The sequence below is a fragment of the Podarcis raffonei genome, chromosome 1, assembly GCF_027172205.1.
Source record: "Podarcis raffonei isolate rPodRaf1 chromosome 1, rPodRaf1.pri, whole genome shotgun sequence".
Classification (NCBI taxonomy): Eukaryota; Metazoa; Chordata; class Lepidosauria; order Squamata; family Lacertidae; genus Podarcis; species Podarcis raffonei.
Genome location: NC_070602.1, coordinates 127,937,501 through 128,179,638, shown reverse-complemented (window position 1 = coordinate 128,179,638; position 242,138 = coordinate 127,937,501). Strand labels below are relative to the sequence as shown.

At 44.4% G+C, this 242,138-nt stretch overlaps 5 protein-coding genes and 2 non-coding genes across 25 annotated transcripts; 5 read left to right on the top strand and 2 right to left on the bottom strand.

Moving 5' to 3' along the window:
* Positions 1 to 6,940: 6,940 nt before the first annotated feature.
* NDUFS1 (NADH:ubiquinone oxidoreductase core subunit S1) lies at positions 6,941 to 24,937 on the bottom strand. Its single transcript, XM_053361975.1, has 19 exons — positions 24,681 to 24,937; positions 21,661 to 21,742; positions 20,356 to 20,447; positions 19,114 to 19,221; positions 17,655 to 17,731; positions 17,249 to 17,330; positions 17,026 to 17,156; positions 15,975 to 16,164; positions 14,902 to 15,032; positions 14,326 to 14,440; positions 13,650 to 13,795; positions 12,775 to 12,903; positions 11,876 to 12,005; positions 11,311 to 11,471; positions 10,614 to 10,768; positions 8,807 to 8,982; positions 7,678 to 7,812; positions 7,476 to 7,548; positions 6,941 to 7,282 (listed from the first exon to the last, which is right to left on the bottom strand). The coding sequence occupies exons 2-19, from the start codon at positions 21,722 to 21,724 to the stop codon at positions 7,191 to 7,193; spliced, it is 2,187 nt and encodes a 728-aa protein (XP_053217950.1). The 5' UTR covers positions 21,725 to 21,742; positions 24,681 to 24,937; the 3' UTR covers positions 6,941 to 7,190.
* A 283-nt stretch (positions 24,938 to 25,220) lies between these two features.
* EEF1B2 (eukaryotic translation elongation factor 1 beta 2) lies at positions 25,221 to 36,317 on the top strand. Of its 4 annotated transcripts, none has more exons than XM_053362019.1 (7): positions 25,221 to 25,403; positions 27,321 to 27,443; positions 30,795 to 32,036; positions 33,601 to 33,724; positions 33,950 to 34,016; positions 34,633 to 34,758; positions 36,123 to 36,317. In XM_053362019.1, the coding sequence occupies exons 1-7, from the start codon at positions 25,324 to 25,326 to the stop codon at positions 36,275 to 36,277; spliced, it is 1,917 nt and encodes a 638-aa protein (XP_053217994.1). In that variant the 5' UTR covers positions 25,221 to 25,323; the 3' UTR covers positions 36,278 to 36,317. The 4 variants fall into 4 exon arrangements, with proteins under 4 accessions (XP_053217994.1, XP_053217975.1, XP_053218003.1 ...); XM_053362000.1 differs by having other exon boundaries at positions 30,795 to 32,132; XM_053362008.1 differs by having other exon boundaries at positions 25,277 to 25,403; positions 27,321 to 27,471; positions 30,795 to 32,132.
* Positions 33,804 to 33,881, top strand: LOC128403277 (small nucleolar RNA SNORD51). Its single transcript, XR_008327923.1, has one exon. It is a non-coding gene; the product is annotated as a small nucleolar RNA SNORD51 (small nucleolar RNA).
* LOC128403317 (small nucleolar RNA SNORA41) lies at positions 34,254 to 34,385 on the top strand. The gene has a single exon (XR_008327932.1). It is a non-coding gene; the product is annotated as a small nucleolar RNA SNORA41 (small nucleolar RNA).
* Positions 36,318 to 47,959: 11,642 nt separating the features above from the next.
* CMKLR2 (chemerin chemokine-like receptor 2) lies at positions 47,960 to 114,436 on the bottom strand. Of its 8 annotated transcripts, XM_053362088.1 has the most exons (6): positions 114,338 to 114,436; positions 79,802 to 79,864; positions 78,991 to 79,074; positions 67,804 to 67,901; positions 52,316 to 52,403; positions 47,960 to 51,091 (listed from the first exon to the last, which is right to left on the bottom strand). In XM_053362088.1, exon 6 carries the CDS (start codon positions 51,058 to 51,060, stop codon positions 49,996 to 49,998), a length of 1,065 nt encoding a protein of 354 aa, XP_053218063.1. In that variant the 5' UTR covers positions 51,061 to 51,091; positions 52,316 to 52,403; positions 67,804 to 67,901; positions 78,991 to 79,074; positions 79,802 to 79,864; positions 114,338 to 114,436; the 3' UTR covers positions 47,960 to 49,995. The 8 variants fall into 8 exon arrangements, with proteins under 8 accessions (XP_053218063.1, XP_053218077.1, XP_053218054.1 ...); XM_053362102.1 differs by lacking the exon at positions 114,338 to 114,436 and having other exon boundaries at positions 47,960 to 51,094; positions 79,802 to 79,933; XM_053362079.1 differs by lacking the exon at positions 114,338 to 114,436 and having other exon boundaries at positions 79,802 to 79,932.
* Positions 100,869 to 123,560, top strand: ZDBF2 (zinc finger DBF-type containing 2). 2 transcript variants are annotated; one of them, XM_053361883.1, is made up of 7 exons: positions 100,869 to 101,163; positions 109,381 to 109,487; positions 110,136 to 110,187; positions 110,353 to 110,404; positions 113,104 to 113,203; positions 114,825 to 114,952; positions 119,909 to 123,560. In XM_053361883.1, the coding sequence occupies exons 3-7, from the start codon at positions 110,136 to 110,138 to the stop codon at positions 122,796 to 122,798; spliced, it is 3,222 nt and encodes a 1,073-aa protein (XP_053217858.1). In that variant the 5' UTR covers positions 100,869 to 101,163; positions 109,381 to 109,487; the 3' UTR covers positions 122,799 to 123,560. The 2 variants fall into 2 exon arrangements, with proteins under 2 accessions (XP_053217858.1, XP_053217865.1); XM_053361890.1 differs by lacking the exon at positions 100,869 to 101,163 and adding an exon at positions 108,585 to 109,306.
* A 40,223-nt stretch (positions 123,561 to 163,783) lies between these two features.
* ADAM23 (ADAM metallopeptidase domain 23) lies at positions 163,784 to 240,882 on the top strand. Of its 8 annotated transcripts, none has more exons than XM_053361949.1 (26): positions 163,784 to 164,287; positions 165,662 to 165,888; positions 174,942 to 175,018; positions 180,934 to 180,997; positions 184,695 to 184,777; positions 186,848 to 186,911; positions 189,258 to 189,330; positions 192,032 to 192,105; positions 194,162 to 194,227; positions 195,229 to 195,300; positions 199,157 to 199,323; positions 199,732 to 199,816; positions 203,095 to 203,185; positions 204,784 to 204,832; positions 205,664 to 205,763; positions 206,594 to 206,665; positions 207,160 to 207,252; positions 209,033 to 209,113; positions 209,778 to 209,828; positions 212,119 to 212,182; positions 213,398 to 213,503; positions 214,345 to 214,464; positions 214,867 to 215,035; positions 218,559 to 218,670; positions 224,787 to 224,877; positions 236,720 to 236,884. In XM_053361949.1, exons 1-26 carry the CDS (start codon positions 164,077 to 164,079, stop codon positions 236,763 to 236,765), a joined length of 2,508 nt encoding a protein of 835 aa, XP_053217924.1. In that variant the 5' UTR covers positions 163,784 to 164,076; the 3' UTR covers positions 236,766 to 236,884. The 8 variants fall into 8 exon arrangements, with proteins under 8 accessions (XP_053217924.1, XP_053217932.1, XP_053217905.1 ...); XM_053361930.1 differs by lacking the exon at positions 224,787 to 224,877 and adding an exon at positions 229,025 to 229,115 and having other exon boundaries at positions 163,785 to 164,287; positions 204,781 to 204,832; XM_053361940.1 differs by having other exon boundaries at positions 163,785 to 164,287; positions 204,781 to 204,832.
* Positions 240,883 to 242,138: the final 1,256 nt, after the last annotated feature.

Genomic DNA, 242,138 nt, shown 5'->3' with positions numbered 1-242,138 from the left:
CATAACACCAGAGAGAGAGAGGCTCCTCTGCCCGGACAAAACGACAACTTCCCTACCATCTTGGGAGGGTCGCAGGACAGAGAGGAAAGAGGGGAGGTCAGGACCAGGGGGAAGAAGGATGGGGTGCTCGGGGTTCCCCTTCTTTTGGGGGGGGGAGGTGGAGAAAATGCAACATTTTGCAAAGGCTCAAATCAATGCAACGTTTTGGAAAGGCGAGGCCAAATGTCGCCGGGATGATGGGTTTCCCTCCGAAGCTCAGGGGGGAAGGAAAAGGGGGTGGGCAGCCTTTTAAGGTTTTGTTTTCCACCCCTCCCTTTATTTTTGTGAATGAATTTGTTGTTTTGTGTGTCTTAAATTAAAAACCAAGGGCAGGTGCCTCGCCATCTTCTCCTCCATCCTTCGCCATCGCATCTCGGAAGTTTTGGACGCTCCAGGAGGTTCTGCAAAGGTAAGTCCCAAAAAGGGGCGCACGGTGGGGTTTTTGGGGGGTTGAGGGGGCGTAGAAAGGGATCTTTTCTTCCATGGAGGTGAGGCAAAACAAAAAAAAAAAGGATCAGGCTCCAGGTGAGGGGGAAGATAGGTCGGAGAAGGTTAAATATGTACTCAAGTGCAACTTAAAAAAACAAACAAAAGTAAAAATAAACTGCTTTTTGTTGTTGTTCATAGCAGTTTTGTTTCCCCCTCTGGTTGCACTGGGATCAATAACTTAAAAAAAGAGCAGAGGGCTTTTGTTATATTTTCGGTGTGTGTTGTTGTTGTTGTTGTTGTTTTGCAGGTGCTTGTGCCCTTATATAAATTTTATTTAATCTGACTTAGGTTGTTGTGCCTGAAGTTTGAGCCACTAGTTCTGATGTCTTTCTCATAGTTAGCTTCCTGAACTTAACAGAGGCTGCTTTTTCTCAGAAACCAAATTGAGGATGGTTCTCTGTGGTAAGAATGTGTGCGCAAGATGTAACATTGTGAAATACTCTTATATCGTTTATTTCAACTTAATCTTTATAGGTCGAAGCGCTGCAAAAGCACTTCAGACTGTTTCCAGAGATTTCTAGTACACAGTTGCTGATTTTGTCACTTTTAAAAAAAGTGCTGCTGATTTAGCTGAAAACCACGTGGTACATGCAATGGCAACAGTGCAGTTGTTTTAAACTGGCATTTGCTGCAAGCTCATCTATCAGGTATTCTTTTTTCACCAACTCAGCATTGACTTAATGTTTCAGAATTTCTCAGATGAACTATGATTATAGATGCTAGATTTTTAAAATACGCCTTTTTTAAAGCACTGAATAGGGCACCTAAGATATTTGAAATTACTTCACATTAATTCTCATGAAGCTTTCTTTGTGTCTCAGTATTCAGAGAAAGAAGCCACTATTCTGCAAACCTGGATTTTTCTCCTGGAGCAGAAATCTTTTCCCTCCAAATTTGGCAGTGTTATCTGTTACTGCTGAATATTCTTGTCAAAGGAACTGACAAACTTCCCTTCAGTTCTGCATGTTTGGCAGGAGTACTATTCCTTTCCTTGATAGTTTTTGTCCATTTGAGGGGAAATTCTCTTACTCCTTAGTAGGATTATAGTGTCTCTACTTTTAGGCAGTGGGACGCGGGTGGCACTGTGGGTTAAACCACAGAGCCTAGGACTTGCCGATCAGAAGGTCGACGGTTTGAATCCCTGCGACGGGGTGAGCTCCCGTTGCTCGGTCCCTGCTCCTGCCAACCTAGCAGTTCGAAAGGACATCAAAGTGCAAGTAGATAAATAGGTACCGCTCTGGCGGAAAGGTAAACGGCATTTCTGTGTGCTGCTCTGGTTCGCTAGAAGTGGCTTAGTCATGCTGGCCACATGACCCGGAAGCTGTACGCCGGCTCCCTCGGCCAATAAAGCGAGATGAGCGCCGCAACCCCAGAGTCTGTAACGACTGGACCTAATGGTCAGGGGTCCCTTTACCTTACTTTTAGGCAGCACTGGGTTATTCTAACTTCACATAACGTCAGAACTTGTGGCCAGGCAACAAATATCCGGGGACAGACTTAACTTTTGGAAGCTTTTGTATTTTCTGTATTCGGATCCATTAAATACAAACTGGATCTTTCAATCATCTTTTTGTTCTTTAAATTAGAAATTTGCCAAACACTCACTGACTTAATTTATGTTTAACAAAATCTACCATCTGCAGTATTCTTTGTCTGCTGTATATAGGTAGTCTACGCACTGTCATCTTCATTGGTTGTATGTGATCTGCAAAACGCTGTCTGTGCTGTGGCTCTTGGTAATATAATGTTCAGTAGTTCTCAATGTTCCAGGTCCACTATTTGTTAGTACCCTCTGTTGAATGTGAACAATGTAAACATAAGGATAGTTGAAACAGCGATGTAACCAATTTCTTTTATTTTTAAAAAATAATTTTATTGTTATATTATTAAACTTTCTAGCCAAGACAGTTAACATCAAACGCCTCCCATTTAAATGGGAACCGGTGAAGACAGTGAGTGTCTGAAAGCAGTCAGAGGATGAATGGTGGCTAATGGATTGAGGTTGAATCCTGACAAGACAGAAGTCCTGTTTTGGGGGGGACAGGGTGGGCATGTGTGGGGGATTCCCTGGTCCTGAACGGGGAAACTGCCCCTGAAGGACCAGGTGCACAGCCTGGGGGGTCATTTTGGACTCACAGCTGTCCATGGAGGCGCAAGTTACCGGTAATTCTGTATCCAGGGCAGCTGCCTACCATCTGCTGCTTGGAATACTGCAATGTGCACTACATGGGGATACCTTTGAGGGTGACTTGGAAACTACAACTAATCCAGAATGTGGCAGCTAGATTGGTGACTGAGAGTAGCAGCTGGGACCATACAACACAGGTCCTAAAGGATCTACACAGGCTGCTAGTACATTTCCAAGCACAATTCAAAGTGTTGGTGCTGACCTTTAAAGCCCTAAATGGCCTCAACACTGTATACTTGAAGGAGCATCTCCACCCCTATCATTCAGCCCAGACACTGAGATCTAGCTGTGAGAAGTGAAGTTACAGGGAAACAGGCAGAGGGCCTTCTCGGTGGTGGCACCCACCCTGTGGAATGCCCTCCCATCAGATGTCAAGGACGTAAAGAACTATACGACTTTTAGAAGACATCTGAAGGCAGCCCTGTTTAGGGAAGATTTTTATGTTTGATGTTTTATTATACTTTTATATTTGTTGGAAGCAGCAACCCAGTCAGATGGGCTGGGTACAAATAATAAAATTATTGTTATTATTAAATAGTCAGCTCTGTGAAACTCAGTGAACCTTATTTCTGAGGAGATATGTTTATAGGATGTCACTGTAAAAACTGGGTGGAAATCAATGTTGTGCTTACATATGTTCTGTCTACACAAGCCTTGCACCTTGCTAGACAGAATTATTCCCCTTTTGTTGTTTGGGAGGTTGTCAGTTTTGCGGGGTGGGGGTGTTGCTGTCAGGAAACCCCACTGCACAAGTGGAAAGAATCCCACTCATTGTGCAACTTACAGTTCTTGTTCCCAAGCATTTACTTGACTAGATTATTAGATAAACAGAATCAAAGTCTTCCTGTGCTTATAAGATATTCCTAGTTGTTCAGAGTAATAGTCACTCAGTTTCCCACAGTAGTTAAGAGTAACAAAGTGCTTCAGAAAATTATTTTGGCCCACTTGTAGTATTTGCAATCTAACTAATTAAATAATAATAACAATAATAAATTTTATTTATATCCCGCCCTCCCCAGCCGAAGCCGGGCTCAGGGTGGCTAACAACAATAAAACAATACAAAAGTACAACACAAACAACACTCTAAAATCATTCATTATAAAATTAATTAAATTCAAGCCACTGGCCACCATTGGGCCAGAGCTCCGCGAAGATTGCCGAGGGTGGGAGTCAGGCTGTGCCCTGGCCAAAGGCCTGGCGGAACAGCTCTGTCTTGCAGGCCCTGCGGAAAGATGTCAAGTCCCGCAGGGCCCTAGTCTCTTGTGACAGAGTGTTCCACCAGGTCGGAGCCACAGCCAAAAAAGCCCTGGCTCTAGTTGAGGCCAGCCTGACTTCTCTGTGGCCTGGGACCTTCAAGATGTTTTTATTTGAAGACCGTAAGTTTCTCTGTGGGGCATACCAGGAGAGGCGGTCCCGTAGGTACGAGGGTCCTAGGCCGTGAAGGGCTTTAAAGGTTAAAACCAGCACCTTAAACCTGATCCTGTACTCCACCGGGAGCCAGTGCAGTTGATATAGCACCGGATGAATGTGATCTCGCAGCGAAGACCCCGTAAGGAGTCTCGCTGCAGCATTCTGCACCCGCTGGAGTTTCTGGGTCAGTCTTAAGGGCAGCCCCACGTAGAGCGAGTTACAATAATCCAGTCTGGAGGTGACCGTCGCGTGGATCACAGTGGCTAGGTCAGGGCGAGAGAGGTAAGGAGCCAACTGCTTAGCTTGGCGGAGATGGAAAAATGCCGCCTTAAAATGTTGGACACCTAAATTATGGTGCAACAGAGATTTTTCCTTTTCCTCATATTCCCTCCTTTAAACTCAGGCTTATGCCTATTATCTACTTAGTGGTTACATTGTGAGCCTGCAAGTACCACTGTGCATCCTAGCATGGGCACAGGTGCCCATTTTCATAATCATGAAATACTCTGTAGATAAGATTAAAAGGAATTCCTATACATGAGCAACGTCTATGTAGTATTTTGTTCATAGTAGCCCTCTGGTGCTGTTATTCATTCATTTGTTCCCCACCCTAAGATCCCAGGGCGGGTTACAACATGTTAGCCTTTTGGGGATTAGATGGGGTAACACTGCTACTACAAATGTGGGGAATAGGGAGAATTCTACTTTCTATAATGAAGATGGATGAAATAAGTTGTATAATTGGGGTGGTAGGGAACTTTCTCTTACAATACTTAAGGATCACCTTCATATTTTTTAAAAGTTGTACCTGTAGCACATGATGGGATATAGGAAGCACATTGGGATAATATCAGAACCTGGGCTGGCTGTAGCTGCTTCAACATACTTGTTCTTGCTGCTTTTTTGAAAAACAGCTTAAATTTATGTTGACTTGTCAAGAGGCAAGATAAGAGGTAAACCAGTCCTTTTAGGAGCTGGTGAACTAAGCCAACCCTTCCTGGCTGTCTTTTGACAGCACCAGTTTACATGCCTACAAAGCAACATACAGCCCCCACAAAAGGAACAAACAGACATGCTTTAATAGGTCTGTAAGCACATGATTTTTTAAAAAAATAGGGGAGGGTCTTTCTAATACAGTACTTCTGCTGTGTGGCCACAAGCAACAGTGCTGCCATTGGGTGAGAGAAAATGGGGCAAAGGCAGCAGGGAGGGGAATTTTGGGCTGGCATTTATCCATACTCATATATTATATAGTTCTGCAGTTTATTGGGCTTGTACTAGTAACTGCAAAAATTAAACATTAGGGCCAGTCTAAGAAATAATTAAACCTGTGGGCTGGCACTTTTAATCCTAAATAGCATTCAGATTATTGTCAACGAGTAGTACATAATTTCATAATACAGTGGTGCCTCGCAAGACAAAATTAATTTGTTCTGCGAGTTTCTTCGTCTTGCGGATTTTTCGTCTTGCGAAGCACGGCTATTAACGGCTTAGCGGCTACTAACGGCTTAGCGGCTTTAAGAAAAAGGAAACAAACTCGCAAGAACCCGCAAGACGTTTTCGTCTCGCGAAGCAAGCCCATAGGGAAATTCGTCTTGCGGAACGACTCAAAAAACGGAAAACTCTTTCGTCTTGCGAGGCACCACTGTATTACGATGTTAATATTTAGCATTCAAACAAATTATCTAAGAGCTTGCTGTTTCTTCCTCTAGTTGTTTCCAGGGATTTTTGAGAAAGTAAGTCACCAGTACAGCAACTTTTATAAGAAAGCTACTTTAAACCACAGTTCTTTGGCATGTCAGTTCTTATGCTGGACGGTTGATCAACAAATAGTGCTAAAATTAAGTGTCTGTTTTGGTGCAAATAAGAACCACTACCAGCTGGTAGTGAGAACTTCTAGTAACAACTACAACTGGGATTCTATACATTGATTTGTGCATCACTATTTCCCACCTTACAACCCCCCCAAAAAAAAAATGTTCCCGAGAATGTGTTAAAATGGTATGCTTGGGGATGTGCCACCCCCCCCCCCAGGCTGCACATAACACAGGTCATTTATAGACCCCAGCTTTTCTTATTCAAAACAGTAATTCAAAAATCAGACAGGTTACAGTCTGGCTCACATGTAATGCTAAACCAGAGAGCAACATTACATAGATGAGTCTACAGATGCCTGTGGAAGCTGAAGTTGGCTAAAACTGACCATTTAAAATAAGTGGCTTTTTGCATTTTTTATTTTTAAATAAGTTTCTGCAGTACCCACAGTAGATAATATTAGAGCTGCCACATTCCCATTGTGTCTTAGAAGCTATTTAACGTGTAAGTCTTATTTTTGCTTAGATGGAACAAGTCCGAACTACTAGGTAAAGGCTACCATGTTAGTTGAAGGATATTAGGATAGAATTAAGATTGTGCTGCACTGTCAAAAGCCATCTCTTGTTCTGCTGTACTTTTAAAATAATACAGCTCTGAGCCATTGTAAAACCAAACTCCTATAACACTTTTCCTTATTTTCAAAGTTTTAAGACGTACCCAAACTGTAAAGTCTAAATTTCCTTTGAAATGAAATAGGACTGGAAAGGAGGGGGGAGTACTTCTAAAGGAATCTTTAACCTGTTGGTGAGTTAGTTGTACAAACCAACAAAGTCACATTAACTAAATGTTTCTGCAAAATAAAAAAAGATAACAAGATGCTTGCTACATTGTTTCACATTGCAAGTGTTAGATTTCACCTCTGTCCAAAGTTTGCCATGTGTACTTGGAGTGAATTTTATATTTAACTTACTGGAGAAACAAAGTGCAGAGAAACACTGTTACATATGTAAAACTGCTTTAATTTTACATCATGTTTGTACACAATCAGTATACATAATATGTACGTCTAAATACATTTAAGCTGTGCTGAACGTAATTAGCAAATGAACACTGAACAGCTGGCTTTAAATAAACTTTCACCCGCATTCATAAAGAAAGTGGAAACCTAAATAGACCACCACAAAATTATTATTTTTGGAAAAAAGTCATAAGAATGCCTGATCCGACACTGGTAACTCTAGGATTTCCTTAGCAGATGGAGGGTTCTTCAATAGCCTTGGCCCCTTCGGTAACAGCTTTAACACATTTAGCCATTGTCTGTGATGCTCTACTAATGGGATCTGCAAAGAAAAACATGTCTATTACCTCTAGAAGTTTTAAGACTTACAAGTGTTGTTCACTGAACATGGTATCTGCAATTAAAGTATTTTACACAGAAACAAAATTGGCATGTCTTTCAACTGAAGAAACGGGAAATAATATGTATCCATGTATTAAGTAAGGCACACTATTGAGATCATGTACTGCTGTTACCTGTCATATAGAAGTCTTTAACTGTGAGCTGGGGTGGAACAAGAGGATCACCAAGAAGTTTCTGATTAACTGCCTGTATTGAAAAAGAATAAGCAGTCACCTTTATGAAAATAATTGTTCTCACTTGCCCTGTGGTACCTTTTTCAGCAGGACACAAGACACACTTATTTTGCTATCGCTGCATAAATGTGGACCCCCATACCTTTGACAGCTCATTTGCTTGGCTAAAGTAGTTTGCTTCCTCCACATCATCATATCTGACCAAGTTAGGAGATACTTCTTCTAATCTGCTCCTCACTTGATCGAGTGTGTCATATGGGAGGGTCATGCCAGCTATCTGAAAGAGAAAAGTGGGAAGAAGAACCTCAAGACTGGGTTCAGATTTGTTCCTTGTTGGAAAACACACTACCTTTGCAATGAACATGCTTAAAAGCATACATCTTGAAAGGTACAGGATTGTATCCAACTTAGTTATTCAGAGTAGGATGCCCCCTTGAAATCAATGGACCTCAGTTAGTCACATCCATTAAGTTCAATGAGTCTACCTTGTGTAGGGCTAAGAAAAGATAAAATCCGCAATTATTAGGGTAAATAGGGCAACCATTTAGAAAGCAGAATTTCTGACTGGCTCAAGTACAAGAGAAAGCGAAATGGTTGGCAAATTTGTTTATGCCTAACATCCCACCCAGGTTTGTTAGAATTTGTGCAGTTCCAAACGGTGAGTCTTAACTGATTCAAACCACCGAGCAAAATCAACAATGTTACCATCCTTCTCCAGACAGTCAAGCATGCCAATAAAGTCAGTCCACACACACTTTTAGCAGGACTTGCCTGATTCAACCCAAGTCCTAATTCAAGAAAAGATATTTCACATAAATGGTCTATTTCTAATATTTGCACTTCATAGCAATTCATTTCGGAAGACTGCAGTCCAGTGGAGCTTGCAAATCAATATAGGATGTCCAGGCCAGAGTGCTCATGCCAGAGTTTGGTTTGTCATGACCGTCTGAACAAAGACATGATTGTGTTCCTCAAACCAGCCAGAAGCATTAAGCTAAGAGCAAACTTGATTACTGGTCTCTGGTTGCTTGGGGAGAGAGAAAACACAAGCCTGGGTTCTGGCATCACAACAAGTTAGACTAACTTGTTTCCCAGCAGGAGCAGGAGAGGAATCAATCGAGAACCTCTTAGCAACACATACCAGCATACTGCTGCTTCATATTCAACCACAGCTTGTTTTAAAGTGTGTAGTGACATGACATGAGAACCAAGCCAGTATATAAATGCAGTATAATAATAAAAAAGGTCCATTTCTACTACATTTGCAGTACCTCAGAAATTGCTCTAATTATTCTCCAGTCTTCTCTTGCCATGCCAGGTGGTGTTACGGCTACTCTGGTTTGTTGAGCTCTGCCTTCAGTGTTCACGTATGTTGCAGCCTTTTCTGTATAAGCTGCTCCTGGAAGAATAACATCGGCCATAGGAGCGCCTACATCACCATGGTGCCCTGAAACGGAATCCAGTAAAAGTGTCAGTAGCAATGGGAAACTTCACAGTGTGACTGTACTGTATATTTAAATTTCTGCATGTTTAAATTTCTCTATAAAAGTCAAGATTACGTTTAGATAGTTAGGTGAAAATTGCACTCCAAGAACTTCGCTAATTTCTCTTTTCTGCTGTCTTGGCTTGATTAGTCTCCTTCAGTTCTACTTTTGACTGGCTGAAGTTTGCTTCTTGTGTTTGGATATCCTGTTTTTATCTCTAGCTACAGCTTTGAAGAAATTGTTATACAAACTGCTATTTTCAAGTGATAGACATCACCTTACAGAGACAGAATGCCTTTTAATACTTTGTATGTATTTATATATTAAAGCCATACTTTAGTGCCTGTTTTCAAAATGAAGTTCTCAGTTTTTATTTTCTCAGTTGTGGTACCAGAAACGTCCCCAGTGCCAACAGATATACTTCCAATATCATCATGTATCCTAACTTTACACCATGCACTGCTAAGTACTCATTTTACTTTTATTTTGTACTCTTATTAATCTTGTATTCTTTTAGCTCTTTCTGTCTTTGGGTTACAAACTGCACACTTTTGATTCAGCTTTGGTTCATGGTTTGTTATGTCTTAGCCAGGACATTGTAAAAGCCTATACATATTCCCTTAAGAATTCCCCCATTATCAAAGGCTTATCATTTTACCTGCTGGGATTATCACAGACCATTTCTTCCAGGTTAAATAGCTCTTCACTAATTTGTTCAAGGTAACTTATATTTTAAGCAACTATAAAGAATTCTACCAGTTTAGACAAATTAACTGTGCTTGCTGATAGGATTCATGCAAGGATTCTTTCCTGGTTAGACCAAGTTTCTATGTTGCTTAAAATAATTTAGTTCTCCCAATTTAAGGAATAATCTGACTCTCAAACACAAGCGACCCACTCTAGTCATCATAGAGGGCACAGCGCAAACACTGACATTAGGTTTAATTTATTAGGGATAAAGTCCCCTTAAAACACAAATCAGCATTCAACACTTTCCATTTCTTCTGTGCCAAAGTATACTTCTATTTAACAGCTACTTCTGGCCTTCAAATCAGGAAACAGAACAGAAAATGTACAGCTTTAACATAAAACAAAAATCTCTCAAACAAGTTTTAGGGAAAGGCAGAGGGCTGCGGAAATGATGCTTATTTTGTAAGCACTTATTTGATGCCTGGTATAGTGAGCCTGAGGCAATAGGTATGTGTAAAGGCAAACATTTCAAACAACAGGTGGAAACATCTGTAATAAGCACAGGTACAACTGGGAGCTAAGCCATTCACCTGAAACATACTTCAGACTCAAACACATGTGCGCATTGCTTTAGGTAGCTCACTCCAATTCTTCATTTCTTAGGGATGGATTCAACTCAATAGTTGGATGAGCGGGAGCCAGCACAAGGAGTCCTGCTAGCGAAAAAGGACTCTCCCCACCAACAACTTGGCTTGAGAGGTCAGGAGAACCCTCACAGTAGTGGCGGGGGCAGAGAGGGGAGATAATTTTACCAGGAAAGCAGAAATGCTTGTGGTGAGGAAATGATCCAAATAGAGCAACATTAAATTCCTCCCTTGATTTGTGATCAAATGGTGCTACTTACCCTGATAAATTATAAAGCAATTCTGAGGCAAATCTTGCCGCGTAACACAGCCTGCATCAGCCCCTAAAAGGTACAACACTTTAGGAGGGTTCTTCCGGATCGCATCCACTCCTGGCTTGTAGCCTAGGTCAAGGGCAGCTACTTGGCTTGCAACCCTGTCGAGGAAGGGATTACAATTTCACCCGATTATCTAAAATTCCTCTCTCAAAATCAGATAAAATAAAATATCCAGGGGGTATAAATCCTAAGTTATTCATTCAGATCCACAGCTATAAAACATGCTGAAAGTTACCAGGACAAAGCCCAATTATTTGAAGCACTTTCTAAACTCTGTAAAACACACAATCACTGAGAAATGTGGGAGGAGGCTAATTTGGGACATGTATGTATACTGTACACACACAAAAATGAGCTTTTACCTAGAGTTAGTGTTCCATGCTCAATTTTGAAATAAGTTTCTATTTGGCTCTGAATGCATATGAGCGTGTCCTGCTAATCCCATTACTGGACAATACCCCCTTTTACAGATTAAGTTGACAAAATGCTTGGTTCTACAAACAAGCAACCATTTTGCGACACTTGTTTCCCAGTAGATCTCTATCTTACACTTGAGCCAGATGAATGAAGCCATCAGCTTTGACCTAGGAAGCCTTTAAACCTCACCATACAAAAAGGGAAGAAGACATGTTGAGCAAACCTATGAAGAATGTTCATGACTTTCCAGCTGGGATCAGCTCCACTTTTTGTACTTGCATTTTGCGCAATGGTGGAAATGGCTGAATGAATGGCTGCCCCATCACCACGCTGAAGTGCTGCACTGCCAACCACGACCATTGGCTTTTTAGCCTGGTTCAGGACCTGTGTGGAAGTTGCAAGAGAGCAGAATGTTAGCCTCAGAGCTAACATACTCAATGAAAAGGCCAACTACAGCTTTTAAAAACAAATATGTGGCATCATTTGCAAACGCACTGTTAGTAGGCAGTTCCCCTATTTGGATGAGGGAGGTGGAATCTATTCTAGTTGGGGGTCATGCTCCCCCAGAGGTATCCAAGCTTGGGGGTGCTCCTGGGTCCTTCATTTCCATTGGACGAACAAGTGGCCTCTGGTGTGGAGTGCCTTCTACCAGGCTGTTCTCAAAAGCATACTAAATATGAACCCATACATGACTACTAAATATCACCATCATTTTACAAAATTTAATACCTTGCTAAAATCTTTGATTATAATTACCACTCCAAAGCACTGCATTTTTTTAAAGGTACCTTGCTGAATGGGTGTTTTTCTGAAGCAATGTCCAGGAGTATCTGTGGGGAATCTCCCAGGTGATCATATGTGTAAGTCAAGTCAACTTGGCTGCCCACAAGAGCCACTTTAAGTTCATTGTGTAGCCAGCTGAAAATGGAGCACGAAAAATGCTATTAAGGTTTTATAATGTGCAGAGAAATCAGTGCATGGTCATTTTATTTTTGCACAATATATTCTTGCAAGAGTTCCTTGTACAGAAGCTGCTGAAACTTAACAGATGCGCTGCACCCAAAGACAGGTATCGGCAGTGCTTTTTTTCAGGGGGTTCTCAAGGGTACGCAGTACTGGCACCTTTTTTTGTTGTTGTTAAAAAGTGTGGCCCTTGCTGTAACAACTTCATGGTGAGTACCTATCTTTCTAGAAAAAAGCACTGAGTAGGAGCCCTAATTTTTAAGACATAAAACAGATGCAACACCTTAAATGTATTCAATTGACTTTCTCCTCTCCTGACGCATTGCATCAGAGAATGTTGTGCTATTTCCCAGATTTTCAGGGACTGCTTGCTAGGCAGCATGAAGACAACTCTAGCAAGGAGATTGTATGAACTGCTTAACATGAACTGAAGATCTATGATCTTATGAAATGCAGTTTTGGAGCCCTTGCATTTTTTTATTCTGAAAGTACTCCTTTTTCTTAGTACAATAACCACAATAGTCACAGTCCCTCAATGTGTATGTTGTATTAGCACAATGCACAGCAAGTGATATGACTACAGCCATCAAGACATTGTCCAAATTAAATAGTTCCCAGTTTATGTTCATACGTAGAAGGACCCAATATTCCACTTTCAAGATGCAGTTTCTCATTTGCATGGAGCAAGTCATTTAACATCTGCTACTTTCATGAAGCTACAAACCTCTTTCGGATTCTGGCGTTGAAGAGAGGTGCCTCAAAGCGTGGATTGGTACCAACCAGGAGCAAAACATCTGCCTCTTCCACTCCTGCAATCTTGGTATTAAGCAAGTAATTAGATCGCAGGTCTGCTCTGTAACAGAATACACACAAAAAAGGAAAATATGACTGGGGTATTCCAGTGGGAAGGACTCTGTTAATACCTCTGTTAAGAATACTTTTATTTCATAAAAAATACTAAATCTCAAAATAATAAATCCAAATCCTGGTCCTGGATTCCACTGTGCATTAAAATAAACTAATAGGGTGATATGAGCATTTTCATTTTCTTCTGTGAAAATGGCTTTATGCTTACTTTATACCTGCCTCTACTAAAACTTAGTGGTCCTCTTAATATATACAGTTCTGATATGTCAAAATTGACAACTCACAGGCTGATCTGACATCTGAAGGCAGCCCTGTTTATGGAAGTTTTTAATGTTTGATGTTTTATTGTGCTTTTAATTCTGTTGGGAGCCGCCCTGAGTGGCTGGGGAAACCCAGCCAGATGGGTAGGGTATAAATAATAAAGTTGTTGTTGTTGTTGGTTGTTGGTTGTTGTTATCATCATCCTCATCCTCATCTGAGGATATGCTTTTCAGGGCCAGCCCTACCATTAAGCAGAATGAGGCACTCAGCTTAGATGGCAAAGGCTGAGCAGTAGTAGCAAGGATATCCCAGCCAGTACCCTCTAAGCTAGCCTGCTGCCCTCAAAAAGACACAGCCTTATCAATGTCAAATATAGATTCAACTGCCTGTCCAATCAGCTTCTGAACATGATATTGGGCTGTCCCTGATGCTTTTAGTCCAGTAGTAGTACAGCTGTCAGCATTAACTTACCCAGCTCCTGCAGTAGGGAAGACCTCTTCAGTACACAGGTTGTCAGAGTTTACTCTGTTCAGCAAGTCTTTAAGAGATACAAGTGCTTCTGCATCCACAAGTCCTCCTGCAATTGCAGCTATATCATTACCTTGGCTCCCCTGAAGCTGCAAATGAGGAAACAGAAGATGGTATGAGATATTATATTAAAATTTTAGCAGCAAATTTGGTATGTTTTGTTTTAAAAAAAACCAATAGTGGAAAAGCTTTCATCTTTGACAACTAGAAAAATAGAGAACGGTAAGCCAATTTCCTCTAGCCCCCCCCCCAAAAAAATGCAGGTGGGATGAATTGCTTATTCTTTTAAATATTCACATGATTGCGGAGGAGGAAGCAAAACTATCCTGAAATGTAAAAATGGCATTCAAGATATAATACGGCTCTTCAGAGTCCACAATGTTCCTGAGCTACACCTTAAAATTACAAGATGTGTAATGCAATTGACCCCTGAATTCTAAAATGAAGAAAGCATGACTTAAGTTCAAATTTCACTCCCCCAAATTATAAGAACTTTAGTTAATGATTGCAGTGTAGTCATTAGTAATGATTTCATTAGGTTCAGTACTACTGTGAAAGTAGTCGGTCAAGCACCTTAGCTATGGTCAAGAGTACACTGTAAGAAACAGTATTTTCTTACCACTCCTGCCACACGGCTCAAGGCCTCTTCCCAAGACACGTAAGTGAACAGCCCTTCTTCATTCTTTATCATTGGCTCAATAAGACGCTGACGTTTCAAACCATCATAAGCAAATCTGGAGTGAAGATCAAGATAATGATGAAGCAACTGCTGAAGGAACAACCCAGCTATCAGCAGCTACTTCATTAACTGAGACCTTTTCAGAAAGTTTGAATTACTTTGTCATTTTCTATGGCACATATACTTAAGTGTTTTGTTCATAACCAGACCTTCTTAAGTGGAAATGGCCAAAGAAAGTTTTTTAAAATCTACAATTTTAAAATTAGAAAAATACAAACATATTAGGCATAATCCTATTGAAGAATATACACAGCTAAGCCCCAAAAATTTCCAGAGGAGATAGCAGTGATTTTTTTTTGGTGCTACAACAGAAGATGATCAACATCCATTTGCAAGTAATTCTTGAACTGTTCCTAAATCTTCAAACATGGAATGAAGAAAGTGTTGTAACTGTATATTTTTGTACTAAAATTCTCTTCCGAGAACATCATGTTTTACATACATGATAAAGCATACCTTGTTTTATCGGATATCCATTCCTCATTGATATCTTCATGTAGTCTTGGCAAAATCCTCATCACTTCTCCAGTTCGAGTGCTTACCACAATGTTACTCCCTACTGCATCAAGAACATCAATGGATTCTGTCTTCCTAAGCGAAAAGAACAGAGTCCTTCAATTGCAAAACCTCAGGATGCTGTTATCTGGAAAACAGATCTCGCACTAAACATTCCCAAATGCTCCCAAGTTTCTAACAACTCTAACCATGGACGACAAGTATGACTAACCTCCCATAATATATTGCAAATCAGAAGTCAGCAACTACCAGCACTTAATATAAATTCAGCCTGTAAAGGACTACTGCCTATCTCATTACTACCATTCTTTCCTCACCCTTCCTTTCTCAGTTCTGCATCCTGAACAGCCCATGCCAGCAGCAGCAGCAATTTTTTGTACCCCACCCATCTGACTGGGTTGTCCCAGTCACTCTGGGCGGCTTCCAACAGCATGTACAGAAACAACACAACAGAACGTCAGGCATTAAGTGTCGTGATACGGGGCTGCCTTCAGACGTCTACAAAAGGTCGTATAATTATTTATCTCTTTGACATCTGATGGGTGGACGTTCCACAAGGAAGGCAGGCATGACCCACTGCCTGGTTCCCTGTGGCAAGCAATTTTGCTCCAAGAATGGCTGAACTGGAGTAACAGAGCACTGTTGCTGGTGCCACCATCTGACATGAAGCAGAAACTACATGGTTCTGAAAGAGACCAGAATTTTCCAAAATCGGTGGAAATGCTTATTATGGGCAAGTTATCCCAGGTCAACAGATGTTGCTGTAGAACACACCACCAATGAATGTGCTCTATGGACACATTCCTGAACCATGATAAATTTTATTTATATTAGCTTTTGTATTATTAGGATTCTTATGACCTTCAAAAGGTTCAAGGTTACAAATACAGTCCAAAAGTCATGGGGGAAAGCTACGTTCCCATGTCTGAATTAATCTGAATATTTGACACTTAACATATAGCACAATAAAAGAATTATATTTAAAGTGACACTTCAAGTGCCAGTAAAGACACATGCCTTGTCTCCCAGGGTCGAGATGTAAAAGCATACGGCTTGGAGGTAAGGGCACCTACTGGGCAGATATCAATCACATTGCCGGATAACTCTGACATGAACATTTTCTCAATATAAGTGCCAACTTGCATCTCATTTCCTCTTCCTGTGGTTCCTAGATCATCAACTCCTGCAATCTCACTTGCAAACCTGACAAATGAAAGCAAAAACAAAACACAGCAATACATGAAATGTCAGTTTGTCTTTGCAAGAAAAAAAATCCTTTAAAGAAACAATCAAAAAGAAGGATTTATAACTGAGCACTTCTGAACTAGCAATTGTTCAGATGAATGAAAAGCATTTCTAGCCTCACATGTACAAGTAATTTTCTGCAGCTCTGGCCCCTGTAAAGCGTTTATTATAATGCAAGAACCACCCATACCTAGCTATCTGACCTGCCTCAACTCAGGGAAAGTAAAACTTAAAAGGAACTATGAAGTCTACTAAGTTTCCGTTAAGTGTAAGTCACTGTACCACATTCAAATCTCTCTACCTTAATTTATCTTAGCCTTGTGGTGCTTCCAGAAACAGTTCAGGCATTTTGTTGCAAAACTCCTGTTCCTCTACAACAACCCAATGAAGACTGAGCATGCTAAGTGGGTAACTGACTACTGGGAGATAAAACAGAGCACTGGGGGGGGGGGGGTAGAGAAGAGGGAATGAAGTGTCTGGAATCCAAACAGGGAGCACTTCATAGCACATTTTGTTACAGCAGCCAGGTATCCTATTTCTAACAAGTGACCCGACACAAAGCTAAAATGACAGATTTTCACACGAGTGCATTTTTAGTCCAGATCCTTGTTTGTGCCCACCTGATTTTACATTATGCAATAGTCAGCTGCTCATGTGAAAAATGTGTGGACTCCTTCAGTGGTTCCAGAGAGAATTCAGCAGTGGAATAGAACTAAAGAATGATCTTTCATAAGCAACTGAACACAAGCAACGGGCTGATGAATGTCCCCAATAACTACGCATACATGCTGTTTGTGTACAAAACAGGGTAGCAGTTACCTAATGCATCGAGTACATTGTATGCACCGGGTCATGATAGTTTTCACAAGTGGGCCAAGGTTCTTGTCTTCCACAGCACGTTTGCCTTCTAGGAATCTGCTCCTATCACTGCCAAACATCATTGACTGGTCCTAAAGACAAACAAACCCAAATAAATGAACATATGTGACTGAGAAGCAAAGTTTTACCCCAAAGGCCATTTTAAAAATCCAAGACGCTATACCTGAAGGTCACATTCCCCTCCCTGATCACAGATGGGGCAGTCCAGTGGATGGTTTGCCAACAAGAACTCCATTACGCCTTCTCTGTTGGAGGTCAGTAAAAGAGAAACCACCATATTTATTTAGCATTTAATGTATGCTAAAAACATTTTATAGACTAGTAATACATGAATTCATTTATTTTAATACAGCGCACTATTAATAATTATGTCCTCCTTTGAAAGTGTGTTCAAACACTAACATTTCTGTTAAAAATGAGTCTTAAAAAAACAAAACATGCCCAGCTTACTGTTGTAATGTTGAAGACTAAAGAAGCACCCTGCTGCACACTTACTTGGCAATAAGTCACACTGATCTCAGTTCTGAGTAGCATACATTGCAAATTGCACACAATCGGATGGAGCTTACCTTGCTTTCCTAGACTTCTCAGAATTTGTCAGAATGTTCCAACCCTTCATTACTGGCATGGCACAAGCAGCTACTGGCTACAAACGCATAAGAAAGCTACATCAATAACAAATTTGTATACATGGATGCTCACATAGTGGCAGGGTATTATCAATTAAATGCCTCAACTGTTTGCCTTAGTTTCATAATAAACTTATTGATAAAAATCAACACCAAGGCTTAAGATCAAAACAAAAAAAGGAAGTAACATTCATGTAATACATAAATTAATGTAGTCACGGCCAGCAGCTTAGAGGGCTTTAAAATCTGATCCAATTCATGGACAGTAGGATTTATCAGAAGCTAACAGCCATTATGATTCCATGGACCCTCCATTTTAAGATGCAATTTACTACTGAATAACAGTTATGGGGGAAGGTGGAGGGTAACAGCATGAGATGACAATTGTCTTATCATGGAATCATAGAATTGGAAGAGAGCTGGAAGGGACCATGAGGGCCATTTAGTGCAGTCCCCTGCAATGCAAGAATCTTTTGCCCAACGTGGGGCTCAAACCCAGAACACTGACATTAAGAGTCTGATGCTCTACTGACTGAGCTATCTTTCATGCTCTCCTTCTGGTCTTCCCCAGAAACATCTGATTGACGTTTGCAGGAAAACAGCTATCCCTTCCTCCAAGGGCTGGACATGTGAACACTGCAAGCATTTATGAACATATACCATAGAAATATTTAGATGTTTTTGCCGATCACATGGACTGCCAGAACAAGGAAAGGCTTTCAAGAGACAGTAAATAACATATTAACCTGTTCTAGTTCCAGCTGCTTGCCTGTATTTTTTTCATCACTGAGTGCTGAGAGATTAAATTCTCAGGCACCAGACAAGACACACAAGGTAGGTAGAGCTGCAATCCTATAGGGTTCTCAAGCTCTGGAAAAATGGCACAAGTCACAGTATAGGAATTACATTGTTTGGTTGGGTTGGATTCAGCATGTTGCCACCCTGCAGTGGGTAAAAACACATGTGCGCATGCCAGCGCTATATGTTACTGAATGCCCTAACTGCCATCAGCTTAACACCCCTGTTTTCTCAATGGAAACCAAAAGCTGATGCTCCGCTATCATCAATGTGTTTGATAGGATGTCTACAAATATGAAAATAAATGTGTGTAAAATGGTAAAGGACCCCTGGATGGTTAAGTCCAGTCAAATTTGACTATGGGGTGTGGTGCGCGTGCAGAAACACACTATGCCATCAGCTTTGTGTAGGTGAACACAACATTCACAATAATGTCAAAAAGCAACTGCTAGCAGTGGACATATTGCAACTTGTAATTTAGATGCCAGCAAGGTTGTCATTAGCTGTTCTGCTAAGCGCTTTACGCTTGTCTTTAACTCTCCTGTTGGCTCTTTACACTTCTAGAACACAACAATTTATGAAAGATAAAAGTATTAGCAACCTTGGGAGCTTTCTCTATCTCCACGAGACACATCCTACAATTTCCAGCCACTGACAATCTGTCATGATAGCAAAATCGAGGGATCTGCATTCCAACCTTTTCACAGGCCTACAGAAAAGACAAAACAAAAGAGAAAAAGTGTCAATGTACATGTTAGGAACTTTTTAGCATGTTCCATACAAATATGACTCAGGCTGCAGGTGTATAAGCATTTACCTAGGAGAAAGTCCCATTGAACTCATCATTAATTATCATTATTATTACCCTTCCCTTAACCCAGGGGTCGGCAACCCGCTGCTCCGGAGCCGCATGTGGCTCTTTTACACCTTTGCCGCGGCTCCGGGGCGGATACTAGCAAGGGGAGGAGGCGCATTGTGCGCCCCGACACTCCCCACTGTGGCGGGCGCTGTACTGGCTGTGACGTCGCATGGGGGCGGTGCGTGCGTTAAGTCACGCACCGTCCCAACGTCACCTTCCCGCCAGCCCGCTACATTGTAAGGCGCGTGTACGCTGGTCACTGCATTGAAAGGGGGCATGTACGCTGGTCACTGTTTTGAAGGGGAGTGAAGAACACACACACACAAAAAGGTAACTTGTTAATTTAATGTTTATTTCTATGAGGAGGAGTAATTCTGAGGGGTCAAACAAAGAAATAATAAAAAAAAGTGACAAAAAAGTCATTTTTATAATGACGAGTTTTGCTGCTCCCAGTTTTTTTTCTTCGGAAACGGGTCCAAGTGGCTCTTTTTGTCTTAAAGGTTGCAGACCCCTGCCTTAACCTTAAGGTCCCAAGGCAGGTTACAATTAAAACACAACAGGTCTTACTTCCAAGAAGATATCTTAGGAAAGCACTGTCAGTCTCTCATTTATAAAGAAAAGCTATTATTTTTATCCAAATACAGTGGTACCTCTGTTTTTGAACGTAATCCGTTCTGGAAGACCGTTCGAGGTCTGAAACGTTCGAAAACTGAAAACTCAATACGGAAGCCACGTGGCATGTTCGACTTCCAAGGCATTTGAAAACCAAAATGTTCATCAACGGAGACGTTCGAAAACTGAGGTACCACTGTGCTTATTTTTCTTTGCAGTTGGTTTGCAATGCTATAAAGGAATGGACCATGAGAAGCGAGGTCCAATGTGCTTTAAAGAGATATTACAGCAGGGACTGGAGGGGATGCAAATAAACCGCCACAAAAATCTGAATGTGAACAGAAAGAGACAGTGTATCCAAATTTATTCTACCTGAAGTACTGTGGTTCCTGGAGGTACCAATACAGAATTCCCATCAACGAAAACCTCTATCAGGTTGCTGGCTGCTGTTGCCGTTGCACGCACTGAAAGACAAAAGAATAAAATATGGAAAATGTGATCATTTATCGCTCAGAAGTCAGATTAAGTATTTTGGATTCATTCACTAGTAACTTGCTGAAAGGATAAACAGGGCACACAAGCTCATACAGGGGAATCCCCGCTTACACAAGGAGTTCTGTTGTTGCACATGCAAATCCCTCCCCTCCTGCCCCGCCCCCTTTCAGCACACATGCTGATCATGTGAGAGTTGAGAGGAGCCTTTCCTGCCAAAAACCCCAAAGCATAATATGAATTTAAGTTGTCAGTCATTTAGGTGCTGGAATATAATATTTTATTAATTTTAACCTATCAAACTGACCTTACAAAAATAGAGAAAAAACATTTAATTCCCTAGGATGGCATTATCTGCACAGTGTGTTTTATACCACAGATTGTTCAGACCATAATTTACCATTACAAGAATAAGCCACAGCAGGTCCTAGGTTTCTGCGCTCCCCCACTGTGATGAGAGTTCAGTTTTTATTTCCTCTTAGGATTAACTGGAGCTTGCCATATAATCTCAACCTGGACAAATTGGATTAATCTAAATGGTTAGTTGTAATATGCCAACATCAATTCATACTTTTTAAAGCCTGCTTATTTGAACCAACCATTGTTAAGATTATTCACAGTTTAGGGTCTGACTGATATGCTAAATTGCAGTCAATCCAAAACAAACTTGATTCCTTCCTTGCCAGGGGGAAGTGGGGGGTGCATTACATTCATATACAGCAAGAAGCTGCTTCCAAGCATTAAAATGAAGTATTTTCTCTAAAAGGAGGTGTGTCTAAAAACATGACATACTTTTTTAAATTTCAGGTATTTTTAAAAAAAGGATTCCTGTTGGTGTGTTATTTTTATGACAATTCATTATAGCCTTTACTTTTCCTCTAAATGACTTTGATAGATCTTTTAAAAATCTTTAAAAAAACATTACAATACAGTGCAAACATATTTTTTTTAGAATTGAGTAAAAAGCCAGCAAGTTTGTATGAACTTCGTTAAGACTTCAAAAAAGCCTTACAAATTCAACAGAATGGGTTCTCCTTCCCCAAAATGGAATTTGTCTTCATTCTAAGTCCATAATTAAACTTCAGACATCTAAATTATCTGTGAATTACCGAGTCTATAATGAAAATTACAACAAAAACCAGAAAGAGTTACTATATAAATGGACTGGATATAAAGGCAACTTACCACATCCTTTTGTAATCTGAGTGGCACCAGCTAAGGCCTTGTGGACAGCAGGGAGTCGCAACATGGTGCTGGAAATAAGGTGCTGGCGATAAGACATTAAAATTAAAGTTAAAAACAAGGTTCAAACAAGAGCTTGTTAAATTTAAAATGAATGAAAAATAGTTTAAATTTATAACCCAACATTTCTGACACCCAAGCATATGAACACTTGCAGATATGGTCACACATGCAAGAATTACATAAGTCCCATTCAGGTGTTCACTCCCACATTACTGTCACATTCCTACTGCCCTCCATGCATTGTAAGGAAGGTTTGAAGCAGGGAACATGTTCTGTACCTGAAGGTTCCCCGACCTTCAGCCTCTGGGCCTAAGGTTCCCCACCCCGGCTTACAGCTTTTACAAAATTTAAAAAACCTCAAGTACAAAATGTGAAAGGTAAGCAGAGTACATAAACATTTCACACAGTATACACTGTGTGTAGGTTGTCGCCGCACCTACTGAAGAGACTTCTTCACAACTCTTGAAAGTGCAGGATCTCCTTTGCACTCAGTCCCTAAATCTGCACACTAGCACAGAGAAGGATCATAAGAAAGATGCTAGAATTACTGTGGACACTCCCCCGGGGCAGAATATGGTGACAATTACTCCAGAGTAAATGGCAAAAATCCTAAGGAGGTAGATTTTGAGTCTCAAATAGTTCCATAAGCATTGCCACTAAATCTGTAACATAAAAAAGGGAGGTAGCTTGTAGCTGTGCTGTCTATACATGTAGTACTGCTGTCAAGTGATGCCCTGCAATGCTCTTATGCTGTCTTCATAAGGGGAAATGGGCTGGGAAAGCATATGAAATTGCAACATAAGCAAGCAAGCAGGGCTAGGATCACATTGTGAACCTGCTGCTGTTCTTGTAAACAGGTGGGCCTGGTGGGCCTCTTTTCATATAAGTTTAGAGTTGGAAGGGATCCCAAGGGTCATTAGTCTTGCAATGCAGAATGCAGAATCTCAGCTAAAGCTTGAAGTCATTGGTTTGGGTCCTACCCTCTGCGGAAGCAGAAAACAAGCTCACTCCTTCCTTCATGTGACAGCCCTTCAGATAAGATGGCTATCGTATCTCCTCTGCCACCTCTTTCCCAGGCTAAACAAACCCAACTCCTTCAATTGTTCCCTCATAAGGCTTGGTTTCCAGACCCTCAGTCATAACCTTAAGCTGCCCTCCTCTGCACACATTCCAGCTTGACTAAATTCTTCTTAAACTGTGGTGCCCAGAACTGGACACAGTACTCCTGGTGTGGTCTGACCAAGCAATGCTATGACCTAGATCGGAACACTCTGCTTATGCAGATGCAGCCTAGAAAAGCATCCCTTTATTTTTGCTGCTGCATCACACTGTTGACTCAAGTTAAGCTTGCAGTCCACATAGACCCCCCCCCAAGAGACTTTTCAAATGTACTACCGGCAAGTCAGCTGCCTGCCCCGCCCACCCCCAAAAAATTCTTATACTGGTGCATCTGGTTATTTCTTCTTAAGTGCAGAACCTTTTTTTAGTTCGGGCCCAATTCTCCAATCTGTAAATGTCATATTGAACCCCGATTCTCTCTCCTGTGCCATATTAGCCACAGCTTGGTGTTATTTGGCCCTTTCCCTTTCTTGTCCTTTTTTCCGTGTTATGCATGCCGATTGATTGGAAAGTTGAATGGGTGGGATGGGAAGATTGCCGGAAGAAATATCAACATCCTCAGATATGCAGATGACACAACCTTGATGGTAGAAAGTGAGGAGGAATTAAAGAACCTTTTATTGAGGGTGAAAGAAGAGAGTGCAAAATATGGTCTGAAGCTCAACATCAAAAAAACGAAGATCATGGCCACTGGGCCCATCACCTCCTGGCAAATAGAAGGGGAAGAAATGGAAGCAGTGAGAGATTTTACTTTCTTGGGCTCCATGATCACTGCAGATGGTGACAGCAGCCACGAAATTAAAAGATGCCTGCTTCTTGGGAGAAAAGCAATGACAAACCTAGACAGCATCTTAAAAGGCAGAGACATCACCTTGCCAACAAAGGTCCGTATAGTTAAAGCTATGGTTTTCCCAGTAGTGATGAATGGAAGTGAGAGCTGGACCATAAAGAAGGCTGATCACCGAAGAATTGATGCTTTGAATTCTGGTGCTGGAGGAGACTCTTGAGAGTCCCATGGACTGCAAGAAGATCAAACCTCTCCATTCTGAAGGAAATCAGCCCTGAGTGCTCACTGGAAGGACAGATCCTGAAGCTGAGGCTCCAATACTTTGGCCACCTCATGAGAAGACTCCCTGGAAAAGACCCTGATATTGGGAAAGATTGAGGGCACAAGGAGAATGGGATGACAGAGGACGAGATGGTTGGACAGTGTTCTCGAAGCTACCAGCATGAGTTTGACGAAACTGCGGGAGGCAGTGGAAGACAGGAGTGCCTGGCGTGCTCTGGTCCAGGGGGTCACGAAGAGTCGGACACGACTAAACGACAACAACAGAGCTGAAAGGGGTCCCCAGGAGTCATTTAGCCCAACCCACTGCAAAATAATCATCCTGCCCCCCCCCCATCCCTGGGTGGGCTCGAACCAGCCATCTGCCTGGTGAAGCAGCCAGGCGCCCTCACCCGCTGCGTCACCTGGACATTCGCTTATTTCTGCCGCTGCATCTCGATGCCCGGCTCCTGCTTACGGCCCCCTCCCTCTCGGCCCCCTCTGCCAGCTCACGAAAGGTGACCTTTGGGCGCCCCTGAGGGGGACGGGACACCTGCCTGCTATTTCCCGAGGCCCGGCTCGTCTCCAGTGCAGTAGGGAAGATTGGAGCCGTCTTTTATTACCACACGGGGCGACGCCAAGAGGGAGGAAGCCGGCAAGGGGAGTCCGACGACCCGCTCAAGGGCGCCGCGAAGGCGAAGCGGACAGCGGCCTACCTACTTTCGGTCCGGGAAACGGGACGGAAAGCACCGCGGAGGCCCTTTTGCCCGCCGTGCCCCGACCTTCCTCCCGTTACCTCCTCCTCCTTGGCCCGGTGTGGGGGGCGGGCGGGAACCCGGTCCGGCCTTAACGACCCAGGACGCCTCCTCCGCCGCTGCTCCTCAGAAGCGCTCTCCTCAGCACTTAAGATGGCGGCGGGCCCTCGGCGATTTCCGCGACGCGCTCGGCAACATTCGGCGAGGACGCCGCCGACGTCCCGCGGCCCGCACGCAAGTTCCGCCGTCGATTGAAAACAAACGAGGGGAACCAACCGTTGATTTCCCTCCTTGATTGACGTGGGCGATGATCCGCCTCCTCCTAGCGTAGCTTCCTGCTTTTAAAACCTGCGGAGGGGCGGGGCCGGTCCGTTAGAAACAAACGGGGAGAAGCACCGCCCCTTCCTTGATTGACGTGAGAGCTGATCCCGCCTCCTCCTGTCATAAATCGGAAATTTTCAAAAACGGCGGGGCTTGGGCGTGTCCGTTGGAACGGCCTTGAGGGGCGGAAGGACACGTCGGCGGAAATCAGCTCCCGTGGCGGAGGGATCTGCGTGCGTGCGTATATATAAGAGCAGCGGAGGCCGAGCGCCGCCCTCTTTCCCTGACGGCCGTTGTGGTGGCTGTTGTGCGCGCGCAGCCGGTCTCTTCCCCGCCTCCCGCTCCTGAAACTTCGGCGCCATCATGGGCTTTGGGGATCTGAAATCCGCCTCGGGGCTCCAGCTTCTCAACGCCTTCCTAGCCAGCAGGAGCTACATCGAGGGGTGAGCCGCCCTCCGCGCACCCCGAAATATATCCCTTTTAAACGCCAGCAGTAGGTCCCGCTTTTCCCATTCATTGGCCTTCGCTTCTTCCCGCGTGGCTGCACGAAGAGGGTAGCGGCCTAGCCGTTGGAATGAGGACTAGCGCCTTGGCAAGTCTCTTTTGGAAACCATACTGTACTTTGTGCGCGCGCGAGAGAGAGAGAAAGGAGCTATAGATGGTCGTAGGTGTATCTGCTTGACACCCTACAGCTGGCCCCTACAATCAGTTTATTACAGTCATAGACCAGCAGTCAGAGAATAGAATATTAAGTGGATAAAAAACCTGATAATTAAAACAGACAGTGGGATTGTGATTTAAATTGGTGCTTATAGGAATCCTGTTACATGAACAGTGCCAAGATACCAGTAACCTCACTGTACGTGGCACCTCCAGGGCTCAGGCCCATAGGTTTCAGCTATACTTTGTCTAAATGCTAGCTTGTAGTTTTAAATAATAGAGGAACTAACATTTTAAAGTATATTAGTAATAATTGTATTTATACCCAGGCTCAGGGCGGCTAACACCAATAAAATCACAGTGAAAGCATGATAGGGGAAAAGAGAGGGGGGGAACCAATTTAAAATACAGGCTAAAATTCAGTTTAAAATACAGCCTCATTTTAAAGTAGCCGATAAATCTTAGCCTCTAGCCCTCCTACTTTCTGAGGGGCGTCATAAGGCAAATCATGGTTACGAATACCAGCCCTAGGAGTGGTACTTGCTTCTCAGGTCAGGCTTGTCTCCCACATAGGCTCACATTAGTTAAAAAGAGAAGAGAGGGGCTCTGTCGTAAGCCTGCAGGCACAAAGGAAAGGGGAGTTCAAGGCCCCAAAGCAGCCGCCTTTTAAGACTGAATTTATATATGAATAGGTGCTGGTTCCTGTTCCTTTGGGTGGTGCAAGCTGGTCATTACTCCCTTCCTCAGATAGGTAGCTAGGCCTTACCCTATCTCTTGTTACCCCTGCCCTTCTGCTCTCTAGTCCCATCAATTATTCTGTTGCAGATTTGGGGCTCTGGGAGAGAGCGGTTTGCCTAAGGAATTGATGGTTTATGGGGCATTTGAACCACCAACCATCTGATTTGCAATGGTTACCACGTGCCCCTTACTAACACATTTGGCCATTGTTTGGGATAGAAGCTGGGTGGTTTGGGGATGGAGCTATTCTGGTTCTGACTTGGGGGGGAGAGAATAAAAATACAAGGATGGGTTAGAAAAGTAAATGGGAGAAAAATACAAAGATGGGTTGGAAGAATACATGTGAAAATATGTAAGCTTAAAGTAACTTGTTCCAAGACCACATGGCAATCTTTGTGTGTGGATCATGATTATTAACATGGGATTTGCAACCTGCCGTAATGCCCAAAAGTGAGACTTTACATCATTTAAAAAATACATCAGTGCTAGATGTGTTGGGCCTACTTGGAAATGGCTTGGACCTTGATTATTGCAGATTCTGTATGAGCTTTTGTTGTGGTTCTTGGGTGGTGGAGTATTAAGACTCTAACCCAGAAGTAATTGATATGGTTAATTAACCATAGTTAACCATTTTGTTCAAACTGGGAAAGTGGTGGTTATCAGTTCTGGAACAATCCATGATATGAAAGTTTGAAGTTGGTCTCTTATATTGCTGGAAGCTGGCTTGTTCTGAAGCTGGTCTGGTAACCATAATTTATTGGTTCAGGTGAACAGAAAATTATAGTTAATAAGAACCTTCCTGGTTTATTTGTAGCTTGCACAAAGGGGCTACAAACTCTTGTTCATATCTGCTTATTTGGGAGACATCTGAGTCTCTTTCTGAGATGGATTTCACTTTATATCTGTGGTGCTTTTCGTTTTGCTGAATGAAACAAATTTTAACCTGGACATGTTTTCTGTAGGTATGTCCCATCCCAAGCAGATATTGCAGTTTTTGAAGCAGTTGGTGCACCCCCTCCTCCTGAGCTGTTCCATGCCCTCCGCTGGTACAACCACATTAAGTCTTTCGACAAACAAAAGGCAAGGTAGGGCTCAATTTGCTGTCATTTACAGGTTTGTATTCAATGTAGCATTAAGCAACAGAGTGATTTCTCTCTCCTTATCGCCCCCCTTTTTCTGAGGGTTCCCAAAACTCCCCAAAGCAGATTTGGAGATGGCATAAGAGGGGTGGGGAATCCCATTGTGCTAGTGTAACTATGTAATGACACCCAAAAACTTTAGACCTCTTTTGTCCTGGATAGCCATATACAGCACCAGCAGTAATCTGTGATGTGGATGCAACATTTTTCTATTTCTGAAACTACCTCAGGTGGAATTGTGCTATTGTAAATGTTTCATCTGCACAAGCATTCTAGCTTTTCAGACAGAACTATTCCCCTTTGCCATGTGAACACACACAATTTCAGGGGGAGAGGGGAAAGTTTCATTGTACAAAGGGATACCCATCTTGCTGTTGCGTAATAATAATAATAATTTTATATTTATATTCTGCCCTCCCCAGCCAAAGCTGGGCTCAGAGCGGCTAACATACAAGTAAGACAATGCATAAAAATGAGCGATCAATAAATTAAGATACATCCCACAATTAATTCAAACAAATTAAAATTAAAACTGGACAAGTTACAATCTTCAGGTTAAAATTGAGGGCAGTTACCAACTGTTTCCTCTGATTTTATAAGCACCTGTGAGTGGTCTGGGAACCTCCTTCATGCTTTTTCTTATACAAGGAGAAAATGAGTCAGACTGAACCCTGACCGAAGGCCTGGCATAACATCTCCGTCTTGCAGGCCCCACGGAAAGATGTCAAATTCCACAAGGCCATAGTCTCTTGTGACAGCGGGTTCCACTAGGCCGGGGCCACAGTTGAAAAGGCCCTGGCTCTGGTTGAGGCCAGTCTGATCTCTCTGGGGCCCAGAATCCTTAGGATCTGCGGACTGTAAGGTCCTCTGTGGGGCAAGGTTAAAACCAGCACCTTAAACCTGATCCTGTACTCCACCGGAAGCCAGTGCAGCTGGTATAGAATTGGGTGAATGTGATCCCACGGCGAGGACCCCGTAAGGATTCTCGCCACGGTTTTCTGCACCCGCTGGAGTTTCTGGGTCAGTTTCAAGGGCAGCCCCACATACAGTGAGTTACAGTAATAAAGCCTGGAGGTGACAGTCGCATGGATCACTGTGGCGAAGTTGGGGCGAGAGAGGTAACGGACCAATTACCGTATTTTTCGCTCTATAACACGCACCCGACCATAACACGCACGTAGTTTTTAGAGGAGGAAAATCCGTAGGCATGCCACCCGTAGGCATTCCCTCCATAACACGCACAGACATTTCCCCTTACTTTCTAGGAGGAAAAAAGTGAGTGTTATGGTGCAAAAAATACGGTAGTAACATCAAAAATAGGTACAAAGCGTGTCATAATGGCCAGTTATGTGATTAGGTTTCTGTTGCCTTAATGGAGCTTATACTTGCTGTAGTGTATATCGGTGGCACTATGGTCTAAACCAGGGTTAGTCAACCTTTTTATACCTACCGCCCACTAATGTATCTTTCTTTATGGTAAAAAATCCTTACCGCCCACCAGTGCTTGATGGAAGGATTAGCTTGTGCCATAGAACCCCTACCGCCCTCCTAGAATCCTGAAACGCCCACTAGTGGGCTGTAGGGACCAGGTTGACAACCCCTGGTCTAAACCATTGAGCCTCTTGGTCTTGCCAATCTGAAGGTTGGTGGTTCGAATTCAAGGGAAAGGGTGAGCTCCCGTTGCTCTGTCCCAGTTTCTGCCAACCCAGCAATTCTAAAGCACACCAGTGCAAGTAGATAAATAAGTACCGCTGTGGCAGGAAGGTAAATGGTGTTTCCGTGCACTTGGCACTTGGCATGGTGTCCCGTTTTGCCAGAAGCGGTTTAGTCAGGCACTCCTGTCTTCCACTGCCTCCTGCAGTTTGGTCAAATTCATGCTAGTAGCTACGAGAACACTGTCCAACCATCTCATCCTCTGTCGTCCCCTTTTCCTTGTGCCCTCCATCTTTCCTAACATCAGTGTCTTTCCCAGGGAGTCTTCTCTTCTCATGAGGTGGCCAAAGTATTGGAGCCTCAGCTTCACGATCTGTCCTTCCAGTGAGCACTCAGGGCTGATTTCCTTCAGAATGGAGAGGTTTGATCTTCTTGCAGTCCATGGGACTCTCAAGAGTCTCCTCCAGCACCATAATTCAAAAACATCCATTCTTCGGCGATCAGCCTTCTTTATGGTCCAGCTCTCACTTCCATTCATCACTACTGGGAAAACCATAGCTTTAACTATACGGACCTTTGTCGGCAAGGTGATGTCTCTGCTTTTTAAGATGCTGTCTAGGTTTGTCATCGTTTTCTCCCAAGAAGCAGGCATCTTTTGATTTCGTGACTGCTGTCACCATCTGCCGTGATCATTGAGCCCAAGAAGGTAAAATCTGTCACTGCCTTCATTTCTTCCCCTTCTGTTTGCCAGGAGGTGATGGGACCAGTGGCCATGATCTTAGTTTTTTTGATGTTGAGCTTCAGACCATATTTTGCGCTCCTCTTTCACCCTCATTAAGAGGTTATTTAATTCCTTCTCACTTTCAGTTGTTCCATATGCAGTTCTAACTGTTGCTTCATGTCTCATATAGAGATTTCTCAGGAGACAGATAAGGTGGTCAGGCACTCCTATTTCTTTAAGAACCCCCCCCCCCAATAGTTTGCTGTGGTCGACACAGTCAAATGCATTTGCGTAGTCAATGAAGCAGAAGTAGATGTTTTTCTGGAATTCTCTAGCTTTCTCTATAATCCAGCGCATGTTTGCAATTTGGTCTCTGGTTCCTCTGCCCCTTCGAAATCCAGCTTGCACCTCTGGGAGTTCTCGGTCCACATACTGGTTAAGCCTGCCTTGTAGAATTTTGAGCATAACCTTGCTAGTGTGTGAAATGAGGAGAATTGTGCGGTAGTTGGAGCAATCTTTGGCACTGCCCTTTTTTGGGATTGGGATGTAGACTGATCTCCAGTCCTCTGGCCATTGCTGAGTTTTCCAAACTTGCTGGCATATTGAATGTAGCACCTTAACAGCATCATCTTTTAAGATTTTAAATAGTTCAGCTGGAATGTCATCACTTCCACTGGCCTTGTTATTTGCAGTGCTTTCTAAGGCACATTTGACTTCACTCTGCAGGATTTCAGGCTCAAGGTCAACAGCCATACAATCTGGGGTGTCTGGGACATCCGTATCTTTTTGGTATAATCCCTCTGTGTATTCTTACCACCGCTTCTTGATGTCTTCTGCTTCTGTTGGTCCTTACCACTTTTGTCCTTTATCATATCCATCTTTGCGTGAAACGTTCCTTTCATATTTTCAATTTTCTTGAACAGATCTCTGGTTGGAGAAGTAACCAGCAACCCCCTCCAGTATCTCTGCCAAGAAAATTCCATGGACAATAACATCAGGCATATAAAAGTCATGACGTTGGAAGATAAGCCCCTCAGGTCGGAAGGCGTCCAACATGCTACTAAGGAAGAGCGGAGGACAAGAACAAGTAGATCCAGAGCTGATAAAGCGGGTGGGACAAAGCCAAAAGGACACTCAGTTGTGGATGTGCCTGGAAGTGAAAAGAAAGCCGAACGCCTTAAAGGAAAATATTGCATAGGCACCTGGAATGTAAGATCCATGGACCATAGTAAGCTGGATGTGGTCAAACAGGAGATGGCAAGAATAAATATTGACATCTTGGGCATCAGTGAACTAAAATGGACCGGAGTGGGCGAATTCAGTTCGGATGACCATCATATCTACTACTGTGGTCAAGAATCCCATAGAATAAATGGAGTGGCCCTCATAGTCAACAAAAGAGTGGCGAGATTGATACTCGGATACAATCTCAAAAATGATAGAATGATCTCGATACGATTCCAAGGCAGACCTTTGCACACCACAGTAATACAAGTTTATGCACCAGCTACCGATGCTGAAGAAACCGAAATTGACCAATTCTATGAAGACTTACAATGCCTTCTAAAACTGACACCAAAGAAGGATGTTCTTCTCATTATGGGGGATTGGAATGCTAAAGTAGGGAATCAAGAGATAAAAGGAACAACTGGCAAGTTCGGCCTTGGAGTCCAAGACGAAGCAGGGCAAAGGCTAATAGAGTTCTGCCAAGAGAACAAGCTGGTCATCACAAACACTCTTTTCGAACAACACAGGAGACGACTCTACACATGGAAATCAGCAGATGGGCAGCATCGAGATCAGATTGATTATATTCTCTGCAGCCAAAGATGGAGAAGCTCTATAGAGTCAGCAAAAACAAGACCTGGAGCTGACTGTGGTTCAGATCATCAGCTTCTTATAGCACAATTCAAGCTTAAACTGAAAGCAGGGAAAACCACTGGGCCAGTAAGATACAATCTAAATCAAATCCCTTATGAATACACAGTGGAAGCGAGAAACGGATTTAAAGATTCAGATTTGGTGGACAGAGTGCCTGAAGAAAAATGGATGGAGGCTCGCAACATTATACAGGAGGTAGCAACAAAAACCATCCCAATGAAAAGGAAATGCAACAAAGCAAAGTGGCTGTCCAACGAGGCCTTACAAATAGCGAGGGAGAGAAGGCAAGCAAAGTGCGAGGGAGATCGTGAAAGATACAGGAAATTGAACGCAGATTTCCAAAGAATGGCAAGGAGAGACAAGAGGGCCTTCTTAAATGAGTAGGCAAAAAAGACAACTTTTAAAAGGCATTAATTATATACTTGTATCAGTGCAGACTATTCCTTGTGCAGTAAAGATCTAATCGAGGATGATAGGAAATTGCTGTAGCTCCTCAGAAATAAGTTGGTGCATATAGAATAAACCTGTGAAATTGAATGTTGTGTACCCTGTTCAAAATTTTCAGGCACCAGGTGGAGCTCTTCCAATGCTTTTCAAAATGTTTTATTCCCTTTTCCCCTCCCTTCCCCCGAATTAAAAACATTTCTGGCTAGCACTGCATGAGAATATGGCTGTTTTAAGAGAACTCCAGGCTTGTGGCAAAACACTTAATCATACTCAGCGGCTGGGCTTAATGAACTGACAGGCAGCGGTGGGGTGGGATGGAGGGTGCCTCAGGTTGGCCATTTATGCAGAGTCATGCTTAGAGCTGCGGCTTTTGCGTGGTGATCCCTTGGCCGCAAGCGCGCAAGCAGTTTCCCAGAGCAGCTACAAATCCAGGGTCAGACCAAAGATTTATTATGGTTGGGGGAGAATACTGGGGGGGGGGGCGAAATAGCGGAAGGAAATATTATATCCTCGTTAGACAACTTGGCTTAGATCTGGTCCTTTTCATGCGGCAGACTGATGTGGAGGAATGGACTGTACCACTTTAGGCTCCGGGGGGCGGTATCAACTTGGTTATTCCTCTGCTAAGAACGCCCTGGAATTCAATGTGGAACATAGCAGGGACAGGGCTGAATTGGAATCTTTCTGCTCTAAGAAAGATTTATTTGCAGTGAGTCTTTTCCAAAATGAGAGAGCACATGCACTTCGTTATAATAATAAATGAGCACATTTGGGCAAAAAGATTTCAGTTCATTCTATAACCTTATTTGAACCTCATTCTGTGGCAGGCATAAACCCAATCTCCCATGCTTGCATGTTTGATTTAGTGACTAGCCCGTTGGGACCCCTGACCATTAGTCGTGACCGACCCTGGGGTTGCGGTGCTCATCTCGCTTTATTGGTCGAGGGAGCCGATGTACGGCTTCTGGGTCATGTGGCCAGCATGACTGAGCAGCTTCTGGTGAACCAGAGCAGCACATGGAAACGCCGTTTACCTTCCTGCCGGAGTGGTACCTATTTATCTACTTGCACTTTGACGTGCTTTCGAACTGCTAGGTTGGCAGGAGCAGGGACCGAGCAACGGGAGTTCACCCCGTCACGGGGATTCGAGCCGCCGACCTTCTGATCGGCAAGTCCTAGGCTCTGGTTTAACCCACAGCGCCACCCGCGTCCCAAGCCTGTTGGGTGGCAGGTGCTTTTTCAGCTGGCATCTGGTATCTTGCCTTTGAAACGTCTCCATGGTTAAGTGGTGGCTGGTTTGTTAATTAGTTGCCCAAACTGGGACACATTTTTGCAATTTAATTCTGGGTCGTATGTAGTTAGAAGGGCACCATATAAGTTCCGTCTGGTTTTTCCCCCTAGTCTGCCTGGAGTGAAGAAGGCGTTGGGAAAATATGGCCCTTCAGATGTTGAGGACTCAACAGGCACAGGTGGAGACAGCAAAGATGACGATGACATTGATCTCTTTGGCTCTGATGAAGAGGAGGTATCCAGAATATTTTTTCTTTCAATTTCCAGTTGCAGAGAGGTCTCATGAGCCCACATGCATTTAAACAAAAAAGAGCCTGGCAACATGATGAACAAAACCAAATCACCATCTTTCGGCTGAAAACATGATGATTTGTTTTACCTGACATGTCCAGGTATACTTGATCACTGTTTGGGAACAGTTGCTTTCTTTTTTTCCAACACAATCTCTTTATTTTCATAGGAAAGTGAAGAAGCAAAAAGATTAAGGGAGGAGCGGCTTGCTCAGTATGAATCAAAGAAATCCAAAAGTACGTTATCCAACTCCTTCGCCTTTGAATTTATGCACTTTGAATTGCTTTTTGATTAGGGTTATTGTGAATTAAAATCAGCATAAATAAGTTACAGCAGAACTTTTTCCCAGCTATTTCCAATGTTTTTTCCAGGCTGTGGAATAGAAACCATAGGAAACAATTGTTTACAATCAAATCCTGTGCTGTGTTGCTGAAGGGGAAATTCTGCCTCCTCTAATTCTAACCAATGCAGGATCCCACAGCTACTGGCCTGAAACTGCTCTGTACTGTAGCAGTTGCAGTATTCCAACTGTGGGAGATTAGCAGTTACACTATGCAATGCTCCTTTCTCCACCAGGGAAGGGAATTTCAGTGTAACAGACAGGACTGTGTCTTCCACACTTCATATTCTTGTAATAGCCTAGTTGGATAGAGAAATCAATGTTCCATTTAGCAGTACTTAACGTTTCTGTAATGTATTACGCTGCTGTGTAATGATCTTTTTTTTTTTTTAATGCTTTTCTTAACCAGTATAGGTTAAACTTGCAACTAGGTGCATTTGTAGAGAATTCCTGGTTTTAATTGGAACAGTCTGCTTTGCTGCTTTTCCTGAGCTATCCTTTGGTTTCTCTAGAGCCAGCGCTCGTTGCCAAGTCGTCCCTCTTGTTGGACGTGAAACCTTGGGATGATGAGACGGACATGGGCAAATTAGAAGAGTGTGTCAGAAGTATTCAGGCGGATGGCCTGGTTTGGGGATCTTGTAAGTAACTGGCCGACAATAGGAGGCTCATAGCTCTCTGGCAGAGCACACAGTTTATATGCATAACATCTCGCTCGATTCAGATAGCTCTTAAATTGTAGTCCGAAGAACTTGATGGTGCCACTTACTTCAATTCCCAGGGCAGTGGAACCTAGCAAGTAAGAAGATCTGGAGAGCTTCCAGATCTACTACAGCTGCATACGGCCTCCCAGTAGTTCTCTGAGTTTGAGAGAGTAAATTTTTGGCGTTTCATCAGAGCTGTTGAATAGATCGTGGGGTCCAGAATGGCTTACGTAATGAGCTCCACAATCACATTCCATTTGTGCATTTGACAGGCAGGGGGTTGCATCTAAATATTTGGCCCATTGGAGAAAGGTTGGGGGAAAGGAAGGGTAAGAAACCATCTCCACTAGCGGAGGGGTAGCACTGCCAGGAGGGTGCTTGTATATAGCAAGCACCAAGTACATGTGTGCAAAGCAATGCTGCTAATGGACAGCCCTTTGAAACAGTAAAGGTGGCAAGGATTTTGCCCTTTGCAGAAAAGTCTAGAAAAACCTGGTGAACTGGATGAACTCTGTGTCCTCATTTTCTTTGTGATGTATTCAACAGTTAAAGAAGTGATTTGGTGAAGGAAGGTATCTGTGGCTGGGGAAACCCAGCCAGATGGGTGGAGTATAAATAAATTTATATTCCCTCAAAGATAATAATTTATAATGTCTCACTTCCCCACTGTCGGTCTGGGAGAATGGGCTCCTCTAATCTGTTCCCTTTATGGCCAGGCGTATGTAGCTTCCACTTTGAGGGCCTAATCCTGCCCCCCAAAAAGATCCTACCAATTTTGGCAACAGCTAGGGCAGGCAGATGCCAGCGCTCTGATGGGGCTGCAAATTGCCCCCCCCAATCAGATTGAGCATTTGATGAGCAGAGAGGAGGCAGTGATTCTCCTCAGCTGATCTGCATGGGTAAGCTATTGGGGGGGGCAGCAGGTGAATGAGAGTGTGGGGTGGCAGCACCCACTTTTGGTCATATCCATTGCTGGGTGGGGCCTCCACAGGGTTGACCCAAGGGTGAACGTGGTCCTTGAGCCAAAAGTTAGGTGCCCCTTTTCCTCTAAAAAAAGAAGTCTAAATTTTTCCCCTTTTGCATTCCCCTGGGGGGGGGATGTAAATGTTCACAGCTTGCTTGTGTATTAGCTGTTGCAGAGAGGTCAGGTTTAGGCCACTGGCTATGCTTTCTCCCTATCGGAAGCCCCGACACCAGCCAAGATTATGATGGGGCAAAATTCTTGTCGGTCCATAAGCCTGAGTTTGCGTAGATAGAAAAGAGGTGAAACGTCACTTACAGCTCTTTCAATTGCTTTCTAGCCAAGCTGGTTCCAGTTGGTTATGGAATCAAGAAACTTCAGATTCAGTGTGTAGTTGAAGACGATAAAGTTGGAACCGATATGCTGGAAGAGAGGATCACTGCGTTTGAGGATTATGTTCAGTCCATGGATGTGGCCGCTTTCAACAAAATCTAAGCCCCAATAGCACCAGGAATAAAACATTAGCAACACTCGAGGCTTTTGTGTGTGTTTTGTATGTCCCAAACAGCCGTTTAAAATAATGCATCATTCTAGTTGCATTGTCACCATTCATAGCGTGGCCCCCTTTTCATTCCGAAGGCAGTCTTCACAAGGGAAGGTATAGGTTAACGAAATCAATTACACTTGCTTCAGGAAGAGAAGGGGGTGCAAGGAAAGGGCTTCTCTCAGGCAGGGTCTGTAACTGAGTGGCAGGGCACATGCTGTGCGTGCAAAGCATTCTGGGTTCAGTCCTCTGGCATCTCCAGGTAGGTTGGGGGGGAAAACCCAGAGAGGCCGCTGCCAGTCAGTGTAGACCAGCGGTTCTCAACCTGTGGGTCCCCAGATGTTGGACTACAACTCCCATCATCCCTGAGCTAGGGGTGATGGGAGTTGTAGTTCAACATCTGGGGACCCACAGGTTGAGAAAGGCTGGTGTAGACCATGGGTAGGCAAACTAAGGCCCAGTCGACTTCTAAATCCGGCCCACTGACAGTCCAGGAATCGGCATGTTTTTACATGAGTAGAATGTGTGCTTTTATTTAAAATGCATCTCTCGGTTATTTATGGGGCATAGGAATTCATCCCCCCCCCCCAAATACAGTCCAGCCCCCCACGAGGTCTGAGGGACAGTGGACGTTTCCCCGCTGAAAATGTTTGCTGACTCCTGGTGTAGATAATACTAAGCTAGGTGGAGAAAAGGGCCTGATTTGGTATAACACAGCTTCCTCTTCGCACTGCTCAGAGAGGAAAGTGAACTCTCTGGACAAGATACAAACTTGGGGGATGCAGGTAGTGCTGTGGTCTAAACCACTGAGCCTCTTGGGCTTGCAGATCAGAAGGTCAGCAATTCGAATCTCTGCAATGGGGTAAGCTCCCATTGCTCTGTCTGAGCTGCCAACCTAACAGTTTGAAAGCACACCAGTGCAAGCAGATAAATAGCTACCACTGTGGCGGGAAGCTAAATGGTGTTTCCGTGCGCTCTGGTTTCCATCACTGTGTCCCATTGCACCAGAAGCGGTTTAGTCCTGCTGGCCACATGACCTGGAAAGCTGTGTGGACAAAAGCCAGCTCCCTCGTCCTGAAAGCGAGATGAGCCCCATAGTCGCCTTTGGCTGGACTTAACCATCTAGGGGTCCTTTATCTTTTACCTTACAAACTTGGATAGTTGACTAGGCTACAGCAGTGGAATACTCCTGGGAGGATACTTTCCAGGGATAACATGAGGGAGACCATTGTTTTATGCTTGATTGTCTAGAGCAAGACTTGACGTTACCATAGTGGGTTTTTTACCGTGGCATTGCTTCTTCCATTTGTAGGGTGTTTGGTGCAAAACGACACAATTCAAAGGGGCCTCGTGCAACTTTTGTCATTGGCTCCAAGGCTCTGGGTGCTAAAGAATTCAGTGTCTTGATCAAGCGTGTACTCAACCTGGTGCCTTCTTATCTAGCACAGCCGTCTTAGTACAGTAGAGGTACTATGTGGTTTCTCAGTTTGGAATGGAGGAAATACATCATTCACGCATCCTTGCAGTCCCACGCCTGTTAAAAAGAGGCTGGCAAATGCTCAAGTAATATTACTTCTCAAGTAATATGGTAGCCTTTTGGATTGAGGTGCTGGTGAAACACAAAATGACAACAAAACAGGCTTCCTTGGATATCTGTTTTGAGTATGCTTGGCAACTTAGTCCTCTGGTGACAAAACCCATTAGCCTGCAGAAAGTGCGCTAGATATAATAAATATAAAACATGCCTTCTATTGAAAAATGTGATAGGAGGGGGGGAAAGAGTAAATCTACCTAATTTTAATTGCAGCCAATCTCCCTGGCTGTATGCAAAGGTTTCTTCTATGGATGTATTGGGTTAACGCTCTTCCCCGCACCTGGATCTCTAGGAAAGTGGAAAATAGTTTCTCAACCAGCCCAGCGTTTGGCATTGCGCAACACACAGAACCTTTACTGGGAAATAACTTTAGTAGTAGGACAAGGTAGGGGCCATCACAAATGCAAGATTCCTTCAAAGATTTAAATGTACGATACTCAACCCAAACTAATGTTGATGTGTTATGATTAGCCCTTGTAAGTTTTTATGTGGATGACCTGATTCAGACAGCATGGGAGTAGCAGATGTCCATAGCCCCAAACCAACCTTTTGTGTTCAAGAGCAATGGGAGCTGTAGCCCCAACATCTCCTAAAGAGCCACAGGACCTCCTGCATCACTAAGTGCTGAATGGGTCTTGAGGGTCATTGGACAGCTGAATACATTTTAAATAGGTATACTGCGCATGCTGCTGCTCCTGGATTGATGGACAATTGGGGGGGGGGCATAAATGTGCCTTGGTGTGGACCAGAAATCTGTCCCCTAGAAATGGATTCTTACCAGCACATAGGTTTTTAAGTTGCAAAGGAATTGGGAAAAGCTGTCTCACACTGGGATTTTGACAGTTTTGAAAGCGGACTGAGCAATTGGCAATAAATCTCCATAATGCTGTAATTCAGGTTTTGTGGAGTAATGGTTTGCTTGACAAAATGTGTAGCCTTTCTGTTCTGTGAAGATAACTTAGAAGCCCTAGGATGGGAACAATAGGGTTTGTCCATTTGAATTGGGGTGCTAAATGTTGAATCCTGGACATACTGAATTCACAGTGGCTGGCTTGTTTTAGCAAAACTATCTCCTATCTCCATGTGCTACTCGGGGATGGTTTTGTTTGAAAGCAAGAAGGCACTGTAATCTTGCAGATGATGTCACGTTTTGATTGATGAATGAGTTTGCCAGCTCGCAGTCGATGCAAATTAGCAAAACTTTCGTGTGCGTAACCTTTTGCTTCCTAGCCTCGAGCTGTTGAGAAACGGTGAGTGCTTGGTCATGGCTCATTAGCCTGGTTATATCCACTGCACACTTCATCTTTTGCCTTTGTGGCCGCCAGATGTGTTTCCTGTCTCAACTACATGAGACAGTGAACACAACGATTTCCATCAAGGAAAGGCAGGCTCAAATGCTTTGCCAGCTGGGCCATTACATTCCTTGGATGACCTTAGAGTAGGAGTGTGAGACCTTTGGCCTTCCAGACATTGGATCTGAGTCCTAGCCAACATGGCTGGTGGTCAGAGATGATGGGATTTGTAGTCCTTTTTAGTGCTTCCTTCGTGTAAACAATGAGAGGAAGACAAGAGAGACACTAGCACATTGTGAGAAGCTAAGGAGATTCTAGCCCTCTGTTGTTTTGGCTTTCTCTTTGTATTCTGTTTTAAATGCAGGGGAGCGGCTGAAATGTAATACCCCATTTATAGTTTGGATTGGTATGGTGTAGTCCGTGTTTTCTCCCCTTAACTCTGTCCTAACAATTGTACATTTACAATATTGTATCAAACTCCGGGAGAAGTGTGAATTGACCTAAAAGTATGAAACTGTATGATGACAAAACACTATTCTAAAACTGCCCACCTGAGATTCATGCCAACTGGTATTCAGAGACTTAGTACCTCTGATAGTGGCAGTGGAAAGTAGCTTATTGCCCTGAATATAATGTCTGCAGGATGCGGGTGGTGCTGTGGGTTAAACCACAGAGCCTAGGACTTGCCGATCAGAAGGTCGGCGGTTCGAATCCCCGCAACGGGGTGAGCTCCCGTTGCTCAATCCCTGCTCCTGCCAACCTAGCAGTTTGAAAGCACATCAAAGTGCAAGTAGATAAATAGGTACCACTCCAGCGGGAAGGTAAACGGCGTTTCCGTGCGCTGCTCTGGTTCGCCAGAAGCGGCTTAGTCATGCTGGCCACATGACCCGGAAGCTGTACGCCAGCTCCCTCGGCCAATAAAGCGAGATTAGCGCCACAACCCCAGAGTCAGCCACGACTGGACCTAATGGTCAGGGGCCCCTTTACTTTATAATGTCTGCACTTAACCTGAGGGAAACCAAGCTATGGAACTCTTTACCACAAGCAAAACACTGCATCGGTTCCCAAAGGTTATGGATTAGATCTCAGTGGAAAATGGTGCCAGTAACTGCCAGCTGGCTGCCAAACACTCCTTCCATCTGCCACCATTCAGTGATGAGCTCTGCCTCTGCACCAACATTTTCTGACTGATTTCAGCCATCTCTGGTGGACCTTGCAGGGTAGAACGTTCTGGGGCGATGCATTAAACAAGGTGACTGCCATGTGTCAAAACATATTTTTTGAACAGCTTGCCTTTGGCTTTTGTTTTAATTACTTGCATATTGCTGCAAAACTTGGTGTTTCTTTTTAAGTCCCGATAAGTAGTGAAAATGTCCTCCTGAGAAAGGTGCTGAGGCATGTGAGGAGCCAGGTGCAAGGTGTCTGCCTCAGCAGTTCTCTTTTTCAAGCACCAGTAAACAGTTTCTCAAACACCCAACTGGGGGGAAAGGAAAAGACATATTCCAGCAATTTGCTTAAGCAACTGCCCTGTTGCATAAGCTTCGTGGATCAGTATAACAGAAAAGCATACAAAACAAATAGCATTTTAATGAATGCGGCTTTGCAGGAAACAAATACTTGTTTGAGGGAAGTGCTGCTCAACTCAATGGCTCTTACTTTGCAGTACAAATGCATAGGACTGCACTGGGGAAAAATGCTTTCAAAATCTTCCTTTGACATCAGTGGCTTCTATTAACCTCACAGAAATGAACAAAACGTGAAAATGAGTATCCTTTACAGGGCCTTGCTCAGGACACTGGTACCACCACTTCACAGCCTATAACAGGGATTGGGGGAGTCCATGATCCTACAGCTGTTGTACTTCACATTGGGCAAAAGATTCCTGCATTGCACAGGGTTGGACTAGATCACGGGTGTCAGACACAAGGTCCGCGGGCCGAATCCGGCCCGCGAGACCTCGTCATGTGGCCCGTGTAGCCTGGTCTATATATATCTGTGAGGGAAGCTTGGGCTGCGGCGCGCGCGCAGGGCGCCTCGGGTCCCTTCTGCGCAGGCGCAGACCTCCCCCTCCTCCAGCTACCTAGCCGAGACTTATTTGACACGGCGAGGGCGGGGTTGGATATGGGAGGCTGCCGCCGCTGCTCTCAACTTCCTTTCGGGCTCGCCAGGGTGAAATAAGTCCCGGCGGGAGCGCAGCGCGCCTGCGCGAGGTGGAACGCGGAGAAGGGCAGAGCCGGCTTCGCGCACGTTGGAGAGAGGGAGACTGAGAGCGCGCTTGTGTTTCAGGAGCGCGCCCTGTGAATACTCGGGGCAGCGTGCTTTTGCTTTGCTTTTCTTTATTTCTTTAGGCGCGTTTCCGCGCTGCCCAATGAACAGCATCCTCTGCCTCTGGGGATTCACGATTCAAAAGCAAATTCGATACGTAAATAACGTCAGGCGCAGCTTCCGCAGGGTGCGTGTTGCAAAAATTTATATATGGAAAAAAGCTGATAAGGAATTGGTTTATATTGGTTTATATATGGGAAAAAAGCTGATAAGGAATTGGTTTATTTCATGCAATTTTTTCCTCAATGTTATTACAGGGTCCGGCCATCAGTTCCCGCCTTCCTCAAAGGTTTAGGGTAGGTAGCAAAGGGGAAAAAATCCAAACAAATGCTCGATTAAAATTTGGGGAATGAGAAAAATTAAAACCTGCACATCTTGTGTAACTTAAACACCAAGCCAAACAGGAAACAATTTTTATATTCATATATGTATTCAAATGAAATCAAGGTGTAGTGTTCCATGAGCCAGAAGCTCTGCATTACTTAATCCAGCTGTTAAAGGTGTCATGGGCTTTGAAGACACTCGAACTGGCCCTTTGAGGGTGACCAAACTGCTGATGCGGCCCCCGATGAATTTGAATTTGACATCCCTGGACTAGATGATCCTCACGGTCCCTTTCAATTCTAGGATCTGTGAGCTCCCATCAGCCTTGACTCTTGGGAGATGTAGTTCAGAAACATCTGGAGGAGCAGCGCTTCTCCTCTGTTCCCAGGGCTTGCGGTGGGAGGAGGGTTTTTCCTCCCCACCGCCAACATTCAGAACAGCATTCTGAATGTTGGCGGTGGGGAGGAAAACCCTTCTCCCAACGCAAGTCTTCAGGACAGGTCCGGGAACAGAGGGGAAGGTGCGCTGCGCTTCTCCTCTGTCCCCGGACCTGTTCTGAAGGCTGGCGGTCCACCGCCAGCCTTCAGAACAGCCTTCCGAAGGCTGGCGCAGGGAGGAGGTCTCTCCGCCCCACCGCCAGCCTTCGTAACAGCCTTCCGAAGGCTGGCGGGGGGAGGAGGTCTCTCCGCCCCACCACTAGCCTTCGGAAGAGGTCTGGGGACAGTGGGGAAGACGCGCTGCGCTTCCCCGCTGTCCCTGGAGATTTCCCTATGGGCTTTCATCTTGCGAAGCAAGCCCATAGGGAAATTCGTCTGGCGAAGCATCTCGAAAAACGGAAAACTCTTTCTTCTTGCGAGTTTTCCGTCTTGCGAGGCATTCGTCTTCCGAGGTACCACTGTAGTAGCTTTTGATCCTCTATAAGTGGCAAAGTATTACTGTTACTAAATATAATAGTGAATTTTTATTTGTATCCATCCCTCCCTGGCCGAGGCTGGGCTCGGAGCGGCTGACATCATAAAAACAACACAATATGCATAAAAACAGACATCAATTAATTAAAATACATCTTAAAATTAATTCAGACAAGTTAAAATCTGGGCAGGTGGCAGTTATCAGGTTGGAATTGAGAGTGGCTGATACTTGCCAGGACCAACTGTTTCCACTGATCATACAAGGACCTGTGAGTGGGTTGGGGGCTCCTTCGGGCTTGTTTTATACACAGGAAAGTAAGTCAAACTGCATCCTGCCCAAACTCCTGGCGGAACAGCTCCGTCTTGCAGGCCCCACGGAAAGATGTCAAATCCCGCAGGGCCCTGGTCTCTTGTGGGAGGGCGTTCTACCAGGCCGGGGCCACAACCAAAAAGGCCCTGGCTCTAGTCGAGCCCAGTCTAATTTCCCTGGGGCCCGGGATCTTCACGGTGTTGTTGTTAGCAGACTGTGAGGTCCTCCGCAGGGCACACCAGGAGAGGCAGTCCATAGGTACGAGGGTCCTAGGCCGTATAGGGCTTTAAAGGTTAAAACCAGCACCTTAAACCTGACCCTGTACTCCACCGGGAGCCAGTGCAGCTGGTATAGAACTGGGAGAATGTGATCCCACGGCAAGGACCCCGCCGCGGCATTCTGCACCCGCTGGAGTTTCTGGGTCAGTCTCAAGGGCAGCCCCACGTAGAGTGAGTTACAATAATCAAGCCTGGAGGTGACCGTCGCATGGATCACAGTGGCAAGGGCAGGGTGAAAGAGGTAAAGAACCAACTGCTTAGCTCGGCGGAGATGAAAAACATGCATGCTGGGGACGTTTGGAATTTTCAGCTTTGGCCTGTATTGGGCCGTCTCTTCCTTCCACCCCTTGACATGTAGCTCACACCAAAATGTTTTTTAAAAAGCATGGCAGATGATGAACCAAGCTGAAAAGGGGTTGCTGAAATTAGCTTGAGCCAAAAATTAAAGCATGTCTAAGGATGATCTGGGGACGCAGGTGGCGCTGTGGGTTAAACCTCAGAGCCTAGGACTTGCCGATCAGAAGGTTGGTGGTTCGAATCCCTGCGACGGGGTGAGCTCCTGTTGCTCGGTCCCTGCTCCTGCCAACCTAGCAGTTCGAAAGCACGTCAAAGTGCAAGTAGATAAATAGGGACCGCTCTGGCGGGAAGGTAAACGGCGTTTCCGTGCGCTGCTCTGGTTCGCCAGAAGCGGCTTAGTCACGTTGGCCACATGACCCGGAAGCTGTACGCTGGCTCCCTCAGCCAATAAAGCGAGATGAGCGCCGTAACCCCAGAGTCGGCCACGACAGGACCCAACGGTCAGGGGTCCCTTTACCTTTACTTTAAGGATGATCCAAGAGTCTTTGTTCACAGCATCTGGACCTGAGACCTTCACACCAGCACACCAAATAACGATAGACAAGGGGTGGAGGAATCTCTGGCTCTCAAGTCCCATCATCCCTGACCATGGTCTGTACTGCCTGGGGCAGAGACCGACAACATCGGGGGGGGGCACAGGTTAGCCACCCCTCCAGAAGAATAAGATCATCCAAAGTGGCAGGCGGCCAGGGCATCTGAGGTCCCACACTGCTTTCAAAGAATGTGCCCTAGAACCACCATCCAATAGGGTGTTTGTGTGCATTGGAGGGGTGCCTTTGATAATGCGTGCCTCCATCTTCAGATATTGCATAACCTTGCCTAGGAATTTACTAGCAACATATTCTGTGATCTATTAGGCGAACCTTCATGGAGGCCAGGCCAGCTCCCAAAACAGCCCAATTCCAGTTTTGCAAACACTCCACAGTAAGTTTGGCATGCATTTTGTTTTCTGCAAAGCCAGTTGCTCAGTCACGAGTGCCAGCTGTTCTGCAGCCATTTGCAGCCCACACACACTTGCAGAAACAAATCACGTATATTTCACTAAAGTACTTTTCCACAGTACATAAATTTTGCTGGTGTTATTTCTCCCATAAGGAGAAATGAGCGAGGAAGCTGTGAGCGAAGGGCAAACTGAACGTGACAAACACAGGCAGGTGTGTTTGAACACGGGACTAAGATCTTACAGCAAAAGCGGGCTCTCCGTACAGATCAACCTAATACAAATCTATTTGCGGGCACACGCGCTAAACCCTGTCTGTGGTGCCTACGCCTTTCCCCAAATGATAAGACAAGAGACCAGAGTATGGGTTCAAATTGGCCACAACTTTATTGAACTTCAGAAGTGGGAAACTTGGCACAGGCCTTGGCAGGTAACCCTCTCAGCCCGCCTGGCTAAGGATATGCAGGCAGTTGAGGCCCAGTGAGAGGGGACTAAAAGCGCAAACTTACACAGCATGCCCTTCCACTGACCTTGTCCGGGGAGTTTGACCTACAAGCTGTCGCTCTAGGGCCAGGGACTCCCGGTTTTGCCCTTTAACGGGCCCTGCAAGCACCGCCGCATGGGGAGGAAGCACGAATGCATCCTCACCAACTTGATGTTAGACTAAAGGCTACCTTGCCAAGGCCCAAAACCACCACTCGAGGCCCTAAGGGGCCTCGCTGTGTGATAGGAATTTTATGGTCTTAGATATATGGCAACATTCATAACCACACGTACATAGATCAGCACAGGAAAGCCAACCTGGAACCATTTTGATTCCTAAACTGAGCAAATGTTTCTCTGCATGGTCAAAATGGAAAAGCCTCCCATTGTCTCTTCCTTCACAAATCCTGTCTTAATCTGTGTTTGAATAAGGGTGTGAGCCTTATCATTACAAAAGACTGCCCAGGCTCCCCAAGAAATCCAATCAAGTAACCTGCCAGACAGGAAATAAACAAAGCGACAGGAGAAAACAACATGCAAATGTTCTGTTTTAGACCGCCTTATCTGGGGGGTGGTCTTAGGTTACACCCCTTCTGTGATGAATGCATAATGTTTCTGGGGGTGGTCTGGATCTAGAGGATGGGAATTTCAAAAGTCTTTATAAGCCCTTGCACAGCATTTTTTGGGGGTCCTCTTCCTCTCCTGCGTGTGAGGGAAGCACCCTGTTGCAACAGATCAATAAAGATCAAGCTTACTAGCTGCTTTGCTTCTCAATAGTCTCTGGTTGACCTCTGTTATTTTCTCCTACCAATAGGGAACCTATGTAAGGACTCTAAATGGGCTCTTGGATACCCCATAAGGGAAAAGGGCATATTTTTATTTACAACAGCTGCCAAGTCCCACAACCGAGGACCAATCAAACCCCGCCATCTATCCAGTCCCCAAGGGCTCGTCGCAAGTCGTGGAGCCAGAAGTCATTGCCCAATGAAGTCATTGATCCTGGAAGGAAGAACGGCAAAAGAGGCTTGAGCCCAGGAGTCAGTCTCTTTTCTTTTGGCCTTAGGCCCGCCCCTGGCCGGCCGTCCATTGTCCTCCCTGGCCGAGGGCGGATCAAAGGCCAGCTCAAGCAGGTGGGTGGCACCCGCCCAGGTGAGCCTTGCTCGGTGCCACAAACCCTGCCCACCTGTGGGGAAGGGAGGGCGGATATTCACAGACACAAAGCAAGAGCTTAAATGCAACTCAAAGCAGGTGAGCCCGGCTGTACAGCACACGACAACACGCAACGCACGAGGCAATTCCATTTAGAAGACATTCTTGAAACCCATTTTACAGATGGGAAGCAACTGAAAGCTAGAAACTCTGATCAGGAGAACAGATCACTAAATCTAGGACAATTAATTCAAAACACAAAGCAACCCGCACCATGACTACAACAAATTCATTGAATTTATGGAGAAAAGACATCTGCCCCAACCAATACAGAACCCATGAAGAAATGAGCTAAGCCACATGAGAATGTATGGTGAAATAATAAAATAAGGTCTTATCTATATAATAAATGTTCATAAATGTACCAAGCAAACACACACATATATAAACCACATGTCTGAAGCAGCACAGGAGAACAGCCATGAAGTTGTTTTGACTTCCAAACTGACCAGGTGTTTTCTCTGCAAAGTCAAATGGAAAAGGCTCCCCATTGTCTTTTCCTTCACAAATCTTGTCTTAAGGGTATGTCTGTGTATGAATAGGGTGAGCTTGTGACTTGGCTCAGGAACTAAGTGTTTATCATTACAAAAGACTGGCCAGGCTCCCCAGGTAATCCAATCAAGTAACCTGCCAGACAGGAGATAAACAAAGCACTCAGATTTCTGTTGTAGACCGCCCTTTCTGTGATGTAGGTATGATGTATCTGGGGGGTGGTCTTGGACTCCAGGGCTGGCAATTTTAAATGTCTATATAAGGGCAGACATACCTTGGTTCTGGGTCCTCCTCCTTTCCTGCGTGAGAGAGGCAACAGTTCAATAAAGATCAGGCTTACAAGCTGCTTTGCTTCTCAGTATTCTCTGGTTGGCCTCTGTTCTTTCCTCCGACCGATGGAGAACCTACAAAGGACTCTGTAAGGGCTCTTGTGTCCCCCATAAGGAAATAAGGGCAGGTTTTCATTTATTACAGAGGCAAGGAACACAAAACATGTGCAGAGCTGATTGCTCGAGAAAGCAAAGCACTTTAGTATAATGTGGCCAAGGAATTAAGCATCTAGAAAGCTTTTGCTCATTTCACATTCCTCGCCATACATATGTAAAGGTAAAGGTACCCCTGCCCGTACGGGCCAGTCTTGACAGAATCTAGGGTTGTGCGCCCATCTCACTCAAGAGGCCAGGGGCCAGCGCTGTCCGGAGACACTTCCGGGTCACGTGGCCAGCGTGACATCGCTGCTCTGGCGAGCCAGAGCCGCACACGGAAACGCCGTTTACCTTCCCGCTAGTAAGCGGTCCCTATTTATCTACTTGCACCCGGGAGTGCTTTCGAACTGCTAGGTTGGCAGGCACTGGGACCGAGCAATGGGAGCGCACCCCACCGGGGGGATTCGAACCGCCGACCTTTCGATCGGCAAGCCCTAGGCGCTGAGGCTTTTACCCACAGCGCCACCCACGTCCCGTACCTCGCCATACATACAAACACCATTATTTCCTACCCAGAGAGATTCAGAAAAGACAGTCTTCTCCCTTCTCTTCCTGAAACAGACACAGCTGGCAAATCTTCCCAGCTCACTACATTTGTAATGGCATTATGAGTCAAAGCCAAAACAAACAAAATTAATCTGAAGTATTTATTATTTCAAATGCTGTTTCCTTGCTTTGGCAATATTATGATTTTTAAAAATATGGCTGCAACACATTTGCAGCCTACATCAATGTAAATAATTTCTACCATACGTCGCAAAGAAATGTAATGCACAGTCAATTACATGTAAATTGTTTTCTATAAACAGGATCCAAGCATGCTTTTTACAGACAAGTCCCACTGGAATTATACATTCTGTCCTCCTTTCATGGATCGCTACTGCAGTGGCAAAGCCCCTCACACGTTTCCGAGCTGCTATGATATCCACAAACGTCCCTCCCTGCTCAGGGGAGAAAGCTGTCAGCATGTTTTCCGTCCAGAGTTTGCGAGAGGAGGGGAAGTTGGGATTTCAAGGTGAAACGTTAATCCAGAGGGGTTTCATAGATGAAAACATTGCAAGGGGAGCTTTCCGGTGATGCGAAAGACTGGGAAGACCTTTCAGGAGACAAGACAAGGCAAGGGACAGGGAGCCCAGAGGAAGACAGGATGGGGCACACGAAGCAAAGGGGAAAACAAAAACCCAAGAAAAAGGTGCATTTAAAAAAGACTTGTGCAGTAATAAAGCAAAGGCAAAAAGGGATCAATTGACTGGGGTGGCAGTGCTGAAGAAACCACCATATTTAAGGTCAGAACAGGCAGTATGCTATAATTTGAAAGGAACACAGTGGTGCTACCACTAAATATTATGCAGCTAGGTCAGTATCTGACTGAGATTAAGTGAAATCAGCACTGGTAAAGCGGCTTGAACTCTGAAAGCCATTCTTAGTGAATGTATTGCTTTGCTTCTTTTGTAGAACAAAACTGTTTCCCTAAACCCTCTGGAAGTGCAAAATACCCAGATCAATGTGTCTCTGTGCAAATCATTTCAGTGGACCAGAAACCTCACGTGCAAATGTACTGCTCTGCCAAATTCTATAACTGGGACTGGTCCTACTCGGAGTAGACCTACTGAAATTAATGGGTTTAATTACCGGTAGTTCTGCCTCTTAATTCCAATAATTTGACCCTGAGGAGGACTATTGTTGGATACAACCTATAGGATTAAGGAGCCAGGTTTACTGAAAATGTTGATAAAGCTTGCTAGCAGGCTTATAGATTAACCTGCCTCATTGGAAGCAGTGCAATCCTTGCATTTAATATATATAATCTTAGACATCTTCAGCAGAAACTAAGCAAAAAAACCATAAGCAAAGGGGAAGAGAAATTGTCAGTTTTGTTCAGCAAGGCTCTGTGCCAAAAAATATATAATAAAGTATACTTGACTACTTTAAAAGATTGCAAAGGTACTATGTTTTTAAAAGCACATCAAAAAGTGCATTTGCGTGTTGTTTTGTGTGACATTTCCCTATGCAGTTACTTCAAGGGGGAATCAATGTCTTTGTTTAGAGTGCTTGAAGGACAATGTTTTAATACTGAAGAACTATAAAATAAGAACCCTCCATGACACACACTGTCTTCCATGATCCTAAGCCCCTGCACAAACATATTTCCTCCCTCAGTAGCTTGAATTGGGGGGGGGGGAGATTATCAGGCTTTCTATTGTGTCTTTTAACAGTAGTTTGATGTGCAGAAATTGGCAGATAAACTTTAAATGGCACTGGGATAAAGATCACAACATTTTAATGATGGCTCCTCACAAGCATGTGAATTTTGGAGACCTGAAAGTTTGGCAACCCTACGAACAATTGAAGTTGCTTATGAACTTCTGCTGTTTTGACCTCATTCAGACTTCCAACTTCTATCATTTGTGGCCAATGGTCAAGGATGAGGAGAGTGGCTGTACGCAACATGCGGATGACATCACAGCGGCTACTAAACATGTGTCCTTTTACTAAAGAAGTTTTACCAGAAAAAATATGCAGCTCATGGCAGCTGAATGGGGTCAAAGCAAAAGGAGTTCCACCTGGGGAGCGCCACCTTGGCTACTCTTGTGTAGTGACCGTTGGGTTACAAACACCTCTGATGTCTAGGTCTTAATAAGGGGGGCATATTGCAGAGTGAGTGCCCGTCAGGGAGAGATTTCACCCAGAGAAGTCTCCAGCTCAGAGGCTTCGCCCTGCTGTAGACTCAAAGAATTCCAGACTTGTTCGCTGACTGTCCCAGACCGGCTGACTTCCCAGAGGGTGTGCTTCACCAGTTCTGAAAACGTCACACTGAAACAGGACTGGAGTTTCTTGCTGAGGAGGACGTAAAGAATGGGGTTAAGGCAGCTGTTGATGAAAGCAAAGCTGACAGAAAGAGGAATGGCGTCGCGGAGCAAGTCATGCCAGTAGTTATCGTAGTGAGCAGAGAGCTCAAAGATGCTGAATATTTGGTATGGGGTCCAGCAAACGAAAAAAACCACCACCACAGCCAGAACAGTCCAGAAGAGCCTGCTGGAGGTCAGCGTGGCAGTTTTCTTCACCTGGCATATCAGAAGAGAGTAGCAAACAATCATGGTCAGCAGTGGAAAGAGGTAGCCGCAAATGAACCTTACCCAGGTCAGAACATGGTGTCTGAGGATAATAAGATCGATGTCTGTGGGATGGAAGTTGTTGTAGCAAATGGTGACATTGTTGTGTAGTGTAAGGGTATCTCTAAAGTACAGCGCCGGGCTTCCAATGAGCGTGGCCAAAACCCAGATGAAAGCAATCATAAAGAAGGTGTTCTTGAGAGTCCGATGCCGGTAGGAGAAGACAGGGTGGATCAGATGGACGTAACGGTCAAGGCTGATGGCTGTCAGGAAGAAGACGCTGGCAAACATGTTGAAGAGAGCAATGAAGGAGTTTGCTTTGCACAGCCACTTCCCAAAGGGCCAGTGGAAGCCTGTGGCCACGTAGGTGATGTAGAGAGGGAGGAAAAGGACGAAGATGAAGTCCGCAATAGCCAGGTTGAGGAACCAGAGGGAAGTGACGGTCTTGTCCCATTTAAAGCCCATAATCCAGATGACGATCGCATTGCCAGGCACTCCTAGGAGAAAAGCCACGCCATGGAACACAAGCGACGCCACCTGTGCGTGAGTGAGGTGGGACACGGGGGGCTCGTCCTCTTCATAAGCCCCAAAGTATTCCGTGAAGTTGTCCTCGTATTCCATGAGATCTGCAGATGCCACGGTTGCTGACTATCTGCTGAAAGGAAGGGGAGTGAAAAAAAGGGGTGGAGTGGGCGGGGGGAGGAAAGAGGGAAAAAGTAGTGCTCATCAAAATAAATAATTTCTCCTTGAATGTGCATAGCAGTGGCCTTTTATAGCAACCTGCCAGCATCGATCTGCCATAGGTCCCTATGACCCAGCAATTCATAAACTATCGTATTTTTTGCTCTGTAAGACTCACTTTTTCCCTCCTAAAAAGTAAGGGGAAACGTGTGTGCGTCTTATGGAGCGAATGCAGGCTGCGCAGCTATCCCAGAAGCCAGAACAGCAAGAGGGATTGCTGCTTTCACTGCGCAGCGATCCCTCTTGTTGTTCTGGCTTCTGAGATTCAGAATATTTTTTTTCCTTGTTTTCCTCCTCCAAAAACTAGGTGCGTCTTGTGGTCTGGTGCGTCTTATAGAGCAAAAAATACAGTATTTTAGCCATCAAAATGTTGCTTTCCAAACTGAGACCAAACTGAGGTGTTTTAGTTTCACCCACACGATACATTTAAAGCACTTTGGGTTCCCTCAAAGATTATGGGAACTGTAGTTTACTAAGGGTGCTGGGCATTGTAGCTCTGTGAGGGGTAAACTACAATTCCCACGAATCTTTGGGCGAAGCCAGGTGGTTTAAATGTATTGTGTGGATGTGACTCAAATCAGTGCAAATGGCCAGTGTCGGGATGGGTTAGTTGGAGAACTATGGTTGTGCAAGATGTGTCCTCCAACAAGATCATAAATAACTGGTGCTTTGCCCAGGTCAGGGAAGACAATTCAAATTGTGGGATATGGAGATTTGGGGTTGGATGGGAAAAGGCCCTGTACCTCCCTAATGTTCCTTGCCTTACAAGGGTAGGCAACCTAAACCCGGGAGCAGGATGCGGCCCATTCGCCTTCTCAATCCGGCCTGGGAATCAGCGTGTTTTTACATGAGTAGAATGTGTGCTTTTATTTAAAATGCATCTCTGGGTTATTTGTGGGGCATAGGAATTCGTTCATTCCCCCCCCTCCAAAATATAGTCCTGCCCACCACATGGTCTGAGGGACGGTGGACCGACCCATGACTGAAAAAGGTTGCTGACCCCTGGCCTAGAATGATCAAATTAATCACCTCTTTCTTTTCTTATATGTTATCTCCTCTGGGGAAGTAAAAACGTTTAAAAAAATAAATGTAATTCAGTAAAAATGGCAATATGGAAAGGGCAAGACCTTCCTACCTTTCAGAACGGCTGAGAAGCTTTGCTACTTATTGTCTGTCCAAAGTTTTGAGTCAGCAGCTCTGGCTGGGCACTTTGCTAATGAAGTCTAAAACAGAAATCAGAGACAAAGAAAAGAAAAGAAAATAGCATGAATGCAGGATGGAAAACATAACTGGAATGTCAGAAAGCAACAGCATGTGAAAACACATCACCATCAATCATCATCAAATTAGGAATTGGAGTCTCCCTGGAAGCTTGGTATGAATGGTTTGTGCGACAGAATTGTTCTGGGAAACTCAATGTAGCCCCGTTAAAAAGGCATAATTGGGGAGGAAATAGGTCATGACTGGGATTTGACTGTAAGTGTAATACAGTGGTACCTCAGGTTACAAATGCTTCAGGTTCCAAACTCCACTAACCCAGAAGTAGTACCTCGGGTTGAGAACTTTGCCCCAGGATGAGAACAGAAATCGCATGCCGGCGGCAGCGGGAGGCCCCATTAGCGAAAGCGCACCTCAGGATAAGAACGGTTTTGGGTTAAGAACGGACCTCCGGAACAAATTAAGTTTGTAACTTGAGGTACCACTGTATATTTTGAGTATCAGCCTTTGACAGTCTCCCACTTTACCTGTAGAGGTAAAAGACAGCTCTGTTCAACACCTGCATGCAAACACAGGCAGGTACTACCACCTCCCCTTTTAGTCAATACCGTATTTTTTGCTCCATAGGGTGCACCAGACCATAGGGTGCACCTAGTTTTTAGAGGGGGAATCAAGGGGGGGAAATCTTATTCCCCCCCCAGCCCCAAAGAGCAGCGTACAGGCTGCACACAACCTCTCCCTGCCGGAGGGGTCGCACGCAGCTATGGCACAAGCCAAGGCAGCGAGCGGGATGGATCCTGCTCACTGTTTTGGCTTCCTCTTTAGCCCCGCGCAACCTGTCCCTGCCGGGAGAGGCTGCGTGGGGCTAAAGAGGAAGCCATAGCCATGTGCAGCCTCTCTCTGCCGGAGGGGCTGCGCGTGGCTATCCCTGAAGCCTTCCGAGCACAGCACAAGTTCCCGCTGCGCTCCTCAGGCTTCGGGTTCCTTTTGCTGAAGCTTAGAGAGCAAGACTCTCCTGGCTTCAGCGAAAGGAACCTGAAGCCTACAGAACGCAGCAGGAACTTGATCTGCGCTCTGAAGGCCTTCAGGCGGCTATCCCTGAAGCCTGGAGAGCGAGAGGCATCGGTGCGCACCGACGCCTCTCGCTCTCCAGGCTTCAGCGAAAGCAACGCGAAGCCTCCGGAGCGCAGAGGGAGCGCTCCCTCTGCGCTTCAGAGGCTTCGTGTTGCTATCGCTGAAGCCAAGGAGCCTGCATTCACTCCACATGACGCACACACATTTCCCCTCAATTTTTGGAGGGGGAAAAGTGCGTCCTATAGAGCGAAAAATACGGTAAATTGTTTCTCAAGCATGCCCATTTGGAAGTATACTGCATTCAAAGAAAAGGGATTTTAATTAAATATGCTTAGGACTGGAGTGTAAAAGGTGAGCACCAGAGACATCACCCAAAATGCATTAAGTGTGGCCCACAGATCAGGCCCAAACAAAATAAAACACAACTTTAGAGATTTCGCGCATCCCATTCAAACATCTAGATTCACTCTAGGGAGATTTTCCACATGCCACTCAACATCATTAACTTTAATTAACTTCATTTCTAATGAAATCAAAACACGCCGTGCAAATCTTCTTAGAACAGCATGTGCAAAAGCGGCATGTTGGATTATGCATATAGGAGCAATTGATGGGGCCATTCTGCAAATTAATGTGAAAAAATGTTGATGATCAAACCCAGCTTGAGATAACTGTTCACAGCGGGGAAGGTTTCATTCCTAGGTGTTTAGTATTTACACTAGTCTCTGCAGTGACAGAAACCTCTGAATGAAGCCTGTGTTAAACAGCTTGTGCAGAGCATGTATTAGGAATGAGAATCTCTGCCAGTGGCGAAGCGTGGGGGGTGCAGGGGGGCCCGGCCGCACCGGGTGCAACATCTGGGGGGGCGTGCTCACACTCGCAGCTCTCTGCCCCTACCTGGCTCCACGGGTTAGGGGGCGCAAATTACTTGCCTTGCCCCGGGTGCTGACAACCCACGCTACGCCACTGATCTCTGCCACCCTCCTGAGAAAAGTATCTAAGCCACAGACACTGTAAGAGTTTTATCAGGGTGGCCTCCATGTGCTGAACTTTACAGAAGGCAGCCTTCTGCTTCTCTGCTTGCATGGCTACCCAGTTGAAATCCAGTTTTGAGATTAAGAATCCTAAGAAGGGAGAGAGCCAGGCAGGAGTTTTCAAAGTCATCCATCAACGATGTTGGATGGGACTTTTATTTTATGAGGTATTTTATAATGTGACCCAATACCACCCATAGGGATCTTAAAAGGTAAAGGGACCCCTGACCATTAGGTCCAGTCGCGGACGACTCTGGAGTTGCGGCGCTCATCTCGCTTTATGGCCGAGGGAGCCAGTGTACAGCTTCCGGGTCATATGGCCAGCATGACTAAGCCGCTTCTGGCGAACCAGAGCAGCGCACGGAAACGCCGTTTACCTTCCCGTCGGAGCGGTACCTATTTATCTACTTGCACTTTGACGTCCTTTCGAACTGCTAGGTTGGCAGGAACAGGGACCGAGCAACGGGAGCTCACCCCGTCGCGGGGATTCGAACCACCAACCTTCTGATCAGCAAGCCCTATGCTCAGTAGTTTAGACCACAGCGCCACCCGCGTCCCACCTTACTACCCAGAAAATCTGAAGTTCGCTGAAGTCTCCTCACCTCCTGACCCAAGCCGTGATAGAGCAAACAAGTTCAAATGATTTCAAAGACTGATTGTGCTTTAATAACTATGTCAGAATAAAGAATGAATAAGAAGCAACGGAAGACAAACAACACATACCAAGATTTCTCGCGTGCCTTGCTTCTTTCCTGCTCTTCGTTATTTAGTCCCGCCATTCCAGATTTTACCATCTCTCTGCTGCATGCATCTATTGGACCATAGCATTTTTCATCACTTTCCTCTATCTCCATCCAATTTGGGGTGCCTCTTTCTGAATAGCTCTCCAGAGTTTTGCCTGCTCCTTGCCTTGGTGATAATCTCTCACCTAGTTCCTCATCTTGCTGTTCCAGCTCGATCAGCAAATTTGGTTCCTCATTTAGACATTTGTCACATACTGCCCTTACCCAAACCCTTGCATTCATCAGCTTTCTATTTAGACCTATTGCCAGAGCATGCTTGGTGTGCCTTGCTTTGGTTCTGTTGTAAGTTCCTGTCTGCTTTTAGCTACGAGATGCTGTTGGACTCATGATTCCATGCCCCCATAATCTTGAACCTTCTAGATTTCCCCTTGATCAATCCTAAAATGACCTATCAACTATATACTTATATTTATATATGGGCATGTTATTTTATGTAAGGGACGCGGGTGGCCGAGGGAGCCGGCGTTTGTCCGCAGACAGCTTCCGGGTCATGTGGCCAGCATGACTAAGCCGCATCTGGCGAACCAGAGCAGCACACGGAAAAGCTGTTTACCTTCCTGCCAGAGTGGTACCTATTTATCTACTTGCACTTTGACGTGCTTTTGAACTGCTAGGTTGGCGGGAGCAGGGACTGAGCAACGGGAGCTCACCCCGTCACAGGGATTTGAAACACCAACCTTCTGATTGGCAAGCCCTGGGCTCTGTGGCTTAGACCACAGCACCACCCGCGTCCCACTTTACCCATTCATATTTGTCTGTCCTTCCATCTATCTGTTCTCCCACCCCCAATCCATTCCTCTCTAAACACACGCATCAAGAATGATTGAGCTGCATTTGGCCTTTCTCATCCAAATTGAAGAAGACACTTTCCTTTTCTAGAAAAAGAGGTGCCACAACTCACCACGAACGCCTCCCTTGTTCTCTCATAAATGGCAATGGCGCCCACCAGAGAGGTGGCAGAAGTTCTGGCTGAAAATAAGCCCCGGCTAAAATAATTTTGTTTGGGTCCTTCCCCGCTCTGGATAAATGCAACATTTGCAAAATATTTCTGTTCCAGATTTAATTGAGATACACGCAAGTCATCATCTCTCCCTTGGGGGCGTGAATTCTGCTCAAAATAACAGCACCACCCAGATGAGTCATTTTTTAAAAAAATATTGTAAACATGAAGAAGTCTTCTAAACAGCTGCAGTTAAAAAGCAATTTTGAGCATAAAGGGAAGTTTTTGGTGAATATAAAGGGAAAGTGAGGGGAAATAACTATATTTGTCTGTGGACTTCAAAATATTATATATCTGGGAAATAGACTTTTTGCCCACTTAATTTAGAGCTAGCTTAAATAAAGATATAGGCATGGCCCTATAGACGGGCGGCTGCTGCTGCTGTCTTAGACTTAGGTAAAGGTAAAGGGGACCCTTGACCATTAGGTCCAGTCGCAGACGACTCTGGTCCATGGGGTCACAAAGAGTCGGACACGATTAAACGACTAAACTACAACAAGAACAGACCTCCGGAACGAATTAAGTATGTAACCAGAGGTACCACTGTACACAGCTTCCATTCTAAACATGCACTCTCTTAGAGATAATTTCCATTGGCACAACTTAGTCTTCTTCCTGACTTGAACCGCACTGCCAAAGCTTCCCCTAAGATTCCTGGTCTATCAGTCACACCATTCCAGGTACTAAAGATCATCACAGATAGAAAGGACTTGTGGAACTTGGAAGCGGTTCAAGAGTTGGCGAGTCTACAGGAACAGCGAGAGTCTCTCTTGCCTTGACTGAAGAGTGAAGACAGAACCTTCTTTCTGTATCCCAAGGGTTTCTGGTTTCATCATGTTTTAAGGCCCAAAGAGAGCGAAAGGAAAATGTGTAAAGGCAGCAAGACATGATCCCATCTCTAATGCTGCAGCCAAGAGAGAAACAATCAGTTCTGGGCTACTTTTCAAAACTCTGTCTTGCACAACACAAGGCCTGCCACACAGAACGTGAGGCATTTTGACAGAGCTGCACTCCGGAATTGAAAGTCCAAATTCTGTTTTTCCTAGCTTGTTGCATACCCTTCAACATTCTTCAGATGAAAATAGGGACATTTCTCTTCTTGGTCCTCCCCTGCACGGCATTTTCTATCAGAAGAAGGGCGAGTGTCACCACTACAACACTAACGGGGTGCAGCAAATAGACCCTCCACCATCTTGGAAAAAAACCTTATCCCTGGTGTGTGTTTTTTAAATTTATTTAATCATTTTTTCAATACAAACAACAACTGCACAAGGCACATACAACAAAAACCATAATAACACTACTAACACAATTACACAATAACCTAGACAGCATCTTAAAAAGCAGAGACATCACCTTGCCAACAAAGGTCCGTATAGTTAAAGCTATGGTTATCCCAGTAGTGGTGTATGGAAGTGAGAGCTGGATCATAAAGAAGGCTGATCACCGAAGAATTGATGCTTTTGAATTATGGTGCTGGAGGAGACTCTTGAGAGTCCCATGGACTGCAAGAAGATCAAACCTATCCATTCTGAAGGAAATCAGCCCTGAGTGCTCACTGGAAGGACAGATCGTGAAGCTGAGGCTCCAATACTTTGGCCACCTCATGAGAAGAGAAGACTCCCTGGAAAAGACCCTGATGTTGGGAAAGATGGAGGGCACAAGGAGAAGGGGACAACAGAGAACAAGATGGTTGGATAGTGTTCTCGAAGCTACCAGCATGAGTTTGACCAAACTGCGGGAGGCAGTGGAAGACAGGAGTGCCTGGCGTGCTCTGGTCCATGGGGTCACAAAGAGTCGGACACAATTAAACGACTAAACAACAACAAAACACAATTTGACAATTCAGATTTGAATACTGATATACCTATGACTACACCTTTTTAACAATATTTCCCCACCTCTCCTCCCCCTACTTCCCACCACTGTCCGCCTTATCGCTTAAATATTTCTTCCAGATTTCTTCATATTTATCCATTCTTAATTTGCGTCAACACGCAGTTCGCTCATATGTAGCTAGTCTGTCCATATCATCAATCCACGTGTTCAACGGAATCTTTTTGCGGCTCTTCCAATTCATCAAAACAAGTTTTTTTGCTTCTAATATGGCACGGTACATCCATTATTATTTTTTTACCCCTTGTAATCTCCCACGTTTCCGGAATATAATTTAGAATTAAATTCAATCCCTGGTTTTATTTTATTCTTTGGTAGATTTACAAAAAGGAAAACACGCACCAATAAATAAATTTCCAGAAAGCATTAAACAAAACAAAACAAGGCCCCCTTGTGCTTCACTCCCTTTTCCTTCCCTCCCAGAGCGGTCCTGTCCTCTGCCTGCCCCTCAGACCCCACATGCATTTTTCTGGAAACTTCCAGAACAGAAGAGGAATTGGATGACACTTGCCCTTGCTCATGGAAATGTCTGTGTGGATTTTCAGTGCCATTATGACCTCTATATGCAGTCCTGCACAGGAACTGGTTCTGCGGCAGATAAAAGGACAGGAGAGGAAACTTGCTGTATGAGAAGTCAAGGTTAAGACTAACTACAAAGCGCAATGAGCTCTAGGTGGGGCTGGCCGTAAGGACAGTTCAGAAACTAGGATTGTTCCAGCTGTTAAGGTGTGGGCGAACATATCAGACGACACAGCGATTCTTCCAAAGCAGCTCTTTATTTGTAAGCTGGAACAGAACTGAACTGAACTGAACTGAAGGGCTCAGTCAGCCTGCTTATATAGAGCTCCAGTACCTTGTTACTGTAACAACTTTCTAAAACTATCCAATCACTGAACGTCACTTTCGATCCTTCATTTGCATAACTATCTACAGTAACCCCCTGCTGGCCCAGGGTGAGAACTTCAGTACATAACACCAGCTGCCAGGGATTTGGCACAGGCTTGGAGATCAGACTATATTGCTCTGATCCTTAATAACAGAGCTAGCTAACCATTTTTTTCTGGGCTGAACTGGGGTGCTGACTTTGCAAGAGCGAAGCCCAAAACCAGAATATGTTTGGAATGGCCTTTTTTGGCTTGTGAAATCTGTTCTGCTCTGGGTGCTCTCCTCTACTGCAGGGGGGCCCAAACTTTTTTCAAAGAGGGCCAGATTTGATGAAGTGAACATGCGTGAGGGCTGGCCAAAGTTGTTATGTACTGAAGTTCTCACCTTGGGCCAGCAGGGGGATACTGTAGATAGTTCAGATCCACATATGCAAATAAGGGATTGAAAGTGACGTTCAGTGATTGGATAGTTACAGAAAATGGTTACAGTTGCGATGTAGTGGAGCTCTATATAAGCAGGCTGGCTGAACCCTTCAGTTCAGTTCTGTTCTGACCTGTGAATAAACAAGAGCTGTTTGGAGAATAGCTGTGTCGTCTGATATGTTCACCCACAACTTAACAAAAGTTGTTGAGCTTTATTTTTTAGGATTTTACCCCAGGACATATACTGCCACGGGGGCCGGATTAAATTGACCGCTGGGCCAGATTGGGCCCCCCAAACGGACTTTGCACATGCCTGCTCTACTGTCAAAGTAAGTGTTCCAGGTTAGCCTCTTTTATGACGTTGCTTTCTACTTTTTATGGATCTGCTATTATTTTTTTGCTATTCGTTGTGAACTGCCTTGAGTGAAAAAAGGTGGGGTTTTAAATGATTGCAATAAATGGGGAGGGGGGGTATGCAATGTTTTTGCTTGCTCCCTTTCCCAAGTGCACAATTTGCTGAAAACCTTTTCAGCCATTCCTTCTCAAATCCCTCCTTTTCCCCCGATGCAGTTTTTCTGTGCACACTCTATAAGCATAGCACATTTCAGTTTCAAATATTCTGATTATTTCTACTGGTAGTTAAGTATTTTTATTTATTGACTTGATTTGGGGTGGGCCAGCTGCCACCCCACCCCCCATCTCCCCAGCAGCTAGCATTCAGGGACTTATTGCCTCCAACCGTGGAGGTAGAATCTAGGTCTCCCAGGGTAAATAGCTGCAAATGTGAGGATGTTCTGCACAAACCTCGGCTGTGTACACACCATATACCGTATTTTTCGCTCTATAAGAAGCACCAGACCACAAGACGCACCTAGTTTTTGGAGGAGGAAAACAAGAAAAAAAATATTCTGAATCTCAGAAGCCAGAACAACAAGAGGGATCGCTGCGCAGTGAAAGCAGCAATCCCTCTTGCTGTTCTGGCTTCTGGGATAGCTGCGCAGCCTGCATTCGCTCCATAAGACTCACACACATTTCCTCTTACTTTTTAGGAGGGAAAAAGTGAGTCTTACAGAGCAAAAAATACGGTATTTAAAGTACCCCATGCACTGACCCTTCACACTGATTTTGGTCACATCCACGCCGTATATTTAATGCACGTGGCTTCCCCCCCAATAATTCTGGGAGCTGTAGTTCACCCTTCACAGAGCTTCTGTTCCCAGCACCCTTAAACTACAGTTTCTGGGATTCTTTCGGCAGAACCCATATGCTTCAAATGTCCGAGGTGTGTGCAGCCCCATCTGCAGACCATAGAAGCTGGGGAAGGGATCCTATTTGCTTGCCCGAGTGAGCTTCCCAGTGGATCGGGCCCACAGTGGAGCACGTGCGTCATGTGGGGTAAGGCGTGCCAATTGTGTGTGTTGATTTAAGTGACAGAGGGAAGGGAAGAGGTTATCCAAGCCAACATTATGCCATCGATGATGGCGCCAAAAAATGTCCAGGCAGTGGGAGAGGCCAGGAGTTGGAAGAAGGTTCTTGGCTGGCAGCCAAAGGTTGGGTGGGGAAGCCAGGGTGAGTTCAGGGACAGCAGAATGGTCTCTGTGGGAAGGGAAATATTCAGAATATTGAAGCCAAGAGCTTTTGGTTCTTCGACATGAGTACAATTCCCTTGCAAATCCTTTTACTTTAGGCTACAAAAACCAAAGCTCTGGTGAAAGCAGGCATGTCCAAAGTCCATTTCGGAGGCCTAATCCGGCCCGCCAGACAGTTTATTTCCTGGGGTAAAATCCGAAAAAAAGCTCAACAACTTCAATCCAATAAAAAGCTCAACTTTGGCCGGCCCTTTAGTCGGCCCTCACGCATGTTCGCTTCATAAAATCTGGCCCTCTTCGAAAAAAGTTTGGACCCCTCTGAAAGGGATGCTTTCTAATTTTTTTAAAGATATTTATTGAGTTTTTCCACCTTTATACATTAAAAAATCAAAAAGAAAATAACAAAAAAGTTAAAAACACATAAAGTTTACAATCCTTATTTTCAATAACATATTTCCCTGACTTCCCCACACCTCCCCTTCTTATATTCCAATTCAAATTGTTAATTCAACAAGTTCTTGTCCCCAATTTTTGACCTTTTTATATTTAATTCATTTTTAAAAAAACCAATTTTAACTTATAAACATCAGTATTTAAACATCAGTACTCATTCTTAAAACTTTTTTCTAAAGTCGACCCAAATTCCCTTCCACGAATTCCCCAATTTTCATACTAATAACAAAACAAAACAAAAAAAAAAACAGATTATAATTCTGCACCCTTTGGATTCCCAAACCCCACCCCACCCTTTCCCGGTTTCAATCCCCAACAAATGTCCATCAGTCTTAGTCTACTATCAGCCTGGAGACCTCACATCCGAGGCTCTTAATTCTCTCTCAATTCCTCTCTGCCGGTTTTTTTGGTAGTCCTTAATATTAAACACCAGATCTCGGAGAAGCTCTGTCCCGATAGGGTCCATATTTCTTCCAGCCAGACCTCCATACTTAAAAGTGGAGCCTGAATCTTGTTTCTTACTCCTTTTAAGTCCAAATGTCCCAAAAGCTCCAACTTCCACCTTAATCAAATTTGTAATCCATAGGTCTTCAGATCTCCACATAAGGAGATCTCTCCATTCTTCAATCTTCAATTCAAAACAGATTTTCATCATCCAGCACTTATTTTCCTTTATAGCCATCATGTCAGGCCTCTGGCTCTCCTTTGTCATCTGCAACATTACATCTCCTCCTTCCTTTTCCTCAGAAACAACATATATCTCTTTCTCCACACTCTCAAATCTTTCAAGTTTCTCTTCTTGTCCAGCTGCATGGACTTCATGAGTCGAGTCCTTATCAAATTCAATGGATTTGTTTACTGTTAAGTCCAGAATTGCAACATTTGTAGCCAAAACATCAATTTGGCCTTGTAACTTTTGAAAGGGATGCTTTCTAAGGAATTTTTTTTTTAAGGAAACAAACACTCCTTCCTTATATAAAAACCAACAACAATGAAACCAAGTCAAGTATTGCATTTGTTTGTTTTTAAATGAACAATGGGATTTGCCACCATGAGTTGTAATGGTGAACTCATGTAATGGTGAAGCCCAAGGAGGGGTTAGGCAAATTCATGGAAGATAGCTTTCTTTTTTTAAAAAAAAAAATGCTTTTTATTAAATTTCCAAAAACAAAGTCAAATAAAACAAACTCTTACATCCAGCATCTTAATGTTTTCTTATTTACCCTGCGCTTTGTCGCGCTTGGACTTTCTTCCTTCCCTGCTTCGCCTTTCACAAATTAACATCCACTCTTACAGATTCTTATTTACACTCCATCCACGTCACAAGACTTAGGTAAACCCTGCTACAGTTTTTAAGCTTCTACAATTATTCCGTATATACACAACAAATTTACTCCACTCCTCTTCAAACTTTGTTACTTTTTGGTAACTAATCTTATAAGTCATTTTCACCAACTCAACATATTCAAACATTTTCATCTGCCACTCCATTAACGTTAGGATCTCCTGGGTTTTCCATTTCTGGGCCATGAGAATCCTAGCGGCAGTCGTAGCATACATAAATAACTTAGAATCCTCTTTTCTTACTTCATCTCTTATTATCCCTAGCAAGAAAGCCTCTGGTTTCTTTGGGAATGTATATTTAAACAGTTTTTTCATTTCGTTATATATCCTGCCCCAATTTTTTCCCCTTTTTTCGCATGTCCACCACATGTGGAAAAGTTCACCATCTTTTAATTTACATTTCCAGCAGGCTTTGTTGCTCACTCTATACATTTTTGCTAATTTAACCGGGGTAATATACCACCGGTACATCATTTTCTTTACATTTTCTTTTAAGGTAGAGCACGCTGTAAACCTCAAACCTTCATTCCATAGTTCCATAGCGGAAGATAGCTTTCAATGGCTACTAGTGAAGATAATAATAATAATAATAATAATAATAATAATAATAATAATAATAATTTTTATTTATACCCCGCCCTCCCCAGCCAAGGCCGGGCTCAGAGCGGCTTACAAGCAATAATAAAAACAAGTTGAATGATTACAACTTAAAAACAAAATTAAAATACAACATTAAAATATTGAAACATTAAAATATTAAAATGTAGTCTCATCGCAGGAGGAGAAGGAAAGGAAAAAAGAAAGAGAGGGAGGGAATCAAATTGGCTCCAAGCCAAAGGCCAGGCGGAACATCTCTGTCTTACAGGCCCTGCGGAAAGAAATCAAATCCTGCAGGGCCCTGGTCTCATGAGACAGAGCGTTCCACCAGGCCGGAGCCAGTGCTGAAAAGGCCCTGGCTCTGGTTGAAGCCAATCTAACTTCCTTAGGGCCTGGGACCTCTAGGGTGTTGCTATTCATGGACCTTGAGGCTCTCCGTGGGGCATACCGGGAAAGGCGGTCCCGTAGGTACGAGGGTCCTAGGCCGTGAAGGGCTTTAAAGGTCAAAAGCAGCACCTTAAATCTGACCTTGTACTCCACCGGGAGCCAGTGCAGCTGGAAAAGCACTGGGTGAATATGCTCCCATGGCAGAGACCCCGTGAGGAGCCTCGCTGCTGCATTCTGCACCCGCTGGAGTTTCTGGGACAGCTTCAAGGGCAGCCCCGCGTAGAGCAAATTACAGTAGTCAAGCCTGGAGGTGACCATCGCATGGATCACTGGGGCTTCCCATATCGGGCAGAATGCTTCAGGACACCAGTTGCGTGGAAGAGTGTGATTGCCCTCATGTCCTGCTTGTGTGGCCTTCCCATATACCGTATTTTTCGCTCTATAACACGCACCCGACCATAACACGCACGTACTTTTTAGAGGAGGAAAATCCGTAGGCATGCCACCCGTAGGCATTTCCTCCATAACACGCACAGACATTTCCCCTTACTTTCTAGGAGGAAAAAAGTGAGTGTTATGGTGCAAAAAATACGGTAAGTCTCTTAGAATCAAAGATTTGGAAGGGACCTTGAGGATCATCAAGTCCAACCCTTCTGCAATGCAGGAATATGCAGCTGTCCCTTATGGGGATCAAACCTGCAACCTTGGTGTTGTCAGCACCACGCTCTAACCCAGGCTTCTTCAACCTCAGCCCTCCAGAAGTTTTGAGACTACAACTCCATGCATCCCTGACCACTGGTCCTGGTAGCTAGGGATCATGGGAGTTGTAGGCCAAAAAACACCTGGAGGGCCGAGGTTGAGGAAGCCTGCTCTAACCAGCTGAGCTGTCCACCTGGTCTGGTTGGTCAGTGGAGCAGATGGGCCTTTGGCTCCCTGATCCAGCAACGGGTGACGTGCAAGGATTAGAGTCAGTGTGATTATCACCAAAGTTTTGCAATCTGATTTCCAGAAATCCCACCCTCTTTGATGTTGTTGTTTAGTCGTTTAGTCGTGTCCGACTCTTCGTGACCCCATGGACCAGAGCACGCCAGGCACTCCTGTCTTCCACTGCCTCCCGCAGTTTGGTCAAACTCATGCTGGTAGCTTCGAGAACACTGTCCCACCATCTCGTTCTCTGTCGTCCCCTTCTCCTTGTGCCCTCCATCTTTCCCAACATCAGGGTCTTTTCCAGGGAGCCTTCTCTTCTCATGAGGTGGCCAAAGTCTTGGAGCCTCAGCTTCAGGATCTGTCCTTCCAGTGAGCACTCAGGGCTGATTTCCTTAAGAATAGAGAGGTTTGATCTTCTTGCAGTCCATGGGACTCTCAAGAGTCTCCTCCAGCACCAGAATTCAAGAGCATCAATTCTTTGGCGATCAGCTTTCTTTATGGTCCAGCTCTCACTTCCATACATCACTACTGGGAAAACCAGAGCTTTACCCAACGCTAAAACTGAAAACAAGGCAGCTGTGGCTTCTGTTTCCTGTTTCCTCCTTGTCACCACGGCTACCTGGCCTGCATCACACTTGAATTCTTGTTTGTTATGACAGGCAAACGAGGACAATAGGCAAAAGGAAGATGGGGAGGGAGAGGAGAAATGCTGTGTTACCTTGCTTCCTGATTCACAGCACATCCAGGCTTCCCCTATTTTAAAGTGGATTTGGAGCTCGTGCACAAGAAAGCTGCCCCCAAAAGATCAGAGCTTTTGCAATAAAGGGACAGGGAATATTCAATGGAAATAGGATTTTGCTTTGATGCAACATCATCTAACCTCCCTCAAATTTTTCAGAATGACTGCTTATTAAACGTCCAACGTTATCTCCTTTGCCTGCTAACAAATCAGGATGAATGCTCAGTAAACCATCTGAAGTGGCTTCAGATACAGCGGTACCTTGGTTCTCAAACTCAATCCGTTCCGGAAGTCCGTTCCAAAACCAAAGCATTCCAAAATCAAGGCGCGCTTTCCCATAGAAAGTAATGTAAAATGGATAAATCGGTTCCAGACTTTTAAAAACAACCCCTAAAACAGCAATTTAACATGAATTTTACTATCTAACGAGACCAGTGATCCATAAAATGAAAGCGATAAACATTGTACTGCAGTCACACAATCAATCAATCAATCAATCAGTAGCTGAAGTGGGTTCCACACAGTCACAAAAACAAAACAAAAACAGCTGCAAAAACAAAAACGAAAAATAAATAGCAAAAACAGACAGACCTCAGCATAATGGAGGTGTGGCACTCAAATCGGAAGCATAACACTCAAAACGGAGCACGTTCGGCTTCCGAAAAAAGTTTGCAAACCAGAACACCTGCTTCCAAATTTGCAGTGTTTGGGTTCCAAGTTGTTTGAGTCCCAAGGCATTTGAGAACCAAGGGACCACTGTATAAAGGTGGAGACATCTGGCGCCCTTGATATTTTCTTATAGGAGCAACCTAGGATTTATTTATTTATTTTACTATTTTTGGTTGAGGAGGGTGTGGCAGAACGGACTGCACCACTTCAGTCTACAGGTGAATTTCCCCTTTTGTCCAATGTAAACAAAGAAAAAGAAATCTCTTTGCAAGAGAAAACTAGCACATCAGCTCTGTGCCACCTGTGCTAGCATTCTACCTGCAGGGAACTTTTAATGTAGGGAAGCCTTTAAACAGGTGAACCTCTGGGTATAGTCTAAAACGACATGGTTCATGCAAATCTCTGATCTGCAGAGAATATTGGGGTGTGCATTGACAAAAGGCACCCCCACCTGCGGCCCTCAGAATGTCACCTCATTCTCTAGCATATGCGGTCTAGGACCCTTGTACTTACGGGACCGCCTCTCCTGGTATGCCCCGCAGAGGACCCTAAGGTCCATGAATAATAATAGCTTAAAGGTCCTGGGCCCTAAGGAAGCCAGACTATCCTCCACCAGGGCCAGGGCCTTTTCAGTGATGGCTCCGACCTGGTGGAATGCTCTATGCCACAAGACTAGGGCCCTGCAGGACTTGATCTCCTTTCGCAGGGCCTGTAAGACAGAGCTATTCTGCCTGGCCTTTAATTAGCCTGATCCTCTATTCCCTTTTCCCGTTCCTCTTCTATGAAGAAACCCTTTCTGGGATCCCACATTTAAATTCTTCCCTGGTCTCCTTGCTGCCACTAGTAGGACCAACTTGTCTGCTGACTGGGGTGGGTTTTTTCCCTTCCCCCCACCCCAAATGACCCCTGAATTTTTGAATTTTATTGATAATGATGCCGCATTTTATATTGTATTTTATGCTGTTTTATGCGGTTTTTAAGTCGCATCTTAATCAATGTTTTATATTTGCTGTTAGCCGCCCTGAGCCGGGAAGGTAAGAGGTAAAGGGACCCCTGACCATTAGGTCCAGTCCTGACCGACTCTGGGGTTGCGGCGTTCATCTCGAGGGAGCCGGCGTACAGCTTCCGGGTCATGTGGCCAGCATGACTAAGCTGCTTCTGGCAAACCAGAGCAGAAATGCCGTTTACCTTCCCGCCGGAGCGGTGCCTATTTATCTACTTGCACTTTAACGTGCTTTCGAACTGCTAGGTTGGCAGGAGCAGGGACCGAGCAACGGGAGCTCACCCCGTCGCGGGGATTCGAACCACTGACCTTCTGATCAGCAAGTCCTAGGCTCTGTGGTTTAACCCACAGCGCCACCCGCGTCCCTTCTGAGCCGGGAAGGCCGGGGTATAAATAAAATTTTATTATTATTAAAATTATTATAGCATGTGTTGACTGGACCTTACAAAGCACTCTTGCCCGAAAGAGAAGAATGTGTGAGCGTGAGAACAGAAGACAAAGCAATAGGGTGAAAAGGAGCAGGAAGAAGGGGGACGAGAGAGCACACTTAGAGCAGTTTAATTGTGTTGAGCCAAAGCCCTACCTTACACCTGGACCTCACCCCCGAGTCCAAAAGGAAATGGAAATTTTGAATTCGGCTCAGCAGGAGCGCTTTCCACCACTTTCTTCTTTCAGATGATACTGGAGACAGAAGGGAGAGAGGGGAAATAACCACCGTGTTAATCTGCAGCGGCAGGGAATCTGGATGGAAACACTTGCTTAGCAATTTGCAAAGCTGTGCAAGCAAATCCCAGCCCCTAGGATGAATGTGGGTCAGCGCTGGTGTGGAAGAGGAAACCGTGAGGCAGGCAGACTATTCGGCGTTGCATCCTTTTACATAATTAGGTCTGGGAGGTAGAAGTCTCCCAAGAGGTATGGGAAGGAACCGGAGAAGTTTGTCCCCTCCCACCTCCCGTCCAGCAATATAAAAGCCTAACAAAACATGACATTCAGTAAGGTTCAATAGCTGTGCCCCCTTTTGCTGTCCAAAGGTAATAAGCACTAAGGCTTGCTTCTGTCAACAGATGTGTCCCTTCACATTGCAGATGTGAGCAACTGTCTGAACACCGAAAACCAGGGAGAAAGGATCAAGCGCAGCTTTCTGTTAATATGCCACTTTTCTACATGCAGTGGAATAACATTTCATCGTATGAGCCTCTACAGTGGTACCTCGGGTTAAGTACTTCATTCGTTCCGGAGGTCCGTTCTTAACCTGAAGCTGTTCTTAACCTGAAGCAACACTTTAGCTAATGGGGCCTCCTGCTGCCGCCATGCCGCTGAAACACAATTTCTGTTCTCATCCTGAAGCAAAGTTCTTAACCCGAGGTACTATTTCTGGGTTAGCGGAGTCTGTAACCTGAAACGTATGTAACCTGAGGTACCACTGTATTTGCTATCTGACATATATGCCCCTAGATCAGGGGTCAGCAAACTTTTTCAGCAGGGGGGCCGGTCCACTGTCCCTCAGACCTTGTGGGGGGCCAGAGTATATTTTTGGGGGGGGGGAATTGAATGAATTTCTATGCCCCACAAATAACCCAGAGATGCATTTTAAATAAAAGCACACATTCTACTCATGTCAAAACACCAGGCAGGCCCCACAAATAACCCAGAGATGCATTTTAAATAAAAGGACACATTCTACTCATGTAAAAACACGCTGATTCCAAGACCGTCCGCGGGCCAGATTTAGAAGGCGATAGGGCCAGATCCTGCCCCCGGGCCTTAGTTTGCCTACCGATGCCCTAGATCATCTTCCATTTATGAGGGCTATTATGCCCAGCCCTGCTCCCAAAGTACAGTGGTACCTCAGGTTACATACGCTTCAAGGTTACATACGCTTCAGGTTACAGACTCCGCTAACCCAGAAATAGTACCTCTGGTACTTTGCTTCAGGATGAGAACAGAAATCACATGGTGGCGGCGTGGCGGCAGCAGGAGGCCCCATTAGCTAAAGTGGTGCTTCAGGTTAAGAACAGTTTCAGGTTAAGAACGGACCTCCGGTTCGAATTAAGTACGTAACCAGAGGTACCACTGTAACTGCTTTAGCCCAACATGATCACTCCTTTTTTTGCACAATAATAATAATTTTATTATTTATATGCTGCCCATCTGACTAGATTTCCCCAGCCACTCCGGACAGCTTCCAACAAAATACTAAAACACAAAAAACCTCAAACATTAAAAACCATTGTCATTTACCAACCGAAGAAAGAGGATTAGTGATTAGCCAAAAATAAAAATATTGTTGCCCACTTGCAAAAACAAAACTTCATCCACGGGCAAAAAAAATAAAATAATCAAGGAGAAAGAGAGGCAACCCAGCTTCACAGTGTAAAGTGTCCCGTAATCTGGGGCAACCTCTGTCTTCCAACCCAAGAACGCTTCAACCCTTGATGGGACACGGAGAAGGACTTCTCATTCTGATCTTAGGGAATGGACAGCATAGTATCGGAGGAGGCAATCACCAACCTATCCAGGACTTGAGCCATTTAGAGTCTGGAAGGTAGTCATCAACACTTTATAGAAGTGAAATATACTAATAGCCGAGAGTGGATTTCATGCTCTTTATTCAGCTCATAGTGGTGAGGAGGAATGGAAGTTCCCCCAGAATGTCTGCCTTATATACATTATTTACACAATGGGCTGCACGTGATTGGCTAATTCTGGAATTCTCCTGTAGGCCAATCAGGTTGTGGATTCACTTCCATCTGGAGCTGGATTGGGTGGCTCCTGTGGACCAATCAGACTGCTGCATTCTGGATCCTATTGTTCTAGGGCCAATCAGACTGCTGCATTTTGGATCCTATTCTAGGACCAATCAGACTGCTGCATTTTGGACCCTATTCAACTCAGTACATAACAGTTTTCAAAGAGATCATCCATTTACCCAGAAGCAAACAGGGAGGTAGCCACCAACACATCCTTGCAGTTGCATTGGGCTCCTGGCCACCGCTGCCACCCGGTCATCCAAGTGCAAAACCGAGTCCAGGAGCAGAATCCAGTTCTTCAAGGGGAGTTGCTAACTCAGAGTTCATCTCCTTCCTGACCAGGAGCACCTGCCTTGGCATACTTGACTGTATGGCCTCTGGATCTTCCAAACTATTCATCTATTCGCAAACGATGAAGAATATCCTCCACAACCTGCGCACCTACATACGCAGTTCTTCCGAATGCAAAGAATGCTCCTTGATAGTTTTTCCTGAAACCAGAGGGCCTCCTTGAAACAGAAGATGGATCTGTGCTCTCCTAACGAAATACTTTTGCTCCCATAGCTTTTCATAGCCAAGCTTGTGTTTCACCAAATGTATCAGGAAGCTGCCCACACGTCGCTTCACATATTCAGAAGAGCATTTCCAGAAGGTCACTGTTTTCGGGTGTGATGCAATCACAGGCCAGCTATTTCAGGTTGCACAACTAAAGTAGACTTGGAACTTTTGGGCAACAAACCTGCCCAAAAGTCCCCAAATAATACAGACCTTTTGCCATAAGGAATGGCCAAGTGTGAAATAGCATTTGCTGGAGGCACCTCCTCGCAAGTAATTCAGAATGAATAATTAGCCAAAGTTGTTGAATCTCTCAGAACAGGGGTGCTATCTCAGGATTGTGGGTGCCTGTCACCATAATACAGATGTGCAACATCACATGCACACGCTTGCACGTAGTGAGCGTGGTGTCACACATTCGATGTGCAGGTGCGCGCGTGTGATGTCGGGTGCCTGCGTTGCTGCGGTAGCTCCTCTTCTTCCCCAACTCTGCAGCCAGCGAGGCACCCTTTTCTGCAGGGAGGGGCTCGGGCTCGGAGGCAGAGAGATTCTGCCTCCACGTCTGAGGGCACCCCCCTGAAAAGGGTGCCCCACTGGCTGGCTGCGGAGGACAGAGCTGAACTTTCTCAGGGGCAGCATCGCAGAGGCTGGCTGGCTGCCTCTACCTGCCGGCTGCACTCATTAACTTTGTGGGTGCCCCCGTCCCCACAATTATATTATTCTGGGTGCCCAAGCATCCATGGCCCCCTGGAGCTGGCTCCTATGTCCCTGAAAAAATAAATCAGAATAAATGATCTATGAACAGATAGCCTGAAACCAGGCTATAGAAAGACATCTTTAGGTCTGCTTTGAAATTTGGCTACTGCCTGCTTAAAGGTAAAGGGACCCCTGACCATTAGGTCCAGTCGTGACCAACTCTGGGGTTACGACGCTCATTTCGCTTTACTGGCTGAGGGAGCCAGCATACAGGTCATGTGGCCAGCATGACTAAGCCGCTTCTGGCGAACCAGAGCAGCGCACGGAAACACCATTTACCTTCCTGCTGGAGCGGTACCTATTTATCTACTTGCACTGATGTGCTTTCAAACTGCTAGGTTGGCCGGAGCTGGAACCGAGCAACGGGAGCTCACCCCATTGCGGGGATTCGAACCGCTGACCTTCTTGATCGGCAAGCCCTAGGCTCTGTGGTTTAACTCACAGCGCCACCCGTGTCCCACTGCCTGCTTAAAGGCACTGAAATAGACTTGAGGAAACCCATCAGGCTTTCAATCGTGTTATCGAGTAGCATCTTTCAATGAACTATATAAAGCAGGGGTGCCCAAACTTTTTTCAAAGATGAAGTGAACATGCGTGAGGACCAACCAAAGTTGTTGAGGATTTTAGGATTTTACCCCAAAGTTGCTCAGCTTTTTTTTACAATTTAGCAATCCCAGGAATGGGATTAGGCCCCCAAAACAGACTTTGGAGATGCCTGAGGTTTTGCTCCTGGAGGAAATAGCGCCTGGCTTAGGCTCTCTCCTAACTCTCACTAGCCATTAAGGACCCACAGAGGCACCCCTTCATAGCTGGTAGGATCACAGTTAGAGAACCACAGGAATACTTTCAGGACTAACCAGTACTGGCTCTGTTGGTGTCTACCCTGTTTCCGTATGGCAAGCTCACACTCATTTGTCTTGCCCTGTGTTTGAAGGGACTACGCACAGAAACAATCTTAGTTCTAAAAGGCAGCCCCGATGCTCTTTCCTGGTTTTCAGCTAAGGCATGCAGCATAGCAAAGTAGTGCAAACATACCTGCTTGCAGCGCTGAGGTCACGGCAGGGCAAATTTTTGTAGGTCTTCTGCAGGTCCTGAAGCAGCTGCTTGAACAGCAAAGGAACAGCTGTTTCTAGTCCACCAAGATTTGTCTTTCTGGAGGAAACTCTTCTTACTACTGTGGCATAGAGGAGGCACGTGGGTGGGGTTAGGGTGGGTGTTGGAATGCTATAGAACACCATCAATTATGGGCAGGCCAAAATAGCTCCCAAGAGACTTGTTCAGATGGTGTAAATTATTATAGCATCACAGCTGTTCCTAAACCTGCGCACAGAGCCAGGCTGCATTTGGACGGCTTGCTCTCTCATTCGGGGGTTGCCAACCTGGCACTGTGGGTGTTATGGCACCTGTGAAGGCCTTTGCAAGTGTCCCGGGGTCTAAACTTTCATTTAAAATAAAATGCGAGGCTCTTGGCCGCCTAGGAAGAAAGTTACAAAGCAAACTGTGCAGGCACCCTTCGAAGCAATCTAAGAGAAATGAGCCCGCCCTGGCTGTTCACACCTGACGGGGTGTTTAGCCAATGAGTGAAATCAAAGTTATGATTGACAAGTGAGTTGTTTGGACAGCATGCAATAGGGATCCCAGGGGTCCCAAAATTATTCTCTTACCCCCTGACCTTAAGCGCACTTTTCCTGCTAGTCTCCATAGTTTGCCCTTCTGTTTCTTCCTAGCAACTGGGCTCCATCTCCCCTATGGTAGATTCATCTGTGACTAGAGACTCCCTAGAAGTTACAGTGGTACCTCGGGTAACATACGCTTCAGGTTACAGACTCTGCTAACCCATAAATAGTGCTTCAGGTTAAGAACTTTGCTTCAGGATAAGAACAGAAATTGTGTTCCGGCGGCGCGGCAGCAGCAGGAGGCCCCATTAGCTAAAGTGGTGCTTCAGGTTAAGAACAGTTTCAGGTTAAGAACGGACCTCCGGAACGAATTAAGTACTTAACCCGAGGTACCACTGTATTTTCTGCAAATACTACTACTGTACAGTAGTTGCAGGTTGATGTTTAAGAAACCCCTCTCCAGATGGGGAAAGGCGAACATTTGCAAAAAGTCTTAGTTATGTCCCGTGTTGTGCAGGAGCTGATGCCCAAGCACTCATCAAGTACTCACTGTATAGCATAGCTGTCAACATTTCCCATTTTTAAAGGAATTCCCTTATTCTGAATAGTATTCCTTGCAAGAAAAGGGAAATGTTGACAGCTGTGCTGTATACTTATACTCATCTATTTCAGAAGTAAGTCTCTTTGTGCTTAAATGGGGCTCACTCCCAGGTAAGCAGGCACTTTGGTTTAGGAGTGGCACTGGGGAAAACAAGACTCTTGTGACTTTAACAGATTTATCTTTGCAATCGGGACCAGCTGTCTTCCTATTTATTTATTTAGTCATTGTATTTATATCTCACCTTTTGCTCCAAGGAGCTCAAGGTGGCCTACATGGGTCTTCCTCTCTTCACAACATCCCTGTCAGGTAAGTTAAGCTGAGTGGCAATGACTGGTTCATTGGTCATCCAGCAAGGTTTGTGGCTGAGTGAAGATTTGAACCCTAGTCTCCCAGGTCCTAGCCCAGCACTCTAACCGCTATACCACACTGGGGACTCAGCTCTACAGCTGCAAATAAAATGTTTTAGGTGTGTTGTAAAGTGCAATATACAAATGTGACACTAGATGGCGACAATGAGCTATGGCAATTTCAATGTATTTTTCAAAACTTTTTTTTTTAATAAAGCATTTTCACAGCATTTTTTAAATATGTGTGAAGATTCCACCTGGGTCTCTTGGCAAGTGTGAGGTTGTGCAGGGGCAGAAAGTGGAAAATCAGCAATGACTATATTCTTCCTGTGTTATGTCATGCCACCCCCACCCCGGGGCAGTAATTTTGTGGCTGGTGCCCTCAGCGCTCACTCACAATTTGAAATGTGCCCCCCAGAACATCCTCTCCTTGGAAATACACCAGGCACTCGCCCTTGTGACATTTCAGTACCAGGCTAAGATAAGACCTATTATTTTGCCCTGCGTTCTTCTGGGATGCAAGTCCACTCCTCGGTTTTGTGCTGTAATTTTAAAATTATATTTTTCACTTGCTCTTATTTATTTCGTTGGGAGTATTGTTGTTGTTTTACATACTGTAACCCACTCTGAGATTTTGAATGCAGGGCAGGCTAAAAATATTCTGGAACAAATAAATGAATAGTTTGAGGAAAGAACAATTGGACTCTTTGTTGCCTGAAGCCGCAAGACGAAGCAATCTTAGTAACACTAAGCAGGTCTGGTCAGATCTGAGGAACCCTGTCCACAAACACCTTGAGTTTCATGGAAGAATGGCAGGATGCTCATTGATATGTCCCGTATTTTTCGCTGTGTAAGACACACTTTTTCCCTCCTAAAAAGTAAGGGGAAATGTGTGTGCGTCTTATGGAGCGAATGCAGGCTGCGTGGCTATCCCAGAAGCCAGAACAGTGAGAGGGATCGCTGTGCAGCACTCCCTCTTGCTGTCCTAGCTTCTGGCTTAGCCCCTCTGTCCCTTCCCCCACCTCCCGGAAAAGCCCCCAAGATCCGCGCTCCCTTTAAAGAGCCGCGTGGAGCATGTGTGCGGCTCTTGGGGGCTTTTCCCCGAGGAGGGAGAAGGGCAGCCCATCAGTGACAGGCTGCCCTTCTCCCTTCTTGGGGAAAAGCCCCCAAGAGCCGCATACATGCTCCACGAGGCTCGTGAAAGGGAGCGCTGAGCAGAGCTTGGGATGCATACAGGCTCTGCTCAGCGTTCCCTTTATTTTATTTTTTCTTGCATTCCCCCTCTAAGAACTACCGTATTTTTCGCTCTATAAGACGCACCAGACCACAAGACGCACCTAGTTTTTGGAGGAGGAAAACAAGAAAAAAAATATTCTGAATTTCAGAAGCCAGAACAGCAAGAGGGATCGCTGCGCAGTGAAAGCAGCAATCCCTCTTGCTGTTCTGGCTTCTGGGATAGCTGCGCAGCCTGCATTCGCTCCATAAGACGCACAAACATTTCCCCTTACTTTTTAGGAGGAAAAAAGTGAGAGCAAAAAATACGGTAGGTGCGTCTTATGGTGCGAAAAATACGGTGAATAAAACTGCACATTTGCTAGAAGATTATCGCCTGCAGGAATCCTCTGAGGCAAAGCAAAGCAGAGGCTGTCCAGTTCTGCCTTGCCTCCTCACACAAAATGCCATGGCAGCAACCACAATGCAAAGATCTGCAGGAGTCCCAAGACAAAATGCTGCAACATGGAGGGCTTCTCATTCTGGATTCCAGCCACTCCTTTTCCATTACCCCATTTTCTCCCCTTCAGTCAACGGTTGGTTGGGATTCCCTGGCCACTGAGCATGCTCAGTCCTTGGCTGTTTTGCCCCCATTCCTGCTTTAAGCCCCCACCGCAAAAAAAAAGATTTTTTCAGACTTCCAAGTCTCCCCAAGCCTACTAGCCTCTCCTTCATGGGTGGTGCATATTTTGCTTATATGTGGAGCAAAACTCACAGCCTGAACATTGGAAACAAAGGGGATTATAGCACCCAGTAGTCAAAGCTCTTATCTGGCATTTCGCTCCATAAAAGCATCCTGCAGAACTAGCTGAGATCAGTATTTTTCCCATGCTCAGGTCTACTTCCGGTGTAGCTTGAGAGTCTGCGTGTTCTTACAACAGAATGGCTCTTTGCCCAGCAAACAGCATCCACCCTAAAGAACAACAGTAATCCTACCTGATCTCTCCCTGAGCCATTTGTAGCACAAAAATGTTGTTTGTGCCCAATCTGGACCGTTCTGGACCTCCTATCTGCACCGTTCCGCCCCTGCACACGCCCCAGATAACATGAAGAAGTCGTGGTTGTGATTTGCGAGCTTGGTGTGCGCCTACCCACAAGGTTATTGGCAGGTGTGGCTACACCCCATCCGTTGCTGGGACCGCCTATAAGCATTTTCCAATGGACAGACTGCAGAATAATGCAGAATCAATCTGCAACGAACTTTTACGATCGGAATGAAGTCAGATTCTCAAGTCAGTAAGCGCTTTTCAGGGGCAAAAATGATGCAAGAGATCTGGACTGTGTGTGCACTGTGTAGAATAAAATAATCACGCAGTTTCCATTGATTCCAGAATAAAATGTCATGTGTACATGCTATACCTTTAAAGTTTACCTCTCGCAAAGTACAGTGCCCATAATCATTTGAGGGAAGGAATGAGCTGTGAATACAGTGGTACCTCTGGTTATGTACTTAATTTGTTCTGGAGGTCCGTTCTTAACCTGAAACTGTTCTTAACCTGAAGCACCACTTTAGCTAATGGGGCCTCCCGCTGCCGCGCCGCGATTTCTGTTCTTATCCTGAAGCAAAGTTCTTAACCCGAGGTACTATTTCTGGGTTAGCGGAGTCTGTAACCTGAAGCGTATGTAACCCGAGGTACCACCTTAATGTGTACACAGCCTTCGACCTTTAGACTTAAGGGTTTTGCCATGGCATCTGTGACCCTCTGATGCAAAAAAAGGGGGTCTTGGATGCCAAAAATACATTGTATTCCTGAACCACATTGAAGAGGTCTTTAAAAAAATAAGAAAATACAATAGCAAGTAAATAGCAGGTGGCAAGGAAATGAAAAAGTATATTTCCATGCAAATGATAGACCCAGGACAGCTGGGTAGTGAGGTCTATTGAAAAGCAAATTACTTTGGAGGCGTCAGTTGTTAGGTTATTTTCCTCACAATATCCTGAAGTAAAATGAGAGAGAGAGAACACAGATGGGGAAACAGCCTTCCAAGGAAAAGCGGTGCCCTTTTTTTAGCTATATGACCTTGTAGCTTCAAATAATGCGCCTTCAATTCATAGGAACGCAGAAAGGTCAGACCTACCTTGAGATACCAAGAGATTGAATGAGAGATATTCTGCATTCGAAACAGATGCTCTACCGCTGCACTTAAGCCCTGCCTCTCCGTTTGCAACTGGCATAACTCCTGAGCTGCCAGTTTTGAACAAAACAGCAAGGGCAATGAAAAAGTGACGAATTAATCCGAGGAATAATACATTCAAAATCCTAACCCAAGTTATATTTTACCAAACAGAACTCTGTTATCATCATTATCCTTATACAATAAGTGCACAAAGTATTTTACAGTACAATATACGCACACAAAAACCAAGTCCATGCCTTGGAAGAACTTAAATCTGCTAAAAGTGGAGGAAACTACAAAGAGAAGGAATGGTGCAAGCACAGTGACATACTTAAGCTGCAATCCTAGCTCCATTTAGGTAAAGGGACCCCTGACCATTAGGTCCAGTCATGGTTGACTCTGGGGTTGCGGTGCTCATCTCGCTTTATTGGCGTGAGGGAGCCAGTGTACAGCTTCCGGGTCATGTGGCCAGCATGACTAAGCCGCTTCTGGCGAACCAGAGCAGCGCACGAAAACGCCGTTTACCTTCCCGCCAGAGCGGTACCTATTTATCTACTTGCACTTTGAGGTGCTTTCGAACTGCTAGGTTGGCAGGAGCAGGGACCGAGCAATGGGAGCTCACCCCGTAGCAGGGATTCGAACCACCGACCTTCTGATCGGCAAGCCCTAGGCTAAGTGGTTTAGACCACAGCACCACCCATGTCCAGCGCCATTTACCTTGGGCTTATTTACAGGTTGACATATAGAATAGCAGTAGGAGGCTACATTTCAGTTGGGAGTGACTAAAGCAGGGGTCGGCAAACTAAGGCCCGGGGGCTGGATCAGGCCCAATTGCCTTCAGAATCTGGCCCACGGACTGTCCATGGATTGGCGTGGGGATTCTGTTCATTCCGGCTGCGCCATTTCCCCCCCGCCCTATTCCATTTCCCCCCACACACCACAGTGGTGCCTCCTCCCTCCCTCCTCCTGACTTCTCCCTGCCCTGCCTAGAGGAGGAAGGGGGCTGGGCTGAGCTGGCTGAGGGCCATTTTAATCAGCCCCTCTCCAGAGCCAGCCCTTTCGCGCTGCTCATCTTCCCACCACCGCTGCCCTGGTGCTCCTGTGGGCCAGAGAGCGGAGTGGACGAGCTCACTCTGCCTACCCACGAGAAGCAGTGGCGGCGGCCGTGGTGGCAGCCTCTGGGAAGCACAGCAGCTGGGGCTGGGGGTGGGAAGGAGGACTATTTGCCCCCCTCACCTCTTCTTCCAGCTCCCCTCCTCCTGGTGCCGCTTCTCTTGCCCGCCACAAGATCTGAGGGACAGTGGACCGGCGGCCCGTGGCTAAAAAAAATTGCGGACCCCTGGACTAAAGCATAGCTCCTATCCAAGTTTACTCAGGGTTTAATGAGATTTCCTCCCAAGTAATTATTTAGAGGATTGTAGCCTTACTAACAGCAGCTGAGGCTCCAGTACTTTGGCCACCTCATGAGAAGAGAAGACTCCCTGGAAAAGACCCTGATGTTAGGAAAGATGGAGGGCACAAGGAGAAGGGGACGACAGAGGTTGAGATGGTTGGACAGTGTTCTCGAAGCTACCAGCATGAGTTTGACCAAACTGCGGGAGGCAGTGGAAGACAGGAGTGCCTGGCATGCTCTGGTCCATGGGGTCATGAAGAGGCGGACACGACTAAATGACTAAACAACAACAACAAAGCCTTACTAACACACTTTTGTTTGAGAGTCTGTTCCATCGAACAAGGAACCAAGCCAACACTTACCTGGGAGAACAGGTGACTTCTTGGTGTCTGTAGTTGAAAATTAATCTGACCTGCTGCTCTGACAACTCAGCATGGATCCAAAAGCTGTAAAATAAACACAGTGCTAATGCACTTGCAGCTAAGAAATGATTAATTTCCTCTTTCTATCCTCACCAGGAAAACTGGTGCTAGTACATTCTGAGTTTTAAACGAAATGTATTTGCATTAGCAGCTGAAGTACCCATTAAATAGTTGATTCATGGATAAACGAGGTGACACCATCCTTGGCTCTGACTAATGGCAAGTAATCTAAAACAGCTGACAAAGGCAATTTGGGTCAGTAAGCTGTGGGTCCACTCCCAAAGTCTGATCCCATTAATGCAATTCAATCTTTTCAAGCCTGATAAACTGACTAATCTATGACCAACTCTGAAGAAGATCCAAGTAAATAAATTGTCACTTTTGATCAACATACTTTTTAGTTAATGTTAGGTTGAGATTTTGAAAGCCCTTAGGATACTGGCCTAGGGATCTTGCCTTAAAATTAACCAGGTTGTTGACAGCCTAATCAGTTGCTGGGGGAAATAGTAAATATGGATCTGTATCTGTAGTTAATAAAAGAATTGGCTGGCTCTCTAGCATGGGGTAAACACACTCTCCAGCAAGAGAGAACCCCTAGCAGAGTTCAAAGACACAAAATCATGCAACACAGTGAAGTGTGAGGAATATAGGCTGTTAGACCCTTTAACTACCCCATTCTAGTCCGCTTACAGTGCTTCCCATCTCACAACGAGCATACCACACCATTAGTAAGTTTAAATGCTTTACTTACAAATGCCAAAGGTCAGATTCATGTGTGATTCCATGCAGCAGCCAGAAGAACACAGGTAGAAAGCTTGGGATACAAAATATAGTGGAAAAGCACACAGCCTGAGCTTGTAGCAAGCTAATTCAGGCACTTCCTACCTCAGTGAGTTCATATGGTGAAACAGAATGAACAAAGGAGGAAACTTAATTTTCTTCATTCCAGGTGAGGGGCATGACCTAGCTGAGTCTAGGAATACAGTTCTGTGGTCATGACCTCTTCATGCATTAATTAGCCCTAAGCTCGCTAGTCATGTTTGAATACAACATGACACGCCAGTGAGCCCTAGTAGAAAGCACAGCTCACAGCAACATCTGGAGGGCAAATGGCTCCCCACGCCTGTCCCAGAGAAACGGAGGCTTTAGCAGGCATCTGACTTGAATTTCAATTGCTTTTATGTATGTATGTGCTGCTGTTCTTTTATATTGTTATTAATGGCTTAGATTAGAATGTAAATGGCTTTGTGATGCCTCGTGGGAAGTAATTCATGTAATAATAATGATGATAATTGCACTCTAGCAACTGTTGGGAAGATGGTTGTTAAACCCACTTGCACTACCAGGAATTCAGCCGGTGGGACTCGCCTTTAAAGAGAACATTTAAGCCAGGGAAGAGCAAATTTTTTCAGCAGGGGGCCAGTCCACTGTCCCTCAGACCTTGTGGGGGGCCAGACTAGATTTTGGGGAAAAGATGAACGAATTCCTATGCCCCATAAATAACCCAGAGATGCATTTTAAATAAAAGCACACATTCTACTCATGTAAAAACATGCTGATTCCCAGACCTTTTGCGGGCTGAATTTAGAAGGCGATTGGGGCTGGATCTGGCCCCCGGGCCTTAGTTTGCCTACCCATGATTTAAGCAGTACTGTATTCCACCTGCGTCTTCAGTTTACACCCCACATTGTAATCAGGGTACACAGTTCAGAAGCTTAGAGTTTTGCTACAGAATAAAGTGGGGCCCGCTGCAACAAATTGTTGCAGGGTGGACTGCTCCTGTTCTGGATACTCCTTCCCCTTGCTTCCCAGTTTTCTGCTTCCCCTGTTCAGCAGTCAGTGGGCCACTGAAAACGCTCTGTCTTCATTGTGCTGTTTCGGGGGGGGGGAGGGTTGGGGCTCCTCAGGGACTTTGGTTCCCCAAAGATATAGTATATTTTGTACTTCTGCAAACCTCAGGGTTCTCCTGAGCCCGCTACTACCTCCCTCTTGTGCGTAGGATGCTGTTCTGGTTACATAAAGATCCACACAGATAATTGATGAGTGTGCCATTGGTATATGTAATGACTGCCAATGTCCCTTTCATTAGTATCCGCAGGAGGCTTGTTACAGTTCTGTCCCTGCCACGCTCCTGTGTAGTATTTGAGTGGGCAATGTACAGTTGGAGACAAAGAATGGGCTCGACTTAGCTGGCGTGGCACGGCTTTCAACAAAGGAGCATCTCAATCACGGCAGCTTTCTCTTCTAAGCAACAAGTAGCACAATCAGTTTCAAAAGGTCCCCCCAACCTCTACTCCCAGGCCCAAATTTCAGTTCCTTTGTGTCACAAACCCTGAAGTACATGGCTTGTCTTACCAATATAGTAAAATCTGTACCTGGGGCAGCTGGGCGGCACTTTAAACTGCTTCACATAACAGTGTGCTGCTCCATTAAAAAATAAAATAAAATGCAGTTGCACCTAGAAAGCAGTTTTCTTTCTTTCTTTCTTTCTTTCTTTCTTTCTTTCTTTCTTTCTTTCTTTCTATATAGAAAGCAGCTTTCAAGGGGCAAGGGTTAGCAAGATGAACCCTTAAATGGTATGCTACTTCTCTCTGTAGGGGACGCGGGTGGTGCTGTGGGTTAAACCACAGAGCCTAGGACTTGATGATCAGAAGGTTGGCGGTTCGAATCCCCGCGACGGGGTGAGCTCCCGTTGCTCAGTCCCTCCTCCTGCCAACCTAGCAGTTCAAAAGCACCTCAAAGTGCAAGCATATAAATAGGTACCGCTCCGTCAGAAAGGTAAACGGCGTTTCCGTGCGCTGCTCTGGTTCGCCAGAAGCAGCTTAGTCATGCTGGCCACATGACCCGGAAGCTGGATGCCGGGTCCCTCAGCCGATAAAGCGAGATGAGCGCCGCAACCCCAGAGTCGGCCACAACTGGACCTAATGGTCAGGGCTCCCTTTACCTTACTTCTCTCTGTATAGGACATTTTTTAATACTGTGGAACATTCCATTACATCAGGAATGAGGAACCTGCGACCTCTCAGTTGACGTTGGGCTCCAACTCCCATCAACCCCAGCTAGCATAGCCAAAGTTCATGAATGATGGGAGATAGAGTCCAAAAAGTTCTGGAGGGCCACAGGAGGCTCCCTGCCCTTCCATAATTTAAATGAAACATCACTTGCAGTCTGAGGTGGTTTAACATATCAAGTTTAAAATATCAGCTAGCAGGAGGTCCAAGACGAGGTGTAGGCTTAGTAGCAGCTCCTCAGGGTTGCAAGAATAATCTTTCCCCAGTTTCCCCATTTGTGATTCTTTCCTTGGAGATCCAGGGGCTGGAATCCTGGACCTCAGATATACAAATAACAGCATCTTCTGTTGAAGTAGGAAGGGATAGAGTGAAAGGGAGAGCCATCCCTAACACCTTAACTCCTGGAACATCCTTTACCTTAGATCAGATCTATGGCAGCACAAATGAAATCAAAGAAGATGTATGCTTTTGTAACATCTCAGAATATATTGGTCTGTACTCCAACTGCTGTTGCTTATTTTTCGTTATCTAATCCTCCTTCTTTCTGCCAGCTGTCCTTTATTGCAGAAACCACACCTTGTGGATGTTCCAAAACTTTATTCACAACATTGCTATTTATTTATTTTTATAGGTCAAGCGAAGCATTTTTGGCATTCATGATCTGTTTTTAAGATACAGCAGAGGAACCGAGTTGGGAAATTGTGTGTGGGGTGGTGGTGGTTTCTTGGTGTGTTTTTGTAGTTTTTGTTTTTAATCTTCTATGTTTCAGAAGGCCAGCTGTAGCACAAACTGTGACTTGGGGAAATTACCACATAGGCTAGGATCTTCAGCTGGTGTGTTTTGGCCCAGTTCCATTTTTACATCAGTGTAAAAATGAGCCACTTTCCAGCATCTTAGGACTTGTACATTGACGGGGGGGGGGAAGCATGCCAGTTTGAAAATTAAGGGAGGTAGTAGGGAGAAGCTCCATAAATCAGCTGGGAACATTGATTTGTGAACTGATACTAGGACTTACAGTAAATTGATGAGGTATGCCAGCTGCTGTGCTGCTCCAGTGTTATAAGCCATATCAACACACTGGGTACGCGGGCAGATCTTCCATGAAAAGAGAGCTTTACCTTGTGGCGTATGTAAGAAGCAGCTCTTTATGTCCATGATGCAATCACTGAACACATACCAGGCCTCCTGACACTCAGGCTGCATGCACACCGTCCATTTACAGAACCTGGGAACCATGGTTTGCTAAGGGTGCTAGAGATTGTTAGGTGCTTGGGATTGTTAGAAGAAGAGTTTGGATTTGATATCCCGCCTTTCACTCCCTTTAAGGAGTCTCAAAGTGGCTAACATTCTCCTTTCCCTTCCTCCCGCACAACAAACACTCTGTGAGGTGAGTGGGGCTGAGAGACTTCAGAGAAGTGTGACTGGCCCAAGGTCACTCAGCAGCTGCATGTGGAGGAGCGGAGATGCGAACCCGGTTCCCCAGATTATGAGACTACCGCTCTTAACCACTACACCACACTGGCTCCCTGTTAGTGATACAGTTCCCAGGATTCTTGTCATGTGCTTTAAATGTATTGTTGCACACCATCCCAATCTTCAAGCAGTGCGAGATCCCAGGGGTTGCAGGTGCCAATCCAGGGTTTGTGTTTGTTATAGGAATCCCAAGGTCTAAAATATAGATAATTGCACAAGGTAAACACACATACACCTTGCCAACAAAGGTCCGTATAGTTAAAGCTATGGTTATCCCAGTAGTGGTGTATGGAAGTGAGAGCTGGATCATAAAGAAGGCTGATCACCGAAGAATTGATGCTTTTGAATTATGGTGCTGGAGGAGACTCTTGAGAGTCCCATGGACTGCAAGAAGATCAAACGCATCCATTCTGAAGGAAATTAGCCCTGAGTGCTCACTGGAAGGCCAGATCCTGAAGCTGAGGCTCCAATACTTTGGCCACCTCATGAGAAGAGAAGACTCGCTGGAAAAGACCCTGATGTTGGGAAAGATGGAGGGCACAAGGAGAAGGGGATGACAGAGGACGAGATGGTTGGACAGTGTTCTCGAAGCTACCAGCATGAGTTTGACCAAACTGTGGGAGGCAGTGGAAGACAGGAGTGCCGGGCATGCTCTGGTCCATGGGGTCACGAAGAGTTGGACACGACTAAACAACAACACACATACATAAGTGTATAAGCCACATGTCTAAAATAGTACAGGAGAGCAATCCAAAAGCCATCTTGGCTCTCCTGAAGACTCTCAATATTTCCTCTGCCTTCTTAATCCCCCTTACCTGAGAACAGGTAGGCAGACAGCAATCAGGGGAAGTTCCTGAAGGAATTCCTCTCCTATATCTATGAACCTCCTTTGTATTAATTGTCTTGGTTTGCCCAGATGCTCTGCATTGAGGGATGTCCGAGGGGCATCCTGATGGTCTTATCAAATGCTAATGTTTTGTGTAAACTGTGTCTGGACCTACGTGAAACTTGCTAAGTCCTCAGGAATATCACACCTTGGCCTGCCTGAGCCACGGTAACCCCGCCTTGTGTGTGATGTAATTTCTGACTGTTTGTAGAGGGGATGTCCTTCTTCTCCACGCCAAAATGAAAACCCTGAAAAGAGATGTTTCTTCTTGGTTTGGGGTCTCTCTTGCCTCCTTGCTAGGAGGGGAGAGAACTCTGTTGTAATAGAAAAATAAAGATCTGCTTTGCTTTCATTGCATCCTGCCTCCATCTGATCATGGACTTAGGGGACTCAGTCCCTTGGGGAGTTGGGCAGAAAAAGCCAAACACCCTGTTTTTCTATATCATGTTTCCACTTCGGAATGAGGCCCAGCTGAGACTGTGGTGTCTTTACAATACGTTGGTACCTTAGGTTACAGACGCTTCAGGTTACATACGCTTCAGGTTACAGACTTCGCTAACCCAGAAATAGTACCTCGGATGAGAACTATTGCTTCAGGATGAGAACAGAAATCATGCAGTGGCAGCGTGGGAGGCCCCATTAGCTAAAGTGGTGCTTCAGGTTAAGAACAGTTTCAGGTTAAGAACGGACCTCCGGAATGAATTAAGTTCTTAACCCGAGGTACCACTGTATATGGTTTATTTATACATATTTACAACCTGAGCCTGCACTAGAGGGATCCACAGCATGAAACCCAAGAAGTCCCTTGTTTCTCCCATAAGCACAGACATGGATTCAAACAGAAATCAAACGTTGCACTGACTCTCCCCAGCTTGCTGCTTCCCTTCTAGTTCATAGAGTCCTTCTAGGTCACCGCCAAATTCTGCTATCAACTCTGGCTTTCTCTGTTGGCGGAGGCAACCCCCACCCATTTGCCGCCTAGCACCAAGCCCCTTGACCACACCCTTCAGTGGTACCTCTGGATGTGAATGGGATCCATTCCGGAGCCCTGTTCCCATCCTGAAGCGAACGCAACCCGCGATTCGCTGCTTCTGCGCATGCGTGTGAAATAATTTTGAGCGTCTGCACATGCGCGAGCGGCGAAACCCGGAAGTAACGTGCTCCATTACTTCCGGGTCGCCACGGAGCGCAACCCAAAAATATTCATCCCGAAGCATATTTAACCTGAGGTATGACTGTACCTCCTAGAATTAGTAGGCTTGGTTAGATTTTAACACTTGCTGGATCTCAAGATTCAAGCAGTCTGGTGTGTAAGCAGCCTCTGACCCTGAAATGAAATGAAATCAGACTATAAGAAGAGCCTGCTGGATCAGGCCAGTGACCCATCTAATCCAGGATCCAGTTTTCACAGTGGCCAACCGAATGCCTGTAAGAAACCAGCAAGCGGGATCTGAGCGCAAGAGCACTCTTCACTCCTGTGCTTTCCAGCCACTGGTATTCAGAAGCATTGCTGCCATCATAGCTAGGACACATTGAGAGCCCCCTCGTCCATGAATGTGTGGTTTGATGGGGCACGGTTTAGGGGTGCCACGGGCAGGGCTAGGAGGGCACCTGGCAGATTGGGCCTGCCAGTGCTTTAAGAAGGATTTGCTGTAGTTGTTAAGAGTACTGGGGCAGCATTGGGAAGACCCAGACTCAAATCTCTGTTCAGCTTCAAAGCTCCTTGTCACGCTGCCTCTCAGTCTGACAAGGTTGTTAGAATAAAATGGGGGTGGGGGAGAAACATATGTCCACACCCATTTGTTAATCTGGACTTTGCTAGGCCTGCAGAACCAGCAACTGCAACAAACCTCAAGCACACTGTGTTAAGCACCCACAAAGGATCAAAATGGGTGAGATGTACAACTCTGTGTCATTTCTGTGCAAGAAATGCATGGAACATATTGTCCTCGACTTTGCTGCCTGATATATGAGACCTTGGCATTCTGAAGGAATGATAAGATTAGAAAGAAACCTCACACAAATGAGATGTTGCCTATGGGATAAAGGCAATAAACATGAAGCCAAAACGAAGGTGAAACCATAACATATTTTAGAAAGTCTGGTGGAACATGTTGAAGTGACCTGCATGAAGAACTGCTGATGAAACAAGGATCCCAGCTACACCCATCCCCTTCCCAGATAGATTATGGAATTCGTTGTCTATATCTTTAGTGGGTCTGCCCGTGTAAATAATGAAAGTAATGCAGAAGTTGGACAAGTCTATCCTTCTGCTAGAATTCCAGATCAACATGAAAGGTGTTATGAGAACCATTTTACCGGAGGGGGGTGGGGTTTCTTCTTCTTTTCCTGCCCAGCTCTTCCTTGTATGCTTTTGCTCACCTGATGGCCACAAGATCCTGCCCTACTGCCTGGGACTGGTGACTATGAACTTTATTCCAACCTGCTAATATGCTAGTGAGGCATCTGATCATAGCCTGCATTTTTAATCAAGGCTTATATTTTGATCAGATTCCTGTATTCCAAAAATGAGCTTAAATTCACAAATGTTTCTTTCGAGACAGGACACCAGCAGGCAAGGTCTTTGTCAGAGGCCCCTTTGGTTTATTGCGGTCATAAAACAGGCTGGGAACAAAAGGTCACACTGACCATACAAATGATAGAAGACAATCAAGGTTGCAAAAACAAATAGTGCCTCCCATTAAACTTGAGCCACATCTTCCTAAGGTTAAAAGGGCAAGAGCTAATACAAACAGCAGCTGGCCAAGGGAAGAGGCCTCTCTCTCTCTCTCTGTGAAACTGCTTTGAAGCTTCAGAGAATTTAGAAAACTTATAGAACTTAGCTTTTACTAAGTTCCTTTTTACTTAAACAAGATCTTTGCTTCTAAAAATCTATATATGTTATATGTATGAAATATTGGCTTAAATGTAATTATGCAAAGGATTTAGAAAGTAAGATTCTTATTTCATAGAATCATAGAATCATAGAAGAAGTTGGAATAGACCATGAGGGCCATTGAGTCCGGACCCCTGCCAGACAGAGAGACGCCATCGGAGCACTCCTGACATATGGTTGTCAAGCCTCTGCTTAATGACCTCCAAAGATAAAATTAGCCACCATCTGTTTTGGAGTGAATAGGGCAATAGGGCAAAAGATGAAATGTTAGTTAAGGCGCCTAGTCTAGGGCAAAAGGTTATTTGGTAATTAAGGTGCCTTGTAGAGGTTAATGGCTATTTATTTGCCAATTATAAATAGAAGGAAATATAGCTCTTTGTCTCCCATAAAAGGTAATAGGAAATGGGTGTATCTTTTATGATTGGTTCTAGCAAACAGCCAATAGGAATTTTAACCAGGCTGATTGGACAGAGGCAGCCAAAGGAGGAGCAAGGGGGCTGAGCTGAGGGAATATAAGTGCTGGCCATAAGGGCAGGAAGGCAGGCCAGAGCTTGGTAACCATATACCACTGTGCCTCTCATTTATTTGTCTGACAAATAAATTATTATTTTAATTTCTCTATTGCTGCGTTGAATATTTCATTCCAGCTAAGCGTTAACCACAAGCAGGGTGCTACATTTTATGGTGCCTCTGTGACTCGGATAAGTGGTCTGCTGGAACGCAGCCCCTTCGCCTTACTGGGCAGGGTACAAGAGGGAGGACCACTAACTGCTTACCCAGCGCGCACTGGAACATTTTTTCCAGGGGAACGCAGAAGTCTCGTCTGTCTGATACCCTGCTCACCGACGGCGACGGACCGGGGGGAACCAGAGAAATAAAGAGGGATCCGCTAAGGGTAAGTGCACAAAGGGGTTTTGGCCCTCCAATTAATTGGGAGGAAGAGAAGTCTTGATCAAACTTCTGCGTCTCAGTAAGGGGGAAACTGAGTACGCTACATGACTGGGTACATCAGATGGTGATCTGGTGTAGGGAAAAGGGAAAGGTTGGGAGGTAGAGTGTGGTGAAGTATCCAGCGCATTGTATGTGTGAGAAAGTACAACCTGAGTGTGGAGTGGGTAGTACTTCGGTTCCCAGTAAGGCGACTTCACTGGGCAAGGAACCCCACGAAGCGAGTGTGTAAGTGACTGAGTGGATACTTCACAGGGCCATACAATGGGAGTTGGAGGTTCAAAGGGGGAAAATACACCTCTTGAATGTATGTTAAATAATTTTAAGAAAGCCTTCTCAGGGGCATATGGAGTCAAAATGACGCCAGAGCGCTTGAGAACGTTATGTGAATTAGAGTGGCCGAAACAAAATACTGAATGGCCATCTCAGGGAACCTTTGATATAAATTTAGTAAGCAAACTTTGGACTAATATCGCCAAAGAAACTGGAGGGTGCCCAGAACAATTTTCATATATAGATTCTTGGCTGAGCACATTAAATAAAAATCCTCCATGGATAAGGGAATGCAAAGTCCAACGATGCAAATTATTGGCTGTAAAAGCCGAAGCTAGGAAAGGAATCTTGCCAAATAAACTCAAACCCATTTTTGAGGGACCAGAGGAAGAGGTGCTTCCACCTCCACCCTATGCTCCACATCGAAGGGAGCCTAATCCAAATACTCCACCAGTTGTAACCCCAAGGCAAGAAAGTGGAACGAATAATGGGGGTGGAGTCACAGAACTTGATTCCTTGATAGATTATGATAAATATCTTCAGGAGGCCTTGGAGTCCTATAATAAAGCCCAAGCAGAAGTGGTTATTCCACCTGTGAGTCCCAGTAGAACTCCATCTACAGTCTCCTTTAGTGGAACAACCAATTGCCCACCCCAAACCCCTGTACATCCAAATCCTAGAGAACTATTACAGGAGTTACAGGGAGACCTTGATCGGTCAGCAAGCAATACAGCAAGGCGTATAAAGCTGCTAAAAGAACGCCTTGGGACAGATACCATCCCCTATGATTTGAGGCCCCTAGAGCAAAGCGAAGAGAAAGGTCACGTAGTAGCCCCTCTTAGAAGAGTATTTGATGCACTTGAGGAGCCTGTGCTGGTTAACGGGCAACCCGGACCACGGCCACCTCGAACTTCGACCCTCCAGTACATTCCATTCACAACTACGGATCTGATGAATTGGAAAACACACACCCCATCTTTCGCAGAAAAACCTCAGGCTATGATGGACTTGGTGACTTCAATAGTAAATACTCATAGTCCTACTTGGACAGATTGCCGCCAACTCCTGAATACTCTGTTCACCACTGAGGAAAGAAGAGACATAATTGAAAAGGCACAGATATATTTGCGTGAGCAGGCCAGAGTGGGAAATATTTTTAATATTGACCGTCATCTCCAGGATAACTTTCCTTTGGAAGATCCTAATTGGGATCCAAACAATGCAATTCACCTGGCCAGGCTTACCACCTACCGCCAGACGCTTGTGCAAGGTATCCGCAGGGCATGCCAGAAGCCCACTAATATGTCTAAAGTCTCAGAAGTAGAACAGAAACCAAATGAGAGTCCGGGAGACTTTTTAGAGAGGCTGCAGGAAGCCTATCGTATATGGACTCCTTTTGACCCTGAAGCCCCTGAAAACAGCAGAATGATTACTGCTACATTTGTGGCCCAGTGTGCTTCTGATATTCGTAAGAAAATTCAGAAATCAGAAGGATGGGAAGGGATGCTGATGAGCCAAATTATGGCCATTGCACGCCGAGTTTATCGGAATAGGGATGAGGCTGAGAAACAAGAGAAGAAGAAGTGGCAGAAGGAAAAGATGGTGATGCTAGCCACAGCAGTGAAGCAAGACTACCGCCCTTTAAATGGAGGGAGAGGGCGGGGAAGGAATCCACCACTGGGAAGGAATCAATGTGCGAATTGCAAGAAGGAGGGTCATTGGAAGCGGGAGTGTCCTGAACCCCTGAGGTTGGAAGAAGTACGCCCAGGCCCAGGCCCAGGCTCCGGCCCAAGAAACCAGGGACGGGGACGGGGAATGATCCGAAATGGAAGATATCAGAGACCTGGACAAGGACAGAGTAGAGACAATTTCATTGGACTGGCAGAGGAGGATTTTACCCAAGACTAGGAACGACCGGACTCCATAAAGTTAGGCTTCCAGGAGCCCACGGTCACGATTCAATTAGGGAGCCATTTAATAGACTTTATGATTGATACTGGGGCTGAATACTCAGTACTCCCAGAACTATTGCAGAAAAAGGCATCCAAAAGTGTAGTCATTAAAAGTGCCACTGGTCAGTCAGCTAAGAGGTCTTTCCTTCAACCTTTGGAATGCCAGATTGGGGGACATCGTTTAACCCATCAGTTTTTGTATATACCTGAGTGTCCAATACCTCTCTTAGGTAGAGATATGCTGTCCAAATTGCAGGCCCAAATCACCTTCACTCCTCAAGGTCCAGAAATGAAACTGCCATCAAAGGCAGCAGGAATAATTACCCTCTCAGTACCTAAGGAACAATCATGGCGCCTAATGTCAGCCCTGCAAGTCCAACCCACATTGGATACAGAATTAAACAAGCTCCTCCAAACCCTACAGGTGCCACCAGGAGTATGGGCCGAAAATAGCCCACCAGGAATGGCTAAGAATATAGCTCCAATTGTAGTAACCCTAAAACCTATGGCTACCCCTGTATCTGTAAAGCAATATCCTTTACCCCGGCGAGCAGCAGAGGGCATCCAGAAACATTTGGACCGCCTATTAAAATATGGTCTGCTTAAGCCCTGCCAATCAGAATGGAACACACCCCTTTTGCCTGTTCGGAAACCTGGGACAGATGAATACAGGCCAGTACAGGACTTGAGGCTCGTAAACCAGGCTATCGAGACCTTGCACCCAAATGTACCAAACCCATATACCCTGCTGAGTTTGATCCCACCAGAAGCAACATTTTTTACTGTATTGGATTTGAAAGATGCATTCTTCTGTTGCCGGCTGGCACCACAGAGCCAACCTATATTTGCCTTCCAGTGGGAAGACCCTTTGACAGGAACAAAAGGCCAGCTAACCTGGACAAGATTGCCCCAGGGATTCAAAAATTCCCCAACTTTATTTGGTACTGCCTTGGCGAAAGATTTAACAAGATACCCCTCAATACCTGGAGAAAAGGTGGTTCTGCAATATGTAGATGACCTTATACTAGCGGCAAAGGATTTTGATACCTGTAAAGAAGGGACAGAGGAACTGCTCCACTTGCTCTGGGAAGCTGGCTACCGAGTTTCCCAGAAAAAGGCACAGTTATGTTTAGAAAAGGTCAAATATTTGGGCTTTGACATCTCACACCAACAACGAGCATTGAGACCAGAGAGGAAAGAAGCTATTTGCCTTATTAAGGAACCTACCACAAGGAAACAACTCAGAGGATTCCTGGGAACAGCAGGGTTTTGTAGACTATGGATACCTGATTTCAGCAGTCTGGCCAAGCCCTTACATGAAAGCACTCGAGGTGCAGAAAAGGACCCATTCGTATGGGGACCTGAGCAGCAACAAGCCTTTTTAGCTATCAAACAACGACTTATGGAGGCCCCAGCCCTTGGACTGCCTAATTCGGAAAAACCCTTTCAGCTGTATGTACATGAACAGAATGGGATTGCAGCGGCAGTCCTGACCCAGAGATTAGGAAGTTGGAACCGTCCAGTAGCTTATTTGTCAAAACAATTGGACTCAGTAGCAAAAGGATGGCCTCCATGCCTAAGGGCAGTAGCGGCCACTGCAAGCCTTGTCAAAGAAGCTGATAAATTTACCTTTGGCCAGACGATGTATGTGAATGTACCTCATGCTGTTCTGACACTTATGGAATATAAGGGTAGTTATTGGCTAACAAACCCAAGGATGGCTAGATACCAAGGCCTATTGTGTGAAAATCCCAGGATTCATCTACGAGTAGTGAATATGCTCAATCCAGCAACTTTGCTGCCCCTACCAGAGGTAGATGATGAAGAATCACATGATTGTCTCCAAATAATGGATGAAGTTTATTCCAGTAGACCCGATCTGAAAGATGAACCATTGAAAAATCCAGATGTTGTATATTATACTGATGGTAGCAGTTACCTGCATGAGGGTGCCAGACGAGCAGGATATGCTGTGGTCACCAATGAGGAAGTTGTGGAAGCTGAAGCTTTGCCTGCTGGCACCTCAGCACAAAAGGCTGAACTTATAGGTTTAACTAGAGCTCTGCAATTGGCAGCCGGATGTAAGGCAAACATCTATACTGATTCTAAATATGCCTTCTTAACCCTGCATGCACATGGAGCTCTATGGAAAGAAAGAGGTCTAATAGGAGCCCACGGGAAGGCCTTGAAATATGGACCTGAAGTAGAAATCCTGTTGGAAGCAGTATGGGCTCCAGAACAGATTGCTGTAATGCACTGCAAAGGTCATGGACGTGGAAGGGATCCAATAACCAGAGGAAATCATGCTGCTGACAAAGCAGCCCGAGAGGCAGCCCAAAAGCCTGTGGGAGGATTTATAGCAGCCCTCATACCAGAGGTAGTTCCAGAAGAAGTTAAACCTCACTATACCCCAGAAGAGAGGAAGTGGGCTGAACAGGAAGGGGCGATTGTGAAGGACGGTTGGATGATCCTGCCAGACAATAGGATTTATGTACCTCATCACCTAGCAGGTACAATTGTAAGAAATTATCATGAATCTACTCACCTTGGCGGTACTGCAACCAGAGAGAGTCTCAGTCGGAAGTTGTATATTATTAACCTATCACAATTAGCAACTTGCATTTCCCAGAAATGTGTTCTTTGTGCTAAAAACAATCCCAGGCAGGGACCGGTACAACCTCCTGGAATCCAACATGTGGGATACGTCCCCATGGAAAGCCTAATTGTGGACTTCACAGAGCTGGTCCCTTCTAAGGGATTCAAGTATCTCCTTGTGTTTGTAGATACTCTTACCGGATGGGTTGAAGCTTTTCCCACCAGAACTGAAAAGGCGCGAGAGGTAACTAAGAGACTCCTCACTGAATTGATCCCAAGGTTTGGATTACCTAGATGCATTGGAAGTGATAATGGGCCAGCGTTCATTGATCAAGTAGTACAAGAAGTATGTCGAGTCCTACAAGTGAAGTGGAGACTGCATGCAGCATATAGGCCTCAGAGTTCAGGGAAAACTGAAAGAATGAATCGGACTCTGAAAACCCAATTGGCAAAATTAACCCAGGAAACAGGATTGGGATGGGTAGATGTGTTACCCATAACACTGTTTCGTGTTCGGTGCGCACCCACAAAAAGACTTAAGTTGTCACCTTTTGAGCTCCTGTATGGGAGGCCGCCCTCCTTTGTTCAGGATATTCCAGCTGACCTCAAACAAATAGGAGACTATGTGACACAGGGACAAGTGCAATCTCTCTCCCGTGTTTTTGTTTCTCTTAACAGGTGGGCCCTCGAGCGCACGCCGTGCAGCATTGCCGAGCCGATTCATCAGTTCCAGGCTGGCGATAGCGTATGGGTGAAAGAGTGGGAACGCGATCCACTTGCACCTAAGTGGCGTGGACCTTACACCATCTTGCTCTCTACTCCAACAGCGGTGAAGGTAGCTGAGGTGACCCCCTGGATTCATCACTCCCGTTTGAAGAAGTCCGAAGGCAGTTGGACGTGCAAAGGTGACCCCTCTAATCCTTTAAAACTGACTCTCTCCAAAAACCCCTGTATCTAGCCCTACGGGGAACGGGCTAGGTCACGGGCAACATCAGACGACCGGCCTGCTGCAGCCACAACCTGGAAGCTGGCTGACCTGCGCACGCCTGAAGCTTGAGGAGCGTCTGAACCAGCGATTGTGAACGGGAAGATTCTCTTATACAATTGATTGACTGCCCCCCCCTGTGGAACAATTATCAGAGATATTACTCATTGGGGATCCTTGGGACATATGTTTTGGTCTTGGTGGTTCCCCATTTCTGTCACTGGGGGAATTATATTGGGACTAATATTTTTTTGTTATCACAATAAGGTAATCTTTTGTGGAAGGAATGCATATACTAGACATCAACATGATTTTATTATTAATCCTGATCCCTTGGGAAGGGGAAGGGTCCTTGAATTTGAGCAAATTTGCTAAATATGGATTCCGCCATGACCACAATATGTGGGTAGGCTTAGCTGAGATGGTAGCCAATGTTACAAATAGGACCAATTGCCTTGTTTGCTCTCTTGGGCCAGATGATTCAGAGGGAGGTATGCCCTTATTACCAATACCATTAAATGCCATTGGTATGGTAAGCGAAATGCCACACCAAACAGAAGTACAGAATTTCCCCGGATGGAACTCAACTAAACCAATACGAGTTATACCTGTACAAGGGGAATTCTGTGTACATAAATCATCAGAGGCAGCTGATTCTACCATGATAGGCTCTTCTCATTGCCACTATACTTGGGATTATATTAAGAATAGTCAAACCTGGGCAAACGGTACTACCTATCGAACTCGGAATACCTTGCCCTGTGCACCTCCTTTTATTCATGCATGGAAAATGGTGTGGAACATAACTATGACAGAAAAAGGCAATCTAACATACTGCACTGTGAGCTCTATGCCCCTTTTGATATTTCGCCTTATGCACTCCACGTACCAAAAACCTCAGACCCGATGGTTGTGGTGGATATGTGGAGAATGGGCATACAAGAAACTCCCTTCCAAATGGAGTGGGACTTGTTTCCTGGGATGGGTATTACCACCAATGTGGATTATGCCCACTAGTTCAGCCAAGCGTACACGAAGAAACGCTGATATTTCTCATATAGCAGGAGGAAGTACCCAAAGTTGGAGCGATACTGATGATTGGCCACCAGAGCGCATTATAGCCTATTATGAACCTGCCTCCTGGAATCCTGATGAGCTCATACAAGGGGCTCGAGATCCTATTTATAATCTAAACAGAATAATTCGATTGCAAGCAGTAGTGGAACTTGTAACCAATGCAACGGCCCAGAGTTTGAGACTTATTGCACAACAGTTGGATGAAAGTAGAGCCGCCATTTTGCAGCTGAAAATGGGAATGGATTATGTACTTGCCAGGCAGGGAGGCCTATGTGGAGTCTTGAACTTGACAGGGAATGCCTGTTGCTTTAACATTTCTGATAATGGTGAGGCAATCCGTGTGTTGGCCACAAAGATGGAGAATATAGCACATGTCCCAGTACAAACATGGGAAGGATGGGATATGGGATGGCTCACCAACTGGTTACCAAATGTCGCAGGACTCAAAGGGATACTATTGTCTTGCTTGTTTTTCTTGACGGTAGTAGTAATGGTTTTGTGTATGGTGCCATGTATCATTTCATGTTTTAGAAGTACAATTAGCAAGATGATTTCAAATGAAACTTTACCTCATATCATGGCCCTATACAGAGCTTTACCTCAGGAATATGATGAAGGTCAAGCTATCAAGGACACTTGGGAAGGTCCTTGAGCTTGAAAGGGGGGAATGAGGCATCTGATCATAGCCTGCATTTTTAATCAAGGCTTATATTTTGATCAGATTCCTGTATTCCAAAAATGAGCTTAAATTCACAAATGTTTCTTTCGAGACAGGACACCAGCAGGCAAGGTCTTTGTCAGAGGCCCCTTTGGTTTATTGCGGTCATAAAACAGGCTGGGAACAAAAGGTCACACTGACCATACAAATGATAGAAGACAATCAAGGTTGCAAAAACAAATAGTGCCTCCCATTAAACTTGAGCCACATCTTCCTAAGGTTAAAAGGGCAAGAGCTAATACAAACAGCAGCTGGCCAAGGGAAGAGGCCTCTCTCTCTCTCTCTGTGAAACTGCTTTGAAGCTTCAGAGAATTTAGAAAACTTATAGAACTTAGCTTTTACTAAGTTCCTTTTTACTTAAACAAGATCTTTGCTTCTAAAAATCTATATATGTTATATGTATGAAATATTGGCTTAAATGTAATTATGCAAAGGATTTAGAAAGTAAGATTCTTATTTCATAGAATCATAGAATCATAGAAGAAGTTGGAATAGACCATGAGGGCCATTGAGTCCGGACCCCTGCCAGACAGAGAGACGCCATCGGAGCACTCCTGACATATGGTTGTCAAGCCTCTGCTTAATGACCTCCAAAGATAAAATTAGCCACCATCTGTTTTGGAGTGAATAGGGCAATAGGGCAAAAGATGAAATGTTAGTTAAGGCGCCTAGTCTAGGGCAAAAGGTTATTTGGTAATTAAGGTGCCTTGTAGAGGTTAATGGCTATTTATTTGCCAATTATAAATAGAAGGAAATATAGCTCTTTGTCTCCCATAAAAGGTAATAGGAAATGGGTGTATCTTTTATGATTGGTTCTAGCAAACAGCCAATAGGAATTTTAACCAGGCTGATTGGACAGAGGCAGCCAAAGGAGGAGCAAGGGGGCTGAGCTGAGGGAATATAAGTGCTGGCCATAAGGGCAGGAAGGCAGGCCAGAGCTTGGTAACCATATACCACTGTGCCTCTCATTTATTTGTCTGACAAATAAATTATTATTTTAATTTCTCTATTGCTGCGTTGAATATTTCATTCCAGCTAAGCGTTAACCACAAGCAGGGTGCTACACTAGGGGAAATGTATGTTATTAGTTGTTCCGTTACAGGTGCTAACTGTGGGTTGGCAAATCCAGCATCCCTCCTCCTCTTTCTTACCTAAAAACCTTCTTCATCCCTTATATACCCATTTGATCACTGTGCTCTGCAGGAGAGGTCATCCTACAGATACCATATCATTAGGACTGCACAGTATACGAATTGGGCCTTTAGTGCTGTGTCACCTATCCTTTGGAATCTCACCCCAGTACATATCGGGCAGGTTATTGTCTTTATTGTATTTTCTGCACCAGCTGAAGACCTTTCTTTTCCAACAAACTTTTAAAGTTGGTATCTTCATCCCAGCCTGCATTCAATTTAAAGTTGTTTCATTGTTTTCTGTAGGTGGAATCTTTTTACCTATGGAATAGTGTGTGTGTGTGTGTGTGTGTGTGTGTGTGTGTCTGGCGAGCCAGATGCATATCTGTATATATATCTGGCTCGCCAGATGCAGCTTGTCACGCTGGCCACGTGACCCGGAAGTGTCTGCGCACAGCGCTGGCTCCCGGCCTATAGAGTGAGATGAGCGCACAACCCTAGAGTCTGGCAAGACTGGCCCGAACGGGCAGGGGTACCTTTACCTTTACCTATATATATATATATATATATATATATATATATATATACTTTTCACTGTAAAATTGTTTTGAGGTAAGTTATGGGAAGCAATCCATAAATGGAATAAAATAAAATAATGGTTCTAACTCTTTAAATATTATGAAAATGATCTATAGGTGGTACATAACCCCAGTCAAGCTTGCAAAGATTTACCATTTGCCTGATAATAAATGTTGGAAATGTAAAGAAAAGGAAGGCACATTTTTTCACCTTTGGTGGACGTGCCCGAAGATTAAGGCATTCTGGGAAATGATCTATAATGAACTTTAAAAGGTATTTAAATATACCTTCCCTAAGAAACCAGAGGCCTTTCTCTTGGGTATTGTCGGCCAAGGGGTGTTAAAGACGGATATAACTTTCTTTATGTATGCTACAACAGCAGCTAGAATACTCATTGCAAAGTACTGGAAGACACAGGATTTACCCACACTGGAAGAATGGCAGATGAAGGTGATTGACTATATGGGCTTGGCAGAAATGACGAGCAGAATCCGAAACCAGGGAAGAGAAGCAGCGGAAGAAGAATGGAAAAAGTTCAAGGACTATCTAAAGAAATATTACAAAATTAATGAAAGTTAGAATGATGTTGGACTGGAAAGTAAATGGTTACTATTAGCAATGGTTAAGACAAGGAGAATAAGGAAGATTAGCTTAAATTTAAAGTAAAATAAGGGAAGATTTGCTGAGTAATTGATTAGAATCTGGAATACAGAAAAGGGAGGCATGAGGAAGTCGGGGAAGAAAGGTATAAGAAATTAAGATATGAAATGGTACTTGTTTTTTGTTTTGTTTCTGTTTTTGTTTGTTTATGTATTTGTTGTTTTTATGTTATGTTTGTGTGGTTATAAAAACTGTTTAATAAAAAATATTTAAAAAAAAAACTCTTTAAATCAGACTAGGACTGGGCAGCCCTTCAAATACAGGGCTTGCCTCTCTCAATTACAGCTCGTGGCCCCCTGGTGGATGCAAATTGCACACACCCTTGATTTAGTTGAGGAATCAGACATGCTGGGCCAGCAAGCTAATGCTGACATCACAGAAAAATGTCTCAGTTGTTGCAAGGCAAATATGCTTGCACAAATGGCTAGAATCAGGATGTTAGGCCAGAATACTTTATTCATAGGAGTCACGCCATCCCGTCATCATTTTTATGGCCTTTCCCTGAAACCTTTCCAATGCTGCAGAATCCTTGAGGTGAGGCAACCGGAACTGCACACAGTATTCCAAATGCAGTTGGGCCATAGGTTCGTATAACAGCATTATGATATCAGCAGTTTTATTTTTAGTTCCTTTTCTAATGATCCTAGCATGAAATTTTCCTATTCCACAGCTGCTACCCAGTGGGTCACCATCTTCATGGAGCTATCTGCTATGACCCCAAGGTCTCGTTCCCAGTTCAGTTCAGAGCCACTTCAGACCCCATGAGCATATATGTGAAATTAAGTCCCTTTTGGCCCTGACATGCATCACTTTACATTTGTTCACACTTAATTGCACATTCCATTTTACTGCCCATTCACTCAGTTTGGAAAGGTCCTTTTAGAGCTCTCCTCTTGTTTTAACAACCCTGCACAATTTAGTATCATCAGCAAACCTGCTCACCAGATCATTTATGAACAAGTAGCACAGATCCCAATACCAATCCTTGGGGGACTCTACTTTCTAGATATCTCCATTTATTCCTACTCTTTGCTTCCGGCAACTTAACCAATTCATGATCTCTCTTTTTATTCCTCAAGTGCTAAGCTTACTCAGGAATCTTTGGTGAGGTGCTTGAAAGCTTTCTGTAAATCCAAGTATACTTCATCAACCGTACATGCTTGCTGACACTCTCAAATACCTCTAATAGGTTCATAAGACAGCAGCCATGCTGGCTCTGCTTCAGTAAGGCTTGTCCTTCTAAATGCTTGATTATTTTATTTTTAACAATATTCTCCACCAGTTTTCCAGGACAGATGTTAAGCTAACCAGTCTGCAGTTTCCTGGATTCCCTTTTAAAAACTGTTGTTAAATTGCCTACATTCCAGTTCCTCGGGTATTGATCTGAGGGGCAAGTTACATATTTTTGTTAGATTTGCAACTTCACATTAGAGTTATTCAATGACTCTTGGGCGGATGCTGTCAAGACCTTGCAATTTGTCAGTTTTTATTTTGTCTATTAGGCCTAGAACTTAAATCTCTTGTCGCCACTATCTGCTTGTGTTCTCAAGAACATGGAATGTTATTTTTAAAGCATTTGAAGGTTTTTTTAAAGGAATGTTAGGATATGTCGGGGGGTGTTATAGAAAAAGCAGGTTTTGAATCTGCTGTTTGCCTACACAAATAAGATAAACTTCACTTGGTCAAAATTCCATTTGATAATTAGGACTTGTAAGAGCGGAAACACGAATCATGGTGGTTGCCTTATGTTCTAATTCTGATTTATAGCTGAATTTTACAGCTCTTTCGGATGACAGGGGTCACAAACATTGCCAGCACCTCATTCAAGGACACTGGCAATGAGGGAAATCATGCCTGAGACAGCCTTGTACAAAACAAAAAAACACCAAATAAACCACTCCACTTTGGTTCAGGGTTTGGCATCTTAAAAGAAGGCAGTATTATGGCGACAGGGGTATATAATTTGCGGTGCCTATTTGGGATTGCAGAAATGTGCTGACTAGCTCCTTCCTTAACAACAAGGAATAACGCATGGTCAGGAGGCCAGAGATAAGCCTTTCCTTACAGGCTACTACAGTAAACCTCCTCACGCTGTTAAGCCGCCATGGAAAGCTAGCACACAAATAAAACGAGTTTATTGATGATGGTAGGAGAGGCAAAGGAAAAAGGCGGGAGCGGGACTAATTCCTCACACACACGAAACACCCAGTAATATAGTACTTGTCAGATTTCCTCTCATGTTCTGCAAAGGCTAAAAACTCCCTCTCTCATGTTTGACAAATGCTGAAACCTTTTTGCCCCTCAGGGTCTACAAATGTGGAAAACTTGTTGTTTTTTAAAATGAAAGCTGGGGATCTGAGGCTTATGGTTCACACAGGGGTAGAGCAACTGCTCCCCACCGACTCAGGCGCCCGCCTTTAACGGCTTCCCCGATGCCTGAGGTAAAAAACGGTCCTTTCCCCCTCCCTCAGCGAGACCTCGCGCCACGCCTCTTGCCGCTAATTCCCGCCTTTCTGGCCGGAGGACCAATCGCGCCAAAGGCTCAGGGGGAGAAGGGAGGGGGAGCTGTGGTCGTGCGCCGTGGACGTCACCGACGTCGTCATCCGGGTCTGACGGAGGGAACTGGCGCGCACGCGCACTCCCACCCCCACCGTTGCGCCGGCCGCGGCCGACTCTGCAATGCGCGCTCCCGGCCGCCCCATAACCAGCCGGGGACGTGGAACGCGTTTCCCTCCCTTCACGCTTCCCTCAGCCTCCGCCCGGCCTCTCTAGGAAACACCCTAGCCAGGGCCCCCCTCCCTCTCTTTCTGTGGTAACCCGGAAGAGGAAGCGGCGGCCGCGCCCTTTGACCCAGTTCTTAGCGGAGTGGGGGAGGGGGAAGAAAAAAAGGAAAGTCGCGACGGAGGCGAGGAAGGAACCCCGGAAAGAAGGTGGGCAGATGAGGCGGCGGGGAAGGGGAGGGAGCCGAAGGCGGCATGGAAGGAAGGGCGCGCAGATTACGCGCAGGCCGCGGTTTTAATCCCCGTGCGCGCGCGCGCGCAGGGGGAGGCGGGGCCTCCTGGCTGCTTCCGGAGCGCGCCTTCAACCGAACCCCCCCCCCAAAACCCCGTTTGCTCTTTTTATCTTTTATTCCTCAAAAATTCCCCCCTTCACGGTTCTTTCAAGAGACCAGCCGGGGGTGGGGGAGGGGAAAGCCGCCGGTCGTTCTCTGAACAGCTGCGCGGGAGTCGCGGGACCCCGTTTGGGTGCGCCTCGCCTCTGAGGAGGGGTCCCGCCGCCGCTGCGGAGGAGGAGGAGGGGGAGGAAGGAGAAGCCGCGCGAGGCTTTTGCGTGACGGGCCCGCATCCGACCCAGAAGTGGCGAAGCTGCCCTGCTTCAGGCCGCGAGTGGAGGGGGAGGCTCACGTGGCCATGTGCTCCCCGCCACCCAGCTCAAAATAAAATTTTATATATATATATAGCACATAAAGCAATCGGGCTAACCAGCCTTGGCCCTGACTGGCTTGTGTCCATCTTGTAGGAACTATGGTCTTCCTTCCCTAGCCTTAATTCTACTGGAGGATCATTCTGAACTTCCACTGGAGTACAGTGGTACCTCGGGTTACATACGCTTCAGGTTACAGACTCCGCTAACCCAGAAATATTACCTCGGGTTAAGAACTTTGCTTCAGGATGAGAAGTGCAGCGACGGTGCAGCGGCAGCAGGAGGCCCTATTAGCTAAAGTGGTGCTTCATGTTAAGAACAGTTTCAGGTTAACAACGGACCTCGGGAACGAATTAAGTACATAACTAGAGGTACCACTGTATTTCTTTTTTTCCACTGGAAGATCATTCTATCCTTCCACTGGAAAATCAGTTACCGTATTTTTTGCACCATAACACTCACTTTTTTCCTCCTAAAAAGTAAGGGGAAATGTCTGTGCGTGTTATGGAGGGAATGCCTACGGGTGGCATGCCTACGGATTTTCCTCCTCTAAAAACTACGTGCGTGTTATGGTCGGGTGCGTGTTATAGAGCGAAAAATACGGTATTTCCTTCCTTCCAATGGAAGTTGCTCCTTTCCTTCTGTAGCTCATTCTATCCTTCCCTCAACTGAAGGCTGGAGTTCCTTCTATCCTTTCATTGGAGGATCATTCTTTTCCTTTCATCCTTTCACTAGAAGATCATTCTATCCTTGCACTGGAACAGTGGTTCCCAGTTAGCTAAGTACTGCAGACCCTCTGTTTTTCAAAAGCCAAGTATGGATATTTTGAAAATGTTGTGATATCTCAGGTAGTTTTTGTTAGGTGAAAGATGCCACCATACCCTCCAGCATGTCACAGCACAAAACCATGATGCATGGCTGCGCTTCTGTGTGAGAGCATGGGGCCCAAAATGGGATGTCCCGGACAGTTGACAGTTTGTGATACAGACCTCTGCCTCTGTCCACCAGTTGGGAACCACTGCACTGTAGGATCATTCCTTCCTTCCACTGGAGGATCATTCTGTCTGTCTGTCTTTCCATGGTAGGGTCATTCTGTTACTGAGCTCCAGCCTTCAGGTTGAAGTGGGACACACAGGCTGAGTGCCCTGGGAGTTCTGAAGAAAACAATACCACATTCTCCCTTGTGCATTAATGTGTTGCAAATGTTATGCACAACCCTCCAAAGGGAAGGAAGCCTGTGTGCTGTGTGTGGAGAAACAGCTATGTGTGGCTTGCGTGAAGCACCCAGACACAGTATTTCTATCTGTCACCGTAGTTTGCCCAAACTAGCTGTTCTTTTTCATTGTTCAGTTGGTGAAGTTTGTGTAGAAGTTGACACAGCTTTTAGCATAAGAGACTAATATGGGCAGGAGGATAGTGAAGAAAGATTTGCCTCAAGCTGGTGCTAGAAAAAGATATATATATTTTTTAATGAACTATCTTTCACAGGTTTTGTTCAGTGGCAAGGAGTCTGTGTGGCATATTCTAGTGCAGAAAAGGAAGGCAACTCAAAAATATACTGTATTACGTATACAAGTGGGGATTCTGCAACGAAATTCTTCAATGTGTCTCCAGTTTTTAGACGTAATCTTTGAATATCTTTTTTACTTCCCTGCCTGTCTTGAGAGCATACAGTTAAGTCAAGGGCTCCCATTCTTTTCAGACATAAGGAAAATTGAGAAACAGTCAAGGGCACCACCTGAAGTAAAAAAGGATGCCCCCTATTCCCCCCCCTTTTAATTGGGATAGGCATGATTGCTGTATGCCATGTTGCAGATTCCAGACTCGGCTGCTGGCTGTGAGCCCCAAGCCATATGAGCAGAAAGCTATACTGCTACATGGGGAAGGGCAGTTTCTGGTAAAAGCACAATGGGAAGTGTTTTTTCATGAAATCTGGCCAGGGGAGTTTTTTAACCTCACGGCACTAAATCTTCCCCATCTTAATCCCATCTTTGAGAACACAGAAGCTGATCCTCTTTCTCCACCATTTTCTTTATTTAAAAAAGCAGACAAACTGAAGCCCTCAATACTGTATTTTGTAAGGTCCTTCTCTGGTCCTTTTTGTGGGTTTTAAAAACCGTTCCCCCCCCCCCTTTGATTTACAAAATAATATACTAGCACACATCTGAGGAGCTCCCTGTAGGAACCATCGTTTATATCAGGTGTCCCATTTTGACTTTCTAGCTGTCAGGCTAGATTGATGGAGGGAAGAGTTGGAAGGAAAGATTACAATACAGATACTACTGAGATGCATTTGACGTAGTGAGTCAACAAGTTGTATGGGTCTGTTCTGGTCGGGAACAGAGGGTGGCGCTTGGGGGGGAACTGTTGCGCCACTCCTTGGTGTGTGGAGTGCCGCAGGGTGCGATACTCTCCCCGATGCTTTTCAACATCTTTATGCGCCCCCTCGCCCAGCTTGTCCGGAGTTTTGGTTTGGGCTGCCATCAGTATGCTGATGACACCCAACTCTATCTGTCGATGGACAGCCATCCTGACTCGGCCCCAGACACACTGATCAGATGTCTGGAAGCTGTGGCGGGATGGTTATGTAGGAGCCGGTTGAAGTTAAATCCTTCGAAGACAGAGGTCCTTTGGCTGGGTCAGGATGATATGGGATTGGGGCGGGGGCAACTCCCATCTCTTGCGGGGGCGCAATTAATGCCAGCACCGTCCATTAGGAGTTTGGGTGTAATCTTCGACACCTCCCTTTCCATGGAGGCACAGATTGCAGCTACAACAAAGGCGGCATTTTTCCATCTCCGCCAAGCTAAGCAGTTGGCACCTTACCTCTCTCGCCCTGACCTAGCCACTGTGATCCACGCGACAGTCACCTCCAGACTGGATTATTGTAACTCACTCTACTTGGGGCTGCCCTTGAGACTGATCCAGAAACTCCAGTGGGTGCAGAATGCCGCGGCGAGGGTCCTTACGGGGTCCTTGCCGCAGGATCACATTCACCCAGTGCTTTTCAAGCTGCACTGGCTCCCGGTGGAGTACAGGGTCAGGTTTAAGGTGCTGGTTTTGACCTTTAAAGCCTTATATGGCCTAGGACCCTCGTACCTACGGGACCACCTCTCCTGGTACAGTATTTCCCACGGAGGACCTTATGGTCTTCAAATAAAAACATCTTGGAGATCCCGGGCCACAGGGAGGTTAGGCTGGCCTCAACCAGAGCCAGGGCTTTTTCGGCCGTGGCCCCGATCTGGTGGAACGCTCTGTCACAAGAGACTAGGGCCCTGCGGGACTTGACATCTTTCCGCAGGGCCTGCAAGACAGAGCTGTTCCACCAGGCCTTTGGCTGAGGCACAGTCTGATCCCCTCCTTCAGTAATCCTCATAGAACTCTAACCCAATGGTTGCCATTAATTTGACTCTGAACTGATTTTAGAATGAATTGATTTTAGAATGTATTCCAGTTAATCGATTATGATTTTATGTAAACTGTGTTATTTTTACTGTTGTTAGGCGCTCTGAGCCCGGCTTCGGCTGGGGAGGGCGGGATATAAATAAAATATTATTATTATTATTATTATTATTATTATTATTATTATTATTATTCCTGTCTGAAACCTCTTGTTCCCTGGAAAAAATGCCCAGCTGCTGCATTGGATGTAGGCATCCAATATGTATTTTGTGAAAGCAACACTCTGACCTACTCTATTAAGATGTATGTGTTTTCAACTGTTACCAAACCTTATGGTTGGACTGGTGTTGCGGAAGCACTTGGCTGATTTGAGTGATATAGGAATATCACTAATATGCTTTCTGGCAGCTATCATCTTCATACCATGAAACCAGATTATGTTACTGGCAGTGGGTAAGGAACAATGAGTGACTGTAGCAGCCCTGTTTGCTTAAATTCAAGGCTGCCCCAATAATGTATATAGAAGGAGTGGGGATTGTTTTTGAAAGCAAAAGGGGGATATGGGTAAGAGGAGCTGAACTGTCCGTGCTCCTGTGGCTTGCCCCCACTATTCTCCCCTTCTAGGCATATTTCTTTCCGGTGAACTCTGTTTCAGAATCTGGAGGTGGGAGTTCAGGTAATAGCTTGGGGAGTTAGGTCCCTTTTGCTTGTAATGTTCAGCCCTCACTTTCCAGTTTTATACATGCTGAGAGCTGTGTTTGAAATTCACCAGGCACATTTTGCATCTGGCTTTCAGCCACTTGCAACCAAATGAAGATGCCAGGGCGACATCTCCACCATCTGGAGGTGCATGCCTGGGGATCCTTGGATCTTGACTGTGTGCAGGCACTAGCAACACATCCTGTAGAATTCTATCCATTATACAGTGGAACCTCTACTCACGACCACAATCCGTTCCGGAGGCCTGTCTGGAAGTCGAAACAGGTTGCTGGGAGAGGCGCCGTTGTGCGTGGGCAGCTATTGCCCGATTCTGCACGTGCACGAACGGCGATCGCCGCTCCTGCGCATGCAAACCCGCCGGTTACTTCTGGGTTTGCCGCAGACGTTGGGCGAAATGGATGCGAGCCGAGGTGGACATAAGAAGAGGTTTGACTGTATTGACAAGGAGAATGAATTTCAAGAACTAAAACATTGTATTGAAAAATACCACTTTTGAGGCATCTGCTCCAAAAATGGCAACTAGGCATTGCTTTGGTGACTGTAACCCTGGTTTTAAGGAGCCTTTTGGTGCTTAGCATATATATCTGAGTTTCTGACACTGGCTGAGAGCAGAAGTGATTGGTTTCACCGTTTGAGCAACAGTTTATAGCTTTTTGAATTAAATTCACAAGGCAGTTTATTGTTGAAGGAGTAACTGTCTGGAAAGTTGCTCCAGAATTTTTGTACAGTGGTACCTCGGATTACATAGGCTTCAGGTTACAGACTCGGCTAACCCAGAAATAGTGCTTCAAGGTTAAGAACTTTGCTTCAGGATGAGAACAGAAATCGTGCTCCGGTGGCATGGCGGCAGCAGGAGGCCCCATGAGCTAAAGTGGTGCTTCAGGTTAAGAACAGTTTCAGGTTAAGAACGGACCTCCGGAACGAATTAAGTACTTAACCCGAGGTATCACTGTATTGCTCATACAAAGAATGATACAGGCAGTGAGACTAATAAAGAAGTCAAATAATAGTCTAATTGAGTCATTCTTTTTTCTATAGCTTAACTGATGACTTTTTCCCTTTTTTGTGGGAGTGTAAACTGAACCTCATCCAATTAATTACAATTTGATATAAACATGAATAAATTTGCCATGTTTTGGCGAGTGTTTGTGTTTCTTGTCTGCCAATATTTTGTACCCCATAATACCTGTGGTGTGATTTATCTCACATTCAATATGAGCTGGAACTTAGCTGGAAGGGTGCCTCGTGCTCTCGCATCATCAGGTTTTTTGGGTTTGTTTTTTATTGACCACATGAGACCATGCAATTAACGATACTTGTCTCATTTGCAGCCCAAGCCTATTAATATTTACTTGGAAGTGGGCCTTGCTGAATTCAGTGGGGATTACTTTCCAAGGGAGTGTGCGTAGGATTGAAGCCTTAAGATATTTGCACAGGATTGATAGGTAGAGTCCAGATGGTAGACACCATGCAGTCTATGTTTATGGTTCTTCACAGCGTATGCAAAAAAATATACAAGATGAGAGGGATGAAGACTCTTAGAATTGTGGAATCTGACTACGTCCATAGCAACACTGAGCATTGAATATGCTTTAGATAACTAAAAGAGAAGACTGATGATCTGATGGTTGTCAAAAGGGACCCAGATTCAATTAATTAATTACCGTATTTTTCGCTTTATAAGACACACCAGACCATAAGACGCACCTAGTTTTGGGAGGAGGAAAACAAAACAAAAAAATACTCTGAATCTCAGAAGCCAGAACAACAAGAGGGATCGCTGAGCAGTGAAAGCAGCGATCCCTCTTGCTGTTCTGGCTTCTGGGATAGCTGCACAGCCTGCATTCACTCCATAATACGCACACACATCTCCCCTTACTTTTTAAGAGGGAAAAAGTGAAACTTATAGAGCAAAAAATACGGTAATTTGTTAGTTGCGTTATATTGCCAAGGGCAACCCAAACAGCCAGCCAGACAACCCCCACCCCCACAGCGATACATGAAAACCTAGAGGGAAAATAAATACATTAAAAGCATTCTACCCGCTTCTAAAAGGCCACAGATACTTAAAGGTCAAATACCTGGTTCTAGAGGAAAGTTTTTGCATGGCGCCTAAAGATATATAATGATGGTGGTGGCAGGTGAGTCTCCTTGGGGAGAGCATTCCACAAACATGGAGCCACTGCAGAGAAGGCCCGTTCTCATGTTGCCTCCCTCCAGACATCTCATGGAGGAGGCACACAAAGAAGGGCCTCAGATGGTGATCACAGGGTTCAATTTGGTTCATATGAGGAGAGGTGGTCCTTGAGGGGTTGCGGTCGTGAGACATTTAAGGCTTTATAGATCAAAACCTTCCTTTCCAGTTGGGCTCATTACTCTGTAACCTCTGTTTGCTGTACAGTAGAAATGATGGTATTTATCTTACTTTTCTGAGATACCGTTAGCACTTAAACTGCTTTGACTTTGACCCATTAAAAAAAACTTCAGTGGTTCAAGTGTCAAGATGATAAACTGTTACATTAATTCTGGGATACAGAATATATATCAATAAATCCCGTCTTTGATATGTGTAATAATTATTTTGATTTTGAGAAGTTAAAAGTTGATGCTTTCAAATTCATTTAGTTTTAAAGTTGTGTTTTCCCTTACAGAATGCATGATGTGCTCCTTCATTTTTTTGCCAATAAATTTTTATTAAGTCTTAAAAAAAAAAAATTAACAAATTTAACAAATCTCAGATTAACCATTTTAAAAAATACAAATTAATTTCCAATTTAATATATATATCCTTTGAGGTTGAATTTCCACCTGTCGTTCCATGGTGTGTTTAATGCCCGCCCTTTCCTGCAAAGAGATCTTCTCTATTACACAACCTGATAATCATTATTATAATCTTTCTTCCGTTGCTTAAACCTCCAAAAAATAACTGCACTCTTAAAAAAGTTGCTTGTCTTGATCTTTTACTTTACTGTTTTCATATAATTTTACTTTTAAAAGCCATCTTTAATCAAAACTCTTTTTTCTCCCCCTTCGTTCCATTGCTGCGGGTGCAGGGATCTAGTTGCAGTTATTGCATCCTCTTTGGAACCCCTCTCTCAACGGTTCTTAGCATGTTGGGAATCTTCCTTATTACTTTCTAACTTAGCATCACTGCCCCCGACATTCCACCCAAAACCACAGCAAGTCCTTACATTCCAGTCATCCCCAACATTCTTCTCTATAAAACTGCTTGGCTTTCTCTTAATTTTGGTAGATCAAATCCGTAAGTCCAGCCACAGTCCTTCCGGGTCAGATTCCATTTTGCATTTCTCATTCAACCAGACAAAACGAGTTTATGTTTATATTCCTCACTTCCTAACTCCCACCCCACACTCTCTTCCAATGAGATTTTTCCTGTTAAACTGTTCTTGCAAAGTCATTGCAGTTTTTACATTATAAAAGTCGCGTTGTATCTAAAATTTTCGTTTTGATGCTCCTTATTGCAACTTAATCTTGATTCTCTTTATCCTGCTGACGACAACAGGGAAGGTAGCGATTTCTCAAAAGCTTTATAACTTTATGAACGATCTTCAGCTTGATTTTGCTGTTGGGTTTTTTTACAGGCTGCCAATAACAATGAAAGACGAATCCTACTCAGCAAATAACTTTTTACGTGAGAGATAGTGTTTGACTCCTGCTCTTCAAGTGGATGTGAAGGACAGCAAGGAGGGTAAATATTCAAAAGTGCATAGTGATTTTAGTTACATTTATCACAGAAAGATTGGAATACTTCAAGTCATCCTTGTATAACTGAAATTTGGTATTACCTTCTATCTAGACTCTAGGATAGTCTAGGCCCAGTACTGATTTGGGGGTAGTCTAGTGGGATTTTTGGCCATTCCCACTAGAGACAATCTTAGTGCCTTTTAATAGGATTTGCTGCCATTTTAAAATAAGAACCAATGATAGATTCAGTCCTATAGTGATCCCATAACCATCTTTGACAGGCTATTCCCTCAACTCATGTCTCAGTTTGTAATTTAGTTAAGCCTATAAATACTTTATTTGGATGTGTGCATGGCCTATTGGTTTTTCGTTTGCTTTCCTCACCTTCCAAGATCTAATCCTTATGAAAGCAGTAATATCTCATGGCAGCAAAGGTCTTAAGAGTCTTAACAAAAAATAGAGTGAGGAAGAAAGTAAGCTCATTTTCTAACTTAAAAATGCAATTTATTTTAATTTTTTAAAATAACGTGGGAGGCAATTTTAAAGTTAATCTGCAGGAGTGTTCTTGATATGGCAATGTTTTACTGAGCAAACATCTTGGAAGTGCCTTTGTGTGTGCTCAGCTTTTCTCTGCATCAATTTTATTTTACAGATGTTTGATCGAAATAAACAAGCCGATGAAGCCTCTGCTGCTTCAGCACAACGTAAGACTCTTATTTAATGGGGGAAACCCACATAATCAAATTATTAGCATCTGCTTGAAATGTAACTTTACTGCTTTGACAGTTAATGAAACTTGGGGAGGAGGGATATTTGTTGGCCAATTTCTCTTTCTATAGATTATCTTTTCCCCACCCTCCTTCTTACAGATATAGAAAGAAGAGGTAATGAAGGCTCTCTACAACAGGAGAGAGGTAGCAGGTGAGTAAGATTAACGTGGAATTACATTGAAGCTGTATTCTTTATACTTTATACCAGGCATAGGTAAACTCGGCCCTCCAGATGTTTTGGGACTACAACTCCCATCATCCCTGACCACTGGTCCCGTTAGCTAGGGATGGTGGGAGTTGTAGTCCCAAAACATCTGGAGGGCCGAGTCTGCCTATGCCTGTTTTATACATTAACTATAACTTCCCATTTGTGGTCAGTGTCACCCACCAACATACGGTCGACTACTTTTAGGATGCTGGTCTAGATGGGTCATTGGCCTGATCCATCAGGCTCTTCTTATACTCTGTTCTATTGAGTTAATGCTCAGATTTCTTATCTAGCATCTGATAAAAAAAAAACTAAAGTACAGTGGTACCTCTGGATGCGAACGGGATCCGTTCCGGAGCCCCTTTCACATCCTGAAGCGAACGCAAACTGGGTGTGCGTGGGTTGCGATTCGCTGCGCATGCGCATGGCATCATTTTGAGCGTCTGCGTGTGCGCGAGCAGCAAAATCTGGAAGTAACGCGTTCCGTTACTTCCGGGTCGCCGCGGAGCGTAACCTGAAAACGCTCAACCTGAAGCTTATTTAACCTGAGGTATGACCTGCACAGTCATACCTCGGGTTGAAGTAGCTTCGGGATGAATATTTTCGGGTTGCGCTCCACGGCGACCCAGAAGTAATGGAGCGTGTTACTTCCGGGTTTTGCCGCATGCGCAGACGCTCAAAATGACGTCATGTGCATGCGCGGAAGCGGTGATACACAACACGCGAAGACGCGTCTTATGTTTACTTCAGGATGTGAACGGGGCTCCAGAACGGATCCCGTTCATATCCAGAGGTACCACTGTAATTAAATATTTGCACTAGCACAGTGGGACTCCCTCTCCCCTTGTGTTCCTTACAGCATCCCCTAAACTGCTCCATTACGTACATTGAAGCGAATCTCCAGATCAGATTTAGTGGGTGTGTGGGGAGGACTGCACTGATGGAACTTTTTCCTTAGCACTACATTGAAAGCAACCCAAAGTGTGTGCAGGTGGGGCCTCCTTGAAATAGCCCCATTTGACCTGGATGCTCAGAGGCCATGGAATGGTGACTGACTGTTATGGGGGGGGGGAATAAAAGCAGAAAACTGGGTGGGAGAGGGGAATGGGATGGAGTGTCATGGAAGAAGGTATGTCTGGCTGCCTCTCTGGAATACTGAACAGGAGCACTCCACACTGCAACATTTTGTTGCAGGTTCTGCCTGTATTTTATAGTGATGCATTTGGAGTATGGGGCGGCTGAAGGAGACGGCGCTGTTTAAAATATAGCAGTGGGAATAGGGAGCAGAATAGAAAAAAATTATCGTATTTTTCGCTCTATAGGACGCACCCAACCATAGGACACACATTGTTTTAGAGGGGGAGATCAAGAAAAAAAAATCTCCCCCTCTCTGCGCAGCGCCCCTTCAGTGAAGCAGCAGGAGAAATGGAGCCCCTTCCATTTCTCCTCCCGCTTAGCTGAAGGGGTAACTACCCTTCAGCGAAAGGAACCCGAAGCCTCCGGAGCGCAGCAGGGACTCCTGCCGCGCTCCAGAGGCTTCAGGCGGCTATCTTTGAAGCCTGGAGAGCGAGAGGGGTTGGTGCGCACTGACCCCTATCACTCTCCAGGCTTCACTGAAGGCAACCCAAAGCCTCCGGAGTGCGGCGGGAGCGCTCCTACTGCGCTTCGGAGGCTTCACGTTGCTATCGCTGAAGCCAAGGAGCCTGCATTCGCTCCATATGACGCACACACATTTCCCCCTAATTTTTGGAGGGGAAAATGTGCGTCTTATAGAGCGAAAAATACGGTATTTGATAGAATCATTTTTGTTTGCATGCATATTCCATGACTGCTTTTGCATATTCCATGACTGCTTTTGCAGTCTGCAAAAAAATGGATGATTGTATGCAGTCAACAGTGAATTGTTCCTGAAGCCTTTCTCCCAATCTGGTTGACTTGATTGCACTGCTTGGAAGCTTCCCCCCCCCCCCCCCCGACTGAAATTTCGCTGTTCTGCATTTGTTACAGTTCTGACTCAAATCTACTTTCTTGACACTTCTATCCTAGGAAATAATGCAGGATTAGCTTAAGCTACTTTCCTTAACAATCTTCTTAGTTGGAAGTGTCTTAATGGCCTGTGATGTTGATCAGCGTTGATAAATGATTTTTGTGAATTAATTTTAAGATCCCATCTCTTTGGGTCTCTGAAATCCTTGACAAGTGCTGCATATGAATAATGTAGTGTAGCTTTAATGCATCTCGATATGTTACCAGTTCATAATAATCTGAAAAATGTGTATGTTCTACAGAGTCGTTAGTAAAAAATGCTAAGTGCTTTCTACCTCCCCCATGGTCAAAATGAGGTTTAGGAATGCTTGTTCAATGCAATAACATCTTTTAACCATTTCAAAAGTGTAATGATTCTGAACCATTACTTTTTCACTCATCTAATATAGGGATGAATATTTCTTGGGTCAGAAAATTTTATATTCGTAGAGGTGAGGCCATACTGAATTTTACGTATGTGTGGTTAATTTTGACTGAGTGTGGAAAAAGTAACATGAATGTTGTTTTAATAGCAGCCCTCATCAGGGTAGGAGCCTAACTTCTCTCTCCCTCTGAAAACAGCTGGTTATATGAAAATTTCTATTTTTCATTTTAAGCATGCAAGCACCAGAGCTGGCTGGGCCTGGGGTACCTGTCATACAGAACAGACAAGGCTATTGCAACTGTTGCCATGTACACTACAGTAATCTTGAACAGGTAAGGACTTAACGCCAACTGCCATTATGGGAACCTTAGTTTTCCATTTTCTGTCAAAGGGCTTGATCAGCTGTTAGTTTTACTCGATTGGATCTAAAAGTTTAAAAATAAAGGATGGGAACATTGTTTGACACAGCCAGTTTCATTTTTAATCTTCAGCTTGAAGGTGTTTGCACTAAAATATTTTTTTAGGTAATAGATCTGTAAACGGTGGCTCACTCCCACATTCACTGCAACTTAAGAAAAGCGTGTTTGTGAAAACAAATAGAGTTCAATATGTGCATTAGGTGTAGAGAACAGCCCCTCTGTCCGGCAAGTCCCACTTTTCCTCATCTTCCTTAGTGCTATCACCTACAGTGGTACCTCTGGTTATGTACTTCACTCGTTCCAGAAGTCCGTTCTTAACCTGAAACTGTTCTTAACCTGAAGCACCATTTTAGCTAATGGGGACTCCCGCTGCTGCCGCGCCGCCACCGCGTGATTTCTGTTCTCATCCTGAAGCAAAGTTCTTAACCTGAGGTATTATTTCTGGGTTAGCGGAGTCTGTAACCTGAAGCGTATGTAACCCGAGGTACCAATGTATTTCTCACTGCTATCATTACAATTCTTGGGCTGGGCTTGAGCTGTTGAGAGAAGTTGCATTCCACTGTACAGGATACCATGGAAGAAGATGCTCATGTGGCTAGTAGAACATTTAGGCAAGGAAAACCTGTGCCTTGGAAGCTGGGGTTGGAGAGATTAAATACATCTGAGAAGTGGAAAAACTTCCTTAAACCTTAGGAGGGAAATTCCATTGGCCTAAAGGACAGAGATGCAGAACCTCCTCCTGCTGCTTCTCCAGTACCCATTCAACTGTCTTTCTATTACCATTTCTTACTCCTTAATTTTGGCCATTTCCACACCTCACCCTTGTTTCCCCCAGTTATGTGCAGTTTCTTTCTTTTGCTGTGACCCCTGCCCCCATCCTCTGCTGCAACTGCCTCTCCCACCCAGGTGTCTTTGCTTCTAGTGCAGGGGTCAGCAAACCTTTTCAGCAGGGGGCCGGTCCACTGTCCCTCAGACCTTGGGGGGCGGACTATATTTTGAAAAAGAAAAAATGATGCAAGAGCATCACGTGCCCCGGTGGCTGCTTACCTGTGTCTTGCGAGTGGCAGGGGCTGGTGGCGGCGGTGGAGGGATGATGAGCGGCCTGCCAAAGAGCTCCAGAGAGGGGCTGCTTAAAATAGCGGCCGCTCAAGTGCTGCTGCTGGCACCAACAAAGCCCAGCCCCCTTCCTCCTCTAGGCAGGGCGGGGAGAAGCCAGGAGGAGGCGCCACCGCTGTGTGAGGGAGAGGGAGATCCACACAGCGATTCCTGGACCGTCCGTGGGCCGGATCCAGAAGGCAATTGGGCCTGATCCAGCCTGCGGGCCTTAGTTTGCCAACCCATGTTCTAGGGTTTGGTTGGGAGGGGGAAAGGAGAGGTGGGTATCTCTGTGGCATCTTTATCACACGTGCTCAACTGGCATCTTTTTCTGTTCATCTTTTTGGGAGTTACCCTTGATCTTGTGTATTGTAATGAAAACAGTTGTTAAGCTTTGATAGCTGATTAATATAAAGCATCGTCTTCTTCCCTCGTTCAGCACGTGTACAGTACCCAGCACAGGCACTTTGCCACTTACTGCAGGAATCGTACGGGCACAACTAGCCTGATGGAGCGTTTCCTGCAAGATGTTTTGCGGCACCATCCCTATAGATACCATGATAACAGGTAAAATACCCAGTGTGGGTTTTGTTTTGTTTTTTGGCTTGTCTAACTTTTATAATATTTATGCAAGGTAGTGTGTTAAACTTCTTAAATTATTGAATTTGCAGCAGGTTTGGCCCTCTGGAGAAGGAACTTTACCTGGAGACCCTCGCTTCATACAAAACATGTATTTAGCTTAATGGATTGTTCATATATCTGCACTAATTACAGAGCTTTTAAATTTAATTGGTAGAATAAATCAGCACGATTCTATGGTTGTGCAATCGTCGCACGATACAGTCATACAACAAACCACATCCACGGAAGCATTTGTGCAAAAGGGCTTTCCCCTCTCCTCCCTCCACCTTACGCCCCAATTTGACTTAGGGGGAGTCGGACTCAGAAGAACCCTTCAGAACAGCACGGGGGGGACAGGAACATTCTGTCTGGTAGGGTGCAGTGCTTGCGCAGACAAAATGATTGTAATAGCATGAGATTGAATTCTACTCAAAGAGATGTTGTGTGCAAATTTGGCTTCAGATCCCCGCATTTATTTTCTGGGGTCTTTCAATTTCTCTGGATGGTGTTATTTCAAATGATACCTAGAAGGAATATCTTGGCAGAGAGAGTTGAATGTCCAGATCAAGGCCAGCAAAGGTATAATGTAGGAATTTTGCTGTGAGAAGTGACAAGGATATTAATCCTGATTCTGTTTTGGAAAAGAGAATTGTGAAAATTTATTCTGTCTGCTGTGGACTAGGTTCTGCCATTTTTGATGAATTGATGAGAATGCAAAAATTAATTATGGGTGTGTGAGGGAAGTGCACAATGGCTGCAGTTTGGCATCACACTAAACCATAGTTGAGTGTAATACAAGCTGCGGTGAGCCTTGGTCTCCCATCTCCTCCTTCTGTGTGGTTAAGGAGAAGGAGTTTGGAAGCACTGGCATCTGCTTTTGCTTAACCACATTTTTTTTCATGTTACCTGTGATTTGTTTGAAACAAATCAGCTTGGAACCATAATTACGGAGGCATTTACTTAACTGGGTGGGGGAACTGCACAAACCTGAGGCTCACTGCAGCTCATCCCCGTTTGTTCGTGTAAATTTCACCAGTATAAAGGCAGCTGCAACAGACATCCAGAAGAGTGAAGGAAATGCATAGGTCTCTCTGTCTTATTTGTATCTGTCTTCCCCCTCAAGGAGTATCTTTTCTGCCTGGGGCCTGAGTGGGGATCCTGAGCCCCAAACGCAGTGTTCTCTGCTGAGTCCTATCAGGATTCCCTGTCAAGCAGCTGGCACAAAATGTGCCTCGTGGGCTGCGTTTAGCATAGTAGGGAACCAGTTGTGCAGGCCCTGAAGCGGAGCCCAAACATAGCTGTCAACCGTCCCTTACTTGGCGGGAAACTCCCTTATCCCAGCGCCGTGTCCCGCTGCTGTCCCTTATTGATGATGTTCCTTAAATTTCCCGGGTTTCATGCTCACCCGTCTCGGGAGGGAAGCAGCGGCTCGGGGGCCGCCACGAGAGAGAGCGTGCGCTGGCGCCGTCGTCCTGGCGCGAGGAGTTCCATCGGCCCTTCCCCGCCTGGGGGGGAGGGGAGAGAGAGACTCTCGCCCGTGCCGCCCGCGAGCCCAGAGGCAGCAGCGGTGGTGGCAGCTGAGGCGGTGGCCTGAGGGAGGAGGGAGAGGAGAGGATGGGGAGGGATGCAGAAGGGCGGCGCTTCAGCAGCCACGGCAGCGCTGCAACCGCCTTATGCCGGATTGACAGCATCTGCCAATCCTACCAATGCATGCAACTTCACAACAGCAAAATCCCTTATTTTGGCTGCTGATCCCTTATTTTAGAGGCTGCTGCTCCCTTATTTTCAGATCTGTAAGTTGACAGCTATGAGCCCAAACAAAGCTACCCCATCTTTTTGAGGGATGCTGTATTGAAAACAGCAGGCTATATCCAGTGAGGATCTTCCAACCCCCCCAGAGCTTGTTCTGAGGGGGCAGGATGCAGCATGCAGGGGGCACGAAGGGGGGGGGAGCATGAAGGGGGCAGGAAAGGAAGAGGAATTTCCGTTGTGCACAATGAAGCCTCTTGCCCCAGCAGAGCTGCAGTGATGAACCCAGCCCTGGGATCCGGTACTTTCATTTTCCTTCTTTCCGTTTGATTTTCAAAGTATGTCAAGAGCAAAATCCCATCTGGGCATCAGCTGTGAGGTCACCATTGGAACTTCTTAATAATAAACTCCTGGAGTGAAATAAACACCTGACTATTCTGGGTTAGCTATAATCACATCACTCACATGTGGCAGCCACGAGCCAGGGAATAGGTCGTTCTAATGAGTGCAGACTAAAATAGTATTTTGCTCTGGTACCTGATATATTATTTATAAAAGTTAGCGTAGAAGGTTCTATTCCATGGTGTTTCATCCATCATACTTTTATGTTATGTGCTGTATTGATGGCAGGGAGGATATTTCTGAAGACTGCTGTTTCATGCTGCTGCTATTTCCTTTCTGGAAAGACAGCGCATCAGTTCTTAGACTGCAGGATGCTACCAGAACATAAGGAGTGTTCTTTGGTGTCTGTTGAGAAGCTAGTATTTCATTCACTGATATGGTTTATAAGACTTGAAATTAAAAGATACAAAGTGTCAAAAAGTTCAGGACAAAACCAGCTTTTCTGCCAGAATGCAATTCTGAGCAGCTGCCATGCATCTAAACCTTTCATTCCACTTAGATGGTTAGTGGCTGCTATGAATGCTCCCACACACTCGTAGGAATGCATTTTGTTTTGCCTTTGTTCATTTTTCTGCTTGAGAGGCGTTTGAATTGTTAACACATCTCCCCTTTGCTGTGTTGATTTTAATGGAATTTCAGCATCTTGCAAGGCTATCTTGAGTCTAGCTAGTATTAGAACAATATGGGGACAAGGAAGCTGCTGTAAATGCTTCTTTCAGGGCAATCTGAATATAAACTCAGACATATAAAATGCACACGAGAGCATAATTAGTGCAAAGACGAACCTTTGCTCAACCATTAGTGCAAAGCAACACTGATGGTTAACTGCCTGCGTCCGTGGTCAGAAACATCTGGCCTTTATTCAGGTAAACTGTTTGGTATGAAGGAAAATATCAACCCTTTGTTTAAGTAGGATTTACCCTCTCAGATCTATTGACATTTGAATGCAACCATGGACCTGTGTACCTAGTCACTGAATGGGGGCATGGTTAGTAATCAGTTGAGAATCTCATTAAAAAATTAGCCCATATCATTGCGAATATTGGCTGCAATGACAAGAACACTCCGGGTTAGTTTACAGAAAGGGCAAGGACAAGGGGTGAGAAGAATTCATCTACACAGCTGTGGATTAAGTTTATGCGGGTTTTACAGACACAGTGGCTTGGATCCTAATTTTTCATTCTGTAAACAGAAGCTCCTTCTGTTCATGGAATAAGAGAATTAGGATCCTAACCAGTGGCTGTACAATAAGATACACACAATACAGGAATATTCATGTTTTTGTGACAGGAAGATTATTCAGAATAGAAATTTGTGCTGTCTTAGGTGTCTAATGCAGTTCATGTCTGTGTATAAACTGATACTGGGTATAGCTTATTTATATTCTTGTTGATACACTTTAAAAAATCTGTCTTTCTTTAAATTGAAACCTATCAAAGTAGCATTTCTAATTCTACAATGTAAAGATGTGTATGCATTGCTTCTGTGCTCTGGTCCTCATAGGCAGCCATTAGCTGCATTATTACATTAAGCTTTCCTGCCTCAAAGAGTGTCTGCTATAACAAAGGCTCATATTCTTTCTTTTATTTTTATTGTCCTAACAAATCCTTCCCCAGCGCTCCAGTAGCTCAGAGGAGTGTTAATCATTGTGGCAGAGAGTCTTGGCACTAGTAGTAGTTCTGGGAACAGTGCTGCAGTTTTTCCTAGGCAGCAGAATCTCCGTGCTTCCCTCCCTTCCCTCACCATTATACAGTAACATTAAAAGGTAAAGGTACCCCTGACCATTAACAGTACAGTAACATTAATGGGCTTTAAATAAAACATTACCGTCCATGAATTTCAGAGTTCAAACCTGTAAGTTATGGGGCAGTTATTAAGGAGTGTTTTTGTTGGTGGCCCAATTTGACTTGCAGCTGAAGTTCTGATTGTACTGATAATAATAATAATTTTAATAATAATTTTTATTTATACCCCGCCCTCCCCAGCCAAGACCGGGCTCAGGGCGGCTAACAAGCAATAATAAAATCAAGTTGAATGAATACAACTTAAAAACAAAATTAAAATACAACATTAAAATATTGAAACATTAAAATATTAAAATGTAGCCTCATCGCAGGAGGAGAAAGGAAAAGAAAAAAGAAAGAGCAGGAGGGAATCAAATTGGCTCCAAGCCAAAGGCCAGGCGGAACAACTCTGTCTTACAGGAAAGAAATCAGATCCTGCAGGGCCCTGGTCTCATGAGGCAGAGCGTTCCACCAGGCCGGAGCCAGAGTTGAAAAGGCCCTGGCTCTGGTTGAAGCCAATCTAACTTCCTTAGGGCCCGGGACCACTAGGGTGTTGCTATTCATGGACCTTGAGGCTCTCCGTGGGGCATACCGGGAGAGGCGGTCCCGTAGGTACGAGGGTCCTAGGCCGTGAAGGGCTTTAAAGGTCAAAGCCAGCACCTTAAATCTGACCCTGTACTCCACTGGGAGCCAGTGCAGCTTGAAAAGCACTGGGTGAATATGCTCCCATGGCAGAGACCCTGTGAGGAGCCTCGCTGCTGCATTCTGCACCCGCTGGAGTTTCTGGGACAGCTTCTAGGGCAGCCCCGCGTAGAGCAAATTACAGTAGTCAAGCCTGGAGATGACGACTATAAGAGTAGTTCCTGTTTTATTAACTCTTGGGGCTCTTAATCCCATAGCTGCAAAGCCCAGTTTTGTGTTAAGTGTATTTACAACGTTTACGTGAGTTTTCTTCTCCCTTCCCCAGACCGACTCACGACGACATACCTATCAGCAACTCCCAACCTCTTCCCAGGAATGAGGCTCTTTTGCCGGTGAAAGTGCTGGAGAAGGAAAGTGCCATTAGCAAGGGAGAAGAACCGAGCACCGACAGTGCATTGACTGCGGAGTCAGGCTGCTTGACTTCCCAGAGATCACACGAGGAACTGAAAGAGGCTCCTGGGCCAGTCACACTTCTCCATACGCTAGAAGAAAGGGGGAAAGTGCGCAGCCAAGGAACTTCGCAGCAAACTATAGACATCTCTTGCACTACAAGAAATCATGTTGCAGCAGATGGAACTCCGACTGAAAGTAGTAGCCATAAAACCCCACTTGCAGCAGTGAACCCCTTAGCCTGCCCATCATCCATTAGCCACTCACCACCCCCTCCAACGCTTGCAAAAAATGTGAGGCATTCAGTAATACCAGATTTGGCTTCACAGAACAGGTGTGAGCAAACCAAGCAGAGCATATGCGATCAAGATGGATTGCTGATGCCAAATTTGAGCCCCGTTTTGCAGTCTCCCCAAAGAACTGTTTCACATTCACAAGATGGATTACCGATTCCAAATTTGAGCCCCGTTTTGCAGTCTCCTCCAAGAACTGTTTCACATTCACAAGATGGATTACCGATTCCAAATTTGAGCCCCGTTTTGCAGTCTCCTCCAAGAATTGTTTCACATTCACAAGATGGATTACCGATTCCAAATTTGAGCCCCGTTTTGCAGTCTCCTCCAAGAATTGTTTCACATTCACAAGATGGATTACCGATTCCAAATTTGAGCCCTGTTTTGCAGTCTCCCCCAAGAACTGTTTCACATTCACAAGAGAGTCCTGTGTGTAATCAAGGCAACTCTTTAATCTCAGGTCAGGTTTTTTTAAAACAAGGTGGCTTACAGGCTCAGGATGAAACTCAGATCTCCGACTTCTGTCTCAGGGACTCCAGCAACCCTGTGGGTACCGGTAACTCGCTGAGTTTTCAAGCAGTTCCCCAGTTTTCAGAGGGAAAAGAAAACCAGCTGAGCAGAAGCGCAGAAACTTCTGTAGATGAAATCATTGGCGAAGTCATTCTGAGACAGTGCTGTGAAACTTCTCCCAAAGAGTTGCCTCTCAGAGACGAAGAGATGGACCCATGCGTAAATATCCTGTCACTTCTGGACCACAGCAGTGTTCATGGATCAGATGTAAGCTTTGATTGTGATGCAAATGCTCAGTCAGGAGCACACCTGCCTAAGGCAGCTGTTAAAAATCTAGAATTGCTCAAAGAGGTTCAAGTAAATTTACAAGATGAGAAGTATTGCTCCCAGCTCAGTTCCATTCTTCAAAATAACTCTGTGCAGCAAACAACAGAAGCAGAACCAGAACCAGAAGCAGATGTGTCCATTCATCATCAAGAACCAGTTCTCCCAGCTTTGCCCCATGTGCCTCCTTCCTTTGTAGGAAAGACATGGTCCCAGATCATGTACGAAGATGATATGAAAATCGAAGCCCTTGTGCGGGATTTCAGGGAAGGTCGCTTCCGCTGCCACTTTAATTCCAAGTCCTTGGCTAATGGTGCAACAACAAGGAAGAAGAAGGAAGAAGAAGAAGAAGAAAGGAAAATCAGTGCAATTGCAGCGGAGGAATTGGAGGCTGTGTCGGATAAAGGCCTTCCGGAATTTGGCTCTGACTTCAGCAACTCTCCTGCTGCCTCAGAAACACAACACATTCCAGAAACAGTAAAGAAGCCTCAAAAAAGGACTTGGCGCCTTGCCTCAAGATGCCAAGTAGTCAAGGTTAGCCATGGCACACAAACTAGCTTGCTGAACTATCCCATAGTGAAACACAAAACCATTAGAAGAGACCATGAGCAGCCAGATCCGAAAGGTTACTTTGTATGGTCAGAGAATGAGAAGACACCCACCATGAAAACTAGGCTCTGTGCCCTCAAGCTTCCTGAGTCTTACACCAAAATTCTGAACCCTTTGCAGCCCCAAACCACAGTCTATGTTCTTTCCTGTCCAGAGATGAAATTGTCTAGGAGCAACGCTGAAGACATTCCCAAAAGGAGAAGATGCTACAACTCCACAGATAGTAAGGACTCCATAAGGTACAAATACAAACAGACTTCTATTAAGTATTATGACCCACTGACGAACCGAGTTTTAAAAACTCCTCCCAGGAGTGTCGCTGGAGGAAAGGCAAAGAAGGCTTCGCATGTCCGGCAGCTATTCAGGAGTCTCAGCCTTGATGCAAACGGGAAGAAGCGAGCCGATACGCAGTATGAATGCATAGCACCAAAGTCCTTCAATTCACCAGATTTCAATGGTTCGTCAACACCTCTCACGCCGGATCCAGTTAAGGAGAAAGATAAGAATTCAAGTCATAAGACGGACGACTCTTCTGTTTCCCCAGAGAAGTCTGAGTGTCTGGTATGTAGCAGTTCAGAGAAATCCTATAAGCACCTAGTTCTTTCACCACTGAACTCCCACCGATCCCAGCGGGACGGTGACTTTAGGTTAACTCCCTTCAATAGGCAGAGGAGAAAGGACAGTAGTCGAGAGCCAGGGTTTTCAAAAAAAGCTGCAGGACTAGCTATTGTAAGGCGTTGCCTCATTCGGAGAGGGATCCGGAAACAGCCACCCAGGACTACAACTCAGGCAAGGGAGGGGAGGATGAGAAAGATTTATTGTGCTGCAAAATCCTCTGGCTTGTCCATTTCCAGGCATCAAACAAAGAAAGCTACTGTAGCAAAGCACCTTAAGAAAGAAAAGCTTGATGCTAAAAAGTTAAAGGCGGCAAGCGAACCCAAGGGGACACTTTTGAATGACGCAGCTATTGTGGGGGTGGACATTTCTGAAGAGAGGCAGGGAACCACTCAAGGGCTTCATCCAAAGTGAAAAAATTAAGGAGGTTACTGGAGGCAAAAATCTGCTTTGCACTGTGAAGTGTTTCCCAAACCACACCGACATGGATGTTGATTTTCCCTACTAAGAGGCACTCAAGAACAGGCCGAAGAGGTGGAAAGTGGGAGGGCTTTTCAGAAACCTTTTGCTGCGCCAGAGCTAGAAACTGAACAAGTTCAAGGTCCGACAACAAGCGTACAAACTGTTCACGTTGCTGCTCTGGTGGCATGCTGCACATTGCACTGTTCTATTATGTAGAAGTTACAAAAAAATGTGTATTTGTTTGTTTGAAAGCACTAAAAGGTCCTGTTTAATAGGCTCCCTTGCATCTTTGCCACAGCAGAGAAATGTTGAACTTGAGTTGTACGTTATTCTACCTGAAGGGAATGTAGTGCACTAAGTTTCGGAAGTGAATACATTTGCCTTGTACATAAGACTCAGCTTTTCATACCTAGCTGACAAGAAACCCACCAAAACTTTACTCCACAATGGCTTGCGTCCCTTGAGCAGAAGACATCCCTTGCATGTGTGTGCGAGGATCACCAGTCCTCCCCCCTTCCTTGTCTACACAGCTCTACACAGGCACCCTGCTGCTCTGGAGGATCCCTAACATCTGGAGTCAGTTTGGGGGGGAACTGCAGTTGGGAAATTGGACAGCCTCACGACGTTAGCAGAAGTGCCTTCAGCTTGTAATGTGTGGTCGCTGGATCCAAGCCCAAGAGCTAGGATCAAAAAATTAAACGGAATTGTATTTCAGTGTAATCTGTGACAAGCCATATAACACAGAAAAAAAAATCAGTGAGACTGTCACAGTAGGACCTGCCTACTCCAAAGTAAATTCCCGTTGTTTTCAGTGGGGCTTGTTCTCAGGTAAGTATGCATATAGAATTTTGCTGTCCTGGACTAAGCGCACTTTCCTCGGGGTAATTCCCACCGAACACAACGGGACTTGCTTCTGAATAAGCATGCACAGGATTACACTGTAAATTATGGGAAGAAGTATAAGACTAAGTAGAAGGTTTGCGAAATTACTCTCTAACCCCACCCCCCAATCGTGTTGGTTTTATCTCTGCTGATGTGCACTCGTTCGTGCTGTCCCCCCCCCCACCTCCACCCCTTTGAAAGCAGATTAATCTACGGCTTCCCAGGGCCGCACAGAACCATTCATCCAGAATGCTGCACACCAGCAATATTTCTGTCCCCTCATTGAAATTAAAACTACACAGGGATTTTAGAATGGAATAGATTTCTTATGCCTGGCTTCTCTGTCACCCCACAGGATAGTTGTGAAAATATTGGGAATGAATGGAAATAAAGCTGCGGCAGACAAAAGTTCTGAAAGATGCTACTTGGCATTTTAAGTCAAAACAGATCTACAGATAATGGTTGAGGAAGAAACCTAAGAAAATAATGGACAGGGATTTTTGTTTGGCTTTTATTTCATTTAAAAGCTTTTTTTTTAAAGTGCATATCCCCGGAGATAGAGAGTTAAATCCAGTAGTGTCCTTCCACCTGTGGGACAGAAATTTGTGTGCTGCAGAAATTTGTCCCAGAAGGTTGGTGGATATTCCAGAGCAGGGGTGTGTGTGGGTATGTGAGTGTTGCTTGGGAGGAGGAAAGGAAGTCAAAGCCTCACACGGCATTGAATGCTGCTCTTAGGCTATTGTGGTTATGCAAAACTTTTTTAGATTAGCTTCCCTTCTCTACATATGACCCACCTGGATTTGTTTTTGTTGAAAAGTCTGTTTTCTGGGAAGAGACTTTGCAAGCGGGAATTGACATGAGACTGAATGTTGACGCTGTCTTTGACACCCCTGGCTGTTAAGACATTGTTTCCATGTGAAGTACAGCACCCGGTTCAGTATTAGTGCCTCAGTCATTTGATAATTCTGACTAACAGAAAAGTAATTTTTAAAACAGAAGTTCTTTCACTGATAATTTTTATAACAAAGTTACTTTATAAATAAAAAAAGCTTATAATGCAAAGGTTTCTTTTTCAAAGTCAAGTTTATGTGTTAAACCAAATTTTACGGTTATCACTTACAAATTTCAAGTTAGCCTAGTTGTATTGATAAGAGTGTCCTTTCTACCTAATGTGCCAATTTGGGTTATGGTTTTTTTAAAAACAAAATGGTGTATGAATACAGGTATACATAGTTCTGTTTGTTCATAACATTTTATTAACTTTTTGTTTTTGACTATCACTAAAGAGTTCCACATATTTGTAAGTTGTGCTCTTCTACGACACTCATTTTTCCTCACAACCTCAAGCAAGATGCACAGGGCAGAGTTTATCTAACTTCTAAAACCTTTGAATATTTGCATGACTTTCCTTTGTAAATAGGGTCTTCAACCAGAGCAATTTTTTTAAAAAAGAAAATGGCTATATTTAAGGAAATTTTTCCAGTAACGATATATTTTTTCTTTAAAAACAGAATGAAGATTAACATCTTATTTTTTGTAAGGTAAAGGGCTTAGAGTGTAAGTCTTGGGAAAGCTGTTCAATGTTTAAAAACATCTACGGTTCTTACATGTGTATATGCCTCCCCCATGTCTGTTAAAATATCTCTATGTATGCTTGATGTACATGAAAGTTGGGGTGACCATGACATTTTGGTTATGGATTCATTTTATCCATTAAGTGGATTTTATGTGTATGTGTTTAACTTATTATTCTCCAGCCTAGGCACATGGAGTAGAGCAAACTCAACAATTTGAATAGATCGGTCAGAATCCAAAGACATGCTGGCTAAGCATTTTCTCTTGGATATACCTATTTTCAGTTCTAAAGGTGAGCCCAGTTTTCAGTTCAAGTTCTGATGAGGACTGCCAGGTTTCAGGTTTCGAGATGTGAAAGTTTTACGCACTTCCTGAGGTTTGCCAGGAGAAAAATCTCAGGTTGAAAGCTCTGGATAAAAAACGCAAGCTGTTTTCTTCTTGGCTTATGACATCGCTCTCCCCATCCCACACCTGCCACAGGTCCACATGGCTCGTCCAACAGACACTTCCCTTCCCAGGTGCCATTCCCTTTCCCAACCCCAACCCAATGCCAGTTCTGCCAGGCCCTTCATCTCTGAACCTGAGTCACAGAAGATCAGGCAATGTATCATGAGACTGCAGGTCTTTCCGCTGGCAGCAGCTTTTGGAGGCCTTGGAGTGAGTGCTGTGAGATGAAAATGGAAGACACCTGGCTCAGGAGTCCTAGTGGGCATGCAAAAGCTTCCCTTTGTATATTGGCCATAAAAATTAAATGAGCAACGTTTTTTAAACGGGGAGGGAAGCTGCTAAGGAACGTGTGTGTGTGATAAATATTTTATCACCGCTTCCTGAGAAATTGTGTTAAATGTCAGAATCAAGGTTTTAAGAGGAATCCCTAGGAAGTTGGGGCAGAATTATTATGCGTGAAAAACTTACTTCCCCGAAGCACTGCCACTAGATCCAAGACCCACCCTGGCCGTAATGGCTTTCCAGATTTCGCTTTCTTTACAGTTCCCCTATGCTATGTGTCATTTAGTTGGGAAAAGGCTACGGTAGCAAAATCTTGTCTGGTGATATCTTTGTACTCAAGTCTGCAGAGAGAACCTTGAATGTTTCAGGTCACTTGCCACCGAGACAAATGTGGGAGCAAAATAAAACCTGCAGGGATAATAGAAATACTGGTACACTTCCAAAATAAGTGCAGTAGATGGCAGATCCAGAGAGGTGAAACTCCATATTTGTGGCAGTAATGTCATGATTCTCATGCTGTGCTATCAGAGTTGCAGCAAGAGAGCTTTCAGGCAGATTTAATATGCAATTACTGCAGATCTCGATACAAACAGCTCCCCACCCCAGAACCCACAGTCATGCTGAAAAACAAATGTTCTTTATGAGAGTTGAGAAATCCCTGTCCTCCAACATTTACAATAAAGGTTCCCTCTTCCTCTCCAGCGATGTTTTAATGTACTTCTAACCTTCCTTGTTTTATTACCCCCGTCATTTCTTTTGTCCAAATTTGCCTCTTGTGTTCTCTATTAAAAGTGTTAAGACTTTTTTTTGTGTATGTGGGTAGGTTAAACCTTTATTCTGAATTTTGGTGCAGAAGATTTCTTGAACAAAGTACATTCGCAGTATTGCCAATTGTAGCTAAATTTCACTGTAGTGAGCACAGGTGTTGGAGCTCAATTCTTTCCTGCTTGGGATTTCTGTTTATTGCAAGAGAACCCATCTGTGCACATATATGTAGATGTTTAGCACTTTCAACTCAGGTACTTTCGTACCAAACTTTTAAATGAAGATAGCGAAATATATTTTGGGTTGAGGGTCCCAGGCTGTGAAACTTGTTTAGTTTCCCATATTTCAACATGTGCTCAATGGGGTACTTCCTAAAGATTATTGGGGTTGCCGAATTCAGTCTTTGACTGCAATCACCTATAACAATGAAACAGAGAAGAAGGATAAAACCTTACTTTCAGGATCTTCAATTTCACACTTAATTAAAAGCAACTTTATGGGATCATTAGGAGTCCTTTTTTTCCACTGCTCCAATAAACAGGACCGTCTAAACAACTAATTGTTCCAGACTGTAATATGATTGCTAACTTTTGAACGCTAATTGATAAAAGATAGGCTGGATATTTAAAAGCACCTAATTCGTAGGGTAAGCTGAACTTCACATTTTATATGAAAAGTTTGCTTCAAGTCATACATTTGTCTCGCTGATAAGCAAGCATATGCAGAATGAAAGGTTATTATTTCTCCTTTACTTGTAATAGTTTACTGTTCTTGTTCATTTCTTTCACAAAATCTGGAAGAAAAATCATTTTTCTTTGAATAAAATAAAGATCAAAGTTGGTATTGTGTAGTTGGTTTTATGTTTTATTTTTAAAATCCCAGAAATGTGTTGTATGTTTCCTGTTGCTGCTACCTGTTCGGCAGAAATCCATGCCATTTATTTAAGCTTTGTTTAGAATAGTGCCTACCTTAGAACAAGTTGTTCCACGGGGAACATACTGCTATAATTAGGTCAATTCCCCTCCCATTACAACTGCATAATACCCTTGGAATGGTAGCAGTTCTTGTAAGAAGCTATCATGGGGAAATACAGACAAATTTCTAGCTCTTTCAAATGATCCCCACCCACCCACCCAATTGGGCTAGATGCTAGGAAATCAGTTTATTCTGTAAGTACTCACAATAGGCCTTAAGCTATCAGTTAGGGACTTCTTTGGATGGGCCTGCTACTAATGTAAACAAAAAAATTGGGCAGGATTGACATTATGAAATGGGAATTTCATTTGACTTGCGTTCTGTCAAATAGAACGGAACCACTAGCAAATTTCTGCAAGCTGAACTGCAAGGCCTTTCTTGATTTGTGCATCCTCTCAACTTTGTTATAACTAGAAACACGTCCCTATGAGAGACCTCTCTAGTAATTTCCTGCCACAGAACAATTGCCTTGCGTATCAAAGTAGAATAGGGACACGGGTGGCGCTGTGGGTTAAACCACAGAGCCTAGGGCCTGCCGATCAGAAGGTCGGCGGTTCGAATCCCTGCAACGGGGTGAGCTGCTGTTGCTCGGTCCCTGCTCCTGCCAACCTAGCAGTTCGAAAGCACAAGGTGCAAGTAGATAAATAGGTACCGCTCCGGTGGGAAGGTAAACGGTGTTTCCATGCGCTGCTCTGGTTTGCCAGAAGCGGCTTAAGTCATGCTGGCCACATGACCCGGAAGCTGTACGCCGGCTCCCTCGGCCAGTAAAGCGAGATGAGTGCTGCAACCCCAGAGTCATCCGCGACTGGACCTAATGGTCAGGGGTCCCTTTACCTTTATCAAGGTAGAATACGCTGTTTGGAACGGGGGAAATGTGGATCGTTATCATGAGCAGGTTGGCGTAAATCTTCCAAAATGGTTGCAGGTGGCCCTCCTCTAGTGCAGCTGATGGGCTTCTAAAGGGTGAGGAGAGCATTGCCTGAGATAAGGTTTGGTATCATTTTGGTTTCTTCCTTGCTCTCGCATTCGTGGGACGTATAAAGCCCAAATGCCTTTAACTGTGTTCTGATGGTATTTCCCCATGAACTGCTGCAAGAAGCTCCCAATTTGAGTGCAGAAATGGAATGAGGGGGGCTGCTTCACCCTTTCTCTTCCAGCCAAAAATCGTAGCCAAGTTGCTTTTCTATCAGCCAAGGGCAAATATGGCTACATGCATCCCACCACCCCGTAGAGAAGCAGAAGGGGAAGGTTATTTGAGCAGAACAAGGCTGTGAGGAGGGTGTTAAGCTGCCCCCTTCACCACCCTTTGCTTAAACTTGCAGCTTCCCATAGCTGATTTTCATTCTAAAAAACATAAAAACGATTGAGTTGTTGTTCATGCTCACTTCAGCTGAGGTGACTAGCTCCTGGTGAGATCCTGAAAAGGTGGGGTCATAGCTGTCAACGTTTCCCTTTTTGTGTGTGTGTGTGTGTAATATTTTTTATTAATTTTAGCATACAAAATTGTTTAAGACATACCACACAAATTATTATACATATATCCTTATTTGGACTTCCTTCAGCAACTCTGATAGCCTTCCGTCTTAATTATTTCTCCTGCAATTCTTAATATTGCCTTTACATTTTCTAACAAATCATTTCTTCCTTTCCATTTTTACAATATTTCTTAAATTACTCCTCACACAACTTCTTGTAGTCCTACAAACGTAATTCGATCATCGCAAATACTTTTCAGATACTCAGTAAATTCTTTGGTAAACCTCTGGTCTCGCCGGTCTCGGATCCTTCCTGTTAGCTTATCTAGTTCTGTGTAGTCCATCAATTTCATCCTCCATTCTTCTAATGTTGGTAGTTCTTCTTGCTTCCATTTTTGGGCAAATAATATTCTTGCTGCTGTGGGGTCATAGCTGTCAACGTTTCCCTTTTTTTTAAGGGAAATCCCCTTATTCCGAATAGGATTCCTCGCAAGAAAAGGGAAAAGTTGACAGCTATGTGGGGTGGCCACATGAGTAACAGAAGGGACTTGTCTAGGAGAGACTGTTTTTTTGCACTGAAGGATGAGGGATGGGTACATCACATCACTAAAGAGAAATGGTAGAGGGAGCAGCGATGCTTCGTGTGGTCAAGTTTTGTAGCTCTTGGCAGGTTAAGGCAATTAGTTCAAATGGCAGGATGGAAGATTTAGGTACCATACCTTCTTTTGCACCTTTGAGCACTTTGGGGGCTCCCATTGAAGGAAGGTGAGGACAGGTGCCCCACCTAGGCCCGAAGTCACCCCCCCAAACCAGGCCTCAAACTGTCCAAAATTCCTTTTGTCTTCTAAAAATACACAGCTAAAGCTTTCCTCTGTTTTCTCACAAGATGCTGTGCAAGGACAAACCGTTACTTTTATCAGCACGAGAAGGCTTCAAAAAGCTAATGAATAGACTGTCAGAGCAGGCCTGAAAACTGACTTTTATCTCATTCTAGTTGCAACATCTTTGGACATGCTGAATCGTGAAACTCCTCCACCCACTTGGTTTCTCACCCCCCCTTTCCTGGGAAGAGTCCCAAGACAAGAGCTTTCTGTACATGCTCAGGAACTCATGGGGCAGGACTCCTGAGGGAGGAGAAAGGGGAGGGAACTAGAAGGGGAATATATACCGTATTTTTTGCACCATAGGACGCACTTTTCCCCCTCCAAAAATGAAGGGGAAATGTGTGTGCGTCCTATGGGGCGAATGCAGGCTTTCGCTGAAGCCTGGAGAGTGAGAGGGGTCAGTGCGCACCGACCCCTCACGCTCTCCAGGCTTCGCACACCTCTCCGCAAGCAGCGGGAGCCCAGCGCTGGGCTCCCGCTGCTTGCGGAGAGTTGCCTGCATGCTGAAGCCTGCGCGCGCTGAGCTCAGCGCGTCCAGGCTTTGCGGACCTCTCCGCAAGCAGCGGGAGCGCTCCTGCTGCTTGCGGAGACTTGCCTGCATGCTGAAGCCTGCGCGCGCGGAGCTCAGCGCATCCAGGCTTCGCGGACCTCTCAGCAAGCAGTGGGAGCGCTCCCACGGCATGCAGAGAGCTGCCTGTTTGGGGGCTGGGGTCAGGGGAAGCTCGAGTTTCCCCCGCCCCAGCCCCGCGCCTGGGGGGGAAATAATTTTTCCCCCTTTATTTCCCCCCCAAAAAACTGGGTGTGCCCTATGGTGCGAAAAATACTGTACTCTGTGCACATGACTGTGAACTCGTGCATGCTTTTGTGAGTTATCACACTTGCTCCTTCTACCAGTTCATGGATGGTAGAAATAAAAGCTTTTTCTCCGAAACTATTCCTTGAGTGACTGTTGACTCCCATCTCCCTTTCCCAGGTGCAATATTTTTCCCACCCGAGGGCAAAGCCTCATAAGGCTACACCATATGTTATTAGGGAAGGAACTGTCTGAGCTGAAGGTATTCACCCACCAGCCATGGTCAGACTTGGCAGAGCATATTTCGAGCAGGGTTTCAAGCAGCCTCACAATCAGACTGTGTGTCTTTTCCGTAGCTTTTTTTTTATATAAAAAAAGTCACTTTTTGTATAACTTGTCCCTTTTCAGTGTGTGTCTCTTAACTGCAGGCTGCATATCATCTCGTTCCAGAACACAGCCATTTCTCAGCTCCTGCCAGAACCGAGTGCTTTTTTTGTTTTGTTTTATGGAGTCTGCAGTCCAGATAACATTGCAGCCAAAGTCAGCATATTTTACCCCTCTCCCCGCTGTAATTAGTTAATGTTCACAGCCGCCTTGAGGACATAAAGGACTTTTTAAGTAGTGAAAAGTGTTGGGATTCTCAAAGCGCCTTTACGCTTCGTTTGCTTTATCACCCCCCAGAATTAAAACCACAATATTATTAGTATTGTGCAAATAAATGATGACACAGAAGGTGATTTCTGACATCCTGCGTAGCTCTGGAGTGAAGCATGCTATTTTTAGAAGGCTTCCCTGCTAGTTTTGATAGAGTGTGTTGAATGCTACTGCCCCCCACCCTGCCTTTTAAACGTTACTCTCCTTATTTTCTTCTTCTAAACAGTAACTGCCCCTGCCTAATGCTCTTCTGAGGGTGATAACATTAAGGAGTCTTCTCCCTGACTAATGGAAGACAAGTCTGTGAGCAGAGGAATTTAAAGAGACAGGCAGCTGTGAAGGAGAGACTGTTGCGAAAGAGAAAAGGCAAGAAATCTCACAGGAAATGCAGGACAAAAGTATCGCCGTTCTTATTTTATCTGTAAGCTGCCTTGAGTCCCTGTCAGGGGAAAAGGTGGGGTATAAATAAATATAATAAAATTATTATTATTATTATTATTATTATTATTATTATTATTATTATCATTATTATTACAGTGGTACCTCGGGTTAAGAACTTAATTCATTCCGGAAGTCCGTTCTTCACCTGAAACCGTCTTAACTTGAAGCACCACTTTAGCTAATGGGGCCTCCTGCTGCCGCCACGCCGTCGGAGCCCGATTTCTGTTCTTATCCTGAAGCAAAGTTCTTAACCTGAGGTAATATTTCTGGGTTAGTGGAGTCTGTAACCTGAAGCGTAATCCAATACGGGCACGACTTTCAGTTAGCCTCATATCCTAGGAATTTGTCCGTACCCACTTACGGGCGCTTATTTGCCAAAGCTAGATTAAATGTCTTTCCATTGGATGTTCTAAATGGTAGACTGAGAGGCATCCCCTATCAGAAATAGGCTTTGTTTATGTTCCCAGGACGTCGATTGCACGAAGCATATCCTACTGCATTGTGGGCAGTACAAGAAAGCAAGGGATCAACTGATCAAACCCTTACCAGCAAATCTGCCGGGAACATCTGAAGCCTCCCATATTAAATACCTTCTGGAGGATAGGTCAAATGATATTACATTGACCGTGGCAAAGTTTCTTACGGAGGTCGCAAGAAACAAAGACCATCATGCTCTAGACATAACAAAATGACTACCCGGTCTCTTTCGCCTGTTGTTTGGTTGTTTTAACTGTATCTGCCTGGACACTGTGGTCCAGCGCCGAGGGCCTTCTGGCGGTTCCCTCACTGCGAGAAGCAAAGCTACAGGGAACCAGGCAGAGGGCCTTCTCGGTAGCGGCACCCGCCCTGTGAAACGCCCTCCCATCAGATGTTAAAGAGAAAAATAACTACCAAACTTTTAGAAGACATCTGAAGGCAGCCCTGTTCAGGGAAGCTTTTAATGTTTAATAGGTTATTATATTTGAGTGTTTTGTTGGAAGCCGCCCAGAGTGGCTGGGGAAACCCAGCCAGATGGGCGGGGTATAAATTATTATTATTATTATTATTATTATTATTATTATTATTATTATTTGAAACTGTTTTGTGGGTCTATGGATCACAATAAAGATATTTGAAATAAATAATTGTTGCTGTTGGGTTTTTAGGAATAACTCTCCAAAAAAAAGCACACAGATGTGAGTTTTGATGACTCCTACATCTCTTCCCAGGCCACCCCAAGACATGCTGCCTCTTGAGTTGGGTGGGCCTGTCTCCTCCCGTCTCCCCCTCCATCTCCATCATCTCATATGGCTGCTTTCTCACCATGGCAGTGAAGGCTTTCCGTTCCTTACTCTGCTGACTAGTCCAATTTTTTTAAAAGATCAGATCCTACCTTGGCACAGGAATTTGCAACGGCGTCGAACTTCTGTAGCTGCCATCACAGTTGGCTGCCATCAAGTGAATGAATACTGTGAGCGCCATTGGCTAGCAACAGAATGACCTGAGCTCATCTTCCATAGCCAGCAGTGCTGGCTAGGCCTGCTAGGATTCATAATTCTCCCAGAAGAGTTTGCTAGTTAATATATTGTGATACTATAGTGGCAGGATTGCCAGCAGTCTTCCATTTACCCAGTTAGTCCAGAAGCCTCCAGGATTACTTTGGATGCATATCAGAATCAAAGCGTGTGATAGTGGGAAGGTGTGATAGCCTGGGACTCGGGCTCGGACTCAGAGCCAAAGGAGTCTCAGTCCGCACCGGATCCTTTGCCTCAGGCAGCAGCTGAACCTAGTCCGGGGCCTGATTCTGAAGAGCCGCAGTCTGCACAGGTTCCCCTGCAACAAGCACCAGCAGGGCTGAGTCAGGGGCCTGAGCCTGCCCTGGCTCCAGAAGCAGGGATTACCTTGTTGCCTCCAGCTGGGCAATCACTTACAGCTGCTCCACTCCCAGTTGGGTCAGGAGAGGCTGAGGCGGCCTCTGGGTCTAGTAACCCACCGACATCTCCCGAGCTGCAGAGACTCAGGTCTGAGAGAAGGAGAGACCTGAGTACTCACAAGAGGAGTGCTCGCCTTCGGGCGAGACAGGGAGGTGAGTCACCAGGGGATCAGGACCGGCCGTTACCCCGACAGAGATAAAAGGCTGCTGGACCCCACCCCAGGTTCATTGGGAGCAATGTTGCTGTTTGCCAGAACCTGCCTGTGATCCTGTGCCTGACCTCACCTGGTTTCCTGCCTCGTGTCCTGCCTTGGCCCTGTCGGACTGACTCTTCGTGGAACTCTTGGATTCAGGACCAGACCTGGACCGCATTACTCAGGTTACCCCCGGGCCCGGCAGGGGAGCGTGGCTCCAGGACTATCTTTTCCCCGACCAGGAATAACAATGTCGTCTGCCAGAGAGTCCAGGTAATTGATGGTGATTGGTGGACTCTCTGTGCACTGGCAAGAGAATGAGGTGATAACAAAGCTTTCACCTTTGACAATTGTTTGAGACGTAACTACTACTGAACAATTCGGAGAATAAGGCGGCTTGCCATTATGTGGCCTCATCTGCACTATTGGTTTATGGTAGTAGGGTGTGTTGAATTTTTCAATTTTCAAATTCCAAAAATCAGGGGTGCCGAAAAGCTTTTTTTAAAGAAAGATGGAAAAATTAAGTTTCACTCCCTAAAATGACGCACCTTATAATAGGGCTGGATCATCCCATTTTAAACAGTCATGGCTTTTCTCAAAGAATCCAGGGAACTGTTGTTTGTTAAGGGCATTAAGAGTTATAGGGAGACCTCTATTCCCACCACAGAGTGGCCGTGGATTTCCCACAGTGGTGTCTGGTTGAGGCTGGCAGGGTGGAAGGCCAACACAACTGTTTTTGTGAAGAGCCACTGGATGCAATTATCATTATCCGCCATTTTCGGCATTTCCCTTCCTACCAATGTCACAATTTACTGTATTTTTTGCTCCATAAGACACACTTTTTTCCTCCTAAAAAGTAAGGGGGAAAGTCTGTGCGTCTTATGGAGCGAATGCATGGTCCCTGGAGCCGAATTGCCCAGGGGCGAAAAGCAGATTGTGCTCTTTTTTTATATAAAGAGGAAAGGGGGTGTTGAAATGAAGCCACTGAGCAGCTGATCGGCAAGCGGTTGGGAGGGAGATAAGGGACACTAGCGATAAAGGAGGCTGCCTGGGAGGGTGGAGGTAAAAGCACATGGATCCTCAGGATTTTTGCATTGGGTCACCCCAAATTCACCATCAGATCACATAGCATGTCCATGGCTACAGCCTGCACACAGAAAAAACCGCATCCACTATTTCATGGGGACTTAATGGCGCAAAAACGTGGTTACAAAGCATGGATCCTCAGGATTTTTGCATTGGGCTACCCAAAACTCACCGTCAAATCACATATCATGTCTTTGGCCACAGCATGAACCACAAAAATCATACACCCACTGTTTCGTTCAGAATATTTTTTTTTCTTGTTTTCCTCCTCTAAAATCTAGGTGCGTCTTATGGTCAGGTGTGCCTTATGGAGCGAAAAATACAGTACTTCCCCCACATCTGCCAACTCTATACCCAAGCTCATCTGATGAAGTGGACTATAGCAGACTGTAGCGCACAAAAGCTTACATCGAGCAAATGTGTTTGTTTGTCTTTAAGGTGCCACACGAGCTTTTGTTCTCCTTGCCGTGGCTACCCTTCCCCCTTTGATATTGTTCTGAGCAGTATACCACTGGCAATTGTGAAAGGCAAGGTGTCCCTGTGGCTTTTAATTTCTTTTTCAACAGAAATGATCCGCTGGGTCTGTATACAAAAGGAGAGGAACAGAGATGTGCCCCCTATTTTGCCGTTGTGCAAATCCCAAATCCCCCCTTACCTATGAAGTAAATCAAGTTCCTTTTCTAGAGAGCCTATAGGCTACGCCAGCAATTTAACTGTTTTTTTCATTAAACACAGCCCAGACTGGTAGACTAATCCGCCCTATAAATAAGCAGGCTCTTTAAAAATAAATGCCACTGTACTGCATTTAGTACTGTCAGATCACTTTGTTCAATTATTTATCGCTCTTTTTATCATCTGCAGGCGAATTTTTATAGAAAAGGGAACGGGATCTCTTATTCACTGGTTATTTATAAAACACATCAGTCTGAAGGATTTCTGCCCCTGACAGGGCTACCAAAGGCTGGCGGAGCAACTAGCGGCACTCTGGATTTCTAATGGAGTCTTGGAAATGAGAAGTGGGAATTAAAAAGAATCAGCACTCCAGCCACCGCCTCTGTACGGCGTCGCTCAGTGTCGTGCGTTCCTCCTTGTTACCAGTGTGTGTGTATCAGATCACCGCCTGGGTAGACATCTTTGAAATCTGTCACAGGGCTGGACCGACTTGGAACTCTCTTGTAATAAGAAAAGATTCTCATGACGTGGAGGAAAGGAACCCTGATCCGTGAAGCCTAGAAATCCAGGCAGAAAGTGGGGGCAAATGGAGAGGAAAGAATGGCAACAGTGGGTAAGCAAAGGATTTCCTGGATAGGGATACATCTTCATTTTGGGAATCATAGAAGTGTAGAGTTGGAAGGGACCACAAGGGCCATCTAGCCCAACTCCCTGCAATGCAGGAATCTTTTACCCAACGTGGGGCTCGAACTCACAACCCTGAGACCAACAGTCTAATGCTCTACCAACTGAGCTATCTCTCAGGGTTTCTTCACGTTGAATGAGCATTTGCCTGGGGTGAGGGCAAAAGAAGAAAAACTACCATATTTTTCGCTCTATAAGACGCACCAGACCACAAGACGCACCTAGTTTTTGGAGCAGGAAAACAAGAAAGAAAATATTCTGAATCTCAGAAGCCAGAACAGCAAGAGGGATCGCTGCGCAGTGAAAGCAGCAATCCCTCTTGCTGTTCTGGCTTCTGGGATAGCTGTGCAGCCTGCATTCGCTCCATAAGACGCACACACGTTTCCCCTTACTTTTTAGGAGGGAAAAAGTGAGTCTTATAGAGCAAAAAATACGATAGTTTATGAATTGCTGGGTCATAGGGACCTATGGCAGATCGATGCTGGCAGGTTGCTATAAAAGGCCATTGCTGTGCCGCCTGCGTTCGCTCCACACATTTCCCTTTACTTTTTAGGAGCGAAAAAGTGAGTCTTATAGAGCAAAAAATACGGTAGTTATTTTTTCTCTGAACCTCCACATTCTGCCCAGGCTGTTCCCCAGCTCTCTCCCCCCCCCCAACCCCCAATGCCTGGCTTGAGGATTTTTGATCACAACCCTTGCCCAGGGCCAGCTCTAAAGTGAGGCAAAGTGAGGCAGCTGCCTCAGGCGGCAAATTCTGAGGGGTGGAAAGTGACTAGAAAGATGTGTCATATGCTCTGCCCTGCAGCCCTTAAGCTAGCTTGCTGCCCTAAGATGGCTGGCATACCAATGAGGCGATTTGAGGCAACCCACCTCAGGTGGCATGCTTCTCCCGCCCAACCGGGGCGAGGGCCCAGATCTGTATCGGGTTGGCCCTGCCCTTGCCTTCAGAGGTATGTGTGAAAATTTCTGGCTTTCGTGTGGCTTCAGTGCAGCCTACCCTACAGAGGTTGGAATCATATCCTTTGTTTTTCCCTCTTTTGCCCTGCGTCCCCAGGAAGATGGTGTGCTCCCTTTCTGCTCTGCGGTCCTGGGAGACGAGGAGGGCAGCTGCCTAAGGACCACTCCACCCCCCGGCCAATGACAGAAGCCAGAGCATGCTTTCCTTCTGGAGTCCCTCTCTGCGTCTTCTCCAATTTGAGCACATCACGAAGGGGACGTTTAGATAATCGATGAAGGTTCCATCTCGCTGTCATTACTTATGCAGGAAGTCCTGATGCAAACTGCCTCCTTCCAGGACTGTCAACCCCTAAAGACCTTTGCTTAACAATAAGTCCTATTGATTCCACAGGCAAAAGAACACCAAGGTGTGCGGAAATGGATCTCTTAAGAGGTCGGTCCACAACCAATGGAGATGAAGTGCTGATTCAGGGATGGGACTGGGCAGTGATGGTGGAAGGCACATGAAGGCTTCTAGCAAGGGACCCCCTTTGCCTGCCTCTCCGGAAGACCACCGCGGAAAGCCTAGCCCCTTCTGTTGGGGCCAGGGAAGGAGCAACTGCCCCAAGGTTGGCTTACCTCTTCTCTCCTGCTTTGATCAGGTCATTGAAAAATATTTATAACTTGCCCTTCATCAATAATAATAATAATAATAATAATAATAATAATAATAATAATTTATTATTTATACCCCGCCCATCTGGCTGAGTTTCCCCAGCCACTCTGGGCGGCTCCCAATCAGTGTTAAAAACAATACAGCGTTACATATTAAAAACTTTCCTGAACAGGGCTGCCTTAAGATGTCTTCTGAATGTCAGGTAATTATTTATCTCTTTGACATCTGATGGGAGGCCGTTCCACAGAGCGGGCGCCACTACCGAGAAGGCCCTCTGTCTGGTTCCCTGTAGCCTCACTTCTCGCAATGAGGGAACCGCCAGAAGGCCCTCGGCGCTGGATCTCAGTGTCCGGGCAGAACGATGGCTGTGGAGACGCTCCTTCAGGTATACAGGACCGAGGCCGTTTAGGGCTTTAAAGGTCAGCACCAACACTTTGAATTGTGCTCGGAAACGTACTGGGAGCCAATGCAGATCTCTCAGAACCGGTGTTATGTGGTCTCGGCGGCCACTCCCAGTCACCAGTCTAGCTGCCGCATTCTGGATTAATTGCAGTTTCCGGGTCACCTTCAAAGGTAGCCCCACGTAGAGCGTGTTGCAGTAGTCCAAGCGGGAGATAACTAGAGCATGCACCACTCTGGCGAGACAGTTCGCAGGCAGATAGGGTCTCAGCCTGCGTACCAGATGGAGCTGATAAACAGCTGCCCTGGACACAGAATTGACCTGAGCCTCCATGGACAGCTGTGAGTCCAGAATGACTCCCAGGCTGCGCACCTGGTCCTTCAGGGGCACAGTTACCCCATTCAAGACCAGGGAATCCCCCACACCAACCCAATACAGACACCAGGGCAGGGTACCGTGTATAAAATAAGCTCAGCCCACCAAACCACAAAACAATCAACAATATATACTAGAATACATCATCAAACTAATGCAGTGGTTAAGGACCACAGAGCAAGCCATTCCTTCTGCTATTATTGGTTAGACTGCAGGGATTGGTTTTTCTTTCTTTTTACACCTGTACAGCACTATGACCATTTTGGCTGCTATATAAGTACCATATTTTTTGCTCTATAAGACTCACTTTTTCCCTCCTAAAAAGTAAGGGGAAATGTGTGTGCGTCTTATGGAGCGAATGCAGGCTGCGCAACTATCCCAGAAGCCAGAACAGCAAGAGGGATTGCTGCTTTCACTGCACAGTGATCCCTCTTGCTGTTCTGGCTTCTGAGATTCAGAATATTTTTTTTCTTATTTTCCTCCTCTAAAAACTAGGTGTGTCTTATGGTCTGGTGCGTCTTATAGAGCGAAAAATACGGTATTTAAACAATGGCAGTGGTGAAAGGGAATGCTCCTTACAGAGGCCTGGTGCTCGATCAAACAACAGGGAAGGGGGAGTTGCAACCATTCTGGTACCCTTGCTTGCAAGCTCTAGGATTCTCTGGATTCTCACGTCATAACAACGGACCAAGAGGAAAGGTGAGAATTGAGGCCAGAAGCCAGCAGTGTGGAATGTCCAGTCTGTCAATTTGGGTTTCTCTTAGTTTCCTCCCCGACCCTCCAAGCTTAAATTCAGTACTCCACATTTCCGGTTTGCAATTCCTTTTTTAAAACAGGTCCTCATAAGAATTCACCAACATTTTAGGGAGACTTTCACTCCTAATATATGCATTTTTGCATGCAGTATTCTCAATATATGCATTTTTGCAAAGTGCGTATGCATCTTTGTGGTTTATTTTCACAGTTGTATGCACAATTTACCCCACTATATGCAATTTTGTACACATTACTTGGCTGGGAATCTGCATTGCAAATTTCAGATAAGTGCATATTTCGAGTTCCTGTTACCTTTTGTTTGGCAAATGGGAAAAGCTGCATTTTCCTGAAAAATCTATGCCTTGTGTGCTTTGACACCTCATTCAGATCTCTGCAACGGCTGTCCATAAATCTCCAAACACCCCAGTCAATTAGTTGCTTTTAATAGACTTGCATGATACGCAAGGTCATGGTATTATAATTACTGCCTCTATCATTTTGTTTGTCTCTTTTTAAATTACTTCCACTAAAATGAGGGTTCCCTAATTACCGCAGAGCTTCTGACCGCTGTGTAATGGTTTATTCTGCACCGAGGTTTCAAGCTGTCCATGAATGTGGTCTGATGGGAGGAGCTTGTCTAATTGGAAAGGAAAAGCAAGATGTTGCAATAAAACTACACAGCACCCAAGCTTCGACACTGAGCAGTGTTCACTTTGGCCACAGCTCAAGGATGGATGGATGGCGGCTAACAGATTGAGGTTGAATCCTGACAAGACAGAAGTACTGTTTTTGGGGGACAGGAGGCGGGCAGGTGTGGAGGATTCCCTGGTCCTGAATGGGGTAACTGTGCCCCTGAAGGACCAGGTGCGCAGCCTGGGAGTCATTTTGGACTCACAGCTGTCCATGGAGGCACAGGTCAAATCTGTGTCCAGGGCAGCTGTTTACCAGCTCCATCTGGTACGCAGGCTGAGACCCTACCTGCCCGCAGACTGTCTCGCCAGAGTGGTGCATGCTCTGGTTATCTCCCACTTGGACTACTGCAATGCGCTCTACGTGGGGCTACCTTTGAAGGTGACTCGGAAACTACAACTAATCCAGAATGCAGCAGCTAGACTGGTGACTGGGGGCGGCCGCCGAGACCATATAACACCTACAAAGACCTACATTGGCTCCCAGTACGTTTCCGAGCACAATTCAAAGTGTTGGTGCTGACCTTTAAAGCCCTAAACGGCCTCGGTCCAGTATACCTGAAGGAGCGTCTCCACCCCCATCATTCTGCCCGGACGCTGAGGTCCAGCGCCGAGGGCCTTCTGGCGGTTCCCTCATTGCGAGAAGCAAAGCTACAGGGAACCAGGCAGAGGGCCTTCTCGGTAGTGGCGCCCGCCCTGTGGAACGCCCTTCCAGCAGATGTCAAAGAGATAAACAACTACCTGACATTCAGAAGACATCTTAAGGCAGCCCTGTTCAGGGAAGTTTTTAACGTGTGATATTTTACTGTATTTTTGGTTTTTATGGAAGCCGCCCAGAGTGGCTGGGGAGGCCCAGCCAGATGGGTGGGGTATAAATAATAAATTATTATTATTATTATTATTGTGGTTCCAGTTAGAGGAAACATGCCAATAACCTTTTGCTGATAAATGCCTATTCATTTCAATGGAGAAGGTAACCCACATGTTACACAAGCTGTAAAAACAGAACTATTCCTTGCCTGCTCCCCGCATCCCAATTGCAGGCAAGAGCGCTCCGTGTCCACCTAAGAAGACAAGGGATCACTGAGGCAATGGACTTCCCCCAACCCAAATCACGAGTGAGGCAGCAAACATTAGATAGTGCGCAGGAAATTATGCAAGAATGCTGTCTTTCATCAACTCAAATGCCCTAGCTGGAAAAGTTCTAATAATTCTTCATGGTAGCTTCATGGTTGGAAGTCAAATCCATGTACCTGAAGTTTTAAACAGTTTGCCCTGATCTGATTAATAAATGAACTCCTCTTGGCTATTGTTCATACCCTGTCCATTATGTGGGATGTTCAGCCAGTCTCATACTCTTTTCATGAGAAGGCAGAAAATTATTTAATGTAGTTTTCAATGTGGGTACTTCCTATGTGCTATTCCTCCAGGACCTTTCGGCAGTTAAGGTATTTTCTTTCGTGCAACCCATCTCTTTTGTTGAGTTTATACCGTTCTGTTTTGGTTGGGGTCGTTGCACTTCTTTTTATACTTGTGTTTTACCTGTTTGCTTGTTTGTTTTAATAAATCTGCATTGTATCTAACGAAGTTGTTATGCCTGTGCAAGGACTTCTGCTTGTGCAGGGGAACTTCCTTTCCCTCTCATCTCCCCCAAACCACTGTGGAGGGTTGAGGAAACCCTGAGAGCAGATCTGAGCGGCATCTGGGGAGCAGGGGAAGGTCTGCCATGGAACTGGAAGTCATTATGCAGGCAGGACAACTTTGTCGGATTCACTTCTTAAAACTATTTTCGCCCGAGGGAAAGGGGTTTCCTTAGGGATAGCAGTGCAAAAGGCCTGATCCTGACTGGGACCTGCAGTGGCTGCTATGTAGCCTTTAAAAAAACCACAACTGCATATATAGCTCCAAACTGCATATTCAATGTCATCTATTGATTGGTCCTGTTTTGGCCTCTCTGGCAATGCCATTTGAGGGGCAGGGCAAACAACGAAAAGCAGAGCCTGAGACCTGGGCAAGAGCCTGTAAAGTATTGTTATGTACTGAGTTGAATAGGATCCAAAATGCAGCAGTCTGATTGGTCCTAGAACAATAGGATCCAAAATGCAGCAGTCTGATTGGTTCTAGAACAATAGGATTCAGAATGCAGCAGTCTGATTGGTCCTAGAACAATGCAGCAGTATGATTGGTTGGCAGGAGCCACCCAATCCGGCTCCAGATGGAAGTGAATCCACAACCTGATTGGCCTACAGGAGAATTCCGGAATTAGCCAATCACGTGCAGCCCATTGTGTAAATAATGTATATAAAGCAGATACTTTGAGGGGACTTCATTCCTCCTCACCGCTATGAGCTGAATAAAGAGCATGAAATCCACTCTCGACTCTGAGTATATTTCAAGTATACTCTGCAAGAGGGGCGAGGAAGGTTTGCAAGTGGAGGGGGCCGCATCCTAGTGAGGTCGGCTTGCAAACCTAAGTTCTTAAATGTGGATTGCAGGTTGAGTCAACCTCTCCCCAGTACCAGAGAGACTGGGTTGCATGCTTAGGATTCCGAGATAAAGAAGCAGTGGCGACTTACCCCATTGTTTGAGCAAATAAAACCTGCAGGTTTTGTAGCACCTGGGAGGAGCTTACTCAGCTAGCACTATATATTTGAACTGAGTGTGCACACTGGATCTACAACATCCAGATGAGTGTTTCTCCTTTTCGTTTTGCTCCACTATACCCCTTGCTCTAGGGACGCGGGTGGCGCTGTGGGTAAAAGCCTCAGCGCCTAGGGCTTGCCGATCGAAAGGTCGGCGGTTCGAATCCCCGCGGCGGGGTGTGCTCCCGTTGCTCAGTCCCAGCACCTGCCAACCTAGCAGTTCGAAAGCACCCCCGGGTGCAAGTAGATAAATAGGGACCGCTTACTGGTGGGAAGGTAAACGGTGTTCCGTGTGCTGCGCTGGCTCGCCAGATGCAGCTTTGTCACGCTGGCCACGTGACCCGGAAGTGTCTCCGGACAGCGCTGGCCCCCGGCCTCTTGAGTGAGATGGGCGCACAACCCCAGTGTCTGTCAAGACTGGCCCGTACGGGCAGGGGTACCTTTACCTTTACCTTTACCTACCCCTTGCTCTGGGTAACATCGTGCCCAATGAAGAGTTTGGAGAATTCAACAAAGGGCCATATTTTTGCAGTTTGGGGTTGGAATTGCCCAGGAGTGGAACACAAGCCTGCTTTGACACATCTCCCTTGGCTTTGATCTTCTTGCAGAGGAAAGTGCTGCAATTGGAACACCCTGTACAAGAGCAAAGCCCTTTCTCCACCCAGCTGCTCCTCGCTAAACAGCTGGTGCACGGGAGCAGGGTGCACAGAGCCAGATGAATCTGTCTGCAGGTGGCATCCGGCTCCCTACCCCTACTCTGAAACCACATGGTTTCTCTTTTTGCAAATCCATCCTCACACACACGGAGGATGAAGTTATCCAATTGATAAGGTCGCACATTAATTCACATGGCACTGCTCCAAGCAATCACATAAGCAGGGATCTGGGTAAAGAGGAGTTATAGCTGCATGCTGGAAAGAAGAAGAAGAAGAAGAAGAAGAAGAAGAAGAAGAAGAAGAAGAAGAAGAAGAAGAAGAAGAAGAAGAAGAAGAGTTTGGATTTGATATCCCGCCTTTCACTCCCCTTCAGGAGTCTCAAAGCGGCTAACAATCTCCTTTCCCTTCCTCCCCCACAACAAACACTCTGTGAGGTGAGTGGGGCTGAGAGACTTCAGAGAAGCGTGACTGGCCCAAGGTCACCCAGCAGCTGCATGTGGAGGAGCGGAGACACGAACCCGGTTCCCCAGATTACGTGACTACCGCTCTTAACCACTACACCACACTGGCTCAAATGCCACAAGGCATTTGTTCTGCTCCCAAGTCCCAAGTCATCTTTGTGCCGGGGGCGTTGGGGAGTAAACCCACTTCTCCAACACACTCCAGTGGGTTCGCCCTGTGCGCTGGATGTAATGGTTGTGAAACAGTGGTGGGCTTTGGGCTTTCAAATTTCAGTGATGCTGAAAATCGGTGTGCGCCCCTGCCCCTCGCCTTCCGTTCTAAGTCATTGTTGCAGTGTCCCCTTGATTTGGCACCCAGTGCAGGCAAACTGGTCACATTCCCCTAAATCTGCCTCTGTTGCCAAGGGGTCACCTCCATGTGCAGAAGCAAATGAATGGGCACCCCAAAATTCATGTGGGGTATGTATGGGTTAGGATCTACGTGTGTAGGCTCTTATGCAAACATGGTGTCTTTTGTGGAGAAATCATTGTCAGGGTGTGTTTGTGTGTTGGAAAAGGGCAGGTTGGCAAGTGTGGCCACTGATTGTTTTTCAGTGCATCTGTCCAAATGGGACAGTATATCTGGAAACATAGTGAATGCAGATAAACAATAGCTTTTGATAACTCTGGTCATCTTTCAATTATGGAATTTTTGGACTAAGCTACACTCAGTTATATCGTTGTAACTTCATTGTAAAAATGTGACACCTAATGGTGCTGCAGAGCAAAAAAATCTTCATGCAATTTTACATAGGTTTTTTTCCCCTTTTGTTATAACAGTCTAATGGCTTGGTGTTTTTTTCATGTGTGTAGATCTAGTCCTTGTCTCCTCCTGAGATTCTGAATACACTAACACAGAGAGGGATGTTTGACTGGGAGACCAAATTCCTTTGGGAGGAAGGATGGGAGATAAATTTAATAAATAAACAAACAAACAAGATAGGCCATGCACATACACATTTGTGCACAGGGAACACATGGATGCTCATTCTGACACACTACTTGCTCTCCTGTGCACAGCATGTGCCCTGTTCTTATACTCACAGTTTCTCCCTTGCAACAAAGGAGAAGAACAAGAGAAGACGACTTTGTTCCTTTCTTCAAGGTGGGTGAAAGTAGAATGGGAAGCCAAAAGGGCTGGGCTGGATCTGATGGGAGTGATAGTCCCAAACATCTGGAGGGTACCAGGTTGGCAAAGGCTGGTCTACACAAATGAGGCTAGGAGCTGCTCAATTTGACAACAGGATATGGGTAACAGCAGGAGACAGGCTGCATCTGACCGAGCACATATCTTCTGATGAGTTAGTAATTTGCGATCTGCTGAACAAGAAATGCTAGGGGAGCGTGTTGTTCTCAGCGAAAGCGAAAGCAGAACATCTCAGACAACTGTGTAGGTGGCCAAGGATCATGTAACTGTTCTGCAACGCCAGGGTTGAAAAGGAGAGGTGGGAAATTAGCCTTGCTTTCTCACCCATAGGGTTTGGTTAGAGCCCGTTTACAGGCTGTAGCCAGAAAACGTTAAGCTTTTTCTGAAGCAGTGTAAGACCAAGTGCCCACAGCTAGATTCCACACCCCCACCTCAAAAAACCCAGGCTTATGTAATATTACTAGGGGCTGTAATCCTGCTCACTCCATTCTCCAGCCTCCTGCCATTTTCTGCACATTAACCCCATCAACTGAGCTTTCTGTTCCCACCCCATGTTCCAAACCCATTTCTGAAGCCACCTCTCTCTTCTATTTGGCAGCCCTGCTTTGCACCCCCCGTTTCAACTTCACCCCAATGTCCATGCCTCCCCCTTCTATTGTGCAATCCCCACTGGCACGCAAACTTCTGCCACTGTTTTAGGTAAAGGTAAAGGGACCCCTGACCATTAGGTCCAGTCGTAACCGACTCTGGGGTTGCGGCGCTCATCTCACTTTATTGGCCAAGGGAGCCGGTGTACAGCTTCCGGGTCATGTGGCCAGCATGGCTAAGCCGCTTCTGGCGAACCAGAGCAGCACACGGAAACACCGTTTACCTTCCCGCCAGAGCGGTACCTATTTATCTACTTGCACTTTGATGTGCTTTCAAACTGCTAGGTTGGCAGGAGCAGGGACCGAGCAATGGGAGCTCACCCCATTGCGGGGATTCAAGACCTTCTGATTGGCAAGTCCTAGGCTCTGTGGTTTAACCCACAGCGCCACCCACTGTTTTAAATCACTACTTTTTGCCACTCAGCATACCTCCACCCCCACTTTGCTCAAACCTCTGCCGCTGCTTTAAAGTTTAAACCACCCCTTTCCCCCTCTCTGTGTGTCTCCCTTCCCGTTTCTGTGCCATGGCTACTGCTGTTGCACAAGCCTCCTTCACGTTTGCTCCCCTCTCCCCACCCTGACTTCATGCAAATCCAGGATTGTGATAAAGCGCTACAAATCCCCCAGCGAGGGCTGCGCAGTGACATTCTTACATCTTTAGAGAGATTATCCTTCCTTTAGTTATAGGTTAGTAGAAATTGCCTCTTCTCCTCGTCTGGCTGAGCAAGTCTTAGGTAGCACAAGAAAATTGCTGCCACTGCAGCTGAAATCGTCAGACTAATAGAGCACGGAGCGGCAGCTCAGAAACTTCTTCCACTTCCATGGGGTATATTTATCACAGGAAGGAAGCAAAAAAGAAAGCACTATGCAGCACAAAACAAGGTCGATGGACAAGTGCAGGTAAGGATAGCGTTTCTGAGGCTATTTATATAACACCAATTATATTAGAACCATTGATCAGGTTCCTAGGTCTATGGGTTACAATTTATTCTGCTAAACCAGGCATAGGCAAACTCGGCCCTCCAGATGTTTTGGGACTACAACTCCCATCATCCCTGGCCACTGGTCCTGTTAGCTAGGGATCATGGGAGTTTGGGTCCCAAAACATCTGGAGGGCCAAGTTTGCCTATGCCTGTGCTAAACCTCCTGGTTTAAGACCCCTTGCTCTGGGAACCTCGAACCTCAATGAATACATTGGCAGTATATGTGATGTAACACACTGAGACATAAGAACAAGATCTACTATATATTTTGGGAATTGGTTTGTCTGTCTGTTTGTTTGCTTGTTCTGTTATGTGTTTGGATGCCTCTTGAGAGATCATCCACAGACTTGGTGTGAGGGCTTCCAATGTGGCATGGCAGTTTTCATTGTCATTGGGCCACCACCGGCATTTTGAATCAAGATAGCAGGCCCAAACATCACGTTGATGTGACTTTGTCTGGTTTTTTTGGGGGGGGGTATAGGTCCACCTGCCTCTTAAGATACCACTGTCAAATTGGCATGAGGGTTCCTGAAGTGGGGGGAAAGGATTACATTGATGGCCGCCATTTTGAATCAAGATAGTAGGCCAAAACATGTCTTTGGTGTGACATCGCCCAGATCACAATTCCTCTGTAGCTGTCACATATGAATGTCGCATTCCCCATAAGCCACTTTGAGACATGGAGGGTCTGAATTCTTTAAATAAATAAACCGCCTTTGACACCTTGAACATTCCATTCAAGGTTAAGACAGGCAGTGCCTGCAAGGACATACAGCATCTTCCACTGAGAATTGAGTCACAACTGCAGTTATTACAAGCATCATTCTTGCAATCCAATTTCTTGTATTTTTCCCGTATTTAACAACATCAGCTCTGCTACTAAACGTGCAAATAAAAACAAACCCTACCCAGCATTGCAGATTCAGTCCATCCTATACAGTCCATTCTCCTGGCAGTTTCCCACCAGCAGGTGGCGGCTACAATTTTAAGGCTGGCCACTTTCCCAAACTTTTACGTTTAGGATACAAGTTAAGCATTAAACCTTTAAAACAAAAAAAGTGACAGGGGGTTCTTGATCAGAATAGTCACAAATGGGAGGGGGGGTTGTTTAATTTTTAAAGAGCAGGTCTTTTATCTGCTTATTTTGACCTCTGTCTTCTAAAGCAACAGGAAAGCTTATTGATCCCAATTCCTGCAGGACACGAAAGCTCATTACCATTAAATGGAGAACTTCCATTTCGCCCCAGTTGAGTGTAAATATTTAATGGGCATTCCTCTTTCTTCCCACCTGACTGGAACTGATGAATCAGCCTGTCAGAATTTGGATATGATCTTTAAAGAAACTCCAACCTATTGGCAGGAAGTTTTTTTTATATAGATAAGATTTCTTGGGAGATCCTATGCGAAAGATTATGTGGAATCTGTAGATTACTGAAGCAGCATATTCAGAGTTTTACTATCTACATACTGGCCATATGGTGCGATAACTAGAATGTTAGGTTCAGAGATGTGAAACCTCTGTACTGATAAGTCACTCACAATGCAATCCAATACCTGTGTACTTGGAAGTAAGTCCATTGAGTTCAATGGGACTTACTCCCAGGTAAGTAGATAAAGGAATTCAGGCAGGGTGACCGTGGGCTGTATTCCCTTGGGAATAATCTGTTAAGGGCTACCAGCTGCTGCTGGTGCGTGGGACTGCAGTCAAGAGGTAGGTGGGAGCAGAGCTCAAAGTGGGTCATGCACCCCTTCCCTCTCTGCCACCCCTCCACATATTCTCTCTTCTTGCCAGCTGCATGTAATTAGGCCAGAGGCTCCAGGAAGTTCTTGCGCCACAGACTCCAGCGGCCACTTCCCTCAACTTTGTGTTTCTTTCCTTTTACTAGGCCCTCTGCTCTCTTTGCCTCTTCCTTCTTTGACCCAAAGCTACCCTCAACAGCTATAGCCTTCCCAGCTTCTGTATGACTTCAGAGCAATTCAACCAATGGTCGCCAAGCAAGAAACTGCACCAGTTCCAGTCCCCATTCTGCTCTGGGAATTATGGTGCTGTGCATTCCAGGTAGCCTGGCTGACCAGTATGTTCATACTGGTCATGGTTTGAATACTCTGGAGCACGGGTGTCAGACACAAGGCCCGCGGGCCGAATCCGGCCCGCGAGACCTCGTCATGTGGCCCGTGTAGCCTGGTCTATATATATCGGTGAGGGAAGCTTGGGCTGCGGCGCGCGCGCAGGGCGCCTCGGGTCCCTTCTGCGCAGGCACAGACCTTCCCCTCCTCCAGCTACCTAGCCGAGACTTATTTGACACGGCGAGGGCGGGGTTGGATATAGGAGGCTGCCGCCACTGCTCTCAACTTCTTTTCGGGCTCGCCGGGGTGAAATAAGTCCCGGCGGGAGTGCAGCGCGCCTGCGCGAGGTGGAACGCGGAGAAGGGCAGAGCTGGCTTCGCGCGCGTTGGAGAGAGGGAGACTGAGAGCGCGCTTGTGTTTCAGGAGCGCGCCCTGTGAATACTCGGGGCAGTGTGCTTTTGCTTTGCTTTTCTTTATTTCTTTAGGCGCGTTTCCGTGCTGCCCAATGAACAGCATCCTCTGCCTCTGGGGATTCGCAATTCAAAAGCAAATTCGATACGTAAATAACGTCAGGCGCGGCTTCCGCAGGGTGCGTGTTGCAAAAATTTATATATGGAAAAAAAGCTGCTAAGGAATTGGTTTATATTGGTTTATATATGGAAAAAAAGCTGATAAGGAATTGGTTTATTTCATGCAATTTTTTCCTCAATGTTATTACAGGGTCCGGCCATCAGTTCCCGCCCTCCTCAAAGGTTTAGGGTAGGTAGCAAAGGGGAAAAAAATCCAAACAAATGCTCGATTAAAATTTGGGGAATGAGAAAAATTAAAACCTGCACATCTTGTGTAACTTAAACACCAAGCCAAACAGGAAACAATTTTTATATTCATATATGTATTCAAATGAAATCAAGGTGTAGTGTTCCATGAGCCAGAAGCTCTGCATTACTTAATCCAGCTGTTAAAGGTGTCATGGGCTTTGAAGACACTCGAACTCGAACCGGCCCTTTGAGGGTGACCAAACTGCTGATGCGGCCCCCGATGAATTTGAATTTGACATCCCTGCTCTGGAGAGCAGCCAATGCATGGATAGTAACTTGCTTTGTATTGCCAAAGGCAGAAGCCCCTCACTGTGCGTCTGTTGTATGGCAAGAGCTTCTCCAAGGAATTTTGTTCAATTATTCCTGGTTTTAAAAGCCAATATATAAAGCGGTCTTGACGGAAACCCTCTTCACAAAGACTGGGAGATGTGACAGTGGTCTTCAAACATCTGAAGGGCTGTCATGGAAAAGATGGAGCAGACTAAATCTCTGCTGCTCCAGAAGATCAGTGAGTGGGCAGAAGAAGAAGGGTCCTTGGTCGTGTGGTAGGATTTGCTCACCCAGCGTAGGCCTAGTCATCTGTATTTGTTAATGTCCATTTCTCTAATAAACAACATTTGTGGAGAATAGGTCTTCTGGTTATATTTCTGGACACTGATAAACAAGTTATATAACCCCTCGTGCCTGTCTTTGGGAGGACATCCGGATAAACATCCCATCTGACCTTTCACTAATTAAACTTGAGGTCTGGATCTGTCCACATTGGGCTAATCAGTACATGTTCAGCTAAGAGTAGTTTCTTCGCCTAGATAAATTTAGGTAAAGGTAAAGGTACCCCTGCCTGTACGGGCCAGTCTCTGGGGTTGCGCGCCCATCTCGCTTAGGAGGCCGGGGGCCAGCGCTGTCCGAAGACACTTCCGGGTCACGTGGCCAGTGTGACGAAGCTGCTCTGGCGAGCCAGCACCAGCGCAGCACACGGAAACGCCGTTTACCTTCCCGCTATAAAGTGGTACCTATTTATCTACTTGCTTAACTTAAGGGTGCTTTCGAACTGCTAGGTGGGCAGGAGCTGGGACCGAACGATGGGAGCTCACCCCACCGCGGGGATTCGAACCACCGACCATACGATCGGCAAGTCCTAGGCGCTGAGGTTTTACCCACAGCGCCACCTGTGTCCCCACAAGTAGATAAATTTACTTGTCAGTAAATCAGATATATTGGTAAATAAACACAATATGCCTCATTTCCAGGAAAATTCTTCCTAAACATGTTTACAAAAACACAAAAAACCTATGTTAGGGGGCAACCTCTGGGTAATGGATAAAGCGTGTCGCTTGGTGGCCTTCCAAATGTTTATATATGATAAGTGTTTTTTGAAGGCTTGGTTTATTCCCCATCTCCTGTTCCCATTGCCTTCTTGATATCCCAGACACCTTGTCCATTAGTTCTTCTGGGTCCTCTGATACAGATGGGTTGATTGTTGCTTCTCTGGAGATGCAAAAGATGTGCCTCAGGTAGAGCTGGAGCTTTTTTTGTTATGTTTTTTAGGATCTTCCTCAAAGGAAGTCATCCTGGCTGATTTAACTGGACAGAGAAGCCGGCCACCATCCCAGACGACACTTCAAATACTGCACCATCCAGTGTAAAATAGGACACGTGGCAACCTTAAAGTGGGAGAATATGTAACTTTGTGATACTTTATCTTTGTGACTATATTTGCGATACTTTAGTCCCAAGCTATTTGGGGCTTCAAAGAAGAAAAGTGGAACCTTGACCTAGATCTGGAAACAGACCAGAAGACAGTAAAGTTGTTTTTTACGATTTACAATATGCCTTACAGTTCCAGTAAGCGGTTTTGCTGCTGGATTTTGTACTAACCTAAGTTTCCAGAACAAGGGCTCTTGAAGGGCACCCTCACACAGCAATGTTTCTGGAAGGAAACATTACTACAGCATGCCTAACTCTGGCCAAACAATCTTTGTCTAGGAGAGGATGCAGCTGGTGTACCAGCTTTAGCAACTGGGAGATGTGACGTGCTACCAAAGTCACTTGGGCTTCCAAATATAGGCCAGGATTGAATAGCAGCCCCAGAGTGTAAAGCTGCTTCCTCAGGGAGATTGCAGCTCCAACCAAAACAGACAAAGTCCAAGCACCTGCCATCAGCATCTCTGCCTTCTCAGGATTGAGCTGTAGCTCACTGTCAACCATCTAGTTCAATTCCAATCACAGTACTTCCACAGAATCTCCCGAGTCTGACACACAAAAAGAGCAGTAGTCTTGGGTGTTATCAATGTACTAATGTTGAAATATACTCGGAGTCGAGAGTGGATTTCATGCTCTTTATTCAGCTCATAGTGGTGAGGAGGAAATGGAAGTTCCCCCAGAATGTCTGCTTTATATACATTATTTACACAATGGGCCCCACATGATTGGCTAATTCCGGGATTCTCCTGTAGGCCAATCATGTTGCGGATTCACTTCCACCTGGAGCTGGATTGGGTGGCTCCTGTGGACCAATCAGACTGCTGCATTCTGGATCCTATTGTTCTAGGACCAATCAGACTGCTGCAATCTGAATCCTATTGTTCTAAGACCAATCAGACTGCTGCTGTGATGGCCTGGGATTCGGATTCGGAATCCCAGCCTGCACAGCACAGGATTCCCTACCTCCAGAACCAGCTGAGCTGGGGCTGGGGCTTGAGCCTGAAGGGTCCTCACCTGTGCTGGTTCCTCAGGTGCAAGCACCAGCTGAGTCTGCTCTGGCTCCTGAGGTGATGGAGGACCCATTGCCTGCAGGTGCTCCACTCTCAGCCCCGTCAGAGGAAGCTGAGGTTGCCTCTGGGTCCGGTAACCCTCCAGCCTCTCCTGAGCTGCAGAGGCTCAGGGCAGAGAGGCGGAGGGAACTAAGTTCCCTCAGGAGGAGTGCTCGCCTCCAGGCCAGGAGAGGCGAGTCACCTGAGGATCGGGGCCACCCTGGGCCTCGGGGCAGATAAAAGCCAGCCAGCCTCAGTCCCAAGTTGCGGGAGCAACTTCGTTGGTTGTCGGTTCCTGCCTGGACCCTGTCCTGCTATCTTGCCGGAGCTCCTGACCTCACCCGACTACCTGCCCTGCATCCGGCTTCAACTTTTATGGACTGCCTCCATACTGCACCTTCAACCTCGGACTGGTCTCGGACCTCGCCTCTCGGTTAGCCCTCGGGACCAGCACAGCTGCATTCTGAATCCTATTGTTCTAGGACCAATCAGACTGCTGCATTTTGGATCCTATTCAACTCAGTACACAACAAATGTCATCACACCTAAAATGCCAAATAGATTTTAAACAGCATGGAGGACAGAAACAAAGATGCAGAATATCATATAGCTAACCAGTCACGGCACAGTAGAAGTTGGATAGCACTACCTTCTGGAAAAAGCCACTGAGACAGGAAAGGAATACAATGCACTTAATCCCCATCCCAGATAGCTGCTTCACATGGTATTGAAAGCCTAAAGGTAAAGGTAAAGGGACCCCTGACCATTAGGTCTAGTTGCGAACGACTCTGGGGTTGCGGCGCTCATCTCGCTTTATTGGCCGAGGGAGCCGGTGTACAGCTTCTGGGTTATGTGGCCAGCATGACTAAGCCGCTTCTGGCGAACCAGAGCAGTGCACGGAAACGCCGTTTACCTTCCCACCGGAGTGGTACCTATTTATCTACTTGCAATTTGGCGTGCTTTTGAACTGCTAGGTTGGCAGGAGCCGGGACCGAACAACGGGAGCTCACCCCGTGGCGGGGATTCAAACCGCCGACCTTCTGATTGGCAAGCCCTAGGCTCTGTGGTTTAACCCACAGCGCAACCAAAAAGGGGGAGGATTGCACTGGATGCAGAAAAAGCTGAACAGAGAACAAGTTTGCAAAGTGCCCACAAAATTAATGTGCTTGAAGCATTTCAGAATTAAGAAGTTCCCTCATCGGGGGAAACACTTCTTACCAGTGAATTCAGCAAACGACAAAGCTACAGAAGTTTTTATTTGCAGGTTACTGGTGAGAAGTGTTGCCCTTGTTGAAGGAATTTCTTCATTCTGAAACACGGTGGGCATAATAAAGCAGTCTGGCACCTTGAGAACTCATTATCTCTGATCTAGAACGTCATTCTCCCATTGTAAGTCATCCACCAGGGGAACCAAAGCTGTTTTACTGCCAAATCTTGACCCCCAAACCAGAATAAATTCAGAAAATGAGCATCCAAGAGAATCAAGAATTATCCAGTAACCAGCTGCTTAAACATGGTTAGCTATAAAGGGCATAATCTCTGGGAATGGCTTTTTGACTGCTTCTTTTAAGATGGTTGGCAGGCACCATCCTTTTTTGCAGAGGGATATTATCACTTCCCAGCTCAGCCAATTATATATTTGATGTTTGATTTTATGAGCCAGGAGGGGCAGGGATCAAGCAGGCAGGTGGTAGGCTGCACTTCTCTAAATGCCTTGTCCACATTCCTCATTATAAACAACGAAACATCCCACAACACAGGACTAGATGATGCTCAGGGTGTAGTCACTAAAATGTACCAACAAAGCAGACAACACAGGACTAGATGACATAGCTGTCAAGTGTCCCTTATTTGAAGGGACAGTCCCTTATTCCAGCGCCATGTCCCGCTGCTGTCCCTTAATGATGAATGTCCCTTAAATGATGTCCCTTAAATTTCAAAGGAAGCAGCTCCTCTCCCTCCCTCCCTGCCGGCCAGGGAGGAGGGAGGCTCCAACTGTGTTGCTCACCCTATAAGAAGTCTAAGAACGACTGGGGGGTGGAGCTTGCATGCCTTGTGTGTGGCTAGTTAATGCAAGCTGAGGGGTTTTTTGAATGCTGGACGCCATTTTGTTGCACGTGCTGCTGCAAACTTTGCAGTGCAAAGCCAGGCCAGGGAGCCATCTTAAGTTGAGGCTGCATAGGCCTTGTGGTGCATGTGATTCAGATTCTATTCAGTTGAACCTCTGGTTACAAAGTTGGTTGGACAGTGTTCTCGAAGCTACCAGCATGAGTTTGACCAGACTGCAGGAGGACAGGAAGACTGGAGTGCCTGGAAGAGGTGAGGCTGCAGGTCCCTTATTTTGGCTGCTGGTCCCTTATTTTCAAGGCTGCTGGTCCCTTATTTTCAAATCTGTAAGTTGACAGCTATGCTAGATGATGCTCAGAGGATGTAGTCACTAAAACGTACCAACAAAGCAGACTCCAAATCATAATGGATGCAAGCATTTTTTTCTATATATCCTTGAAATGTTTTACAAGCAAACCATATTGGGCGTTCAAGGGGCTTACAGTGTTATCTTGTTGGCCAAACTGGGAAAGCCGATGTACTATTTGTAAAAGGTTTGGCTGGATGGCCCTGTGAGGATAGTAGAGAATTATTATGCCACCCATATAATGAAATCCACCTCAAGCCAGGAATATCTATTTTCAGATGCTGTAGAAGTGTTTACTCTATTTTTTTTCTCCAAAGGAGGCAGTACCTACATGTTTCCTGATATCTGTAGCCATAGAATGAGCACAAAAAGAGGTTGCTTGCAGTGTTTCTTTGAAGCTAAATTTATCTTTTAAAATATTCATTACATTGGTAACTGTTTCTGAGAATGAGCTGGGTTGCTGTACGAAGACTGAGGAATACTTCAAAGGAACTATACGGAACTGACAGTTAACATTCCTGCGCTCAGTTGGCACCTTTGATGGAGCCATACCTGTTGAGGCCTGCTGAGCAGATTCATATTTGTGGCATATAACGCATCTCACATGTAAACACACACTAATGAAATACTTGTTTCCATAACCAAAGTTTTGGGGTGCTTTTATTTCTGGCTCGTGAGCCTTTAGGAGATATTTGTGCCACATGCTTTGAAGATTTTCTGCATAGCAATGAAGACTAGAATAGCTGCATACATCTTGAATCCAGCACGGTCCAGCAATAGTCTCCCAAAGGCCTTCTAGCACAAAGTAGAAGGGGGACAAAGGGATATCTAGTCCAACTCTTTGCCCAAAAGGGAGGATCATCTTCAGCTCCACCTGTAAAATGTGGATGTTACGTGTGTACAGGAAGTAGGACCTAGCTGATCACAGAGCTAATGGTTACTCTACTAATCAAACCAAGCTATATGCTACAAGGACACGTGGCTCCTTGCCTCCAGGGCCACTGGTCATTCTTGATCTAAAAAAAGGTGATTAGCCCAGATCTCAAGCATGAGCAAACTGTACAAGGAGGTATCACTTGAAAATGTAGTCGGATGCAATTCATGCCAGTAAGTATGAAGGGAACTCCAAAGGCTTTGTTTTTTTGTTTTGAAAAGTTTTTATTATTAAAATAATTCAGCATTAATACACACATATTGCAAATATACAAGCATACAAACATACATTTCATACAGTCCTTAAAAATGTTCAAACATACCTACACTCAATCCCACAGATAATTCCTTTTCCCATCACTGGCAGAAACTGTCGCAGTGAAAAAATTTAATATGATGGGTTAGCGCCATCGCCTAATGGCGGATTCCCTCCGAGCTCCGGAGGGAATCGGCTCAGCAGGGGTCGGGTCCTGCCGCGGCGGAGACGCGGGGACCCTCAGAAACCACAGGCGCTGAAGCCTGTGGACCTGGTGACTCGGCGGGCACCATTTGCGCCCCCCGACCCGCGAAGGAGCCTTTTTAAAGGCTCCGGAACGGGGGACGGAGAGCGGTGCGGTGCTGAGAGTCGACTGCTTCCCCTGCTGAGTGAAGCCGCATGCCATGGACGGAGAGCGCTGACTTCTTTCTCTGAACATTTGGATTAAAAGTAACAACCCGTGAGTAATACGGAAATTGGACTTAAAAGGGAAATTTTTGGGGGGAATTAGGCATGACCGGGTAAGGTGTAAAGAGGAAGTCCGCCTACCCGCCTTGTAAACATCGTAAAGCAAGGATTTTATAACTAAGGTTGTGAGAATACCTTTCTTTTTTGTGGATAAAAGCAATTAACTCCACGTTTTGGCAATTTAAGTGATTGTGCTGGAGGATAAGAGCTAACATTGAGAACGGAATTCACCCCTCCCCCAAGACCCGGGAGCGATCGGTGAGAGAGCCTGCGGAAGAGACATAAAGACTTTGACAGCTGTCAAACTAGCTGTCAAAGTTGGGCAAAAAGGAGAACTTTGTTTCTGTTGTCTTTGCTGGCTATATTCGTTACAATTTGGTAACAAATTGTTAAAAATAAGAAGAAAAGGCTAACTTGACTTTTGGGTTGGAACTGGAAGACACTAAGAAACTAGAATCCCTCTAGAGGGGGTTTAGGACATTACAAAAATGGCTGTAAGTGGAAAAACACTGGCTGAACTGGAGAGGACTTTTTTTCTCTTGGGAAAGTTGCAGGAACAGAGTGATGTTTTGGCTACAAATGTTACAATACTGAATGGAACAGTAAATAAAGTTGCTGAGCCTGGGAGGGACTTGACCCAAGTTTTTGCAGCTGAACAGGAAAGTTTTGCAGTTGACTTAAAATTTTTTGCAGCTGAACAAGAAAAGAAATTTGAGAAATCTGAGAATGTGATGAAAGAGGAACATGATGATTTGAAGGAAAAAGAAGGAGGAGCTATAATGCCACAGATGATTGAGGAGAGCCAGAGGCCGGTTAAGATGGATATAAAGGAAAATAAGATCAGGATGATGAAAATTTGGTTTGAATTGAAGAATGGAGAATGGAGAGATCTCCCTATGTGGAGATCTGAAGACCTATGGAATACAAACCTGGCTAAAGTGGAAACTGGAGTTTTTGGGACATTTGGACTTAAGAGAAGTAAGAAACAAGATTTTGGCTCCATTTTTAAATATGGAGGCCTGGCTGGAAGAAACATGGACCTTATTGGGACAGAGCTCCTTCGAGATTTGGAGTTTAATATAAAGGACTATCAAAAAAACCGGCAGAGAGGAATTGAGAGAGAATTGAGAGCCTCGGACGTGAGGTCGCCAGGCTGACTGCAGATGGACTGATGGACTTTTGTTGGGGTTTGAAACCGGGAAAGGGGGTGGTGGGGCTTTGGGAATCCAAAGGGTGTATAACTATATTCTGTTTTATTTAATTTGGTTTTGCCATTAACATAAAAATGGGGATTTCGGGGAAGGGAATTGGGGCCGACCTTAGAAAAAGACTTTTAAGAATAAGTATTGACGTATAAAGATTGAGGTTTATAAGTTAAAATTGGTTAACTAAAATGATGGGGCGAACCTTAGAAAAAGATTTTTAAGAATAAGTATTGATGTATAAAGATTGAGGTTTATAAGTTAAAATTGGTTAATTAAAATGAATTAGAGAAAATAAGGTAAAGTTTGGGGACAAGAACTTGCTGAGCTAAAAATTGGAACTGGAATACAAGAAGGGGAGGTGTGGGGAAGGCAAGGAAATTGGTCATTGACAGTAAGAAATGTAAATTTTATGTGTTTTTAATTGTTTTTTTTAATGTTTTTTATTTTTTGAAAATTCCAATAAATATTTTATTAAAAAAAAAGAAAATTGGGCTACTTATAAAATTGTATTAAAGGAAGAAAACGGAGAATTGGAATTAAAGGATTATACAGAAATTAAAGCTCATATTAGTGACTGGTTCCAATATATTCAAATTAAGTATAGATTAGCGAAAGACAAAAAGTTAGGATTTGAAAAAGAAATATCAAAATTTGATAAATACTTAATACAAGAAAAATTTAAAAATATATTTAAACTGTATAATCTGATCTTGGAGTGGGAAACAAAGGATGAACTGGTTAAAGCATCCATTATTAAATGGGCGGAAGATATTGGGAAGAATATTATGTTTGAACAATGGGAAAAATTGTGGAAAGATGATATGAAATTCACTATGTGTTATATATTGAAAATTACCTCAAAATACAACATAGATGGTATTTAACACCTGAAAGAATAGCAAAAATGAATAAAAATTGTAGCAATGTCTGCTGGAGATGCAACACTGGAAAAGGTACTATGATGCATATATGGTGTAATTGTTTAAACATCAAACAATTTTGGGAAACCATATATAACGAAATGAAAAAAAAATTCAGATATTCATTTAGGAAAACACCAGAAGGTTTTTTATTGGGAATAGTACCAGGAAGTCTAAAGGAAGAAGACAATACATTATATTTATACGTAACAGTAGCCGCAAGGCTATTGACTGCGAAAAATTGGAAAAGTGGTATTATACTGACAAAAACAAAGTGGCTTGCCAAATTATTGGAGTATTACAATATATCCAAAACAATGGGAGAAATTAGAAGGATCACAAAAGAGAAGATAGACAGGGACTGGAAGGTGTTTAAAGGATACTTCCAAAACCATATTGAAAAATCAGAACTCCTATTAGAGTAAACAAGTTCAGTTTTAAATACTGAAATACTAAATAAGTTGGATAACAATGTGTAATAGAAAAAGAAGCATGAAATTAGGTTAAGGGTGTGCGAAAGAAAGTAATAGAAGTGGAAAGAAATTGCAATTGAGTAGATTGGAAGTCCACAAAGGTGGGGTGAGGGGTGGTGGATTGTGATGGGACGCATGGCTTTGTATGCCTGCATATGACCTTCTCTCTTTCTCCCACCCTCTCTTGTTACATACAGATTAATATAATCTTTAAACTCATTTCATGCAAGATTACCAAGCTGTGTGGAATTCTGGAAATGTGCTAGTCATTAATTGTCTCAGTAAAGGCTAGTGTTTAGTGTGGGAATGAAAGACACAAGAATTCCACAGCTTTCATCTGTTCTGTGGTTCAGTCTTCAGAAAGAGGGAAACCTGGATCTCTTTGGGTTCAAGATCCACCTGTCATAGATTCGTTGTGCAATGCTGGGCAAGGTATACATTCTGCTCTTCAGTTTCCCTGTCTGTAAACAGGGAGCATCCTCGCCTACCTGTGCAGTTTGTAGGAAGAATGAACACTAAGGGCACTTCCAGGCTGTTACTATTTTGGGGTGGGATTCAATCACATACCAGCAAATGCAGGGTGATCTGGAGTTCATAGAATCATAGAATCATAGAGTTGGAAGAGACCACAAGGGCCATCGAGTCCAACCCCCTGCCAAGCAGGAAACACCATCAGAGCACTCCTGACATATGGTTGCTCCACAACAATCCCATAATCCCCCCATTGGACATTTTGTGACAAGGAAACATTTGCTTGATGCAATGTTGTCTAACCTCCCTGCAAACAAATGCTCAATACAGGGGCATCTTGCCCATAGAGGCTAGTGGTGTGGGGCGCCAAGTTCTGGAGGGCGCTAGGGAAGAGGCAGAGGCTAGACACGGCACCTCCCGGCACCAGCTCACCATTCCAAAGCAGCACCACGCCTGCAGCCTCCATCTGCCATCTGCACAAAGCCACCAGCTGATCCGGGAGGCACCGCGCCCAGCCTCCGCCTCTTCCCCACTGGAGGAGCAACCCTCCAGTCGCTGTCCGCCTCCTTCAGCCCTGCCGGCAGCACCGTCCTCCCTAAAAAACTCTGGGAGACCGGCGGCGGGGGGCAACGGAGGGAGCTTTGCATCATGGTGCCGGCTATGCTTAAGATGGCCCTGGCTTAATACATAGGTTATGTTCGCATTACCACCTTTGTTGTTGTTTAGTTGTTGTGTCCAGCTCTTTGTAACCCCATGGACCAGAGCACACCAGGCACTCCTGTCTTCCACTGCCTCCCGCAGTTTGGTCAAACTCATGCTGGTAGCTTCGAGAACACTGTCCAACCATCTCATCCTCTGTCGTCCCCTTCTCCTTGTGCCCTCCATCTTTCCCAACATCAGGGTCTTTCCCAGGGAGTCTCCTCTTCTCATGAGGTGGCCAAAGTATTGGAGCCTCAGCTTCAGGATCTGTCCTTCCAGTGAGCACTCAGGGCTGATTTCCTTAAGGATGGATAGGTTTGATCTTCTTGCAGTCCATGAGACTCTCAAGAGTCTCCTCCAGCACCATAATTCAAAAACATCAATTCTTCGGCGATCAGCCTTCTTTATGGTCCAGCTCTCACTTCCATTCATCACTACTGGGAAAACCATAGCTTTAACTATACGGACCTTTGTCGGCAAGGTGATGTCTCTGCTTTTTAAGATACTGTCTAGGTTTGTCATCAGTTTTCTCCCAAGAAGCAGGCATATTTTAATTTTGTGACTGCTGTCACCATCTGCCGTGATCATGGAGCCCAAGAAAGTAAAATCTCTCACTGCCTCCATTTCTTCCCCTTCTATTTGCCAGGAGGTGATGGGACCGGTCGCCATGATCCTAGTTTTTTTGATGTTGAGACCATATTTTGTGCTCCCCTCTTTCACCCTCATTAAGAGGTTCTTTAATTCCTCCTCACTTTCTGCCATCCATGAAGATTACTACATTAGAGTGAAGTAAAGGAGTTCCCCCCACATTTCATAGCTCTTTCTACTAGCTTTGTACACAACCAGGGGGTGCTGTCTGGTAAGGGATAGTTTTACCCCATGCAAGGTGTTCATACCTTGGCTAGAGCCAAATTAGGAACGGCTTAAGGACTCCATTTGGTGTGAAGCTGGTTTGAGAAACAACACATCAAATGGTAGCATCTTCTAAATAAAGTTTTATATATATATATATATATATAAATGTATTTATATCCTGCCTTTCTTCCAAGCTGGGATTTCCCCAAGTACAGGATACATATGCATTTTGCCTAATGTCATGTCAACACAGATTAAAAACCCAGCACTGGAAACAAAGCAAGCGACCAGAAAGCAGGAATGTGAACACAGCTGATTTGGTCTAATGTCCCTGTAAACTTTGTGCAAACGAAACAGAATGGAATGCTTAATAAGTAGGTTGTCTAGAAGTGATCTAAGTATTATAAAGCACTTTGCTCCCTCATCTTTTCTAATTGCATAGAATTTCAGCAGATGCCGCTTCTCCTACAGCAACGGCAATATGAGAAAAGATGTTCAAGAGTCCTTTCCATCTAATTTAACTCTTATTTTTCATTGATTTGTATCCCATTCATCGTCCGAAAGATCCCATGGCTTACAGCTTCACCCAACTTTTCTGCACCTTTTACACTGGGAGTGGAACTAGTATGTTGACCAGTACCCTAGAATAAATTGTTTCTACTCCCTACACAATATTTTAGTCTTACCAGCGTCATTTCTTTTTCTGGAAAGCTTTTGGGTAATCCCGCTAGTCCCTATAATTTACTCTAAGCCAAATTGAAATAACCACACATTCTTCCCCTTCCCCCATTCTCTCTCTTTTCCCTGGGTCTATTTCAGGTAGCAAAGAGGGGTATGGTACCTCTCATATCTGTTTTTTGCAAAGCACCATGTGCAAAGATGGCACTATACAAATTAATACATAGAAAAGTGTCTGTCCCTCCCTGCAGTTCAACTCCCTCTCTTTTTACCAACAGCATATATCCATTCCTTCTGCTGGTGCAACTTTCTCATCATTTCTACATAGCAGCATTTATAAACCAGTGCCAGAGAAACTGGGTGAAAGGAAGGTGAGAGGGAAGAGATACGAATATTTATGTGTGTATATGTATACATACATACACCTACACAATTACAGGTTTGAAGCCAACTTAAAATAAAAAGAGCTGGTAAGCAAAGGAATCTGTGGTGCTTTCCATGGGATCCGGGGACATGTCAGCTAATACTCTTCCCTTTCTTTTTCATTTGCTTGTCTCTGCAGCAAATCTCGAGGGGGAAGGGAGAAGGGCAGGAATTGCATAGGCACGAGAGAGTGGGGGAAATCCCGCATGCAGGATTTTGGTGCCTAACAACCCCCCCTCCCTCTGCAATTGCTCTTGCGCTCCCCTGCCTCTCTCTGAGGCCGAGATGCTGCATCACGGCACCTGCTGGCTACCTCTGTTCCATTATTGGGAAGGAAGGAAGCTCATGCGCCTTGCCTGCCTGCATTTCGCAGGGCGCTGCTGTAGCTTTGGAATTCAGTACATACCAGCATCTCTCTCTCTCTCTCTCTCCCCCGCCTCCCTCTCTCACAGGGAGGCCCACCCATGAGGCAAGGTGAGGCGGCTGCCTCAGGTGGCAGGATCCACAGGGGCAGCAGATCCCGATGTAGCTCTTTATTCAGGGCTGGCCCATCCATGAGGCAAAGTGAGGCCACCACCTTGGGTACCAGCACCCACAGAAGCAGCAGGTCCCGATGATGTAGCTCTTTATTTGGGGCCGGCCCACCCATGAGACAAGGTGACGCAGCCCACTCAGGCAGCAGGATCCACAGGGGCAGCAGACCCTGATGACGTGGCTCTTTATTTAGCGCTAGCCCACCCATGAGGCAATAGGAAGCTGCTGCCTCAGGATCCAGAAGGGCAGCAGACCCCAATGACGCGGCTCTTTATTTAGCGCCGGTCCACCCATGAGGCAATATGGAGCTGCTGCCTTGGACAGCAGGATCTACAGGGACAGCAGCAGCAGGAGGACCCCCTCCTCCTGAGGCAGCCCACTCAGACAGGGGGATCCCCTGGGGTGGCAGCAGACCCTGATGATGCCCTCTTTATTTGCAGCAGTCCCACCCATGGGGCAATATGAAGCTGCTGCCTCAGGCGGCAGGATCCACAGGGGCAGCAGCAGGAGGACCCCCCCCTCCTCGTCACTGACGTAATTCACCCCTTCCTCCCTGACAGGGAGGGCGGGCCCATTTTGAGGTTCACCTCAGGTGCTCTCCCTCAACTCGGCGGCCACTCAGAAGAAGCAAGGCACGGAAAAGGATCCCGAAGCGCCACCCGCCACCCCTCACACAAAAAAACCCCGCCCCGCCATTTCCCTCGAGCGCGCGCGCGCCCTCTCTCCCTCGCCTCAGGTGCCTCGCGCGCGGGGCTGAGGAGAGCGTGGCCTGGGTGGGCGGCTCTCGACGTCACGCGGCGCGGCGGCGGCGCGCGGGGCCTGAGGGCGGGCGGGCTGCCGCGACGGCGAGAAGGAGCGCGCCTGCGTGTGGACGCGCCTGCGTGTGGCAGGTGCCGGCGGTGGCAGTGGCAGCAGCCGCGTCCACCTGAGGGGAGAACCGCCGCTGCGCCCTGGCGCGCCTTCCTGCCGCCGCCGCCGCCCTCCTCCTGCTCTTCTTCTTCCTCGCTCCCTGCACCATGAGGGAAGAGGCGCCGCCGTCGCCGCCGTGAGCTGCTCGGCCGCTTCCTCACCGTCCTCCAGGCGAGGCGTCCCCCTCGCCGCCGCCGCCCGTCCTACCCCGCGGGAAGCTATGAGCCATGAAGCCGCCTGGCAGAACTTCCCTCCGGCGGCAGAAGCAGCAGCAGCAGCAGCCGCCCTTCTCCGGCCGCCGCCGCCGCCTCTCGAGCTCCGCCGCCGCCGCCTTGCTTTGCCGGGCTCGGCTGCCCAGCTCCATCCCCCTCCTCTTTCTGGCGCTCCTGCTTTTCTGCTCAGGGTCCCCCAGGATCTGCGGGGTCGCTGCGGACGCCGGTGAGTGCCCGCTTAAGGGGGGGGGAGATCCTGGAGGGATCCTGTACTGTGCGCGGGAGCTTGGACAGATCCTGGATCTCCGTTACACGCGCAGCCCTTCGTTTGCTCTCTTTTTTGCGCGCTCGTGTGTGGTGCCAATGCGCTAAGAAATAAACGGGGGTGGGGTGTTCTCTTTTTTTTGGGGGGGGGGTGAATGTATCGCGCATGTGGTGCCAATGAGTCTGTTTTAGTCTGCAGATCCCACCGCCCTGGCTTCTTAATGTTGGTTAATAACAGACCTGGGGAGGGGAACCAGAAAAAGGAAAAAAAAGGGGGGGAGAAAAATCACCTTTTTGCCGTGCGGAGCCCGCTTGAGTCTTCGTGACAACCGCCGAGAAGTTATTGTTCCGCACCGTCCGCACCGATTTGTTTCGGTCTTGACGCAGTTCCTTACCTCCATGGCATCCTGCCTGGTCTTCGGTAGGAATAATTGATCGTGACTGCAGCCGGATTCCTCCTCGGATCGCTTCCCCCCCACCCCCCACGTCTAGATCATATATGTGTGTGTTTGTGTGTGTGTCTGTCTTTGCGAATATGAAATTGTTTTTACATGGCAGACCTGTATATTTACTGTGTTACGGCGACTGGTGCTTACTGGTTTATAAGGATGGGCATGAAATGGTTTCGGGAGCCCTCTGATGCAGCAAAACGCTGCTGGCAGGCTTTCAAGGGTGCTGTTTTTGTGCAGGGTCTTAACGCAAAATAGAACAAGACAAGCAGGATAATGAGGGTTTTGGATACTGCCCGTTCTTGCACTGCTCATCCGAGGGAACCTACCTTTTGCGGACAGAAGGGGGGTTGCGGTGTTCTTCGAGAACCCTGGGGTTTTGTCTGCAAAGAGATATGTGCTTGTTACTTATCCCATGAAGCGTGTTTATACGGGAGTTTATTGAGACTTTCTCTCTGGTAAGTGTGCTTAGGAGTCCATCACTAAAGTTAAAGGAATAGTGAAAAGTTGCCCTTATGTAAAGGGAATTGATTAACATTCAGTACACATGGGTTCATGGCTTGAGTTGCTTGCAGTAGAATCACTGATTTGTACATAGCCAAATTTATGTGGAAAAGTGGCAGAAAGAGGGTCATGAATGGCTGGATTGTCCTTAAAAGAACTTGTTTCAAGGGTTCAGATCCCTGCATTTTGAATTTCATGATGCAAAACTATATAAAATCAAATAAGGAATTATATGTACAAATAAGCATAAAATTTAATCAAATAAATTGGTTTCATGAGGGTTACTGTATTTTCCTTTTAGCAAATTGGCAAGATGCAAAACATATTACAAAAAGTGTTCTGTTCCTCTGTGAATTCATGGTAGGTTTGTCTGTCTTCCCCAGCTCTGCATTGGAATGAAACTGCAGAAGAACTAGAAAAAAGCCAGGCAGACGAAGATACTGCATTTCAACAGACTAACAGCAGTAGCTACAAAAATAACAGTCGAAGCAGTGCATTCCAGAAAGAAATCACATTGCCTTCAAGACTTGTATATTATCTCAATAGAGACTCTGAAAGTCCTTATCATGTCTTGGATACAAGGACAAGGCACCAGCAAAAACACAATAAGGTAAGGTGTTTTAAAATAAATAAATAAAAGCAATACAGTACTGTGACTCAAAATAGTCATGTCTCTTGAGGGATTGTCTTACTTTAAGAATGTTTATTCAGCATGTCTGTAATGCTTCAGAATTCACTGCACAGTTCTTGGGTCTGAAAGATGCGTCAGTCAAAAAATAGGGTTCAAATACCAAGAGACCTTGCAGGTAACAATACCCTTGTCAAATTTCAAGGATTATTACTGCTACCACAGAACAAAACTTGAAGTTCAAACCATGGTTTACTTGTTTCTTTAGAGGCCTAAAATATTTTGCCCTCCATCCAGCTTACCTGATTGAGAAAAATAGAATCACATTGGTAGAATGACTATGTAATATTTCTGTGTCACAGACACAGGGGACCCCAGAGAATTACAAATCTAATTTCTTTATCTTAATCAGGAAGCCATTTTTTAAGCAAAGCACAAAAGGCAAGATTCAACTGTCATGCCAGTGGTTGTGACAGGACTTCCTATCCTTCCCGCTGCAGCCCCCTGCGCCTGCCCCCCCAGTCTGCTCTGGAGTTCCATTTAACCTTCTGGAGCAGATTTGGAGGCATGGGGGTCTGCAGGGGGAGATGAGGAAAGATAAGCCCTGTTCCAACAACAACAACAACAACAATTTATTATTTGTACCTCGCCCATCTGGCTGGGCTTCCCCAGCCACTCTGGGCAGCTTCCAAAAAAATATTAAAATACTGTAATACATCAGACATTAAAAGCTTCCCTAAACAGGGCTGCCTTCAGATGTCTTCTAAAAGTCTGGTAGTTGTTGTTCTCTTTGACATCTGGTGGGAGGGTGTTCCACAGGGAGGGCGCCACTACCGAGAAGGCCCTCTGTCTGGTTCCCTGTAACTTGGCTTCTCGCAGCGAGGGAACCGCCAGAAGGCCCTCGGTGCTGGACCTCAGTGTCCATTGTGCAAGTGGATACCACAATTGTGTATCACTCACAGGTCTTGATACAGCTGAAATTGGTCATGGCTATGTGCTTTTGAAAACAATGGCGCTAAAGGTGATAGCAATCAACTTGTTCTATTGATTTCAATGGGACTTAATTGTAGCTAGCTGTAGCTCAGTCAGGTCATGGTGTTCAGAAGCACATTACAAAATAAATGAATGACCCTTCTGTTTGCTGACAGTAATGTACAAGTTGGATATAAGTCTGTCAGTTTCATCTGTTATGTATTACAACCTTATGCCCTCACTTAAAGCTGTGCTTTTCCCAACATGTCCATAAGAAATGGGCCCAGATATGAGTTTATCCAGCTACAAAGTCTATCTGATAGAGTGTGTGTTGCAACCCATTTATGAATATAATTCAGTTCCAGTACTGGTTTGGCAGACTTTGTTAGCGCAGATGGACTGACATTACGAAGGAACTTTTGAAGAAGAACCCTAACTTGGGAGGGAAGAAACCAAAATAGTCTCATAAGAATTAAATGTCATGGAGTGTTGAAAGACTTAACTGGGGAAAAGCTGCCAACTGCATGGGAGGGAGAATGGAATCCAGCAACTTGAAAGGGAAGAGACAAGAATGGAATCAGTCATCTCATGGCCATTTCCTGGTTCACACATTGGTTTAAAATGTCACCACAGAAGACAGATCTGTCCATAGGCATGAGTGAAGAAGTTGAAGATTCCAATGTACTTGATACTGGGCAACACGCTAAGAATCACAAAATGGTGGCGCAAAGCACAAGATGGGAACAGCCCAGTGAACCCCAAAACACCCCAATGAGGACTGAGCATGCTCAGTGCAGGATGGTGACTGGCCAAGGGGGAGTGGAAGGCAGTGGCTGGAAACCTTAACAGGAGCATTCCACACTGCAACCTGTTTCAGGGGCATGCTTGTCATAAGTATATTTGCCACCTTGCCAATAGACACCTGTTTTGTGTTTTCTAATTGCAGGTGTGCTATAAGATTGACTCATTCAGTCTTTTTCTCTGAGGGACAGGGGAGAGCCAATTACCTGCATTCTAATATAGGATGCTTCTTGGGTATTTATTAATAGCATTATTTCAAGTTAAAGAGTAGCACTTCCTCTCAGTATTAGTAGTTTTGTGCTACTGGAACCAAAGGGTTGCATGGTAAGCCTAAAGTCTTTGGGCTATAGCCAATGCTAATCCTACTCAGAGAAGACCTAGTCAAATTAATGAGCCTAAGTTAGTCATGCCCATTAATTAACCTCATTGGGTCTTCTCTGAGTTGGACAAGCACTGGGTACAACCCTTTGTATCACTTCTTAAACTTAGGAGATCTTTGACATCCACTTCAAACTTAGACCTTTGATTTTTAAATTAAGGCCATTTCTATAGCATTAACTCCTAAAATCTAACTATAATCGCTTCCAGAATAATGGGAAATATTGGATTATGGTAAATACTAAAAATAATCAGTTGTGGCAATGCATTACTGAGATTCAGAAGGGCCTGGGCTTGTGCACAAAACACTCCCTTGGATGTTTTAGAGGCAGTCAGTTAAAATGGCTAGTTTCCTTGCTAGTTTCCCCCGGAAAAAAGATAAATGTTCTCAGCCATACTTGTTGTTCCATCTGCACAAGTGTTCCAGGCTGCCAGACAGAACGATCCCCCACTGTCCTCTTTGCACTGTTCTGGGCATTCTGCTGACCTCTCCTAGGCCTATTTGGGTGCTCAGGGCTTCCACTGGGGCTTGTTAGGTGAATCCAGCACAATATATACCAGTGATATACACTCATGATTTGAGTGTGGATCCTTTGGCAGCCAAAACAGCACTATCTGTGCACAGGTGAAAAGTAGCAGAAGGCTTGGGAGAACTCCATGGTTTAGAGAAGTACCAAAATATTTAAAAGACACTCTTAAGGGTTGTGGGGACTCCAAAAAAGCTTATTGAGGGCTGATCGTGCTCAGTGGGCACAGGGTGCTGGCCGGCTGTTAGAGTGCAGGGAACAAAATGGGAGGGGTAAGAGAGAACAGAATGGGATATGCTAGAAAAAGGGCATGGCTGGGATCCAAAACAAGAGCTCTCTATGCTGCATCATTTTGTTGGAGTTTCCATATGTCAGGTTCAAAGTCCACCTTGCATGAGGGCCTCTGGACAGCTTTAGGCTAGTTAATGGTCTGATCTAGTTTGCAGGGTTGTTGGGAGAACATGAAAAGTCCATGTATGTAATCTTGCGCTTCAGGGAGGGCAGATTTCAAGACTGATGAATACGTGAATATCTATATGTGGAGCAGGATTAATGTGGCTTTGCTGAATTAATTGTACACCAAGGTTGGCATAACTGAAAGATAAAGGCCACAGCAATCTGGAGCCGAGTGAGTGATTCAGCAAAAGGAGCTGGCAGAGAAAAGAGAAAAATAGCTCTAAATATCTGAGATTCTGAGATGAAAGACTTCAGTTAATGCAATAGTTACACAGAACTGTGTGTGCAAATCTTGTTTGACATAGGCCTCTTGTCAGCTGGTTCATTGTGAAACATGCTTTATACCTCCTAGGGGGTGGTACATATATAGAGACTCCTAAAACACACATGCTTTGGCAGTGGCCAAGATATAGATATGGGTGATTTGGAACCTTATCTTTACATCTCAACTAATTGAGAATGTCACCATACTTTGTACCCCTCAGTCCCTTCTTCTGTGGGTGTCAACACTTCAATAAACTCTCTAGTCCTTATGAATCATGCACATAGTCTTGCAGGCTGCTTACCTCTGCTTGACTGTATCTATGCATGTGTCATGACATCAACCATGAGCAACAGCATAGTCTCTGACTCAGGGGGTGGGATGGGGGGAGAGCCAGCCAGATTAGAAGGACTGCAGAGGTGCTATAATGAAATCTCAACAACAAGCCTGAACTGGAGCAAGTTGGCCAGGACTACCCTTGAACTGACACCCCCAGAGGCAATGCTTTTTTCCAGGTTTTGCTGATAGATCAGCCACCTCTTTGCCCTGGACTTGACACTCCCTAGTGCTTGCTTGTTTTTGCGGGTCATGCACCAGATGGAGTAAACCGAGAGGTGGACGAGTGTTAGGCTCTCAAGCCAGAAGTCTCTTCCTCTAAGGATTTTCACTCCTCAGGAACAGGGTAAAGCATTGGACGCAGGAGTAGGAATGCTTGAGGAATTTCATTTCTGTGAATTCCAGTACGAAATAATCTGATCTGTGCCTCCTGAATGAAAGTGTGGATCATAACGTAATTATGCTATTCTTTGCATTTTGCACTTCTCTGAATTTTAGTGATACAGTTTTTAGCTCAAAAATAATTCGAAATAAGTTCTAAAATATGTATTTTAGGATAAAATACGTTTAGAAATGCATACACGGAAACTTAGAACTCACAGATTAACAACAACAAATTAATGTAGAAACAAAACACAAAAAGACATTCATAATTGATGTGTATGGGAAATATAGTGATTTGTGCATCCCTACCTAGATTGACTGAGATTGGCTCCACACATTGTTGGTGCAAGTTGCTAACTCAGAAATGCTTGAGTACCTGCTATCTGATTATGCTACACTGTTGAACCTTGCTGTGTCTTTTGAACCCATGATCAAGGCAGAACAGTATGTGTCTTCATAGAGGTTGCATACATAGGACTAGGGAACTGTAGGGCTGTTTGGATCTGGTGGTATAGTAGTGCCTTGGGTTACATATGCTTCAGGTTACATACGCTTCAGGTTACAGACTCCGCTAACCCAGAAATATTACCTCGGGTTAAGAACTTTGCTTCAGGATGAGAACAGAAATTGCGCGGCGGCGGCGCAACAGAAGCAGGAGGCCCCATTAGTTAAAGTGGTGCTTCAGGTTAAGAACAGTTTCAGGTTAAGAACGGACCTCCGGAACGAATTAAATACGTAACCAGAGGTATACCACTGTAGTTTAAACAGTGAGGTAGGATCCTTCATAGTGCCCAAATGTACTCAAGACAGCTTATCAAATACAAATCTAAATTACATAACAAGTTAAAGTCGACACAAACGTGAAATCAAATAGCAGTATAACAACATCATATAAATATATCAGGAACAAGCAAATAAAATAAATTATCATAGCTGGTGGGTGAAAGGGCAATTAAAACATGATGAAAGCCATATCAACAATAGAAAATGAAATAAATATTGGAGGCTCTGACTAAAAAATGCCAGAGTAAAATAATCTTCAAAGTCTGCTGAAAAGCTGGCAAGGAGGAGGCCAGAGGGATTTCTTTTGGGAGGCTATTTCATAGCTTAGGCTCCACAACTGAAAAGGCTCCTTTTCATGGTCCGCTACCTACACTTCCTTTGGCAAAGGGACCATGAGAAAACCTTAAGAAACGGAAGACGAATTTCCAATAGGTTCATATGGGAGGAGACAATTTGTATTTCCTTGTTCTGAGCCAGAAAACTAGTTGGAAGCCAGTGAAGTTGGAACAAAATTGACCTAATATAGTTTGGCATACCAGCTCCAGAAATTAGTTTAGTCACAGCATTCTGAACAAGGTTTCCTTAGGAAATCCCACATTTGTGTGTGTGTGTGTGTGTGTGAGAGAGAGAGAAAGAGAGAAAGAGAGAGAGAGAGAGAGAGTGTGTGTGTGTCAGTCATTCAGTTAATGTATTTCAGTGTCTTGGATATGAACAACTGAGGCTAGATCTGTTTATCCAGGAAACAACACAGTTGGCAAATCAGATGTCATTGGTAAAAAGCACTCCAGTGTTGTCATCTGTGCACGACACATCCAGGATTACCTTGATGCTACAGACCTGTTGCTTCAGGGGCTGTGCAACACTATCTGGAACAAGCTGAGCACCACTTTCAGTATAATCAGTACCATCAATTAGTAGTACTTCCATTTTGTCTGAATTAAATCTCCATTTGTTCACCCACCAATTTCAATACTCCCAGCAGACATAATTTACAACTTCACTGCCTCCCCAGGACTGGGTGATGAAAATGAGAGACTGAGCTGAGTATCATCAGTAAACTGATGACACCACAGACCAAATCTCTGGGTGACTTTTCCCAGCGGTCTCAGATAATAAGAATGTGGCTAGTAATCTTCTGAATTGCACCATGCCAAAGGGACCAAGGGGTAGCGAGATTGCATTGCATCTTGTTTACAAAGGTAAGATTGCTTCAAAGATAGCTTGAGAAAATATCAGGAAACCAGGCTAAAACAGCTACATATCATTTCATGTCATTTTTATTTATTAATTACAATCAGAACATTCTTCACAGTACTGTTAGTTGCGGTTGGTTCCCATGTGCATTATATCTTTGCCTCAAGAAAGATAAAAGGAAAGGAAAATAAAGGAATTCCAACATTGTAAAGGTGGGGGGACAGGGGAAAATGAGTTACAGTATATAGTTAATAAGCTATTACTTAAGGTAGCATTGTTAGTCTTTTCAGAATTGACAGTGTATTCTTTGAAGCAATTTTAAGGGAAATAAAGGTATTATATTCACATTAATATACTGTTGTTGTTTAGTCGTTTAGTCGTGTCCGACTCTTTGTGACCCCATGGACCAGAGCTCACCAGGCCCTCCTGTCTTCCACTGTCTCACGCAGTTTGGTCAAACTCGTGTTAGCTGTGCTCTGGCTAGGGGTTATATATGCACATGGAAGCAGAGTCCCTAGCTAGATGGCAAACTGTGTATTCAAACTAGTGTTTTACATGTAGTTCCAGTCCTCTCCTAGATCCAACCGCTGGGTCTGTCTGCATGTTTGATGGCACATCTCAGTTTTAGGAGATGGGAGCAGGCTGGACCTTTCAAAAGGGCTTTGCATGTGCAGTTCCAGCTGCTGTGTAAATACATAGTTGGATTACAGTCAGTGATGATTATTTTTGGCTATGGCAGTTGGAATGCCTGTAGTGAGAGTATTAAGCGCCCTGAATGTTAAGAAGGCTAATAGTCTTCATTGGGTATGCCACAACCTCAGATAAACAAAGAGGTTATCCTGCTTTGCTTACAAACTCTGTTGATTGTTTTAATAGGATTGCCGGTTCAACATAAGCATCAAACTACTGTAGAATAATGAATTATTTAAAAAGGGATTCTGAAACAATTAAGGGCTAAAATAAGGCTTTGCCACATTAACTGCATAGTTACCTTTTCAAAAATGCTGTCAAATTCATCATATGGGAAGGATGAACTATAAAAAATTCTTAATGGTAGGGTGGAGTATAACTGTGTATTTCATAGGAAGAGGACGTAGTGGCATGTAATTTCTTGGGGGTTCATGTTAGTTACACAGCCAGAGTATTTGAAATCATTTTGTCACCATGAAACTTCTAGAGCTGTAGTTTTTAGCTACTTTTATTTATTTATTTATTTATTTACATACTTACTAAAAAGTTTATATGCTACTGTTTAGCTAGTAAGGCAGGGGTCCCCAACGTTGTGGGGTCTGTGGGCACAATTGCTCACCAGACAAACTGTGGCAGGTACCCCATCCCCACAACCTGCTCTTTTGGCTACAACAGAGTGCTTCTTTCAAACCTTATTTTCGTGGGGATGGGGAAAGCACCTGGAAGAGATCAAGGTATGGATTCAGGACCACAGGTAATGTTCCTACCGTTGAAGCCAGTCATCCATGTTGTCTCTGCAAGGTCCTGGAGCAACCAGCTAAGTTTTATAACAGGGCTGGGTAGATGTTGCCTGGGGGCCTGACCTTGGATACTGCTTCTTGGCTAGTTAAAAGGTTGGTGCCTTCTTCAGCCACTGTTGGTTCCTTCAGATTAATTGGGGTTCTAGCTGTGAAGAACGCTCCTCGGAGTTCTGTTGATTCCCCAAGGTGTTTGTGGACCAGCCATGAGAGTCTGGCAGCAGGGGTATCTCTCCAGGGTTTGGGGAGAGGAGGTGGACCGACACAGGATGGACCCAGGACTGGATCTAGCTCCTTCAAAGAACTGTAGTTTGCTGAAGGACAATGCATCTAAAAAGTCCTGGTTCTAACCTTGGCTCCCCCTTAATCCTTGTTTCTTTCATGCCAGGCTTGTCTTCTTCCTCTGACAACACCCCCAACTTCTCATTGATTGCCGTCAACATTAATAGTTATACTTGTCAAATATTTCAAGGAGGAGGCTATGTAGATGGCAGCCAACTCCGTTTGTATTTCATTTTGACGTTATATTGAGTTTTCAGCCATTTGAATTTGACTTCAGACCCACTTATGGGATGGAGGCAGGTCTGGATGCTCTGGTGAGTGATCTATGCTGGGAACCAGGAAATGTAGAACTGTTAGTTCAGCTGGACATCTCAGCGGTTTTTGATACTATCAACGATGGCATCCTCATGGATCACTTGCCTAGCATGGGACTTTGAGGCACCATTTTACAGTGGTTCTGGTGGTATGTGTTGGGGGACTTCTGTTGGATACCTTGTTTCAGGGGTTCCTCCTCAGGTGCCAGCTCAGAGGGCCCTTCAGGGGGATCCCCAGCATTTAACTCAGGGGACCCAGCCTACTCTAATCCTGCCCTCAGGCTACAATCCTATCTCATTGAAACAAGTTGTGTATACAGTGGTACCTCTGGTTACGTACTTAATTCGTTCCGGAGGTCTGTTCTTAACCTGAAACTGTTCTTAACCTGAAGCACCACTTTAGCTAATGGGGCCTCCTGCTGCTGCCACGCCACCGCTGCACAATTTCTGTTCTCATCCTGAAGCAAAGTTCTTAACCTGAAGCACTATTTCTGGGTTAGCGGAGTCTGTAACCTGAAGCGTATGTAACCTGAGGTACCACTGTACTTCTGAGTATACATTTTATTTTATTTATGTATTTATTTATTAAATTTATACACCATCCTATACACAACAATCTCAGGGCGGTTCACAATTTTTTTAAAAAAACACCAATGTCAAAATATTTAATGCATGTTACACACGCCAGAAGTTTACAATTTTCATACAAAAACACATCAAGCAGAGGAAGAATATAGTGCAAAGTGTCCATGGTGAGGATTCCACAGTCTGTGCATGAGCTGGTGTGCTATGAATAATTTGGCAAACTAACAGAATAACTTTTGTGTGTTTCTTCTCCCCCTTCCCTCCTTGTCTTCAGGCTGTGCATCTGGCTCAGGCAAGTTTCCAGATTGAAGCCTTTGGATCTGAATTTATTCTTGACCTCTCCCTGAATAAGTAAGTGCATGTTTATGGTCATTTTTTCTTCCTTTTGTATTATTAGCCTTGAGCTGTTTTAGTTTTAAGAAATGAGGGGGCTCTGCAGTCATTTCCTGAAATACTGTTTGATCATTGAAACCCTTTAAAAGAGGCAAAATCTGTGGAGGATATGTCTGTCGAAGGCTACTAACCATGATGGCTCAGCTCTGCCTGAACACCAGCTGAATACCAGCTGCTGGAAACCGCAGGAGAGGAGAGTTTGGGTCCTCCTTGTGAGTTTCCCACAGGCATCTCCTTAGCCACTGTTGAGAGTAGAATGCTGGACTAGATGGGCCATTGGCCTCCTCCAGAAGGTTCTTCTTAGGTTCATATGCTTACCTGTGCTAGGCTGCAAAGAAGTACATGTATTGTTTTTATTATTATATATTTATTTATCCCCCATCTTTTTCCCTGACAAGGATTCAAGGCGGCTTACAGATAAAATAAAAACAGAAAGAAGCATAGAAGAAAACAATACAAAACATTAAGAAACAAGTAAACATTAATAGAATTAAAACTATGTAGACTATCACAACAAAAACAGCATGCCACCAGCCCCCTTGTTAAAAGCAGTCAGTTCCCCAAAGCCTGTTGGAACAAGGCAGGAGGACAAGAAGTGGGGAGCCAGTCTAAATTATCTAGGGGAGGGAGTTCCAAAGTTGGGGAGCAGCCACCAAGGAGGCCTTCTTCTGCATCCCTACCAAGTGTCCCTGTGAGGGTGGTGGGACTGAGAGAAGCGCCTCCCTCCAAAGATCTCAGAACCCATATGAGGGAATATGGTCTTTCACTTGGTTGGGCCCAACTGTGTAGGGCATTATAGGTCATAACCGGCCCTTGGAATTGTGCTCGGAAACAGACCGATAGCCAGTGGAAACTACAACTAATCCAGAACGCGGCAGCTAGACTGGTGACTGGGAGTGGCCGCAGAGACCACATAACACCGGTCTTGGAAAGACCTACATTGGCTCCCAGTACGTTTCCGAGCACAATTCAAAGTGTTGGTGCTGACCTTGAAAGCCCTAAACGGCCTTGGTCCAGTATATCTGAAGGAGCATCTCCACCCCCATCATTCAGCCCGGACGCTGAGGTCCAGCGCCGAGGGCCTTCTGGCGGTTCCCTCACTGCGAGAAGCCAAGTTACAGGGAACCAGGCAGAGGGCCTTCTCAGTGGTGGCGCCTTCCCTGTGGAACACCCTCGCACCAGATGTCAAAGAGAACAACAACTACCAGGCTGTTAGAAGACATCTGAAGGCAGCCCTGTTTCGGGAAGCTTTTAATGTTTGATGTATTATAGTATTTTAATATTCTTTTGGAAGCTGCCCAGAGTGGCTGGGGAAGCCCAGCCAGATGGGCGGGGTATAAATAAATTATTATTATTATTATTATTATTATTATTATTATTATTATTATTATTATTATAACAAGGGAGTCATATGCTTCCTATAACCATCCCTGGTCAACAATTTGGCTGCAGCCCTTTCAGAGAGTTGAAGTTTCTGAGCAGTTCCATGTAGAGCGTGCTATAGTAATCCAAATGGGATGTAACTATGGGTTGTATCTGCAAACCCAGACCCAAGCCTGGCCATGGCATTCTGAACTTCAGATGATTGTAACTTTTGGTAGTGACCATAACAAGGTAAGATCTGTGAAATGTTATGAGTCGGTTTAGAAGTGAGAAGGCTTCTATCCCTCCACACTCCTGCCCTTTTACACTCTCATGCTTCACTTACCTCTTGCCCATCACTCCTTCTCAGTATTGATTCAAAACCGGGTCTGAAAGCAGAATGAAGTGGGTCTAGATAATCTGCTTATGCGAAGCATATCTGCAGCTGGTTGACTCTCTTTCGATCACCTCAGCCATTAAGAGAATATTAGAGACTGAACAGTAGTTTTCTTAAATTGCTGGATCATGGCAGGAGGACAACCTCTTTCAAGGCCGTGGCTATAACTCCCTCCCATAGTGAGCCATTAACTGCTCCATCCAGTAAATCCCTTCCTGCTAGGTTTTATTAGTCATGATGGACAGGATTAAAGGCGATTTATGAAAATAAATAAAACTGGAGAAAAAGTAAAAGGAAATTAAATAATTTAAGTGCAGAGTGTGGCCCAGAAAAAGGCATGGTCAGCTTCTATGGTCCTTGCTTGACTGTTTCAGCCATTTTAAGCGAGAATGCATCAGCACAAATATTTGTCAGCTGTGCAGAAGCACCATTCTCTTATTGAAGTTCAGTTAAGATCTGTTTTTGATTATTTTGTTAGTAGCGTGACTGCTTTTGGAGCGAGAAAAGAATGTTTATGAAACTTACTGGATTTGCAACCGGTTAAATTATTTTAAAATGTGGACTCGCATATTAGCACATCTTTCACATACTGATAAATTTGTCTCGGGAATTGCATTTTAGCTGAACTAGAAGTTATTTAGGTTCTAACACCTAACTTCTCTGTTCCATCATGGTCAGTGAAATGACATTCAGAGTCATGCTTAGCATTATCTACTGTCACCATAAAAATGTGTGCATTAGAAAGGTGCAAAGCAGGTGAAAAACAGGAGTTTTGCTGGGTAAGAATTGCTTTACTCTAGAGATGGGAAAAGTCAGCAAATAAGCCTGATAGGAAGAAAGCAGAGGTAAGAAGGGCTTTTAAAGGTTCCTTTAAAGGAAATTGTGGAGGAGGGCACTTTAGTGCACAAATACCGTATTTATCGCCCTATAGGACGCACTTTTTCCCCTCCAAAAATGAAGGGGAAATCTGGGTGCGTCCTATGGGGCGAATGCAGGCTTTCGCTGAAGCTTGGAGAGCGAGAGGGGTCGGTGCCTTTTTCTGGGCCACACTCTGCACTTCAGGAACACATCCGCAGCCTAGGCACCCCTGCGGGAGATCCCACAGGGCTGTCTAGGCTGCGGATAGCAGCTTGCTTCCTGGAGCGCTGGGCGCGCTGAAAGCAGAGTGCCCCTCACGCCAGGCAGACATCCGCAGCGTGTTGGAGCCCTGCGGGAGTTCCCCGCAGGGCTCCCCACGCTGCGGATAGCAGCCTGCCACCCGGCGCGAGAGGTACCCTGAAGCAGAGCGCCCTGCCCACCGGACAGACATCCGCAGCGTGTTGGAGCCCTGCAGGAGTTCCCCGCAGGGCTCCCCACGCTGCGGATAGCAGCCTGCCACCCGGCGCGAGAGGTACCCTGAAGCAGAGCGCCCCGCCCGCCGGACAGACATCCGCAGCGTGTTGGAGCCCTGCAGGAGTTCCCCGCAGGGCTCCCCACGCTGCGGATAGCAGCCTGCCGCCTGGCGCGAGGGGCACCCTGAAGCAGAGCGCCCCTCGCGCCGGGCAGACATCCGCAGCGTGTTGTTCCAGGTCATTGTATAGTATTTATTTTCAAAAATTAGATAGGGCAATTATCTATCACACTAGCAGAATGGCGTTATGACCTGTTGAGGGTAGTTGGGGAGACACTATACTGCAGGGAACACTCAGTGTTCATTTGCACTGTTTGTTTGCACAGGTGAATTATCCCCTCTTCCTTTAAGGATTCTTATCAGTTTTTTCAAGGGCAGGGAAGCTTTGCAACAGTGTCCTTTAGCTGCACTGCTGTGAAAATGTTTGTTATTTATTTGAAGCAATTTTATCCTATTGAGAAAAGGTTCTCAGAGCAGCTTGCAAGGACCTGAAGAAAGTCGCATATAAAGTATGCATTTCAAGCCACAGAATTGATAAGAAACTGATATATTACCTTAATGATTTTAAAATAAAACATTACAAAGGAGGTAGAATGCACATTCAACGCAGCAAAATTAACAAAAAAGTTCTTAAACATTTCAAATGAAAACATTACTAAAGGAAGTCAAATATAAAATGCACATTTAAAGAGGCATAGTTAGCAAGAGAATAAAATAAAATATCACCTCTCGAACATACATGCTGCTGTTGCCATTGGTGGTTTATGGTGACTGGTGGCTGTGGAAGCTCAGGCTCAATGACCTGGGTCTGTACTAAGGGCTTATCCACACTTAGCTTTCCTCCTTGCTTTTTTGGCAAGGTATGTGCTTTAAAGCTCTGTGAGCACCCTTTTTTCGCCCCAGAGCTTTCCTTGCGTAAACCTGCTCTTTAAAGCCGAATTGGAACAAACGGCAATCCACAGAAAACTCAACTTGCTGTTTGTTGTACTTCAGCTTTAAAGAGCGGATTTTCGCAGGGAAAGGTCTGAGGTGGAAAAAGAACACTTGGACACAGAGCTTTAAAGCGCAGACCTGCGCCTGGAAAGCACAAGCCAAAAGTTAAGTGTGGATAAGCCCTAAGAGACACCCAAGATCAGGAGTCAGCAACTTTTTCAGCAGGGGGCTGGTCCACTGTGCCTCAGACCTTGGGGGGGGGAACAGACTTTTTTTGGGGAAATGAACAAATTCCTATGGCCCACAAATAGCCCAGAGATGTTGGATTTAGAAGGTGATTGGGCCGGATCCATCCCCCGGGCCTTAGTTTGCCTACCCATGGCCAAGATGGTCGCTTCAGCAGCCTCAACTTTTGTAGCTGGAGCCAGTCAGGGCCCTGTCCTCCCAAGCCAACTGGGAGAAGGCCTGTAAGCATAGCTGCCAACTTACAGATTTGAAAATAAGGGACCAGCAGCCTCGAAAATAAGGGATCAGCAGCCAAAATAAGGGATCAACAATTCCTTTGATAAAATACATATTTTGTTGCATGCAAATGGCTTTAGATACCTATCAGGTCCATAAATTACCATATAGCACATATTCAACACAAAAAAACAGCAACAATTTGTTATTGACAAAGGACAGCTGGACATAGAAAGGGCCCCATTACCTTCAGTAGCTTATTTAAGGGACATCATCAATAAGGGACAGCAGTGGGACATGGCGCTGGGATAAGGGACTGTCCCGCCAAATAAGGGACGCTTGACAGCTATGCCTGCAAGGCAGGGAGCAGGTCTTCCAGGACTCACAGCCAGGATTTTTCGCCACCTCTGAGTTGACCCCCTTTGTATTCTGTGCGTGTGGGTACAAGCCTTTTTCTTCCAACCTCTGATCTAGTGACTGATCCTCATGTTCTGTTAGAGATATCGATAAAACAATGTTTTCACAAGTCAATACATTTTTTTAGCTTGTGTTTACCCACAGCCTTGGTAGTATCCACCATCTTCTTTAACAGTTCTCCCATTTCTTTTATTTTCTGGGCTGATACCTGTCCCCATCTTGGTAGCCTTCTGCCTCTTAGTTGAGAATTTCCTTTCCAGCAGGCCTTTGCCTCCCAGGGTTCGCTGATGCATTTCACTTTTTTAACTCTTCTCTTTCCTAATTTGGTGTATTGGTTTCATTGTTATACTATAATGTTCCTTTTGATAGGTTGTCCTGAGCATTCAAAAACATAAAAGGCAGCATGTGAAAGCTTTGTTCTTCTTATTTTATTGTTTGTGTTGTAATTATTTGTATGTTTTAAACAAGTTTTAATTCTATTAATGTTTACTTTTTAAAATGATTGTTTTTTCTTTGTTTTTAGGGTTTCTTGTTTTATCTGTAAAACAAGGGGTCCTGTCAGGGAAAAAGCAGGGGTATAAATAAATATACAATAATAATATAATTTTAATAATATTTGTGTACACACATGTGTTTCTTAAGATAAAGTTGTTCAGTTGGGTGTAAGTAATGCTAAAATAACACCATAGTTGAATACATCTAATCTTAATTTTCATAGAAAAAAAGTACAAGTCAATATGGTAGATTAACTGTGATAATCAATAATCAAGGCAAATATTCTTCAGTACTTTATTGCTTGCAGGATGAATTATGTTAAAATATTGAATGGATAGATAACCATACTGAGCACATGCAGGTTTTCTAGCAGTATTGTTTAAAGAACCATATATATTTTCTCTCATTTCTTTGTAGTGATTTATTATCCTCTGATTATGTGGAGATTCATTATGAGGAAGGAAAACCACAATATTCAAAGGTAATGTAGAAATATTTTATCCCGGCCAAAGAGTGAACATTTACCAGCATATCCTCTACATGTTCCCCCCCCCTTTCCTTGCACATTTCAAACTCTAGGCAGTTTTTGAAGTGCATTTCCTGTAGTGACATCTGTAACAGGATCATTTCTGTTAGCAAGCTTACAGATACCACGCCACCAAAAAGCACCCCGCATTGTCTGGAAGCATATTGCAATAGTTAGAAAAGGACCTGCACATCGGCGATCTTGCGTCAATTTGACACTCCTAAAATGGTTGCCGCCTATAATATAATAATTACAGATTGTATACACTTGGCAGTTAGGAACCACTTAACAAACGTAATTATTTTTGTTTTAGAGGAGCTATATTTAATCATATTTTCCTGTATGCCATTAAATTGATAGATGTGTACCGAGTGAAATTTCCTATGCCAAGTGTTAACAAAATTACTGTAGCCACCTGATGTATATTCATTGCTGAAAGCATAGATCATGCATTTTATGGTTTATGGAACTTACAGCATTAAGTAGGGCATATCTTAAACGTATCGTAAATGTTTGCAGATTTCTACTAATTCTCACCTGTTCAAGTTCTGTCCAAAAGTGTAGAAGTTGGTATTCTAACTTTACCCATTTCTGTACTATTACCGTATTTTTCGTCCCATAGGATGCTCCGTCCCATAGGACGCACCTAGTTTTTTTGGGGGGAAATAAAGGAAACAATTTTTTCCTTTATTTCCCCCCCAAAACCAGGTCGGGGAAACCAAACCAGGTCGGGGAACAGCGGGATGGCGGCGCTGCGCCTCCCCGCTGTCCCCCGAGCTTGTGGGGCTGGCTGATGTCTGCCCGAAGCATGGGGTGCTCTGCTTCAGCGCGCCCCGAGCTCCATGCAGCAGGCTGCTATCCTCAGCCTAGGGAGCCCTGCGGGAACTCCTGCAGGGCTCCCCAGGCTGCGAATATCTGCCCGGTGCGCGGGGGCTCTGCTTCAGGGCGCCCCACGCGCTGGACAGCAAAGCTGCTATCCGCAGCGTGGGGGTGTCTGCCCGGCGCGTGGGGCGCTCTGCTTCAGGGCGCCCCGCACGCCGGGCGTCAGGCTGCTATCCGCAGCCTAGGGAGCCCTGCGGGAACTCCTGCGGGCTCCCCAGGCTTGCTGATAGCTTCCTGAAGCCTGGAGAATGAGAGGGGTCGGTGCGCACCGACCCCTCTCGCTCTCCAAGCTTCAGCGAAGGCCTGTATTCGCCCCATAGGACACACACAGATTTCTCCTCCATTTTTGTAGGGGAAAAAGTGCGTCCTATAGGGTGAAAAATACGGTAAGTTTGTATAGGTCTGTTAGGATTAGTGGAACGTAAAACTACGTTGCCTACCTCATTGCAGTGCTCTCAGTCTGGCTGCTTGCATGGAACCATGCCTCCTTAGGTCATAATTATCCCGCCTTTACTTACAGAGATCGGCATTACCATTATCCTTTGCAGGTGATGGTGCTTCAAAACTTTCCATAAGGATTTGAGAGACTTGAGACTGTGGGCCTGTTTAGATGCTATCTCTCCCCTTGCTTCTGTACATGTGAGATCAGAGGGAAACTTTTTGGCTTGTGTGCTTACTCCCTTGCTTCAGTCACCATGCATGTGTAGACGATGTCCAAACCTGGAAATCCTATGGGTTTTTTTTTAGAGTATGCCTCTAATGTTCAAAAGGGAATCAGTGTTGAAATAATTGTTGGATCTCACAGTTGGATGTTAACTTTTATGTGTGGTGAGGAAGTTTTGGTAATCCTGGGACCGTTCCACATTTCTCTGCATGTAGATGTTGTGCTGCCCTCAGTTTCATGTTTCTCTGTTGCACTGTGGAAGGGCTTGCTGTATGTACTGCTACCTCATATGCACAGCTGCAATAAAACTGAAAAATTGGGAACCTAGCAACTTCATTGGCCTTCAAACGAATTTACAAAATATAGTTGTTGTGTTGTTTTTGTTTTTTAAAAAACCATCTTCCTGGCCCTTACTCAATGCTAAAGGGACTATTTGCATTATCAGCAGCTCTGGAGTTGCTGAGTCATGAGTCTTACACAGAACCTTTGAGTCAGCAATTGCACCATCTTTGCATGCTGCAGTAACTTGATCTAGATTTCCTTGAGGATATTTACAGACTCAGTTGATTTGGGAACACTGAGAAGAACCTTGAAATCGTGTGTTCCATAGCAGGTACCATTACTTCCCCCAAATGCAGAACTGATTTATTACCCTGAAGGTCAAAGATAGCCCTTTAATATTTAATTTAAGGATAGATTTTAATTAATTTTTAAATTTATATTTAAATTGCCCATATGCGGAGACTTGAAACTGAGATGAAATAATTTAGAAATAATTGCTGTAAGACCAACATATAATTGCTTCTTTGTGACCTTTGCAATAAGCCTTTTGAATGTGCAAACCATAGCATACAGTTTTACTGAAAGCACTGGCTGACTGCAGAGGCATTTGGGCCTTCTGTTATCTTAACAGTTTTTGCCAGAGTAGAGTTAGTAGTACGCTCTTCCTGTGTTCCTTAGTGACCAGAGAGAATAAGTACATCATTGCATATCTAGCTAATTTGCTTTGTCATTTACTTTCTTGATCAGCTAGTAATCATTATTTTGTTCTTCCTCTCACAGGGCAGTGTTTTCCAGAGATCTTTATTTTATTCATTGATCTTAGAAAACAAAGTGAAGATAGCAACTCTGGTTTCAGATAGAAATACAGCGGTACCTCGGGTTACATACGCTTCAGGTTACATATGCTGCAGGTTACAGACTCCGCTAACCCAGAAATAGTGCGTCAGGTTAAGAACTTTGCTTCAGGATGAGAACAGAAATCGTGCTTCGGCGGCAGCAGGAGGCCCCATTAGCTAAAGTGGTGCTTCAGGTTAAGAACAGTTTCAGGTTAAGAACGGACCTTCGGAACGAACTAAGTACTTAACCCGAGGTACCACTGTATAATAGATTCAGATTATACGTCATATTACTTAAATCCAGTGCTTTTTTTCTAAAAAAACAAACAACGTTTAGGGGTACTCTCATTTTGACTTGAGAAAATCACCATTTTATAGTTCAAATCAGGAAAAATAAATACAGTAAATGGACAAAACTACAAAGATTCACAAAATGTTTAAGGGTATGCGTCCTCCCAGGAAAAAAGCACTGCTTAAACCACAGACTCCTTATCAGTCAATTGATTGTATTCCTAACTCTGTAAATATTGTGTTCTCCTTTTAAAAAGAGCAATAGATTATTATTATAATAAAAACATGTTAGTAGGTATTTTGGCTCTTAAAACATCATAAATGAAGCAGATACATCTATAGTTTATTAGAATATAGGACTGATGATTCCTCAAGAACTTTCCTTGGAAACATTAGTTAAAGGTTTGAATTCTTAAAAATTCTAATCCTACTCACTGAGTGGAAAGTTTAGATGAATCACTACTAAGTCTGTTTAGAACTGCATTAATTCAGTGTAGCTTTTTGTTTGTTTGTTTCATTTAGGAGAAATACATGCTTCTTGTACTTTCCTTAAAAAATGCTGGAATTCAAGAAGACATGCTTTTTGCCCTGTATAGCCTTTATGCATACACTTACCTTATACAGTCCAGGTGAACGCTAACCCTTTTATAAACAAATTGCAAAAACCTTAAATGAAGCTGTCCATTTTATTCCTCAGGGAGGAGAACACTGTTACTATCATGGGAACATCAGAGGTGTCGAGAACTCCAAAGCTGCGCTTTCAACATGCAATGGACTCCAGTAAGTACTGGTATTATCACAGAACCATAGAACTTTAGAGTTGGAAGGCATCCCAAGGGTCATCCAGTCGAAACCCCTGCAATTCAGGAATCTTGCTAGTTTATGTAGTTGCAGGGACGTCTTTACCATTGGGCGTAGTGGTGCGGCGAGCCACACCATGATCCCACTGCGGGAGCCGATGCCCAGCCGCGCGCGAGCAGCATGGGGCAGCAGCGCAAGGGCGGGAGCAGCCTTTCCTAAAAAACTTTAGCCCTCCCCCCTTAAAAAAGGTCAACAACTCTGGGAAACGGGGGGCAGGCACCGAAGGGATCTTTGCACCACGGCGCCGGATATGCTTAAGACGGCCCTGTATAGTTGCAACATAGTTACAGGATGGGACGGTGGGGGGGGGAAAGTCTCCCTCTCCTGATGAGCCCTTCTGATGCTTCTGCTGCCACCTCACAGGCAGTGAATGCTTTAAGGAATTGCGGAGGAAGATGAGAGGCTTGCAGAGAAGGGGCACAGGGTGGGTGGCCAGGAAGGGGTTATTTGGGAAGCCTCAGATTTCAGATTCCAGTTCAATCAAAGGTGAGCAGCTGATGTGAATGCTTGGATGAACTACGGGGATCTTCCTAGATACTTCCTAGATATTTTTAACTACCGTATTTTTCGCTCCATAAGACACACCTACTTTTTTGGGGGGGGGATTCAAGGGGGGAAAATGCGGCTCTTGGGGGCAGTGAGAGAGCCTTGCTCTGTCCCTTCCCCCACCTCCCGCAAAAGCCAGGGATAGCCGCGCGAAGCCTCCCCAGGGCAGCGGGATGAAGGCTCCCCGCTGCCCTGCGGAGGCTTCGCGGGCTACCCCAGAGCTGCTCAGGAGCTTGTGGGGCTGGCGGGGGAAGCCGGGATTTTCCCCACCGCCAGCCCCAGGGACCACACATTCGCTCCATAAGACGCACAGACATTTCCCCTTAGATTTTAAGAGGGAAAAAGTGTGTCTTATGGAGCGAAAAATACGGTATGTTTCTGATTCTATGGTTCTGCGGAGCTGAGTGTTATTTTAATTTCAGGTAGGTAGCCGTGTTGGTCTGACACAGATGAAATAAAAAATTAAAAAATAGTTGGGTAGCACCTTAGAGACCAGCTAGGTTTGTTCTGGGTGTAAGCTTTCGTGTGCATGCACACGTCTTCAGATACACTGAAACAGAAGTCACCAGACCCTTATATATAGTAGGATGGTGGGGTGGGGTTTTTCTTAGGAGGGTAGTAGGAGATGTGTGATTGACTCAATGGGTATAGTAAACCTGTTGACGACTGTTAATGACTGCAATTAGTCCTACAGGAAAAAGCAAGGGTAGTATGCAGATGACCAGAAATAGCTTTAGCATGTGTAATGAGACAAGAATCCAACATTCAGACCAGGTCTTTCCATAGTTTTCAGTATATAAACCCTCCCCACTACAGTCATAACTCGGGTTGAAATAGCTTCAGGTTAAGCATTTTCGGGTTGCTTTCCGCGGCGAGCCTGAAGTAATGGAGCATGTTACTCCCGGGTTGCGCCGCTCGCGCATGCGCAGACGCTCAAAATGACGTCATGCACGGAAGCGGTGAATCGCGACACTCGCAGACGCGGGTTGCATTTGCTTCAGGATGCAAACGGGGCTCCAGAACAGATCCCGTTCGCATCCAGAGGTGCCACTGTATATATAAGGGTCTGGTGACTTTTGTTTCAGTGTATCTGAAGAAGTGTGCATGCTCACAAAAGTTTATACGCAGAACAAACTTAGTTGGTCTCTAAGGTGCTACTGGACAATTTCTTATTTTTTTAAATTTATTATGTTATTTTAATGTTATTGATGGTTATCACTATTCATTTTTTTCTGGTTTTAAGATTATGTTTTATATCTTGTTTTGGGAAGCCTCTTTTGGAGTGTTTGCCCTAAACAGTCTTATAACTATATTAAATAAATTGATGGGCTCTGTACTCAGATATTCCAGTCTGAAACAGTACTGATGATTCTGTAAATGCCTACTCTGGTATAGCTTCCTTGACTTGATTCTCTTAAATCTATGTTTTTTCTTATATTCTAGTGGTATGTTTGAAGATAATTATTACCTATATTTGATAGAGCCTTTGGAATTGACTCACAGTACGGTAAGTTAATACTAAGCTATGTAGGTGTTGTTTTGGTTTGTTAACTGATAGGTTTGAATAGAAGATAAGAATTCTGTAGGATAGTAATATGTTTGCAATCTGATTTATGTATAACTGACTTTGTTTGCTATATTTGAATATTCATTACCTTATTTAATGAATAAAGAATAATCTTCATATTCTATGAATAGGAATGCCATTGCATTTAGATGACAAAACCTGGATTCTCCCAGGTTTCTGATCTTTAGTCATATATGTGTCCATTTTTGCTTATCAGGTTGAAATTTAAGCAAGCAAATAATTACCTTCCCCTTTTTTTGTTTCCCCACCCCCTTTTTTTTAAAGCTGAAATATAACTTTAAACCTGAGCATTTGCTAATGGGCAAATGAGCATTTCAAAATCTTAACTGCAAATGAGTACTACTATATGTGTAGATGGAATTGCAGTTTCCCCTTTTCCCTTGAAGGCATCCAGCTTCAGGGAAGCTCTGATTCAGTAGATAGACTTTAGGCAAACTTCAGAGGATCAGGACTATTCCCTTGTATTTGAAGATGTGGTGTGGAAAATACCGTATTTTTCCCTCTATTACACGCAGATTTTTTCTCCTAAAAAGTAAGGGGAAATGTCTGTGCGTGTTATTGAGCGAATGTGTGGTCCCTGGAGCTGACAAGCGCGAGTGAAGGCAAAAATCAGGCAAATATCAAATCGTCCGGAGAAGGGAAGCCTTGAAAGGAGGAAGCTCTGCCTCAGGGTCTTACTGCCCACCCGCTTCTGTTTCCTTACTGTGTTTGCTCAAACGGAACAAAGAGCAGAGAAAACCCCTCCCCTCCAGGCAAGCAGAGTGGAAAGCAGCAGAGCGTCCTTCTAATTCCTCTCCGTGCGTCTGGGACTCGAAGGCAACATGCAGGTTGGGGGGGGGGGAGAGAGAGAGAGCTGGTTGGCTTGTGTGTGGGGGGGACTTTTGCCTTCCTTTCCTCCCTCCGGTAAAACCCCTCTCCTGCATTCTTAGCCAGCTGCTTCTCTGCACACCCCTCTCCTTGTCGCTTCTATGTTTTTCCTTCCCTCCCTACTTAAAACGTGGTTCCAATCACGGATCCACATGGATCCTCAGGATCTTTGCATTGAGTCACCCCAAATTCACCATCAGATAACATAGCAATGATCTGATGCAAAAACAGGGCTGCAATGGTGCAAAAACATGGTTACAAAGCACGGATCCACATGGATCCTCAGGATCTTTGCATTGAGTCACCCCAAATTCACCATCAGATCACATAGCATGTCCATGGCTACAGCCTGCACCAAAAAAATCACGCACCCACTGTTGCCTGGGGCTGCAATGGTGCAAAAACGTGGTTACAAAGCATGGATCCTCATGGATCCTCAGGATCTTTGCATTGGGTCACCCCAAATTCACCATCAGATCACATAGCATGTCCATGGCTACAGCCTGCACCAAAAAAACACGCACCCACTGTTGCCTGGGGCTGCAATGGTGCAAAAACGTGGTTACAAAGCATGGATCCTCATGGATCCTCAGGATCTTTGCATTGGGTCACCCCAAATTCACCATCAGATCACATAGCATGTCCATGGCTACAGCCTGCACCAAAAAAATCACGCACCCACTGTTGCCTGGGGCTGCAATGGTGCAAAAACGTGGTTACAAAGCATGGATCCACATGGATCCTCAGGATCTTTGCATTGGGCTACCCCAAACTCACCGTCAAATCACATGTCTGTGGCCGCAGCATGAAGCACAAAAATGATACATCCACTGTTTCATTCAGAATTTTTTTTTCTTGTTTTCCTCCTCTAAAAACTATGTGCGTGTTATGGTCAGGTGCGTGTTATCGAGCGAAAAATACGGTAGATATAGGCTCTCTGCCCCAGCCTCTTCCTGCTCACTATACCCTGTTTCCTCTTCAGCTTCCGAAACTTCCTCCTCCCAGTCTTCTCCGTCTAACCGCTTACTGTCGTCCCACCTCCATTCTGCTGGCTCTGAGCCTTCTTCCCCTGGGGGTTCTCTTAAGGGTTCCCCAGCTGGTGCCTCCCCCCCCCCCACTCCTCTGCATCTAGCCAAGTCCATGACGGAAGGAGAGGGGAGATTGTTTCATCAGCGCAAGCATTGCTGCTTGCCAGACAGAACAATAATAATGGCATGACATTGAATTCCTCACTATATCTCATAGTGTGGCTTTGTACATTTGGATTAATTGTTGTTGCAATATTAGTTAATTTAAAGGGCGGAGCTTCATACCCATGAACAATATTCCATAAATTAGAATGTCTTGAGCTTGAATTTGTCCCATGATTGACAGACATGTTTTTCTCTTTTGTTACAGAGAAGTACAGGCAGACCACATGTCATCCAGAGGACGTTGGGAACAAATACTTCCAAGCAATTGGAAGACCTTGGTATGGGACTTTTGATACCCTGTTGCAGTGATATTAAATGCTATACAGTGGTACCTCAGGTTACATACGCTTCAAGTTACATACGCTTCAGGTTACAGACTTCGCTAACCCAGAAATAGTGCTTCAGGTTAAGAACTTTGCTTCAGGATGAGAACAGAAATTGTGCTCCGGCGGTGCGGCAGTAGCAGGAGGCCCCATTAGCTAAAGTGATGCTTCAGGTTAAGAACAGTTTCAGGTTAAGTACGGACCTCCGGAACGAATTAAGTACTTGACCTGAGGTACCACTGTACAACAACTTTGTCAGTTATAAATCATTTAACTTTCTGCTGTAACAGAAAGGAGGTTTAGGGAAGTTTTTAATGTTTAATGCTGTATTGTTTTTAACACTTGATTGGAAGCCGCCCAGAGTGGCTGGGAAAACTCAGCCAGATGAGTGGGGTATAAATAATAATCATTATTATTACAAGGCTGAAACAATTGGTGGCAGTCTGTATTTGAATGCTGCAGCATTAGAAACCTCTTCGGATGTTCTTTGAACGTGTGCAGAAATAAAATGTGGAGGTGGAGCAAGGCTGTGCCTGCTTCCATCATTGTCTCCATCCTTACTGTTTCCAACCCTGAGTGTGGCATATTGAGCAGAAAATCTGAAGAGGGATCCTTTGCACATTTGGAGAACACACTTAGAATCCTTCCTGTGGTTAAGAGCCTCATGTAACCAGGGTTCCTGATTGTGGGGGTGATTATAAGCATGTTTAGCCAAACATGTGAAAACTCTCCTTTCAGTCCTTCCTTCTGAATGAGCAAAGGTGGGAGGTGGAGTCGGTGGAGATGGGGACTTGGAGGGTGGGTCTGGTGAATATAATAATAATAATAATAATAATAATAATAATAATAATAATAATTTGTACCCCGCCCATCTGGCTGGGTTTCCCCAGCCACTCTGAGACCAAAAATACACATTAAAAACTTCCCTGAACAGGGGTGACCTGAGGGGTTTCAGCACCTTAGGTGAAGCACCTCGTTGCCACCCCCATGATGGGGGGCGGGCAAACTCCGCAACAGCTTTTGCCCCTGCTGGGCAGAAGGGGAGATTCCCCCCTTCCTGGCTTGGCTGCAAAACTGGGTGGCGAAACACCCCCCCTTTTGCCAACTCAGCAGGAGGGGAGGTGTTCCACAGAGCTTTGCCACCAGTCCCTCTCTGCCCCTAGATTCGGGGAAACCAACTGGGCAGCAGAAAGTGGATGATGTCTTGGAGGGATGCCACCAGACACAGCTGCCTCACCCTGCCTTATGGGTGGGCTGGCTCTGCCTGAATGAGACCAACATGCTCAATTTCCCTGCAGAACTAGGTAAAGGTAAAGGGACCCCTGACCATTAGGTCCAGTCGTGACCGACTCTGGGGTTGCGGCGCTCATCTCGCTTTACTGGCTGAGGGAGCCGGCGTACAGCTTCCGGGTCATGTTGCCAGCATGACTAAGCCGCTTCTGGCGAACCAGAGCAGCGCACGGAAATGCCGTTTACCTTCCCGCCGCAGCGGTACCTATTTATCTACTTGCACTTTGACGTGCTTTCGAACTGCTAGGTTGGCAGGAGCAGGGACCGAGCAACAGGAGCTCACCCCGTCGCAGGGATTCGAACCGCCGACCTTCTGATTGGCAAGTCCTAGGCTCTGTGGTTTAACCCACAGCGCCACCTGCGTCCTGCAGAACTAGGTAGACATAAGCAATATGGTTCATGATCTTCCTTTCTTAAAATATCCCTTTTTCTTTTTCAAAAAATAAGAATCATTTTTAGTGACAATCTGATATTTACCTTAATGGTGAAAATGTTAGGATTTCATTGTCATCTACAGATGTGGCAATCAAGTTCCAGTTGTTTAAATTTTTTTGCCAGTGCTCATGGAACTGTTGCATTTCAAAATGTGTAGCTTTTTTATCTATATAATTTTTTGGTCAGGTGTGCAGTAGTTAAACCCCAGTAGTAAATTACTCTCTGGTTCTGGTAGTGCCACCTATATTGATTCTCTGGAGGAATCTGTCCCTTTTTGATTTCTAGTTAGCTGGACTCTGTGTCCTCTGATGCCACAACTGATGAAGCACTGGTAGTGTGAATCAGTGTGTGATTTTGGGTAGTCATGGACACCAGGGATAGGATTAAGGAGGCCGTTCAGTGGTTCCAAGGTGAAAGATCTACTTGGGGAAACTGTGTCTGAGAATTTTGGTAAACGGCAGTAAATAAAGTTGTCAGCTAAGCACATTAAACAACAAAAATCATGTCTAAATAGACAGGCTTTTAGCCCTTTTTAATAGGGTGAAGATAGAGAATTTGGGGGACAGCACAGCTGATTTTGTAAGCCAATCTGCTGCTCCCTACATATGACCCTTGCAATTGCAATTTGAGACAGCAGTAGTGGTAAGGTCAGCCCTGCACTGAAGGCCAGAAAAGAAAAGAAAAAAGATCTAGGCAGCCCATTTGCTTGCACAACATGGCTAAGAATGGCAGATTTGAAATAGACCTCTAGGTTACCAGATCTTGGGGGAAACAAAGGATGGAGTCCATCAGAGAGGAGAAACAGGAGAAGCGCCAGTGCAGAGGTGGAAAGGAGACACAAACTGTTAGGTCCACAGGAAATTGATTTATTGGCCAATTTGATAAAGCCATGAAGCTGAAACTTCTTTGCTATTATATTTTTCTTCCATAGATTATGACTCTACTTCTGAATGGCCCTTCCTGTCTGAGTTGCAGTGGCTAAGACGGAAAAGAAGGAGGAGAGCTGTGAGTGTTATCAGTAATGCTGTGTCAATCACATGATTTTCAAATACATGTATTCACTTCATGTATGTTCCTGGCATAAGAGAAAAGAGGCAGAAGCTAAAATTATCTTACACTGGATATATAGCTGCACTCAGATTGATGATTTGCTGTTTCCTACCAGTAAAGATTGAAGAGACCCAGTGTACAGTCTGTAATTGCATATTTTTGTGGGTTCAGAAAAACCCAGAAACAAGTAAACAAGTTTGAAAGATGCAAAAGAAAAGGAGGTGTGCGTACAGAGATCAAATTGAATTGTTATGTAAATCACAAATGATATCAAATGGTGCACAAAAAGCTGGTGTAAAGAATAAAGAAAATTATAATTCCATCCTGAAATGCTGCAAGCGCTCCTCTTTAAATAGTAGTTTGCTCAGGATTTGGGATAAATTCAAGGACTCGGTTAGCTAAATCACCATTTGCTGCTGGAATGTATGTTTTAGATTTTAATCTTAATGTAGAATTAGAGCCTTTTACACCAGGGGTTGCCAGTTTTGTGGGGACCAACAGGCGCATTGAAGTTTTAAGATTGTGCCACCAGTCTCAAAATGGCCAGAGTGGGGAGCATGGCATAGCACAAAATGGCTGCTATGTCTGTAAGAGCAGAAAAAAGACAGGACCACAAAATGGTGTGGGTATGCACCCCCCCATTGGGCTCTCCCATCAGTGGGTGAAAAGGCACCCACATCAACCTCTACTGCACATGCTCACAGAAGGAAGCTTTCTGCACCTCCCACATGATCAAAGCAGAAGGGAAGGTGGGTGTCTAATCCTGACATCCAGTGTAGTGTTGGTATGTTGAAGGGAGGGGTGTTCAGTGTAGGAGAGGCCAAGCCAGAGCAAACAGAAACTGAGCAGGAATGTGTAATGTGTATTTTTGAGAATATACCTTCCACTGGGTGCCACTGAATGTACTGGTGGGCCCACTGGCATGTGCGGATGCCACGTTGAAGACCCCTGTTTTGCACTGCCAGGCAGTAATGACTAAACATATGAAACTGCCTTATACCTTATGAATGTCAGATCAACGGTACTACCCTGACTGCTATCTGATTCCAGGCAGAGCTCTTTCCCAGCTCTTCACAGTGGAAGCTGCTCTGTTAGGGCAAATGGTGCAATGCCCCATTAACCTGGCCTTCAGCTAGCACTTGCCTGCCCTTTTACTTGCAACCAGCCCAGGGCAGGAAGGGACGCAGGTGGCGCTGTGGGTTAAACCACAGAGCCTAGGACTTGCTGATCAGAAGGTCAGCGGTTCGAATCCCTGCGACGGGGTGAGCTCCCGTTGCTCAGTCCCTGCTCCTGCCAACCTAGCAGTTTGAAAGCACATCAAAGTGCAAGTAGATAAATAGGTACCGCTCCGGCGGGAAGGTAAACGGCATTTCCGTGCGCTGCTCTGGTTCGCCAGAAGCGGCTTAGTCATGCTGGCAACATGACCCGGAAGCTGTACGCCGGCTCCCTTGGCCAATAAAGCGAGATGAGCGCCGCAACCCCAGAGTCGGTCACGACTGGACCTAATGGCCAGGGGTCCCTTTACCTTTTTAGCCCAGGGCAGGAGGTAGCCCTGGCCATCAGCTTCCTCCTCGATAGCCTTGGTGTTGCTCTTGTAGCAGGGGGAAGGATAGGGACAAAGCTAGAATCGGTTGGCTCTGCCAGTCATTTGCTCTGGCTCCACTAACTGTTGGCCCCTCTGCCTTTCCCCTTACTAGTCCCAATGAGCACCAGCAACCACTGCCTATAGGTATTATTGACTGAAGATGCCAGGGACTAAGCTTGGGACTTCTTAATAAGGTTTAAGCTCCACTCCAATGGATATAATTTGTAAAATGGCCATGGAACAGATCAGAAGAACAAACATGCCAATGAAATGAATATATTATAGTTAGAAATACTGTCATTAAAATATATAATCCTAAATCAGTTGAATCAGGTTTAGGTACACAGAACAGCATTGCATGGCAAGTGATAAAGCAACCCTAAATTCATTTTTAAAAATCCAACTATAGCTTTTAAAATCCTTCAGGTTTCCCGCGGCATATTTGAAGAAATGAAATACTTGGAGCTCATGATTGTTAATGACTATAAAATGGTAAGCTGGCTGTATTAATTAATTCTATTGTTATCTAATTTAGTTACAGTATACCCTCTTTTTTACACTTACTGTCTGTTGCAAATGTTGTTTACTGATACAACTTCCTGTATTTATTACAGTTACTGAAATCCTACCTTATCTTACCTTTTAGGAGGAGGGGTAGGATAGAAATGATAAATGATGATAAATGATAAATCCAATGTTTTGTTGTTGTTATCTTCATTTATTACCCATCCTTCACCTTAAGGCTCTAGGTGGCTCAGAACAATTTAAAATGCAGCATTAAAAATAGTTTAAAACAAATTATAATCACAATATTGTTGGTTCTAAAAATATACATCTCAGGCCAAGGAAAATAAGATAAATTGACACCTTCCTGATTTATGTTCAGATTGTCCTGGCCGTGACCTCCCATCATATTTGGCACCTGAGACTGATCCTGATAAGGATCTGGCCTGTGAAGCCAAAAATGTTCCCTACCCCTTAAGGCCTACATAATTTAGTTATCATGTTCCGTTTTAAACGCTTTACTGATTTTATCTGTGTTTTAGTATGTATACGTGTTTTTTCACCGTACTGTGAATAATAGCTGCTTTTATCAATAATTTTATTATGTACACAGGTTATATAGTTTTGTGATTAAGTGGTATATAATTTTTTCCAAGTAATATATAAATCTGTTTTGATAGTCTGACCCACAGCCTTGCAATAGTATTGTTTCACTTAAAGGCGGAATTGAAGCAAATGCAAAGGAGACATGGGACCACTAGCTCCAGGAATCAAATATATTTTCAACGTGAAACTGATGGGGGAAAGTTGTTGCAGTTAACTATTTTATAGTAGTTCTCCCCCTTTTCTTCATGACACAAATGCTTGTGAATTCCATAAACGTTAGCAGTTCAAGAGGAAAACACTGATTAGCAGAGCCGCTGTTTGTTCTTTGCATTGCCAGGAGGCAAACCTCTTGATCAAATTATGATTTAACATTTTTCTTCTAGTTTAAAAAGCACCGATCGTCCCATGCTTACACGAACAACTTCGCGAAATCTGTGGTAAATCTTGTGGATGCTGTAAGTATTGCAATAATTGGTACAATCAATGCCTCATGATTCAACATTTGACTTTGCAGACGTTGGGATGAAAATAGTGGTGATAGAGGATGTAAACTTGCACAACCTTGGGAGCATGAACCAGTATATACCAATGGCAATCCTACTAATCCTTATGTAGCCAAAAGGGAGGTATCAGGAGGCCTGGAGGAACCTCTGTAGATCAATATAAAAAATTGGGCTGGGTGGGGGTATCAAATACCCCAAAATAGTGAGGACTAGGTGTGATTAGTGTTCACAGAACTCTGACTGACTGGGTGTGTGGTGGTGGGGAGGCTACAACTAAAAACTAGGAAAGGAGAATGTAATAAAGTATCCTGGAAAAGGTTTATGCAGGCCAAACGGAATAATGAATGGGAGCACTCCATGCTGCAGCATTTTGCTGCAGGTTCCACTTGTGACTTCTTAGTGCTCATTTTATTTACATCCTGCTGTATCATTAAACCAAAAAACATCGGTTTACAACAATATACGGTAAAACCAGAACCGAACAATAAAATTGCAAAAAGTTAAAAGCAGAAACAAATTAAAAATGAAACATCAAAAGACCATTGTGGGGGATGTACCATATTTTTCCGTGTATAACACAACCTCATGTATAAGACGACCCCTATTTTTGGAAACCCTCAACAGTTGTTGAGCTTCTTTTGTAAGTTTGCTGAGCTGTTGAGCAGCTTTTCGACGATCCCCTGCTCTGGCTGACGGAACTGGTGCTGTAATACACTGAATAATAATAATAATAATAATAATAATAATAACAACAACAACAACAACAACAACAACAACAACAACAATATTTATTTATACCCAGCCCTCCCCAGCCAAGGCTGGGCTCAGGGCAGCTAACAAGCAATAATAAAAACAAGTTGAATGAAGACAACTTAAAAACAAGATTAAAATACAACATTAAAATATTGAAACATTAAAATATTAAAATGCAGCCTCATCACTGGAGGAGGAAGGAAAAAGAAAAAGGAAAGAGGGGGAGGGAATCAAATTGGCTCCAAGCCAAAGGCCAGGTGGAACAACTCTGTCTTACAGGCTCTGCGGAAAGAAATCAGATCCTGCAGGGCCCTGGTCTCATGAGGCAGAGCGTTCCACCAGGCCGGAGCCAGTGTTGAAAAGGCCCTGGCTCTGGTTGAGGCTAATCTAACTTTCTTAGGGCCCGGGACCACTAGGGTGTTGCTATTTATGGACCTTGAGGCTCTCCGTGGGGCATACCGGGAGAGGCAGTCCCGTAGATACGAGGGTCCTAGGCTGTGAAGGGCTTTAAAGGTCAAAAGCAGCACCTTAAATCTGACCCTGTACTCCACTGGGAGCCAGTGCATACTGGCACACTCACCAAATACTCTTCCTAAGCCTGGAAGAGCAGGTAAGCAGCCTCCTCTCCGACATTTCCCTGCTACCTCCGCAGCACCAGCCCTCGCTTACTTAGCATATAAGACAACCCTCAGTTTATCACAACAAAATCAGAAAAAAGGTTGTCTTATACATGGAAAAATACAGTACTCTTAATGGCAGAATAGACAAGTTTTCAGCAGGCATTTAGAATTTGCCACCCAAGGCAATTCAGTTCAATAAGTAGGTCACCAAAGGTTATATGAGACATCAACACATCATGCCCAGTTAAATCACCCGGGCCAAGACACAATCCAAAGAAACATGCGACAACAAACCTGAAGTGATGTGGAGCCTGCTGTAATAATGGTGTCTGTGTATATAATACCTTGATTAACATACTTTTTCTAAATATTGTTATTGTCTTCTGTTAAACTTAAGGTTAAATGCTGTGAGACCCCCATGATATTAATAATTAGGCACCTAATTATTCCTCCAGAATTCCACCCCGACTAACTGGATAAGTTTATGAAACTAAATGGCACACTAAAGTAAAATCTTATTTTTAAATGTACCCACACACAAATATAGGATTCCAGGACAAATACTTTACGTCTGCACCCTCAAACGTACACAGAGCAGTTTCCTCTTTGCCCCTCATCCCTTAACCAGGGGCAGATTTGCAATAGAGTTGGGAAAGGCTGGGATGCCGTGGTGGTGCATAGACTACTATATTCCATTCTACATTATTCCTCTGTAATACACCTCAGGGTTAGGGCAGCTTCCCGATTTGTACAGCAGGCAATAGTGTTGGACTTGTAGGAAGGAATATTGCTGTGCTCCTGCTCCACTGAACTTTCCAAGCTCTGAACGTCCAATCTCACTGAACTTTCCCTTGTTTTGTTTTTTTTAAAGATATTTATTAAAGTTTTCAATTTTTTATGCAAACAAAAAACAAACAAGTTAAAAAAACATATAGTTCATAATACATACTTTTCAATAACATATTTCTCTGACCTCCTCATACCTCCCCTTCTTGTATTCCAATTCAAATTATTTGTTCAGCAAATCCTTAACTTAAAGCATTACAGCTTATAATATCACCTTGTTTTCTACCCAATCCTTTTTTTTTATATTCCTTTATATCATTACAGCTAGAAACCACTCAATTTCAATCCAGCATTATTCAACATTCCTTAATTTTACAATATTTCTGTAGATAGTCCTTAAATTTTTTCCAATCTTCTTCTGCCGACTCTTCTCCCTGGTCAGAACTTTCCCTTGTTTTTTGTATCACAGCTTAGCGAGCATTTTGCTGAGTCAAGAAAGGATTCCGGCTTGAGCAGCATATAGTTGCACTCCTCTTCCTCCGCCTCTTCCTGGAGTGAGCTGTGGGGCTTTCACAGCATTTCCCACGTCATACTGTAGGAACTAAATCAGTTAGGGAACCTCCTGCCTGCAGACCTATTTGGGCCAGCCAGCACCCACTCATTGGGCTCACAAGAATGCTTGGGCCAACCCGTGTCTACCTTCCCTGCATCTGATGCCATCTAAGGGGTTGTGCCAAAAGGATACTACCAATTGGCAGTGCCTTCAAAGCCTCTTCTGCACCACTTCCCAAGTGCCTTGCAACCAGTGCTTCAGAAGCACTGCAGAAAGCGCTTTGCAATCCCCACGCTCAGGGATCAGCTAGTTGTCAGGCATTTGAGAAGCGCTGCACAAAGTACTTTGCAAGTCTTATGCTCAGCACTTCCTAAGCTTAGGACAGGTAGGGTTGGTGAAAGATGAAGAACTAGTACGTTTCCGAGCACAATTCAAAGTGTTGGTGCTGACCTTTAAAGCCCTAAACGGCTTCGGTCCTGTATACCTGAAGGACCGTCTCCACCCCCATCGTCCAGCCCGGACACTGAGGTCCAGCGCCGAGGGCCTTCTGGCCGTTCCCTCATTGCGAGAAGTGAGGTTACAGGAAACCAGACAGAGGGCCTTCTCAGTAGTGGCGCCTGCCCTGTGGAACGCCCTCCCAGCAGATGTCAAGGCAATAAACAACTATTTTACTTTTAAAAGACAACTGAAGGCAGCCCTCTTTAGGGAAGTTTTTAATGTCTGATGCTGTATTGTTTTTAATATTCAGTTGGAAGCTGCCCAGAGTGGCTGGGGAAACCCAGCCAGATGGGCGAGGTATAAATAATAAATTATTATTATTATTATTATTATTATTATTATTATTATTATTATCATTATTATTATTATTATTATTATTATTATGCAGTAAATAAGATGGCTCTACATAATCATTTGCAGTGTCGAACTTAGTGCAATGTTGATTCTTTTAAAGGAGTCTGGAGGTGTATTGGCTAATTGTATTCCAATCTTTCCCTCCTGCTTTACCCCTTTTGTCCTTCCACTGACTCTGACTGGCTAACTGTGCACGTTTTGACCCAGTGTTCTACTCCTGTGCCTGTCCTGTATCTGCCCACAGATTTACAAGGAGCAGCTGAATACCAGGGTTGTTTTGGTTGCTGTTGAAACCTGGTCGGACAGAGATCGTATAAATGTCCACCCTGACCCAAGACAGATGCTTCATGATTTTTCCAAATATCGACAGAATTTCATCAAGCAGCGCGCTGATGCTGTACACCTTCTCTCGTATGTAGCGCAAGCTCTGTTTGGTACATGGTCTCTTGTTCCTGAAGGCCTCTTTTTCTAGTTCTTATTCTGTCTGCTTATTTATATCTCATAGGTATATCTTAAATGCTGCTTCTTTTAGGTATTTTATTATTATAATTTTTTAAAAATACAGAATGCAGTGGAATCATTTTTATCCTCTCCTTACTGTTGTCTGAAAGAGGAGAAGCCGCTGTAGTTCAACAGTAAAACACATGCTTTGCATGGGGGGGGGGAATCCAGGCTTGGACTTTGACATTTCTTGCTAGGGCCGTAATGGAAATGAAATTCCTATTAATTTACATGTGCCAAATAAGAAGATATTTGTAGGGCATCGTATATGTGTGAGATAACGCTTTTTAATATTATTTCGTTTATCTTGCTCTTCAGGAATGTGACATTTCATTACAAAAGAAGCAGCCTGAGCTATTTTGGAGGAATTTGTTCTGTGTCTAGAGGTGTTGGAGTAAATGAGGTAACATTTCTCTTTTGAAGGTCTTGTGAGGAAGGGAAAATTTATGAAATAGTTCCCTCATCATATACCTTATTTTTAAACGGTGCTTCTCGTCATATCTTCAAAAATTTCAGATTTTTTAAATAGATATTCCTAAAAGCCTGAAGCCTGAAAATAATTTGACCTTTTATTCTAGTGTCAGCTTAGCATAGAACACTTGAATACAGGCTGAAGGCAGCCATATCTCACTGTGAGGTACACGTGACAAACCCTCTATGAGAGGTGAATTAGTTCTCTTTATAATGCTATTCATTAAAAAAAAAGAAAGGAAATCTTAAAACATTTAAGGGTCCAGTACACTACTGATAAAGTGGCATGCTTTGGGTAAAGCCTGTGTGGTAGATATTTGCAAAACTGTAAGCCTTGATTTCTGTCAATTAGTTCAATATCGGTTGTTGTGCTTGGAACTTAGGTTTTAAGAAAGATTCCGGAATTAGAATTTCTCTAATGCGTTAGGCCTTTTGCACCATGCTGTCTCCTAGATTCCTCATATTGGAATCAAAATGGCCATTGAGGCATTAGGTAAATATTTCTTCTCATGTAAGGCGTCTGTCAGGACTGGTCGTTGTCCTCTTCAGATCACCACACAAATGCTTCTTGTTCTTTTATAAAACTTTTTATTGCGTATTAACAAAACATTCTTATAAACGGTTCTTAAATATTCTTCCTCAGAGTCACTTCTTTCAGATACCTTCTGAGCTCTGCTTCTCCGTGACCAGCCACTCTCAAAATGGCGAAGGCGCCCTTCCCTTCGCTTTCCCACTCTTTTTTCTAACCTCCTGGCTAGAGCTGGCCTGTATCTCCCCTCCTCCCAATCTGAGCTAGAACTGAACCCTTGCCTTTCCTGGGAACAGCCGGTCCCTCCCTGTTGTTCCTGTTGCTCTCTTCTCTTCAATTCACTGCTCTCCTTCCCCCCTTGGGGAATGCTTTCTCCCTCTGGGAAACTGGAATCTTCTAACTCTAACTCTTCCCTGACAGCATCGTACCTGTTTTAGCTGTTTCTGCCCTACGTGCTGGAGCCCTCTGTGCCATATCCCATATTGTTTTTTGGGGGGATCCCCCAAACCTAAGAAGCAGCTTTTCAGGTAGCTTGGGGGAAGGTCTGCAGTGAATAGGGTGAATCCGTGAAAATGAGGCGTCCACCCTTCCACTTCCTTATTACCTCCATTGAACGGAACCACGCGTTTCTGTTTTGATTTCTTCAAGTCAGTGCACCCAAATGGTTGCGTCAAAGTGTCGTTTGACTGCAGTTGGAAATCAAAAGATACTTTGGTTGGCCTGCAACTAAGTGTGAAATAACCTTAAAATAGTCCTCTGCACATACAAAATTTGTTGCTGTTTTTTGAAAGCTCTACACCAAAGGTGGGGAACCTGTAGCTCTAGAGATGTTGTTGAACTACAACTCCCAACACCCCGTCATTGTGCGTTCTGGCTAGGGCTGAAGTTGAGAGTTGCCAACTTGTAACCCTTCAGATATTGTAGATGTCAGGAAAATTGTCTAGAGCAAAGCTTTCCAAACTTGTCATGTTGGTGGCATGCATCATTTAGACATGCATCATTTCACAATACAGTAAAAGGTAAAGGGACCCCTGACCATTAGGTCCAGTTGTGACCGACTCTGGGGTTGCAGCGCTCATCTCGCTTTATTGGCCGAGGGAGCCGGTGTACAGCTTCCGGGTCATGTGGCCAGCATGACTAAGCCGCTTCTGGCGAACCAGAGCAGTGCACCGAAACGCCGTTTACCTTCCCGCCCGAGCGGTACCTATTTATCTACTTGCACTTTGACGTGCTTTCGAACTGCTAGGTTGGCAGGAGCAGGGACCGAGCAACGGGAGCTCACCCTGTCGCGGGGATTCGAACCACCGACCTTCCGATCGGCAAGCCCTAGGCTCTGTGGTTTAACCCACAGCGCCACCCGCGCCCTTCACAATATAGTAGTTCAGGTTTACTATCAAACCTGAGGAGCATGGGGAGCACCTACACACTGCAGCTGACACACTAATGCATTGCAACACACAGTTTGGAAAGCTGTGGTCTGGAGTTTTATTTATGCATGAATTTGGGGTATTCTCGTACACAATAATGAATCTCTCTGTCCTATATGATGTCAGTTTTTGTGGCGAGTTATTGAGGGTTCTTTTGGCTGCATAAATAAAAGTTATTCACAAGGTAACTATGTAGCATATGCTATACTGACGTTACTGCTTCCAAGTGAAATCTCTGGCCATTAGCTGCCATGGCAACAAATCACCTGTACAGTACTTGACCAACCCTTTAGTTATGCAAAGGGCCATTCTCTGAACAAAAGAGATTATACCAGGAGATCTATTTTAACAAGCAGAGAGTTATCTGCTTCATAAAAGGCTGTCTAGCTGTAAAAAAAGAAAAAGAATGTTGAGTATGATTCTTTAAAGTATAATGAAGACTGTAACTGTTAGGAACAGTGCAAAAACAGTTAAAAGATGGGGAAAATCATATTTTTGCATGCAGAACGGAACAAAAGGGTTCAGAGAGTTGAGGCTTTATGCAAGACATTGAAGTGGGGATTTACAATCCCTAAACATATGTTTCCACATCTCTTCTCTGCACTATAGCTTTAAGCTGGTTTTACTTACCGTATTTTTCGCTCTATAAGATGCACCAGACCACAAGACGCACCTAGTTTTTGGAGGAGGAAAACAAGAAAAAAAATATTCTGAATCTCAGAAGCCAGAACAGCAAGAGGGATCGCTGCGCAGTGAAAGCAGCAATCCCTCTTGCAGTTCTGGCTTCTGGGATAGCTGCGCAGCCTGCATTCGCTCCATAAGACGCACACACATTTCCCCTTACTTTTTAGGAGGGAAAAAGTGAGTCTTATAGAGCAAAAAATACGGTATATGAATGGACCAGCTCCAAAATACCTTATCATACTGTCTGTCAACATTGCTGTTATTTTTTAGACTCTTGTATTCATTTGGGGAAATAATTATTTTGGAGGTGTTACTAATAATACTGGACCCAAACATACATTTTTCATTCCAGAAACAGGTGTTCCTACTGTTTAAGTGTACATATAGTGAAGAGTTTGAGGATACGATCCTAAACACACTTGGAAATAATTCGGATTAGTGAGATGTTTCCACTGTTTTAGGGTCTGAATTCCATACAGAATAACTAGTTAAGCAAACACTTTCTCCTAGAAATTGCAATAATTGATAGTACTTTGGTGTGCTCTCTACCTGAATCTCCTTTTCCAACAGTATGGCCTACCCTGGGCGATGGCACAGGAACTATCCCAAAGTCTGGCTCAGAATTTAGGAATACAGTGGGAGCCAGGGGCCAGAAAACCAAGTAGGTATTTGGCATACAATCTCTTTTGTTTTTATGTACAAATTGAATTTGTAAAACTTCTACATGTTTTGGACTTTTTATTATGTATAAGCAGGGGTCAGCAAACTTTTTCAGGAGGGGGCCGGTCCACTGTCCCTCAGACCTTGTGGGGGGCTGGACCCACCCCCTCCCCAAAGGGCCTCCCCTGCTGATGCCAGTCACGCTGCAGACGCCGCCGCCGCCTCATCTTCGGCAGCATCAGCGTCCTCTGTCTCGGCGGGGCACAGAGCCTCTGCGCCGCTGCCTCTTCCTCCCACTCGGCCGCCTCAGCAGGAAGGAAGGGGCGGTGCCCAGAGGCATCTATGGCTTCTGATTGGCTGCAGGAGCGTCCTGCAGCCAATCAGAAGCCGTGCCAGCGTCGCCGCCCGCCCAGAGGTATCCGCAGCTTTCGATTGGCTGCAGGAGCGTCCTGCAGCCAATCAGAGCCGCGCCGCGGAAGTCAGTCTCCGCGCGGCAAGGCCTCCACTCCACGCCTGTTTAGCGCGGAGACTGACTGAGCGGGCGGCAGGGTCTGCAAAGTTCGCAGGCCGGCTTAACAAGCCTGGTGGGCCATATCCGGCCCGCGGACCTTACTTTGCCAACCTCTGTGTATAAATAAAAGATTGGGCTGCAACAGCTGTTCTGTCCTTTCCTTGCCGTTCCAGTACCAATCCTCTTCTGGGGTTTGTTGCACTCTATGCAAACACCTGGGATGTAGTGTGCTGAGGTGTTGTGCAGTGGGGAAGGAGATCAACCAAAATCAGAAGGAGGCACCTTGCACAAGCAGACTTTTTACTTGTGCAACTCTGTTCAACACATAAAGTTCATATTAAAGGATCTGGAATGACCATTCGTTTAGCACATGAGGCTTCCACCCATTGCGGTGTTGTAAAACAATGCATTTTATAACCAGCAGCTAATTATTTTTTTGTTGTTATGGAGTAAGGAGATGCTATGACTTTATTGACTTTATTATTTTGATGAACTTGTTTTTTTTCCATATGCTGTTGTGTTTGATGTTATAGTGATTGCAGGGTTGGTTGGTTGGTTGGTTGTGATTATTGCAAGCCTCTTTGAGCTCAGCATTTGTTGTTTGAAAAGTGGAATACAAAGATTAAATGAATGTAAATCAACTAACATACGTCCTTGGTTGAGGCTTGCTGTGGCTTACACTTGCTCATTCATGTTGTGATAAACTACCATTTACTGTGACATGCAGATGTGGGCACTGGCCTTGAACTGACACATAATGACTTGAGCGTACACTCAGAGGCTAGAGAGCTCAAACTGCATTCAAGCTGGCAAAGGAACGATAGAGACTAGAAAAGAAATGATCTCTGCTGGATTTTGTTAATGAACCTCTAATGGAAAACAGCAGCTATTTTCTACTAGGGGTACTTTATCCTAAAACATATCTTTATGTAGTGCTTGCTGTATTCAACACTTCAGACAGATACGGGAGCAGAAATGCTTCTTAACCACCCTCCTCTCTTTTATGCGAAGGGTTTATTTGTTATTACTCATATATATATTTAACTACTTTCCTTCTTGGTTTTGCATTTTTCATTTTGTTTCAGAAGGATGTGAGTGCACAGAATCCTGGGGTGGATGCATCATGGAGGAAACAGGGTGAGTTGTAATAATTGGTACCTGTTACAGATTTTGGTTTTTCCCGGTTCTTCAGAACTAAAATAAGCAGTCTATGTTTAGACTCATTTCTGGGGTGCATGCAGCATAGCAAGAATTATTTACAGGGCTTGGTAAGACATAAACAGGACCGCCTCTCCCGGTATGCCCCATGGATAGCCTCAAGGTCCATAAATAGCAACACCCTAGTGGTCCCGGGCCCTAAGGAAGTTAGATTTGCTTCAACCAGAGCCAGGGCCTTTTCAACACTGGCTCCGGCCTGGTGGAACGCTCTGTCTCATGAGACCAGGGCCCTGCAGGATCTGATTTCTTTCCACAGGGCCTGTAAGACAGAGTTGTTCCGCCTGGCCTTTGGCTTGGAGCCAGTTTGATTCCCTCTCCCTCTTTCTTTTTTCTTTTCCTTTCTCCTCCTGCGATGAGGTTTCAATATTTTAATGTTGTGTTTTAATGTTGTTTTTAAGTTGTATTCATTCAATTTGTTTTTATTATTGCTTGTTAGCCGCCCTGAGCCCGGCCTTGGCTGGGGAGGGCGGGGTATAAATAAAAATTTATTATTATTATTATTATTAACCATGACTTAACATCAGTGAACAGCAAACTAATGCATCCTGCTCAATATTCCCACTTTGCTGATATCCTAGCATGAGCAGCAAACTAAGAACCTGGGAGCACCATGTCATCCCAACTGAGATTGTGGTTTGTTTCTCCCTAAACACACAACAGTCAGCAAGCAAGCTGGTTTATCTAGTGTTTGTCCAGTAAATTATTTACTGTGAAGCATTTTCATCATTTTTTTTTTTTTTGGCCTTTCAGTGTCTACCACCCCAGAAAATTCTCAAGGTGCAGCATTGCAGAATACAAAGATTTTTTGCTCCGAGGGGGAGGTTCCTGTCTTTTCAACAAGCCAACAAAGGTACCTTGATTTAGGGTGGAACTGGATCCCAGCATAAATTATCCCTTGGGGAGAAAAGTGGCTTAGGGATGGGAGCAATTTTACATGGTTAGGAAAGGGTTAAGGAGTGAAAGCTGGCCCATAAAGAAGGCTGATTGCTGAAGAATTGATGCTTTTGAATTATGGTGCTGGAGGAGACTCTTGAGAGTCCCATGGACTGCAAGAAGATCAAACCGATCCATTCTGAAGGAAATCAGCCCTGAGTGCTCACTGGAAGGACAGATGCTGAAGCTGAGGCTCCAAGACTTTGGCCACCTCATGAGAGGAGAAGACTCCCTGGAAAAGACCCTGATGTTGGGAAAGATGGAGGGAACAAGGAGAAGGGGTCGACAGAGGACGAGATGGTTGGATAGTGTTCTCGAAGCTACCAGCATGAGTTTGACCAAACTGCGGGAGGCAGTGGAAGACAGGAGTGCCTGGCGTGCTCTGGCCCATGGGGTCACAAAGAGTCGGACACGACTAAGCGACTGAACAACAACAAGGAGCTCGCCCTCCACTGGCGCCTTATTTAATTTGAAGACATTTGTCACTGAAATACTGGCGCTGGGGGGTCTGCATCTCCACCAGAGGTCTGGTGGAGCTTTGTCACCATGCTGCTTTATAGTGGACATGTGCAGTCATGCAGGTGCAAAAAAAAATATTATTATATTGATTGATTGAATTTAGATACTGCCCTATACCCTGAGGTCTCAGGGCAGTTCACAGAATAATTCAGTATGCACCTGGATCATTTAATGATAAACAGTTGTGATCTTTTAAATAATAGTGCTTTGTGTATTTGTGTTTTTCAGTTGTTTGACACCACTGAATGTGGAAATGGGTATGTGGAACCAGGAGAAGATTGTGATTGTGGTTTCCAAACGGTACCATTTTTTATACACATATACCCAGTTACTTTATCCTTCCCATCCATAAGATGAAGTGTCCCTTAAAACGAAAGCTCAGATAATGCTTGCTTAACCATGAGGCTCATGGCGTATATTTTAACTACTGTAGCAAAGTAATTGAGTCAGTGGACCCTTATAAAAAGGAACTCATTCTTTTAGTGAGAAATTCATAAAAGAATTTTTAAGCTCCATATTGTTTAAAGCCTTGAGTTGTTCACCTTAATTGGACCATTTGAATCCAGAATCCTAAATAAAGCGTATGCGTTAAAGTTAATTATTATACTTACTTTCTTCTTCTTTAGTATATAATATTCCTTGCACTGGATCGCGGCATAGTTTTATGGTGCAACCATATATGAACACTGTCAATTTATCATTTTAGTCAATACATGATTGAATTGTTTGTATGATTGTTCGAGGTAGTTAACTTTGATTTTTAGTATTGATTGATCAGAATGTGTTTTCCGCAGGATTGCAAAGCAGATCTGTGCTGTAAGAAATGCTCACTTTCTAATGGAGCTCATTGCAGTAATGGTCCATGTTGTAATGAAACCTCCTGTCTTGTGAGTTTGTTTTTTTAAAACTTTTTTACCTTTGCTAGAAATATGGGCTAAACCGCCCTCTCTATGTGCTGCAAATGGCTGAAGCTAATTTAAGAGACTTTTAATGGGGCTCAGTAGCTGATACCATGTTAAAACATCAGTATACAGTGAATTGATAACTACTTGTCATAAGCAATGATAGTGCAGCATCTGATGAAGTATGTTTGCAATGTTCTCTCAAAGCTCTTTACGTTGGACACCTCTGTTGTATAGAAGTATACACTCTGATAGAATACTACAAACGCTCTTATTCTGCTTTCCTGTTCTTTGCTATTAGGAACACATAAAACATTAATTGCTCTTCTCCTGGTTTCATGATACAGAGGGGAGAGAAAGCTGAGTGTAGTCAGATGTGCACTCTGGACTTTTAGAAGGCCAAATTCAAAAAGCTTAAAAGTGAGATTCCATGGTCAGAAATACTCAAAGAGAAGGGAGTCCAAGATGGATGGGAGTTTCTTAAAGGTGGAATTTTGAAGGCCCAAGTGCAGACAGTTCCAACAAGAAAGAAAAGTGGGAGGCATCTAAAGAAACCAGTGTGGCTGCATAAGGAGCTTAGAGATAGGAGCTGAGATTTAAGAAGGGCATTATTAGAAATGGAAGAAAGGGGAAATCACAAAGGAGGAGTATACACAAATAGTCAACAGTTGCAGGCTGAATGTCAGGTGGGCCAAAGCTCAGAATGAGCTCAGGCTTGCAAGAGAGGTTAAAAATACTAATAAAGGTTTATTCGGCTATGAGCAAGAGGAAGAACAAGTGGTAGGTACTCTGCATGGAGAAGGCGAAGAAATGCTATTGGGTGACAGAGAGAAGGCAGAATGAAAAATGACTCCTCCAAGTCCACCCCCTGTCTCTTCCTCCTCTGGGGGATGGTAGGAATCACTCTGGGCACTGTACCTGTCACAGCCACTCAGGCCCAGGATCGGTGTCTGAGATGAGAGTGTAGAATCAATTTTTGCAGCTCCAATGACACAGCACTGCTTCCTGACAGTCCTATTTCTGTGATTCACAGGGAATGCCTCTTGCAATGGGCCCTCTGTGTGTGTCTTGCAATGGGCAATCTTTCTCCTAGGGACACCCCTCCTGTGTTGCTGTTCCAGCACAGTCCACTCAGCTCTATTGAGAGACACTGCATCTTGTCCAGTGGCTTGAGGTGTGGCTAAGCAGCCCTCAAGATGCTGTACCTTCTCTTCCACCAAGAGAGCCAGTTTGCATTTGCTACAAGTGTACTTTTGCACGTTCTCCAGCAGGAAGACAAACCAGTGTTGCAGGTCACTGCAGCATCTTCTCTCAGCCTCCATGTCTTTTGGTCTTGTGCACACCATGAGACAGTACTTCACCCGCCCCCCGAAACTCTCTGCTAAATGCCCTCGCAAACACCCCTGTTCATGAGCTCCTGGTCATGAACCCCCAGCAGCTGCAATGAGCTAAGTCTAACTGTTGCTGGCTCCTAAACTGCCCCTGACTTCTTTACACAGAAACAGCCACAGAGGCTATCACTGAGAGCAGAGGAGTGATGCCGAGAGGGGCTGCTTAATCTCTTCCTTTCTTGTCACTTTTCCAGTCAAAATCAACACCTCTCTCCCACCCCACCCTGAATCAATTTGCATTCTCACCAATGGGGTAAAAAACGCATTCCTGTATTTAATCATTATTCCTACTCATTAAAGAAAAGCTATGCATGCTTGGAGTGATTTTTATTTAAGCCATCTTAGTTATCAATAAAAAATCTTCTGACTTCCAGTTCTTTCCCCGAGGCTTCGTATGTCGCTCTCCAGTGAATGAGTGTGATATTACAGAGATCTGTCCTGGGGACTCTGGCCAGGTAATTAAGTTAGATGCTTTCCATACTACCTTGTAAAATGGTGAAATCATTATTATTATTACTTTCATGAGGACTGTAAGATTCTTTCAGCCAGAGGGAGATGTGGAGAAGATTAATTTATTATTATCTAATTTATTATTGTGCATTCCTAAAACCTAGCCTGAATTGTGTTTTCCTAAGAGGAAACTCAGGCATCTTTGTACATCTTTGCTCGTGTGTGTGTGCGCGCGTGTGTGTGTGCGCGTGCAGTGGATTATCAAGTAAAGAAATGCCAGGGCAATTAGTAGTAAGAGAATCAATTAAAGATGCACAGACATGCTTACCCCCATTTTTCTCTGATGTAACAGGTATTACTTTAAAAGAGGCATTCATTTTTGTGCGAAAGAGAGGGCAGATGCTCCAAAAATGATATGTGCAGTTTTATAGTTTGTACTCATGCTAAAGATAATTAGGCATTTTAAAAATCTGCTTCCCAGTTAATCATGGGTGTCTTTTCAATCCATTTAATCTAACCAATTAAGCAACCAAATGTTGCAGCCAACCTCAGTATTCATAACATTTTGTTTAATCGCTCTCTCTTGGTATTCTTTTGTCTGCCTATATACTAAATGTGTTGTCCTATAATTCAAACCTTTTTAATTAAATGATTCCTTTCATCCTTCAGTGCCCACCAAATCTTCATAAGCAAGATGGATTTGCTTGTGATGCAAATCAGGTAAGTAAGTCTTTAAAATATATAGTACAGAATATTTATTTTTTGCCAGGCTATATTTTTTATCTCTTGGTCTTTTTATTTGCTATTTGCTATTTGCTTTATTCTTTTTATGTTGTCTTAATTGTTGTGAGGCTTCTAGCCGCTTTATGTTCTTTTTAAAAAGGGAAGTTTTTAATGTTTGATGTTTTGCTGTTTTTGCTGTTTTAATTTATTGCAAGCCAGCCAGCATGGCAGGGGCAACCCAGTCAGATGGGTGATATAGAAATAAATTATTATTTTCATTATTAAAGAAGAAAACTCAAACTACAGAGTCTTTAGATAAAGAGTACATGTAAAATTCATGCTGTTCATTAACTCGACCTGTTCATTTTCTTAATGGTTGCCCCGATGGCTAAGTTGTGAGTTGGAGCTGACTCCCTAAAAATTATTTTGACCCCTCGGTACCCTTAACGATTGGGCAATTTAAAATAAAAATAAAACTTCTGCTGGGGGTGTTGCTGTTGTGGTGTTGTGACGTCTCTGCTGTAGAGCTAATATGAAGGGCCTTCTAAAACTCAGCCCCTCTGCCACCTTGCACCTTTGCCACCTTGTGAAGTCCTCCACTAACCGTCTCCCTCAGTTGTGGTGCCACTGCAAGGTTTTATGGCTCAGAAAACAGGAAGGAGCACTCCTCTCTGTTTCCTGAACTCCAGCACCATTTTGCCAGGCTCCAAGCCAGAGGCTGCTTTGCAAGGTGAGTGGGAGGGCTTTTCTCTGGGATAGAAAGCAGAACGGTAGGGGGCAGACTGCCTTGAGTGTATGCATTGCCAATCTCTCTCTGTATGTGTCTGCCCCCCTGCCTGTGCGTATGTTTCTGAATGTGTGTGTGTTCTGGTATGAGTGTACAAGGCAGTGTGTGTTGGCCAGTTTTGCAATGCCCACAGCTGACCTATGGGCCTTAAAGAGTTGCACTATCCTGAGCACGTGGCTCTTGGGCTGAAACAGTTTGGCCACCCCTGCAATGGTAGTATCCAGTGCTCAGCCTGCATATATACTGTATTTTTCACTCTATAAGACACACATTTTCCCCTCCAAAAACTAAGGGGAAATGTGTGTGCATCTTATGGAGTGAATGCAGGCTCCTTGGCTTCAACGCGAAGCCTCCGAAGCGCAGTGGGAGCGCTCCTGCCGCACTCCGGAGGCTTCGGGTTCCTTTTGCTGAAGGGTAGGTGCCCCTTCATCTAAGGCGCAGCGCCCCTTCAGCTAAGCGGGAGGAGAAATGGAAGGGGCTCCGTTTCTCCTGCCGCTTCGCTGAAGGGGCGCTGCGCAGAGAGGGGGAGAATTTTTTTTCTTGTTCTCCCCCTCTAAAACAAGGTACGTCCTATGGTCGGGTGCGTCCTATAGAGCGAAAAATACGGTAACCCACCCTCAGCATTTAAGGAATCAGATTCTAACCTGCACTCAGTGTCTTCTAGGTGTGCTTCATTACGGCTGGAATGATCTCTCTCGCAACGTTCTCTCCCTGCCCTTCGAATCCCTCATAACTTACAAATGTTAGACAATAGCAACGTGACCATTCTGAGGTTGTTGGATACTGGTATCTGTGCAGCATCTGTTAATGGGGAAACAATCCAGTTTTTCGCAAGTTAAGATTTTATAGTCCTGTGCATTAAACCACAGAGCCTAGGGCTTGCCTATCAGAAGGTTGGTGGTTCGAATCCCCGTGACGGGGTGAGCTCCCGTTCTCGGTCCCTGCTCCTGCCAACCTAGCAGTTCAAAAGCACATCAAAGTTCAAGTAGATAAATAGGTACCGCTCCGGTGGGAAGGTAAATAGCGTTTCTGTGCGCTGCTCTGGTTCTCCAGAAGCGGCTTAGTCATGCTGGCCACATGACCCGGAAGCTGTCTGCAGACAAAAGCCAGCTCCCTCAGCCAATAAAGCTAGATGAGCGTCACAACCCCAGAGTCGGTCACGACTGGACCTAATGGTCAGGGGTCCCTTTACCTTTACTCTGAAGAAGTGGCTCTCTTAGTGGGAACCATCAAATTGTAGGGTTTGGAAGGGACTCTGGGAGGCATCCCGTCTCAGCCCACTGCAATGCAGGAATCTCCTACATGCAATACGGAGCGGTATTAATTTACATTTCCTAAAGAGACTGGCCCAGGAAACTGCTCCGATCATTCCCATTGGTAATAAAGCAGTGTTGAAAAAGGGAAGAAAAAGTATGTCTGTTGCTGATAAAATAGGTCAGCTTTTTCTTGTCCCTGTCTGAAAGACAAAATTTATATTAATTGCAGTTTGTTTCTATTTAGGGTCGTTGCTACAATGGAGAATGCAAGACGAGAGATAATCAGTGCAAATACATCTGGGGAACGAGTAGGTTGATTTAAGTATGCTGTATTCAGATGCATTTCTTTCTTGTTTGTGCTGCTTGCTTTTCCCTTTGGTATAATTTTTCAGTTAAAGTTGTACTTTTCAGTAATAAAAGGTAATGTTCAGAAAAGTCATTTTTGTAGTTTTTAATACACATGCATACGCACGCACGCACGCACGTACACACACACACACTTGTTGTTTAGTCGTTTAGTCGTGTCTGACTCTTTGTGACCCCCTGGACCAGAGCACGCCAGGCACTCCTGTCTTCCACTGCCTCCCGCAGTTTGGTCAAACTCATGCTGGTAGCTTCGAGAACACTGTCCAACCATCTCGTCCTCTGTTGTCCCCTTCTCCTTGTGCCCTCCATCTTTCCCAACATCAGGGACTTTTCCAGGGAGTCTTCTCTTCTCATGAGGTGGCCAAAGTATTGGAGCCTCAGCTTCAGGATCTGTCCTTCCTTTCCTCTATTTAAGTTTTCTTAGGACAAGGAAAGGCCTGTCTCCACCTGCATTCTAGAGCCATCATGGTACTTATGGCCACATTCCATATATATATGAGACAGGCCATTCGTGTCCTAAGAAAACTTAAATAGAGGAAAGTTTGCTGCCTCCTCCTTTCTCTGGAGTCCTCTCAAAAGCCACTCTGTTTAGAGCCGAGAGACCCACCTGAATAATGTTGGGTGCAGTACCTGGGCTGTTAGCAGGAGAAGACAGTAGGAAAAACTTTCCCTTCATATATTTCCTCAAATAATCTTAGGCTCTAAACCCGATTTTGTTTGATTCTCCTTTTCTGCAGCAGCCCTGTGTCCCATTCTACATTTTTCAGGAAGCTCCCTTGACCTTCCTCTGCCTGAGAAGCTTTTCTTGGAGTAAGGAAGAGGGGAAATTTTATTTCTGTAACTTTCTTAACTTAACCTTAGGATCTTTCTTCTTACTCATTTTTCACAATGTAATTTAATAAACTTTCAATGTACCATCACTATGCATCACATGCTTTCCACTATGTAGTGGTAAAAAAATAACCACCAAGTTCCTGGTGCATGTATTTTTACAAACGCATTACATTTGTAACATGCAAAGCATTTAGGACATTCACCCTTAAAAAGTAACACTAGCACCCTCAGCCGTTCCTATTCTCTTGGCTACTTTTTAACGGGAGAGCATTTTGCTTGCCTGGGTATGTTAGTAGAAATTCCTTTCACTTTTTCTTCCATAGAGGCTTCAGGATCTCATAAACACTGTTACGAGAAGCTAAACACAGAAGGCACGAAAAAGGGAAACTGTGGAAAGGATGGAGAGAAATGGATTCCATGCAACAAGCAGTAAGTTTAACCTTTTAGAATGAATATAAACGCCGTGGTTAGAAATTCCAATTACTGTTTTGTTTTTCTGAAATAAGAAACCGGCCTGAGTTCCTTTGGGAGGAAGGGTGAGATATAAGTTCAATAAATACGCAATAAAAGTTTCTGTAGAGAATTTAAACACATTTAGGATACAAGACACTGTCTGTTGTGCTCAGCAGGGTCCTGAATTTCATAGCCCACTTCTCCATCTGATGCAGAGCTCATATTGTCTTTTAGTTATTTTCATCGCTTAGAAACACTTTGACCTGCTGATTTGTAGTGCTTTGTGTCACCACTCTCTACTATGCTGTGATCTCCTTTTAAAATTCTTTTACATTATATAATCTGAATAGATGCATATTCCATAAAGAGTGGAGAATAGGATCTGGCTGGTGAGTTGGGTCCTCAGCTAACCCACCATCTACAGGCCACTTTGGCAGGTAGGCAGGGTAACCCACCTGTCAGTGGTCCAGCAACACCATAACATCAGGTGGCCCAGCTCCAAATGAAATATTTTTTTTCCATTTCTTTGCACCTTGGCTTAGGCTCAAGGGGTTACTGCAAAGGAAGATTCCTTCAGCCTATATCAGTGGGGATTACAGTCAGTGCCCATCAGCCGATTTCCCCCTTGCTTTTGGCAGGGATCTGTTTCACTCAAGTTCCTGACCAAGAACTCTAAAAGTGTAGTCTGTCCCACTGACCATTGGCTGATCAGTTCTGATTGCAATCTCAGCCTCAGCAGGATTCAGCTGCACTTGGGAACAATTTCCATTTTACAAAATAGGCCATTAATGTAGTATGTTTTTATTTTATTTTACAGTGATGTGTTCTGTGGGTTATTGCTTTGTGCAAATCTTGATGGCGTTCCACGAATTGGTCACCTTCAGGGAGAAATTATCCCAACTTCTTTTTTCCACCAAGGTGTAGTAGTGAATTGCAGGTGAGTAGTGTCATATACAAGGTGTATTAATGCATTTTTAGCACTTTCAGTTGAATAATTAAGGTATATTTTGGAAGTTAACTTCTCAAGAACTAAAACCAAAATTTTGTTTCATAAAACTTAAGTTTAGTTTACATTTCTGTAGTACATGCCCCAAACATTCTCTTTTGCGTATTGGTATCATTGCCTTCTAGACACCAATTTTTAATATCAATGTTTCTAAAACTTACCTGCTTTTGTTCTTGCTGCCCCATTGAAATAATTCAAAGTTTTACTATTGACTTCAGTGTAGTCAATATAGTACTTGCTTCTGAGTATTTTGAGATCCGTGAGCTAGTTACATTTGCTTACTTTATAAACTTTTCAGTCATGCTAAGAGCATAAAAAAACTTCCTCTTCCAGTTGTGCCCACGTACTTTTAGATGATGATACAGATTTAGGATATGTTGAAGATGGAGCTCCATGTGGTCCTCAGATGATGTGTATGGACAGAAGGTGTCTGTCTATCCAGTCTCTGAACATAAGCAGCTGCCCTATTGGTGCTAATGGAAAAGTTTGTTCTGGACATGGGGTAAGTCCCAACTAAGTTTTGCCCACTTTCCTAGTCCAGCTAAGATTAGTCCATATTCCTAGTTCAATAAAAAAAACCATTTTGTAGTGTTTCTCACCATTAACCTATATGTGTCTTCACACTGGACACTGAGAAAGAGATATCGCTCTTTCCTCTCAGTACTTAGTTCTGTTTACCTTCAAAAATGCTGGCTGATATTCCAGCAGGTGCGTTCTATGAACTGGGTTTTTTCCAGTTGTGCCTAGAGCAGAACAACTTGCTGGAGATCTGGAAAATAAAGGCCACAATTTCAATTTCATTTAAGAAATGAGTGCTGCTGGATTAGGCCTTTCTCATTCAGCTGTCTCTTGTCAGTAACTAACCAGCTGCTACAGGAAGCTTTCAGTCTGCAAATGAGCACAATAGCACTCTCTCACTCACGTTCCCCAGCGTAAGGTATTCAGAAGCAAACAGCCTTTGATACTGGAGGTAGAACATAGCCATGATGACTAATAGACAATGATTGGCGTATCATCTATGAATTTGTCTAATCCTCTTTTAAAATGGATGGCTCTCACCACTCTTCCTCATCCAGCCAGTCCCTGACAGGCATTTTGGACTGCTTCAACTGGATCTGTTTGCAACTCCTTCCAACACTCAACTTCTCCAGCTCTTCTCTCATTTCCAGATGAGCGAGTGGTGAATGCGAGTCCTTGGCCAAGAGTCTCTTTTATGCCTTGTTGGACCATGTTGGCCCTGGTTTTTAGACCTACTCAGGCTCCGAATGGAGCCACCATGACCGCTTCCTCTTTGCTTGGGTTTGCTGATCCAGCGTCCCATGTGGTATCTGGATCTGAAGTGGGTGAATGTAGAAGAATGGTGTTTGAACAGCAGTGCCTGAAGCTCAGGTTATTGATACCTTCGTGGCATCCTGCATTCTTCCACAAAACAGATCAGTCAAAGTACCTGAAAGGCTTTCATTGCCTTGTGTGCCTCAGAGATGATTTTAGCTTCTTCTGTGTCCATTCGGCAGGTACATTACAGCTTTCCAGTCCAATTTTGTTCCAATCCAGTCCACCCTCTTGAGAAAGTTTGGCATTGGATGGTTGATAGGCACTTAAGAAATGCTTGAATCAGGGGTGTAGCTAGCTGCTCCAGCACCTGCAGCAGCGGGGGCAGGGCAATCTGCCCACAGAGGCAGGGTGGCGATCCGCCCAGGGGGGCACCATGGCAAACTGCCCACTGAGTCTGCCTGGCGGACACAAGCCCCACGCTGCCGTTTCGGGCAGCGCTGGTCCTGAGGCACTGCGTCACTCCCAGGAGAGACGCATGGCTCCGGCACACTGTAGTGCTGCCCCTCATGGTGTGCCATTTTGTCACCCCATTAGGGATGATACCCAGGCTGCACCCTCCGCACCCCCCTTCCTACACCCCTGGCTTGAATTGTACAAAGGACTTCCAGCAGTCAGAGAGGGTGTTTGCATCTTTCTATCCATGAACTCCAAGAATTAAGTTTTCATTCTGGCCAGTTGACTATGGGCCTGCTTTGCATTGGTCTGTGACTCACTTGAACCGCTGGTGCAGTCTAATATCACAGCAGTCTCAGGCCACTCTAGTTTCACTGTGGATGCCTTTGCATCTAATGCTTCTGTTTTGGACGTTTGCTGAGATGCAACTTGATCTTCTCCAAGCGCCTTTGTTTCTTTTCTAAACCCCAAACTCATTACAAGCTTGACTTGTCTTCATCTGCTGGTGCTTCTTTTAGGAGATGTGTGTTGCAGCAGGTGGTTCCACAGAGCTGCACGTGCTTTTCTTCATCTATGCTTATCTTGGGACTGCTTGAGTATATTCCATCTGATGGACAGACACCATAGAAAATGGTCCATTGTATTCACCTGAAAGGTGTCTGTCCCCATGTTGTTCATTCTTCGTTCTCTGTCCTCAACTCTGTTGCATTTCCTGCCTTTGGGCATGAGGTGGCAGCATAACCCATCTCATGGGCATATGTCCATGAAAACCACCTTTCAGGTGACTGCAACAGACTGTTCTCTAACAGAGGAAATCCTATACCCAGTAGAGTGTTCCAGGGGTTAAGCACATGGGAGATTGCAAAGATCCCCGAGGTTGGCAAACTTCTGATCCCCTTCTGACCCCCTCTAGCCAAATGGTGAAGCTTTACTTAAGAGTAGAAGGAAGGGAAGTCCCACGGTAGTCTGGATGTCTCCTGCATCCTACCCAGGGAATGGAACAACAACAAGAAGAAGAGTTTGGATTTGATATCCCACTTTATCACTATCCTAGGGAGTCTCAAAGCGGCTAACATTCTCCTTTCCCTTCCTCCCCCACAACAAACACTCTGTGAGGTGAGTGGGGCTGAGAGACTTCAGAGAAGCGTGACTGGCCCAAGGTCACCCAGCAGCTGCATGTGGAGGAGAGGGGAAGCGAACCCGGTTCACCAGATTACGAGTCCACTGCTCTTAACCACTACACCACACTGGCTCTCTAACAAGGGTCACTTTCTGTAAAGGCTCCTTCTGCTGGGTGTGCAGGAGGCATCCAGCCTCACCCATTTCCTTTGGGCATCTGAAACACATTTATGTAGAAGTCTGTACAGTCGTTTTCTGCTCACTTTGACGTGACAGGTTTGTGTCATGTGTGTGTCCCTTTGTTTCTTTGCCTCCGCTAATGCTCTCTCTTGCTTGTTCATGAGACTGGAACTAGGGAGGAGCTGGCTGGTTTGTCAGAGTTTGATCACTATTTGTTCTGGACAGTGGAAGTTGGGGGGGGGGAGTTAACCCACTGTAGCCTCCAGCAAAAGGAGCCTTCACAGCAAGTGACCAATGTTTCAGTTTCCGTTTATGCTGAAATGCAGCAATAGCGTGTGAGTGCTTCAAAGCACACACTGAACCAGCCTCTGCACAAAACTCTTTTTACATTAGTGAACATGCTTAAAGGAATGTGTATGCAGATCAAGTTCTCCTGCGGTCACTAGAGCAGCATGCAGATCTGAGAGCATTTTTTTTTCTAGTTCTAAAGTATAAATGGTAAAGGTAAAGGGACCCCTGACCATTAGGTCCAGTCGTGACCGACTCTGGGGTTGCAGAGCTCATCTCGCTTTATTGGCCGAGGGAGCCGGCATACAGCTTCCAGGTCATGTGGCCAGGAGGACTAAGCCACTTCTGGCAAACCAGAGCAGCGCACGGAAACACCGTTTACCTTCCCACTGGAGCGGTACCTATTTATCTACTTGCACTTTGATGTGCTTTCGAACTGCTAGGTTGGCAGGAGCAGGGACCGAGCAACAGGAGCTCACGCTGTCGCGGGGATTCGAACCACCGACCTTCTGATCGGCAAGCCCTAGGCTCTGTGGTTTAACCCACAGCACCACCCACGTCCCACAAAAATATAAATCTATAAATGGATATATAAATGGATAGTATAAATGGATTTTCCCCTAAATAGGACTACTTACTCTACCTAGGAACTTTAACAGATGAACCAAGCAATTATTTTTTATTATGTGATAACACGATTTTTCTTTTAGGTATGCAGCAATGAAGCCACCTGCATTTGTAACTATACCTGGGCAGGGACAGATTGTAGCATGCATGACCCCAAAAGGAAAGAAGAAGCAGAGAAACCAAATGGACCAAAGGGTTTGTGCAATTTCAGTTTTTCTTCCCACCCCCAACTCTTCTATAATTACATTTTTGAGCAGGAAGATTTGGAGCAAAGTGCCCATGCACAATGCAGGGGTGTGTGTGTGTGTGTGTGTGTGTGTGTGTGTGTGTGTGTTTCTAGGTAAATAGCATTTATGCTAGGTATGCTAGGTGAAAAGCATTTATGCCTTTACCTGTAGCGTTCCAGAGGTGCTCACAGAAAACCATTACCTACCGTGAAAACTTTTTAGCTGTTTCCTTTTCTGTTTAATGACATAGATCTAAGTAATATATTCTATTTGAAACCCATTGATAATCTTATATCCCAGTATGGCAAGGGGTTTGTTTGTTGGTTATTTCTATTTTTGATATATTATAACCATGACGAGAACGCTTCAATCCTTTACAAATCTCTATTAGAGTTAAGTTCGGTATAGGGGAGGCTTACATTCTTAGGGGACATCTAATGCCATTTACCACACAATCTTGCGCATGTCTATTGAGAATTAAGTCCTGTTTAGTACTGTGGGGACTTAGCAGGAGTAGCAAACAAAGTTCCAGTTCTGTTTCACGACAGCTTCCACCATCCCTTGCCATTGGTCATAGTGGCTGGGGCTGATGGGAGCTGGGAGGGCCGCCCCTTTGCTGCCTTAAATGTTTTGCCCCGTTCTTTCATATGACTTCCTGAAAGATTTTTGTAGACTATATCACTGAAGAAAAGTAACAAAAGCATCAAGAAATATTCCAAATGTTAATTATTCTTAATTTTTTTGCATGCTGAAAATAGATCTTTGTTTTATTGTTGCGTGCTTAGCAGGCTTTAAAGTTTGGGGTTTTTTAAAAGCCCTTTGAATCTATTAACCATAGCATCCCTAAAACCCAGTATTAAAAAGTGAACCAGCCATAGCTTGACTTTTTGTGGGAAATTGGTTTTAAATTTTCTCATTTTCAGTGCACCCTGTTACATTTCCCATCTTTTAACCTCTAGAATTTGGCAGGCCGTTTTTTATTTACAATATAGCCCAGAATAGAGAAGATACTGTTTTTCAATGTATGGATATTTTTCCTGGGTTGTGTTTGTTCGTTGTTGTGAGTATTTTGAAAATCTGTATTAGTACTTGAAGTTGATTAAAGTATGGTAGATACACCACTGCATGCAGAATTTACAGTGCATGCATTTAATCATAACATTATCATTTTCTCTTAACCAAAGAAATAAATATTGGATCCTAGTGGTAATTCAGCATATTAAACTTTTAAAAGTTTTGTAAAATATTAAAGCAAAGTTTCCAGAGGAAGAAAGTTGGAAAAAGTGCCTTGGCACCTCATTCAATTTGGGGAGTTGGCACCCCGTGCTTACTGTAAATCTCTACACTGATCTTTTTCAAGGACCTCCCAATAGTGAGCCACAACATAGGAAGAAGGATAAGTTAAAGCTATCTCTTTGTCCAGTCTTACCACCTTCCTAAATGGATGGTCCAACAATATAGAATGTGCAATCCCTAGGGATTCTGTTCTCTAGCGGGAGGGGCAGTTGCCATCTTCCAGTTTTATTCCTCCTTAGGATACCGTTGGCAGACTTTCAGTGAGCCATTCCTGCTATGAGGTGAGTCTTTATTTCCTGATTCCTGTTTCTAAACCCTTTTAGAAATAATAATAATAAAAGAAATGGGTTGGGAAATGCTTTGGGATTGTGTAAGAAAGAAGGGCATTTGTAACTCGGAACACAAAATGAATCAAGATCCTAGATTCAGGTTAATCGAGACGCGATGGAGAGAGTGGAGAAGCCAGTCAGATTGAATGGGACCAATATGAGGAAGTGTGCTGTGTTGCATTAGGAAGAGAATTAAAAGCAGGGTCCAAAGAAGAGACATGTGCTGTGTACATGGCAAAGAATTGTGCATACAAGCCAGGACTTTGATTCTCAATTTCACCGTAGCAGTTCTCAATGCTGAAGAGCAGTTTGAAAGGCAGCTTTTATCTTTGGCAGTGAGGTGTGCTAATACATAACTGGGCAGCAAAACTCTGTTTGCATATCCATACTTGCTTGCATACTTTTCTTGTATCCCAGTGAAAAAATTCCCGGTGATGGTCCATTATCTAAGGATCAAAATGCCCTAGATCTGAAAAGATAATCTGCTTTTGATTTATACTCTGCAGCATTCCAGCATATGCCACTAATTTATTATTTTAATTCTTCATAGCCAACCAGTCACTTACTTAAAAGCATTCATGAAACAAAAATATTTTCTGAAAGAAGTAGGTTAGAAATCATGCTTAAGATTAAGGTGACAGGGATTCTGTTATGAGAACCTTAAACCTGTTTAGCTGTATTTGGGACTTATGAATAGGTGAACATATAAAATTATCTTCTGAAATCAGAGTGCATTCGGCATTCAGACAAAAATATCAAACTCTTTCATTGCATAAGATTTTTCTCTGCTCTCCCTATCTTTAAAATTGTGAGCATTCAGCGAAACCTAAACAAGATCTTCAATCTTCAATGAAGTACTGTATCTGTTAAGTGTTTAACCATGTAAATCAGGAAAAAACCAAATTTGTAGGGGGTTTTTTTAGATTTGTCTTATAGATAGATTGTCTTATCAATTATAATACCATATATTTATGTATTTTTAATTATTACGGATGTTATATAAACCAGTAAGTTATGTTAAGATAATTGATTAACTTCTGTTCCTGATGCATAATTGCATTTCTGTCAGAACTTATCATCCATCAGTTGCTTTTTCATTTTTCTGTATTTCAGGATCTAAAATCAGTGTCAGTTTCAGATACAGTGGTGCCTCGCAAGACAAACTCCTCGCAAAACGAAAAACTCGCAAGACGAAAGAGTTTTCCGTTTTTGAGTCGTTCCGCAAGTCGAATTTCCCTATGGGCTTGCTTCGCAAGAAGAAAGCCCATAGGGAAATCTCCGGGGACCTCTTTTAAATGCTGGCGGTGGGGAGCAAAGCCTTTCGCCCCCCTCCGGCCTTCAGAAGAGGTCCAGGAAGGCCGACGGGGGCCGAAAGGCTTTGCTCCCCACCGCCAGCATTTTAAAAGCAGTCCGGGATAGCAGGGAAGCGCGCTGCGCTTTCCCGCTATCCCGGACCGCTTTTAAAATGCTGGCCGTCGGGAGCAAAGACTTTTGCCCACCGCCGGCCTTCAGAAGAGGTCCTGGACCTCTTCTGAAGGCCGGCGGGGGGCAAAAGTCTTTGCTCCCCCCCGCCTGCCTTCCCGGGATAGCGGAGAAGCGCAGCGCGTTTCTCCGCTATCCCGGACGGCTTTTGAAGGCAGGCGGGGGGGAGCAAAGACTTTCGCCCACCGCCTGCCTTCAGAAGACCTCCGCTTCGCTGCCGCCCGCCAGCATTTTAAAATCTCCCGCCAGATCGCCCCGGGACAGCGGAGAAGTCTCCGCTGTCCCGGGGGCTTTTAAAATGCTGGGGGTCGGCAGCGAAACCTTCGCTGCCGCCCGCCAGCATTTTAAAATCGCCCCAGGACAGCAGAGAAGTCTCCGCTGTCCCGGGGGCTTTTAAAATGCTGGCGGTCGGGAGTAAAGCCCTCCTGTCCCCGGAGCTTGCAGGGCGGGAGGTGGGGAGAAGGGCTTTTCTTCCCACCGCCAGCCTTCAGAACAGCCTTCTGAAGGCTGGCGGTGGGAAGAAAAGCCCTTGTCCCCCCCCCAGCCTTCAGAAGAGGTTGGGGGACAGACTGTCCCCGGACCTGGTCTGAAGGCGGTTTCCGTAGGAACGCATTGATTGATTTTCAATGCATTCCTATGGGAAACCGTGCTTCGCAAGACGAAAAACTCGCAAGAAGAAAAAACTTGCGGAACGAATTAATTTCGTCTTGCGAGGCACCACTGTATAGATAAATACACTTAACTCTGAAATATATAATCAGCCAGAAGGTCTCTAATGGATTATAATAAAAGTTAAACTATTTTTCCTGAAAAGCTAATTTTCAGTGGGCTATGGTAACAAATTTAACTGTGAAATCAGGATAATTTGCCAACATTTTGTAATCAGATATCCATATTTCTCAAATTCATCTAAGAATAGAGCTTCTGTCTAAAACACAATTGAAATTCAAAAAATCTTTACCCTTCTAGTTGTTTCTGTAGTTGTCTGTAACCAAAACTACAAAATTAGACATTAGTATGGAGGTCCCATGGTTTTTGTTCTAAATTGTAGTTCAAACACACCAAGCCAACCCCATTTGAACTTAAAAATATGAGAGACAATGTTTTATTCTTTCATGGAATGGCTTCCTATCTCTGTGAATTAAATAATCAGTACAAGTAATGAGTCGCAGAGATAAAAACCAAATCATGAATAATGATTGCATTTGTTTGTTTTTTAAAAGTCATGGTAGGTTTTTTTTAAAAACAAAATGTTATGTGTAAACACAATGCATAAATTGAAATATACCTTCTTTCATTTCTAAGCGTGCTAAAGATAGAAGGAATTTATTCAAAAAAAGAAATAAACTACATTCAATATAATAGTTGGGACTCTTGAAGAAGAACAAATGTCAAGAAAAATTATAGGGTGGTGTCCAAATAACATCCTTAAGGACTTGTGTGTGGTCAGTGGAAGTTTTGACCTACACTACATAATAAATGGTTTTTGAACCTTTGGTCACTACTAAAAGATGATTGCATGCAACACAGGGGATGCTGCTAGAGTTCAAAGCATCGCTGACCCTAAAAACTAGTAATACAGTTCTTTAATCCTGGCTCTACTTTCTCAAGAGTTGTTGTCCCCAAACAATTACATATTTGGGCGTTACGTAATAGACCAAAATGAAAAGAGAGGCCCAAAGTCATGCCACTAATCTTGGTGTGCTAAAGAAGAATGTTTTCTGGGTAGCTTGTAGGAAAGATAAGAAATTTGATTTCATGTGTGCTGGATTCTGGAGACAGTAGAGGAAGGTAGGAAGCAGAGCTGAGACCTCCCTTCTCTTTAAGAATGAGCTAAATAGGTAATTAAGCGTCTTCAGACATGTGCAACATCTATTAATTCCATTGTTTCCACTTGGAAATGTATTAAAAGTTAAAAATAAACTAGTGGTCTTTTCATTTGTCTCTAACATTTCCTTGCTGTTCCCTGCAATCATAAGTAGGCCTTATAATGAAAAACGACAACATAGAAACCTTTAGAGAAAGTGGTAGCCATGAAGTTTATATGATGCACAAGTTTGGTACATCTTCCAGTAACATTGCTACCTGGAATGCTGAATTCCCATAAAATTGGCCAAGATGCTTCGCCTTGCATAACGAAACGTAAGGTGCAGTGAAGAATATACCTGGAATCAAAGGACAAATTCGGCCCATAGTAAGAGCGCAAGGAATTTTCAGCCATGTTTCTAAAACACTCATAAATGTAAACAATGCCTTTCTTGTGTGCTTGGCTTTATTGGTCGGTATGCAGTATACCTGTGATGTTACAAAACAGTTTCGTTATTTGTGAAGGTTTAAAAATCATGTCTGCTTAAAATGGAAAGGAGGGCATTGCCATAGAGCTTTAGTGGCCTTTGGCGATATGCATATCAGCCGTTCATTCGTTACAACAGGAGACCCATGCACACACCTCCCATTTACAGTCTATCCCCCTCTTCCCCAGAATCCTGGCCACTTGTTCTCAGAGCAAGTAACCCTACATGCCAGACTGTGTTAAGGAAAGGGATGGCTGCCTTAATATATAGAGAACATGAATGGTTTTCTTTTTTTTCTTTTAATGACCAGTGTGTTGCAGTATATGGAGCTGAACGCCAGCTTGGGTGGGGGGGAGTAAGGAGAATACAGAACTCCAATGAGCCCTATGCCATTTCCATTCCCCCGCATGTGGCTGCACCCTTGGGGGTACGGATCACACCTATTACTTACAAAGCACTGCTCAGTTATAAAATAGAGGCAGCTTTTAAATAGGGGACGTGCATCACATCCAGGCAAATATAATCTCTGATAATTCCGTAATTCTAAATGGCTGTAAAAATCAAATGAAAGAAAGTATTTTTTTTATCATTTTGGGGTGCCATTTAAAATTCTTCTTTTCAGACATCTTCTGTGTACATGATGACTTGCTTTTTAAAAAGTGTTCCCTTTTCCCTCTATACAGTGAGCATGGCCACTAACAGACTTATAGGTGCAGTGGCAGGGACCATTCTGGCTCTGGGGGTGATTTTTGGAGGCACAGGGTGGGGAATAGAGTAAGCATATTTCTTAGTCTAAGAGTTTCATGTTTGGTGCCTAGTGTGTGAGGTAACTGTACGCATCTGAGCCCTCTGTGTACTATCCCATTAGCTTTGTGTTCTGTGGTGACCGTATTTGTCATGTGATTTGGATGTCTGTGTCATGTGATATGCTCATGCAGTGTTTAACCCTCTCCTGTCTGGGACAATGTGGGGCATAAAACAGTGTATGTGAATCTTATATAACGCAGTTCGATGTTTACATGTTTTCTACGCTCTAAATTATATAAAAAGATTTTTTAAAAAAATTAGTCATTGCCAAATGCTTTCTAATAGACAGACTATTTGATAAAATTTGGTTTATTGCCATTGGAATTAAGGGTAACAGTACGTAAACAATCCAAGTTGAATAATAAGAAAGTAGAACAATAGCCAGCTTTTAATAACTGTTGACTCTTCTTTCGTTAGGGTTTTTAGTAGTCCTAGACCAATAGTGTTCCATGTTCCATGTTATGCTCTGTTCCAGTAGGGAAGATCTGTACATGAAAACAGGCTTCTGCACATTAAGCCAACAGATAAACAGATATTACTGCTGGATGTGCAGCCTCATCTGTACCACAGTGCTCATCTGGCCTGGCTAGAGGTGTCTTTTGATGTTTATCCAAAGTCATCTGTTACACATGTCTAAAGATGGATTGGGGCTTTAAAACTATGGATATTTGCTATATTATTTTGAGATAGATCAGTTTCTGTTATGAACACATTGATTGACATTTATGCCATCGATCCATGGGATTAGAAATAGATATGGGATAAAATCATTTGATATTCTTTGTGGAAATATATCACAGACCAGGTTTAACCTTTCACTGCAGTTATTTCTTTTTGCTTCTTTTCATTTTTAACAGTGAGCAACTCACCTGCATTTTGCTGACTGTTCCCTTGAACATGATCTCTTTTTTTAATAGGGTCAACAAGTTATTTTGCTCCTGTAATTTCTATAATAATTTTAAAATGTATCTGCACAGTCTGTGTATCAGCCTCAGGTTATATAACGGCAGGAAGTGACAAGGACACTGGTTTTGTATATCCACGATTTTCTATCATTTGTCTTACATTAATGACAGTAGAGTTTGTAGTATTATTATTATTATTATTATTATTATTATTAAAAATTGAGTTAAGGAAGTTCATAGAAAGTAGGTTTCCCATCTGCTCCGCACTTCCCCCAAGAGGAAGGAGGCTGGTTTGAGGAGAAGAAGACAGGAAACTTAACATTGCATGAATTTCCTTAACTGAGAATCCTACACATTGTCTACTCACAAGCGAGCACTGTTAATTTGAGCGGGACTCCCAGGTAGGCGCCTATAAGATTTGCAGCCACTGATTTATCAAAGCCCAGTTTGGGGCATTTCCCCCATCCTAGAAGTTCCCTCTGCCCTTCGTTCTGGAGGATATCCCCGCCAGCCTTGCTAACTAATGCAGCGAAGGGAGGCAACAGGAACTGTTACTCCTGTGTATTTAAATTAACTTACTTCAATATACACATAGTTATTTCTGGTAATAACGATTATAACAATCTGAATTTTTCAAAGTCTTCTTTGATCTGGAAATTAAGCAAAAAGGCAGAGAAAGCAGGTAGAGAGAAACAAATTTTGCATGATAAAGGAACCCAAGCTCACCTCATTTCCACTGGCAACTCCTAGGAAGGCTGTGGAATTGCCTCTGGAGTGATAATCCAGGCTTAATCCAGACAAGACTGAGGTGCTAGAGGTGGTGAAGCTGGCTGATCTAGGAGGAGTGACGTCACTGGGACTGCACGCCTCCAAAGGACCAGCTTTGGGGGTTGGCTGTGGAAGTGTAGGTGAGGTCTATGGCTAGGAATGCATTTTAGCAGCATTACATTAGTTTGTGTGGGCAAAAGGTCCTTCGGATAACTCAATCCCAAACACATCAAAGGCTTTAAAGATTTAAGACAGCATTTTGAGTCGGGTCTGAAAATGCACGGGCGACCAGTGCAGCTGATACAGATGCTCCACTCATCTTCCTCTCATCAGCAACCAAACAGCAGCATTCAGTACCAGTTGAAGCTCAGACTGCCCTCAAGGCAGTACCATGCACATCACATTTCAGCCTTAACTGGTGACTGCTGCATAGATTACCGAGGCAAGGTCCAGTCTCTCCAGAACAGTGTTGCTATGTGATCAGCATTGATTTCCTTATAGGCAAACTCCCATTCTTGGGTGGCAGAAGGTAATCTTCAGTTCTAGAGTCCACCACATGTTTTATGCCTGCAATTTTTGTCTGCTTAATAATTTCTGGAATGTGTGCATAGAGGTGCCCAGTGTATTTGTTTTATACAGTGTTTGCCTTCTTCTCTGTTTATAGCCACATTTGGCAAAGATTTGTTTTTTGGCAACAAACGAGGTCTGCTTTTGTGTCAATAATCCTTGCATAGTTGCAGAATATCTGAAACACCAAACTCATAACAAAATACAGATTATAAAAACATAACCTTTGCTCTACTATCTTATTTTATTTATTTATAATGAAGGTTACAAATCCTTCCAAGACGAATTTACAATTAGCATTGAAATAAATTCTTTGAAACCACAATAAACAATATCAACATATAAAGTCAGCAGCATCCTTTCCCACAGGGCAGTTGGTGACAGGTCACCTTTTGGGTGATGGAGTAGAAGAGTCCAGATGGAGTAGGCTTATTGGCCCATTTGCTTGGTTGGGTCCTTCCCACAGGGCAGTTGGTGGGGTGGGAGAGAGTCCATCCTAGAGCAGGCTCTGAGGCCTCCAGGAATCCTTCCCACAGGGCAACTGATGGTGGACGAGCCTGTGGGAAGGTGAGGAAGATATTTCACCTGGAGTGTTCTTTGATTTTTTCCCCCACCTGCCTTTCTGGAACTCACTCCAATGCAGCAAGGGTGAGTCCGGTGATGTGATGGGGTTCTATGCAGAGATTACCTTCGGGCATGGTCCTTTTAGCACTTGATAATGAATACTTGATAATGAGCAGGTAGAATGTCTCACACTATATTTGCACAGATGGACAACTGGACAGTGTCGTTCTTACAGCATCGGTTATATTTTGTGGGGAAACTGATATCAAGCAGCTCACACACCCCGCCCCCCACTCCCTGTCCCTCAACAGGTAATAAAATCAGATGTTCCTGTGCTAACCCTCTGTATCCAGGAGGGGAAGGGATCTAGGGATAAATTTCCTGCTCCTGGGCATTAAGACCAGTACTAAAGTGAACAGTTGCTTGCTCCACAAAATGATTTCGAGCAGGTGACAATATTTGGCCTCTCGGTGTTGCAAAGCCTACATTTTCTTTCAAATACTGGTGCTACTGTTTAAATGTGAATTTTTAGCAGCAGCATGCAAACAGCATACAGCAATATAAACAGAAAGTCTTAAACCCTATGTAGATATGCTTTTTCTGCCTTGTTCCCTGGGTGGTGCTCTTTTGTTATTAGGACCAGGTGTATTGAAACTAATCTCACAGCATAATGTTCTTTACAAAATTCATGTACTCCGATAAACAGTGACATTCTCTCATCGATGCACCTGGAGAGTGAAGGGGTCAAAAAGAATGGGCTCTTGGACCCATTAGTTGCCCCCGCTTGCTCCACTTCTGTGGTTGCTTCTTCTCCGAAAGTAATTCAAACACCATTAGAGATTGGATATACTGTAAGCTTTTTAAAACAGTTGACTGTCTTATCAAAGCAAAAAACAGCAAAAACACCCTATGGCTTCTAATATTTGAATGTTGCAGCATGGTTAGGTATATGTAATAGTAATAATTAATAAGTTTGGATACATTTGAACTGGAGTTGGGAGTTTCAGTAACAGCAGATATTCCGGTAAGGAATTAATTTGGAAATGCAAACAGGGTGGTATCCAACTAAAACTTACTTGGAATTGGCCCATTAAAATCAGTGGAATAAGTTCATTGATTTCAGTGGGTTTATTCTGTGTATTCATGTTTGAGCAAGAGAGAGATTAAAGAAGTTTGGCCCTTTTTCACAATGTTTGTTTAAAGTAATTGAATAGCACACTTATTTAAAATTGCTTGATTACATTTCCCTTGATGTGAATTAATTAAGTGGTTGGTTCTTATGTCTTTCTTCCCATAATCCTTTGTCACAGGTCCTAGCGCCACCAATCTTATAATAGGCTCCATCGCTGGTGCCATCCTGGTAGCAGCTATTGTCCTTGGGGGGACAGGATGGGGCTTTAAGTAAGCAATGCCGCATGTCTTCTCTTCAGTGGCTATGGCATATCTCTCTTCTGCTTACATCACTAAATTTTGAGTTCCTGCTACAAGATCTCTGGTAATATTTTACTGTAATAAATCTGTGTTTAGTGAAAGGGCTAAAATATGCGTTACAAAATCTCAAAGTTGTCACCAGGATGCAAAGTTGTCAAAATAGCAAGACCAGTAGATTAAGATTAACGGCCTCAATGAATGTGAGCCAAAATGCTGATTTAAAATGGGGAAAGTACAGCGGTACCTTGGTTTACAAACTTCATCCTTTCTGGAAGTCCGTTCTTAAACCAAGGCGTGCTTTCCCATAGCAGCGGGGGACTCAATTTACAAATGGAACACACTCAACAGGAAGCGGAACATGTTCTGCTTCCAAGGCAAAGTTCACAAACCAAAACACCTACTTCCGGGTTTGCAGCATTCTTAATCCAAGTTGTTCATAAACTGAGCTGTTCTGAAACCAAGGTACCACTGTACTGTTTATCTGCTTGTGCTGTTATAAACACCTTATAGGAACTTTCCCATTATGGTAGGAATTCTAGAGTCTAGATGTACCTGCGCCTGAACATGCTCAGGTATCCAGGAACTAGAATATAAAAATATACACTAGATTGACAGATTGTATGAATTTGCACCTTCTCAGGGGATCTCTTCCAGTGGTAAAGCACTTTTCAGTGAGCTGTTTTAATCATGCAAAGTACAGCCCTGAAGGTTGGTGCCTCATTACAAATCTGCTGGCAGCCTGCCCTCTGCATTCACAGCAGGCATGGAATGATCAACCTAGCTGTCTGAAGTGATTTTTAGAGCAAAATTAGAAAATATGGAGAATGCATGGCTGTTGTCCTGTAGGCAACAGTTGGTATCAACCTTGACATGACCTTGTCTTTTGAAAGTTTCTTTGTCCTCAGTGCTTCTGCTTAGCTGCTGCTTGCTAGTACAAGGGAATTTTCAGCACAGTGAAGCCATGTCGTGCATGTTATCTTGCTAGAAGTAACACAAAGCATTGGAGGGGAGGGAGGGAGATGGTGCTGATGGGTTCTCAATAGGCGTGCATTCTCCATCATGCTAGTTCTGCTGTTGAAGACGGTTGTTATATACAAATGCATTTAAAAGATGAAAAACCGCTTCGGGTAAGGGAAAGGTTAAGACCTAACTCCTTCCCTGCCAGTCTCTACTCAAACTATATATTCCCTTCTCCTCCCCACCCCCAACAGCTTCCCCCACTGTAAGGTTTTGAAAGTACATTTGCTAAAGCATTGAGATGACAAAAAATAAAGGCATACTAGTCAGTGCCTGCTGAGTTTATGGAAATTCGTTTGCAATCTCTGCTACTCTTTTGAGAAATCCTTTTTCTCAGAGAGTTTACTTGGGAACCATCCCTTTCATTTATAAGATAACTGCTAACATTAAGATGCTGTGAGATGTGAAGGGCAGTATAATAAGTAAATAAATAAATATGTTTCACCAGTTGTAATTAGAAGTGAAGATTACTGTGACGCAATAGTCCAACAGCATCTGAAGGACACGAAGATGGCTCCCTCTATTGTAGTATTAGAAGCATCTTCTCTATCTCTTTGCACACCCTTCCTACCAGATGGCTCTTGCTGTCAGTATCTGACAGCACAGATCATCTGGGGAGAGAAGGAAGCACTTGGATTTGTCTAAGTTCTCCCTTCCTGCATTGCAGAGGGTTGGACTGGATGTCCCTCAGGATGTCCCTTCCAACTCTTCAATTCTATGATTCCACCTCCTCCTACCCTTCCCATTCAGTAGATGATCTGCACTATCTTTCACTATATATAGCATTGTAGTTTGGGGAAGGTTCTGTGAATGCAGCAGCTACAATTACTGTTGCTAGGATTGCCTAAGAGCCACTTTCGTTGTTGGCCCGACCTTCTGCGGGGCTCGTGCCAGATTCCACACATACTCTTGCCTATGCACACACACACACTGTTGCTGATCTGCACAAAGCAGGTGTTATCACACTCTCCGCTCATCAAATGATCAATCTGATATTTGTGGAGTGGATGATTTGCATATCTTTCAAGGTGCTGGGCTCTGCCCACCCTAGTGCAGTGTCTACATAAAAATAATTATTTTGCCGCTGCCACCAAAATTGTGGAGTCTTGGTGGCAGAGCAGAAATAAATTGTTCAGAGGTTGGATTAGGTCCCCAAACTTTATGCCATGCTTCATGCCGTTCAAAACATTCACTTGAAGGTGTTAGTTTTATTGAGATGAACCCCATTAAATTAATAAACCACCCATTATCCATTCTGAACCACCTGTGATTTATTATCATTCACAAATGCTCTCAATCTTTCAATGTAAATAGTCATAAATAGTTACGCTAAGATGGTATTGCTTGAGCATTTATTTATCACGTCGTTTTTTACATACAGAATTATGACATAAATTCAGATCTGATCAATATTGCAGTTTACTTATGATCAGGAAATATAATGCTTACCTAAAACCAACATTCAATTTGTGTAACTGATCAGTTATTGGAGCTCAGATCCATGAAGCAAATTATTTGCCTCTTAATGGAGTTCTAAGCTTTCCATGGAAGTTTGTGCATGTTGAGACTCTGTATCACGGTATCACCACAGTAAAATAATAAGTCTTTGTTGCATGTGTTGAATATAGAAAATTGACACAAAACCCCTATCAATGAAGTACATATAAAAGATTCAAATTTTGACTTCAGGCACATATATTTCTATTTTAATAAAGAATGTGGGGGGGGGGGGTTGTGTGTGTGTCAATGTACTTACTGGGTTATTAAACTTCATGACCTTTAATTTTACCACTGATATTCTAAAAGTGAATAAAGCAAAGTCTGTGTTTAAATGAAGGCTTGAGCCATACCAGCCCTCCCTCTCAATTTCCTTATAAACTACATAATACTATATGGATCCTTTTGACTTTTGTCCATGCACACTTTAGTCATTCATCTGTAGCATATATTTCCCACTTAGATAATACTTTGCATCCTGTGTGTCATTCTAGTGTACAATATATATACAACGAAATAATTTGGTTCCCCGGTATGGACAATGGTTCTCTAGAAGTATCACAACAGTTCTCTTATTAATTTAAAATGAAAGTATTTTATTCTGTAGCAGAACCTCAAATATGATGGCCTCGCCTAGCTCACAGCTTGAAGTGCATGTTTCTTTGGGGTAAAACTGAAAGAAGTATTCACTGTGTGGAAGAGGCCTAGCCCAGGTAGGCCTTCTTATTTTTGCTGCTTCATTGAGTATGTGTAAGGGTTATTGCGGAGCCTAGAATGCTTATGATAATTTGGTAGGAATGGAAGAAAGAAAATTCACTGCAAAGCAGCAGGACGCGGCTCTGGTTTCAAAGGTTTTGATGGTGTCTGTGTTTCAGAGCTGTGTCCAACACAGCAGGCACAGAACCATGCATTTAGTTCATGAATACTCATTTTTCTGAACTTTATTTGGGTTTGGATCCCGATTTGTGCAAGCAGGCGGCCACTGACTCCAGCAGAGCTTTCCTTGGCCCCTTGTCTACATTGCAGCCCAGCATCTTCCGAAAAGCCACTTCTGATTATCTGAACAGGATGGGAGAGGGGGCATGGGGGCCTGCAGAGGGAGGAGGAAGGTGAAATTCAAGAGAAGGCAAGGAGTGGCTTTTCAGGCGGCCCAGAGGACCCCATTGAGGACAAAAAGGGTAGGAAATGTCTGCTTAAGCAGTCTTCTGCTCATGCAGGTCCAGATACAAACCATTTTGTATCCAGTCTTCAGAATTTTAAAATAATACTGTTCAGTTGAACAGTACAAATTTAGGTGTTCATATAAGAACTTTTTGATCTGTTTTCTCAACTGTGAAAGGTTTCATTTAAATGACCTTTCTGTTTAACATTTTTAGACACAACCGATTTTTCTGATAATTTCCTTCATGATTTTCCCAAACGTTTTGCCCTAAGCAGCCTTATAATAGAGAACAACACAATGTTGATGATATTGTACGGGTCCTCTGACAACATAAGAAGAGCCTGCAGGACAAGCCCCCAGTTTCTATGTGTGCACCCATAAACGACTGAAATACGTCTGCATGGTTTCTACAATCCTTTTAATTAAAACAAACAAACTTGAATTCTTTGTAGCATAGATAGTTGGAGAGAAATGTACTGATGCTGTACATTATGGAATACGTACATTATTCTTTTTTAGCAGTATCTTCTCTCTTGCGGTGTGATGTGGCAGGTACATGTCAAAGTGTTTTTAGTGTACGTGTTAAGGCAGGAAAGGAATCAGTCTTGACCTCCTGCAGAGTGACGAAGCAGCACTGTGTTTTTGTAAGACTGGCAGTGTTGCTCGATTTCTATCTCTGTAATACGTTGTGCAGAGGCTTGCCCTCTCCCTTCCTCTCTTTGTACCAGAGATGGTACAACTTCTTCGTTTGTGGGAGACTATATTCTGTTTTCCTGACTGTTACCCAGGGGCTGAAAGCATTGACCTCAGTAGTGAGGCTAACTCCATCCGTAAGAATATAAGTGTGCAGGGCATGTAGGCAGGCACAGGTGTGGCAACACATTGAAAATCTAAATGATTGGTGTATCATTGAAGTGTGTCTCTCAGGAGCCACATGAATTTGCTTGAGTAGCAAGATCTGCCCTGTGGACTGCTGGCAACCAGCTCTGTATCATCTCTTTAAATCATGAATGAGCAACCTCTGGCCCATAGGTATAGTTTAGGCCCACCCCAGGTCCCAGTTTGGCCTGTGAGGCTGTTTCCCCAAAGCCACACCCATCCACTCTGAACCTGGCATCACATGGGCAGCTATGATTGAACAGCTGCGAACCTTAACATCTGATCAGCTGATGGATCATGACAGGAAGCTGCTGGCGTCAACTGCTGTAGTGCAGCCAATGGAAAGTATAATAAACATTTGAGGGCTGACTGTATACCAGTAGAATAATCCTGGGTGGTTTTAAAACCTGCTGAATGTGTGAAACTCAGGTCACTCTAATTTGCTTGCCATGATCTCACATCATGCAATTAAGCCATACATTTTGCAAATAAGGGAAGACCACAAGGCTTGTTTCATTGTTGGGCTGATATGCTACAGATACGGCACATCTCTTTTCTTCCAACAGACACAGCAAGTACTGTATTCTAATGTTAGCCTTGTCAATATACAATAATTAAAGGATCCAGTATGAGGGAGGGCAGAGGAGATGCAATCTTTATATTCTTCTCACTCGTTTCATTTTGTATGAAGATCTGCAGATTTTTTTTTTATAATGGAGGGTGAAATGCTTAGTATTACCAATGTACTATTTTACAAACAAAGATACAGTGATGATGTGCATCCTAGGTTTTTTTTTAAAAAAAGAAGAATAAAGACATATTTAATATTTTGAAAAGAGGAAAATATTTCCCGGTCGAAAAGACAGTTTCTGAGTCTGCAGGTACATTTCTTTCTTGCTTTGCAGTGCAGAAAATAGCTATATCCTTTCCCCACCCTCCTTTGCTTTCAGTTTTTAGAGGGACATGAGACAAGATGGATTCTACTTAGCATTTTCTCTGGGGGAGGCAAGAATAGTGGCTTGGAAAGTATGGAAACCAACCTGAGGTCTGAAGATGTGATCTCATGTCTACAGCGTCACAACTTTTCATGATTTCTTAGAGGAAAAATAACACGCAAACTTTTATTACCAAGATGGTAGTTAGCTTATGATGTAGTCTTGCGCACGCTTACTTGGAAGAAAGTCCCATTGAAGTAAATGAGACTTACTCTTGAGTAGACATGCAAAGGATTGTACTGTAAATATTAGTACTGATAGCTATGTAGTTTTTACGTCTATTGAGATCTGAGTTTTATAAACTGTCAGTTACATTTTGTATGTTGTAAACCAGAGCAAAAGGCTTGCCCATAATTTCACTGTTTTGTTGCTCTTGAACCGCATTGTTTTAGTACCTCTAGCAATGCAAGATTAATTGTATTATTGTGAAAAACTGACTTTGAATTCATATAATTTAATATACAGGTTTTGGCATTGCTTTCAAACTCTCTCCATCTTGAAAAGCATTGTGAGGTATGAAAACATTGTTAGCAAAGACAGTGTCTCTATTATTCATACTAAATTTCAGAGTTATCCATTACTCTGTTGTGGCTAGAACAGTGAGAGTCCTATGGTACCTTTAAACACAAAGTGCAAACCTGTACATGTCTGCATGTCTACTCATTGTAAGTCCCATTGAGTGCAATGGAGCTTACTCCAAGGTAAGTGAAAATAGGATTGTAAACTAACTGATTCATTGTGGTTTAAGCTTTTGTGGATTAGATGCACAAAATGTTATTCTCAGTTATATATGCACGTAAGTACAGTAAAAGAACATTCAGTGAAGCCAGTAGGCTGTGTGATACGAAATGCAACAGGTCTGCAGAGAATCATGGTCTATCCACAACAGCTGCCATTGGTGATACGTATCTTTTTGGCAATTTACGCTGGTATTCCAAGGTAGAAGAGTAATATGAAAGCAAAAACCTGATCTCACCGCGTTAGAAATGTCAGACCCACCATTACTGAATGAGCAGTAGCGAGATTACTCCATTCTATGGGAATAATGTAATCACTGTGGTTAATAGCACATATTTCTGTGTACGAAAGGCAATGAAAAAGGGTTCTTATGCAATAATGTACTGATCTGCAAAATGCATGTTTGAGTTAGTTACGTGGCACAAAAGTGAAGCCTGAAAATAACTGTCTTTTTGCCGTCATCCACAACTTACCACAATAAGCGCAACAACAGATGTTTAAATTCTATTCACTGCAGCCACCGTTGCAGGAGCATGCAGTGGAGGAGACCCAAGGCTTTATGTTCCTTGCCATTAGGGAATCTGTGAAATCCTGCTCTATGTTTTACTGCATGACAATTTGGTGGCGGTAGCGGTACACCTGCCCAGTGTTAAGACTAAATGCATGAGCCCCTTGCTTGATGCCCCACATAAAGCCAGATTATGGGGAGGTTGCATCCAGTTTTTGTGTTGCCTTGTAATGTCTTGCTGTTTATTTATATACAGTACTGGTATATTAGGAGAATGGACGTTTCTACAAAAAGTTTTGTTTGCTAACAACAGCAGCAAAATTGCAGTGGCGCAACTAACACGTTCTGGTGTCCATTCTTCTTCACTAGCAGTTTCTTGGCATCCGCTGCTGGAGACTGGAAGTATTTTGTTCCCTATTGTAGTAAAGGCTCACACAGAGGACCCACAAATTGTTTTATATTTTGGCTTCATTGAAGCCTTTCAGAACAGCGACTTTTGGCAGCAATAAATAAACCTATGGCATATCAGTGATATTACAGAAAAGGGGGTGAATACAGCTTCATGTTCTGTAGAATCCTTAAGAATTGGTATCGGAATTGAGCTTTAAAGCCCATCCTAATATGAAACGGGTTTATTTCCAGTTTACATCTCTAGCGTCTTAGTGTGAGCCCTGACTACATAGTGTGATGATGAAAACATGACCTTGTTTTCAATTATGCCTAACTGACATATTTCTTGTTTCCCTGTCTTACTATTTGTCTCCTCTTTAACTGGAAGAAATGTCAAAAAGAGAAGATACGATCCAAGTCAGCAGGGTATCTAAGGAACTCCTTGGAAGAGCTTTTCTGTGCATTAATGGATTCCAGATATGGTGGCTTTTTGTAGTAGCTGCACAGAAAGTACGTCACTGCAGAAGAAAATTAAGACAAGCGATTTACTACAAATGGCAAGTGGAGATGCTTATGAAAGGGCTGAAGGAAAACTTGTCCTTTTCGGAGATTCAAATTTAAGGACTCCCTCCACTCATTTCTCCTTTTTTTAAGGTGATAAGAAGCGGGACAAATGTTATAAATGAACTATTTTGGCCGAACTTTTTTAAATACAAAGAACAGAGCAAACAAATCAAGTGCAATAAGAGAACTGTTTCAAAATAGTCAAATAGGTAAAAAGTTTCATAACTGATAACTTGAGTTCGCATGACCTTTTAATATTAACGACAGACTCCAGTGGCATGATAAGCTAACTTTTGAAATGGTAAACTGCATGGCATATATACAGCAAACGAGCTAACAAGCTGACCCCAAGCCAAGTCTGCATACCAAGAAAACAAACCAAAACTTAGAAATGCTGATTCTGGGTACTTAGGAAATCACGTTCCACCAAGATACACTATTCTCCAAGTTGTACAACCCCTTCCTAATATATATCCCTCATTCATCTCAATTTTATTTTGGGGGCAACCTTATTTATGGTCCTGCAGGTCTTGTATAGTTTTCAAAATAAAAATGAGCCATTTTTGCCATGCCATTCTCATATAATGACACATTTTCCTAAGGGTTTTGTTCTATGTGTGATTCTATCTTCTCGGGTTGTAAAGCTTTCTTAAAACATTGCTCCCCTTTTAAGTTTTTGTAGCATGTTGTATAGCGGGGGTTCTGGGCTTGCTCTAAAAGGCATATCGCATGCAGACACCGGGAGTTCTAGCAGAAAACAGGCGTGCTTTTTAAATTTGTATGCTTGAAACCAAAAACCAAAAAGAAAAACACCCACCCATCCAAAACCTATTAATATGTATAAAGTGCATATGTATGCAATGAATCTTTTCAAATGCATTATTTGCTGTCATGCAGATATTTTGTATATAGTGTAAGAAGTCAACACCCTCTCAAATCAATCACAGAAGTGCCAAGCTTATAACTCTTTTAATTTTACCATCTGTTTTCCTTTCTCTATCTCACATTATACGAAAGGAAAAGAAGCCTAAAGAAGCCTTAAATACCCATAAAAATACTGAGAGCTTTTAGCAGGTTAAGGCTTTCCCATGTATTGTTTTATAGTCCCCAGCACCACCTCACCTCCCAGGTCCACATCCGTTTATAAAAGTGATCCCAATAGCCATGTCTCTTTGAGTTTACCTGCGTAGTATGTTTCAAGTCACAGCCTCGAATGTTACTTCCTAGACTATTTGTGGTTACTGTCATGGCTCAGCTCCCTTTGGCCAAATAAGAAAGGTATCATTGTATATGTTCAGGTAGCGCTTCTCCATGCTTAAGCACAGCAGGGGGCTTAGGTGTGCATTATTCTCCCTCCCCTGGCCCACAAGTCTCTGAGCACTGCTATCAGGTGTTATCACAGATGCGAAGAGCAGCAGTGGCAACTGCCATTAGCATGCCACAGTTGCATTGTGAATAAGGCTGGCTGGGCTACACGTCTGCACGGTGCTTGTGAAAAGGCTTTATGCCGAAGTCCAGATCAACGTCCTGCTGCACTGCTGCTGCAAAAACGCTTGCCAGTTTTCCACGCCTTTAGTGGCAAGTCATTCTACATTTAGCCAGCTATGATTTTCAAGATGGCAAGTATCTCGTAACCCGATTCCTACTGCATCAGATGGATATGAATAGAGAGTGTTGTACATGCTTAGTCTGGTTCTCATTTATGTCATTGGTGGGCTACTTTCTGATTACAATTGGCCTTTGGTGTAGTGGTTAAGAGTGGTGGACTCGTAATCTGGTGAACCGGGTTCGATTCCCCGCTCCTCCACATGCAGCTGCTGGGTGACCTTGGGCTAGTCATACTTCTTCTGAAGTCTCTCAGCCCCACTCACCTCACAGAGTGTTTGTTGTGGGGGAGGAAGGGAAAGGAGAATGTTAGCCGCTTTGAGACTCCTTAAAGGGAGTGAAAGGCAGGATATCAAATCCAAACTCTTCTTCTCTTCTTTGGTTTGTACTCTAAAAGCTTTCATTCTGGTTACAATTATTCAGGTATCCTAGTATCATTCAGCTGCTCCGGTAAAAATGACCTCCAGTGTATATTGATGTAAACATTTTGCCCTTTTAAAATTATTTCCCCCATTGCATAATTTGGAATGGTCTTTAAAACGAAGGAGGCTGTGATACTTTTAAATTTACATTGAGTTAGATTTTGAATTTAACTGTAGGCATTAAGTTAATGAAGTAATGGGAGGGGAGTGATATTTTTCATTCCTCAAGCTGCAGTAGCTGTTGTAGATTATCACAGTGGCCCTCACCCTATAATCCTATAACGTTTTAAGGGCAAGTCACAGCGGTTTAGTGAGTGACAGTTTTCACAGAGTTATATACCTGATTAAAATGTACTAAAGACGCAGTGGGAAGGCAGTGTTACTGGAATGCATCTTGATTCACAATGCTCTAATAAAGGCAGTCTTGCAGGCTATGTATCTTACTTCCCTTCTTAGATCTGAGTCTCTAAAAGCAAACCATTACCTGGGTCACACTTAGTGGTAAGGCAAACCATAGCTTAGTGCAAGTGGGCTCGTTTCCAGAGAGGAGCTGAAGGCTGCATTGCACCTATTGGGGTCTTGCTACTGATCTGTGCTAAGCCATGGTTTGGCTCAGATGACCTGCTAAGCCAAACCATGGTTTAACTCACTGCAACAAGAGGACCGGAGGAGGAGCGATTGGCTGCAGTCTCTGGAATCCTTCATGCTTGGGTTGAGCCATAGTTTGGCCTAGTGTTACGGGCAAACTGAGCCAATGTGTTCCCTTTCAGGTCTTCCCACTTGGATCACGATATCGATCAGCAGAGCTATCTTGCTTCATGTCACTTTGCTTTTGACCATCTCTGGGATAAGGGTATCTAAATTGGTGCTGGGGTCTCCTTTTTGGTTCTGTTCTGGGAGCGACGTGGTAACCACAGTAGACAACGCCATTCAATATGGTTCTAAAAATCAGATTGTTGTATTTTTTAAAAAATCTTGAAGTGATTCAAAAAAAACATTGTAAATGTGCGATGTGATGTTTTTAATCAGACCACACTGGTCCCCAATTATGTATATATGGTAAGAGTTGGTGTAACTTTTTGTTACACTGGCAGTTTCATAAGAAATATTATTTCTTGTCTAAATTTCTCCTCTGCTGTTCTGTTATGTGTATGTGTGTTTAAAATACACAAATTTTATGTATAGAATGTAAATGACCACGCAACCACATAGCTCACAGAAGTGGATTGTAATGTTTTCTGTGGTACTAGAGTTATATAATCAAACCTGTTAAGGTAGGTACTTACTTTTTTAGAATTCATTTACCACATTTTAAAGAGAACATATGTTGCCTATGTTACTTGCCTTTTTTCTTTTTTTTACCACAACCAGTGTCATTTTAATGGTGTTTTGACAGAATAAATGTTAAGTTACCATTTCATCCACTATTCTTCTGTTCCATAAAAAGGGTTCATCCTGACAGGAAAATGTATGGAAATTTTATATAGCTTATGTTGATATGCTGCATGACCCCACTGAATTGAGCAAATTCTCTACAAGGGGAAAGCTCCACTACGCAAATTGAGTATATATATATATACATATATAAATATTCTAGGTGCATGTTATAATAAATTACATAGAACTGGAGTTTTACAAAGTTTTCTTTACTATGCAATGATAGGTATTGCACAAACTTAAAATTCAAAGACAAATGTCTGAGGAACTTTACAAAAGAATACTTGAATTTATTTTTGATCTAAGAAGCTTTCAGTCATATTTTATATTCATTGTTGCTTCCACTATTAATCTTCCTTTAAAATTGTTTGTAATTCTTTTTAAAATGCACAATATGACAAACCAGTTTTTGTTTGAAGTTAATACTCATTCATACCTTGTTGGCTGCTGATGAATGGAAATTCAGTTGTCATTGTTCTGCATATTAGTTAAATGAGTATTAAAGACTTCATGAACATGGAAAGCTACAACTTCTATATCTTTCTTCCTCAAATTAAATTTCTATGTTCCACATCCAAAACGTGTTGCAGTTAAAAGATCGGATAGTACTTAACACTGGAGGCAACCGTTAATCAAAACAGTTTATATATTCACTCACGGGAACGCTGTCATAAATCTCTCCCATTGGTAAAACTGTAATAATTGAGTTGGTTTCTATCAGACATCAAAAATAAGAGTACGACTGTAGCTTAGCATTACTCGTACCTCTGCAGGGTCATTTCACACATTGCAAAAAAGATGGTCACTGCGTTTCTTGTTCCATATTTCTTGTGACATTTGGAGCACATTCACATGTCTGGAAACACATAGTGCCCATGGAACTGCAAACAGCCAAGGCTCCCAGGAAAAAGTTTGACGTGTGTGGTTTTTTTGAGAGACGGAAATTCCATTCAAAAATAATAGCGCTCATATGCTTGAGCTGCATTAGTAAGAAGCAGCCTTAATGGTCTGACCCTGTTATTCGGTGGATTAGGAGTATAATGTACACCAAGGAGGGAGGAGGGCAAACCAGAATCCTCCTTGAGTCCACAAACATCCCAATCACTCCAATCTGATCTGGCGTTTCCTGAGCACTTGGTGATCACCATTAGTACTCTGGAAACAATAGAAAGTTGGAGTCCATGTTGTTTGCAATGATTACCAAGTGCTCAGGAATCATCAGAGTGGAAAACAGGAAAGATCTTGGTGAATGGCATTCCCAGGGGCTTCACTGACTCCATTGGGGAAGGGAAGGGGGCAAGGGAAGCCTGTCATGTTGTATCAGCTGCGGGGGATAGTACACCAGGAGAGGATGCCCCCCCCCATAATCCCTTCTGAAGAGTGGGTTCTCTGTGGGTGATGCAGGTGGCACTGTGATCTAAACCACTGAGCCTCTTGGGCTTGCCGATCGGAAGGTCGGAGGTTCGAATCCCCATGACGGTAATCTCCCGTTGCTCTGTCTCAGCTCCTGCCAACCTAGCAGTTTGAATACACGAGGTGCAAGTAGATAAATAGGTACCGCTCCAGCGGGAAGGTAAACGGCATTTCCATGCGCTGCTCTGGTTCACCAGAAGCGGCTTAGTCCTGCTGGCCACATGACCCGGAAAGCTGGGTGGACGAATGTCGGCTCCCTTGGCCTGAAAGTGAGATGAGTGCTGCAACCCCATAGTTGCTTTTGACTAGACTTAACCATCTAGGGGTCCTTTACCTTTTACCTGCATGCACCCATACAAGAATAAG

Bases quoted from the DNA above. Each gene is read 5' to 3' on its own strand.
- NDUFS1 (XM_053361975.1), bottom strand. From the start codon at position 21,724: ATGTTGCGACTCCCTGCTGTCCACAAGGCCTTAGCTGGTGCCACTCAG. The intron at 17,732-19,113 runs GTTGCTAATACT...ATGCGTTTGTAG, and splicing joins AGATAGAGAAAGCTCCCAAG to CCAGTAGCTGCTTGTGCCAT. The intron at 14,441-14,901 runs GTATGCTTTATC...TCTTCACTCCAG, and splicing joins TGGATATCCGATAAAACAAG to ATTTGCTTATGATGGTTTGA.
- EEF1B2 (XM_053362000.1), top strand. From the start codon at position 25,324: ATGGGCTTTGGGGATCTGAAATCCGCCTCGGGGCTCCAGCTTCTCAAC. The intron at 33,725-33,949 runs GTATCCAGAATA...TTATTTTCATAG, and splicing joins TTGGCTCTGATGAAGAGGAG to GAAAGTGAAGAAGCAAAAAG. The intron at 34,759-36,122 runs GTAAGTAACTGG...ATTGCTTTCTAG, and splicing joins TGGCCTGGTTTGGGGATCTT to CCAAGCTGGTTCCAGTTGGT.
- CMKLR2 (XM_053362088.1), bottom strand. From the start codon at position 51,060: ATGGAATACGAGGACAACTTCACGGAATACTTTGGGGCTTATGAAGAG.
- ZDBF2 (XM_053361883.1), top strand. From the start codon at position 110,136: ATGTTTGATCGAAATAAACAAGCCGATGAAGCCTCTGCTGCTTCAGCA. The intron at 110,188-110,352 runs GTAAGACTCTTA...TCCTTCTTACAG, and splicing joins CTCTGCTGCTTCAGCACAAC to ATATAGAAAGAAGAGGTAAT. The intron at 110,405-113,103 runs GTGAGTAAGATT...TTTCATTTTAAG, and splicing joins CAACAGGAGAGAGGTAGCAG to CATGCAAGCACCAGAGCTGG.
- ADAM23 (XM_053361904.1), top strand. From the start codon at position 164,077: ATGAAGCCGCCTGGCAGAACTTCCCTCCGGCGGCAGAAGCAGCAGCAG. The intron at 180,998-184,694 runs GTAATGTAGAAA...TTTATTCCTCAG, and splicing joins GAAAACCACAATATTCAAAG to GGAGGAGAACACTGTTACTA. The intron at 218,671-236,719 runs GTTTGTGCAATT...TTTAACTGGAAG, and splicing joins GAAACCAAATGGACCAAAGG to AAATGTCAAAAAGAGAAGAT.